The 247,709-nt window shown below is 40.5% G+C and overlaps 5 protein-coding genes and 1 long non-coding RNA gene across 7 annotated transcripts; 4 read left to right on the forward strand and 2 right to left on the reverse strand.

Annotated features, from left to right (window-relative positions):
- Positions 1-11,855: 11,855 nt before the first annotated feature.
- PCBD1 (pterin-4 alpha-carbinolamine dehydratase 1) lies at positions 11,856-24,634 on the forward strand (the record flags this gene model as incomplete). The annotated part of the gene is made up of 4 exons (XM_026713472.2): positions 11,856-12,278; positions 21,856-21,987; positions 23,177-23,257; positions 24,219-24,634. Coding segments are annotated over 4 exons (735 nt in total), but the record flags the coding sequence as incomplete, so codon positions are not given.
- Positions 24,635-25,565: 931 nt separating this feature from the next.
- SGPL1 (sphingosine-1-phosphate lyase 1) lies at positions 25,566-74,140 on the reverse strand. Its single transcript, XM_026713471.2, has 14 exons — positions 73,864-74,140; positions 61,390-61,555; positions 56,820-56,887; positions 52,879-53,026; positions 51,474-51,553; positions 48,718-48,846; positions 43,864-43,952; positions 40,175-40,280; positions 39,885-39,983; positions 37,111-37,260; positions 35,519-35,757; positions 32,449-32,595; positions 28,525-28,645; positions 25,566-27,558 (listed from the first exon to the last, which is right to left on the reverse strand). Exons 1-14 carry the CDS (start codon positions 73,900-73,902, stop codon positions 27,415-27,417), a joined length of 1,725 nt encoding a protein of 574 aa, XP_026569256.1. The 5' UTR covers positions 73,903-74,140; the 3' UTR covers positions 25,566-27,414.
- Positions 58,357-94,686, forward strand: LOC113444672 (uncharacterized). The gene is made up of 5 exons (XM_026713532.2): positions 58,357-58,502; positions 80,690-80,901; positions 82,436-82,588; positions 85,974-86,068; positions 94,414-94,686. The coding sequence occupies exons 1-5, from the start codon at positions 58,405-58,407 to the stop codon at positions 94,567-94,569; spliced, it is 714 nt and encodes a 237-aa protein (XP_026569317.2). The 5' UTR covers positions 58,357-58,404; the 3' UTR covers positions 94,570-94,686.
- A 2,788-nt stretch (positions 94,687-97,474) lies between these two features.
- Positions 97,475-102,359, forward strand: LOC148125762 (uncharacterized). Its single transcript, XR_015743683.1, has 3 exons — positions 97,475-97,611; positions 99,123-99,195; positions 102,266-102,359. It is a non-coding gene; the product is annotated as an uncharacterized LOC148125762 (long non-coding RNA).
- Positions 102,360-104,645: 2,286 nt separating this feature from the next.
- LOC113444686 (microsomal triglyceride transfer protein-like) lies at positions 104,646-135,172 on the forward strand. Its single transcript, XM_026713544.2, has 18 exons — positions 104,646-104,773; positions 108,218-108,405; positions 110,348-110,476; positions 111,264-111,371; positions 113,084-113,200; positions 115,384-115,523; positions 117,300-117,450; positions 120,222-120,379; positions 120,961-121,129; positions 123,994-124,101; positions 124,209-124,421; positions 125,932-126,146; positions 128,180-128,280; positions 129,867-129,988; positions 131,243-131,461; positions 131,653-131,777; positions 133,609-133,779; positions 135,000-135,172. The coding sequence occupies exons 1-18, from the start codon at positions 104,707-104,709 to the stop codon at positions 135,139-135,141; spliced, it is 2,643 nt and encodes an 880-aa protein (XP_026569329.1). The 5' UTR covers positions 104,646-104,706; the 3' UTR covers positions 135,142-135,172.
- Positions 135,173-139,296: 4,124 nt separating this feature from the next.
- ADAMTS14 (ADAM metallopeptidase with thrombospondin type 1 motif 14) lies at positions 139,297-213,946 on the reverse strand. 2 transcript variants are annotated; one of them, XM_087932329.1, is made up of 22 exons: positions 213,568-213,946; positions 210,050-210,432; positions 201,859-202,015; positions 199,481-199,671; positions 182,971-183,054; positions 181,771-181,918; positions 179,091-179,196; positions 176,015-176,158; positions 175,152-175,284; positions 173,008-173,121; positions 170,746-170,894; positions 168,356-168,531; positions 166,485-166,618; positions 165,656-165,779; positions 163,563-163,646; positions 162,358-162,524; positions 161,718-161,883; positions 159,180-159,312; positions 156,443-156,650; positions 155,072-155,201; positions 153,028-153,120; positions 139,297-142,227 (listed from the first exon to the last, which is right to left on the reverse strand). In XM_087932329.1, exons 1-22 carry the CDS (start codon positions 213,869-213,871, stop codon positions 141,626-141,628), a joined length of 3,930 nt encoding a protein of 1,309 aa, XP_087788455.1. In that variant the 5' UTR covers positions 213,872-213,946; the 3' UTR covers positions 139,297-141,625. The 2 variants fall into 2 exon arrangements, with proteins under 2 accessions (XP_087788455.1, XP_026569278.2); XM_026713493.2 differs by having other exon boundaries at positions 181,762-181,918.
- Between the last annotated feature and the right edge of the window lie 33,763 nt (positions 213,947-247,709).

Below are 247,709 nucleotides of genomic sequence, written 5' to 3' on the forward strand. Positions count from 1 at the left end.
GTTATTTGTTGGAGTGGAGGCAGTCCCCCCTTACAAGGTCCTTCCTAATCCCCTTTCCTTACTTTACTTGAGACCATCTTGAATTTCCAGTTAGTTTTTCTCGGTCGCTACCAAGACAAAGTAGAACAATGTATGTGAAGGAGATAACTAATGCCTGAGTCCACTCAATTCCATATAAATCACTGAGTGTGAAATAGAATAGTAGGGAATGGAAGTGGTGTATTTTGGCTAAATGAGTTTAATGCTCCGACTTCCTTCATTTCCCTCAGGGATGATGACAGATGTTTTTCTATCAGGGAACTCATCAAATGTGCAAATGACGCTAAGTTGGCAGGAATAGCCGACACCTCAGGAGACCGGCTCAGGAACCAAAAAGATCTTGACAGACTTGAACAATGGGCCCTATCCAACAAAATGAAATTTAATGTGGTGAAAAGCAAGGTTTTACACCTAGGCAGGAAAAACCAAAGGCACAAGTACGGATTAGGGGAAACCTGGCTCAAGAACAGTAACTGTGAGAGGCACCTTGGAATCCTAGTGGTTGATCACTTAAGTCAGCAGCCAGCAGTGTGAGGTGGTGTTAGTGTTTGGGGACAAACCCCCAAGCAGAGTGCACAGCAGCAGTCAAGCCAGGCAGCCAAATGAGAGAGAGGCTGGGCCCAAGAGTATACACACACTGGAGACAAAAACACTGTTTGTAGTTTTAAAATAGGTATTTAATTCACACAGAGATTAAGAAGTGTCATTCAGTCCATATGTCAATATCCAGTATATCCATCCAGTTACCTAGTCCATTAACAGTAAATACAATGTCTTTATCTGCTTGTAAATCTTCTCCTCCCGATACCTTTCTCTCCAAGACAATGCTGAGTATGCACAGCTCACCAAGTAAACAGTCCTTTTGTTCAGTAGAAATGTTATCTTGCACAGTAGCCAACAAGCAGACGTCTCATAAAGGAGTAAAACAGCAGGCAGCAGATAGCAGAGAGACCAGTAGACCAGCGACCAGTAACACCAGAAAACAGGAACCAGGAATCAGCAGCAAGTAACCAGGAAGTGTTACGTCTCTCTCACTGCCTCTTATTGCAGCTTGCAACCGCACCCTTAATTATCTAATTACATTGCAGTTGGTGCTTAAAGCTACAAACACTTAAACCTAGGTTTATATATTTAGTCATCCAAACTAGTTGGTGTATCCATATACCCAACAGGTGGCAGCCAAAAAAGCTAATACAATCCTGGGTTGTATAAACAGAGGCATAGAATCAAAATCACGTGAAGTATTAGTACCGTTTTATAAAGCCTTGGTAAGACTACACTTGGAATACTGCACTAATTTTTAGTCACCACATTACAAAAAAAGGATGTTGAGACTTCAGGAAAAAATGCAAAGAAAAGCAACCAAGATGATTAAAGGCCTGGAGACTAAAACATGTGAAGAACGGTTGCAGGATTTGGGTTTGGCTGGTCTAGAGAAAAGAAGGACTTTGTGGGGGGACATGATAGCAGCATTCCAATATTTGAGAGGCTGCCCCAAAGAGGAGGGAGGGTCAATTTATTTTCCAAAGCACCTGAAGGCAGGTCAAGAAACAATGGTTGGAAACTGATCAAGGAAAGAAGCAACCTGGAATTAAGGAGAAACTTCCTAATGGTGAGGACAATTAACCAGTGGAGCGAGCACCTTGCCTTCAGATCTTGTGGGTGCTTCATCACTTGAGGATTTTAAGAAGAGACTGGACAGTCACTTGTCTAAAATGGTCTAGGACAGTGATGACGAACCTTTTTGTTGTGGTATGCTGAAAGCATGCACACACGCATGATAGTGTGCGCATGCGTGCCAGCACCCACAATGCAATGCGCCCCCCGCACATGTGCGTGTAAGCCCCCCCCTTACCTGCACTGCACATGCCTCCCAGCTGATTTGGGGGCCATTTGAGGCCTTTTTCACTCTCCTGGAGGCTTGAGGGAAGCCTCTGCAGCCTCAGGAGGCTGAAAACAGGCCCTTCCAGAAATACCGGAAGTGCCCGTTTTCAGCCTCTGGAGGGCCTCTGGAGCCTGAGGGAGGCTGTTTTCGCCATCCTGGGGGCTCGAGGGAAGTCTCTGCAACCTTGTGAGGCTGAAAACAGGCCCTTTTGGCACTTCCGGTTTTGGCACTTCCGGTATTTCCAGAAATACCGGAAGTGCCAAAACGGGCCTGTTTTTTGGCCTCCAAAGTCTGCAGAGGCTTCCCTCGAGCCTCCGGGAAGGCAAAAAAGGGCCTCAAACAAACCGAAAATCAGCTGGGAGGCATGCGCATGTACAGTGCAGGTAAGTTTGGCTGGGGCTCGCGTGCCCGCACGAATGGCTCTGCATGCCACCTGTGGCACACCTGCCATAGGTTCGTCATCATGAGTATAGGATATCCTGCTTAAGTATGGGGCAAACTAGAACTCCAAAGTCCCTTTCAGCTCTATTCTGATTCACTTCATTGATTCAATGTTACACTAAGATCTAACAACTATCCCTCTCTATTCTTCCTGTATTGGAATGGAGAGGGTACCATCCTATCCTTCACTTCATATTGGATCTTCCTATTTTAAATCCTAAAGCAATTAATGAGAAAAATAATGTGGAATCCTCATCGAAGGCACCTTTAGAAATTCAAGTGGATTGTTGCCAGCACAAATCCAAAGCCAGGAGGGAATTCTAAATGGAGAAATCGCAGCCAGAGGAATAAACCTGAGCATAGGAAAAAGGCAAGAGGAATTATCCACACCTGCCTCTCATATGCTACCTTTTGTTATTTAAATGAATAATAATCTCTCGTACTTCAATGAATGCATGAAATTAAACAGGTGTCTGCCGCCATTAAATGTTTAATACACTGCTAATTGTAGTATTTCCAATCTGTTCAATCTGTTCAATCATGGTCCCCTTTTGCAGTGTGAGAAGCCACCCCGCTCATGGAAGAATGAAATATTTTGAGGACTATTTAAAAAAGCAGAATATTATATTTCCCTAAATGATAAATGGAAAAATATGTTTTTAGGGGGAAAGAGCAGCCCCCACCTTTTCTTAAAAGCCCACAGCAAATTACAGCACTTAAGAGATAAACAGCTTATTGAAAGAAGACAAGTATCTAGATAGCTCTATTGATAAGCAAATACCCTCACCCAAGAGCCAAAACAGGACGAAAGCCATTAAGCCACAATAGGAATTGTGCATCAGTGCATCACCCCCAGAGCAGTCCATACTTCAACCAAACCTGGGAGCTCAGACAAACACTTAGGATTTGTACTTTGCCTGTAGAGCCAGCTATGACCTCTATATAACCCCTACATGGCATCATGGAAGTTTGACAACAGCTAATAGAATACATGTTCTTGCACAGGAACAGGAAGTTGCCAAATACTGTCTATTGGACAACTGTAGTTCAAATTTCTAAACATATTTGCATGAACTTTCATCCCTTCTTGGAACAGATTTCTAACCACCATCCCCACGTTTTCATTTGTGCTTGGCTCCAGAAGGATGATTTCATCTAGTTAAGTGAGGAATAACTGCATTTTTATGTTGTGCTAATGAATTCACTTCTTCCATTTGAATGACAGAGATTTGTAAAGTCTCTTTTATATACACAAACATGCAACTTGATTTACATGCCCAATGTAATTCACTCTCAAAATAGTACGTAAGGTGTAGCCACTTAGGGCGCTCCAGAATTACTGGATGGTATTGTCCATGTTTGCTGTGGATGATAGGAACTAAGATCCAACAGCACCCAAGAGCAGTGTTTCCCAACCTTAGCCATTTTAAGATAGATGGGCCTCAACTTCCAGAATATTCTGGGGGTTGAAATCTACCCATCTTAAAATGGCCAAGGTTGGGAAACACTGATCAAGAGGCTTGTTCACTTGCAAATAATACAATTCTGGTGTAACAACTTTTCTGGTTAAAAGAAAAAAAGACTTGCACAAATTACAGAGGAACTGTGAAGTTTAAAAAAGCCCTTCCTATTTTTTGAATCTACAACAGGAATTTTTTAATACTTTCATGAATTATTTGTCCTATGTCCTACTGCTGAATTCATGCAGACTTGTGATGACTTTCCCATCATATTTTCTTCCCTTTCACTTTGATCTGTGAGCAATCTACAGCAGCGGTCTCCAACTGGTGGGCTGCAGCCCACCGGTGGGCCGTGAGAAAATGTTGGTGGGCCACAGAGAAATCTCACCCCCAGAGCACCCCCACAAAGCAATTAATCTAGGCTATGCAGAAACACAAGGCTGAGATGCCCACATGGCCCATGGGAACCCTCCTAGCCCACTCACTCCTTACCCAGCAAACTTGTCTGCTAAATTGCTATTTTTCCTTTTTCCAACCATCATCTGTTCTGCTGTGCCGGGAGATTTAGATTAGCTAGGAAGCAGGAAATGGTTGGATATTTTGCTTTCTAGCTAGTCTTTAGATCTTCAGCTCTGCTTTTAAGCACAGCCGAACCTCCCTTAGGACTGAAGGTACTATTATTCAGTGCAGACTCATGGCAAGCAAATTTTATGTGACAGACTGAGCTAGCCGATGGCAGATAGATAGATCACTGAATGATTCTGTGAGCAACTCAATCTGCCTTCCTGCTTTGCCTGATTTTGGGTAAAAGTTGTTCTTTTTTAATAAAAAAATTCAATATTTATATAAATACTTATAATATTTACATACAAGCCATGCCCAGCCAGTCACGTGACCACCATGCCACACCTACAAATTAGGTCACGCCCACAGAACTGGTTAGTGGTCCCTGGGATTTAAAATTATGACTTTCGTGGTCCCTGAGGTCCAAAAGGTTGGAGAGCCCTGATCTACAGTATTCTTGGTGTCAAAAGGCAGCCAACGAGGGCCTGTATATTAGGAGAAAGTTGGCCACTGGCACAGCATCTAGTTCTCTCAAATCAGCATTTCTCCTTAAAATCACTATTGAATCAAGAGAAGTTATGCATTGTTTCATTCACCGCTTCCTCTGTTCCCAAGTGAAACAAACATATTAAAGTAGGGGCAGAGGTTTTTCATATATTAATTTATTTTAATCAGCACAACCACAGGCAGGCTGATAAGAGAGAAAAGAGCTCCCAGAGTCAAGGAATCAGAATGAATCTCTTATGCAAGCAAACATAAAGCAACCCAATTCCACATTATGACAAGAAAACAATGCCAAAAATGTTTTCGAACAAGATAAATATTTGATGTACAAATTACCCTGAACAAAATACACTACTAAGGATTTTTTTTCCTAAAAATACAGATGCTTCCCCCTGAGTTTGTCTTAGTACAGATGCAACCAGGAGTATCCTAGGTGATTATCAGAGGAAAAAAATAAAAATGAGACAAGACATTATCTCTAACTTTATTGCCCAGGTCAGAAAGCTAATATATGCTGGTTTTTATCCAAATGTGTAGCTAATTGGATTGATCAAATGGGAAGTCAGAGAAAGGGAGTAGAAGAAAGGCCAAAAAAAAAAACCATATGTAAATACCTTCTAAAGTTCTTGTGCAAATTATATCAGAAGATAGATAGCCGATAGATAGATGAGAGAAAGAGAGGGAGGGAGGGAGGGAGGGAGAGAGAGATGATGGATGAATGGATGGATAGATAGATAGATAGATAGATAGATAGATAGATAGATAGATAGATAGATAGATAGATAGATAGATAGATAGATGATAGACAGATGATAGATATACAGGTGAAACTCAAAAAATTAGAATATCATGCAAAAGTTCATTTATTTCAGTAATGCAACTTAAAAGGTGAAACTAATATATGAGATAGGCTCATTATGCAAAGCAAGATAGTTCAAGCCATGATTTATCATAATTGTGATTATTATGGCTTACAGCTCATGAAAACCCCAAATCCACAATCTCAGAAAATTAGAATATTAGATGCAATCAATAAAACAAGGATTGTACCTAGAACAATATCAGACCTCTGAAAAGTACAAGCATGCATATGTACTCAGTACTTGGTTTGGGTCCCTTTTGCAGCAATTACTGCCTCAATACGGTGTGGCATGGAAGCTATTAGCCTGTGGAACTGCTGAGGTGTTATGGAAGACCAGGATGCTTCAATAGCAGCCTTCAGCTCTTCTGCATTGTTCAGTCTCATGTCTCTCATCTTTCCCTTGGCAATGCCCCATAGATTCTCTATGGGGTTCAGGTCAGGCAAGTTTGCTGGCCAATCAAGCACAGTAATCCCACGGGCATTGAACCAGGTTTTGGTGCTTTTGGCAGTGTGGGAAGGTACCAAGTCCTGCTGGAAAATGAAGTCAGCATCCCCATAAAGCTCATCTGTGGAAGGAAGCATGAAATGCTCCAAAATCTCCTGGTAGACGGCTGCATTGACCCTGGATTTAATGAAGCACAGTGGACCAACACCAGCAGATGACATGGCTCCCCAAATCAACACAGACTGTGGAAACTTCACACTGGACTCCAAGCATCTTGCAGTGTGTGCCTCTCCATTCTTCCTCCAGACTCTGGGTCCTTGGTTTCCAAATGAGATGCAAAAGTTGCTCTCATCAGAAAAGCGGACTTTGGACCACTGAGCAACAGACCAGTTCTGTTTTTCTTTAGCCCAGGTAAGAAGCTTCTGACGTTGTTTGTTGTTCAGGAGCGGCTTGACAAGAAGAATACGGCACTTGAAGCCCATGTCCGGGATCCGTCTCTGTGTGGTGGCTCTTAATGCACTGACTCCAGCCTCAGTCCACTCCTTGTGAAAGTCCCCAACACTTTTGAATGGCCTTTCCTGACAATCCTCTCCAGGTTGCGGTCATCCCTGCTGCTTGTGCACCTTTTTCTTCCACGCTTTTCCCTTCTACATACCTTTCTATTAATGTGCTTTGATACAGCACTTTGGGAACATCCAACTTCTTTTGCAATTACCTTTTGAGGCTTTCCCTCCTTGTGGAGGGTGTCAATGGTGGTTTTCTGCACAACTGTCAGGTCAGCAGTCTTTCCCATGATTGTGATTCCTACTGAACCAGACTGAGAGACCATTTAGGAACCCTTTGCAGTTGTTATGGCTTAATTAGCTGATTAGAGTGGGACACTTTGAGCCTAGAATATTGACCCTTTTCCCAATATTCTAATTTTCTGAGATTGTGGATTTGGGTTTTTCATGAGCTGTAAGCCATGATTATCTCAATTATGACAAATCACAGTTTGAACTATCTAGCTGTGCATGTAATGAGTCTATCTCATGTATTAGGTTCATCTTTTAAGTTGCATTACTGAAATAAATGAACTTTTGCACAATATTCTAATTTTTCGAGTTTCACCTGTAGATAGACAGACAAATAGACAAATGATGGATAAATGAGAGAGAGAGAGAGAGATTGAGGCAGAGATATGCCAGTTCTTGTGCAATTATGCAAGAAGATTAATCACTGTTTCAGAGATAAGGACTTTGAAGATATTCTTTTCTATTGCCATTATGGCAATGTGTCTTAGGTATTCATCACTCATACATTTCTCAAACAACTCTTTTTTTAATTTTATTGCTTTTTTAGTATAACAAAGAAAAAAAAATATGAGAACGAATTCTAAAATAAGCATACCTAAGTAAAATACAACAGACAACTATATAGGTTTAAACAGGTGGAACAGCACAATTTTTCAGCAACAAATTAAGGCTTGACTAAATTTAATTCATTTGGCCAGTCTTTACATTGTCATGATCAAGAACTAATTCAAAGTCTAAAAATACATTTTCCTGAAATATTCTTCATTTGGTGGGGGTTGTGTCTGCAAATCATCATTTAAGTTTATTGAATGTTGAGTGCTTAGTGTTTACTGAATCACAAATAGAACTTTGACTTTAAAATGTTTTTTGGAAAAATACTTTCAACTGTATTGAGCTCAGTCGTAGCATAGTTTGGAAATTTGGGGAATATACAGCAAATTCTCATTTCTGTGCAGGTTGCTGGAAAGTTCTTCTTCAGTAGCCTTGTTATCAGTCATAATTCTGTTAAAATTCTTCTCGTGGTCCTTCAAATCTTCCAATTTGTCAAAGAGTTCATAAGAAAACAAACTTGAGCCACACCATGATCTGATACTATTTTAAATTCAAGAAGCACTTCCCTAAAACAAAGAAAGCCTCAAAAGCTCGCTGATTATATTCAGGGATGGTAAAACTACTCAAGGTGTTGATTTCAACAACTCAACATAATGCTGTCTGACATACCCAATGGGTGTCTGACACAATTTTTCAATAATTTGTGTTCCCATTTTCTTCTTACAATTCAGTGAAACATAAATACACAAAGGAACTTGACGAAAGCACATAAGACTTGTTAAAGAGATCTAAGTTTTTACAACTATCAACTTATCACATTCAAGCCTTGGTGGTAACAATAAGCAGAGTTTGTCTCGCCACTTTGCTTGCAGTACTGTGCCACTTAAGGTTGCACTCATTGCGCGGCCACCATCCCTGGTTTGCGCTACGCAGGTTTTTGTATTGGTGCCACAATAGGCGCTAAGATGTCTTTTATAAAAGTCATAAATTAAACAGTAACTGGGGGACAAATTGGTGAAACATATTCCCACTGTAGCAACTATGGAGAACAACTGATATTCCTGCACAGAAAATTCCTTGGCTTCCTCAACAATTAATGCAAAAAATTTGTCTTCCTGGGGAATCAATTTTAAAGCCATTTGGCTCAAAATACCTACTTCGTTTTTAATTGCATGATTCCTTTAGTTGGCATGACAAGGTTAACTAGGTAAAGGTTTTCCCTGTCCATCTATGTCTGACTCTAGAGGGCAGTGCCCATCTCCGTTTCCTAGCCAAGGGAGCCAAAATTGTCTGAAGACAATTTCTCTGGTCATGTAGCCAGCATGACTGTTCGAAGAAATATCCTTCTGGGTTCAGTTCCAAGTGGGAAAAAAGACACTGGAAAGATGGAGGCTGTTTAGAAAGATGGTTTAATGGTGGACAGGTCCACATGGCTTGGAGCTCCAAAGTGAAAGGGATGATCACATGCTTCAAGATGTAGGGTGAAGGAAAAGAAGGGCCAAGATGCTGAGAGACCCTTAGTTATATACCTTCTGGTGGGCCCCAGCTTAGTGTTTCCTGTTCCTGTGTAAGAAATGTATCCCATTGGCTGTCAGACTCCCAGGGTCTTAGCTAACTTTGTAGGCTTTGTCTGGACCACACAGCTTCACCTGAGTGCTGGCTGATGCAATCTTCCCAGGCCATGTGGTGAGATGGGTAGAGGGCTTTGTTATGTAGAATACTCTGGCCCAAGCCTTAATGGCCCGCCCATTAACAAAGGTGTGTGTGGGGGGTGAACTTCTGCTTCTGAGGGGAGTTTCTGCTTCTGAGTTTCTATTTCTCTTTTAGGGAAAATATTCTGCCTTTTTAATATTTCCTTGGATATTTCGTTTTTCTAGGAGAGGGGTAGGTGCTAACTTCCTACATGACCATACAGCATGAGGCATACAAAACACTGTTGCTTTCCCACCAAGGTGGTACCTATTTATCTACTTGCATTTGCATGCTTTCAAACTGCCAGGTAGGCAAGTAACAGGAGTTCATCCCGTCGCACAGCACTCGCGTCTCAAAACCCCGGGCTGTTGGCTTCCCAGCCAACAAGCTCAGCATCTTTAACCACTGAGCCATCGCACCCCACAAGCTTAACTACTGTAGGCTACATTCTGGGGTTATGGTTTCCAATCAGCTGCAAGAGTTCAGAAAGGTTTCCTCCGTTGTGATTCATCCTATCACTTTCCAAGGCTCCACATGGAGTAATGTTGCTGTGCTTTGTTCAAAGGTGAACCGGAGTAGCCATTTAATGTGATTTTTTTCTGTCCCGATTCCTTTAGGAACATCACTTAATTGGGCTAAAACTGTTGTGGTATGTGGGAAGGACCTTGGGAGACAGAAGGAAGAGCTGCACACTGGTCACCTGGTGTAAAGGTATCACATCCCATAGTAAGGAAGGAGGGAACCCTTCCTAATTTCCAGGAAAGGAAGGGGGAAAATGCTTTCAGCCTTGCAAATTCTCTTACCATGAAGATAGAGTTCATACTCCTGGTTGTGTTTCTTATCTGGACTACCTCGCAAAGCTAACAAAAACTGTGCTTCCTTTGCCTGTTTGTAATTCTCCCAAGGTACCATGAAGTCTTGGAAACTTTTTCCAGTTCCAATACCCCCTTGCATGTGAGCACATATTTGTTACTACTTGCATACTTTCCAGGGAAATGGCGACCAGCAAAGCATCACCCAGCATTTTCCAATGTGCTGAATTTTAGTTCAGTTTACTTCACTTTTACTTTTATTGTCATCGCACCTCATACAACGAAATTAAATACCATCTTCAGCGTATAATTTATGACTATGAAAATAAAAAAAAAAAAAACACCCAACCTTCACATTCTATACAATTGAATTGAAAACCCCTGATATTGCATTAACATTGCACTATACAGTAGAATTCAATAGAGATACTGCCCTGGGATAGAAGCTGTTTTTCAGCCTATTTGTCCTTGTTTTTATTATCCTGTACCGTCATACATTCCAACCTAGGATAAAGTTCCCACAAGTCTGGACTACACTGTTAACCATGATTTGCCAAATTCTGTTGGGAAATTCTGGAGCACTGGCTTCATAGGACTTTGATGCTCAGACCGATCAAAGCCACAAGGTCCAGCCACATGTTTTGGTCCAGAGATCTGCACACAGCCGCCCTGGATTATTTACTTTTTCATCTTTGCAAATATCAGAATTCTCTCGCCCAACAAACGTTGCTTCCCTGGACCATTTGAAGAAACTCTTATGGATCCTTCTATAACAGGGGTCTCCAACCTTGGCAATTTGAAGCCTGGCGGACTTCAACTCCCAGAATTCCACAGCCACTTTTGCTACTTGCATACTTTTTTTTTCTGGCTGGGAAATTCTGGGAGTTGAAGTCCGCCAGGCTTCAAGTTGCCAAGGTTGGAGACCCCTTCTCTATAACATCAGCTAGGGCCTTGTCCAAAAAAAAAAAAAGAGAGAGAGAGAGAGAAGTCAAGAGAGTGACTGCAAGCATACAACTGAAATTTGGCCCGGCTCTTTAAATGTACATGGCATGTTTTCTTGACTTCTTGAAAAAGTCTTGTGGATTCCTCCAAACTTCAGAATCTTTTGAGGTTACTGAATTGTTGATACTGGGTGGAACTGAACTGGATTTCCGAGAGGGAGATGCTTGGGGATCAGCCAAGCTGCTCCAGTGCCCAGGACTGTTTGGGATCTTTTGAGGAGTGGGGGCACGGGGGGGACTATTTGTTTTCAGTCAACAACTGCCTGGCCCGATCCCTGCATATTTTATTTATTTTTGTAAGACCTGGAAGCTTTCAAGAACAGACTGGACTGCCATCTGTCAGAAATGATGTAGGTGGGTCTCCTGCCCTGGGGACGGGGGTGGGGGGGACCTACAAGGTCCCTTTCCAACTCTGTTAATCTCCCTCTTAAGTGATTTGTCATTACCTCTACCCAGGGGCTAAGAGGGAGAGACCAGCCAAGGATCACCCAGTTGGCTTCGTGCCCAAGGCGATTCCTAGCTTGACCCTTTTAACTACCAACTCTCCCTTCAAGCCTGGAAGAAAATGAGGACAAGACAAGCAACTGTTGCAACAACAACAACAACGCAAACCGCAGAATTGTTGAATTTGCTACCTTTCCTATTGTGTGTCTTTTTCACTGAGTAAAATCGTAATTGGCTCATTCCTAGGTGTATTTTGTTTTGGGGGAGGAGGAGGAGGAAGAGGAAGAAGAAGGAGGAGGAGGAGGGGGGGGGAGAAGGAGAAAGAGAAGGAGAAAGAAGAAGGAGAAAGAAGAAGAAGAGGAGGAGAAGGAGGAGGAGGAGAAGAAGAAGAAGAAGAAGAAACAACAGCAGCAACAGCAGCCCGGGCTGGTCTCACACCGCGGGAGGAAAACCCAGATCGCTTTTGATCTTCCCGCGATCCCTCGGGATTGCAAGATCCTTTCCTTCCCCAGGCAGAGGCGGCTGGGAGCCACAGCGGCCAGACGTCCGAGAACCCACTCACTCCTCCTCCTCCTCTCCTCTCCTTTCAGCGCACACCCACCCACCCACCCGTGTTCGGCCTCTCTCCTTCCAGAGGGACCGTCCAGGAGCCCTCCGACCCGCCCCCCTCCCTCCCTCCCTCCCTCCGCTCCCACCGCACGGGTCCGAGGCCGCGCCCCTCCGCCTCCGGAGTTGCGCTGGAGGTCGACGCTTCGTTCGCGCTCCGCGATTTTGCCGGCCATGGTGAGTCCCGAGGAGCCCTTGGCGGTGCTGCGGGGCAGGAAGCGGGGGGGGGCAGAGAAAGTTGCAAGCCGCCGCCCCCCCTCCGGCCAGGGAGAGGCATTGGCGCTGAGATGGGGGTGTTGGGCGGGGGGGGGGGTTGAAATCTTGGTAGCTCACGGTTAATTCTTAATCCGAACTCAGCCCGGCGAAAGGGAAAGCGGGCGGGATCGAGTCTGCGCCGGTTGCGTGCGCCTCGCCATCTGTCTGTCCTCTTCTCTGCCTCTACCCATCTCTATTTTCTATGATTTGTCCGCCTCTGTCTCCATCTCTCGCTTGCATAGGCTTCGCCGGGTCTCTTGGAAGAGCGGCGCATCTCCCAACGACGACCTTACTCGGGACGGGAGGGAGGGAGGGAGGAGGGCAGGCGGAGTAGCAAGTGTGGGAAACGCACCGGGAGGCGTCTTAACAAAACGCAGCCAAGGAGATTAATTTGACAGGTAGGTCTGGATGAGTTGTTGTTATTGGTTTTTGTTTTTTGTTTAATGGCAAAAGATCCATGGAGATTCTCAGTCCTCCAGGTCATGCGTGTCCAAAAGGTGTTTTGTTTATTTATTTATTTTATTTTATTTTGTCAAGCGATTATAAGGTAACAGGTATAAGTAGAAACATGGTTATGAAGACATGAAATGGATACGAATAAAAATAAAAAAGAAACAATAGGACAGGGACAAAAGAAACAATAGGACAGGGACGTAGGCAGGCACGTTGGTGCGCTTATGCACGCCCCCTACAGACCTCTTAGAAAAGGGGTGAGAGGTCAATAATAGACAGTCTAAGGTTAAAGTTTTTGGGGTTGGGGAAGAAACCACAGAGTCAGGTAGAGTATTCCAGACATTGACCACTCTGTTGCTGAAGTGGTATTTCCTGCAATCAAGTTTGGTGCGGTTTACCTTGAGTTTGTATCTATTGTTTGCTCTTGTGTTGTTATGGTTGAAGCTGAAGTATTCATTGACAGGTAGGACATTGCAATGTATGATTTTATATACTATACTTAGATCAGACTGAAGGCGGTGTGGTTCTAGGTTTTCTAGGTCTAGAATTTTGGGTTGTTTTTTTTCCCAAGAGGTAACTGGGCTTTCTGCGTTTGTCTTTGAAAATGTTTTGCTTCTCATCCAAGAAGCTTGTTTAGCTCTGACTGGATGTGGTGGGGAATGGAAGGATTTATACCAGTGGTGGCTAACCTTTTTGGGCTCCTGTGTCAAAAATTGTGTGCGCGCTTGCGTGCCAGCACCCAGAAGGCAATGTGCGCATGCCCCCCCATGCTCCCTGCACATGCATACACAATTTCTTCCCCTGCCACTGCCCCCTTACCTGCACTGTGCCTCCCAGCTGATTTTCAGCCTGTTTGAAGCCTTTTTTTGGCCTCCCAGAGGCTTGAGGAAAGCCTTTGCAGGCCAAAAAATAGGCCCGTTTCATCACTTCTGGTATTTCCAGAAATACAGGAAGTGATGAAACAGGTCTATTTTTCAGCCTGCAAAGGCTTTCCTCAAGCCTCTGGGAGACCCCAAAAAAGGCCTCAAACCAGCCATAAATCAGCTGGGAGGCGTGCCATGCACAGTGAGGTAAATTTGCCTGCGGCTCACCTGCCGGCACAAATGGCTCTGCATGCCACCTGTGGCCTGTGTGGCACAAGTTTACCATCACGGATTTAGACACTTGCAGATGGACCGCATTTGAAAGACAAAAGGCCACTCTTTCGAAGACAAGCAAAGTCCACATTTTGCACACAGAGGACAGCTGGTTTGAAAGAGGAGTCAAAGAGGCCATCTATGTCCAAACTGAACAGCCCTCTCTCACCAGAAGGGCTGGGGTACGACATCATCTATCTCCAGTTTACAACACAGTCCTTTCAGCAATTCCAAGAAGGCTCCAAAGCCATTTGCACTGCTCAAGGTGACCCTGAGGACGTAGGATAAGCCCCCAGGTGGCCTCAACCACTCACTAAAAGGATGCAAATGATCAGCTGTCTGCAAGAAGTGTAAATCCTCCCATTAATCTCCATCCTGTCAGAGTTGAAGAAGTTTCTTAGATGAAAAATGAAACTTCTTCAAAGGAAAAAAGAAAGCCCCGTTGCCTCTTGAAAAAATAAAAAATAAAAAGCACTTTTGGGACTTTTATTGCAAAGCTTCCAGGAAGAACCAGCTGTTTTCTAGGATTGTGGGGGGAGAGAAGAAGAGGAGGAGGAGGAGGAGGAGGAGGAGGAGGAGGAGGAGGAGGAGGAGGAGGCACAGAGATATGTTCAGACCTAAAGAGTATAAGGAGAGATGGGTAACCGTTAATGCTGCTCCTTCTGAAGCCAGAAAGGAGTTGCTATACTTAGGGTCAATTTCCAGTTGTTTTCTCCTGGATGCAAGGCCAGATGTTCTGGGCCTTTGTTGCTTTTCTCTCAGGTCTGGAACCTACAAAAGACAAAAACTATCCAGTCGTGAACTGGTCTCTTCTCTGCTTCACTTTTTTTTCCCCTGCATCTTGCTGTAATTGGTTGCATGTGTTCTTTTAAACATCTGTGCAATATTTAGTGGCATGTGTTGTAATCAAAGGCACATATGGTGAAATGTTTCAGACTTGTTTCTCCACCCCACCCCACCCCACCCCCCAAAATTGAAATCTTAACCAGGGAAATGCAGCTGGATTGGATTGGTGGGGGATAAAATAAGGTTGGGGCTATTAGCAGCTGGCGCAAAGCAGTTTTGTGTTGAACTTTGAATCTGCAAACAAAAGCAAAATCCTTCTCACTTTGGACCCCACGCAAATCAAATGCAATTACGTACATTGCTGGGATCAGGGATTGGCAACCTGGTGACAAGGATGTAGGCTTGTCAAAGGATGGTGGGCTAGGCAAGCAAGAATTATACCAGCCAGAAAATCCTTCATATCCCAGAAGAAAAGACAAAAGAAGAGAAATGGAATTTCAGACATTGTTTAGTGCTGTAGGGAGAATTGTGGGACAGCCTTGGGTGGAATAAGAGAATAACTTGAGTTAGAAGGGACCCTAGAGGTCTTCCAGTCCAATTCCTGCTCAAGCAGGAGACCCTATACTGTCTTTTGCCAAACTGAGGCTTGTAGAAATCTGATTACACCACTTAGCTTAGCAGTCCAGGATGGGAACTTTACCCATTGAAGGTGCACGGTTTCTGTTCCTAGTCTATGTTTATAATCAGACTTGGTGGTGCCTTCCAGGTATCGTAGACCAGGGGTCCCCAAACTCTGGGCTGATGCAACCCACTAGAGTGTGATGGCGAACCTATGGCACGCGTGCCACAGGTGGCACACACAGAGCCATTTGCGTCAGCACACAAACTGCAGGCAAACTTACCTCACTGTGCATGCGCCTGCCTCCCAGCTGATTTTCAGCCAGTTTGAGGCTTTTTTCGGTCTCCCAGAGGTTTGAGGAAGACTTCTGCAGGCCAAAAACTAGACCCGTTTCATCACTTCCTGTTTTTCTGGAAATACTGGAAGCGACAAAATGGGCCTAGTTTTCATCCTGCAAAGCCTGCAGAAGCCTTCTTCAAGCCTCTGGGAAGCTGAAAAAGGCCTCAAATTGGCCAAAAATCAGCTGTGAGGCGCAGTGCAGGTAAGGGGTGGGGGTGGGGTGGGGATTGCATGCACATCCCTAGGGGGCATGGGGCAGCGCCCATTGCCTTCTGGGTGCTGGCATGAGCGAGCGTGCAAGTGCGTGAACAATTTTTGGCACAGGAGCCCAAAAAGGTTAGCCACCACTGCACTAGAGGGCTGTGACGGGTTTGCAACCAGGCCACAGAAACAGCTGGTGAGAGTGCGAGCACACATACACATCCTCACTTGTGCAAGCAGCAAATAGCACACACACACACACACACACATTTGCTGACCGCTTGTGCAGAACCAGCCCCTCCCCCTGCACCAGTCCAGAAAGCTGGAAACATTGGGCAACTCTGCCTTAGACTTCAACAGCCAGCACAGCCAGTGCAATTTGGTCCTTGGTAGACACTGAATATAAAAGATATGTTGGTCCTTTAACTATCTAGGGCAGGGGTATCAAACTCAAGGCCCGGGGCCCCGGATCTGGCCTGTGGGGTGCTTAGATCTGGCCCATGTGACCACCTTGGAAACTGTGAAGGACCAGCCTGCAATGCCTCTGCCAGTGAAAATGGAGCTCCTCAGCTACAACGGCCTCCTGTAATCCTCTGCCGGGGAAAACAGAGCTCGGAAGCCCGTTTTCGCTGGTAGAGTGCTCAGGCCTTCACAGGTGCCCCCGGCACAAGTGACATCAAGCTGGCTACGCTCCCCCTGCCCCCCACCCCCGAGCTCAAACACAAACCTGATGCGGCCCTCAATGAAATCGAGTTTGACACCCCTGATCTAGGGTGACTGCCTTGAATGAACCCTTTTTAGAATAATCACTTCTTTGGGTGGTATGGAAAGCTTGTTCGTCTCAAAAGGAAACTTTTAAATCAAGGCCTGTAGTGATTCTCAGTTCTCCAGGTCATGGTTGTCCCAAAGGTGCTTTTTTCCAAGAAGCAATTGGACTTTTCTTGTTTTTTTTTTTCTTTTGAAAACGTTTCGCTTCTCCTCCAAGAAGCTTCTTCAGCTCTGACAGGATAGTGGGGAGTGGAAGGATTTATATTCCTTGCAGACAGCTGGTCATTTGCATCCTTTTAGAGCAGAGGGCTCCAAACTTGAAGTTGAAGTCCACAAGTCTTAAAGTTGTCAAGTTTGGGGACCCCTGTTCTAGAGGGTCATTGAAGCACTTGGGGGTTCATCTGTGTCCTCATACTCCTGGTTCCTGTAGTCTGCAATTTTTTTTAAAATCAAGGTGGTTTTTGTTATTATTATTATTCCTAATTTATCCCATCTTGATCATGTTAAATACTGGAAAAATATGAATACTCTACCAGACGAGGTTGTAATTAGGAAAATTTGGGCTGAAATGGATAGATTAACTTTAAAAATTAAAGACAAAGATGATTCAGAATACCTTCAGACATATGGAATACATTTTATGAATGGATAGAGAAAAGAGGTAGAAATTAGAGAAAGTAAGAAAGAGGTAGATAAATATAAATGTAGTAATTGAGAAAAAATGTAATTAACCTAACATAAGAAGAAACCAATCAACTCTTTTGGTTATACTATTAGTACTGTTATTATACCATTGCTATTGCTATTAGTTTGTATGTTGACATTTATTACAAATGTATGTTGGTTGTGTTTTATTTGTAAATAATGCTCTGCCAACGCACTGTTATTCAAAAATGTTTATGAATGAAAATTTATAAAATGAATAATAATAAAATAATTGATTACAAAAATAACCCCTAATACAATGGATTTAACCAAAGCTCAGTCGAGAAAAATCTGCTGCATTTAATATGTGCAAAGATAGATGACCAGGCTGAGATAGTTATGTGGTATCTTGAAGGTATTGACTTCAATCTTATTCTGAGCACGATTGTCTAAAATCCATTCTTATAATATTAACTCTCCATTTCTCCCCCTTCCCCCGCCAATTGCCTCGCTTTTAGTTATCCAATAATAAAAGCATGGGTTGAAATCACTGACGGACATAAACCTTGTCTGTCTCTTTCTCTAAAAGCCTTATCAGCTGTCGCTAAGATACCAGGAACACGTTTATCAGGTGATCTCAGTAAAAGGGCAGCGGCTGGAGATTTATTGTGCTGCGCTGTGTTTACTCAGTACGGGTCTCAATTTGCTGAAGTGCTGCGTGTGGCATCCATTAAGAACAATGAAAGTGTGGGTTTTCAGAGAAACATGCAAGGAGTTCTTCTGGGGAACTCCCGGGATATTTTCTAGGGCGCTATAGATCAATGAAAAGATTCCGTCGAGGCCTTCTTCCAGAATTGTGAACGTAGTAGCTTCTTCACTAGAATTACGCATTGCTCTAAATCAGGAGTGACAAACTCCTGTTTGACCTCAGGGGCTGGGGTGGGCGTGGCCAGCTTGACATCACTCGTGTCACGGGGGGGCGCCTGTGGTGGCCCGAGCACTCTGCCACAGAAAATTGAGCTCCTGAGCTCCGTTTTCGGCTGGGACAGCCTCCTGCAACCCTCTGGCAGCAAAAATGGAGCTTGGGAGGGCCACGTTTTTGCCGGCTGAGGGACCATGGGCCAGTCCTTTGCTATTTCCAGAGCTCCCCCACGGCCTCTGGGCCTTGAGTTTGAGACCCCGGCTCTAAATCAAGCAGTCTGCAGATGTTCCAAATGCTTATTGGTGTCTTACTATCACTTTGAAACCATATTTGTGTTGTATGAAGTATATTAAATGTCATACCTTATGCCACCAGACTTGAAATTCTAGACCCAGAAAATCTAGAACTATGCCGCCTTCGGTCCAATCTTAGTATGTAAAATCATACATTGCAATGTCCTACCTGTCAATGAATACTTCAGCTTCAACCATAACAACACTAGAGCAAACAATCGATACAAACTCAAGGTTAACCACACCAAACTTGATTGCAGGAAATACGACTGCAGCAACAGAGTGGTCAATGTCTGGAATACTCTACCTGACTCTGTGGTTTCTTCCTCAAACCCCCAAAACTTTAACCTTAGACTTTCTACTATTGACCTCACCCCTTTCCTAAGAGGTCTGTAGGGGGCGTGCATAAGCGCACCAACGTGCCTACCATCCCTGTTCTATTGTTTCTTTTATTTTTCTTATATGTATCCATGTATTCATAACTCTGTTTTTACTTATCCCTCTTATCTTGTAAGCAATTGACAAACCAAATAAAATAAAGAATAAAAAATGTAACATAGTGTTATATAATTGATACGATACACAGGTAGTCCTCAACATACGGCCACAATTCAGCCCAAAATTTATGTTGCTAAGTGAGAAATTTGTTAAGTGAGTTTTGCCTCATTTTATGACTTGTCACATTTGTTAAGTGAATCATTTCAGTTGTTAAATTAGTAACACGGTTGCTAAGTGAATCCCGCTTCCCCGTTGACTTTGCTTGTCAGAAGGTTGCAAAAGATGATCACATGACCCTTTGGGGACACAGCAACTGTCATAAACATGAAGTGGTTGTCAAGCATCCAAATGTAAATCACATGACCATGGGAGATGCTGCAGTGGTCGTAAGTGTGAAAAATAGCCTTAAGTCACTTTTTCCAGTGCCGTTGCAACTTCGAACGGTCCTTAAATCACCACTGTAAATTGAACACTACCTGTAATATAATGTAGTTTTGTATGCATATACACAATTACTTTGCTAGGTGGGTTATAGTAGAATGAATCTATGCCAGCTTCGAAGACCAAGATGGGAATAAAATCTTTTCAGCTGAAGATTCTCAGCTCCGGAATCCTCAGGGAAGAAAGTCACAAAATGTTGTGTTCGGATCCAGACCGAATTATTCTCCCTTCGATTTCATTTTCTTTACTTTGCAATAAGCATTCATCAAAAAGTTTCCAGAACTGTTGCCCAATTGTCCTTCCAACTGACAGTATGAAACCGGTAGGAGCTGTTGGCATTCTCCTATTTGTGACCATGTGCTCCTCCCAATATCCACAGAAGTTTAAAGGACAGGGATTAATGATGCAATAATAGCCATTAACCATTAACTAAGAAAGAAGTTGCTTATTAAGGATTGATTTCTCCATTTTATATAAATGTAGGTGTCTTCTAGTTAACCATTTCTCTGGAAAGTTCACTCTGCTTTTAATAAAGGTTTTATTTAACATCCAAGTCCATTGCAGCCAACGTCCAAACGGTGTAAAATTATCAGTGTAAATTATCATAGCTATTCATCATGGGGTTCTGAGTTAAAATTTAGCAGGGCCATAAAGCTTATCTCTGTAGATAGAATTGAGCAATAAAAATGACTAGTTGATGGTGTTGGGTTGTTGTTGGTTTTTTTGCTGCATGGCAACTTTAAACATTCTGCAGGTAGGTAGTCCTTGACTTACAACCATTGGTTAAGCAGCCATTCAAAGTTACAACAGCACTGGAAAAAAGTGACTCGTAACCATTGCTTGTCCTTAAGACTGTTGGGAGCATCCTCACAATCAAGTGAAGAAAATTGGAGTGATTGACAACCAGCATATATTTATCAATCTGGGATCATGTGATCCCCAACTTGGGACCTTCTCAGCTGGCTTCTGGCAAGCAAAGTCCATGGGGGATGCTGGATTCACTAATGACCGCATGATTCACTTAACAGCAGAAAAGGTCATAAAATTGGATGTGATTCTCTTTAAGAGCTACCATGCTTAGCGGCCGAAATTCTGGTTGCAACTGTAATAGCAAGTCGAAACCTGTGTTGAATGACCTATTTGGCATCAAATTAGTGGCAGGGTTTATGCCACGAAGAGACCCCTAATCAGGTATCATGCCCCTGTTGGAATCTGATTCTGAGGGGGAGGTCGAACAACTGACAGGGAGTGGGAGTGTGGCTCCAGTGGCTGGGGAGGAAACTGGGGAAGGACACAGTCCTGCTAGGTATTCAGAGGAAAACCCAGCCCCTCTCTCTTCATCGTAGGGCACGCAGGGAAGAACAGATAAAGGAGCAACATGGGTTACGGGGGAGAAAAAAGCCCTGATTCCCTTCATTTGCTGCAGCTGGGAAAACAGGATAAAGAGGGTGTTTGCGCACAGAACCTTGCTGGAAGCAAAGCATGCATTATCTTTGTTTGTCAAGTCCTATCTGGGTTTTCTGGTGTCCTCCCAACTGTGTGTGTTTCGTTATCTTTTGAGTTCTGCAATTCCTTATCCTGCCCTGTCTCATTAATTGCTGCAGCTTGGTTTGTGTTGGTTTTTATTTATAATGTATATGTACTTTTGGTTCAGACTAAATTTCTTCCCTTTAAAAACTGTTCTTGGGAGAGTTTTTCCTCCAGCCGATGATAACTGGACATTGGAGGCCAAGTTGGAGGAATTAAAGGGACTTTACTTACTTTGTGGCTTTGTTGCTTTTGTACCACGCCCTGGGTGGTTTAGCACATATTAACACACAAGGTGGTTTAGCACATATTAACTGCTTCCAATAAAGGACTGTAAATTATGGGATGGTTTTAGTACTAATGCAAACCTTCTTGGATATATTGTTCTTCCCCAAAATAGAAGCTCCTTATTTTCTGCTTATAATAAACGTTATAATGGAGAGTAACACAAGCAAAATGGGACATGCGTTCCACCTAAATAGGAATCTAACAGTTTGGGTCGCCACAACCTGCATTTACCTTGAACAAGAGTTGGATGCAACGAAATCAGGCCAGGATGTCTGTTGCATCAAAGCATGTGCAACATGTATGTGTTCAGCGCTGTGTGTACCAGCTTTTCCCCAATTTGTGCTTCTCTGTGTGTTGGACGACATCTCCCATCCTCTCCCCAAGCCAGTCAAGGAACGTTGGTGAGCATTAAGCTTGGAGTACTCTATATTTCTCGAAGTTCATGAGATTGATTCCTGAAGAATTTTTTAAAACCCTGATATGCTCTAGAGTCATCTGAAAATAGCTTCTTTGTAGACGTTCATGCTTAAGAGATAAGTTTATCTAGATGCTTGTTGCAGATGCTTTCTCCATTTTCTCCTAGGCAGGAAAAGCTCACCGACTGAGCAGCGAAGAAAGAGAACAGCTCCTGCCAAATCTCAGGGCAGTCGGATGGAATGAGGTGGAAGGCAGAGATGCTATCTACAAGGAGTTCCATTTCAAGGACTTTAATCGGGTACAAAAGCACTCATCCATATTTTATTTTGAGAAAATCAGGCTCATGCATGTGTGTTGGGAACAGTGACCAAGCAGGCAGTTCTTCACTGGATGCAAATCCTTCCCAGGACAAAGCAAGCTGCAGAGATGCCCAGTTCCTAACCCCGCAGTGTTGCAACTCTTAACATGTCTAAGTGGATTAATACTTGCCAGTGCTTCTCTTTATGAAGCACTTTATAAAGGTGCTTTTTTCAAAAGGCAACTAGGTTTTCTTGATTTTTTTTTTGGTTTGAAAAAGTTTGGCTTCTCATCCAAGAAACATCTTCAGAACGCTTTTGGGATAACCATGACCTGGATGATTGAGAATCTGCATAGACATTCTTTATGTGGGATACCAAGATTGCTTTGGTCTTAGTGCAATAGAGAAAAAGGAGCATAGAACTACCTGTTGGTGCTACAATAGCCTTGCAGAGACAGGAGCTGCAAACAGTGGCTCTGAAATCCAATTGCATTTGCTGTCCGAATGTTCCTTGGATGCAAAAGCGAATAGCCTCAGGGTCCAGCCCTAATTATTTTTCCACTCCATCGCAAAAGGTTGGAGAGGATACCAATGCTTAGAATCAAGAAAGGTGCAGGGATTTTCCTTTTTTCTTCCATGCTTGTCAGGAAAAGACCAACTCAAGCATCTGCTTATGTCTGGCAGTCCCATCGCTTGCTGGTTTGCCCCCATTAGAGGCCTTTTCCTGACTAGGAGGGATGTAATAATCCCATTCATACCATGACTTTTCCTTTGGAGATGTAGATAAAAGTATTGAACTCCTCCCAATACCAAATACGATCCTAATCCTGCACGAAGGGAGGCTCAGCCAATCTCATTGTACAGATGTTGTACTCTGACAATAAAGCAGCACTCTTGCAGAACTGCACATGTTCCTGAACTACAATTCCCAGCCCCCCACATCAATGGCCATGTAAGCTGTGGGCTTTATTTAATCTTAAATCTGTCTCATTCTGCATTTTTGCGCAAACTCGATAAACTAAATGCTGTCCTTGGGAGAGTTAACTCAGGTATACCGGTAGACTCTTAATTGTGTGATTTGTGCAGTGTACCTTTCAGTTGTAATTATAGGTCTTATTAGTGGAGCCTGTTTGGAAGTTTCCCTTCTTTGCTTGTCTTTTTCTAAAACCTTCTTTCATCTTTCGAACAGGCTTTTGGATTTATGACCAGAGTAGCTCTGCAAGCAGAAAAACTGGATCATCATCCCGAATGGTTTAATGTTTACAACAAAGTAAGAGAAAAGAGTTGTTCAAGCCCTTTTTTTTCTTTGAATGATTCTTGCACTTTTCTTGGTAATATTGTTTGGGAGTAGAGTGATGCAGTGGCCTAGAGGTGGAGCTCTCGCCTCACAATCAGGAGGCTGTGAGTTCAATCCTAGGTAGAAGCAGATATTTCTCTCTGGGCACAATGAGAATATGTCTGCTGAACAAAACTCTGCATTGGTGACAGGAAGGGCATCTGGCCATTAAAACACTCTGCTTGCTCCATTCATTGCCCAGACTTGCAAGGGATTATGGGGTCATTAAATGGAGATGATAATGATTGTTTGGAAGTTTCCCATTGCCCTTCTTCCTAGGTCTGAAAGAGAAAGACTAGCTCCAAGTCACTGACTTGATTCTGGTCTCCCCAACTTCTAATGTTTTATCACAACCCCAAACTGGATCTCTGTTCAAGCTTAGATAAAGTTATATTAACTATATAAGCCAATTGTTGCACAAGCCCATTAAATCCATAGTGTTTTGTGCCTTTCTAGGTGCCCAAACCTAGACCTTTTGTGCGAAGCGGTGGTGTGTGTATGTGGGAGGGTATTTAAGCCTTATCCGAAGTACCTATTTAAGCCTTATCCGAAGTACCTGATAAGATAAAATATGTGAATTATAGATTGGCTCTCAGTTGCTATGGAAGGAGATCATAGCAGTGGCTCAATCTAGCAATTGCAATTGTAACTTTTTTTAAAAAAAAAACTCTTCTACACCAAAGTGACTCACTTCCCTAATCCTGATGGGGATAGAGTGTTTTAAATTTCATCGATAAGCACTGAGGCCAGCAGTGAATGACGATACTGAAAACATTTATTATTCCGTACTTTTTAAAAAATGGATCTTTTAGCTCTTCCAGGTACTTGAAGCTATGCTGCTTATACGTTCTCATAACTGCTGTATTAATTGGGCATTTATTTTTATTTTTTACAGGTTCATATAACCTTAAGCACACATGAGTGTGCTGGCTTATCTGAACGGGACATCAACTTGGCCAGTTTTATAGAGCAAGTTGCAAACACACTAGCCTAAAATGCTCACCGCCATCTTTGTCTGTAAAGGTAGCTCCCACGTCTTAACCTGTTGGAAAGTATCATGACAAACGTAACCTGGCCTCTGTATCCAGTTAATAGGGGAGAACCCATCTTTTGGTCAAAGCTTCATATTTGCTTACTGTGCAATTGTGCTGTGAATTCATCTGTTATCCATTATAAATCTGTCTTGTGTCAATATCTGTCTCTAGGGTTCTTTAGTCTGTAACCCTGTTTAGCAGTATTAAGTAAGTGCAGGAGAAGTCGCCTGTGGTTGTCAGTTTTAATAAAGCCTGCTCTTACGCAATCTCTTGGAAATTTATTGCATTTCTCTTCCACACTGTTTCTTGTATTGCCTGACTTCATGGAAGGGGTAGACAGGGAAATGCTGGAATTGCTTAATCTTCTTTTAAACTGAGGTAGACAGAACTTTGGATTGGCGATGTAGAAACCTAAAGCAAATAGCACTTAGACTTATATACCGCTTCACGGTGTTTTACAGCCCTAAGTGGTTTTATAGAGTCAGCCTCTTGCTCCCAACAATCTGGGTCCTCATTTTACCCACCTCGGAAGGAAGGAAGGCTGAGTCAACCTTGAGCCTGGTGGGATTTGAAGTGCCAAATTGCAGGCAGCTGACAGTCAGCAAAAGTAACCTACAGTACTCACTCTAACCACTGCGCCAATGTGGCTCAATCTGTATACTACAGATTGCAAATCATGGCTATTTTTTTTCCTTAGGATAGCTTTACCCCTCATGCAGTGTAAAACCACACCCAGTTTAACATACAGCAGAAGATAGGAAATTAAAATCACTTGCATGTTCTGTCAATCAACATTTTTAGAAGAAAATTAGGTTCTCATTTGTCAACATACCCAACACATGTGATAGGATCAATAGCATGTGCAGAGGGCTCAAAAAATTCAAGATGGCAGCTGTGTCTCTGCCATGCCTTTTTTACTTTCATTATCCTTGTACAATAATGGATTTCAGTCAGAACTGAAATTACTCCAAAGATTCTTGAGAGTTGTACATGAAGGGAAGTAAAATTCCTACAATAAAATAATGTTGATAAGTTCTTTTATTGCCACCTTGATTTTTTTAACCATTTCAGTGTCCCTAGCTTGCCAAAAATTTCAGATATGAAGTCCTAATAATCTTGGTGCCTAAGGCAAACTTGATCGGTGAGGTCAGCTTTCCAATAAACAAACTCTTTAAGACAGGAAAAAACTACCTTCCAATGTTTTAAACTTGGAATTTGAGGAAGAAAATAACATTTATTTTAAACCCGAAAACATGTACAAGATGCATGACAACGTATATATGGGTTAAGTATTGAAACAAAGCAGTTTTGAACATGTATAAGGATTAAACTGAAATTAAGATCTTACAAAATCAACATTCCGTTCTAGAACATGAATGAAAACCGATCATTAAATTACATAGGTAAGAGGGATGCAATTGAGTTTTTCTTTCATAATGTGTTTGGAAACCGTATCTGTGTATCTCTTCAAACTAGTCGATACACATACATGTCTTAGGCAATTAACCTTCAAATTATTTTGTATTCACTCCATTCAAAATTGAAATAGAAAGATAGCCATAAAGAGATAACATGATTAAACCAAAGATTCACAAAACATAAGACCCTGAACTCATGAAGTCACAAAGGATTGTACAATAATATCTGAAAGGAATATAAGTCTATACCACTAAAATATGCTTTTTTTTTCCCCCAGAGAACTATTGCTGACTGAATGTAATGAGACCTTGACTGATCTAGCAAAGTACCTACTTATCTATAGAGGACACTTAAGGCAGAATGGAAGTGTTCTCCATTCACTTCTGTAAAACTAGGCTGGTGAACCTAGCGTTACACCTCAAGTATTAGAATAAAAAGTTAATGTGCCTGCCATTTGGCCCACTGGCTCCCTTCTAGAAGCAGACTAAACAACGGGATAGAAGCAGTATCGCTAACCCATTAGAAGTCAAGCTTCAAGACCACAGGTATCAGTTGCAAAGTGCTACCTATGGGGTGGACTGAGCTGAGACGTCATGAAACACTGAAGGATTATATGATACCTGAGGTTGAAGTTATTTTCAGTGTAATATAACGGAGGTGATCATCGGTGGATTGGATCATCTGCTTAGCTTCTCGAGTAGAGATGCTCTCAGCATTTAAGGCAAATCTTGTATGTGCTATCTTGAGAACGTGTCTGATCAATCAATGCAACGCCTGAAAAGGAGCCTTGGGTCCTCCAAATAATCACATTCTGAGTCACTGGTTCTCTTGAGCCCATAAAGGCGCTTAACAAAATGGCAGAACTAGGAACTGGAACAGTTGAAGAAGCAGCTCAACTTCTCAAACAGTGACAGTGAAGAAATGCAATTTGCTTTCTCCTACTGTAGTAAACAGGTAGGACAAAAGCCCCTAACACATGGAAGAACCGTTTTATCCTAAGTACCTTCATGGATCTTTGTGGCTCAAAGACTTGTTTGGGGCAGGGGAGAGGGTCACAGTAAAAAAAACATTATAGGGAAAGGGAAAAGCACCCTGAAGGTACAAGGAAAGAAGGAAGTGTTCCTTTTTTCCTTTGATCCGTTTCCTCTCCTTCAGAGCAAATTCCCAAAGGGAGAACCAAACACTCACCCTGACTTTACCCTATTATCTGTGAAGGATGTTTATGTGCAACCTTCTGTTGAATTCACTGCTCAGTGTGAACGTCAACCAAGAGATCTGTATCCACCGAAGTAGTGCAAAACACCTGAGCATGAACAATGATGGAACAGACTTCTATTAACCTTAAGCCTGCTGTTTCTTGGACGACTAGAAGCAGCCGTGAGTCATAAGAAATACAAATAATTACCAGAAGTTAAAAGACAGAAAGAGAGAGAGAGTATTCCTGAAGTTTCACAAATCTGAACCGCCACTCTAAGATAGGGGGTTGAACTGGTGTTTAACCTAAGAGGGAATGTTATGCCAACAGATCAAGCTGCCTTGTGAGCTGTATTTGCAGAAGAAACAGTTCCAAGTGATAGTACCTTTCCTTTGAATTGTTTAGTGTGTCATCATCCAACAACTGAGATATATGACTAAAAATCAGTGGGGGCTTGGAGAACCATTCATGTGGGTATCAGCCAAGGGGAGAGGATCTGTGCTGTAGATGCTGTCCAAATAACCACCAGCAATTTCTGAAACCAGGTTTCTGTCAGGAATGCCTTGTGCCAGACCATAGATTGCACTCTATAAATTGAAACAAACAAAAAAAGAACACAACTATCAGCTAAGATTTATTCCACGCAACATTGCTTCTGAAATGTGTTCCTTGTATTTGCGTTATGCCCAAACGATAAAATCCAGTGCTTATGAAATAAGCAACCACAAGCCATATAAAACTCAGGAGCAGATTAAAATTATTTAAAGAATACTAAAATAGAGCAGATTGTCTTAGTTATCAAATGCCTAGGTATATAAAGGGCTTGTGTAGTAAGGGCAGACCACCTACAGAAATTCTAAAGAAAGCTGAAACATAAAAGATGTAACAGAAAATAACAAGTGAAATGCTTAAAACACAGAGAGAATCCGGAAAAAAAGCCCTTTATTGAATTTCCATCCAGTGCGCATCAGATGGTAACGCACCCAGATAAGACCTCTCTGAAAGACCTCCATGCTAACGTAAAATAATGCTAGAGGAGGAAGTTCCCCAACTAGTTTGAATTCAAATAATGTATTTCTTTAATCAATTCCATGATTCATATCTGGAAGGGAAGGGCAGCCCAAGTAACTACGCCTAAGCAAAGAAATATTCTGTGTCCTAACTAGCCCTGGTCAATAGCCTAGTACTCATTGGACACGTTCAACAATAAGCTAAAGTAAATGCAGTGCAATTAATTAGTAAACTAATTAAGATGTAATTAAGGAATGTGTGAATTACAGTCTGACCCGAAATCTCTTTGAATTAATCTAGCAGGCTCACCAGCCTCAACTAAATGAAAATACTTGGCCAACAGCTGAAATATAGATATTACAGGATCTTGGGTATAAAACTTAGCAATGTCTCCAAACTTCCAATCTGACTTTTCAGGCTACATCTAGGGTTTAAATCCTATTCTCTAATTTGCTTTCTACCATCTGCAAGTGCCACTGTCTTGTCTCTATATGTTTCCATAACAGCAAACGTCAAAAACAAAAATGTAAAATTCCCTTTACCATGCCAGTGGTCTTTTCCTTTGGGTTCTTCATGATCTCAGAGACACTCTCTCTGACATCCTTCAGCAGTTGTTCAGCCACCCCAGGTTCTGTTTGTAGCAGCGTTATGCAAAAATGAATACTTGGAAAAAGATGGAAAGACATAAAAAGTTAACCTTTCTTCACAATCAGAACCTTGTTTCTTGATCATACTCTATCCAGAGCTGGAAAATGCATGAGAAATCATGTTGATTCACTAGCTGCCTATCACATCCGCATTACAAATTGACTGAAGGTCCCAATTCCCTATTTTTGCAACATCTGAACACACACTAAGTTATTGCTTACCGTATTTCTTTCCTGTATTATATTATATTAATCATATCATATCATATCATATCATATCATATCATATCATATCATACTATACTATACTATACTATACTATACTATACTATACTATGTGTGTACTTTCTGTAGGGAGTGGTTATTTTTTTCTGCATTTATTATGCAAATTACACACAGGAGGCCCTGTGTAGGTTTAAAATAATAACTTCATTGGACTATTATATTATTGTACTATAATTTCAGCGTTCTGGAAAGCCTGTTTCACTTCATGTCATCTTAAAGTCTTAGCCAGGGTTGGGCACAAAGGAAATTTCATAATTCTCCAACTAATACATAGGCAAAGTGGGAGGAGAGATACAATTCTTGTCAACAATTTCTTAAGGGCAAGATTTTCTCTTAGTGGTGAACTAACAGCACTGTTGCTAAAAAAAGCACAATACCCAAATTCTTTTTGTGTGTTCTGATGAGTGTTCACTGAATTAGGGGAAATCAGAGAGAAGCTGCAGACTGCTGGAGAAATGACTATACATGTCACAACACCAAAAGCCATTCACAAGAACTTCTTAATAATAATATTCTCACTTGAAATAAAGCCAATTCTCTTCCAATATGTTTGAAATTGAATGGACTTTAAATTTAAACTGAAATTAGACCAAGTTCAGTAAGTCTTCAACTTAAAGACAGGTTGCTTAAGACGGGGCCTGAACCCGTGGACCATGAGGGGTTTGCAACTAAGTTGTGTAAATTTTGTGTCATCAAAGATCAAATCAGCACAAAGTCTCATACTCTTCATAATTAAGAAGATGCAGATATTTCAAATTAAAGTTCAAAAGAAACATTTCAGCTCCCGTACCCCACAACTGTTATATTCTCCAAACCATCCAGCAGTTTTGTAACTATCTGGCAATTTAGCAAGCATTCTTCACCTCCTATGTATTGGCGATTAAATAAAATTGGAGGAAAATGATGAAATAGCTAAGTGGCTTTTCCAGTTCTTTCCTCCAGGGAGATTTGAGTGCAAACTATGGTTTTGTTTTAGGTAAGATTGGAGTTAGTTTACTCCAATCAAACAGACAGTGTTGTTCAATACAAAATGTGTTCAGCGTTTGCTTGTGACTTGTTTTGCTTTGTTTTGGGTGAAGTAGTTGAGAAAATGTCATGTTTTTTGCTAATAACAATAATCATGCTTAAAATAACCTTTCACAGATGAAATTATGACCGATTAGAATTGTAAACCTAAAATAATTTAAAAAGTAATCTAATCTAATTTTGACGATGCAAAGAAAGCCCTAGGATGCAATGTACTAACAGATTAGTCATTATTTTGGCTGAATTGAACTATTTATATATACTTTCATATAACTAAGAAGAGTAAGAAAGCTACTCATGTCAGGGTGTCTTCTAAATAGTTATTTTCTAATCCAATCTTCCTAATTTTAGGTCTTAAGAAAATGGCCAGAACTAGGAAATTTCTTTGGAGGCACGAAGGCCAATTTTTTAACAGCTGTGAAAAATAAAATCTAAAAATATGAAGCAAATCTTTTGCTTGAGTGTGAATGTATGTATGTATGTATGTATGTATGTATGTATGGCATGTATGTATGGCATGTATGTATGTATGGCATTTAGCTTTGTTCGGGTATTTTCCCACGTCATTGTAGTTGTGCTTTTAAAGTTGTAGCAACATTTCGGCAGAATCTCATCTGCCATCATCAGGCTTCTGTGATAATTACAAAGAGGTAAAAGGATATATATATCCTTTTACCTCTTTGTAATTATCACTACCCCCACAAGACAGAAAATAAGACTGTGATTTTATTCTTTAAATTGAACAAAATAGCAGAGCAGAATAAGAATTAGAAGGCCTTCTAGTCCAGGGGTCTCCAACCTTGGCAACTTTATGACTTGTGGACTTCAACTCCCAGAATTCCTCAGCCAGCAAATGCTGGCTGAGGAATTCTGGGAGTTGAAGTCCACAAGTCATAAAGTTGCCAAGGTTGGAGACCCCTGTTCTAGTCCAACCTCCTGCTCAGCCACGAGACCCCATACTATTTCAGAGAAGTAGTTTCCAGTCTATTTTTAAAAGCCTCCAGTGATGGGAGCACCCACATCTTCTGAAGACAAGCCATTCCTGGTTTATTGGTCTCACTATCAGGAAAGTTCTCCTTACTACTAGGTTGCTTCTCTCCTCGATTAGTTCCCATCCATTTCTTTTTGTCTTGCCTTCTGATGCTTTAGAAAATAGGCTGACCTTGTCTTCTTTGTGGCAGCCCCTCGAATATTGGAACACTGCTTTCATGTTGCCTCCCGTCCTTTTTTTCACAGGAGTAGATATACCCTGATATTCCTGCAACCGTTCTTCATCTCTTTTAGCCTCCAGCCCCCCTAATCATCTCTGTTGCTCTTTTCTGCACTCTTTCCAGAGTCTCAACTTTTTATTGTGGTGACAAAAACTGAATGCAGTACTCCAAGTGTCATCTTACCAAGGCCTTATAGCAGTACTAGCAGTTAGCAGTACTAACACGTCACATGATCTTGATTCTGTCCCTAGGATTGTATTGGGGTTTCTTTTGATGTATTTTTTGATTGTATTGGGTTTTTTTTACAAGCCTAGGATTATATTGGATTTTTGGGTAGCTGGCTACAGCAAAACTGCTAGCTCATATTTGACTGTCCACTAGAACTGCAAGATCCTTCTCGTAGTTACTACTATTGAGCCAGGTACCACCCATATACTATATCTGTGCATTTTGTTTTTCTTGCCTAAATGTAGAGTTTTACTTTTTTTCACCATTGAATGTCGTTTTGTTAGATAGGGCCCCGTGTTCAAGTCTGTTGAGATTCATCTGGATCTTGAGCCTATCATCTCGGGTGTTGACTATTCCTGCACCTTGGCGTCGCCTGCAAATTTGATGAGTTCCCCTTCTATTCCCTCATTTGTAGAAAAATTTAAGAAATCGTATATTCTAGTGCTAATAAGAAAGTATCAATCAGTTAGCAACTTACACAAATACGGAATAAACCTGTAGTGGTTTGATCTTTGTACTTGTAAGTCTGAAATCATACTTTTGAGTAGAGTTGAATTGGCATTCCAGAAAGAAAGAAAAGAAATTGGGCTTCGACTCAAATCCCAAAGAGTGGAATCCCAAATTTTATATAAAACATATTCCAAATATCTCGGAATAAGCACCATCACTTCCAAGTATTTTTTACAGAAGCAAAATTGGTATCCTGAATGAGAAACCATACAAAAATAGCTAAAGCTAAAGGGAGAATGTATTATTTTTCAAAAATTGGTAAATTTCAGTATATATCCTGCATACTTTCTTTTTCCTCCCTATCTAATAATTATGGAAGCTCCATCCAGATGCAGTGAAAGCCCACCAACTTAACTGCAAAACAAACTAAGACAAAATCATGGAAGAATAAGGCTCTCGAAACTATGCATGCTGGGCAGGTGTGTATCAGCCCAAGCTCAGAAACAAGTGAACTTTGAATTCCAGCTACTGAGATGCAACAAAACATGGAAGATTTGTCTTGGAACTCTTCCTTCCTTATGGGTGAAAGCAGTGGAGAAAAAAAACCCCAGAAACTCACCTTCGAGGGAACTGTAAAATATTAAGATTCCATTCTCTGGCTATTAACAGGTTTGACAATCGGTAAATGTCAAATGAATCAGACATCAAAGCAAAGACAGAAACCTCTGGTTTGCCAAGGATACGGATGTGGTCAATCTTCTGCAACCTTAAAGAGAAACATGTTAAAATACGTTTCATCTAATCTATGGTCAATGCTGTAATTTATGCTGTTTAAAGGCCACTATCCAATTTGTGATTTTAGCTGCTGTCGCTTTTTTGACCCAGGAATCAGTTATCCGTATTTCTTTCTTTACAAAATATGTATCTGGACCTGTATTCTGTGTATGTATCCACAGAAGAAAACAAGTGAACAAAACATCGTCCAAAGGAACATGAAATATTACTTCATAAAACAACTCGACTTTAAATGAAGAGTTTGCAACAAGAGGCCACGGTTAAGCGCAATGGCCTCATCTGAACAAAGAATGCGATCTCGTAATTTAATTCAAGGTGAATGGTCTTCCCAAAGTCACAAATTTCTTATTGTACAGCATGGTTTTAGAAGTTTTTTCTTTTGGTCTAACATAACATGTATGGGGAAAGCTGCTTTTTAAGCCCATTTTCATTATATCAGAAAAAAAGGGAGCAGTCGGCATGTGGACGGTTGATCCAGATATAATGTAATCTACCAGATCCCCTGCATGGATTGTTCCTGTGGCTACGTGGGACAGACAGGGAGGAAGCTAACCACCAGATTGCAAGAGCACAAGCGAGGAGGTCAGGCAAGGAGATCCAAACTCACTGGTAGTCTCACACTGCAATGAAACAAGAACCTGCACTCAATTTTGCAGCTACCAAGATTGTTGGACGAGCAGGCACAAAAACAGCCAGGGAAGTAACTGAAGCCTGGGAAACTGATCCCTCCTCAGTCAACAGGAGTCTGATTTGCCCCCGCCGCCGCCGCTTCTGCCCCCGCTGCCGCTGCCCCCGCTGCTGCTTCTGCCTTCCAGTCCTTGCCTCATCCAGCCGAGCCATTTGCAGGAGGAGAGGTAGGCGCGAGGCGAGAGAGCTTTCTCCCCCCCCCCTCAAAATTTGTCCGGAAAATAAACCGTGATAAAAAAACCATGATAAAAAATAAATAATTTTAATAAATAATTAATAATAAATAATAAAAACATCTCACCAACTTAATTTCCAAATAAATTTAATATGTTAACTACGTTTTCTATGGGTTTTTTTGGATGATGAGGTATCGTTACTGTTATTTTATTTTATGTGTGGCCCAAACCAAATTTTCATCTTCTAATGTGGCCCAGGGAAGGTGAAAGGTTGGACACCCCTGATCTAAAAAGACATACACAACAGGCACCATAAATACCACACGCAGAGAACAGCCAAAAAGCACACACTCTGCTACGAAGAAGTTTTTCTGAAGATGGGATCCAGCACGAATCCGAAAGGTCGGAAGACAAAACCTCTGATCCACGTGACCCACCCAAATCGGATCCTGACCCAGCTATGTTAAACTAGCACGGAGGGAAAAAAATATGGAACTCAAGAGTCCTCGCCCCTATTGCAAAGCAGCAGGTTTCTAGCTACATGTTCTGGAGTCTACTACAAAGAAAGAACAACAAGCATCACAAAGCAGCATTTCTTCATCTTATCCAAATAAGCCTTGAGGAACAGCAAGGTTGAATTGTAATTCAAAATGCTTAGAATCCCAAGAAACACAAGGGGTTAGGCATTCTTTATTTAAAACACAACTTGAAAGTTGTCTACACGCTCAGCATGACCCTTCAGATGTTTCCTGAACTACAAACACCTAATATCCTTCCTTACTGGCTGTGCTATCTGGAGCTGCTGGGAATTGGAAGTGTTCGTTCAATAGTATCTGGAATCTCCATCAAATCTCAAAAAAAAAAATGCACCCAGATGAAATCTCAACAGATTTCACTTTTTAAATTAACAATGACATCTACAGATGAGAGCCATTTTATTTCCAACAGAAGGTGAATCTCTGTAGAAAGTTGATTAAAAGATTCATCAAATATTGCTTCATGTGACTTTTGTAGTGATAACCATTCTAGGGTGATGGCAGTGACTCTTCCCTAAAAATGTTGTCTCTTGTCTGGTAAGGTAGAGTTATCTGATCACCCAACAGAACGGCGTAGTCACCAAAAGTGAATGCCACCATATTAGTCTCACAGTTTAGTTGAAGGTCAAAGATAAAGGTGTCCCTGAAGATTTTACTCCTATAGTCATTGCCAAGCACAGAGGGCAATGGTCATCTCCATTTCGAGGCCGTTGAGTCAGCACAGTTCAAAGATGTTTCCATGGCCATGTGGCCAGCATGATGTCATGGAACACTGTGACCTTCCCACCAAAGTGGTACCTATTTATATACTCGCATTTGCCTGCTTTCGAATTGCTAGGTTGGAGCGAGAACGGGAGCTCACTCGTCTTGCAGCACTTGGGTCTCAAACCTCGGCTGTTTGTCAGCTTTCCAGCCAACAAGCCCAGCGTCTTAAGCGCTGAGCCACCATGCCACGCAGTCCTGTCCAAATGTACCATATAATCCCTTAGCAGGCATAGTCAGTTGATATTTGGCGAAAAAGAAATTCCATGTTTAATTAAAATATTATTTCATGGAGCCTTGTTGAGAGATATTCCAAATTTCATCTTTCTTAATAAGAAAGATGTTTTGAAAAAAGGAGATGGAAGAAGGAAGCATGAAGATCTTCTGAATTGCACTTATCTAATTTCTACTATTTCGGTCATCTACTTCTTCTTTCTGCCAACCATCAACAGAGGGCCAGGTAAGAGCCATCTTTACCTATGCTCAAAAAAGGACTGATTTTTTCACTAATCTTCCCCCACCCCCCAAATCCAGTAGTTTAACGTTACCATTTTTCCTGTATAATTTTTATTCATGCATATCATCTTAACACACTGATAGCTAAGAACACGCTCCTATTTGATGCTTGCAAAGCGTACACGCTGGAGAGCAGCCAAAGAGTGCTGAAATAGGCACCCAGGGAAATGGAAGGGAAGCATAAAAGATGGAGAATAAATGGAAACCGTATACGCACTCAGATACGATGAACCGTGTCGTTGAGATGATCTTCCTGGTGGCTTCCACATAACCTTGTTCTCCTAAGTGCACCATGGTCGCCCAGCAAGCTGCGATGAGGCATCCGGGCCTGGAACCAGCAATAGTGGGCGAGGGGTAAACTCCTCCTTGCCAATCAGGAGCAATGAAGAACTGGTGATGCCGGTATTTCATATCGCTGTACATTACCACGGAGGAGCCCTTTGGAGCGTAGCCGTACTGCAAAGAAGAGGCCGATATTCAAGTTGCAAAATAATCCCCCCACCAAAATCGCCGTTGACAGGTTCAAGACCCTTGTACAAGAATTAGAAGATTTGCTAAGTTAAATCATTCTCTATTGATTTATCAAATAAGAGATGCGCTGTCATCACTGTGGGTGAAGCTTTACCACTGTTTTGTTTTTTTTAATTAAGAGGTATTCAGGATACAGTTATTTCATGAGTAAAGTCATGAGAACAAATTGTGTCTTGCTCCAAAGGTAGAGAATCCTGCATGCTCTCAATAGCAAACAAGTATTTGATGTTTAACAGGAATCGTTCTCATTGGTGTGGCGCTGCAATTTTAAACAAACTGCCACAATACATTTATTCTCTATTTTTTTTATTGTGTATTTCATATATTTTATTGTTTAAGCTGCCTGGGGTCGCCTCAAAGGTACTTTTTTTTCACCAAAAGGCAACTATATTTTCTTGGATATTTCTTTTGTTTGCTTGTTTGAAAACTTTTCATTTTTCATCCAAGAAGCTTCTTCATTTCTAACTAAAAGTTCTAACTGAAGAAGCTTCTTGGATTAGAAACCAAATATTTTCAAAGAAGGAAAAAAAAACAAGAAAGTCCAGTTCATCCTCATCCTCATCCTCATCCTCTTTTAACGACCCCATAATCCCTTGCAGGGTGGAATCTAGGCAACTGAATGGAGCGGAGTGTTTACTGGCCGGATGCCCTTTCTGTCGCCAATGCAGAGTTTTTGTTCAGCAGATTCATTCTCAGTCTGCCCTGAGAGAGAAATACCTGCCTCCACCTAGGATTGAACTCACAGCCTCCTGACTATAAGGCAAGAGTTCCACCTCTAGGCCACCATACCATTCACAAGAAAGTCCAGTTGCCTTTGGAAAATTTACCTTTGGGACAACTGTGCCCTGGATGATTGAGAATCTCCATAGATATTCTGCCTAAAGCAGGGGTCTTCAAACTCGACAGTTTGAAGACTTGTGGACTTCAGCTCCCAGAATTCCTCCTCCAGTCATGTTAGCTGGGGAATTCTGGGAGTTGAAGTCCACAAGTCTTAACACTTGCCCAGTTTGAAGACCCTTGGCCTAGAGTCACATAAAAGTGAGATTGGATGCCTATATAAATCAAATGAAGAAACAAATAAAATGTTTTAATGATACGGATTTCAAATCAAACATTGATTGTCAATGCACAATATGTCTACAATGACATTGAAAACAACTGAATCTAATTTTAAAAAATCTAAGCTGGAAACAATTTAGAAGAAATATGCCTGACCCAGCGTAGCAGAGTTTCAAAGCAACTCCCACCAGAAGCTCATAGAAATCTTCCTTGGCTCACCTTATGCGTATCTGCAGAAATGCTCGTGACCCCTTTCACTCGGAAATCAAAGCACTGCTGTAAAGGAAACCCAGCCTTCTCCATGAAGACAATGAGAAAGCCTCCCAGGCAGGCATCCACATGGAAGGGAATATCGTATTTCAGGGCAAGCTGCATCAAGACAGGAGAAGAACTTAAAAGTCATTTTCTTCTTAGGTCGCCAAAGTGAACTACTAGTAGAGCTTGGAACTTAATAGACACATTCCTTATCGTGAGTCCCAAGAGGATGCTGCCAGGTTCATAAGAATGACAAATGGTCATAAGTCACTTCTTTCACTGTAACTTTGAATGATCACTAAATGAATGGTAGTAAGTCAGAATATTACCTGTATTTAGGGAAGTTAAGGTACTCTCTTTTAAAAAAAAAAAAAACAATTCAATGCCATCAGCTTAAAGGGCTCGGACTTTTGGCTGTGGCTAACAGCTCATCCTGGTGTTAATTACCAAAGTGATACAGATACAGATTAACGAAGTTGGAAGGAACCTTGTAGGTCATTTAGTCCAACCCCCATCCACCCACCCAAGCAGACTCTATACTGTTTCTGACAGGTGGCAGTCCAGTCTTTTCTTGAAGGCTTCCAGTGATGAAGCTCCCACAACTTCCGAAGGCAACTTCTGTTCCACTGGTTGATTGCTCTCACTGTCAGAAAGTTTCTCCTTATTTCCAGGTTAAATCTCTCTTTGTTCAGTTTCCATCCATTATTCCTTGTCTGGCCTTCAGGTGCTTTGGAAAATAACTTGACCCCTTCCTCTCTATAGCAGCCCCTCAAATATTGTTACACTGCTATCATGTCTCCCCTGGTCCTTCTCTTCACTAGACTAGCCATGCCCAGTTTTAAAGTAAAATATTCTTTCGTGTGAATAAAGCCATTTACCAGCAGATGTACATTAACAAACCATTCCTTTAAATTTGGGGAAAAGTAAAAAAAGGACACTTTTCTCATACCTAATTTTTTCATGGTTATTTTCAGTAGCAAAACCCTTGCTACTTGCTACTTCAACTCAACATCCACCATATGAAATGCATCAATGCAGTGTATTGACTAGCCAATTAACCACACCAAATATATGGCATACAGGATGCAGTATGAAGCTGCTCTAGACCCCTGGGAGTAGCTAGTGTGGATCTTTGGAAAAAAGTCTGTCCTGAACTAGAAAAAATTCCAACTTGAATTTTGTACGTATATACAGTTACGAATAAGTTGTGGTCTTTCTTCTAAAATTCAGGCTGATCCCCAATTCCTGGATAGGTCTGGAATCCAAACTCAAATAATTGATGGGGATCCCTTTCATTAGCAGATCATAAATCCAAATGACAAAGCAAAAAAAAAAAAGATACCTGGCACACAAATGTGTACGTCCAAACTTTCTTTTTAGAAGCATGCATTCTCATAGACCAGTAGTGGCTATCCTTTTTGGGCTCCTGTTCCCAAAATTGTGAGCACGCCAGCACCCAGAATGCAATGTGTGGCACCCCTCCCCACGGCCCCTGTGCATGCCCACGCAATCCCCACCCCCTTACCTGCACTGTGCCTCACAGCTGATTTTTCGGCTGGTTTGAGGCCTTTTCAACCTCCCAGAAGCTTGAGAAAAGCCACTGCCAGGCTTCTCAGGCTGAATTATAGGCCCATTTCGTCACTTCCGGTATTACAGGAAGTGACGAAACGGGCCTACCATTTGGTCTGAGAGCCTTGCAGAGGCTTTTTCCAAACCTCTGGGAGGCCGAAAAAAGCCTCAAACCAACCAAACTAAAATCAGCTGTGAGGCACAGGCATTCACAGTGAGGTAAGTTTGCCTGCAGCTCACGTGCCAGCACAAATGGCTCTGCGTGCCACTTGTGGCACACATGCCATAGGTTCACCATCACGGTCATAGACAATTACAGTAATGCAATGACAACCAGAATTGGTACTTAATCTCTTTAAGTCCGCACAGATGAACATCCCTTCAGTAATTTAGTTGCTGCCCTATAACTGGGGAACATTTTTTGGAAATCAACAGTAAACAGCCAAGCTACAGCAAAATTAACATAGCAGGGCACAAAAGCCACAAAACAGTGATGCCCAAATACCTGGCGGGTAAGTTCAAATACCTACAGGTAATTCTCAACTCACAGCCATTTGTCTGGTGACTGTCTGAAGTTACAATGGCACTGGAAAAATGAGTTAGGACCAGTTTTCACAGTGGGGACTGTTGCAGCATCCCCATGGCCATGTGATCAAAATTCGGGCACTTGGCAAGTGGCATGTATTTATGACAGCTGCAAATGAGCTGCAGTGGCGCAGTGCTTAGAGTGCAGTACTGCAGGCTACTTCCACTGATGGCTGCCTGCCTGAAATTTGGCAGTTGAAATCCCACCAGGCTCAAGGTTGACTCAGCCTTCCATCCTTCCGAGGTCGGTAAAATGAGGATCCAGATTGTTGAGGGCAATATGCTGACTCTGTAAACTGCTCAGAGAGGGCTGTAAAGCACTGTAAAGTGGTACATAAGTCTAAGTGCAGTTGCTATTGTCCTGGGATCGTGTCATTACCATTTATAACTTTCCCAGCTGGTTTTGATAAGCAAAGTCAGTGGGGGAAGCCAGATTCGATTAACGGCTCCATAATTCACTGAACAATTATAGTGATTTACTTAACAATTGTGGCAAAAGAAAAGGCTGTAAACAACTGTCGTGCTTAGCAACAGAAATTGTGCTCGGAATTGCAACATCTTTGTTATCAATGCAAAAATATTACCTTCGCTACTTCCTCAATGGGGTCAATACTTCCATGAGGAAATTGTGGGGCCGAACAGACCAACATGGCTGTATTCTTGGTAATGGCTTTCTTCATTGCCTAAAAAAATTAGAACAAAGTCATTAGGAATCCATAAAACCCTGTGTACAAATCAAAGGATTGAAAGTGAACCATCTGAAGAACTCTTTGTATTAATTTACTTCCTCCCACCCACCAGCCTCTCTCAACGATTCCATCATTCTGTTCAATTCAAAATATATTGGAAACATCTGGAAAGGCCAGGAGAGTACCTTCACATCCACCTGCATCAATTCAGTCAATGGAAGACGCACAATCTTCATCCTGAAATAATGGGCAGCCTTGTCAAATGCTGCATGGGCACTTACTGGCACCAACCTAAAAGACAAACCAACACCGAAAATAATACATTGGAGGAAAAATTGGCAGCACACCAGACCAAACTCCTTTCCTTTCTTTTCTGGACAAAAATACTGGTAGAAATGAGACTAATGGGGAAGAGGAAAATCTAAATAAAAAGGCATACCTCCCACAGACCAAACATCCTAAGTTAAATCTACCTTTAGTCTTTAAGCTACATCTTTAATAATATTATTGATGGAAGCAACACTTTTCCCAATACGTTCCCCTCAGTCTGTATTGGATAATAATGCCCCTTATATAGATGGACAGATTATCTACCTAGAATCTCTAATCTGTGCTCTCCAAGCAAAAATTAGGTGCCCAATCCAGCCATTTATTGAGTTGCCGTGTTACTGGCTTCCACTACCACAAAGATCCTACAGGAAAAAGGCAGTATGGACAACTGTGGGATCTGGCAGGGTGAGAGCTGTGGACCATAAACGCAAAGTTTTGCTGTGTCCCAGCATAACAGATACAGTGTCCTTGCTGACCTTAATAGGGACACTAAAGTGACAGGTCAAGGTAGTTGTGATAATGATAACTCAAGTAAGCCAGGGATCATGGTCCTAGAAGAAGAAGTTACTTTGAAAAGGAGAAAGTGTGAATCAGGTATTACGCATCAGTCACACAAGAAGAGCAAGGCATTCCAAAAAGAGAAGCCATCTTCTGGTTGGGGACTCGATTGTAAGGGATGTAAATTTAGGAAAGGATACTGAGGTTTTGAAAGAGGTCAGGTGTCTACCAGGTGCTACTGCCAGCAGATACAAGAAGATTATTCTTAAGATAGTCAATAATGCCAGCAAGGACTGTGATGTTGATGCTATTATACATCTTGGTACAAATGATATGTCCCAGAAAGATACACTTTCTGTTCAGAAAGACTTCCAGAGCTTGGGGTATGAACTTAGTAATATGGGTTGTAGGCTTATCTTTTCAGAGGTTCTACCAGTATACAAGGAACAAAAAGGGAAAGGGCAGCATGTAGAGTTTAATGTGTGGCTAAAGGAATGGTGTAAAAGGGAAGGCTTTGGTTTTATGAGTCATGATGTCTGCAGCTGGTCCAATGAAAAAACTGTACAAAAGAGATGTTTTGCACCCATCAAAGAAAGGGACTGAGTTACTTGGCATTAAATTCACAGATTTCCTGGATAAACATTTAAACTGAACAGCAGGAATAGAGAATTAATGGATTCAGAACATTTCTGTCCCCAGCAACCTAAAACTAATAAGGATACCAGTGCATGCAAAATAGATGTTTGTGCAGGTAAGATTATCAACCTTGATGCCAACTTGTATTTAATAGTGAGTGCCATGCCAAGTTCATTAATCAAACAGGTAGCAAGAAAGTAGGGGCAGGAAGGCACAACACAGGTTATGGAGACAGTAAACACAGTGTCAGACATAAAGATCTCAGGTACCTATATACAAATGCACAAAGTCTGGGGAACAAACAGGGTGAACTCGAACTACGAATGCATGAAGGTAAATATGATATAGTTGGAATAACAGAAACTTGGTAGGATGAAACCCATGACTGGAACATATTGATAGAAGGATACAAACTATTCAAAAAAACCAGATCCCATAAAAGAGGAGGTAAAGTTGCACTGTATGTAAAGGACCACAGAGAAGAGCAACCAGGATGATTAGGGGACTGGAGGCTAAAACATACAACTAACAGTTGCAGGAACTGGGCCTGGCTAGTCTAGTGAAGAGAAGGACCAGGGGAGACATGATAGAGATCTTCCAATATTTGAGGGGCTGCCACAGAGAGGAAGGGGTCAAGCTATTTTCTAAAACACCCGAAGGCCAGACAAGGAATAATGGGTGGAAACTGAACAAGGAGAGATTTAACCTGGGAATAAGGATAAACTTTCTGACAGTGAGAACCATCAACCAATGGGACAGAAGTTGCCCTCAGAAGTTGTGGGAGCGCCGTCATTTGAGACTTTCAAGAAGAGATTGGACTGGCATTTGTCAGAAATGGTGTAGGGTCTCCCTATACTGGGCGGGGGGTTGGACTAGATGACCTACAAGGTCCCTTCCAACTCTGATTATCTGTTATCCTCAGCTTTCTGGCATTCTAAAACGCTGCACATTTCACCCTGCCCATTTGCAGCAAAAACGAGAATTTTCTCATTCAGGATTTCCTAGCAAGAGTTTGCTAACTGAAATGTAAATTTACTAGGTTTGCCAACATTAAAATTTGATATTTAAATTGTTATAGCAATGGGGGAAGTTATTTTCTTTTTCTTATTGTATTCTTTTTCTTCCTATTCTTCATTCTATTTGTTCTTTTTTCCCCAAAAAAGACATTGGATCCAAAGAACTTCATAATTACTGTGTTTCCCCGAAAATAAGACCTGGTGTTATATTTTCGGGAGCCTCCAAAATAAGCATGAGAGCTTATTTTCAAAGACACACAACTGCAGGGTGATCAGCTCAGACGGGCGCTTGGCTCCCCAGCACATGCACAAGAGGTGAGTCCATGCAGTGCAGGTGAGTCCAAGCAGCAGACAGACACGGGGGGGGAGGGGGAGGCAGCTGATCTGGACGTGTTGCAGGAAAGCCGAGAGTCAGCAGCTCGTCTTCGCACGGTGGCAATGGCAGCAGACGGAGGTAGAGGTGAGGGGTGGGAAGTAGGCTGCCTCCTGCTGTCATCCACCCACTCTATCCCACTGACTCCTGGCTTTCCCACAGCCCACAGGGCATGTCCAGAGTGCCTGCCTCCCCCCCGCCCACTCATGACTCTGCCTCCATCTGCTGCTTCGACAGGTAATCAATTCACCTGCGCTGCATAGGCTGTGGCTGCTGTCGAACACCATCGACCCACGCACGCTCACCACCTTCTGTGCTAGCCATGCCCACACCTTCACCTAGGGCTTATTTTGGAGGTAGGGCTTATATTAGCCACATGCTTAAAAATCAGGCTAGGGCTCATTTTCGAGGTAAGTCCTCTTTTTCAGGGAAACACAGTAGTTCACTGGATTGAGATTCACAAGACAGTTGTCTTCAGAGAAGTAGAAACCAACTTTGAAAATCAAGTGTTTCCAAAGCAGCACACAATACTTTATAAATAGCAAAATTATCTCCTTTTCAAAGGCACACGAAGCAGTTCTTTAGATTTATAGCAACTGCCTCAAAGTGTCCATCTGAAATTATTTTTATGAAAGTACACTAATGAAATTTTAAGAGCCAGATTCACAGTGACAGAGAAAAAATGGAAAAGGATTTAGTATCTGCTTAGAGTCATGGACTCCTCACTTCCCTCTTCTTGCACATTACTGCAAGAAGACAGGAATGCTTTCACTTCTCTATAGCTCAGGGTACTTTCCAATCTTAAATTGTCACTAAACGTAATGATGGTTTCAGGCAAATTAGCCTCATAATCTATGCCTTCCAATTGGCTTGTTTTAAACTCTTGGTTATAATAATTCGTTTCTGTTTCTGTCTTTTTGAGGTCAAGCCAGAAAAAAGAGCAAGGGAATTACTTAAAAATCAAACTAGTTCCCATCATAATAAACCCACTGTGATGGCCAGAGAGACAAGAGTTACATACATTTCTGGATATTTTATCCCTTTTTCATAAGCCAAATCTCTGTAGGCTTTACAGACCAGCAGGATGCTCTCTGTTCCTCCAGATGTCATCTATAACAAAAGAAATAAAAATACATCAGATAGCCAAATGACCATGGGAAAGCCATAATAGAATACTTAGTTAATCTCTGTTTTAACAAAACTTTTAAAATTATTTTTTTTAAAAAACATAAACTTAAAAAAAACTTTGAAAAAATAAAACTGATCGACACAAGATTGGATCCTGCAACATTAACCTGGGATACATATATTTGCCTTCATTCATAAAACCTTCTCACTGATGTTTCTCACATTGGACTTCAATTCCCAGCATGCTGGCTAGGGAATTCTGAAAACTGGAAGTCCACACTCCTTAAAGTTGCCAAATTCTTCTAACTAAGTAGTAAGCACCAGTGTAGAGTTATCTATGGAAATCTTTGGTTTTACATGCTACAGCAATCCTAATAAATCTCAACCAATGGTCTCTTGTGTCCTAAGATCTCTTCCAATTCAGACTGAAGATGCATTTAAATACCAGGTAACAAACATTTAAAGCCAAGTTTTGTTCTTGTTGCTGGACTGATTCAATAGACAAATATTGAGAGCCAGTGAATTGCAGTAACTAAGGAATTGGACTGGCATTTAAGAGCCTCGGTTTTAACGACACTATCGGCCATTCTGCCTCACAGGGCTGTTGATTTTGAAGGAAAAATAAAAAACAGAAAGTGTTACTTGTACGACCCTGAACTCCGGAAAAAATGAATGGATGAGTAGGCATAATAATCAAGACAATATTACAGCTATCTGGTTTAGATATCTGGGCAAAGGGCACAACTGGATATTTTAAATCTCAGAATATTCACCTTAAGTCATTACTGAACGAGGAAGGAAAGGCCTTTGGCGTTATTTTATTAAAGCATCTGAATTTTTTTTTAAACCTCCTCCGTTGCTGGGCAACAAGGTAGGCACCTTATTAGGCCAAGGAAATTGAGGCTCAGTATAAAACAGGAGTCAAGACTTTTTCTAATGGTAAAAACCTTTTGTTTTCCAAATGACTTGTCACCTACTTGGGAGCATATGAATCATTCTCACAAGACATTTTTGCTGATTATTGAAGGACACTGGACATCCAGCCAATGCCGGTTGACTCATGAGTAGCTTACAGTTTTTTTCAAACACAGATGTCTGATTCTTTCAACTAATACCCAGACTAAAAGGAAAATCCAACGTATAAGCAGAAAAGACAGACAGGGGAAGTTGCTTCAACACAGCACATCAAAAACCAGTGAGAAACCTGAAGAGAAGAGTGATAAATAGCAAGTCTGTCTTAAAACTGAATGGGGAACATGGTACTGCATATTCTGAAAAAGAGGAATAAAGAGACATAGAGAACAAAACTCCCTTTTTTGTCTCTTTTCTCTCTCTTTCTCTGGCTGGGTTACATTCGACATCATACACAAAATCCATGAACCTTACTTTGTTTTTTCCCACTGGCAGTACCAATTTCCAATTCTTGGGCACTCTAACATTGTATTAATTAATCTGCTACTACTGCAACTATCGGGAACAAATCATGAAACTTTCTCAAGAGTTTTGAAGCTTTCTTATATTGATCCATTTGCATAAATTTTCATAAATAATTTTAGGAAGTTTTATTCCCCATGAAAATCACACTATTTTGTTCCCCTCTTTCATTTGGGGGGGGTGGGGGGGTGTTGAAACAAGACAATAACATGTCATTCCCAATCACTTATAATCTTGCACAAATATGTTTTGATGTTACCTAACTCATTGTCAGCAGAAGAATCCCAACCATTGTGAAAATACTGACAGAAAACAATAAGTTGCTAAAGTCAGCATCCCGTTAACCCAGTGCTGACTTTCTTCTCCTAACAATGGAGTGAAGTGTTGGATCATTACAGTATTGCGTGCTTGTTGAAAGATAAAGGCAGGCTTTCTTTAAAAGGAGAAAAAAAATACAAGGCATTTCCCTCCTACAGCACAGTTAGCATTTCATCATGTACAATGAAATACTGCTTTGTTGGGTTTAAGAAAACAACTTGATCTGTAATCTTTTATAGCAGCCTTTTCCAGAGGGCCTCCTCAGATGATCGGTACTATCGTTCCCATAAACCCCGCTGGACATAACTGATGACTTATGGTAGAACTTACCTTTGTTGGAGCAGAACCCATGTGTTAAGGTATTGAGATTTAAAAGCTGACCAGCTGCTATAAGGCTGATGCAATAAGGATGAATCAGCAACGGTATTGGCATTTTATGTATGGATCCACAGAGGTTTTACCACTTTAAGAGGTGTTTATATAAGGCAGCCATTAGAGGTCGTATTTCTCTCTCCTTGTGTCCTGTCTTCATTGCAGAGTTTTCCATACAGAGTTAAAAAGATTGATTGCTTTTCAGGTATTTACCTACCACATATATATCTGTATATGTCTTGTATATAAACCACTGTTAATGTCTAAGCCTCTGTGTGCTGTGTTTTGCTCCTGGGTTGTCTCACGATAGTAGTGACGCTGCAAATGCTCTGACACCTTGTTAGAAGAAATTCGTCACAAAGCATAAGCTGTGGTTTTAGACCACAACTCCAGGTATTTTGAGCCACTACCCAAGACATGTTCTTGTATAAACATAGAATTGAAAATAGGGAAAAGTCAAGTTCAAGAGCCACTGGCAGGGGGAAAACACTGCATCTCTTTCATTGACAAGTTGACTCAGCCTTCCAAACTCCCAAGGTCAGTAAAATAAGGACCCAGCTTGCTGAGGGCAATATGCTGACTCTGTAAACCCCTTAGAGAGGGCTTTAAGGCACTGTGAAGCAGTATATTCAGTAAGTCTAAGTGCAATTACTATTTCTTTCCTCAGCATTATTCTTGGTCAGATTATTTTGAATTCTTTTTTTACGTTACTACCCAGCTAGGAAGATGAGATAATGGAAGATTGAACAATAAAGAGAAAAAAGACAATGAAAAGAAGAGAAGTTGATGGACTGACTTTTTAGCTCATTTTGGTGAAAATCAATTTGGGAAGAGGTGAGTACAGAACAATGGCAAGTGGAGACAGTGAAAAGCAAAAGGTGAGTGTTCATGTGGGAGGTGCTGCAAGGACCAAGACAAATGGAGTTGACCTTGACCAACAAAAGTTTGGGCAACAGCATTTGGGCTATAAGGAACCATTATGTATGTTATTTTCTACTCTAAAAGATCAACAGTATAGCCTTCTGGAAATCAAGAACAAGTATATTTCCTGAGAACAGGAAGAAATGATAAACTAGAAAGCTGGTTTGACTAGAGTAGAGAGCCATGTCCTATACTTTCACTTCTGCAGTGAGTTAGCTCTGCTCTCAGATATACAACTCAGTGGAGTCTTCTCTTCTACAAGCAAAAATTATAAGCAGCTGCCCTTGCACTTATGAAAACCAATATCTGAAATCAGATAACTGCAGTATCAGCATGTAAGTCTCCTGAAGTCTTACATGTTTATCTTTATCCTATGATTTATTGATTTTATTGCAATTGCTTTGTTTGATAGTTGTGAGCTGTCCAGTCACTGTGTCAGGGGAAGTTCAATAACTTATATAATATTATAATAATTATGGCACATGGATGACTACAGTACAGATATGGTATACCAACATCATAAAGTAAGTTTCTGATCTGATCTTTTCATTAAAAATGCATGTTCCTTTTGGCACTGACAAGCTTTTATTTTTTAGTCACTATTTTGCTTACTCCAAGGTATTTTACATTGAAACTATATGTAGATTATCTGTGGGATGGGAATATGAATGAGGGCTCTACTGGGACAGAATCTTCTTAATCTTTGCCTGCTCACTCTCAATCTGGGTTCATTTATGAAGATGAAAGGACAAAGAAATTCAACCAGTGAAGAGTTTGCTTGCAAGATGTTGTTAATAATAATACAGATATAGCATCTCTTGGGTTCCTTGTTACATAGTGCTCTTTTAGATTTAATTGGTTTCAGAATCTTGAGATAACCATTGCAATAATAAAATATTATAAAACAAAGGAATGCTGTACTGAGAAGTTTGACCAAATTTGAAAACCCTTTAACATGCAATAAAGATCATTTGTTAGGCAAGATTTATACACCTCAAATGAAGAATCCGAACAAGTCAACGACTGTATGATTAAACTGATTCAGAATACAATGCATCCATGGGAATTTCAACGGAAGAATATCATAATCATTTTGAACCCTATATTTTAAATTATATGATTTGGTATCGTGGTTAAGGCCTCTGTCTAAAAACCAGGAAACTATGAGTTTAGTCCTGCCTTAGACCAAAACCAGTTGATTGACCTTGGGCCAGACACTTTCTCTCAGCCCTAGGAAGGAGGCAAGGACAAACCACTTCTGAAAACACCGGCAAAGAAACATCAGCTGCCAGTTCTATCCAGAAAGCACACACACCCTGAAAAAAAAAAGATCTAACTAGGTCAACAATACACAACTTGGAAGAGACAACAAACAACATTCCCGCATATCCACAGGAATCAAGTTACCATTACGTTTTGGCATTCCTTTTGCCAATTCTTTAGTTGCAGCAATACAGTTTGCATGGAAATATGGTGCACAACCAGTTTGTTAGAGAATGTTTCCAAACGCAGGTTTCTGTAATGCCTAACAGGACAGTCACATAGCTAAACCAACTCAGGATACAAAAGCCAGAATTTTTTGAGGATGCTATGAAAACAAATCCTGGAAAATATGCTTGACATGTAACTGTAAATAAAAGCTGTAGCTGCCTTAAAGATAAATGGACAAGGCTACTATGGTAATATTGGTCCTCTTACTTACTGTTCCACATGATTTAGGTCCACCGTGAAAAAGCGTGCAAGCCATTCTCACAACTTCTGCTTCCATCTTCCTCACACCTGGGAATACATCTGGATGAAGTGGATTAGCCCATGCAAATTCCTCATAAACCTTGGAAGGGAAAGAGAAATAGTCCCTTGAAGCTATGCTGCCAGCTACCTTCCTTCCTTCTGTAACTCCTTTTCCTTCATAAAGATCTTATTGTCCACTTATTTGTGGGATACAGCAACGTCTTTCCATTTTCAGCTCACAAAGAATTACAGGTATTCCTCGACTTGCAACCACGACGGAGCTCAACATTTCTGCTGCTAAGCGAGACGGTTGTTAAATGAGTTTTGCTCCGTTTTGCAACCTTTTAGTTCCACAGTTATAAGTGAATCATTGCAGTGGTTAAGTTAGTAACATGGTTGTTAATCTGGCTTCCCCAGTGACTTTGCTTGTCAGAACTTCACGAGAGGTGATCACGTGACTCCAGGACACTGCAACAGTCATAAATGAGTCAGTTGCCAAGCATCCGAATTTTGATCACATGACTATGGGGATGCTGCCCTTGTTTATGATGTCCCAAACACTCCTGGGGTGCCGCTTTTAAGAGGACCTTGAATCAAGGAGCAGAAAAACTGAGCTCTCCCTCTCTCTTCACCTTTCACCACTTAAAGAACCAGTTCCCAACGTCTTCCTCTTTAAATTTTTAAAACCCACCAAAATTTTGTTGACGTTATAAGCATATGAAACTGAACCTTAATAAAATAGTCATTTACTGTCATCTGGATCTTTACATCACAATTGTGTCCTCAACTTCCTTTCTCAGATTCTCCCTGCTATTACAAAGCTGAAATAACACACCATTACTTAAGCCCACGATGGCGAACCTATGGCACATGTGCCACAAGTGGCACGCAGAGCCATTTGTGCTGGCACACAAGCTTCAGGCAAACTTACCACACTGTGCATGCCCGCGCCTCACAGCTGATTTTTTTTTGGGGGGGGGGGATGTTGGTTTGAGGCCCTTTTTGACCTCCCAGAGGTTTGGAAAAAGCCTCTGCAAGGCTTCTCAGACCAAATCATAGGCCCGTTTCATCACTTCCTGTAATACCGGAAGTGACAAAACGGGCCTATAATTCGGCTTGAGAAGCCTTGCGGAGGCTTTTTCGAAGCCTCTGGAAGGCCGAAAAAGACCTCAACCCAACCGAAAAATCAGCTGTGAGGTTCAGTGCAGGTAAGGAGAAGGGGGTGGGGATTGCGCGGGCATGCGCAGGGGACATGGGGAAGGGGGCGCACATTGCATTCTGGGTGCGGGCACGCGAGTACGGGCGTGCCGGCACGCTCGCAAATTTTGGGCACAGGAGGCCAAAAAGGTTAGCCACCACTGACCGTGATGACCTGTTGTCTCTCAAAATAACCCAAAACCCAAAACATATATTAAAGTCCAGTAAGGCCTTCAACTTAACTTCACTGTTTTATTAGGCACAGTTTAAAGTCACAAAAGTAAATAATGAGGCAAACAGAAAACCAAAACAAACCACATTGATGAGAGTTCCGAAGCAAGCCAAGATAACTAATCATAAACTCCAGGAAAATAACCGAGAAAAGTCCATGGGAAGAACGCCAGCAAAGATAAACCTCTTTCAAGGTGAACACTAAATTGACTCCTGCAAATTCTAACTGCGCAGTTGCAAACTTATATACATGGCTCCCAGCTGCAAGCCGCAAGGAGGATCATGATAATCTCCTCTTGAGTAGCCCTCGCTTTTCCCTTATCCTCTCCTCCCTGCGTGCCCTAGGATGAATAGGGGATGGGCCTGGGTCCTCCTCTGACTGCTCAGCCGGCCTCTGCCCTTCCCCAGCCTCCACCACCACCTCTGGAGCCACACTCCCACTCCCTGTTGGCTGTTCCTCCTCTTCCTCAGAGTCAGCCTCCGCCAGGGGCATGACACTGACTTAAGCATTTTGGGATGAGGAAAAACTGCAGTCCTTCAATGATTAAGACACCAACACTCATCAGATGCGGTTGATGGAATCCAACAACATATGGAGGGTGGTAGCTCCTTACCCCTAACCCTTGATTTTATGCACAGATCATTATTTTAAGGAACCCGAAGATATGAAACATTAATCTAAAAAATGTAAATGGCACAAAAATATATGAAGGTCCCTTTCTAGTTATCATACTGCTTTTCAGGATGAGGGAAAGGTGGGTTTTTTTTGGTATCCTACACCTACTTCAAATAAGAGAATACAGTTTGTACTCGTATGTCACTAAAGATATGTGGCCCCTCCCCTGCACCTCATTTTTGCCCGCCATGGCCTCCTGCAGCACTCAGTTGGCCGAAAACGGGCTGTGTGGCCCCCTTTCAGCCCTGTTTTGGACCATTTATGGCCTGGTTTTGGGCCCAGTTTCAGCCAGCAGAGTGCTACAGGAGGCCGTGGAGGGTGAAAATGAGGCATGGGCAGGCTGCAAGCGGCCTGTTTTAGCCGCCAGAGGCGCCGCAGGCCGGTACCCTGATATTTCCAGGCCAGCCCCGTAAGCTGGATTTAAGCACCCCGTGGGCTGGATGTGGCCCCTGGGCTTTGAGTTTGACACCCATCAGGTGTCGAACTCAAACTTATATCAGATAAGCCATCAAGTTATTGGATTCAACCAATCAATCTCATCTGGAATTGCACTGCTACAGTTTTTTAATTATACACAAGGCAATTACATAAGGCAATTCTCCAAGAGTTTCATGATATATTACCTTAACGAGCAGGTTAACGAGTTTCTCATCCCCACTGTACACTGTCCCAGATACTTTGCGGTCCTCCCAATGTACTTTACCTAAAAATACACAGGGAAAAATGTTGACTCATTACATGAAAGCTCTTTTGGAAAACTCTTTTGGAAATTATTTCTGGTTCACATTATCTTAGTTTGTAAGGACCAGTCAGTCTGCCATGCAAGCGAAGTAAATGGGGAAGCTGGGTTCACTTAATAATGGTGACCAGAAATGTCATAAAGTGGGGCAAAGCTCACTTAACAACAGAAATTTTGGGCTCAGTTGTGGTCATTGAGGATTACCTGTATAGCACCTGGGATTACCTGGCACAGAAGGCCCAGCCATATTTAGACCTGGAAGTTGGAATTCACAACTTTAGGAGTAAATTTCTGCAGGACACACCTAACAGCTACATCTTCAGCATGAAACTAAACAGGGTTATTTTTAACAATTGGAATTGGGGAAAGGAAAGGTAATCCATTTTTACATTCTGGGGGGCTTAAAACAATGAGAGACCATGTTTAGAGAAGGTATCAGACACAACTAAAGATTTATCCAACCAAGGAGATTTATTATAAGTTGGGAGAATCAGAGATGGTAGTCAATGGCACAATGGAAGCAGATCAGATCTTAAATTTTTTGACCTCTGTGATGACCCGGGGCATGGCACAAAAGCAACAAAGTCACAAAAGTAAATAAAGTCCCTTTAATTCCTCCAACTTGGCCCCCAATGTCCTGTTATCATTGGCTGGAGAAAAAAACTCTCCCAAGAACAGTTTTTAAAGAGAAGAAATTCAGTCCGAACCCAAAGTACATATAAATTATAGATAAAAGCCAACATAATCCACGCTCCAGCAATTAACGAGACAGGGCAGGATAAGGAATTGCAGACTTCAAAAGATAACAAAACATACACAGTTGGCAGGATGCCAGAACCCAGATAAGACTTTGACAAAGATAATGTACACTTTGCTACCATCAAGGTGCTTTGCGCGAACACCCTTTTGAGATCCTGTTTTCCCAGCTGCAGCTAATGAAGGGAATCAGGGCCCTTTTCTCCCCCATAACCCCTGTAACTCATGTTGCTCCCTTATCCTACGTGCCCTAGGATGAAGAGGGGGTGGGCCTGGGTCTTCCTCTGAATGCCCAGCCGGCTGTGCCCTTCCCCAGTTTCCTCCACAGCCACCGGAGCCACACTCCCAACTCCCTGTGAGCTGCTCGACCTCCCCCTCGGAATCAGATTCCAACAGAGGCATGACATCCTCTTTAAAGGCCTCTATATCGATTATTAGATAACACCATATCTTTCCTCATATTCAGCTCTATAGTCATAGGATTGGCTAAGGAACATATTTTTTCACATTCCAGTAGATCCCCAAAATCATACCCGAAGTGCTGTACTCTTTCAACTTCTTTAACAATTCTGGCTGGCTGAGACCAGTTGCCGGCAGGCTCGTGAGGTAATTTTTCTGGTCTTGCAAAAATGGCAATTTGGCAGACATCTCATCCAAAGTCTTGGATATCTGTTGCTGGATCTATAAATGGCAAAGAGCACATATAAAACTACTAATAAAGTGGATATTTTTAAATTAAAAGCACCCTTTAGCTGCAGATCTTTTGTTAAAAATAACAATTCTAAGGCTTGCTTGCTTTGTTAGCAGATCTGTGGCCTACAAGTCACATAATTCCAAGCTATAATAGCTACTGGCCATCTTGACAGAGATGTATAGGACCTGTAGTCCAGCCGTAGTTCAGGACAGCTTGGAAAAGATTATCTCAATGCATGTATCACTACAGAACATGTATCTCTATAGAACAGAAAGATGTTGAGACTCTAGAAAAAGTACAGAGAAGAGCAACCAGGATGATTAGGGGACTGGGGACTAAAACATATGAAGAATGGTTACAGGAACTGGGCATGGCTGGTCTAATGAAAGACCAGGGGAGACATGATAACAGTGTTCCAATATTTGAGGGAGCGTCATCACTTGAGGCTTTCAAGAAGAGATTGGACTCCCATTTGTCAGAAATGGTGTAGGGTCTCCCGCTTGGGTGGGGGGTTGGACTAGATGACTTACAAGATCCCTTCCAATTCTGATTATCTGTTATCTGTTAACTTGGGATTTTAGCCTTTAGGAATTTTTGTTAAATCTTTATTTAATATAAATGCACTTGCTTTCCTTGATGCTGAAAAGTTTGGTCATTGCAGCAGAAAAATTACATGGGTTACATTACGTTGATTACTACAGATTCAGTAGTTTCTTGCACAAAATTAATCATGAATTTCCCAGATGATTAATTTTGAAAGAAAATTATATTCTGCAGAATTACCTTCCGAGAAACCTTGAGTTATTCTTTTTATCCTTTTTTTCCTATACATTGAATAAATAAAAGTTAAAAAATGCTGATCAATCATTACCACACATAAAAATATGCCATGTAAAATGGAATGGAAATTCTATTGATTGCAGACTTCGACCAACATGGAGTGTGCTTTCTCTTAAATTAGCTGTTCAGAAATTATACCTGGAAAATTATCTGATTTTTTTTAATGTTTCAATGTTGTTTCTGTTGAGTTTCTATGAGCTGGTCCAAATGTAAGTATTAGCAGAAGCAAACCAAGATATTCCTGGCTGTCACTGATTATTCAGATGCATTTCAGGACAAGTCACCACACAGAAAAGAACTATGGTTGCCTTGATGGATGATCTGTTGAAGGGATGCATCAGGGATGTTTCTGCATATTTGCAGTTGTAGTTGTATAGTAGCAATAATAATAGATAGTAGGTAATAGGCACCAGGGTAGAAAGTGTGACACTGGAAGTTTTAGTCCTGCTTTAGCCATGAAAGCCAGGGGAGTGATTTTGAGCCAACTTACTCTCACCCCAACTCACCTCACAGGGCTGTTGTGGGGAAAATAGGAGGAGGAAGAAGTCTTGAATATGTTCACCACCTTCAGTTGTTTTTAAAAACCATAAAAGTGGGATACATATAGAAATAAATAAATAGCATACTAATAGCAGAAATAGTGTAATATACCGTAGCATTGAAATACAAGCAATAGTAGAGTGTAATAGAATAAGAGAACATTGTATATCAATAGTAAGAAATACAGAATTAAAAAATATAGACATTGAAAGACATCACACATATGTTTGTATACTTCACTTTTGCAATTTGGATATTTTTCCAAAATAAAACAACTTCCCAACTTGTAAATAACGTGTAGGGTGGTATAAAAATCCAACTGTCCAGAGCCCAAGTGCTCTCAAGAGATCTCTTGAGCTCAAGTCAATCAAATTGGATATAGTTTTAAAAGATCCAGTTCCAACTTTACATGAATGATATCCAGATATTTTTGTTTTTTTCCATCTTCTCCCAGTGGGCCAGCCTTCATAGTTAGCTTCTGCTTGGTCTGATTGTGCTCAGGATGAGGTATAATAGTCCCAAGCTGAATTCAGGCAGGTCAGAGGAATTTGATTGAAGATAGTACCATCTAATTGGAGGGAGAGTTATCGGCTCTAGATAGGATTGGCCTCCCTCTGAAAAAGCAGATTTGCCTCTTGGGGATGTTTCTTAATTTCACATTATCTCTGAAATTTCAGGTGATTCCTAAGGATGAGCGACATCTTCTTTTAGTTGAATTACATTCCCCTTTCCTGGATAGGACCGCTTTGCCCTCCATGATTCAAACTACAATTGCTTTCCAAAAAGATGACCACAGTCCACTTTCTGTGAGGATGTCACTGAGGGAAACCAGAACATTGCAATGGGTCCAGAATGCTGTGGTCAGGTTTCTGATGGGTATTCCTTGTGATATTTATTCTGGCTCAACTGCACTGATTTCACAATTTTTGAAGACCAAATTTAAATGGATTTAATGCAGATCCCTTTACGGCTTGTGTCTTGTGTACCTAATGGAACGGTTTCCACATTATATCACAAAGGAGGAACTCCATGAATCCTTTATGATGTTATTACTGGTGCCACAAGAAAAGGAGACCTAGATTAAAAACACCTGGCAACACTTTCACTGTGAAATTCCTTATCCTGTGTAGTGCAGACATCACCTTCCCAGGGTGATTTTAAGACATAATCTACAGTATGTTATTGAGCAAGCATTCCTTCTTTGAAACTTGCAATGTTTAAGATTTACCATATTTTTCGGAGTACAAGACACTACACAGTACAAGACGCGCCTAGCTTTGGGGGAGGAAAACAAGAAAAAAAAATCTGCCCCTGCCTCCCAGCAATTTTCCTCCTTGCAGCAAACAACATGTTTCAGCTTCAGCACAGCCAGATTAGCACAAACAGCTGATTGTCGGTTGGATCGGCCTCTCGACGATCAGCTGTTTCAGGCTGCAGGGATTGCCATAGCCTATTGCCGCCTCTGCTCACCCCATTTTCGGCCCGTTCCAGGCAGCGGGGATCAGAACAGGCAGAAAATGGGGTGCGCGGAGGCGGCAATAGGCAATGGCAATCCCTGCAGCCTGAGGCCGATCCAACCAACAATCAGCTGTTCGTGCTAATCAGGCTATGCTGAAGCTGAAACAGGCTGCTTGCTGTTTTCTGCAAGAAGGAAAATTGCTGGGAAGCAGAAGCCAAAGGGTGGGTGTCAGTGGGTGGGCAGGGCTTCGGCAACATTCACTGTATAAGACGCACAGACATATCCACCCACTTTTGGGGGAGGGGGTGGTGGAAAAAGTGCGTCTTATACTCCGAAAAATACGGTATACAGAATAGATATTTTGGAGTTCTCCATTTGTTTTTCACGGCAATTAAGTAATGCTCTCTTATTTTATCTGATTTGATCAACTGACATTTGTTACGTTCAGTGTTTTTCAATATTCAATGGAAGGGGACATCCCATGAGCATGTGATATAAATTCAACAATCCATCGATAAGTAAGTCTCAATCAATAAGCCAGTCTTCTTCTTTTGTCATCTTCTGTATTAAATGTTCAGGGATCTTCAAGGATCCCTCTGAATCATTTACCAATGAAGCAAATCATATGAAGATACAGACGCTTGCTAAGTACTCCATTTTGTTATAATTTTTTTTAAAAAAATGATTGCAGTTGCTAAGTACTTCATTGTTTACTGAGGCTATTAAGGAGAAAGAAAAGAATCAATGGCTAGTTGAATTTTGCTTGGTTTTAAACTGGCTACAAAGTTGTGCTTAAAGTGGAATGCTATCACATTTGAGCTAAGCGCTCAACTGACATATTTTCAATATTGTTATTTTGCTTCATTCAGCACTGACAAATCAACTTAAGTTCAAGCTATTCTCAAAATATCTTTAAATTTATTAAGCAGTTTAAAACTTACAATACGACCAATGATGGGCAGCTTGCGTATAAATCTGAAGAACCATTTTTTAAATCGTGATGTTAAACCTAAGGGGGAAAAAAACAAGATTTTTTTAAGGAAAAGATTATCCAAAAACAACTCTGAGATACACAACATAAAATGTGAAAACTTTCACAGAAAAAAAAAGGAAGGGCAGATTTGTAGGTATCTACAACTCAGGCTTACATTTTAAATCTTTTGTGGATACTATTAAATTAGACTGACAAGAGCAGACAAGAATATTCCACTATCGTGTGAATGACTATGGAGATTCTCAATCATCCAGGTCATGGTTATCCCAAAGGGGATCTTTCCAAGAAGCTTCTTGGATCAGAAGCAAAAAGTCTTCAAAGAAAAACAAGAAAGTCCAGTTGCCTCTTGAAAAAGCACCTTTGGGACTATCGTGTAAACTGATGTGCGGTCCTCTATTTATAACCATTTGTTTAAGCAACCATTCAAAGTTATTGAAAAAACTGACTCATGACCAGTCCTCACACTTGCAGTTTCCCCACAGCCATGGGTCAAAATTCAAGTACTTAGAAACTGGCATTTACTTTCCCCAGTTATATAGCATCTCGGGGTCGCTATGTGTGACCTTCCCAGCTGGCTTCCAATAAGCAAAGTCTATGGGGAAGCTACATTCGCTTAATGACATGATTCTTTTAACAACTGCTGTGATCCAATTAACAACGGAAAACGAGGTTAAATCATGTGGGGCTCACTTAACAAGCCACCTTGCTTAGCAACGGAAATTCGGGTCCCAATTCTGGTCATAGGTTGAGGACTGCCTACAGTACATCCTGTAAGTCTACAAACCCTTCTATCGTTTTTCGAAATAAAAAGCTTTTTTTAAAAAAGATTCTCCAAGAAAATGATACAAGTTTAGGAGTCTCCAAATTTCCATGGCTTAGCCGTGAGATTGAAACAGTTTTAAGGTGATCTCAAGGGAGCTGAAGGCAATTCATGGAATCCGCCATTCATGCTGAAGAACTATGTTACAAAGTGCAAAACTTTTTTTTTTAACTTAAAACAATCAGGTTGGGGCCACTTTCTGATTCTTTTTAATATGTAGCTCCATTATAACCTCTTGGAGCAGAGGGAAATTAACCGAAGACTTCATGTGCTCACATATGTATGTTTGCATTTACATTATCTACCCTGAAAAACTCAATTTACCTAAACAATTCTTTGAAGACTTTCAAATTCCAATTAGCAGAAAGAAACTACACAGCAATGGGACAATTAACTCATTTTTTTAAAAAATAAATAAATAACTGAACATCAGCCACACAAAAGTGAACCAGAGCAGGTATGGAAAATTATTTCTATAAAATGCAACAGCAAAACCAATACACATCCATCCAGATCCTAAATTAATAGGTTGGTTTGCTAAATACTCCCAAAGTACTGCAAAGAAGTCCATGATTTAAATTTTTTAAGCGACAAGCTCACTGTTCTCTTGAGCAATGTTTATTGTGCACTATCAAGCCAGTGTCAACTCTTTAGCACTCACAGATGGATTTTTCGCTTGTTCTACATCTAACCTGATATTTCAGATCTTCTGATGGCGCAGTTGCTGACACTTTCACTGAGTCCATCCTCTTTGTTGTTGGTCATCCTCTTCTTTTTTCTTTCCAACTTTCCCAACATTTCTCCAGAGAGGTAGGTCATCACAAAACGCGCCCAAGGTAAGGTAACTTGAGCTTCCTCATTTGTGCCTCCAGTGAGAACTCTGGATAGATTTGTTCAATGATCAATTGGGGGAGGAGAGGGGCTCTCCACAGTTTACTCAGGCGTCTTCTCCAAAACTGAAGTCCAGAAAGGTCAATATCCTCCCTATGTGGATTCTTCAAACTTTCACTTCCTTAAGTGCCACAGAGACTCCGCTTGCACTGTTCTGATATTTGTAGAAACAGACACATCACATGACCTTAACATTTTTTTCCAAGGTTTTCTTGGCTGCCCTACCCAGTCTTAGTTTGGGTAATTCTTGAACTATTGTTTCTTTGTTATTGATGGTTGGTCCTAAAAAGACAGAAGCTATCTATCACTTTAGTATATTCATTATGACCTTCGGTATCTTCATTATGACCGATTCAAGGTTAATTCATCCTTCTGAGGTCAGTAAAATGAGGACCCAGATTGTTGGGGACAATATGCTGATTCTACAAGCTGCTTAGACTGGGCTATAAAGCACTATGAAGCAGTATATAAGTCTAAGTGCTATTGCTATTATCAGTTAAAGTTGATTGTTATAAAGAAAACCAGACTGACAAGAGGTATATTTAATTTTAATCCCATTTTTTTCACTACACTATTTAACCTTTATTACTAGATGTTGCAAATGATTTGCATTTTCAGCTATAAGAGTTGGTGATCAACATAGCACAGGTTATTGGTGTTTATCCTTTTAATTTCAAAACCACATTCATCATCTTCCAATCCGGTTTTCCTTAATACATATTCAACATATAGCCTGAATAAGTAAGGGGAGAAAATACAGGCTTGTTTCATTCTTTTTGTGTGTGTCTATCTCATGAGGACAATGAGATGAACTTGGATTCCCACAAAGTCTCATGTTTCAGCCTTTTCTGGCCATCGCTTTTTTAACATACGTTGGATGATTCCAAATATCATTTTTGCCAGGACGTAAAATTATGGATATTGTATGGTAGTTTGCATATTCTGTTTAAGGGTGTGTATGAGTGTGTGTATTTGAATGTCAAAGTCTCCCCATATCTTGCCTCCTGTATCATTCCATAGATTTGTTGGCACAGCTTGGTTAGAGAACCTTGACTGGTTCCATGATCTTTAAATCAGTTATTGTCTGCACAGAGTTGACCTTTAGAATTTGAGGTTAGAACTTCCTGAGTTCAGAGATTTTTTCTGAAAGACTTTCCTGGATTATTTTTGCCTATTTCTATCATCGGTGTATTTACAGATGTTGTAATGTAGCTTCTTGCCTTTTCTAAGAGCTCTCTGAAGCTCTTTGTTAAGTTCCTTCTGAAGAATGTTGTCTTCCTAGATTTCAGCTTCTTTTCTCTTCTTGACAATCTTCACGGTTTGCTGTGACATCCAGTTTGCTTTCTTCTGTTTCTTCATCTTTGGCAGTCTCTTTCAAAATTTATCCTTAACCATTTTTTTAAATCCATTCAACAGTTCACCACTTTCTCTATCAATGAGATTTGGGACTTCAAAGCAATATCTGATGTTTTCTTTTTCAATTTTGGCTTAACTTGGACTTTAAACATGAACAGTTTATCTTTCCCACAATCAACATCTGGCCATATCTTGGATGCTATAACTGAGTTCCTCCAGCTCATTTAAGAAGTAATATAGTCAATAGATCAACACACAATATATTTATGCACCTAAAATAATTCAATTTTAGTATAACAAAACAGACAGTACAAATAGTTAATATTTTAAATTATGTCCTTATGTACACTGTTCATGTTAAAGTAAGTATATTTAATCATTACATTGCCTTAACATACAATTTAAAATTTATATCAATGGTTCAAGATACCCAATACGAAGACTGATTTGAATGTTTGGTTGATGGCTTTGTTTCTCCAGAGTAATTGCAAAGAAAAGCTATAACCAGTGGACACAAGTCAATTTCAAGACGTTATTTATAAACATGGGTTATTTTCTCCATCTTTAGTTCAAATTAGGCATATTATAAGGTTTGCAACAGATTAATTGAAAAACCTAAATGGAAGACACACAACTTGAAAACATTTGAGCCCAAAGTATCTCCAAATAGTCACTGAAGAATAATTTGTAGTGTGAGAGAAGGGGAAAAAATAACAAAGAAGACAAAGAACTATTAGACACACACACACACACACACACACACACAGATACACACACCCATACATTCACACACAGAGAGAGAATGCATATACTACCCACTTGCACTGGTGAGATGGATGGCTATATAAATCGGAAGGAAGGAAGGAAGGAAGGAAGGAAGGAAGGAAGGAAGGAAGGACACACTAGTGGAAATAAGTCATGTGTTATTTATAAGTGTGGCTATTTTCACAAGCTGTAATTCAAACTGGGCAAATTATTAGGATACAGCACATCAAAACTGCTGTTAATTGAAAAGGAGGCTGGAGGGAACCCAAAGCTCACCCTCACCTGTTCTGTGCTTCACCTTATAGTCAAATACTAAGAGTAAGTAAATTAATCATTTAAAAATATTTGATGGAAATTTAAATCTCCTTTTCTTTTGACAGCTTAATTTATCTGCTACAATACTTTTTAATTATCCATTTGCAACAAGGGCTAGCAACTTTTTATTTGAAACCAATCTGATCACACTTCAATAAAATATGGTGTGTGTTTGTGTGTGTGTGTCTGAGGACATGTCCATGTGTTCCTCTCTTGCTATTTCGTATCTTTTAATTCTGGGTTTGGATTGCATCAAGGAATTACTGGGGTGCAGAAACCATGCATGCAGATTAAAAATGGTACACTATTGTGATACTCCAAAGCATTGTGAATTGTTAGATTCCCCACATGAAGTAGATGTGACTCTTACTTTCTGACTGGAAAAGAAACATGTGTATCTTCACAATCAGCAAGGTAGCAGCAATTGTTGATGCAATGACTTGCCATGGTTCCATCCCAGAGCATTTTTCATTCACCACATTTCTTGTTTGGTTTAAGTATTGCAGGAAGATATGATGGTATACAGTAAGAGTATCCTGGAGAAGAGAACAGACAGACCACAAAACAGAATGAAAACAAATGTCAATGAATAAACTTACATGTTCAATTTTTGGGACAATATTTTTATCTGATTTCCCATGACAGGTTAAAAACAAAAGACTGCACAAAAAAAGAAGGCGATCTGGTAAGAGTAACAATTTGTCCTAGACAAAAGCCACTTCAAACAAATGAAGCTCTCACATCACTGGGGAGTTTCTGAGGAACTTAAATACCTTAAGTATTTTGGTTCCAAACTATTAATTAAAGCTTTTGTGGAGTCAGAATTGCAAGAAAAGCCTACAAAGCTTTAAGAATATTTGTATCACATCCAGAAGTGGTATTCAGCAGGTTCTGGCCAGTCCTGGAGAACCAGTAGTGGAAATTTTGAGTAGTTCAGAGAATCAGCAAATACCACCTCTGACTGGCCCCACCAACCCCATCTATTCTCTGCCTCCCAAGTCCCAGCTGATCGGCTGGGTCTTCTTTTGTTGCCCTGAACAGGAGAACGGAGCTGGAAAGCAGGTTAGTGGGGTAGGGAGAGAATGGGGATTTTACAGTAACCTTCCCCTGCCACGCCCACCAAGCCACGCCCCCAGAACCAGTAAGTAAAAAAAAATGGAATCCCACCACTGATCACATCCCTTTGAAAGAAATTTCATAATGGAAAATATGCTTTCTTTTGCCTTTATAAAGTAAGGCCCTTAAGTAAAACTTAACTTGACAAAATAAGTTGAGTCTTCTAGTGTCAAAATACAATTTATTGTTCAAACCCCAACTCCGAGAGTGGGCACTCCTTCTACTTCCCCTCTTTTAACCTAATTTTCTCTCAATCAGTCTCGTAATGATTTTTATTGATGAGAAGCCCAGGTGACTTTGTCAAAGGTTTCTAGCGTCACCAAGTCAGAACTCAAGCAGGTTTGTAGGTCTGGCTTAGGTTTTGCAGTACTGTGATCAGCCTTAGTGTCATGCTCCCGTCGCAGCCTGAATCTGTAGAGGATGATGAGCCCGCTGAGATCGAGGGGGCCACTTCGTTGGCTTCGGAGGAATGTGGGGAAGAACAGGCCGAGGCAGCCCAGGACCCCTCAGGATTGGGACGGCTTGTCAGTAGGGAGGAATGGGGGCAGGATGACCGAGACAGGGTGAGCAGTGGACATGAGGAGCAATGGAGCTCAGATGATGAGCAAGGATCGGCCCCTCCTGATCCCTGAGCATGGAGAGTGGAGAGAAGGTGAGAACAGCGCAGGCCGACATGACTCAGGAGAGCGCCCCGCTCCTCTTCACAAGGCACCCCTGGGGACTGAGTTTTAAAGAGATACTGTGGGGAGGAGCGTTTGTTGGGAATTGGTACAGTTTGGTGTGCCAGTAGACATTTGGCGTTTGCAGGACTGCTTGCTTCTTCCTGACTTAGTGGACTCAATGCCTTATTCCTGACTACGTGGATTCGGTACCTTGTTCCCTACATTGTGGATTCATTGTTTGTTCCTTGGTACATGGACTCATTCTTCTGTTCTTGTTTCGCTGGACTGGGCACAGCCAGAGGGGTGCACGTATGCTTTGCTCTGGGACTTGTCAAAAACATGGGAATGTTTGGGGGGAAATTTGCAGCATTAAAAGGGAGTTTGAACTCTCAGCTGGCTGTGTGACCTTTGTGTCATCTCGGGTCATCACAATTAGCAATTAACCAGGTATCTTATGCAAGTCAACATGAAGGCTTGTCTTCAATAATTCATTCTTGCCATGTTGCTTCCTGAAGGACACAATGGCACTTAATCTGAAGTCTCCATACAATCCTCATGACAAATGGCCATTAGCAGGTCTGTCCTCCTTCGGTGCACTGGTCAGGCTCCCTAAAGTGCTTGTCCATCGAGTATAACCAGGGAAAAAATGGAACTAGCTGAAGTCTTTAGCTAAAGAATCCTCAAGGGAATACCTTAATACAGTGTTTTTCAACGTTAGCAACTTTAAGACATGCAGATTTCAACTCCCAGAATTCTCCTGCCAGCATATTGGAGCATTAGGAGCTGTGGTGGCACAGTTTTTAGAATGCAGTTTTGCAGGCTAACTCTGCCCACAGCCAGGAGTTCGATCCTGACCGACTCAAGGTTGACTCAGCCTTCCATTTTTCTGAGATCGGAAAAAGATTATTGAGGATAATATGCTGACGTTGTAAACTGCTTATAGAGAGTGCTCTGTAAAGCACTATGGAGCGATATTTAAGTCTAAGTGCTATTTTATAATATTTACATTCATTCATCTAAGTGCTATTGCTAGATTGGAATTATGGGAGTTGCAGTCCAAAGCGGCTGAGGTTGAGAAACACTGCCTTAATAAATAGGACTATAAAATCAAAAGCAGCTCATTGGAGCATCAGAAAATAGATGTATTTATCAAAGTGCCCTCTCCTCAATACAAAAGGTACAATAAAACTATTAGCGAGATAAGCAAAAGTTGTACCATTCAGCTAAAGATAAACTTAAAAGTTACAATATAGTTAAAAGTAATGTCTTCTTCAAGTTTAACTTACTCTCTGATAAGTTCAAGGATACTATATACCCATCCATGTAATTTTCTTGTCAATATGAAAGTAGTTTAACGTGTCTTTGTTTAGGATGTATTTGCGGGAACCAAACAGTCTTGGATTAGAGTTGAAATGAATAGGGAGATCGTATCAGCTCCCTTGAAAAGGACTTTGACTGGGGTGTTGCCATTTAAAAGATTCCTTGGGCACTCATCAACCTAGCCTCTTTAGATATGAAATATTTGCAAAGATTTCCAATTATGATTGCCAAATGGAGGTACAGTCTCTACAAAGCAATTCCTTGCATTGGTTCTCTTTGAAAAGCTGGTTTGAGGATTTCAAACCCTTGAATAATTCATCGTACCTGAAAACAAGCTTTGAAAGCATCGGAGGGCATTAAATCATCAATTTTATTATGTTCCTGATTTAAGTGCTACCTGGCACAAGCCTCTGGAAAATACTAAATAGACTACAACTTTCCCTCAACTGGGTAACTTTCTAGACATATGTAAGTACAAGCCAACATAGCTGAAAATGATAAAGACAGAGCCACAATACATTTGGAAGGCAGATAGTTTTTATTTGTGAGAATATAAGCAGGCTATCAAAATGTGTAGTCTGTCACCAAAATGAGCATTAATCCAAACTAAACAGCCTTGATGTTCTTTGCAGAAAGTGGCTGCATCATCCCTCCAACTTTTTTTTACATTTGAAGCTGTATAAGAATGAACTTTTTCCCAAGGAAATATACCTCCAGTTATTATAAATGCTGTACACAATGACTTTAATCCAAATAATATCGATATGCGATGCAAGATGTTTTGCACGATGACCTTCAGATCCAACACAATTTAGTTTCTGGCTTACCCTGTAACCAAAATGAAACCAATGCTCTACTGCAAGAACTGTGCTAAATAGAAAATTATTTTCAAGATCATCTTAAGGACATCATGAGCTACAATAAAAGCAGATCCATCATTTTCTATTTCTGTAGCTTTATGATTATACAGTATTCCCCAAGTGTTGTCAATGAAGTCTGCTTTATCCAACTCTCAGGAAAGCTTTGCTCCAGAAACAAGCATTAGTGTTGGTGCATTCTATTCTTCAAACCTGTTCTTCAACTTCTAGCTGACTTAAGCTCATTTTAGAGCAGGTCTTCCCAAGGTGTGGCGTTTTCCTTTAATTGGGATCCGCAGAAGAAAATGCATAAACAACTTTTTCCAAATGCATGCTCTTCAAATATGTTGAATGAGGATTTGCATCATTTCCACACAACCTGGCCAGCACTTGAGAATGACAGGAACTATAATACAATGCATCTAGAACAGGGGTTCCCAACCTGGGGGTGCGAGACGATATTCCTGGGGGTGCAAGAAAAGTCCAGGTAAATAATAGGATATTGGCTATATGTTGGCATTTTTATTTATTATTTATTTCAGGGGGTGCAAGGTTCGAGGGAAATTTCTTTAGGGGTGCGGGGCAAAGAAAAGGTTGGGAACCACTGATCCAGAACAAGGGTGTCAAACTTGTGGGTTGCCCTGGAAACAGTGAGGGACACAGTACCTCTGCCAGCAAAAATGGAGCTGGTACAAAGATCCTGCCTGATAGAAAGGGCAGCCAGTTCTGACACCCTTCTGGCCGAAGTGAAAGAAAGGAGGAAAACTACGTTTAGAGTTAGGAATTGGAGAGACACTGTTCTAAGGGGTTCAAAGGGGAGCCCCAACCCAGAAGGCTGGCATCTGTGGTGATTACTAGCCTGTCTGGTTCCTTGAATTGGAGCCCCTTCCAGAGGGACAGGGAGAGCCACCAATTGAGGGACCGCTGGGCCTGTTGAGAGACCAGGACCTTGATTGAAGAGTGGCTGGTTCCTGCTCGTTGAAAGGGGAGCAGGAACCACTGGAGCAATCAGGAGTGAAGCCGTGCCCATGGGATGATGCCAATACAGGAGACCATCTTCCCCAGTAGACTGGACAGCAGCGACGGTGGAACAGTCTATTGTTGTTGAATCTGGATGATGTTCTCTGCAAGGCTTTTTCCATGATCTGGAGACAGGAAAACCTGCACAAAGTTGTGTCGATGACTGCTCCCCAGTGTAGCCGTTTGGTCGTGGGCGAGAGATGGCTCTTCTTGGTGTTGATGGAAAACCCGTGGCTTTGGAGGCGAGACAGGGTAATTTGTAAGTTCCGATGGGCCAAGTGGAGGGAGGAAGACAGCATCAACATGTCACCAAATAGCATTGGATCCTCACTGAAACAGAACAGAGTGAAGCCACCAATGCTGCTAGAATCTTTGTGAAGACCCTTGGAGCCGATGAGAGGCCAAAGGAAAGGGCTCGATACTTGAAGTGGGCATTCTGGTAACAGAAACAGAGAAACTGGCGATAATGAGGCCAGATGGGGATGTGGAGGTAAGCCTCCATGAGATCAATGGAAGATAGGTCACCTTTCTGAATGCTCTCTAAGATAGAATGCAGCGTCTGCATTTTAAATCGCCTGTATTTGACAAATTGATTGAGAAATTTTAGGTCAAGGATGGCTCGCCACACACATAGACCCCGAGGCTTTGGGAACAACAAAAAAGATAAGAGTAAAATCCACGTCCCCGTTGTAAGGTGGGTATTGGTTGAATAGCCCTTATGTCGAGTAGGTGTTGAACGGCCGAATTCATAAGGGCTCTCTTTGAAGTGTCCTGTGAAACGGAAGGAATCAAAAAAAAAAAAATTCTGGGGATGATGATAGAAATTCCAATTGTAGCCCTGCCCTAAGAGTGTTGAGCACCCAGGCATCCGTCGTTGACTCCTCCCATTTGGAGGTAAAGAAGTCTAAGCGACCTCCAATGGGTGGGGAGAACGAGGGATTACTTAGAGCGACGGAAGGCATGACCCCCTCCCCCCCCAAAGGGCCATTTACCAACAGAAGGTTGTTCTCTGCCAGGTGGTTCTTGACGTTGATCTTGGCGTTGAGAATACGCCCTCTGTGGCCGAGGAAAGCGGGAGGTGGACTCCGCCAGAAAGGCAGGTGGGCGATAAGGAGCTGGGCGATAGTCAGCTTTTCTCCCTGAGGAGGAAAGAATTTTACGTTTATCTCTGGTCTCGATGAGATATGGCTCTAGAGCCTCGACCAAAAGCTTGTCTCCTGCGCAGGGGGTAGAGGCCAGCTTCCATTTGTGGCGTGACTCCGCCTGCCAATTTCAGAGCCATAGAAGTCTTCTTGCCGCCACCGAAGATGCCATGGCCCTTAATGCAAATTTGGCGGAATTGAGGGTGGATCCGCAGTGAATTCCGCTGCTGCTATAATTTTGTTAAGGTCCTGATGAGACCTGAGGTCAGAGACAGGCAATTGGTCCTGCAGTTGGTGCAGCCATCGTAGAGATGCCCTCGTGAAAAACGATGCAGCGGTCGAAGCCCGAACAGCCCACGCAGCTGCTTGGTGGTTGCACTTGAGGGTCTGTTCGGAACACTTGTCCTCTGGTTTAAGGACATCATCTGGCTTGGTGGGAGTGCCAGAAGAGGAAAATGATGTCTACTGAGGGCACTGCAAGGGCGTTGGCAAGGGATGTGCTGACATTGTAGAACCGCTTGTCCAAAGATGATGGACGAGGACCTGCCGAAGGGGAAGCACACTGTTCCTTGACCATGTCGAGAAACAAAAGGGGAGAAGGCAAAACCTCCGTGTGTACGACTGGCTTGGAGAAGAGCGAGTCTCCTTGCCCAGAGGGTTCCCCTTGTGGTTCAGGTGCTGCTTCTTCAGGTGACAGCATGGCAGTGACCAGGGCCTTGCTAAGTAGGGGTTTAAAGAGGGTTGGTTTAAACACTAATGCAGAGGTGGGCTGATCTGGACGAGAGTCTTCTTCCTCTGAAAGACTGCGATTACAGATTTCACCCTTTTCACACTCTGAACGAGAGGAGCAACTGTGTTCAGATGGGGAGGCGCCCTCTTCCTCTTCATACGCCTCCCATTCTGCCTGTAAAGAATGGACCCCGAGGTCTTGGGGTCTGTGGAAATCTCATTGCGGAGGTAAGGAAGCCATAGACTGAGAAGGGCCTGGACCCTTTCCATAAGCCAAAGAATCTCTTGAAAACCTTCAGCCGATCCCTGTCTAATGGCTAAGGAAACAATATCTTGGATCTCCCTGGGCCTGTTATCAAAGGTAGTGGAGGGCCAAAGGCCAGCTGCAGTGGGCATGAAAGTGGCTTCCGGCCTGATCTGGGAGGCCTGAACTCTGGAGAAGGGGAAGAGAAGGGGCATAGGGCCCAGAAGTTTGCTGGAAATATGGCCCAGACCTGCTGAAATCCTGAGGATCTAGTTGTCCCTTAAATGCCTCAGGGGATTAGACTGGGGGGGTCCAGAGGCTCCATGAACAACTTCCCCTTCCCTGGGGGGTGCTTCTCTGGAAACCCTGATGTTCAGCTGGCTGGGAAGCCTGTTTTAGTTGCCCTCTCATTTGTTGAATAGTCTTGTTAAATTGTCTCTCTAGAGCCGCATGTCTGTGTTTCTCTGCCTTCAACTCAGCCTCTAGAGGCTAGAGTCTTAGCTCTGGTTTTTGCAGCCACTTCCCTCTGAGCAGTACGTTGTCTGCGTCTTTTCGTTTTAGTAGCCAGATCTAAGCATCCCGTGGGCCAGATCTGGCCAACGGGCCTTGAGTTTGATACCCTGCTTTAGGGCTATCTGGAACGTCTACAACCAACCATTCCTTCATCCCTTGGCTTCTCCCCAAGCCATTCATTCTCCTGCCTTCCAAAGTTGCCTTGAGTACATTTATAATTCTTCTACATTTCTATGTTTTTCTAGCAACACCTGTACACCAATCTGCTTCGTCTGCAACAGTAAACAAAATTCGTATCTTTGATGTTCTTTAAAAGGCAATTTCAACAGAATTGCCAAGAAAGCCAAACGGTAAATCTATCTGTTTTGTACACAGGCACCTTTTATCTTAAAAAGGTTTTGTTCTTCCTTTTAGAAAGGTTCAAAGTCCCATCTGCTGCTTATTAGGCTGTTTACGGAGATCTAATCAGTAAATCATGCTAAGGTCATACCTTCAACCAGATTACCTCAGATAGCAAATCTCTGACGTGAACTATGGCTCCATTATTAGTCCCACGTATATTATACCGCCAAATCTTTTTACAGCACTTTTGCACAATATAGAACAGATACAAAAATGCAAGGATTCCATCTGCCCCGATTTAGCCTTCCAATCTGTCCTCTTGCACATTTTAACAAGCATTCCTTCTAATACAACTATACAGTCACCCACAGTGAACTGGATTTTACCTGTTTGATCTTATTTACCCTTCACAGAAAGAATACATTTTATTCATTAGTGCATCTTAGAGAATCGGTTTGTCTCAGCGTGTAAATTAGTATTACAGAGGGACAATACCTTTTTCTGTATTTTTCTTTTTATTTCTTTTCTCTTTTTATGTGAAACAGTAAACAATTAACACTCAAAAAAGTACATCTCTGATTAATAACCTGATGCTCATTCATTCTTTACTACACTATCCAGATATATTTTGAAAGCTTTAATTACTGTTGTGCTAACAGTTTAAGCTGTTTTTTTTTTTAATGAAAAACCAGATCCATACGACGGCCAGTCACGCAGACTTAATGAAAAGCTGTCCCGTATCATTTAATTTTTCAGCACTTTTAGAAACAAATTATCATGATGAGAAACATAATTGTGCAACTGAAAGGCAACATTTACCTAGCTAATTAGCAAAGTATATCACATTTTCTTTTGAGCATCCTTATTCAGCCTGTGTGTCCCGTAAACTGCTTAGGGCAGCCGTACTGCCAAAGAAGATGTTCAACAGGTATCAGGAAAACAATAGGATTGGGCAATGCTGACATGTTTTACTGTGCAAAAGACTGCATTACTGAAAGAATCTGGACACTCAATGAAAGAACAATCAATTCACTTTCTTCAGCTATTTCTGAGAAGTGCTCCGCAATTGCAGTCATTGCCACTTTCCTATACTATGGAGAAATTACTCACGTCTTCCAGTTTTGTGGACACAGTCAAGTGTTCTTTTGTTTATTTACCTATTTATTACATTTATTTGGCTGACATCTTGCTGCGAGGTGTCTTTGGGTGGTTTACCATACAATCTATTAATTGTCATACCTCTTCAATCGCCAAGCTAAGCCTGAATGCACATGCCAATTTGGTGGGAAAGTGCAACAGACCAAGCACAGATTTCAAAACATATACTTTGATCCATCCATATCTAACCTCTTCTTTGTCATGCATCTTGAGGAAGTTATACAGGATTTCCTGATAGTTCCTCACAGAAGCACTAACAAGACCCAAAACCTTAACCCAAATCTGCGTTAAATACCTTCCCAATATATCAGCTTCCTTCCAGGAACTCAAGTTAACCTGTGCTTTCTGTATTCTATCAACACTAAGCATTTACAAGGCTTATTACTCACTTGGAGAAACAGCAGTGTGGCATAAAACAGCCATATGCAAGTACTTTTCATTGGGGTTTCAAAGTGCTGATACAGGCAGTCTTCAACTACAACAACCACAACTGAGCCCAAAATTTCAGCTGCTAAATGAGACACTTAAGTGAGAGTTTTGCTGCATTTTACGACTTTTTATGAGACCAGTTTTTACAATTTTTTTCACATCACTATGGAAAAAGAAATATACCAAAAAAAAAAATAGCTCCACAATCATTAAGTTAGTCAGAACAGTTTTCTAACCATGGAAAGATCACTTTTTGATACCATGTGAACTGGTACTTTTTCCTAGGCAAATTAATCTAATGGATGTAGGTATTATTCAGTATGCCCTGGAAAAATATACATCTCAATACAATTAGCCAAAACTGCACAATAATGTATTTGTAATTAGCATCCATTAGTTACGAAAGAACTTCTGAAATGAGAAGTCTTCTGCATTGAAAAATGTTCCACCCCATCGCCTTGGATGCTCCTCTCGACTTTTCAACCAAACTTCCAGAGGGAGGAATGTCAATTATAGTACTGTACTGCAATTCTGTGCTGACATCATATTTACCACAACTTAACAAAAATGAACACAGTTCATTTTTCTCTACCTCTCATTTAGCGGTTAGCAGAAGAACTGTTTCTTGTTTCACAAGCGGTGAAACACGAAACAGGAACTACCAGGTTGTTCTTCAGGCACAGCAAAAGCCGTATTATCTTAGGGTGGAGGAGGTGCACCTGAGTAAGTCCAATCTTTTTGAACACAAAAATGAGCCTGGACAACTTTCCAGTATTGAGAGTTTAGGTTATTAGTGGGATTCAATTCAACTCAGTTTATTACAGTCATAGACCAGAGATAGATAGATGATAGACAGATGATAGATAGATAGATAGATGATAGATAGATAGAAAGAAAGAAAGAAAGAAAGAAAGAAAGAAAGAAAGAAAGAAAGAAAGAAAGAAAGAAAGAAAGAAAGAAAGAAAGAAAGAAAGAAAGAAAGAAAGCTTTATTGGCCAACTGTGATAGGACACAGAGGAAGGGAATTGGCGGAAATGCTCTCAGTATGCATAAAAGAAAAGATACATTCGTCAAGAATCATAAGGTACAGCACTTAAGAGACCAGAACAAATAAAAACACTGTGGAGCCTTGGGTCACAACCGTAATCTGTTCCCAGACTCTGGTCGCAACCTGATTTGGTCGTATCTGGAAGCACGACTGACTGCACATGTGCGCAGCCAAAAAAAATGGCACCGAAGGGGAAATCGGCACGGAAAGGGAATCTTTCCCTACCCATTTTGTTCACCGCCCGATTTTTGAATTGTGACCTGATTCAAAAATCGGGTGGATTTTTTGTTCACCATCCAATTTGGTCGCAAACAGGAGCGTTCGCGACCCGAGGTTCCACTGTACAATTAAAAATTCTGGAATAAAATAATAAATAAAAAATAAAATCTATCATAAAATCCAGCCCGTCAATTACACATGGTCTAACTATACTAAAATTTTACAATCCATAAACTGTGTGGCCTGTAGTCAGTTTAATACTAAAAAGGAAAGGAATAAGCAATGCAAAAGGTTTGCCACATTTGTTGTATAAAATAGCTGTGGTGGATTAGACACGTGTTTCCGATGAATCCCCAGTGTTGCTGCGCAGAATCTCATCACCTGCGCTGTAGTTATGGACTGTTCGTCCTTAAAGATGCTACTGGAAATATAGGAGTGTCAGAACGGCCAGGATACCTAGCAGTTATGAGAAGGATATGTTTTTTCTGGATCTCTCTGTAAAAGGAACATCAAAGGAGTATATGACCCACAATCTCCACCTCTCCTGAGCCACAGGAACAGAGTCTTTCAGTCAATGGTATCTTTTTATACTTGCCATACAGGACGGCTGATGGAAGCGCATGACAACATGCGAAGGAAAATGCTTTCCGATGGTTTTACGACTCCAACTGGCCAAGCTAGCTGGCAGGAATAACAACATATCTAATTGTGTTTGGAGCCAGAAATTAAAGAGCTTTCCCTAAGTGTGTTTGCCTTTCAATGTTACTAAAAATTATTAGTGAATTTCCCTTGGGGAAACCTGGTTTTGAAAGCATACACTGTTTAAGGAGATAAATGTAAAGAAAGAAATACAGGTAGTCTTTGACTTCCAACCACAACTGAGTCCAAAATTTCCGTGGGTAAGCGAGACAGTTGTTAAGAGCTCATTTTGCCCCAATTTATGACTGTAGTTGCCACAGTTGTTAAGTGAATCACTGCAGCTGTTTAGTAACAGATTGTTAAATGAATCTGGCTTGTTATTAAGTAACAAGTTTTTAAGTGAATCTGGCTTTCCCACTGACTTTGCTTGTCCAAAACAAAAACAAAAAAAATCCCCAAAAGTGATCACATGACATGACCAGTTGCCCAGCATCCAAATTTTGATCGCCCATCCATGGGGAAGCTGCAATGGTCATTTATGTGTGAAAAATGGTCACAAAAGCCACTTTTTTCAGTGACCTTGTTCCTTTGAACCGTCACTCAATGAACTTTTTTAAATCGAGGACCGCCTGCAAAGCAAACCATGGAGAGTAAGCCAAGGAGGGAAAACATTTTAGGAGAGGAGAGGAATCCTGAGCAAGCTAAACCCAGAAGGATTGCGGCGGAAGATCCTCATTTGATTTAGGAAAAGCAACAAGAAGAGATCAGACGGCCTTTTGTCAGAAATGGGTGTAGGGTCTCCTGCTTCGGAGGGATGGGGGTGGGTTGGACTAAATGACCTACAAGGTCCCTTCCAACTCTTGATTATCCATATCTAAGATTCCTTCCACAATCCGGGTCGCTATCTGGAAAAGCTACTGTTTTACTTTGCATCCTTTTGTTTTTTGGTTTTTTCTGCTTTTGGGGGTAAAAACCTCCACCAAAAAAACCCCAACCCAGAGACCCGAGACCCTAATCGGGTCCCGGATCTCTGGGTTGGGGGGTTTTTTTGATTCCGGATCTCTGGGTTGGGGTTTTTTTTGGTTCCTCGATTCCCCACGCAGTGCAAAAAGTCCCGTCTCGGCATCGCCGCTCGCAGACGGGCCAGCGTCGGGACGGAGACGAGACGAAGAGAGAGACCGATTGAGAAAAAAAAAAAAAAAGCCGGCCGGGGAGGCTTGTAACTCTCTACGGGGCAAGTTGCAAAAAAGGAAAAAAAGAAAAAGAAATGGGGGGCGCTGAGGGCGCGCGGGCTTGCAAATCCGCCCCCACCCCCAGCCCAGCCCGGCCGGACTGAAGGAAGTGGCCAACTCGAGATGGAAGTCTGGACGCTGGGGGGGGGGAGCGGGGGAGAGGTGAGGACTCACCATAGCGTCCCCGATGCCCCCTTCCTCCTTCCGCGGCATGGCCCGAGCCAGGGTCCGATGGCGGCTCCCGTCCCAGTCGTCGTCCCGGCCTGCCCCGGCTCTCCCCTTCCGCGCGGGCCACCCAGCGAGGCTTTTGGCTCGCGCGCCTGGTTCCCCCGGGGAGGGGGCGGGGATGGAGGGGTGGAGTGAGGGTGGTGAGGGCGGAGGGGGCGAGTTTGCAAGTCTCCGCGGACGGCTCCGCCCCTCTTCAAAGCCTCGCGCGCGACTGGTCGAGGAGAGGGCGGGGCCCCACACGGGAAGAGCTTCCCTCTCAAGCCCAGGCCGAGATTGACGGTTTTGCGGCGCGCGGCCGGCCGGCCGGCCCGGAAAGCGGCGCAGGCGCTCTTCTTCCAAAAGCCTCTCCTCCTCCTTCCCACCCCACCCCGCCCCCTCCCGCCACATCCTTGGCCTCGCGCTGAGATTGGGACTGTCAGTGCCCTCTGGTGTAGGCCTACTTTGTGGAGACCGAGGCTCCCTCTTCCCTGAGGAGGGTCCTGAGAGGATTTCTGCGCTTTTTTGGGGGTGGGTGGGTGGGTGGGTGGGATGTCAAACGGGAGAAGCCCACCGGGGACTCCGCGTTGAAGAGGAGCAGGAGTCCCCGTAGGTGGCCCTGGCATGGGAGCGTGAAATGTGGGGTGAAATCACCCCGTGGTTTCCTTTTCTTTGTTAACCGATTGGGAGGCAATCTATAGCGTAGGGCTCTCCAACCTTTTGGACCTCAGGGACCACCAAACTGGTAATTTTAAATCCCAGGGACCACTAACTGGGTTCTGTGGGGGTGGCCTAATTTGTGGGTGTGGTTTGGTGGTCATGTGACTGGCTGGGCATGGCTTGTATGTGAATAGTGTAAATATTTATATAAATATTGAATTTTTTTTTATTTAAGAAAAGAGCAATGCTTACCCCAAATCAGGCAAAGGAGGCAGGCAGGTTGAGTTGCTCACAGAATTGCAGATTCATTTAGAGATCGATCTTTCTGCCATCAGCTACCTGAGTCTGTCACATAAAATTTGCTTGCCATGAGTCTGTGCTAAATAATAGAAGCTTCAGTCCTAAGGGAGGTTCAGCTGAGCTTAAAAGCAGAGCCAAAGATCTAAAGACTAGCTAGAAAACAAGAAATCCAACCATTTCCTGCTTCCTAGCTAATCTAAATCTCCCAGCACAGCAGAACAGCTGATAGTCAGAAAAAGGAAAAATAGCAATTTAGCGGGCAAGTTTGCCGGGTAAGGAGTGAGTGGGTGGGGACGGTTCCTGCGGGCCATGTGGGTGACACAGCCTTGTGTTTCTGCACAGCCTGGATTAATTGCTTTGGGGAGGGGGCGCTCTGGGGGTGAGATTTCTCTGTGGCCCACTGAAATTTTCTCGCAGGCCCACCAGTTGGCAACTGCTGATCTAGCGCCTAGATCTGTACTGATGCACCTTTTTTTATTTTTCCTTTTTAAAAAAAGATTAATCCCCCCTTCCAATAAATGTAGTCCTCGACTTGCAACAGTTCATTGAATCATTCAAACATTTACCGTCAATGCAGAGCATGTATACAATGAAATTGAAATTGCAAGACCATAAGTTACAACAGCACTGGACAAAGGGGCTGATCGCCGTTTTTTCACACTTGTGACTTTTACAGCACCCCAATGTGATCAAAATTCAGATGCTTGGCAACCTGACTCATATTTGTGACCATTGCTGTGTCCCAAGGTCATGTTTTGTGACTTTCTGACAGGCAAAGTCAATGGGGAAGTCACATTCATTTAACAATGAATTGATCAACTGCGGTGATTCAATTCACAACTGTGGCCAGAACGGTCGTAAAATGGGCCAAAGCTCACTTAACAGAAATTTTGGGCTCAGTTGCGGTCATAAATTGAGGACTACCTCTAATACCAGGGGCTAAGACATAATCTAGATAAGTCACTGCAATTTCAATGAAGTCTCTGAAGCTTTGCATAAAGGTTGGCTAGCCGTGTATCCTGGGATGAATGGCAGGCATTATCCTCCTGGCTTGATCTACAAAAACACCCCGGGAAGTAGAACTTTCTCTGTAAATAGAAAGTTAGATTTAGCAAGATCATGATTCCCCACCACCCAGGAGAGGAGGTTTCAATGGCTGAAGCCACTGTTTCTCTTGGAATAGTCACTTTCATTCCTGGGTTTTAGGGGGAAAAAATCCCACACTTCCTGTTTTTACCTGCAAGAACTTGCTGATTTGCATCACTTTGAGCAGCCTAATTAAATGGTGGTCCACCAGTTGGCAACTGCTGATCTAGCGCCTAGTTCTGTACTGATGCAACATTTTTATTTTTCCGTTGATGAATAGATGGATTACACTGATGGTTGGATTTACCTGGGCATAGAAACTTAGTAAATAAATAAGAGGCTTGGATTACGTGCCATCAAGTCATGGTTGACTCTTAGTAACCATAGGGATGGATTTCCTCCATGACATCTACCGTTAATGGTCTTCTAATATGTCCCCATCACAGTAACTGAGTCCATCCATCTAGTTGCTTGTCAGCCTCTTTCTCCTTTTCCAGAGAGCTGAGTCATCACATAAGGTGTGCAAAGTAGGAAAATTTTGAACCTAGTGATGTGTGCCTTGCTTGAAAACTCTGGGTTGATTTGTTCAATGATTGATTGGTTTGCTTTCTTGGTTGTCCTTTATTTTCTCCAACACCAACATTCTTCTTCTCTAACACCAGAATTCAAAAGTATCAAGAGTTTTCATATCCTGCTTTTTCCAAATCCAGTAATAACAGAAGATAAATGTAAATGTATGAGGACCCAGATTGTTGGGGGCAATATGCTGACTCTGTAAACCGCTTAGAGAGGACTGCAAAGCACTGTGAAGCAGTATATAAATCTAAAATGCTAAATACTAAATCCCAGGAGGTAGGGATTGGAAGAGATCCTATATAGATCATCTAATTTCCCCGCTCCGTCTGTGTGTAAATCTAGTAAGGCAACCTTCTAAGGCAGTAGCTCTTTTGAATTCTACTGTATAATGGAAGTGTTGGTGTGGTGTTGGGGTTTTCCGGTTCAATGTGTGAAGGGTGAAGGATGTGTGGTTGTGTTTATTTTCATGGACATGATGTGCACCGAAGATGGTGTTTGATTTCGTTGTACGAGGTGCAATGACAATAAAGTAAACTAAACTAAACTATTCAGAACATAAAAAATTCTTTAATAAAAATAGGCATCTATTTTAGTAACAGCACAGGTTCTTTGAGAGACTCTCTAAGAAGGCCTTAAGATATGAAAAGGAAAAGAAAATCACTGTTATATTTATTCAACAGCCACAAAGTACACAAAAACTGTGTCTATTGGAAAACAACTGGATCCATCCAAAAGGTTTATTTATGGAACCTTAGAAAGAGAGACATTCTGAAATCCCAGGTATAGGATTGTGACAGAATGAAAGGGATTGCAGGGAGATAAGTGGGTTTTTATTGTTCCTTCCTTCCTTTCCTTTTTATTATTTATTTATTATTTTATTCCTATTATTTTATTATCCTTTTTATCAATGTGAAACTTTATTTTGAGGTGTACATCAGCAAGGCTTTTACATATTCTGGTTGAAATGTTAAATGTTTTAAAGAGCAAATATTTTTTATTATAGTAGATTTTAGAAGAAGCTCTCCTGTTGTACTGCCTCTTACAATATTAAGCAACACAGTATCAACAGTCGAAACCTTCAGGTTTCCAGGTTCCATTATCTCCAGGATCTTGAAATAGACGCCTAACATTAGAACCATAGTTAAAAAGGCACAACAAAGAATGTTCTTCCTGCCTCAACTCAGAAGGCTCAGACTGTCCACAAGTCTGCTGAGAAAATATCTATAGGCCTCTCACATGCTGGACATAATCTATTGCCACTCCTCCTCTCAGGTCGCCACTATACAGAATTGCATGCCAAAACAACTAAACAAAAACGGTCTGCTGAATACATAATTCCTACAGCACTGTCTCATTATTTTCCCATCTTTACTATTATCCTATTGGTTTCTTATGATTTTTCAATTGTTTGTAACTTATAATCAATGATTGTAACTATGATTTATGACCTATGACCTATTATTTGCTGTTCATATGTATGTGAGCTTCTGCACCAGAGGCAAATTCCTTGTGTGTGCAATCACACTTGGCCAATAAAGGATTCTATTCTATTCTAAAAAAATAAATACAGCATGTGAAAACAAAACTGGAGTTTCAACTCTTCCTGGGGAGAAGGCACCAATTTTGCTGATTGTGTCATGAGATAATTGCATTATGTTAATAAGGGAAGTGCTGGACTTTTCTTGTTCTTATATAATGCAATAAAATCCACTTATGCAAAGCTGATATACGCAAGTAAGCAACCTCCACTATGGCATGCATATTTGTGGTTAATGACTATCACATTAAAAATAACAAATACAATAATTTCTTCCCTTTTATTCATTTAGATTATAATTTAATTATTAGATTTTTATCCCATCCTTAAATATTTTATAAATAACTCAAGGCAGCAAACGCCTAACATTCCTTCCTCCTCCTATTTTCCCCACAATAACAACTTTGGGAGATGGATTATGCTGAGACAGAGTGACTGGCCCCAAGTCACCCAGCTGGCTTTTATGCCTAAAGCAGGATTAGAACTCACGTCCCCTGGTTTACACATTTTCTAAAAATACAGATAAAAAGCGTTTGATTATAAAGCCGCACCGGGCAAAACAGTTTTTTGAATGTATTAAAAAGAGCACAAAAGTTATTAAACCACCATAAGCCTCTTTTCATTCTCTTTCATTCTTTCTATCTATTCAGCAGTTTATTTGAGTCTTATGTTTAATATGTAGGTTGGCTATAGATGCGTATACAGTGTGTGTGTGAGAGAGAGAGAGAGTGGGGGGGTATATGTGCATTCATGGTGATATCATCATTTTTCTATTATTATACCCAAGAACAATAAATAGCATTCCTGGAGTCCTTGTGTTGTCTGTTTGTTGAATTGGCCTTCCTAAAAAGGTTGGCATTATAAAGAAAGTGAGACACACACACACACCCCTAACTGCATTACTACAGCTTTGCATACTTCTTACTCCAAGAATCAAACGTACCTGCTTAAGAAAAAATGTCTGGTATTTTGGAAATTCTATATATGCTGCTTAAAATGTAGCATAGTCTGCAAACTCAGTCAATTGTAGTTCATGATTAAATAAAGCACCACTTTTTATGGTGGATGGAACTTGTTAATCATGAAGTACCAGCTATTCAGAAAGTTGTTATTGAACTAGTTGCATAAGAGGACAATGGAGAAACAGCAGTATATCTGCATTCCTCCTTTTGATCATGCCAATATTGAATTGAATGCTTTTTCTTACAGAAACATACATAGAGGTTAAAATGTGTTTCCAAATACCATCAATCTACACCATACCATTATTCATTTTATCCCTCCATCTCCATCTTTTATCCCTCCAAGTGAGTACAGGAGAGAATCCAAAATAATTGCCACCCAGTATTTGAAACTCCACAGCTGCTTTCCATGTGAAAGACAGATTGAAAAGGTGCAGGCCTTCAAATCAATGGTTGTGACCACCATCTTCACTTTGAAAAGTGAAACTGTATACTACTCAGTCCCTCTACGCTGACACCACTGTAGATACCTCTGAATCCCCACGAATCAAATTGGCAGGAAAAGAGTCCCCAAAAGTTCTCTAGAACAGGCTTCCAGGCACCAGCTGTGTAACAACTTCATCTTCAAGTCAGGTCATGCTGAGCTGTGCTTTCTTCACAATCAGTGCATGTCCTGTGACTCTGCTTTTAAAACCCAAGCTACAGAACCAGGATGAGGCAAGTATAATGCTTCAGTGGTTCCTCACAAAGCTACCTCTTTGACTTTTGCCAATTACTGTCAATTATTTTAATGTTGTGGAGATAGCAAAGGTCCAAAGAAGAATTTTGCAAGTCTTCAGAATATGAGTCCAGTGGTAAGTAAATAAGTTCATCCATCAAAAAGGTGGAAGTATCATGAGCTGTCATTTTTGGGAATTGACGGCATTAAGTGACTCAGGTTCCAACTTTATACAACTAGAATAAGCATAAAACCACAGCAAGCTTTTGGGATTTAAGATCTTCATTGCAAATACACAGAAGTATTCAGGCCGTTCATTTTCCTACCACATTTAAATAAATTCCAGTCCTTTAGGTAAGTACAAGTTTCAGAAATTCAATCTTTGGGAGAGGATGAGAAAAATTAAAATAATTCAGTTATTTTCTAAACGGGAAATTCTATCAGGCTGCCTGAATTCCATGGCATAGAAATGAATAAATAATAATAATATGGCATAAGAAGTTACCTATAAAATAATAAAGGTAGGATTAAAAAAAATCTAATGAATGAATGAATGAAAAGGGTCTGATTAGAAACAATTTCATTCTTTTTCCCAAAATTGATTTCAAAGAGAAAGAACAGAAATGCATTAAATGTTTCATTAAAGTCAGGGTTTATAGGGCTTAAAGAAGGTTGAATCATGCTGATTATATGTTTACATACTTCTGAGTTCAGAATGCGGCAAACCTTGAAGATTATAACATTATTCAGTACAATTTCACTTTAAGATCAAGAGTCGGCAACCCACAAACCATGCAATCTTGGAAGAAGAAACCCATGCCGATTGCCAAAATCAAGGTTAATCTGAGTTGTTGCTAAACCTCAGCAGCAAACCACATGACTTTAGAGAAGCTAAAATTTAGGTTTCTGTCAGATCACAGAATATTACAACCTTGTTCTTATTTGTTTTAATTCAAGAACTGAGGCTATGGTGACTAAAAGAGAAACAGAGAAGACTCCGGTGACTGACAATATTGACTCCATAACCAAGAAGCTGGAACAAATCTCCTTGCATTGTCCTGGCCAGTTCAATGTTCAATCGTTGAAGACCCATTTGAAAACTTCTTCTCAATTTGGTAATCTCAGACAGCATTCTTTGACCAACTCTCACCAAGTAATCCAAATCCAAGGTAAGTATTTCAAAGCCCCCCCCCCCCCCGCCCTGCCCCTCATCCTATGCACATCTGCCTCAAACTTCGGGTATATTTTTATTCTCTTGTATTTTATAATATAACTGTAAATTAATAGAAATGGCGGCATCTAGCTCATCTTGTTTGGCCTTGGAAGCTAAGCACATGTTGACTTGGTTAGATGCGGAACACCAGGACTGTTAGACTAAATTGGAAAATCAACCTATAATAAATATCCACCGGTGTTTCCACATGTTGAAACTTCTGGGGAAGAACTGTTAGGTTAGTAAGCAGTGGAGACTCAAAGAAGTGGAGAAGGACTCAAGGCCGTCCTTTATCTACTTGTTCCCTCTAAATATGCGGGAATACCAGAATCCTCTTTCTGAAAAGTCCCAAATTGGGGGAAACCATCAGAATGAGCTTTACAAATGCCGGTATATGCCTGCAATTCACAGCTGTGGGAGAAATAAGGAAAGATTGAGAGAGGAAGGTGCAGGGAGAATCTGCTTTAAGGATAGCAAAATTTAAACACAATCATTTTTTTTCTTTTTTCTTCACTGGTGGCTTCTATCTGCACCACTACAGAAACTACCTCGGGTGATCCTTGAAAGTTGAGGTTCTATGCCGAACAACGGAGCCTGCAGACTTTTTAGAATCTATCATGCATGATTCTGAAGGTCACCACTATGAAATACAGCAACAGTGAAAAATCAGGAGTTTGGTGGCATCTTTTCTAGCTAAACAAATTTTATGAAAAGACAAACTTTTGGCAGTTCCATGCCTTTTCATAAAATTTGCTAGGAGGAAAGAATGCTAACATTTTCTCGATTATTTATTTATTTATTTATTGCCATTATAGACCAACAAAGCTCTCCCCTGACACTAAGAAAGAGGATTTTCTGAACACATGAAGAGAATTCTATCTCTCTTGACATGTAACCTGCATCTGGCTAATCAAACTATTTTTATGAAAATGTCAATGTTATGAAAAGCTTATGCCTTTTCATAACATCTGTTAGATGAAAAATGCATTACCAGATTTCTTCTCTTTCTGTACATCTCAAAGCAAATCTGGAGGGTTACAGAATTTGAAATGGATTCAAAGGTTACAAAATTTGAAACAGAGAAGGTTAAGCATACAACAAATGTTGAGATGATTATCTGGAACTTATTGGGTTTGTTTCAAAAGTAAATTCAGGTCTTCTACCTCAAGTGGTTGAGTTGCACCTTGTGTTAGTCTCAAATAACAGCAGGCAACTTTTCTCATAAATTAAACAAACAACACACAAATTAATTCAGGGCAAGAGTATCTGTGTCACACCTAATTACTGTTTTGTTTATGGTCACTTTTTGTCAGTGTTTCTTTCTCTCATATCTTTAACCATTTCCCTCTTTCTCCTCTGCCCTTCTTTCCCTGGGTATCCGTATAAGATTATCAGATGAAGCAACCTATGATCCATGGGATTTTATGCCATTTTAAATCCACAAGACTCTCTGACATTTTGTTCAGATATTTTTTGTTTTTGTTTTGCAGGTTTGAATGATGCTCACGGTTGCATAATTAACAATAAACAGTCAGAGAAGACAATGATAAAAACTAATCTTAAAACTCATATTTCAAAGATGCCTGGAGTCCAAATGCCAATTGGTGACCCACTGCCTTTTCCAGTCCCCAAACTTTCAGTAGGTTGGTATGAAGATCTTTATGCTTTGCTCAGGGATTGATAGGTTATAATCTGACTACCAGCATCCTCCGCAATGCACAGTCCAACACGTCTAGAGGATAACAGATTAAAGAATATCACTGTAACCAGGGCGGTCTAGTTAGGATGGTTTGTGTGGATCTGGGACCCACCTTCTCCTGCTTGAGCAGTGCCTTAGATTAAGAGTCCTTGAAGGGAGTCTAGGACAATTTGTCCCACCTAACTTCCAAGGCCAACTTGCCATGGATTAATTCGCTGTGGGACACGAGTTACATTAATATCAAAACCATGGTGGGATAGAATCATTTAAAAAGGATGCAAAAGGAGGGATAGAATGAAATGTCAGTGACAAAAATTAACATATTTTTTAAATTTTATTTTAAATAATTACATTGAATTGGTAAGTTGTCCTGCAACGAGTTAGCTGTGGCGAATTGTCCCGCGGCAAACTGGCCGTAGCGAGTTAGCCGTGTTGAGTTGGCTGTGACAGGTTGTCCTGTTCTGCCTTGAAGGTCCCTTCCAACCCAGCTATTCTTTTATTTTTCAAACCACTCTCATTGTTTCTTCACTTTAAAAAATGTAAATTAGAAATAATAGTTGGCAACTGCTAAGGATTGCATTCTGTGCCACAACAGCTCCTTTCTGCTCCTTTCTTCTCTCTCAACCCAGTTATATCACTCTATGCCAGTGGTCTGCCAGCTGTCCACGCCTGTAAATACATATGGGACGTAATTAAAGCAGATTTGTTAGAACAAAACTTAGCAAACTAACAAGCTACATGCCACATGTGATCTGCAACACCTGTTTTGCAGTCTCCTGGGCATCTTAAGATCATATCAACGATGTGCAGAGGCAAAATGCCACATTTTGCCAACGTAATCTCTCTATTTTGGTTTGTGGGTTTGTTTTTGTTTATCATTCAATAGTTCTTAAGTCATTCTAGGTCCCCACCCCAAAACTGAACTGCTAACCATTTCTCCTGGGGCCTTTGAACTTGACCCATTAATTTATCTTCCAAAGTGCCCAGATATGAGAATATTGCCCACTCATGTGTTAAATAGTCAACGTGCCTATCATGTGATGAAGGTCAACAAGTGTTATGACAGACTTACAAATTTCAAATATGTTTCTTATACTTGAACCAATGTAAGTACAATAGTAAAGCATTTAATTTTTGTTGTCTAGCCAATCATCCAACTCAGAATTCAACAAATACGGGTGTCAAACTGGATTTCTTCAAGGGCCAGATCAGCACTGTAGTTCTCCTCTGTGTGCCGGCCATGGGGGGAGGAGAGAGATGGGATGGATGCCTCCTGCAGCACCCTGCCGGCCAAAACGGGGTGCAGGGTCTGTGTATGCAGCCCCCTTTGCCCTGTTTTGGCTGGCAGAGTGCTGCAGGAGGCTGTCCAGCCCGAAAATGAGGCATAGGGGGGCACGCACGGCCCCCTGTGCCCCATTTTGGCTGCCAGAGGCACCAAGGGCTGGTCCTTTCCAAGCCGGCCCTGCGGGCCAGATTTAAGCATCCAGCAGGCTGGATCTGTCCTGCAGGCCTTGAGTTTGACACCCCTGATCTATAAAATAGATGACATTCAATAGAGTATATTATTTAAGTACTGGACTGGAATGGAGAGATCCAGATTCTTATTCTCCCCTAGGCATGGAAGCTCATGGGTTGGCTTTGGGTCAACCACTCTCTCTGAGTCCCAAATCAGCATCAATACCTCACCATGCATTTATGGCTATCATCTAAGCAAGCGTATGCGAATAGAGTGGACCGTATAACAAAGAAGGACACAGCAGTAGGTTGTACATACACACACACACACACACACACACACACACATACACACACATATGAAGTTAGTTATGTTGGGAAAGTTGGAAAGAAAGAGAAAAGAAGACAACCAGCAACAAGATGGATGACTGTAATGGAAGGCCTGAGGGATGGGATAGAATAAGAATAAGAATAAGAATAAGAATAGAAATAGAATAGAATTGGAATAGAATAGAAATAGAATAGAATAGAATAGAATAGAATAGAATAGAATAGAATAGAATAGAATAGAATAGAATAGAATAGTTTAGTTTATTGGCCAAGTGTGACTGGACACACAAGGAATTTGTCTTGGTGCAGATGCTCTCAGTATACATAAAGAAAAGGTACATTCGTTAAGAATCAAGAATCATAATGTACAACACTTACTGATAGTCATAGGGTACAATCAACAATCAAATCATACTGGGAAACAGTCAAGTGGGATGGGATGGGTGATAAGGAGTGATGAGAAGATTAATAGTAATAGTAATGAAGACTTTATAGATAGCTGGACAGTATTGAGGGCATTCTTTGTTTAGCAGAGTGATGGCTTTCGGGAAAAAACTGTCCTTGTGTCTAGTTGTTGTGGTGTGCAGTGCTCTATAGCGTCGTTTTGAGGGAAGGAGTTGAAACAGTTTATGTTAGGGACACATCCTGCTCCAAGAGTACAATATATGTTATGGTTCACTTGATGACACATAATCAGTGAATCAATTGTGTGCATGTGTGTGTGTGTTTCAACCATTGTAGGAGACTGCTCCTTGTAAATTCAACAGTCTATAAGAATTTCAATTATAATTCTGGCTCTCCCTCAATGGACTGTATTTTGAGTAATGCCCCTTTGTCACTTACTTTGATGATGATGATGATGATGATGATGATGATGATGATGATGATGATGATGATGATATCCATTCATTCATGTCTGACTCTTGGCAATTCTATGGGCCAGGTCTCTCCACATCTTCTGATCTTGCTCTCTGAGTTGTTCTATGCTCTGGCTGGTATCAGCCTTGATGGTATTCAGCCATCGTGTTCTTTGGCAGCCTGGTTTCCTTTTACCGCTAACTCTTCCAAACTTAATCGCTTTCTCCAGGGAATTCTCCCGCATGACAAAGCCAAAATAAGCGAGATACAGTTTTCTGATTATATACTTTCCAATTTTAAATGCACAACTGAAACCAGTTAATTCTGTGGATCAGCAGCTTCCAACCTTTGGGGCACCACGGACCGGTTTTGTAGAGACCATTTTTTTCCATGGATCAGGGGACCGTGGTTTCATGTGCTACCTGCATCCTGTGTGGTTGGGGTTTGCTTGCTTGCTTGCTTGCATGATCTGGTTTCTGATACATCGCAGACCAGTACCTGTCAGCAGTCTGGAGGTTGGGGACCCCTGCTATGGGTGAGTAATATAACATTCGAACATCTTTTTTCTAAAAGAAAATGAGAAGATGTTTTCCAAAAAGTCTCTTTTGTACCATTGAAATGGGTTAGTACTTCTGATGCTTAGCTATTATTGATTACTCATTCTTTTCTATTATTATTCTCATGAGGTCCTTTGTCAGAGATATCAACAGAAGAATTCAAGAAATCTGCCATAAGATCCATCGGTGCTACCTCTTCTATTGAGTCAGAGAAGAAAGAAGCAGTAAGTGTCATTAAACAGCACTACATGTGATTAAATATGATTAAATGTCATTAAAACTCCATTTTACTAAGGAGCAACATCAACCCTTGAGTATGAGAGAAGGGAACAAATTAAATGAGAAGTAACTCTACTGAAATTTGAACTATTTGTACAGGAGATAGTTTCAGGGTATAGTAATCGTGTCAGTTGCCTGTCTCCAGATGTTTTGCAATTGCAACACTGTTAGTTAAGAATCTTGAAAATTGTAGTTCAAACAGCTCTGGAGGGCACCAAATTTGAAGGGTTTAGGGGGTTGGCATAATATCTTATTAGCGGAAATCAGTGGGCCTTAAGCTAGGTGTGCAACTCCAAACAGCTTCAAAAATTCAAAGAGTAGAGTCTTCAAAGCAGGTTCTTGAATTCTGCTTGTATGAGGATACAGTTGCTAACGAAGGTAAGGGCAGCGTGTTAAGGCAAAGAAAAGTAAATTAAGCGACTTCCAGTTTTCTAGCCATCTAGCTTCCTGGTAAAGCTAAAATTATTCCTAGTGAAATAATTAAATTAGAAAGAGTCTAGCAGCAGCTTTTCTAACTAACAAATGTTATCATAAGTGTTTTGTTAGGTATGGTTCACTGTACCAAATGCATATCAATGGTTAGGCCAATGTAGACTTTTTTTTTAAACAAGTTTTATTGATTTTACAAACAAACAAACAAAACAAAACATCATTAAACATTAAAAACATAAAACCTCTTTCCATTGTAGATCTTTACAAGGCAGGTAACATATTGTTTTATATCACGTACTTATAATTTATCCCATTTCCATATAAACACGTAAATTCCCTTTACCAAATTCCACATTGTTTCTCTTTAATCATTATTCAATCATATTTCCTTTCTGATTTATCTGCTATCCAGTCATCAACTTTATATTTTCCTCTGGCTTGTTTATAATTATTCTCATCTAGTCTTCATCCGAGATTTTATTATTTAATTCTTAATTAAACACACACACATAAAACATAGACATAAAAACATAAAACTTTCTTCTAGAAAGTAACTTGGCCCCAGATTACCTCTTTTTGTATGGACTCAATTGAATTCACGCTCTTCTTATATACCATTACCCATCTTATTTACCATTCTATATCTATTATATAACTCCTCTCCACTTTTGCCTCATCTTAATTCTGTTTTATATATTTAATCTTGCTTTTAAAAAAAATATTTTTATATCTTTTGTCCATTTCTCAATTTACATCTGTCTCATTTCCAATTTAAGAAAGAATAGTTTCCCCTGGAATCACTAATCGGAGTATGATGCCTTTCTATCATTCCCCTAAGTTAAAATTTAAAATAACACCTAAATCCCAATCAGATTCTGCTTAGTACATTCTACTATTTCAAAAACCAATACTACAATAATAAATCCATAACAATCAACACATTAATCCATTAAACTCTATATTCAAACTAATATTTTAAACATTCCCTTTAGTATTTTATTAAAACTTATTATCATTCACTATTAAACCTTTTAAAGTTATACCTTGATATTTTAGTCTTTTATTAGATCTTAAAAAGTTCTGATTATCTACTTATAATATAAATACCACTATTACAATACTCATGTGTACTTTGCAGAATCCCCTTTTTTTTAAAAAAAAAATCCCATATATTACCCATTATCCCTGAAAAAGTTTCCTTTTCTCCATCTTGTCTTATACCTTTGTAACTTTTTTCCCCTTTTCCCTTTCCTTCTTAGCCCGCCTAAACTTTTACCCCCTCCTCTCCAAACCTCTGCCTTCTTGATTTCCCCTTTCTGTTGCATTCCTCTTTCCTTTTGCTTTCTAGCATTCTGTTGTTTTTGCATCTTCTTTTTCTCTTTCATAAACATTTTTTTATTTCTTAAGTCCTTCCTTTTCGCTCCTCTCTTTCTCCTTTCTTTCTTAGTCACACCGTTTAGTTCATTAAAAATGGCTTCTTCTTCCTCGGCTTCTTCCAGCTGTTGTTTAATTTGCTGACACATGACAAGCACCATATCTAGAAAACAAAGGGCTTCTCCCATAACATCTGCCTTCTTTCTTTATTTTTAGATATTGTTTTTTTAATTCATCAAGAGATAGAGCCATTTTGAACTGTTTCTTCTTCTCTTTCTGTATCCTCTTCTTTTTATTAAGGCAATCAGGTCGGCTTCGGTGACAGCAGGGATTCGCCTTCTCTGCGATCCCTGCTGTGCTAGCCGCCTTGGTGCCTCCGATCCTGACGGATTTGGAGGCTAAGGCTGCCCTGTTGGGGCAACTGAAGATAGGGGGGATCCGGACGGGGATGAGGGGCGTCGCAACCCCCCCCAGCCGGCAATAACCCCCTTCTCTCAAGACGGTGCAGCGGTGGTCTTTTATGGCCACCATAAAGAAGCCGGCAATTGGATAAAGAATGCGCAGGAGGGAGAAGGAGGTGTTTTTTTTTAAAGAAAGTTTTTTCTTGGTCGAACTGGGACCTTAAGGATATATTTAACACCTGGGAAAGTAATGACTTGAAAGCTATAATGTTCCCGATTGATGTTTTCAGCTGCGAAGAAAAGTGACAAAAAGGGGAAGTCACTCTCCCTCCCTTATGGAATTAACAAATGGACAAGGGAAACCAGCCTTTTGATAGAAGGTAAAATCTAAACTCGTTTGTTATAAGTGGGAAGGGAGAGGCTTGGGAAAACAAATTTTTACTCTAAGACTTTGCTGGAGGAGATGCCTTGAAGATAAAGAGAATTGAAATTAATTCTAAGAAAGATTTAAAGCACAGATTGGACGTCTCTGCTTTCCCTAATTTGACTTCACTCCTAGAAGAGAAACTGTAAAAAGAAGAAGCTTGTACTCTGCCTGGACTGTTTGATGACTGTGGGATTTTGGGACTTTTGGGAACTGTTTTAAGCTTGGAAATAACTGATTTCCTTAATAAAAAGGCCAATGTAGACTTTAAAGTGGAGGAAAGGGGGTTTGTGCAGATGCAGGTTAAGCAAATGACAGGATCTCACCAGTCAACATGATTGTGATGGGTTAAAAAACTGCATTGTGTTAATTAAGACTTTCTGAATAGGCTGGAATATTTTGAATGTGTGAGTTTGGCAGTTTCTCACTCTAATACTGGTCTCGTTCTATTGTTTTAAAATGAGCATCTTAACATCTGCCATGAAATCTCCTGGGAAGTTAAAATGTTCGGATTTTAACCTTTTTTTTTAACTTCTTTTTTTTTTAAACAAATTTTATTAATTTTTACAAAACAATACACAAAGCATAGAATGTAATAACATAAAAAATCTTTTCTGAAAAAAACAATAAAACATCTTATTTAAAGACAGAATAATTCCAAATTATCACATTTCCATACAAGCACAATTTAATATATATATTTACCTTATCTGTTCAACTTCGTATCTTATCCGAGCTTCTCTTTATTTCTCCCTTTCCTTCTATTATTCAAATTATATTTCCTTTGCTTTAGATTGTGTACATTCTTTATATCCATCTGTCTTATTTACAATTTCATTATTCTCTTCCAACATTCTTCTTACATTCTTCTAAGATTTTATTAATTCAAACATAGACATACAAAACACAAAACATAAACCTAAAACTTCTTTTTTTTTCACTTCTGATGTCAAATATATCCATTAATTCTTTTGTGCAAAGTTTGCCCCATTTTTCATAGAATTCAGGGGAGTGGGGGCATTGCTAACAGATCGTGACATGTATGGCATTGAAAGAGCAGAGCATGCAGGAGTGTTTTCTATATTGCTTAATGTAAAAAAAATAACTTTCTCAAGGCTAGGTTCATCTGTCTGTTTAATTCCAACATTTTAAAAATAATTTCACCAAACTTTAATTTTTCAAAACTATTGTCCCCTCTAACTGTTCTAAACTTTAAGAAATTCAATTCTTCTTAAGCTTTTTGATGAAAATTTAGATTTTTCTTCCTTTCTCCAGAAACAATGCTAACTCGCCAAGTGTTTTTTTTTTATTTATTTTGTCTAGTATGTTTCAGATAAAAGATATAATTAAGAACATGATTATGAGTACATGACGTGGGTGCGAATGAAAGGGGACATTAGGACAGGGGCGGTAGGCACGTTGGTGCGCTTATGCAGGACCCTTACAGACCTCTTAGGAATGGGATGCAATCAACAGTAGACAGTCTGAGGTTAAAGTTTTGAGGGTTTGGGGAAGAGACCACAGAGTCAGGTAGTGCATTCCAGGCACTCACAACTCTGTTGTTGAAGTCGTATTTTCTGCAATCGAGTTTGGAGAAGTTTACCTTAAGTTTGTACCTATTGTGTGCTCGTGTATTGTTGTGGTTGAAGCTGAAGCAGTCATTGTAAAGTAAAGTAATAACTAGCAGTCAGCACGGGTTTGTTAAAAACAGATCATGCCAATCCAACCTTATTTCATTCTTCAACATCGTGACTAAATTAGTAGACCAGGAAAATACTGTGGACATAATATATTTAGATTTCAGCAAGGCATTCGATAAAGTAGACCACAACCTACTTCTTAGTAAGCTAGAAAAAAGTGGAATAGATACCCTGTTTCTCCAACAATACGGCCTCCCCCAATAGGAAGTCCCAGCATGTTTTATAGGCATGAAATGAAATTAAGCCCCACCCCCAAATTAAGGCCTATATTAAAACATGCTAAATGGGGGGGGGAATGGGGGGGCTTGCCGTTAGGAAGTACTTTTGTTGCACCCCCAGGTATGGTGCTGCCTGTGTTGACCCCGATACGAAGTGCCCCACCAACGCCGAGGTCAACATCCAAGCTGTCACTGCCCGCCTGCCTGAAAATGCAAGGGGGGGAATTAAGTCACCCCCCCAAAAGACGACCTACCCATTTTTTCGGGGCTCAAAAAAGCACCACCACTCGATGGATTAGCAACTGGCTGGCAAACCGTACTCAACGAGTAGTCCTTGATGGGTCTAAGTCTACATGGAGGGAAGTAAGCAGTGGGGTGCCCAGTATTCTTCAATATCTTCATTAATGACTTAGATCAGGGAATAGAAGGGGAACTTACCAAATTTGCAGATGATACTAAGCTGGCAGGATTAGCTAACACCCAAGAAGATAGACTCAAAATCCAGAGGGATCTTGACAGACTAGAACACTGGGCCATATCTAATAAAATGAAATTCAATATAGAGAAAAGTAAAGTCCTACACTTAGGCAAGAAAAACCAAAAGTACACATATAGACTGGGTGAAACCAGGCTCAATAGCAGTAACTGAGAGAGATCTTGGAGTTTTAGTGGACCACCAGCTAAATATGAGCAGGCAGTGTGCAGCAGCTGCCAAAAAAGCTAATGCAATCCTAAATTGTATTAACAGAGAGATACAGTCAAGATCAAGGGAAGTTATAATGCCACTCTATAAAGCCTTAGAAAGACGACACCTAGAGTACTGCATCAAGTTTTGTTCACCACATATAAAAAAGATGTTGAGACTCTAGAAAAAGTGCAGAAAAGAGCAACCAGGATGATTAGGGGACCGGAGGCTAAAACATACAACGAACGGTTACAGGAACTGGGCTTGGCTAGTCTAGTAAAGAGAAGGACCAGGGGAGACATGATAGAGGTCTTCCAATATTTGAGGGGCTGCCACGGGGAGGAAGGGGTTAAGCTATTTTCTAAAGCAGTGTAAGGCCAGACAAGGAATAATGGATGGAAACTGAGCAAGGAGAGATTTAACCTGGAAACAAGGAGAAACTTTCTGACAGTGAGAACAATCAACCAATGGAACAGCTTGTCCTCAGAAGTTGTGGGAGCACCATCAGTTGAGACTTTCAAGAAGAGATTGGACTGTCATTTGTCAGAAATGGTGTAGGGTCTCCCGGTTGGGCAGGGGATTGGACTAGATGACCTACAAGGTCCCTTCCAATTCTGATTATCTGTATCTGTATCATTGATGGGTAGGACATTATAGCAGATAATTTTATGTACTACACTTAGGTCAGACCGAAGGCAGAGTAGTTCTAAGTTGTCTAAGCCCCGAATTTCAAAACTGGTGGTATAAGGTATTCTGTTGCGAGCCGAAGAGTGGAGGACTCTTCTCGTGAAATATCTCTGTACTCTCTCAATTATATTAATGTCCAAAATGCAGTACAGGTTCCAGACAGATGAGCTGTATTCAAGAATTGGTCTAGCAAATGTTTTGTATGCTCTAGTTAGCAGTGGAATGTTACCAGAGAAGAAGCTACGCAAGATTATTAACAACTCTTAATGCCTTAATATAATATTATATATTAATGTTATATTAATATAATAATATTATATAAATATATAAGTGTATTTCTTTTATTTTTCTGCTCAGAAAATATCTCTATAGCTGCTCAATATTTACATCTGATTGCGATTAAGAAAGTGACATTTTTGCAAACCTTGCCTCCCTATAAGCTGCATTACAGCTGTCAGCTTGATTGAAATCCTTCAGCCCCCAACTGATTGACTCACATGTTGACTGCAAAAATCTCAGTTCCTGCAGTCTTCTCATGATGAGTAGCTGTTTGGCGTACAGATGGGCAATCTTACAATCTCTTTTGGTCTGGAGAGAGTGTGTAGGCCAGAATTCACAACCTGGCTGTCAAACTCCTCTGCAATACCATCCTGGTTCCTTAAGGGATGTCCAGTCTTACAAAGGGAGATCCAACCTAGAATTAAGGAGAGATTTCCTGTCAGGGAGAACAATTAATCAATGGAATGGGTTGCCTCCAGAAGTTGCAGGTATTCCACTAGAGATTTTTAAGAAGAGATTGGATGGCTATTTGTCCAGAATGGTATGGGTCTCCAGTTTGAGCAGGTGGTGGACTAGATGACCTTCAAGGTCCCTTCCAAGTCTGTTGTTCCTTTTTCTACACTCAAAACCTAATCCTGGAATCTCTTATATTTTTGAGTTAATATTTTGAAACTATATTTATATTATATATGCCAGAGATAGGAATTTTGGATCAGAAAAAGGAGTACATTGTTACATAGTTTGGGCAGAATAGTTAATAATTTAAGTATTAATATAGACATGTTGTTGACAATATATTAGTTTGAAATAACCGTAGGAGTGAAAAAAAAAAACTGGAAATAATTTGTTACATCAAATTATGTGCCAAAATTAATTAAAAGGAGAACATGTTACCAGTATATCCAGCTCAATTCACTTCTGTGGTATAAATTGCAAATATCCACTGATAACCAGAGCTTTCTCTTGAAGATCAATCAGTTTAGGAAAATGTGGAGGCTTTTCCCATCAATTGTCCATCACCAGTAGATGGCTCACAAACCTCATTTATACATAAAGAACAACAGCCAAAAAAACGGCCAGGATAGATGCGTTGACACGAAGGGGAAAACCCAACATTTCTGGAAGCCAACTGAGGATTTTGTAATTTTGAACTACTGTAACAAAGTTGTGTTGCAACACTTTATTTACCTTAAGTCCATGCAGATGACTGCCGTGCTGATATTTACACAGCCAAAAGCTGTATTCTACAAGCAGCCCTATGAAGAGTTAGCACAGCTGAGAAAGTCCAGAAATATTTCACCAGAAGAGTTCTCCACTCCTCTACTCGTTGTAGAATACCTTATGCCACCAGACTTGAAATTCTAGACCTAGAAAACCTTGAATTATGCCGTTTTCGGTCTGATCTAAGTATGGTATATAAAATTATACATTGCAGTGTCCTACCTGTCAATGAATACTTCAGCTTCGACCATAACAATACAAGAGCACACAATAGATACAAACTCAAGGTAAACCGCACCAAGCTTGATTGCAGGAAATACGACTTCAGTAACAGAGTGGTCAATGTCTGGAATACTCTACCTGACTCTGTAGTTTCTTCCCCAAACCCCAAAAACTTTAACCTTAGACTGTCTACTATTGACCTCACCCCTTTCCTAAGAGGTCTGTAGATAGGTCTGTACATAAGTGCACCAATGTGCCTACCGTCCCTGTCCTATTGTTTCTTTTATTTTTCTTATACGTACCCATTCCATGTATTCATAACTATGTATATACTTATACTTATTATCTTGTAAGCAATTGACAAATCAAATAAATCAAATAAATAAATGAAGAGCATGTTTTTTTCAAAATAGCACAAAATTTCATAGTTGTGCCCATGATGATAGAAAACCAATGGTGAGAGGGAATGCAGAAGCATTTTTCAGCATGAGTCCTTGGGTGGGAATTATGACATATTTGGAGATGGCTGGAATTAAAAAAACAACCCTGAAATGCTGAAAAGAATCAGTCAGCGCTGTGTTATTTTATTCTTCTTTTTCTATTTTATTTTCTTTCCATTGTCATCTTATCTCTCACTGGACTTGAAGGCAGAAACGTCTCAGAGAGAAACACAGACCTTCGAAGAAACTGGACATTTCCATCTACCTGTCGCCCAAGCCATAACTCACCAGTTATTCTATTGTATGTTTGGAAACAATGCTATAAAGAGTTGCAATCTACTGTCTCTCTCCAGGATCAGCTAGTCTGAAGCAAAGCATAAATACAAGAGTAGCCATCTTTTATTTTCCGGCAAACATACAAGCCGCCATCTATGATGTACTGTAGATTTAGCTTTCTTTCGTGCATAGATGATCTGGAAGGATCAGATTAAGTAGCTGAAGAGTAAGAAATTAAGATGGGTATACTAAGAAATTAATTCAGATACATACAATTTATTAAATATTACTGGGAAGTAAGATTTGCCGTGTAAACAATAAAAAGTGATGTTGCAATCAGGTGCTTAGTGGCTCTTTTATTTCAAACAAAGCGTATTTGCTTCATCTGGCATTTTGGCACCATCCAACTATACGGATCTACAGGTCACAAAATCTCTCTAACCCCAATGGCTGGGAATTCTGGACGTTATCCTCTTAGTACAATTGAAAGTGTCAAATTGAAAACGGCTGAACTAACAAATCATTCAGTTTCCTACAGTTTGAGAGGAAGAAATTATTAAATAGATTAAAAGCAGATTAAATACTTCATCAGAGACGTTGCCAGAATGAATTCTGTTGATGAGAACCGTTGGCAGGATGTCTACAGGATAATGTTTCAAAAGTCAAGATGGCAACTGCAATCTTGACTTTTTGATCTTGACACATAATAGAAGTTCTGCCCCTTTTTAAAATCTGAACTGCATCACTATCTTGACTTTTTTTTTTGGCTTGCAGTCTACCCATGAGTGTTGCTCAGCAAAAGTTCTGAAGCAATGGGAAAAAATTAAGAAAAGTATCATTATACCTCGAAGGGGAGATTGGGGGAAAAACCCCAATAAGGATCCCTCCCTTGAATATCTTCTATTGGCGTGTAATTAAATGTGGATGTCATACAACGTTCAACCATTTCTGACTGGTTCTGACAGAATTTTGAGATCATCTGATGGGCACCTCTCAAAGTATGCCTGTGTTCTGACCCACACCCTTTTCCAATAAATCAAACACAATCCAAAAGGAACAGAAACCTTGTAATGCTTTTGCAAAATAATTAGCTGTGATAAGCACAAGCCTTGCCAAACTGTGCGAGGCTTGCCAAAAGATAACAGACAAGAAATAATTTGCAAGACAAGAATCTTCAAATACAAACTCAGGATACTGGAACATCCACGAGGCTGGAGTTTCAAAACGTCTTTGTCTTCTGCAAAGTATGTTCGTTTCATAGCTGGCTTTTATCTTCTTGAAAGAGGAGTCATTACCTTGTAGGCTTACTCCCGAGTCGCCTGTGCTGTTGTAACTGCTCTTTCCTACGAGCATTTCTGTGCGCGAGGGCACTTGGCACAGGCTCCTCGGGAACCTCCTCATCAGTGCTGCCGGCCCCCACAATCTCTGAAGGTAGCAATCCACTCCCTGATGGTCCTGGCCCCTCATCTGAGTCCTCACTCTCCTCAGCCATCCGCACCTGCTGCCAGCTAACCACACTAGCCTGTCCATAGCTCGGGTCTTCTATTCACAAAACCTCTGCAGTGGGAAACTTAACTTCCTGCTGTTCTTCCTCACCTTAATGCATGGTCTCTTTATCACTCTGGCTTCCCTTATCTCATCACTCTAGTTAAATGGGCAGACTTCCAGAGAAAACATTGAAATTGATCTAAAAATGATTTTTGGAAATGGGATGTCATCTCTGAATAAGTATGGGTAGTCCTCGACATACAAACATTTGTTTAGTGGCCATTCAAAGTGACAAAGGCACTGGAAAAAGTGTCTTATGACCCTTTTCCACACTTAACGACCATTGCAGCATTCCCATGGTCAATATGATGAAAAATTCAGACTTTGGGCAACTGACTCATATTCATGATGGTTGTAGAGTCCTGGGTTCATCATGTGATCCCCTTTTGCGACCGTCTGACACTCAAAATCAATGGGGATGCCAGATTCACTCAACTACCATATTACTAACTTAACAACTTCAGTGATTCACTTAACAATTGTGACAATACAGGTCATAAAATGGGGCAAAAGTCACTTGACAACTGTCTCAATTAGCAACAGAAATGCAGACGGCAGTGGAATCAGACAGTGAGGAAGAAAAGGGACCAGTCAGGAAGTCTGGAGAGGACTCGGACGAGGGTCCTGCATCCGATGCAGGGATGGGACCGGGACCAGCTGGGAGTGGGGTGCTGCCTTTGGAGCCTTCGGAGTCTGGCAGCAGCGAGGAAGAGGACCCAGGGGAGCCTGTTCCCAGTGCACATGTGCGCCGAGCTGCTAGAAGGCAAGAGCAGCTGAAGCAGAAGGGGCAACTCGGGAGTAAGGCTGGGAGGTGATTGCCCCTCCCATAAGGCATAAAAGTCAGACCTCAATGACAAACACTTTGCAGGAAGCAAAGTAGTTCAATAGATTCCGAGTTCTCCTTGAAGCTCTATGTACTCAGGACGTTTTTTTCTGATATACTTCAGTTGGTTTCTGTTATAATTAATTTGGATATTTCTGGCTTTGGCAGCATTCCACAGCACTGAAAGGCATGGGCTTATCTTGGGGAACTGTTTAAGATTACTTCTTGCTGGGAATGAAAGTAATTCCCAGCATTGCATTAAAATAGGTTTTGCTTTTAAAACAAGTTTGTGTTTCATTATGTTTCACGAAGCCTGGGTCAGAACACCCTTAGTTATTCCAACTTCCTATTTTATATTTTAAGAAAAGGAAAATGGGAAGAAAGGGTTAACAGATTCTTTGGCAGGCACGCTGGGGCACCTAAGGGTACATCAGCCCAACCAGAGTTTATGAAATGGCCTAATTTAACTGTCTGCCTGAAGGAACTGCAGTGAAACAAGTGGAAAGTTTCAATAAAGTACAACCGAATTGTAATTTGGGCAAAGTCCTTCATAGTGAAACCCAGGGACTCAGATAAAACAGGACCCTGTGTGTATTTAGCTTCTTAGCTATCTACTGTCATTGTAACCTGTCACTCTGCCCTTTCCACCATCTATTTCTTTCAACATTTTTGGGGAACTGGTTAAAAGTTACAGACCCATTTCAACACTATAATTCGGCAGGGGCTACTCACCACTGGTGAAAGAGTTGATCAGAATGGTGAGTGTAACTTTGACATTATGTAATTTCTGATCATTCCTATTATGCAATTATGTAATTTCACACTAGTTTTCCTCCCTGGGCTACTTAGGGAATCCACACAAAGAACGCAAATTTGGAAAACAGCTCCGGAATGCATTTTCATCTTTTCCATGCCTGCGAACCCAGGTTTGTGACCCTAGCTCTGTGATGGCAAACCTATGGCACACGTGCCACAGGTGGCACACAGAGCTATTTGTGCCAGCTCACAAGCTGCAGGCAAACTTACCTCACTGCGCGCGCCTCACAGCTGATTTTCGGCTGGTTTGAGGCCTTTTTTCGGCCTCTCAAAGGCTTGAGGAAGGCTTCTGCAGGCTTTGCAGGTCGAAAACTAGCCCTGTTTCATTACTTCCTGTTTTTCCGAAAATACCAGAAGTGACGAAACGGGGCTAGTTTTCGGCCTGCAAAGTCTACAGAAGCCTTCCTCAAACCTCTGGGAGGCCGAAAAAGGCCTCAAACCGGCTGAAAATCAGCTGTGAGGTGCAGTGCAGGTAAGGGAGCAGCAGAGTGGGTGGGTGGGTGCGAGGGGATTACGCACGCATGTGTAGGGACAGGGGTGCGCGCATTGCCTTCTGGGTGCTGCCACATGAGCGTGGGCATGCAAGCGTGCACACAATTTTTGGCACAAGAGCCCAAAAAGATTAGCCACCACTGCCCTCGCTATTCTTGACAAGGAGCTAACATCAATCCTAGTTTTCTGACCTATCTTCCAAATCACTCAGTCTACCCAAACCCTGTGTAATTTCTGCACTACAGGTAGTCCTCAACTTACAAACACAATTGAGCCCAACATTTCTGTAGCTCGGGGAGACTTTTATTACTTTTCTTGCCACGGTTATTAAGTGAATCACCTCCATTGTTAAGTCAGTAACATGGTTGTTAAGTAATCTGGCTTCTCCATGGAGTTTGTGTGTCAGATGGTCGCAGAAAGTGAATACATGAACCCAGGACATTGCAACTGTCATAAATATGAGTCAATTGCCAAGCATCTGAATTGTGATCACATGACTATGGGGATGCTCCAACAATCGTAAGTGTGAAAATTGGTCATAAGTCACTTCTTTTAAGTGCAGCCCGTAGCTTTGAACGGTCACTAAATGAACTGTTGTTAGTGGAAGACTACCAGTAGTGAATTACAACATCACCATAGCCTCTTTGTAATCACATTTGGTTATAGCTGAAATGAAATAAAGGATAGTTATGTTATGATTATTTGGGCAGATCAATAATTGAATAACTCTAGACCGTGTTATATTGTAATTAAAATGGTATGGAAATTACCTTGGATCATAGTTCCAAGAATTGGCATCTTACCATACTTAGAACATACAACAACAGAGTTGGAAGGGACCTTGGAGGTCATCTAGTCCAACCCCCTGGCTCGAGCAGGAGAGTCTTTTCCAAATATTAGCCTCTACCCAGGATCGAACTCACAGCCTCCTGGTTGTTTAACTCCTTTTTGTGTGTTGTAGAAACAAGGTTTGCAGAGAACACCACTGAAGGGAAGATGCACTGGATTCCACCCAGACAGATTTGTAAGCTACTGTAAGTAAAGTCTTGAAGTCTAAGAAATAAGAGAATATTTCAAAATATGACAAATAGAGAGTGCATGGTGATTTCAATTCTGTCTGGTCGAAGAGCTGTTAGTCCCTCAGTTAAGCAAATCATGAGTATGAGAAAGTTCAGAAAATATTCAACGAAAGCATCTTAATGAATTCATGAATAAATTTATTTATCCAATTTATTGGCTGCCCATTTTACTCCAGAAAATGGATGGTTTACAATGCTAATGGGGGTTTCCTTATTCAGATTCTAAGATTTCTAAACCTTTCAAGGATTTTTTGTACTTTATAGAAATAGGTAAGTTGTAAGACAGACTATTTAATTAATTAATTTAATTGTGTGTGTGCTAACCTGTTTATTTCTTTCCTGAATGTGCTAATTAAACTCATTTGTATCTTGCATTATTGCTCTGAAGAAGAAATTCTGTATATATTGATTATTTATGCATGGTATATCTGGCTATGCACGGGATGTTATGCTTCTTTATGGTTATAATCCATAACCTTAACTTGAATTGTGCCCCATCTCTTACAGATAACAGATAATCAGAGTTGGAAGGGACCTTGTAGATCATCGAGTCCAGTGGTGGCTAACTTTTTTGGGCTCCTGTGCCAAAAACTGCACACGCGTGCTCGTGTGCCAGCACCCAGAAGACAATGCGCCCCACCTCCCCTGCCATGAGCATGCAACACCCCTTCTCGTGCCCCCTTACCTGCACTGCACATGTGCACTCCTCCCAGCTAATTTTTCGGCCTCCCTGAGGCTCGAAGGAAGCCTCTACAGCCTCGGGAGGCCAAAAAACGGGCCTTCCGGAAATACCAGAAGTGCCTGTTTTCAGCCTCCGGAAATACCAGAAGTGACAAAACGGGCCCGTTTTTCGGCCTTCAAAGGCTGCAGAGGCTTCCCCAGGCTATGGAAGCCCTCCAGAGGCCCATTTTTTGGCCTCCTGAGGCTGCAGAGGCTTCGCTCGAGCCTCAGGGAGGCCAAAAAAGGCCTCAAACAGGCCGAAAAAATCAGTTGGGAGGCACGCACATGCGCATTGCAGGTAAGTTTGGCTGGGGCTCGCATGCCCGCACAAATAGCTCCATGTAGCATCTGTGGCACGCATGCCATAGGTTCGCCATCATGGATCTAGTCCAACCCCCTGCCCAAACAGAAGACCCTACACCATTTCAGACAGATGGGAGTCCAATCTCTTCTTGAAAGTCTCAAGTGATGGTGGTCCCACAACTTCTGAGGGCAAGCTGTTCCATTAGTTGATTATTCTCACTGTAAGATAGTTTCTCCTTATTTCCAGGTTGAATCTCTCCTTGTTCATCCATTATTCCTTGTCTGGCCTCTTCTTATAAGAACTGACCAATTTGTCGTGACTTCCAGCGTCTTGTAATCTCTCTGGAGCAATAGATCTGCATTTCGATTTTTCTTCTCAGCACTGACTGTTTGCATTTTAAAGAAGTTTCTTACAGGATAATAACAATTGCCAAAAAGATTCACTTGAACATCTCTAAAAATTATGTTGTGCCAGTAATGAAAAATAGGTGGGCATATATAATTAAAAAAGAAGTTGAAAATGAGCAGGTTAAAATATTGCGGGATTTCCAAATCAATAAAATTTCCATCTGTCAATTGGAAAAGGCCCAAGACATATATTACACTAACGGATTATAAGATCCTAGGTTCTTGGGAGGGTTTAATGCATATAAATTGTCAATTCCAGCTAAAGAACTAGCAGCTCTGATTTCACATTGTTATGAACAGATAATCATAATTATAGTTTGGTTTTGTTTATCTTGTGTGAGTTTGTTCTTTCGATGTTGTTTATCTTGTGTGAATTTGGTCCCTCTCTCTCCAAATAACATTTCTCCAGGCGATTGAATTATAGAAATGTCATGTTTTACTTTTTCATTCTTTTGTAATAAGACACATTTTGTGGATCTCTTCTCTCAGCGGCCTCCCCATTACCTTGGAGAGCGTTTTTTTTTTCCTGTGGACTAAGGAGCCTGCATCCCACACATGCGCAAATGGGGCTTTAATAACTTGCATGGCCCAGTTCCCGGCGGGCTGCGGATCAGTGGCAGTTTGGGGACACCTGTCTTATCTCATAGATGAGGGTTAGGTTAGGATACTTTTGTGGATAATAGGAAGCACCACCAGTAACTACCCAGCAGTTACATCAGAACAAGAGGTAATGCCAGGTTGGGTAGACACAATAGACATCTGTGAGACTAGATTTGAAACCTCCAATATTTTCACAGCAGGCACTGCCATGCAATAAGATTTACACTTTGGAAGCTATACCATGCTTATCTGCCAGAAGATTAAATACATATCAGCATGTATTTGGCTTTCAACTTGTACTCTGATCTCTGATCAGGTAGCCTTCTTTAATCTGGGCCGCACAGAAGTGTAAATTATAATTTCCTTTATCTCCTATCAGAAGCAGCCAGTTGGAAATAATAGAAATTGTAGGAATAATTATCCCAGCACGAGAAAATTTGAATGTAACCTTATCTTTGTGGTCAGTTGGATCTTTTGACATAAAAACTGAGAGACATCTTTCGACCTATCTGATTGCCTGGTGAAAAAAATGAAAGTTTTGCCAAAAACTCTGCCCGTTATTTCTCAGTTTGTCAGATGGGATCTCTAATTAAATGACTTTATTCTTCAGATCAAACTTGACTGAATTTAAACGGCATCCTCAGTGGTAGGTTTTAAAAGGAGAAACCTGTCCTAATTTCATTTCCAAATGAAGTCAAACTTTTAGAGAGCCTCCCTCTGGGGGGACAAAAAAAAGGAATGTTGGCCCTTGTTCAAAAGTATTAATGTAATCAAAGTGATCTTTGACTCAGACCAGTGTGTTTGCCTTCTGTACCTTGGCAGTATGCAGGGCTAAAATCAGTAAAAGCTCCAACACTTTCCATAAGTACCAATGAAGTAACAAAATTAATCACTTGGAGCTCTTTAGAAGAGCACAGAATCCTATAAGAGGAATAGCTTTGTACAACAACTTGCTCTTTTGACAATTTCTTTGCTTTTTGTTTTTTTTAACCAGATATGTTATATGAAGATTTTTCTCCTTTTCATGAGTAATGTGAGATGATTTGCCGTTGTCGACCAACATAACTTTCCTCTGATAAAGCCCGAACTTTGCCTTGTGCTGCCTCAAATTTATTTCCCCCAAATAAAAATAATTTGAGGAAGGAGAAACAGGCAGCACCAGAACTGACTACAGATAGTCCTTGACTTACAACCATTTGTTTAGTGACTGTTACAAAGTTACAACTGCACTGAAAAAAGTGGCATGACCGTTTTTTACACTTGTGACGTCTGCAACATCCTCGTGGGCACATAATTAAAATTCAGGCGCTAGACAACCGTCCTGTATTCGCATTCTCAAATAATTGCCATTTGTAACCTTTCCAGCTGGCTCCTGACGAGCAAAATCAATGGGTTGTATTGGAAGAATTATCCTTCTGGGTTCAGTTCCAAGCGGGGAAGAAGACACTGGAAACATGGAGGCTGTTTGGAAAGAGGGTTTAATGGATAGGATCACATGGCTTGGAGCTCCAAAGTGAAAAGGACAATCACACGCTTCAGGATGTTGGGTGAAGGAAAAGAAGGAAAAGGAAGAGATGCTGAGAGACCCTTAGGTTTTTTTTTAACAGATTTAACAGATAATCAGAGTTGGAAGGGACCTTGTAGGTCATCTAGTCCAACCCCCCCACCCAAGCGGGAGACCCTACACCATTTCTGACAAATGGCAGTTCCAATCTCTTCTTGAAAGTCTCAAATGATGGCGCTCCCACAACTTCCGAGGGCAACTTCTGTTCCATTGGTTGACTCTCACTGTCAGAAAGTTTCTCCTTATTGCCAGGTTGAATCTCTCCTTGTTCAGTTTCCATCCATTATTCCTTGTCTGGCCTTCAGGTGCCTTGGAAAATAGCTTGACCACTTCCTCCCTGTGGCAGCCCCTCAAATATTGGAAGACTGCTATCATGTCTCCCCTGGTCCTTCTCTTCACTAGACTAGCCAAGCCCAGTTCCTGCAACCGTTCGTTGTATGTTTTAGCCTCCAGTCCCCTAATCATCCTGATTGCTCTTCTCTGTACTTTTTCTAGAGTCTGTTGGGCCCCACCTTAGTGTTTCCTGTTCCTGTGTAAGAAATGTATCCCATTGGCTGTTAGACTCCCAGGGGCAGGGGTCTTGGCTAACTTGGTGGGCTTTGTCTGGACCACATGGCTTCACCTGAGTGCTGGCTGATGCAATCTTCCCAGGCCAGGTGGTGAAATGGGTAGAGGCCTTTGTTATGTAGAATACTCTGCCCCAGGCCTTAATGGCACACCCATTAACAAAGGTGTGGTGGGGGCGAGCTTCTGCTTCTGATGTGAGTTTCTACTTCTCTTTTTAGGGGAAATATTCTGCCTTTTTAGTATATCCTAAAATATTTCATTTTCCTAGGAGAGGGGTGGGTTTTAATTTCCAATAGAGGAAAGCCAAATTCTTTTAGTGACTGCAGCATTCACTTAACAACTACACTGATTTGCTTAACAACTGTGGCCCCCCCAAAAAACGGGGCAAAAACTCACAAACAATTGTTTTCCTTAACAATAAATATTTGGGGCTTAATTGTGGTCATAAGTCAAGGACGACCTGTATGGAGGATGCACGTCCTGGAAAAATCACATGTTGTTCTTCCCTGGCTTTAAAAGAAGGAGAAGGAGAAGGAGAAGGAGAAGGAGAAGGAGAAGGAGAAGGAGAAGGAGAAGGAGAAGAAGAAGAAGAAGAAGAAGAAGAAGAAGAAGAAGAAGAAGAAGAAGAAGAAGAAGAAGAAGAAGAAGAAGAAGAAGAAGAAGAAGAAGAAGAAGAAGAAGAAGAAGAAGAAGAAGAAGAAGAAGAAGAAGAAGAAGAAGAAGAAACAACAACTTGCAGGAGATATAATGAAATGGGCTGGTGGAACGGCACCTTCTTCCTGAAAGCATTTGTTCCAAAAATCCCTTTTCTTGTTTTAATTCTAGTGGGAGGCACAGAGTTTTTCAGCGTACACCAGGGAAAGAAAGGCCTCCTTTTACAATCTGGCAAAGTTTCCACATCAGTTCCCCTCTCAAGACAGAGAAGGGGATGAAAGCAGGAGGGTGTGTGTGTGAGAGAGACTTCAGTTGCTGTGCAGGGAATAAAAAGGGCCCATTCAGGACAGAAGCTGATTGACATTCACCGTTTCTAAAGAGAGCTCAGCTCGCTCTCTTTCAAACCTATCTGGATTTGAGGCACTGTCTCCCAGGACCTTCGGGGCTTCAGGTTTTTCTATCTTCTTTTTTTTTCTTTTGGGTGGCTATGAACGATTAATCATTTGCTCTTCCCTGTGATGTGTAAGTTGGGGATAGGAAGTGAGACGGGGCTGTGCCCACATAATATATGGGCAATCCCAGCTTGGCCGAGTCTGTGTTGAAAGGACAACCTTCACTGTGTGTTCAGTTCTGCACCCGCAAAACACAGCATGAAATTGCAGGCAGCTTCCCGCTATTCCTGGTGGCTTTACTTTTTCTTAGCTGCTGCAGCAGAAGGTAAGAGACTGAGTGTTGTTATTTTAGGGAACGAGAGGAAACGGGAGCATCATGGGAAATTACCCCAAACTTTTTTTTTAACCCCAAACTACCCACTCTCTGTAATATGAGATCTTTTTTTTAAAAAAAAGAATGTTTCTGACTTCATACCCCTGGATTCAAAAGCTTTCCTTCTGAATATTGCTGCAAACTCTGAGCCTGGGTTGCTTCCTGTGACTATCATTTTTCAACCCTTCAAAAATGGTTGATTTGCTGCATGTGGACATTGTATAGCATTGAAAGACCTTAAATCCCCCATTGAAATGCTACTTAGCAACAGAGAGCATTGAAAAGGTAAAGCTCCACAGAGATTATAATTATAATTGCATCATTGCATAATGAAGCTAAAATGGATAATTTATTAAGGAGGTCCTGGGACCTAAACTTATTGTTTGGTCTCAACCAATGTTGAAAAATAAAACAGATGTGGCCAAATCAAACTAAATGATTCCTAATCATCACAAATGTCACCCAAAGTCATGCTGTGCAACCCTCTGTGCATATCTTCTTACCAGACCTTGCTTCTGAATTCATTAGGACTTATTATAATTTTAAAAAGTGGATTTTTTTACTATAGATAAAAATGAAAGTAAAATACACACACATACACAACACACACACACATATATTCATGTGAAGTATTAGAACCGCTTTATAAAACTTTAGTAAGACCGTGTCTGGAATACAGCACCCAGTTTTGGTCACTACCATAGAAAACAGATGTAGAGACTCTGGAAAGAGCACAGAGAAGAGCAACTAAGATAATTAAGGGCCTGGAGACCAAAACAAATGAAAAATGGTTGCAGGAATTGGGTTTGTTTAGTCTAGTCAAAAGAAAGACTAGGGGTGACATGGTAGCAGGGTTCCAATATTTGAGGGGCTCCTGAGAAGAGGAGGGTGGGGGGAGTCAAACTATTTTGAAAAGCACCAAAAAGCAAGATGAGAAACAATGGATGGAAACTAACCAAGGAGAGAAGCAACGTAGAATTAAGTGAGAACAATTAACCAGTGGAATGGCTTCCCATCAGAACCAGTGGGTGCTTCATCACTTGAGGTTTTTAAGAAGAGACCGGACAGTCACTTTTTGTTTGAAATGGCAGAGGGTTGGACTAGATGACCTCTAAGGTCCCTTCCAGCTGTGTTTTTCTGTTATCTGTTATTCAGAGTTGCTGTCTTTTTCAGTGAAATAAATGGGACTGAATATATTAAGGGTTAGCTGGATTCGGCTGCTAAATATGCTAACGTTGTAATCCAAAGAATAACGATGACTAATAATTTTCACTGAAAACAATAAAACTAACTTCCAAGAAAACCCTTTAAACATTTGTAACATTTAACAGCTCTCTGTTAGTATCAGAAATGATTGGTATGTATCCTTATGGAAAAGTCTTTACAGGTAGCCCTAAAATATAATCCTAATTGAGCCCAGAATTATGGTTGTAAATTGTGCCGGTTCATAAGTGGCTCATCTGATTTTATGACTTTTTTCCCCACTGGTTATTAAGCAAATGTGACAGTCATAAAGCAAACATGGTAATTGTAAAGCAAATGCCACAGTCATTAAGTAAACCCATTGTCTGCAATGGGCTTTTTTTTTTTTTGCTGGAAATTGGAAGTAAATGTTGGTTTCCAGCAAAAATCATTGTAATCGTTGTGATCGCGTGACAACAAGATGCTGCAAATAACCATATGTGTGGTCTGCTTGCCAATCACCCCAAATGTAATCATGTGGCTGTGGTAGGGTCTGCTTGGCCATCAGAATTTCAAATCCAGGTCATAGGTACCCTTTTCTACGGTATGTTGTAACTTCAAAGAATTGCTAAATGACCAGTCATAAATTGAGGATGACCTGTAATTACTATCTTGCTTGTTGTATATATTATCTATGTTCCATTCAGTAAGTCCTGACTCCTGAGGGTGACAGGAGGTCCCTGCAATGGTTTGCCAGTAACTTCTTGTGGTTGAGATTCAATGATTGTCTGTTTGTCAGTCTGTCAGTCAGTCGATCTGTGTCATTCATCTACCTACCTACTTACTTACCTACCTACCTACCCACCTACCTACCTACCTACCTACCCACCTACCTATCCATCCATCCATCCATCCATCCATCCATCCATCCATCCATCCATCCATCTATCTATCTATCTACCCATCTATCTATTGAGATAGATAGAGATAGAGAGAAATAGAGATAGAGATAGGTTGACTCAGTTTTCCATCCTTCCGAGGTGGGTAAAAGGAGGACCCAGATTGTTTGGGGGCAATATGCTGACTCTGTAAACCACTTAGAGAGGACCGTAAAGCACTGTGAAGCGGTATATAAGTCTAAGTGCTATTGCTGTATAGATAGATAGGTAGATAGATAGATGATGATAGATAGATAGATAGATAGATAGATAGATAGATAGATAGATAGATAGATAGATAGATAGGAAAGAAAGAAAGAAAGAAAGAAAGAAAGAAAGAAAGAAAGAAAGAAAGAAAGAAAGAAAGAAAGAAAGAAAGAAAGAAAGAAAGAAAGAATATGGTGCACGTGCTCTCCTGATTTCTAATCCTGCACCTATAACCACTATACCACATCGGCTGTCATGATTGCTATACGTCTAGTATGCCATATATGCCCACAAACACTGAGGTACCTCATAATAATGAACAAAACTTTTGACACACTGATTGCAAAAACACCGTTTCCCTATCTGTTCACCTCCAAATGTGCTGGATTTCACCTATTTTAGGATTAGAGCAGATGAGTTCCAAAACATTCAGAGGACAGGAGTTTGCCCAAAGCTGAGTTAAAGGTACTTAAGGGTTGTTTCTTTCTGCATCTGTGTTACTTTCTCCTAAAACTGAATAGCTATTGATGGTAATTAGAGAAGGCATTGCATTCAGTGTGGGTAAAATGTTGATACACAGTTTCTGAAGTAACACAAAACTAACTAAGGGTACAGGAGACTTCAGCCATTCTTCCAACAAGCTATGTCGCTGAGGACATCATGTTAAATTGAGTATGTTGTGTTTTAATCGCATAACACTTGCTTAGGCTTAGGCTGTTGTGTGAAGCCATTTCTAGCTTATTCAATAAATGTATGATTAACACAAAACATGGCTTAGAACAGGGGTTTCCAACCTTGGCAACTTTAAGACTTGTGGACTTCAACTCGCAGAATTCCTCACCCAGTAAAGCTGGCTGAGGAATTCTGGGAGTTGAAGCCCACAGGTCTTAAAATTGCCATGGTTGGCGACCCATGACTTAGAAAAATAAGTGAATCCAAGCTAACCATTATTTTCTCACATATCAATTACTCAATTGTCAAGTATCAATGATAGTATCAATGACTCAATATCTTATTTTAAAAGCTTGCAAGTTACATCAGCATGGGAGTTTTCTTTTCTTTTTTACAGGAAACTTGGAAACACCTTCCTTCAGCTCAGGAATTCTCTATCAGTACCGATACTCACTAGACAACCAAGTAAGTTTCCTATCCAGGCCAACTTTGCAGGGAAGCAAGCTTCAGGCAGAAGCTGTGGTTGATGTGAATCTCTTGTGGAGCAACATCGACAATGCAGGCGAACAACTGCTCCAAATCCAAGTTAGTACTGCTCTTCTGCTTTCTTGGTTTTTCAGCTTCTGAGGAAAACATGGCCGTTCTATAGACCAGGAGTGTGAAACTCAATGGCATTGAGGGGCACATCAGGGCTGTGACGTCGGGGGTAAATGGGGTGTGTGTGGCCAACTGGGTGTGTGTGGCCAACTGGGTGGGCGTGGCCAGCTTGATGCCACTCCCCAAAGTACTGGCATGCTTCCTTTTCACACTGGGTAGACCAGGCCGAAGCGACACTGGCCTGATCTTTTTTCTTTGCACTGGATAGTTCAGGGCAGCCCTGCGGGCTGAATCCGACCACATCATGGCCCAGATCTGCCCATGGGCCTTGAGTTTGACACCCCTGCTATAGACCCTTTGATTTTATTTAACTCTACTCAGAAGATACGTTTCTTCCTATCAGCTGTAGGCTTCTAAAGAGCTATTTGCCAAAAAGCAAGGCTTAGCTTTTATTTATTGAAATTTTAACCCCACTTTTATTACTTTGTAATAAAAACATCCTGCAAGTCCCTTGGACTGCAAGGTGATCAAAACAGTCAGTCCTAGAGGAGATCAACCCTGACTGCTCTTTAGAAGGCCAGATCCTGAAGATGAAACTCAAATACTTTGGCCACCTCATGAGCAGGAAGGACTCCCTGGAGAAGAGCCTAATGCTGGGAACGGTTGAGGGCAAAAGAAAACGGGGACGGCAGAGAATGAGGTGGCTGGATGGAGTCACTGAAGCAGTCGGCGTGAGCTTAAATGGATTCCAGAAGATGGTAGAGGACAGGAAGTCCTGGAGGAACGTTGTCCATGGGCTTGCGATGGGTTGGACACAACTTCACGACTAACAAGAACAACAGCAACAACTACAGCAGCAAATATACATATTTCTCCCTCTTGCTGCTATTTTCCCCACAACAACAGTCCGGTGAGGTGAGGTGGGCTGAGCTAAGAGAAAGTGACTGGCCCAAAGTCACCCATCTGGCTTTCATATCTAAGGCTGGACTAGAACTCATAATCTCCTGGTTTCTAGCTCAGCATCTTGATGTAAACTAATTACGTATAATGCAAGTCTACGCATTTAATAAAAGTAATAATAAAACTCATCACCCTGAAACAGTGGTGACATACTATCACAATGGCACATATTTTAGAACTGGTGAAAAAAGAAGAGGAAAAAGTGAGGACACGATCCTGTTCTCATTTATCTGGCTGTCATTATTGCAAGATGAGGAGTGTTGAATAGTTCTCCATACCAGCATTCCATACCTGCTTCTATATTATGGTATTTATTTATTTAGCATATGACAGAGAAATCTATGCATGCTAGACACACAGTGCAGTCCTAACAGCCTAGAATGCATTCTGTTCAGTGCTTGGGGGGCAAACTAGCTTTATACCACTAACTAGTGATGCTCATGATGCTGGCTTTTCTGGGCTCCTCCGCCATTCTCACCTCACCTCACCTCACATCCAACCAGATGCCATGCCAGCTTCCGTGCTCCGCACGCACAAATGCAGCTACTGGTAGTTTTTCCCCAATGAAATGATACCCATTAATCTACTTGTAATATTACACACTTTTGAACTGCTGGGTGAACAGGAGCTAGGGATCGAGTGAGTGGGAGCTCACACCATCTCACAGAGTTGGACTCGAACCATCAGAGTACAGGCCATTTCTGGCCAGCAGTTTCAGCATCATTAAGCCTCTGTGTCACTCACTGTGTGCCCTATTTGAGGCTTAATTCTACGCTACATCTAAGACTAAACACAACTCTAGTTTGCACACATATGCATTTTTCCTTATTTCTTTCCCTTTTAAAATCTGAGCTACTTCCTTGCTTGAAACTGCATTCTTGCACACTGCTTTATGACATAGTTTTCACCTCATAATGCTATTGTTGATTTGAAGTGTCCCAATTTTATTCCACCCATTTGGGGGACTTAGATCCATGACTTACACATCAATCAAGATTTGAAAAAGAAGGATCAGACTAGCCAAGGCCATTCTGTAAAAGGCTCAGTGAATGCTACTGAACTTGAACAACCATTTTTACTCCATTGGAATAAGGGGAAGGTATGTAAATATTTCTCTACTTACAATTGCAATAGCTCCTAGACTTATATATTGCTCCACGGTACTTTACAACCCTCTCTAAGTGGTTTACAGAGTCAGCCTATTGCCCCCAACTATCTAGGTCCTCATTTTACCCATCTAGGAAAGACGGAAGGCTGAGTCAACCTTGAGCCTGGTGAGATTTGAATTGCCAAATTGCAGGAAGCTGGCAGTCAGCAGAAGTAGCCTGCAGTACTGCACTCTAACCACTGTGCCACTGTGGCTCAAACAGCTGATGGCGCCTTTTCATTTGGACTTGTTTATGTGCTGTTTTCCTTTCAGCTTCATGTTCAAGCACATTGTTCTGGGCATCCATCCTCAATGCATATTGAGACCGCCGCTTTCCATACACAAGAATGTTATCATGCTTAGTAAGAGGGAATTCCTTTTTCGGATGGACGAGCACTGCTTTTTTTTTTTTTAATGGGAGTAAGATTGATATCAATGGGCAACTCCTGATTCTGCTCCCAGCAAATGCATCAATTGCTCCATATTCTCATCCAGCCTTTCTCCAATTGGTTTCCCTCTGGTTGAATTGAGATGATAGGTCCCCAAATCCTCAGCTAACTCCTTTAACACAGAGAGGGAGCAGGAGGAGGAAGGGAGTGACCACAGTGAATTGAGAAGGCCTCTTCACTTGGTCTGAAACACCAGGTTGCTTCTTACCTTTATATCCTGCTATACATCTCTTGTTCACTTTGTTATTCTTTCCCAGGCATACCTATAAAAGTTGTCTTACATCTTACAGGTCAAAGCTTTCTATGTAGCCAAAGAAGAGAACCCTTTAATTCTGGAATTGAAACGAGGCCTTCTCAGCCTTCTCCAGTTTCAAACCCATTCTGGAACAATGACTGAGGTAAAATATAAAGTTTCCCTGAACTGCATAGCATCTGTAATTCTGGCATCTCTCTACAGGAAGTCCTCAACTTACAACTGTAAAGCAGGTCACCCACACGACTGGCCCGATTTTATGACCTTTGTTACAACAATCATTAAGCAAATGATCACGAAATGACTCCATGGTCATGAAGTGAAGCCATTGTTTGCTATAGGGCAGAGGTGTCAAACTCACATTGTCATGATGGTGTCATATGATGTATTGGGATTTTTTTCCTCTTCATTAAACTGGGTGTGGGAGTGACCAGCTCCTGACGCATCCAGCCCAAGGGCCAGGAGTTTGACAGCTCTGTTATGGGGTGTTTTTGTCCAAAGCTGGAAGTAAATGCTGGTGTCAGCATTCCAGAAAACCTCCGCTCCAACAAATAACTCCAAGACAGACATAGTCTCCAAAGTTCTTTTTTATTTGGATAGTAAACTGGCACATCTGGGAAATCCTGAAAATGAAAGTTCTGGGTTTCCTTGCAGCAAGTAAAAACTACAAATCCACCCCCTGCCCCCCTCATTGCATCACATGCCCCAATCACCATTCGTTTCTCCGCTTGAGACTTCCTCTCAACCAGGTGCAGAAAGAACATGACCTTGACTTAGAAGAAGAATGCTACTGTGTCTAACCACATAGACTCCAAGAAATTCTCCCCTCCCATTTTCCCAAGGCTAAAGAATGGGGCAATGTGAAAGCATCTGGTACTAGTATGGCTTCCAAAGCTGACAGCTGATTTTCAGCAAAAATGTTGTAACTTGTGATCATGTGACCATAAGAGGCTGCAAACTATTATAAATGTAGGCTGATTTCCAAGTCACATGACCATGGAGGACAGCCAATAGAACTGGGTTATAAATACCTTTGGGACTATTTGTATTACCAAGCCATCATTTTACCTGAATATTGAATCTAACGCCTCCACCTTTGCTAAAAAGTGTTTTCATACATTGAAATAAATCAGGCCTTATGGTTTAGGCAAAATTCATGGTGATTTGAACCATAATGATCCATAATGATCATTGATTGGATTGATTGATTGATTTCCATTTATGCAGCTGCTTTTCTTAAATCCATTATTCTGCACAGCTAACGACATTTTTAAAAAGCACAAAGCAGAAACAAGCAACGACAACAAACGTATCAGCCACAGCTAGGGTAGAGGCAAACTCATCAATAGTAAATCAATATCACCATTGTAGATTATTCTTCCAGAAACAGAAAAATGTAAACACTGAATAAATGGCACTTATCACAGACATGTATTGCTAATCCCAATGACAAAAGAAGTTCCTAAAATTACAGTATGAGATCACAGGACAAATCCTGGCCTTCCGTACAGAAACAGGTCATAACTGGTTTACCCTTCTCAGATTCCCTCTTGTTTTTAAAAGCAAGGATAACTATTTCCAGATCCTAGAGAATTAGTTTCAGGCAGCTTCCCCTTCATTTTGTGTGGAAATCTTTAAGCCTGAAACACATTGGAATAAAGTGGATTTAACATAAATTCCACCCAGAAGAATTTGTTTTATTACAAGCAATCCAACACGGTGCATGCAAAATAGCCAGAATTTCACAGGTAAAATCTTTAAAAGAAACAAACAAAGCAATACAGATGTTTGAATTATATAAAGGGCTAACGTTACATCTGCTATTTTAATCACAGTGTACCCATTTTAATTGTTTAGGAGGACATTTCTGGGAGCTGTCAGGTTACCTATGCTGTCTCTAAGGATACTGTTTTGAAAACAAAAGACCTACAGACCTGCAAAAGACCCAAATTTGGATTCAGCACAGCTAACAAAGCAAGTCAACTTCTTTTTTTATCACGTTGTGTATTATATTTCAGATATGCTACAGTCTGTCTATTAGAACTCTTCCCCGATGACATAATTTCTCATTAATCTTGCTTTACGATGGTCAGAAAAATTGTTGGTAGACAAACCTCAAGTTTCATTCATCTTTCACAGACAAAATACAAGTAAAACTAACCCACCCAGCAATTTTATCTTTCCCTGAAATCTGAAACCAGGATTACGATTTCTTATGCCAAACATGCCCGGGCTTTTAAGCATACTTAAATCAACATTTATTTGAGGTTTCTCAACCTTATTTGGAGCAAATTAAAAGACACCCTGGCAACAAACAAAGGTATTGAAGTAACATACTATGTAATTTAATGTATTGCTATATGAGAAGTCAGGTCCTATATCCCATTCTATATGTCCTGGAGTCCCTACTTTTTGTTGTTACACCACATGCACACATGTACATACATCCTCTCGGGGCTTGAGGAAAGCCTCTGTAGCCTTTGGAGGCCGAAAAACGGGCCCGTTTCATCACTTCTGGTATTTCCAGAAGGCCCTTTTTTCAGCCTCCCAAGGCTGCAGAGGCTTCCCTCGAGCCTCAGGATGCCAAAAAAAGGCTTCAAACAGGCTGAAAAATCAGCTGGGAGGTGTGCTCATGCACAGTGCAGGTATGTGGCTGGGGGGTGTTGTGCGCACATGTGCACAAGGGCACATTGCTGCTACCGTTTCTCCAGAACTGGTCAGAACCTGCTGAATACCACCTCTAATCTTATCCCCCTCCTAGAATGAAAGCCATGATCTCCTAGAAAGAAGAAACCACAACTGACTTTTTAATTTACGCATTTACAATCTGTAATTTCCTAAACAAAAGTTACTAATGGTATAACTCAGCCCCTCACATTTTTAAGGACATAAGTCAGACATTCTTGACCATTATCACTCTATGGCTGAAACCCAGATTCATTAATTCATTCATCACTATTTTTATTTTATTTTTGCAAAATAATGCTTGATTGTAATTACTCAACCTGTGAATCGAGTTTTTGTATTTCTCCCTGCCAGAATGCATTGTCAGCATTTCAACTAACCAACTCCAAACCAATAAAAGAGACAAGCATTTCCTCTAAGTTCCATTTTATTAGAGTTGTCATATTGGCACATCTGGGAAAACCCAAATCTGAGCGTTCTGGGTTTTCCCTTCCCAAAAGAAATTCAAAGTTCCACCCCCTGCCCCCGCCAGTCCATCACATGGTCCAATCAAAGCTTCATCCCAACTGGAGACATTCCTCCAGACATCTCCTCTCCAGGTGCAGGGTAACCTGTCCTTGACTTTCTTTCTCTACTAAATTCCCCCCTCCCAAATTCCCAGGCACTAAATGTGGCAGCCTCGAAGCTTTTGAGAAAATATGGCTTCCAAGGCTGACATGCAGTATGTGAGAATGCTTGGTACTCTCTGAGTGTTCTGACCCAAACCTTTTTCCAATAAGACAAACAATAACCAAAGGGAACAGAAACCTTTTAATGAGTCTTACGAATCCCCGGTTAAAGGGCTGCTGCAAACTAATTAACTTTGATAAGCACAAACCTTGCCCAAACTGTACAAGACTGCTAAGAATCACAAATAAGAAATAGTTCACAACACAAGAGTCGTCAAATACTAGATTAAGATACTGTAATGTCCAGGCTGAGTTTCAAAACGTCTTTGCTTCCTGCAAAGAACGTTCGCTTCACAGCTGGCTTTTATCTTCTTGAAGGAGGGGCCATTACCTTGCAGCCTTATTCCTGAGTTGCCTGTGCCACTGTTCATGCATGCACACTTGGCACAGGCTCCTCGGGAACCTCCTCATCGCTGCTGCCAGCCCCCACAATCTCTGAAGGCAGCAGTCCACTTTCTAATGGCCCTGGCCCCTCATCTGAGTCCTCGCTCTCCTCAGCCGTCCGCACCTGCTGCCGGCTAACCACAACACTGAGCTTAGCTGTTCGCTTGCTGACATTTCATTACACAGCCTGATAGCAACATTGGAACACTGACAATATTGTTACCCAGTCAAGTAATGAAACATCTGCAAGCAAACGAGCAAACTCAGAGAACACCAAGGATTCCACAGTTCAGTTCTGAGCTACGCATATTCTCTCCTGTTGGAAAATGCAAACTGATCGTATTTCCATTCTTTTAACAGGTTTTTGGACTCCTGTGGCATCCCACAAGTAAAAGCCATTATGTGATGGAAGGAAATCTCATAAAGTCAGCCTCGTCTGAGGAAAATCATATAATTCATCAAGGCATAAAGTCATCCGTTGGAGTCGATATCACCTCCAGGTTAATGTTGTAGGGTTCATTCAGTTAATCTGCAGCTTGGGGAAGTCTAACAGCATAGCAAAATAACAGAATTGGAAGAGACCTTGGAGGTCTTCTAGTCCACCCCCCCCCCTGCACAGGCAGGAAATCCTGTACCATTTCAGACAGAATGTTATCCAATCTCTTCTTAACGACTCCCCATTAATTGACATTAGTAAATGTCATCTTGTTCATTGAAGCTGGAGCCAGGTGCCAGGAAAAGCACAGAGGACACAAGAGTGGTTTGCTTTCTTCCAGGATGTGCTTTTACGTGGTAGGCTAGCCTATAACTCTGTTTTGTTCTCCAGATCTCTACTCAGATACTAACCAGGCCTGATTGTTGCTAACTTTCTCAAACGCAGCCATGTTCCATCAGAGAAAATTAGAAATAATGCCTATTTTGGAAAGTTTCCTCTATATTTTAAATTATCCCGTTTTCAATAATGTAAAAATTCCAGTGATCCACACTACTCAGTTCCCCAAGTCTTCTTGTAGTTGAGGGGAGGGTGCAAAGACAAGTTAACGAAGACCATGCTTGCTCCGTGGCTACAAAAATACAGTAATAACTACCTGTTCTTAAGAGGAATAAAAAAATAAGGAAATGGAATGGAGTATTCTGGAAGAGGGCAAGGCCATCTTCAAACCTGACCAGGAGTATCCAACCACGCAACGTTGGTTGTAATTTCCATGCTATACTTGCAACATGCGAAATCCACAAGACAATAAAAAGGAAGAGTTACAGGTAGTCCTCAACTTAAAACAGTTCATTTAGTGACCGTTGTTCTGACCGAGGCTTCCTAGACTATAATTACACACACGCTTCTTTTAAAAACAAGTCTTGTTTTATTGCAATGCTGGGAATTGTTTTCATTCCCAGTCGGTAATAAATCTCAAACAGTTCCTCGAGATAAGCACCCACCTTTCTTTTCTGTGAAGTGCTGCCAATAACAGAAGTGTCAAAAGAACTAGAAAAAAAGCCAACCGAAATACAAAGAGCTTCAAGAAAGACTCTGAACTGACCGAATGACTTTGCTTCCTGCAAAGTTTTCATCATCTTTGCCTGTCCTTTATACCTTATGGGAGGGGCCCTCACCTCCCAACCTTACTCCTGAATTGCCCCTTTTGTTTCAGCTCCTCTCACCTTCTAGCAGCTCTGCACACATGCGCACTGGGAACAGGCTCCCCTTGTTCCTCAGCCTCGCTGCTGCCAGACTCCGGAGGCTCCGGAGTCAGCACCCCACTCCCAGACGGTCCTGGCCCCATCTCCGCATCAGACGCAGGGCCCTCATCTGAGTCCTCTCCAGACTCCCAGACTGGTCCCCGTTCTTCCCCACTGTCCGATTCCGCTGCCGTCTGCACAGGCTGCCGGCAAGCCACAACAACCGTTCTAAGTTACCAGAGCACTGAAAAAGTGACTTACAACCATTTTTCATATCGTTTCAGCATCCTCACAGTCATGTAACCAAAATTCAGATGCTTGGCAACTGGTTCATATTTATGACCGCTGCAGTGTCCCGGGGTCATATGATCCCCTTTTGCAACCTTCTGACAAGCCAGGTCAATGGGGAAGCCAGATTCACTCAACTAACTTAACAACTGCAGTGATTCGCTTAACAAGAAAGATGGTAAAATGGGGCAAAGCTCATTTCTGCTTCACTTAGCAGCAAAAATTTGGGTGCTCCATTGTGGTCGTAAGTTGAGGACCCCCTGTATTTAAAAGCAAAGGTCCAATTGCCAGTCTCTTCCTTCTCTCCCTAGGCAACACCTTGAGCTTCTGACCCAAATGCCTGGATCCAAAGAATTATCTGGAAAGAATCTTGAGAAAGTTCTGAACTCTTTCCTGGGGAAACCTCAGCCCATTAACCTAACAAGCCAGCCATTCAAAAGGATCTGCAGCGAGTGCCCAACGGTGAGTGAGACAGAAAGTTTAACCCAAGTTCAAATCACTAGTCTGACATTGTCGGAATCTGCCTTTTATAATTTTCCAGCAATCGGTAATGGGAGTTGAAACCCGAATCGAAGAACATCAAATTAACCCTAAGACATAATTATAATGTATAGATTATGTATAACATAATTATAATGTACAGATTATAAGTAGTCAGTGACTACTTCAGCTTCAACCACAACAATACAAGAGCACACAACAGATACAAACTCAATGTAAACTGCTCCAAACTTGATTGCAGAAAGTACCACTTCAGCAACAGAGTGGTCAGTGCCTGGACTCTGTTGTTACATCCTCAAACCCACGCTCCTTTTCCCTCAAACTAACCACTATTGAGCTCACCCCTTTTCCACGAAGTCTGTAAGGGGCATGCATAAGTGCACAATCATGCCTGCCATCCCTGTCCTATTGTCCCCATTTATTCGTACCTATTTCCTGTATTCTTATTCATGTTTATACTTATACTTATTATCTTGTAAGCAATTGACAAATCAAATAAATAAATAGATCGGGGCTGTACAAACTTCAACGAAAATGATTTAGAAGAAACCTTCACAGGTTTCGAAATGGAAATGATTTAGAAGAAACCTTCACAGGTTTCGAAATGGAAATGATTTAGAAGAAACCCTTCCTTGCTCTTCATCAAGGTATGCAGATCTTCTTACAGGACTAACCGACAGACAGATTAATAGAGTTGGAAGGGATTGAAAACCCTTCAGTGATGAAACTCCCACAACTTCCAAGGGCAACTTCTGTTCCATTGGGTTGATTGTTCTCACTGTCAGAAAGTTTCTCCTTATTTCCAGGTTGAATCTCTCCTTGTTCAGTTTCCATCCATTGTTCCTTGTCTGGCCTTCGGGTGCTTTGGAAAATAGCTTGACCCCTTCCTCTCTGTGGCAGCCCCTCAAATATTGGAAGACCCCTATCATGTCTCCCCTGGTCCTTCTCTTCACTAGACTAGCCAGGCCCAGTTCTTGTAACCGTTCTTCATATGTTTTAGTCTCCAGTCCCCTAATCCCCTAAAAGACTATATGACACCCTGACAAAAAAGATGATGGTGCTTTAAAAATTGAAATAACTTTAATCAATGGATTCCTTCAAAGAGTATCATCTTTTTTATATTTAGGATACTGGAAGGAAAATGTTGACTTTACTTACTGTAAAGTCAAAGCAGTTCTTCCATATTAGTTTAAAACATGCACAGTCCTAGTTCATATTCCTTTATACAGGTAGCCCTCAAGTTTGACCATAACGGAACCTGTTAGATTATAATGGAGTCATAAACTGTAATGGTGATAAAACAGGTCAGTCACATGACTGACCCAACTTTACAACTTGTTGTAGCTGTTGCTAAGTGAACACCATGGTCATTAAGCAGACCCATTGTTTGCTCTGGTGTCATCATCAACTAACGACTCCATAATCTCTTGTGGGGTGGCGTCTGGGCAATTGAATGGAGCTAGCAGAGTTTTTTTAAATGACCGGATGCCCTTCCTGTTGCCAGTGCAAAGTTTTGTTCAGCAGATATATTCTCTTTGTGCCCAGACAGAGAAACATCTGCCTCTACCTAGGATCGAACTCACAGCCTCCTGATTGTGAGGCAAGACCTCCACCTCTAGGCTACCGCTCCACTCTATCGTTTGCTCTGGTGTAATTTTGCGAAAACCGAAGTATATGCTGGGTTTTGGCAAAACTGGCTATTTACAGCATCTTTCAGTCATGTGACCAAGTTTTATGACAGATTGCAAATCCGGCACAAGGAAGGAGAAAAAAATATTTCACTGTTGTAGTCACAACTGCCATCTTGATTTTTTTGATTCACCCAAACCTCATCTCAGAACATTTCACACATTCTGCGGACTACAGAAAAAGCAATTACTACCAAGCTGCCTTCAGTCGAGGACCTGTATACTGCACGAGTCAAAAAGAGGGCTGTGAAAATATTTACAGACCCCTCACATCCCAGACATAAACTGTTTCAACTCCTTCCCTCAAAATGACACTATAGAGCACTGCACACCAGAACAACTAGACACAAGGACAGTTTTTTCCCGAACGCCATCACTCTGCTAAACAAATATTTCCCTCAACACTGTCCAACTATTTACAAAGTCTGCACTACTATTACTATTAATCTTCTCATCACTCCTTATCGCCCATCCCCCCACTTGTAATTTTATGACTATAGCTTTGTCACTTGTATCCTTACAATCTACATTGACTGTTTCCTAGTTTGATTTGAGTGCTTATTGTACCCTATTAAGTGTTGTACCTGATGATTCTTGACGAATGTATCTTTTCTTATATGTACACTGAGAGCATTTGCACCAAGACAAATTCCTTGTGTGTCCAATCACACTTGGCCAATAAAGAATTTTAATCTAATCTATTCTATTCTATAAAGAATTCTATTCTATTCACACATGCAATGTAAATTTCTTTGGTTTGAATACAGATAGTCCTCCACTTGCAAAAGTACATTTAGCAACTGTTCGAAGTCACAATGGCGCTAACATCTGCAGTGATTCACTTAACAAATGTGGCAAGAAAAGTCATAAAAATGGGACACTTCACACAGTTCTCTTTTAGCAATATAAATCCTGGGCTCACTTGTGGTCGCAAGTCAAGGACCACCTGTACTAAGTTGATAAGGCTGTAAATATCTTAAGTTTTATAGTGGCAAGAATGTTTGATGAGCTAGAGGGCATTGCAAATTGTTCTTGTTCTTTTAGCTCAGATCCTACTTGAAAACATTGGCCAAAAAGAAGATCGATCTTGACCTCTCTAAAGCATCAACTACTTGGCATTTTTCCAGAGTTGTGCAGATGCTGCGCAGTGCCAAGAAGAAAGATATTCTTCTTCTCCTGAAGAAAGCTCCAGAGAGTATGTTGTAAGTAAAGGAAAATTATTCTTCTTGTTATGATTTGTTGCACAGTCAGACAGATATTTAGACTGGATTGGGCATTTTTATCCACCTATCAAATCCATGGGATAACCAAAAGTTCTTGTTTGATGGAGTTATAGCTGTCTTTGCAGGATGCAAGCTGTTCCAAGTAACCTGGGATTTTTTTTTTTGCAATGGACTGGTGATGATTTTGCTAATGCCCTATTATTATTTTTGCTTTCCTGGGGACATCTAAAGTACTGCTATTCCTTTTTACAGAAAATTAAAGCGCAAGGCTAATTAATTAGTTTAGGAAATGAATGTGTGGCCTTCTACTTATCCAGAATATTTGCAGGGAAGTATCAAAAAAGTCAAGCCCACAAGCATGTAACCAAAGTCCCACCCATTTTTCACGTGTGTGCAATAAGGCTTTGGTGGTACACCTTTGGCTGCCATCACAATTATTACCCTGCAGAGACCTCTGAACTTAATAATCCCAAACTTCTAATCTTGCAGACACCTGGAAACTAATCACTCTATCCCTGGCTAACTCAACATTTAAAGTTTTTGCCTTATCCCATTTTTAGACCCTTCTACACCGAAGCTGCGATAGCTGCGCATTCAACACCTTCCTTAGTAGCGGTGACGGAATTTATGGATTCGCAGGGCAGAAAGCAACCATCCTTGTTGGAAAACTTCCTCTACGCTGCAGCTTTGTCGCCTCGTCCTTCCAAGGAACTTTTCAATCTGGTGCTTGTAAGTCCCAGTCATTTCTGCTATTCGCTGCACTGCCCTTTCCATATCTTGATGGTTCCAATGTCGCTTTTATCTCTTTTTACTTTTAAGTGAGTGAATGAAAATAGGGGGAGCGAGGCAAAGATTTTGATGTGGCTGTGAGATGCCCAAGTTACATGGCAACAAGGATGTTAAGCAGCACCATGGAAGTATGGAATAAAGAATTTGATTAAAATGTTGAATTTGACAAAAATAGAATACCACAATAACTTTTCTATGGTTGTCTCATATAACACCCGTGCTTTGTATTCAGTGCTTGGTGACCTTTTGATGAATGTTTGAGCTGTCTGCATTGAAAGAAAATAATCCCATGTCAAAGAGCTTAATGCGATTAATAAAACAAGTAAAAACTTCATTGCACAAATTATATTACAAATGAAAATACAAGCAGCTGTCCTGTCTCTGAAGGGAAGCTGAAAAAAAAAATGGTTATCATCATTAGGGTCTTTCTTTCCCTAACGGTCTACTAACATCTGCTTCTTTGTGATGTTCAGCAAGTGGTTCCAGTTGGTCCACTCAAAAAACAAAACAAAACTTCAAATCTGCTCCATCTTTTATAATTCAGTCTTCATGCAGTAGATTATTTGCTATCCTTCTGTTAACATTCCCCAGACCAAACACATCTAACTCACCAGATAGCATTTTTACATCTCACACTATCCTGATCACCATGCCCTGGATCGGTGGTCTGATTCAAAAATTTTTACTGCCGGTTCTGTGGGCATGGCATGGCTTGGTGGGCATGGCAGGGGAAGGATACTGTAAAATCTCCATTCCCTCCCCACTTCTGGGGGAAGGTTACTGCAAAATCCCCATTTCCTCCCCATCCCACTAACCTGTTTTCCAGCCCCGTTCTCCCGTGCAGGGCAACAAAAGAAGACCCAGCCGATCAGCTGGGACCCAGGAAGCAGAGAGTAGATGGAGGCAAGGCCAGTCAGAGGTGGTATTTGCCGGTTCTCCGAACTAGTCAAAATTTCTGCTACCGGTTCTCCAGAACTGGTCAGAACCTGCTGAATGCCACCTCTGCCCACTATGTCAGTGTTCTGAAACAGGGTTCCCCAACCCCAGACTGCAGACCGGTACTGGTCTGTGGCCCATTAGGGTGAGTGAAGCTTCATCTGCATGTGCGAAATCACACATACACACCAGCCTGTGGAAAAATTGTTTTCTACAGAACCGGTCCTTGGTGCCCAAAAGTTTGAGGACCACTGATCTGAAATATCACAGATCCGTATTATAATCCAGAGATACTTTTCTTGAATTTCATGTTCTTGGTTTTCTCCCAGTGTTTTCAACCTGCCAAATTCATTACAAAATTTCATTCAGTTTTTATAGCACCAGGTATGCTTCCAAGCTCCATGGAGTGTGCAACCTTTCCACACTTTCATCCAAATTATATACTATATACAACAGTGGCCCCAAACTTTTTGGCACCAAAAAGACCAGGGACTGGTTTCACGAAAGACCATTTTTCTACGGAGCAGAGGGGTGGCTGGGTGAGGAGGAGCATGCGATCTAGATCCAATACATGTGCAGTTTACAGTTTGCTCTTCCGCCACTCACCTCCATCTGCGCTGCCCAGTTCTTAACAAGCCAAGGACTGGTGCTGGTCCGTGGCCTGGGGATTGGGGACCCCTGCTGTATAAAACTGTTGACCAGAACAGTTACTGGGTGGTCCACCTGAGATCTCCTGCCAGGTTGATCCTGAGTTATTTATGAGTGCCTATTGCCACAAAAGAGTCTTTCTGAACTGTAAACATTCCTTTGAGCTCTTGGGCAGCAAGAGTGTTCTTAGCAGCAAGTCAGATGTGCCTTGCTCTATTCTGGGATGTTTCTTTGAATTCTCAATAGTCCCTACAGCCTTTGAATGTTCTGGTGGTCTACCGTCCAAGTACTAATCAGGTTCAACTGTGCTTAGCAGTTGGGAACCAAGTCAAGATTAGCAAGATGTGGCCAACTTGGGCATTTCTCCTTCTGGAAATTGAAGTTCACACTACTGGAGGGCATCCGGATTGGAGAATTTTGATACCGCAAGTATCATCATCTCCATTTTTTTTTTTTTGACATACAATAAATCCATTCCATTTCAATCATGTGTCAATTAGATACGTATTTCGTGTGTTTACAATTAATAATAATACCCTTCTTATCAATATAACAATAATCACATTCCCATATTAATAATATAAGTAATATCCATCTATTTTACAAGCTTCTCTTATTACTTTGTAAATAGATCTAATCCATTTTAATTTATTTTATTTTCTAACCATTGATAAAACAAATCCCATACCATGTAATATTCAGATTCTTCCTTTTCTTTGATTTCTAACGTTAGTCTATTCATTGCTACACATTCAAATATTTTTTCAATTACTTTTCCCCCTATCGGTATCTTATCACTTTTCCAATTCTGAGCAAATACAATTCTAGCTGCTGTTAAGACATGATTAAGTATGCTTAATTAAGTATAATTAAGTATTTAATTAAGTATGATTAAGTATGCTTTTTCTTTACTATAACTTTCAGGTACCATTCCTAATAAAAATATTACAGATTTCAAATGGATATGTTGTTTAATCATTTTTTTCCAACCATGTGTGTATTTTAGTCCAATATCTTTTAACTTCTATGCAAGACCACCATATATGGTAGTATGTTCCCGGTGTCATCATCTCAATCAAATGCTGAGTGCAAAAACAAACAGACAAGCGAACACCAAACCCTTAAATTCTTCACAATCGTTCAACGCCATTCAAGATGACAATCCTCTTTTAATACACCCTTGAATGAAGGGCCTTGTCCCTCCTCTCTCTTTCTTATAGGACAGTCTAAACAACAAATACCTCAATGATGCCACTTCAGAAGCAGGAAACATGATCATTGGCAGTCTCGTGGGCAAATTGTGTCAGATGAACCAATGTGACCTAAAGGTGAGTTGATGCAGTTATTCTCGTCCTTTCCACTTTGGATTACCAGTTGGCGTTTTGACTGATGTCGCTCCTTTTGGTTCGTTCTTCCCATCTCTCAAATAAACTAGGAAGTCAGCCTTGCAAAGGAAGCCATCCTGAAAAAACTTCATCGCTCCAAGATGGACTCGCGGAAGATGATGTTCCTGTCGTCTCTGAAAAGTACCCTGCTCCCAGAATTCATCCCTACCTTCCTGTATTATGCAGAGGAAGGCTCATCCTCCATCTCAGCTGCAGCGGTGACAGCTCTAAAGAGATACAGTACAGAGCACATCACAAGCACGGTATGAGATGACCTGTTGCTAAAATAAACCTTGCTAAGAATTAATCTTTAAAACTAGCGCTTTAATGAAACATTGCTGCTATTCTCTGCCAGGAAGTCCAGAAGCTATATGCAGTTTGACTGTTCCTTGATTTGCATCAGAAATTAATTCCATTATTTAATATAATAATATACTAATATTTTATTGTCATTGTATGTATATACACAGTATACACATACAACGAAATTCACATAACAATCAGAGACCAGACTCAACATGCACACACACACACATGACAATCCCCAAACACACCCCCACCCACCAAAATTCTCCAGCCCCTAAAACACACAAGCATCCACATAACAGAACAAGTAATACTGTCCAACAGCTGACTGATGGAGGTTCTTAAGTTCATTGTTAACTGCAATTATAGCTCTGGGATAAAAACGTGTGGTCCAAATTTTAATTGTTCTGTATCTTCTGTCAGAAGGCAACAGTTCAAACAGATTGAAAGCAGGCTGGGAAGAGTTTCTGAGAATGTTGTGCAACTTCCTCAAACAGCGAGATGTGAAGATGTTGTCCAGGGCTGGTAACTGGAGCCTGATGATATTCTGGGCAGTTTTGATGATTCTCTGTAGAGCCATTTTGTCTGCCACAGAGCTGCTCCCATACCATACAAGAATGCCGTATGTCAGGACACTCTCAGTGATGCTGAGGTAGTAGGGAAAATAGGAGGTGAAATGATTAGATATATACATGCTTTGATTGAACCAAACCAAAAAAGGGGATTTTAAAATATCTAATTATTAAATAATGCTTCCATTATCCCTTGCCTTTTGCTATACTGCTGTTATGGTTAGCTGGCAGCAGGTGCAGATGGCTGAGAAGAGCGAGGACTCAGATGAAGGACCAGGACCATTAGGGAGTGGACTGCTGCTTTCAGAGACTGTGGGGGCTGACAGCAGCGATGAGGAGGTTCCCGAGGAGCCTGTGCCAAGTGTGCGTGCGCACAGGATTGCTTGCAGGAAAGAGCAGTTGCAGTGGCACAGGCGACTCGGGAGTAAGGCTGCAAGGTAATGGCCCCTCCTTCAAGAAGATAAAAACCAGCTGTGAAGCAAACGTTCTTTGCAGGAAGCAAAGACGTTTTGAAACTCCAGCCTCGTGGATATTCCAGTATCTATCCTGAATTTGTATTTGAAGATTCTTTTATTGCAAATTATTTCTTGTCTGTTATCTTTTGGCAGCCTTGCACAGTTTGGCAAGACTTGTGCTTATCACAGCTAATTATTTTGTAAAAGCATTACAAGGTTTCTGATCCTTTTGGATTGTGTTTGATTTGTTGGAAAAGGGCGTGGGTCAGAAGAACCGCATAGATCTGGTAGAAACTGGAGTTTAACAATATCTTGAAATATAGAAAACTAGCACATCAAGGATTTAAGCTCATTTGAATGGAAGAAAAGTTGTCATTCAAATAAAGTTATTGTCATTGCACAAAAAACACCTATGGTTTGTCCCTGCTTTCTCGCACCAGGTTAAAATGGCAATGAAACGCATTTTCTACCAAGTTCAGAGAAAGTATCAAAAAAATTCAAGGTTGGCAGCTGCAGAAATCCTCTTGGACAACAGTCCCTCACACATGGACTTCATCAATATCCTGTTGGCCAGCAGAGAACTTTCACCAGAAATGCAGAGATTTATATTGTCCAAAATTCTAGGCATTATGTCTTCTGATAACCATCCAACCAGGTAAACTATACTGAATGTCATTACATAAAATTATGTATAATATTGCGTCTCCATGACCACCAGTGTTATTTCTTTTCACTTTTTCCTTCAATCTATTATATAAAATTTCTCTTTTTCTTTGTAATAGGTTTTTTTTATTTTTACATTTTAAAAACATCTCTTTCCGTGAACAAAGTGGTTCCAGGTTTTTATATTTCAATACAAACATGAGCTTATTTATCTTTCACATTCAATTCTATATCATATCATTACTTCCATTTTCCAATCAATATTCTCCAATATTCTTATTTTCTTTACACTTATTAAATCCATTTTCAATTTATATCTTAACTTAATTCCTTTTTCTTTAAATATAGTCATATCTTGTTTTATAGTCTAACATTCTTATTTTTTATTCTAAATTCATTATTCCTTTATACTTTTATCTGTCATATTTGCAATTTTATCACATACTTTTGTTTCATTATTCATTAAATTTCAACTTAAATCTATTAATTCCAAAATTTTCCCCCTTTTATTATCAATTAGAGTGTGCCACCCTTTTATCTTATACATCCCTCAATTTATTCCCCTTTAATCCATAATCAAAATTTATAATATAATCACTGTATAATTATCACATTCTAGTTTAATTATAATAATCTCCTAACTACTATGTGCCACATGTGCATATATATATTTTAAGCAAGATTCCATATTCTTTTCCCTCAATTATTTTCTTAATCACTTATCCCAATAAAACTTCTCATGGATAATTCTGCTGCCCAGATTAAATCTCATATGAATCAACTGTATGTAAAGCTATGTCTTTGAACAACTAGTCCAGTGGCATATTTTCTACATCACTGTCGACAACTATTCTTTGACATGAAATATTTTCTGTTCCCATAGCTGCATTTCCTTAGAATTTGAGATTTAGTCATGCAAAGCAAATATTCATTGAGAACTCGGGTTCTAAGGTTCTCTGATCTCTATTGGGACACTCAAGTACATGTAGTCCTTAACTTACTACAGCTCATTTAGTGACCATTTGAAGTTACAACAACACTGAAAAAAGTGACTTGTGACTGTTTTTCCACACTTATGACCATTACATGGTCATGGCCAAATTTAGGTGCTTGGCAACAGACTCGTATTTATGACAGTCAGATTGTCCTGGGGTCATGTGATTGCCTTTTGCGACCTTCTAATAAACAAAGTTAATGGGGAAGCCAGGTTCATTTAACAACCATGTTACTAACTTAACATCTGCAGTGATTCATTTAACGAATGTGGTCCAGAAAGGGTTGTAAAATGGCAGAAAATTCACTTAACAATTATCACTTAACAACAGAAATGTCTGGCTCAATTGTGGTCATAAGTCAATGACAACCTGTAATTCCCATAGTTCATCTTCCCATGGGTCCACCATGACCAGAAGATTGATGTTACAAAGAGATTCAGAACAATACAGTGAATAAAAACTCAAGCTAAAGAAATCCCTCATCATAAAAGATAAGTAGTATCAGTTAAACATGTTCTCTAGTACAGAGTCCATTCCCCATGCTGGCTAAGGAATTCTGGGAGTTGAAATCCAAAAGTCTCAAAGTTGCCAAGTTTGGAGACCCCTGCTCCAGTACAATGAGAATGATATAGCACTAGCACTTAGACTTATATACCACTTCACAGTGCTTTACAGCCCTCTCTAAGCAGTTTATAGAGTCAGCCTATTGCCCCCAACAATTTGGTCCTCATTTTACCCATCTAGGAAGGATGGATGGCTGAGTCAACCTTGAGCCTGGTGAGATTCGAACTGCCAAATTTCAGGCAGCCGGCAGGCAGCAGAAGTAGCCTGCAGTGCTACACTTTAACCACTGTGCCACCGCAGCTCATAATCTTCTTTCATAAAGAAATATAGAGAGATCAGGGTTTAGAGGACAGAACATTTTGGCAAACTATTTTTAAAAAGTACAGCTGATCTCTTTTTTTATATTGTCTGCTATAGTTCATCTATGACTGCTTTTATTTTTTCTCCATCTTTCCTGTTGATCCAGGCAGGTGATCAAAGATGTCTTGAAGGATCCAAGGATAAATAATTACTACTACTTCTCACCCAAAGAGGGAAGATCCATATCTTTCTCAGGATTATTAACAGGTGAAAATCTCCTTGATATTCAAAAATATCTATGGAGGCCTCCTGCATCAGTATGGTAAAATGTGTTCTAACACAACCACTAAGTCCAAAGCACAATAACATTTTGAGAATATGAACTAAAGTAAGGATTTCTTTTAAGTTGAAGTCAACTACAGTATTGATGACATGTCTGGGTAATTTTCTTAGCAATTAAATAACTTTACCTTGCCATTATTTACTTCCTTTTTTGCAACCCAATCTAGCCTAAACCTGGAACTTTCTAATATTCTCCCTCCCAAATATTAATCAAGCCTCTGCATGCATAGTTCTATCTGTCTGTCTGTCTGTTTGCCTGTCTGCCTATCTATCTATCATCTATCTACCTATCATCTATCTATCTTCTTCATCATCATCTATCTGGTATCTCTATGTATTTATTTATCTTTATCTCCATCATCTTTCTATCATGTTTCTCTGTCTCTGTCTCTCTGTGTGCGTGTGTGTGTTTCTCTCTCTCAATGAATATGCTACATGCCCTAATCACAAATAGTAGTCCATCTTCAGAAAACAAGGGTCATAGGAAATGTTACCCTCATGAATGTACTGCTATGGTTATTATGGAATAAAATAACCACAGCAAATACATTTTAAATTTACAACAAAAGCAGCCCCTTCTCACTAGATTTCACTATTCAAAAATCCTAAAGAGTAATTTTATGCAAAATCACTTCCAAAGTGAGAGACTGTGATATTGTACTTGAGATAGATTCACATCAGTGGTGGGATTCAAAAGTTTTTCTACCAGTTCTGTGAGCGTGGCTTGGTGGGCGTGGTATGGCTTGGTGGGCCTGGCTGGGGAAGGATACTGCAAAATCTCCATTCCCTCCCCACCCCACTAATCTGCTTTCTGGCTCGGTTCTCCTGTGCTGGGCAACAAAAGAAGACCCAGCCGATCAGCTGGGACTCGGGAGGTAGAGAATAGATGGGGAAGGGCAGTAGTGGGATTCAATTTTTTTTACTACCGGTTCTGCGGGCGTGGCTTGGTGGGCATGGCAGGGGAAGGATACTGTAAAATCTCCAGTCAGAGGTGGCATTTGTCGGTTCTTTGAACTACTCAAAATTTCTGCTACCGGTTCTCCAGAACTGGTCAGAACCTGCTGAATACCACCTCTGATTCATATGTCAGCATTCATCACTCAGCCGTAGGGCTTCAGTGCCTCTAGCAAAACACTCTGCCATGGGCTGTACATACCCTGCTCCCTTTTTGTCAAATTTCATTACTCCCATCAATCCTTCACCCATTCTAGAGAGATTGAACTTCTAAAAGATACATCAATCTACAAATATTCTTTTTTTAAAAAAAAAATCCACTCACTATCATGGTGCCATTTTCCACATTACTCCTATTTTGCAGGCATCTAAAATAGTAAAAGAATGGCCACTGGTGTCAAAAATGTGTTTTTTCCCCCACTACTCTACAATATATACATCCCATGTAGTTCTCCCCTTAGGAAAGCTTTTGAAAAAGGGGATGGAGTTGTTATTTGCTGTACAAGGCCTCACAGCAGCCTTCTTATTCATTATTGTCTCCTTTTCCCCCCCTTTAGCCACTGAAGATGCATCTTCTACTTTTGGTGTGGAACTCTTGTTCTCAGAACTTGGTTTACTTCAAAAGAGCACCACTAATTTTGATATTGAAAGTCATGGCCACCGGCTCCAAGCAGCTCAGGTCTGATGGCTTATGAAGTTGATCGAAGTCTCTTCTACTGTTCAAGACAATTCTGAAGATTTCTGCTAGATACCCATCACCTTCTGGAAGCTAATTAAGTCTCCTATTAAATTTCTACAGGATATATTTCTACCCCATAAAGTCATTTCAAGATTTCTCAAAATGCCCTGAATGATTGTCCATACTGGGTAACTAGGAACCAGGCAATTGATTGCCCAGATATCATCCAAGTAGCTTTAAAATTATGTTATTATGTTTAATCACAATTAATTGCATTTTAAAGTGCTTCACCAGCTGTGGAACAGTGAGGCAGAGTCTTTTTTCAAGCCAATTGACATTGTTCCGAGTGGTGCATAGATCTAGAATCTATGAAATCTAGAATCTATGAAATCTAGAATCTAGAAATGCAAAGCCAATTCTAAATATTTCCTGCAGTTTAAGTATTATTAAAATAGGAAATAACTCCCTTTCCAAAAGTCACAAGTCACGTTGGCCAATTAGATTAATTGACAGGCTCTTCAGATAGAGCCTTCCTGGCTCTATCCATCACCTGTAGAGATGACCTTGGTTCCCACAAGAAAAATCTGTGTTTTGTCTAGTTGCACATTTCATTCTCCTCCCCCCCCCCCCACTCTGTGTGGCAACTGAGGAATAGAAGTAGATCAGAAGTAGAAGTAGACTGGAACAATGTGCCTTTTTGATCATATTAAATATCATAATTTAGTGGCAATATTTGTATTCCTGATATGGCACTTGTCTTGGGTTTATCTTCCTTATTTTGGAGCCTTCTAAATATTTTGGGCTCCTGTTTTTATGAACTCTACCCACTATGGTGAGTAGTTCTAGATGATGGGAATTGAAATCCAATATGTCTAGATCAGGGTTCTCCAAATTTGGCAACTTGAAGACTTGTGGACTTCAACTTCCAGAATTCCTCAGCCAACTAGCTGGGGAATTCTGTCCGTTGAAGTCCACAAGTCTTACAATCCACAGGTCTATAGATCTACAAGTTTGGAGACACCTGACCTAGACTAAAGCTCCTTGAAGAAAGACACCCTTGTTTTCTACCAAAGTCTTTTGCATGCTTCACTCACCAGTAGTTTCACTGCTAGCAGGGAAAAGTTAGCAGGCATCAGCAGTCCTAAATGGGTAGAAATTTGGAAACAGAGATTACACAACCTTTAAAAGCACACCAAAATATAAATAGGGAAAAAAACCTGTGCATCAGACTTTATTTTTCTGTGCATCCTGCAGGTGGTTGTTGAAGCAAAAGGGCTTGAAGGAATGTTGGATGAAGATGCAACTGAGGAACAGGAGTTTACAGCTGGCATGTCTGCCATTTTGCTTGACGTCCCATTACGGCCAGTGACCTTCTTTGATGGATATTCAGAACTAATGTCAAAAATGTTTATGAGCCCAGGAAAGCCTATGAAAGTGGTCAAAGGGAACCTGCTGTTGGTGGATCATCAAGAGGTATTAGTCCTATATGATATTTATGACAACACTAAAAATTTTACGTCATTAAGAATAGACCATTTTCAAAATTTTTATATCTGTAACTTGGAAGTAAGACCCATTGAACATATATTTATTTTGGAACAGCTGTGTATCTTTAGTGATTGCACTAGGTCCAAGGCAACAGTAACAGAATGTTATTGCTCCAGGCAGTTCCACTTCAATCCGGGTTGCAAGTTGTGATTACTCTTCAAGTTGGACTGGGCTTAGATATTTCAGCTGATCTCAACATGGATATGTGGGAGCAGAAATTCAATACAAGTATTAAATCAAGGTATGTGAATAGGTACCAATTTCACCTCTAAACAGTGAGAATGGAATGGAATGGAAAAGTTTATTTGGCCAAGTGTGATCGGACATACAAGGAATGTGTTTCTGGTACAGAAGCTCTCAGTGTACGTGCAAAACAACAAAGTAATAATAAGCGTAATAATGATAACAGTGATATCAAAAGAGAAGGTAGTGGAACAGATGAGAAGGATAAAAGCAATACAGCTATCCTAGATAGGTAAATATACTTAGACGTAAGACCATGGGAATAAAGTGTTCAGTAGAGTGATGGCATGAGGAAAAAACTGTCTCTGTGTCTAGTTGTTTTGGCATGCAAAGCTCTGTTGCAATGTCTAGTACATGCGGGGAGGAGTTGAAACAATTTATTGAGCAAAGTTCATGAAAGTTATTTGACAAACTTCATGTAACCAAGCCTTTATACTGTGTCCATTTATGAAAACTTAAAGGAGGGATATTTTCCTTTAGTTCATTGGTTATACTTATTACATAGTCATTGATAACAGTTGCTCAAATGGCTGGCCACTGCTGAGATATCCTTATTTATCATGGAAGTTTTTGCCAATATGGTGCCCTTCGGATGACCTACGCCAGTGCTCTGAGAATTCCTGCTGAAGAATCCTGTGTCATGATTCTGACTAACGAACCCAAGCAAATCGGAACTCTTCCTCCAATGACTTCTTTATTGGATACATCATATCGACACAATCAAATGCAAAACCAACTCTAAATATTTCCCACGGTTTCAGTATCATCAAAATAGGAAATCTTCCCCCACCACAAAGTCACAGGTCACGTTGGCCAATTAGATTAATTGGCAGGCTCTCCAGGCACTCCTTCCCAGCTCTATCCATCACCTGTAGAGATGACCTTGGTTCCCACAAGAAAGCTCTGTGTTTTGTCTAGCTGCGCATTTCATTCTCCTTCCCCCCGCCCCCCACTCTGTGTGGCAACTGAGGAATAGAAAAACGGCTTCTGCCAGGTTTGATTAGAAGTTGACACCATGTTTGTATGGGAATCTGGGGAACCTTTGTCCAACAAATGGGGAAATGTACAGAGTATTTAATGTCATGCCAAGGAAAATTTACCATTTTAACAACGTAGCCAGCTATGAGGCCTGCTTTTTTTTGTTTTTTTAACTGCTTCTTCTCCAGATTTATATTCCGATCGATCCAATTTATATAATTTGTATCATACAAGCAAATCTTGTTGCAACAGTAAATATGGAAGATGGCCTTATGGGACTGGCCAGGTCAGAGACACCGTATCTCTGAGTATCAGTTGCTGGGTAACAATAAGAGAAGACCGATGCCCTCGTATTTTGCTTGGTGATCTCCATCTGGCCATTATGGGAAATTAAAAAGTAAAAGGAGTCCCTGCGGATTTTACTCTGCTAGTCATTGCTGACTATAGGGGGCAGTGCTCATTTCCCTTTCAGGGCCGTTGAGCCTGCACTGCCTGAAGACATTTCCGTGGTCGTGTAATAGGATGACACCATGGAACACTGTTACTTTCTCGCTGAAGTGGTACCTATTTATCTACTTGCATTTATATACTTTTGAACGGCTAAGTAGGCAGGAGCTGGGGTGAAAACGGGAGCTCCCCTTTTCCCATGGTAGCTCGGGTCTCAAACCTGGGCTGCCTGCTTTCCAGAATGACAAGCCCCGTGTCTTAACCACTGAGCCATCATGCTGCCCCATTATGGGAAATACCACATTAATATTTACTCTGATCCAGCAGAAAGGAAATTTTCCCCCCCAAAAAATATATGTCCCACTGGTGTCAACACTGACCTGTTCTTTTTCTCCACAATACAGAGGTGCACTGGTTGTTGATTTCCAAGCAGAAGTGGATACTTCCTTCTTCCAAGCCACACTTAAAAGCCAATCAGACATAGAACTGAGCACAAATGTTGACATTCTTGCTAGACTTACTTTGGGCCCCATGACTATGTGTCTGCAGCTTGCAAAGCAACCAGTCTCTTACAGGTAAACCAGACATAAATGTTAAGCCAAGATGCTATGGAGCTCAAAACTATACATCATCTTAGACATTGCTACGAGTTCTGTTTTAGTTTGCTTTAAAAGTAACCTCCTAAGTAATCATGACCTTTCCACTATGAGCATGTGTACAGCAATTGCTGTTCCTGACTTGTAGCCACAGATCAGTTGAAGCATGCAATGTTTATTCCAAGTGCCAGAGAATTAAACAAGGTCTAGCACATGTAAAGATCACCGCAGATCAAGCTTCAAAACAGATTCAGACGCTAAACCACCCGTTTTTGTTATAAATTTACATCATGATGTAAATTTCAAGTATACAGTATCCCCCCCCCCGCCCCCCAAAAAACCCCCATAAAATTCTAAAATGGCTAATGAAGGGTACTTGGTGCTCTCTGAGCTTGGTGGATTTCTTGCAGAGCTCATCCAAACTAGGTAACCACATCAGTGCTAATAAGGAGTGGGATAATAAGGAGTGGCTCATAGTTTATATTCTGTAAGGGTAGTGAGGGTGATCTTGGAGGTTCTTTGGTTGGGAAGTCTATAAATAAATGAATAAAACCAAAACTCCTCCCCACCTGCAATCAGCACCCAGATGAGCATAGATTAATTTCAAGATTAATATCAGACCAACAACCAAGAAGTAAACAATACCCCAATCAAGGAACTGCCAAACAAGCTAAACAGTAAAGAGCCCAACCAAAGAATTTCCAAGACCCACCGACACTGTACAGGGCTAGAGCAGTGATGGCTAACCTTTCTGTCCTCGTGTGCCAAAAGTGCATGTGCCGGCACCCATAAGGCAATGCCCATGGGGCCTCCCATGCCCCCTGCACATGTGTGCGTGACTCCCCCCAAGTGGACTAAGCATCTCTGCACATGCGTGCATGTTTCCTGCATGCGCCCTGCCCCCACACATGCGCGGCAGCTACCTATCAACTGGTGGGTGGGTGGTGCACACGCCTGCGTAGTGGACCTGCTCTGGGGCGACGGCTTGCATGCCGGCAAAGATGGCTCTGCGTGCCACTTCTGGCACACGTGCCATAGGCTCGCCATCACAGCCCTAGAATATAAACAGAGAGCAAACCCCACTCCTTACAACTACTGATGATGTTAATTTTACATGCATAGGATAGTTCCCACATAGCAGATGCTACACATTGGATGAGATTCGTTTCATGTACCTTTCACTTTTTTCCTCCTGCCAGGGAGAAGTTTTTCATCTCTGAATCGTCTGCAAACTATAACACTCACGTTCGCAAAGGGAGACGGGGTACCATGTCTGGGCATGGGTTTCCTTTCTACAGAGCCAACTCTGAAATGTGTAAAGACCTGCTCGCAGGGAAATAATAATAATAAAAGCAGCGCGGGGTTTGTTGTAGCACAGGCTTGCTGGGTTTTTTTTTTTTCTCTCGCCTTTCGTATCTGATCTACATTGTAGTTTTAAAATGGGGAACCCAGAGCCTTGTTCTTTAACAGGGAAGGTAAAACAAAGGCCAAACATTACACAAAGCTGACCTGAAACCTTTAGAGCAGGGGTCTCCAACCTTGGCAACTTTAAGACTTGTGGACTTCAACTCCCAGAGTTCCGCAGCCAGCAAAGCTTTAGAGTCCACCTGTCCAATCCATGGTCCAACTGTGTTGCAATGGTGAAGCCTATCATTAGTCTACAGAAGCCTGTAATTCCCTTCCTTTCATAACATTATTTTAAAACAGCATAGCCTCACACAGCTTGATTGGATAAATGTGCACTTTGCGCATGCTTCATAATACCATTTCCCAATGTTTCTATTTTCTTCTGGCCTTTCGCAGGGGTGAAAGAGCCCATATTTTACAGACATTTGGCATTTTTAGTTCAAACGCTTCAGTTGACAATTCAATCTATTCCTGCAATCCCAGAGGGGCACAACTAGGCTTGAAGTTTTGATGAAGTATGAAAATTCATCCACTTTCATCCAAATGCAGAGAAATTATTAACATAGGTGGAAACCTCAAGGAATCCTAGGGAAAAGTCTGAAATCCGTGCCTTCTAGATTTAGGCTTATAATATTGGCACAGTATTCCAATTCCTTTTAAAATAATTGAAGTAAATTCATTATTTCTCAGTGGAAATCACACTCCCAAGATGACACAACCGTTAGGTCAGTTGGCTTTGAATTCAGAAAGATAATTCCTCCAGCAGCTGAGTCATAATCCTTCTACTGAAATGTCATGTTTCAAAGTGAGAGAAGAAACCAAATATCGCTTGGTTCTCCACCATGGGAAGTATAGGATAGTGGACTTTCTTCCCATCTATCTAAAAATCTTATAGATGATTTTAGAAAGGATGTGTTCCATTCTTCTATACCTTTGTCTCACCTCTCTTAAATATTACTTCCCATTAATTAGTTGAGTACGGACAGAGATCTCTGCTTCTTTTGAATTTTTGGTGTTGGTGATGTCTCCCTCACCTCAACTAACACTTGAGGACTATCCAAGTTTCACCAATACCTCACAGCATGTAGTATATACCATACAAATTCCAAGGCTATGCAGTTATCCCTTGCCAGCTTAGCTTTAAACAGATCCTCCCATGCCCACCCAAATCAAACATAAATGGCCCTAAATCAATGACCATTCAGCCACTTTGAGTTACTCATAGATTGTATTCCTTCTTTTTATAAAGAAAACATCAGTCCTTTATGAATTGCCCATTTTCTTTTACAGAGTTACAGAGTCTCTCTTCTCACCCCCCAGCCCCAAAATAATAAAAAATAATAAATACCATTAAAAATCCAAATCTCATATTTACAAAACTCTTACACACGGTAATATTTGTCAAGTTTACAACTCTTTGATTATTGGATTTATCTGATAACATTCTCCTGAATGGAAGCCAGAGACAAAAAAAATATTATTTTTAAAGAAACATTTCAACTGGACTCTTCTGCATAGTTTCATGTCTCCGTGGTAACGTGATATAAATGGACAACCGTCTTTTATATAATGAAAAGGGGTTATTGGAGAGGGTGGAGGAAGATAAACATTTTCTTCATATTATAGCAATGCAATTCACCTAATATTTTCTTTGCCCAGATATCTCCAAGGGTTGAGGGAACATGGTGGTAGAACATTTCACTTTGATTTTGCAGTACACTTCTCAATGCTTAGTACTATTTTGAGAAACAGGTCTCTGGATAATGTCCAAAGGGTTTTAAAATAATAATAAATGGAGGGGGAACACAATAAACATTGGTAGAGGAAAAATAGCTGACACTATGACAGAATGAGGAAATCATAGCCTGGCTGGTGATAACAATTCTTTGTAAGGACGCCAAACTCTTCATTTATGGTTCACTGAAATAAGAGGTCTATTTATTATAATGGTACAGGTAACACCCTTGTCAGCTTTAAAATTCTTAATGGAACAAATTCAGGAATATTCTGAGTTAAGAGGGAGAAAAAACATTCCCATACACAAATCTACTTTCATGTTGCAAACATTGCTGAAGTGTGAGAATTACTCTGTCACTTTCACAGGCTGGTCTTTGTAAACAACACTCCTGTTAATCCGAGAGCTGACAGTCTGAATTCACAAAAGCAAGGTTAAGAGAACATGCTTGTTTTCCACTTCTTCTTTTAATTTGGAGATTTGTGCCACATCCTGGAACACTCATTTTGCTTGGAGTGGCTGTTAAGAGGACCACAAGAACTGGTGTCAAAATTGCCCCCAGATTCTTTTCCAGCCCTTATAAATGCCAAATGGAGAGCCAATTATAAAACTTTTGTTGATAAAAATGAATTCCTTACAAAAGAAATGTTTAACCAACACAGCATTCATATAACCCTTGCCCTGAAGAAAGATTGCAAAATTGGGCTGGTCACTTGGATGACTCAATTTACAATCACCATGACTTATGGCCATGATTAGGGAGGTTCCATTCTAGTTGTAAGTCTAGGACTATTGGTATAAGCAGTCCAATTTCCAGTAATGTTACTAAGCAACCAACAGACCCAAGGAACTGAGAATGGGAAGAGAACTATGGTGCCATTGATCAAACCAAAAGCACTCTCATTTTTTAACAGTATTCAGTGATGCACTCTCTGACACAGCCGAGCTTGGCATTCACAGAAACAGCTTTTATATATTTACATTGATGGCTACAATGCATTTATCTTCAAAGGTACATTTTCTTCTTAGATCCTGAAAAGAGCTATTTCTAGAATGTGGCAGAATAAGCATACATTTGGCTTCAGTGGAGAGCTATACTCCATATTCTTTGGGATCCTGTTTTGGGGGAACCCAAGTCCAGAATAGAAGGCCTGCAGAGATTTAGGTAGTCTCTTTTGAGGCTGGTGATTCTACTGCAAACAATGAACACAGCAAGTGGAAACTGTTAGGAAAGAGGAAAACTCATAGCTAACGTAGGCAGTTTTCGGGAATAGATTCACAGCTGCTTTCAATAATTTGATAAAAATTTTAATGACATTCATTGCACCAGTTCCTCTTACTTCAATGGATTAGCATTCTCAATTCAAACTCAGTTAGACACACTCAGGGGAACAGATGAAGTGAAAACTGAATCCCAAAGGCAATAATTTTGAAATGTTCCTAAAAGATTTGGATAAGTATTTACATTATAATAAAAGAATTTGACTATGGCTAGGATGAAAGCTCTTATCACAGCATTCCTGATTCAAGACGGGGAGGATAAGAATAAGAATCTTTTACCAACAGTGATGTAACTGTAATCTTGACGTAAACAGTGACGTAAAAAATATTATCTTCCTGTCACTGTTGGTAAAAGATTCTTATTCTTATCCTCCTGTTCTCATCTTGACTTTTCTGCTAGCTGTTGGCTAAGCTGTTGTGATGAAGAAAGGGTTGGAGGAGGAATGAAACTAATTGTAACATAGAGAATGTCTGCTATGAAGCTAGAAGACATAACTATTAAAGGGGAAGATGCCAAAAGAAGAATGAGAATAAAGCAAACAGTGGAATGAAAGGAGAGAAAAGGAGACTGGCCATAGAGGAGGGCAGCATGCGAGATTAAGGGAAGCCAACGTTCACATTATTTTCTTAGAATCATAGGCATGGACCTCTGGTCCAACTTGCTACCCAGGTCAGGGGTCCTTATTCCATCCCGGACAAACGGTTTTCCAATCTTTCCTTGAAAACCTCCAGTGATAGAGCATCCACCAACTCTGGGAGGCCAGCTGTTTCATTGGTTTATTGCTCTCACTGCTACGACATTTCTCTTTACTTCCAAGTAGGATCTCTCTTTAACCTGTTGCTCCTTGTCCTGTTCTCAGGTGCTTTGGGGAATAAGTCAACCCCCTCTACTCTGTGGCTCTCCTTCACGTATTGGAAGACTTCTATCAAGTCACCCCTAATCCTTCTCTTTGTTAGGCTAAACATACTTAGTTCTTTCAATTGTTCATCATATGGTTTAGCCTCAAGGCCCTTCATCATCTTTGTTGCTGTTCTCTGCATGCTTTCTAGGGTCTCAGTATCTTTTTTTTTTTGTATCATGGTGACCAAAATTGGAACCAATATTCCAAGTGTGGCCTCAGTACCAGGCCTCACATACTGAATGCAATACTAGCCATCCAAGTGTTTTGCTGATGGCCTTGAAAATATACGAATGCTTCTGACCTCTGCTATCAAGGGATTTCCTGTATCATTTAAACCAAATAAAACTATAATGCCAATCTTCTTCCTACTTCCTTTCCCACAATTCTATATAATCAGTATCAGTTTCCCACAGCAGTGGACTTTCAAAACAAGCTGCTCAAAAGGTGAGGGGTGTACTTTTTATCTTCCCTAGAGTTTCAGTGAAAGCAAATGTTAAATATCTATTCTGAATGCAAACAATTATAGGCTTGCCGGAGATCTAGTAAAAAGTTTTTCATAGCCACACCCAGATCATCTCACAGGGGGAAAAAATGTGAGAATTGAGAAATTAAGCCAGATTACTGCAAGTAAAAGTTGTTCTGATCCCTGAGATTATGCTTGTACCATTTTAAAAAGGGACAAGAAAGGACAGATAGTGAAGGACTGTCAACTTGCATGTGTGATGCGAATCTGAAAGGGAAAGGTGATTGCTATAAAATCTAAACCAACCACATCCCCTGAAAATAAAGAGATTTAAGATCATATATGGAATGGAATGCGGTGTTTAAGAGAGGCTTGATTTAGTGATTAAAATACATTAGGTTGATAGCTTCCCTGTATGTCATTCCCCATATATAGACAGTAATCTTACAGCACATGCCTCTTAAGTTCTTCAACATACGGTCAAAACTACCAATGCATTCCTGGTTATGTGTCACTGAGCAGTTTTTAAATGGGTTTTTAGTCAATTATCTAATGAAGTGTGTCCAACCTTGACAACTTTAAGACCTGTGGGCTTCAACTCCCAGAATTCCCCAGCCAGCATGGTTAGATGAGGAATTCTGGAAGTTGAAGTCCGCATGTCTTAAAGTTACCAAGATTGGACATCCCTGATCCAACGTATACTGAATGTCTTGATGCGCATATCATATTAAAAGTAGGGAGGTTGGACTTCTCACTTTCCACCTCCAGCAGAATCCAAAACAGCCCATGCCAATGAAAAATAATACTTTCAAAGGAAATGAAGCACGAAACACAACAGAAACCAAAATATTTTAAAAAGATCCTCTATATACAACCTTTTTATCCCCATAACATTACTTCAGAAGCAAAAGCGGTCTATTGCATGTTACTGTCCTTGCTCCTTTCTATGAAAGCCATCACTCGTGATTGTCTAGCCAAGGGCTGCTATAGATGAAGTGCTGGAATCAGAGATGTTGTCTGAATTAGACAACCAGCACTTACTGAACAGGTAAGAGTTGGGACAAGCCAAACATGTGTTTGGTGATAGCATCCTAGAGGGATTAACTCTTCCTTGAAGACTCCAGGCAAGGAGGGCAGCATCCTGTCTGTTTCTAGTCCTATTGGCACCCATGGCCATCTCAACCCACGGCCCTTCTAAATGTACTACTCATCATGTCCCATAAAGGTTGAGCAGGGAGGTGAGCTGCCTTTAAAAAAAAAACCAGCTTTCATAAGGTGGACCAACTAGACAACCCTTTTCGTTTAAAATAAATGGACATTTGATCTGATCCAACCAGTGAACCATTATGTTCATACTAATGAAGTTTTTAATTTCCCAAAGACTTCCAACCAATCAGATTGGATGCTGTGTTGTGGGTTTAGGAGTCTGACTTAATCAGAATTGTACATTCACGCCTCTCCTATTTTTTTAAACTAGTTCTCTTCGCTGTTCTCCTCCACATGAAATCTTCCTCATATGGCTTAAAACTGACAGGTTCATATTCCACTCAGGCTAAAGCTATGTAATAAAAAAGCCCATTTCAGAATGACAGGAATAGCAGCAGAAATGGGTAAGAAACCAAAGAGGAAGAAAACAAGATCCCTGGGTTTGGGTGCTTCGTTTTTGTTCCCTTATATTGCTTTAAAAAAACATCTCTTGTTAGCACCTTTAAAGAAAAAAGCTGCTTACTGAAGATAATGTTCTTAAATAATCTAGACTAGAGGCAGTGACTCTTGGGTTTTCGTTGTAAGGAAAATGGCAGCTGCAACTGTACCCTTTCGCTCCTGGCTTTCTTTGGCTTTTTAAGCCTTTAGAAAAAGAGCAGAAATGTTGTTGCTGTTAGAAACAAATGGGCTATTGCTTTGAATCCCTCAAAGGAGGAACGTCTTGATGGCGCCCCAAAGAATCTGTGGAGAAAGAAAGAAAAAAAGAAAGAAAGAAGGAGGGAGGGAGAGGGAGAGAGAGAGAGAGACTTCTAGCAAAAAAAATAGCCATGCTCATGTCAGTGTCAAGGAGGAGGTCCTGGAAATGGCACCTGGCTCTTCCAACACCCCATTGTCCCTTCCCTGTTCTGCTACACCTGAAGAGACACGGGAGGATTTGCTGTCTCCCTGCGATGCAGCTAAAATTTTGTCCAACATTAAAGGGAACCACTGGAACGTTGAGTTAATCCGGAGGTTCTCAGGAATCCACCCAGCGGTCAGCTGGCGAAGAGAAGACAGCCGGCCTGATCTTCTAACTCTTGCGGTGGTGTTGCCAGGACAGTGCCAGGGGGCAGTTGCCCGGCATAAGCTGTGAGCTGTTAAACTGGTGGGCAAGGGATGAGCTGCCTGCGTCTCCTTTGGAGTGGTAGCCTCTATCCTCTGCAGGTGACTCACAGCTGTGGGGTGGAAAGGCAGCGGTGGCAAAAGGCTGGGAAGGGCAGTTCCCTCCTGTCCTTCAGTCTCAGGGGCTGTGCGGTCAACACCAGGAGGCCCAGTGGTGGCAACTTTCTTGCTGCAGGATTCACAGCACAGCTTGTGGTAGCTGGGGATGGAGCAGTATCGAGCCAGGACTTCCATATGGCAGAATACAGACTTGTCCCCAAGGCAAGACACCTCTGTGACGAGAAGAGAAAAAAAATCACAAAAAGGTTTCTTGAAGTGATGTGAAAATATCCTTTACTCAGGCAGACAAACTGCTGCCAAATGCCCAGAGTTGGAAGGGTTAAAAAAAACAACAACCACAATGCAGGTAAGTCCTTGACTTACAACAGTTCACTTAGTGACCGTCTAAACAGCTGTCAGGATTCCAGCAGTTACCCCCATTTAAATCATGAGTCTGGAGCCAAACTTCCAATACTTCGGAAGGATCTATTGGGAGTTAACACGTCCAGCACTGCCTGGGTGTAGCCGAATCTGAGACTCATTGTCAGGTCCGTGTATCTGCCATTCTTCAATGGAAGAAGAAGGGGGGGGGAATTGTACAAGTAATCCTTTTGGATGTAACCTGAATATCTTAAATCTTATATTGAATCTGTATAACCTGCACATGATATACAACTGGAGGACTGGAGCCAGATGTCTAGAAACTTGTCACCTCTTGGAGAGATAGCAAGAGGAGGAAGGGACCATAAAAATTCCAGCTCTGGAGGATACTCCCTGGGGAACTCTTCTAAGATACGTTCCCAGAAAAAGGGGAGGGGGGGGTAATTAACATGTCGGTTCCTTGTTTGACTAAATCCACATCCGAATAAGGGGAGGGCTTCTAACTCCCTTTATCTATTACTGTATGCCTGGAAGCATCGTAGATTCTGCTTTGACTAGTATCTGGATTACTCCTTTCAATAAAGAATTCCTTTTGAAGTGTCTAGCTTTCAGAAGTTCATTCTTTTCAGTTGAAGTGGAAACAGTCCAGTGCTTACATAAAGCAGAATCTAAGATGCTTTCACTGAATTCATTGTCACCCTCATAAAATATTTCTATGGTCTTTTTAGAGTTGCCAACAGTACTGAATGACATGACTTGTGACTGTTTTTCACACTTACGACAATTCCCCACGACCATGTAATCAAAATTCAGGTGCATCTGATTCATATTTATGACGGTTGCAATGTCCTGGGGTCACGCTGATCACTTTTTTGCAACCCCCCCTGACAAGCAAAATCAATGGGGAAGCCAGATTCACTTAACAACCGGGTTACTAACTTAACTGTGGCAAGAAAAGTCATAAAATGGAACAAAATTCACTTAACAAACGTCTCATTTATCCACAGAAATTTTGGGCTCAAATTGTGGTCATAAGTTGAGGACTACCGGTAAATATCTCAAATATAACTAATAAACATTCTGGGTGGTACGATCATGGTCCAAAAAAATAATATAAATATTATGCAAATACAACCCCCCGTTATATACAAGTACATCCAAATTAAATCAACCACGTCTACATCATTCTTGCAATACTGAAAGAGTAGCACGGGTGCATACACAAATAGACGAGAACTAGAAGGCTAGAAGTAGGAGTTATTAACAAGGAGAAAGAAAGAGAGAAGAGACAGGGTTAGACAAAAGAGGAGCCACAGAATTTATAGTACCACATAATAATCTTCAAGGGAAACATATGGAGTAAACTAAACAGGATTATCAGAAATTCAGGGTGCCAGTGGTATTTTTATCGTGATCTGTGTTACTGATGATTTGTGTCAGGAGTCATAAATGAGTAATGAGCATTCCCTTCGCCTTTTGCTCTGAAGAAACCGTCAATCCCAACATCAAAAGCCTCGCTCTACTGTTATATAGGCTTTAGAAGTGGGATATTTTCTGTTTCTCGAGATAAACCATTTTATAAAAAGAAGTTTGCAACACAGACATTTGATTTAAATCAATGCCAGCTCAGAAAAAAAAAAAAAGAACAGGCTATCCTTCGCTGCTTATGGAAGACAAGAATAAGCACTTCACTCGCGTTAAACTTACGAGTAGCTCAACAAGATAGAACGTTACATTTGAAGCCTCAGAAGGGAAGGTGATGAGATGAACAGCAGAGATGCTGAGCAGCATCTTTACAGGTTTTGGGGGTTGTACTTTTGAGTCAGTCTCAAATGAGCAGTCAGTGTAGTCCCAAAGATGTTTTCTCAGGAGACAACTGAACTTCCTTTGTTTTTCCTTGAAGACGTTTCATCTGAAGAAGTTTCTTGGAATAAGTGTGATATAAGCTTCTGACCATGTTTTAGGTATTTTCTTATTTAACATGGCTTCATTCATAACTTCTAACAATGGAGTGCTCAACGATTCTTGTAATGTTTTATAAAATTCTGCCGGGAGCCCATCTGGGCCTGGTGCTTTTCCATTATTCTGCCTATTAAGTGCTTCCGTTAGTTCCATCATTGTTATGGTACTTTCTAACACTTTTTCAGTCTCTTCAGGTATCTTGGGTAGGTTAGCATTTTGTAGATAAAGCTTAATTCTTTCCTCATCAAAATCCTCCTGTTTATATAATTGTCCATAAAAGTCTTGAATAATTATCTTTTTCTCCTTATTACCATAACAAATTTGACCTTGATCATCTATTAACTGTACTATTCTCCTAGATTCTTTCTCCTTTCTCAATTTGTATGCTAGCCACCTACCTGGTTTATTTGCATCTTCAAAATAGTTCTGTTTAGCACTTTTAATTTTTTGTGCCAACTCCTCTTTCTCCGCCTGACCCATCTTACGTTTAATTATATCCATTTTGAATTTAATATCTTTTTTCTGTGGCATATTCTGCAATTCTTTTTCCAGTTTTTTATAATCATCTTCTAAAGCTTTAATAGTTTGCCTCTTCCTAATATTTTTTTTTCTTTGTATAGTCCATTATTAATCCTCTCGCATATGCCTTCATTGTATCCCAAACATTCTGCATTGAAGTATCTTCTTTTTTATTTTTAATGAAAAAGAAGGCCAATTCTTTGTCCATCCATTGTGTAAAGTCTTTTTCCTTTAAGATAGCGTTATTTAATGTCCATCTAGATCTTCTTCTTTGTCCTTTCCATTTAATTGTCATAGGGTTATGGTCTGCCCATATACCCATTTCTATATTTATTTCTTGAATGTTAGATATTAGTTCTGATGAGGTCCAAATCATATCTATTCTGGACCATGATAAATGTCTATTTGAATAAAAAGTATATTGCTGCGTTTTACCATTTCTTTCTCTCCATATATCTTTTAAATTTAATTCATCTACCATTTTAAAAAAGGATTTAGGGAGAGTCTTTCTATTTTGTTTTAATGCTGTCGCTGTATAGTCCAATTTATTATCTACAATTCCATTAAGATCTCCCATCATAATTATATTGACATGGTCCAGTCCAATTAATTTCATATGTAACTTTTTATAAAATTCTTCTTGTTTATCGTTCGGAGCATAGATTGCAACAAGTAATATTTTTATATTGTTATCCACTATATCAACCATTAATACTCTTCCATCTTCATCAGTATAAACCAATTTTGCTACAATAGTTTCTTTAATATACAGGACCACTCCTCTTTTCTTACAGTTAGTCAAGGAAGTAAAAATTTTCCCCAGTTTTGGTCTTACCAATAATCGTTGATGTTGTTTTTTAATATGTACTTCTTGTAGGCAAATTATCTCAAATTTTAACTTCTCTAATTTATGAAAGATTTTTCTTCTTTTAATAGCTGAGTTCAATCCATTTATATTCATAGAAATCAATTTTTTTTCCTCCATGGTTATGTTTTATATTTAGGTCTAACAGTTCTTGTGGATCTTACTTCACGTTGTTCTTTGGTCTCCATTTGTCCACCTACCGCACCTTCTTCCTTCCCCGATCTCATCTGGTCTTCTTGAGGCTCAATTGCAAAGGTTTCTTTTTCTGTCTCTATTTCTCTTCTTCCAAAAATTTGTTGTGGAATATTTCTGCTTTCTCAATTGAGTCGATTCTGTGTCTCTGTTCTTGCCATATAAACATTAATCCTTCTGGGATCAACCATCTATAATTCACGTCTTTTTCCAATAATTTTTTGGTCAAAAATCGATATTCTCTTCTCATCTCTCTCACTCTTCTGGGGACTTGTTTTAAAACCATAATCTCTTTACCTTTATATTTCAGCCCCTTATCTCTTGCGACTTGTAATATTTGTGTTTTAATAGTCTTCTTAGTAAATCTGACATGGATCTCCCTTGGTAGCTTATTCCTCATTGCATATCTTGTAAAAACACGATATATCTCATCTACTCCGTCCATCATCTTTTCCTCTGTTATCTCCAAGGCTCCAGCCAGAATTTCTATCATTACAGCCGCCAAATCCTGTCCTTTTTCTTCCTCAATATTTTGAAATCTGAGATAAAATTCTGACCTATCCATCTCCCACTTCAACATCCCAGTTATATCTTGTTGCACCGTTGTTAATTTGCTAACAATATTTCCAATTGTCTCATCTCTTTGTTTATCTTTCTCCTCAATTTTTTGGAGTCTCTCCTCCTGTTTTGCCATCATCTGTTGAAAGTTTTCAATTTTTTCATCAGTCTTTGCAATTCTTTGTTCAATACTCTCTGTTCTTTGGTCAATGCTTGTTTTGAGTTATTGTATTCCTTGTATAATCGTTGCTAGATCCATTTGTACTTTATCTTGCTTCGCCATTATTGATAGTCGTCCTCCAGTTGATGGAGAAGCAGGAGCAGAAGTTGAACTGCCAGGAGGTAAAGTTTTCTTACTCATTTGAATAACTCAAGATCTTTAAGTTCCTTTAATCCAATCAGTAGGGTAGCCAATTATAATCCAATTGGGAAGAAGAAAAACATTAAAAAAAAGCCAATAAAAAATAAAGAGTCCAGGATTAAAAAGAGAAGGAGAAAAAGAAGATTAAAAAGAAAAAAAAAGGAGATTCTTCAGGTTCTTCTAGACCTTAATCCTATTGTAAGATGGCCAATTATGATTCAAAAATAAAAATTAAGAATAGTAAAAAGAAAAAGAGAGTAAGACCCAATAATATTAAAAACAATGATCAAAAAAAAAAGGAAAAAGAAAGAATTCTTCAGGTTCTTCACACCCTAGTCCAATTGTAGGATCTCAAAAAATAAAAAAAATAACCATAAAAATAAATAAAAATGAAAATAAAAAATAGAAAAGGCAAAAATCCCAATAAGCAAAAAGAAAAAGAAAAGCTATTCTGAGGCTTTCCCTTTAAAAAAAAAAGTAAGTTTAAAAATTAAAAATAAAGTCAAACAAAAGAAAAAGAAAATGGATATACAAATATTACAAAATACTGTGGGGTTGAGGAGGAGGGATGAAACAGCTAAAGAAAGATAAGAAAGAGAGCACACTGCATCTTATTTAGTTATCCAAGGCTCTTATTATGGCTTCTCCACAAATTCCAAAGCCAAACTTCAAGTACTCAATAATAGAAGTTCCAAAGAACACCTGTTAAAACATTCTCCGGTGTTCTTCCTCTATCTAATCAAGTTCCAGTGTCCTTGAGAAAGGATTCCTTCACAGCTTTTTCAACTTTCAATAAAGTATTTTCAAGCCTCTAGTTGGCAGTGTTACAAAGTTTCTTTAGTCCACTCCCCTTCTTTCCCCAAAAAGCCTAGGAAAAAGAGGAAATATACATGCATATATATATATTTAAAAGAAAAAAAAATTACTAAAGGGAGCCTCTATTCTAAAAAAAAAACTATTAACAATCAAAAGGGGGAAAAAAGAAAGAAAAATTGGATAAATATAAAAGGAGAAACCAGTCTAGTTACAGTTACTAGATCACAATAGAAGTTCAATGAAAACAAAAGTAAAAGTAAAAAGCCAAGCCTCAATTTGACATTCTCTCTAAGAAATCGCCGCTAAATCAGTTCCATCAGTTTTTGTCCTAAGTCTTACAGGATTCTTCTCATTTTAGAGTGTCCTTGAGTTCCCGAAAAAAAAAATTCTCACCAGCCGATGCACGTTCTCTCTCTTCCGGAGCTGCCACAGCTTCAGCAGCCAAGGGGGCTGCCTCTTCGCCGATGGTAAAAGGGCTTCTTCTGGATCAGCCAGGGACTTTGCGATGTCCCTGGGATCAGCAGAACGCGCCCCTTACTATCACCGTCTCTACGGGATGATTTAGGTCCATTAGGACCGACCAGGGGCGAAGATATCAGCTGCAATCTCAGAGCCCCAAGATTGCAGCTGTATCGCAGCAACGTGGCTCCGCCTTCACACTTATTCCAAAAGAAGGGGCTGATCCATCACAAATTAAGAACTATAGACCTATTTCTTTACTGAATGCAGATTACAAAATCTTTGCTTCCATCTTGGCAGAAAGGCTCAAAAGATATCTAAATAACTTTATTCATCCTGACCAGAATGGATTTCTGCCAAGGAGACAAATTAGGGATAATATGAGGGTAATTCTGGACACTTTGGAATATTACGAGGCACACCCTGAAAAACAAATGGCTTTGGTATTTTTAGATGCCCAAAAAGCATTTGATAATGTGAATTGGAGATTCATGTTTTTGTTATTGGAACAGATGGGCTTTGCTAGAAAATTTATTCAAGCAATAGAAGCCATATATGACAAACAAATGGCGAGAGTGATGATAGAGGGAGATTTTACAGATTCTATTAATATAAGAAAAGGCACAAGACAAGGTTGCCCATTATCACCTTTGTTATTTGTATTGACTTTGGAAGTGCTGAATAGAAACATTAGAGAGGATCCAAATATAAAAGGAATGAAAATTAAGAAGGAGGAATTTAAATTGCAAGCCTTTGCGGATGACTTGGTTTTTATTTTGGAAGATCCTCTAGGAACAGCTTTAAAGCTACTGGAAAAGATAGAGATTTATGGTGAGATGGCCGGTTTGAAAATAAACAAAGATAAAACAAAGATCTTGACAAAGAATATGTTATTAAAACAAAGAGATGAACTGGCGGATTTATTGAAAATTCAAGTTACTTAATAAGGTCAAATATCTGGGGATATATTTGACGTCAAGATGTACTACATTGAAAGAGAATAACTATATCAAACTTAAACAACAGATAGCATCTGATTTGAAAAAATGGGAAAATCTACAATTGTCATTGATAGGTAGAATATCAACAATCAAGATGAATATTTTACCCAGAATTTTATATTTATTCCAAACCATACCAATCAGGCTTGGTAAAGATTACTTTGAAGAATTAAATAAAATTGTGTTGAAGTTCATATGGCAAGGTAAGAAAGCCAGAATAAAATTAAAACTTCTGCAAGATGCTAGAATTAGAGGAGGTTTTGGCCTTCCGAATTGGGAGTTGTATTACCAAGCTGCAAATTTAATGTGGGTTAAGGATTGGATAACATTAAGAAAGACTAGATTGTTGACATTAGAGGGGCATGATTTATTACTGGGATGGCATGCTTTTCTGTGGTATAAGGGAACCAAATCGCAGGGCTATTTTAGAAGGCATTATATAAGGGAGTCTTTATGGTTGAATTGGGAGAAAATTAAGAGAAAATGTTATTTGAAAATCCCAGTCTGGTTATCAACTATTGAAGCCTTTTCTTATCCTATAATATATGAGAAGGAACAAACAGTTAGATATGGGGAAATATTGGATGAAAAGAGTGAACTTAAAACAATGCAAAAACTAGAAGAACAAGGCATAAAGATGAATTGGTTTTCATATGCGCAAATACATTCAAGGTATCTTATAGATTCTAAAGCGGAGGGATTTTATGATAAATTGACTGATTTAGACAGGATCTTGACAGGTACTGATGAAAAAATGATTAAAAAATTATACACTTATTTGTTGGAAATTTTATTAGAGGAGGAACAAGTTAAAGAAACGATGATTGTTTGGGGAAAGAATTTTGGATATGGGATTGATTTGGAGAATTGGGAAAAATTGTGGTCTCAAAATTATAAAATGACAATGTCAACAGCTTATAAAGAAAACTTGTATAAGATGTTTTACAGGTGGCATTTTCCCCCGACAAGAATTGCAAGAATGTTTAAGAACAAATCTGAAAAATGTTGGAAATGTCATCAGATACCTGGCTCATACTACCATATGTGGTGGACTTGTGAGGACGCTAGAAAATATTGGACTAAAATTCACATATGGTTGGAAAAAATGACAAAGACACATATAGACTTGAAACCAGAGATTTTTTTATTGGGAATCTTACCTGATATATATAATAAAAATTTGAAGTATTTGATTGTAAATATATTAACAGCGGCTAGGATTGTATTTGCTAAGAACTGGAAGAGTGAGAAAATTCCATCAGAAGAAGAAATTATTAAGAAAATATTGGATTGTGCTGAAATGAGTAAATTGACATTTGAAATCAGAGAACAAGAAGATAAACAATTTTATGAAGTTTGGGATCTTTTTTATCAATGGTTAGATAATAAAACATAATGATAGAATATTCAGATTTAGCATAAAAAAAATTTTTTTTCTTAATATTATCTTTATAAAACATTATTAAGGTAGATTTGGTATGATCTTATGATTTATTGCAAAATAAATTAAGCAAACTATAGTTATCTCGTTAAAATATGAATTAACAAAATTATAAATGATTTTTTTTTTTAGTGATGATATTAGGTTATACAATTATTGATTGATAATATGAGCTATTATGTAATATAATTATACTAGTGACTAGGAAATGGATGCACAAAAAAAAGTGGTAAACCAATCGATGTACTGTATGTAAATTCATGAAGAAGGATCTTTTTATGTTTTTTGTGGTATGTTTATGTTTATTTTGTTATGTATGTTTATGTTTATTTTGTTATTAAAAAATTTAAAAAAATTATTTAAAAAAAAAAAGAAGTTTCTTGGATGAGAAGCAAAATATATTCAAGGAAAAACAAAGAAAGACCAGTTGCCTCTTGGAAAAAAAAACATATTTGGGACAACCAAGACCTGGATGACTGAGAATCTCAGTATAATTTTTCTTGACAATATTTTTTTAAAGTGGTTGCCATTGCCTCCATCCCAGAGCTGAGGGGTTGCCATCATCTTCTGGCTGGGTCTCTGACTAATGAGGACTACAACTCATACCTCCTGATTTTTAGCACAGTGTCTTTAACCATTACACCAACCTGACTTAAGGCGGTGTAAAAAATATAAACCAGGCAAGCAGAAATACCAACACAGAAATGTGGTTAAACTTAATGCAAAGAAACAGCTTTTAGAACAGAATAGAACAGGGGTCCCCAAACTTGGCAACTTTAAGACTCCCAGAATTCTGGGAGTTGAAGTCCACAAGTCTCAAAGTTGCCAAGTTTAGATACCTCTGGAATAGATAGATCTGGGCTATTTGCAAATACCTAAAGGATGCTGAATAGCAGTTGATTTTACTAAAAAGAAAAAAAACTGAACATACTTACCTCAAGACTACGCCTCCCTAACTCATCCACTTTATTTCTGAGTAGATATTAGCCTAACATGACTGAACAGACAGGCAGAGGTGGTATTCAGCAGATTCTGACCAGTTCTGGAGAACCGGTAGCGGAAATTTTGAGTAGTTCAGAGAATCAGCAAATACCACCTACAGCAGTGGTCTCCAACCTTTTTTGTGCCGCAGCCCGGTACCGGCATCACAAAATCATCCACGGCCCGGTACCGGCATCAGCACGCATGGCAAGGCGAGACGAGCGACTGGCCAGCCAGCCGTCCCCCGCTTCTCCCCGCCACCTTCAACTCCTCCTTTGTACCTGTGTTGATGGGCTTTGGGACGGCTTTGGGACGGTCGCTCAGCTTGCCTTGCCATGCGTGCTGAAAGAATCCTCGCGCCTTAGTTTTGTTCGAAGCCACCCCCCCCCCCAATGAAACTAAGGCGCGAGGATTCTTTCAGCACCCAAATGCCGCTTTCTACCCAGAAAAGCTCGCCGGAAGCACTTTTTCATCAAAACAAGATGGTGGTGCCCAGCAAACCGGCGGCCCGGTAGAAATCGTTCCATGGACCAGTACCGGTCCGGGGACCGGTGGTTGGGGACCCCTGACCTACAGTTTTCTTACCCTGCCACGCTTACCAAGCCACGCCCACTGAACCAGTAATAAAAAAAATTGAATCCCACCACTGCAGACAGGAATACAATCTTGGAAAGCTTTAATCCTACATGGCTTTCCTAGCAGTAAATGCCACTGCTATAAACACATGTAAAGCCACAAGCACATGTAACACGTGCAATAAACATGTATAAAGAATGATACCAATGAATCAGCATTCATCTCACCTGGGACTGTACATTTTTTTAGTGGAAGCAAATTAAATACTTTCTACATTATGAAAATATTTACTAAGCTTGGTGTACTGTAACATAAGGAACAATTTATTGTCCCCAGGAAAGTAAGATCATTCTGTTCTTCTCAAGAATTGCGTCTCTCATTATTTCCATTCAGTAGTTAGGCAGATGATAATTATCTGGACAATAACAGCAGCATCTTTCTGATTTTGTTTTACAAAGATCCATTTCTGGCTATTACGTTTTTTATTAGTTTAATGTGCTTCACTGACTTATGCACACTTGGATAGCTGGCAAACCAAATTATGCTTGCTGGTTTAGCAAGCGATTGTTTAAAAAAAGGGTTTTAGTAGGTTTTAGTAAATGTATTCATTCACTTACACAACGAGATTGAGAGCATCCTATCTTCTCTGTATTCCAGAAAAGTTTGGGGTAATTCAAAATTCAGTTTGGGGATCAGAAAAATGACAAGGAATCCCAAATGCATTTTGGGAATAGATTCTCTTTGTTCTGAGTAAAATCTTCTTCTGTTTTGGCATTTTACTAATACTATGTACAAGAAATTATGGTAAAGTTGTCACAACCTGAATGGAAATTCTAAGGCTTCCTGAACTGAATCTTCTTATGCTGAAGAGAACAGAAGAGTTGAGAGAAGTTGATTCAGAATATGACAGTCTGTACTTACTTGATGATACCTTGCTAACGGGATGTTTGACAGACTCCTCTGAAACCCACTGAACTTGTGGAGTCACGTGATTGCTGGTGTTTGGTGGATTTCCTAAAAGAACAGAAATAAAATAACTCATCTGGATCTCAGCTTCAGTAGATGGGGTCACTAAACCTTTCCCCAGCATAATTTTCCATTTTTAGTGAGGTGGTTTAAGCCAGAGGTTTCCAAACTTGACAACTTTAAGACTTGTGAACTTCAACTCCCAGAATTCTCCGGCCAGCTATAGTCCACAAGTCTTAAAGTTGCCAAGTTTGGAGACCTCTGGTTGAAGCCTCCTGAAGAAAATGCCAAGCAGGTGTACAGGTAGTCCTTGATTCATGACTATTCACTTAACGATGGTTCAAAGTTATAATAGCATCAGAAAAAGTTATTTATGACCCATCCTCAAGTTATGACTGTTGAACCAGCATCATGGTTACATGATCACCATTAATGTGAATTTACAACTGGTTGCAGCATCCTAGGCTGACTTCTGAGAAGCAATGTCAGTTGGGAAAACCAGATTTGCCTAACGATTGTGATGATTTACTTAAAGACCATGGTAAAAATGGTCATAAAACTGGGTCTGGTCATTGATGACTTAATGATTGCATTGCTTAGCGATTGAAATTCCGAATTGTGATCACAATTCAAGGGTTACGTGTACTTTGTTCCTTTAAACCAGGGGTACCCAACTCCTGGGCTGTGGACTGGCTACAGTCCATGGCTCGCCAGAAATTGGACCCCGCAAGTAAGCAAAGTCCTATGTGCCCACGCATGGGATCCAGGTAGCGCACAAAACCTCCTCTCCGGTCCACAGAAAAACTGCCCTCTATGGAACCGATCCCTGGCACCCAAAAGGTTGGGGGCCCCTACTTTACACAACTTATTGTAGCCTGAGCTTCCTTGAAATAATATTTTTGGAGGCAGCTCCAAGATTATCAGGACAGAGGCATCTGTAGAATTTACTACTTTCATTAACATAATGAAAGCGTTGCACCATCGGTATAAGCTCCCACCTCTTTCAAATGTATATGCAATGCACAATTAACATATAAAAGGGATGGAACTTATAGTAGTGGCCACACTACTCTCACAATCACCTCCACACACAAACACATTCCCACAGATGTGGCTCATTCAAAACAGATAGATGTCCACAAGGTGTTTTCAGCCTTTGTAGCTCTTGTTTGTAATTTTCTTTATAAAACTTGTGAAAAAATGGTTGCAGGGATTGGGTATGTCTAGAATAATGAAGAGAGGAACCAGAGGTGACTTGATAGCAGTGGCTGCCAAAAGATGAGCGGGGTCAACTTATTCTCCAAAGCACCTGAAGGCAGGACAAGAAGCAATGGATGGAAACTAATGAAGGAGATCCAACCTAGAACTAAGGAGAAATTGCCTAACAATTAGAACAATTAATCAGTGGAAGGACTTGTCTCTAGAAGTTGTGGGTGCTCCAACATTGGAGGTTTTTAAGAAGAGACCGGACAACCACTTGTCTGAAATGGTATAGGGTTTCCTGCCTAAGCAGGGAATTGGACTACAAGACCTTCCAACTCTGTTATTCTGTTATTTGCAGTATGTGTACGTGTGGGTGTGGGTGTGGAAACTTCCTCTTCTTCCCATGTGGCTAAGAACAAACTCCTTTTTTTTCCTCACTGCCTGATAGGCTGAGTAATTTCTGCACCCCAGAGAATTACACGACAGCTTTCTATCCTCCTCCACTTCTTTCCTCTAACTGGAAGTTTGCTGCTCACGCCAAGTCAACGTGTTGTCCCTGAAAGCCTTGAATAGAGAATTCAATAGAGAATTGAACTCCCAAAGAAAAAGCCAAAAAGCCACCAAGAAATGTCAAAATATATTGTTAAGTCTGTGCAAGAATAGAGCCACTCGCATGCATGTTGACCGGCATTCTGACATCTTGGTTTGGTTTATTTCCAACAATGGAGCTATTTCATTTCATTATACATGTATAGACGCTGTTATTTAATTCCGTCCACAATTCCAGGTTCTCTACCTGGGCATTCCTCCAGTTGGCAAACTTGGAAAGCTTCTGGCTTCTCATTATCACACTGACCAACGCTGTTGTCCTTGGACTTGCAGACCACTTGGCGTTGCTGAATGCCTTCTCCGCAGCTGACTGAGCACTGTCATAGGAGAAGAAGCAAAACAGATTGATCAAGGAAGTGAAAAGAAGGAAAGTTGTAGCTAATAAAAAGAGTCTTCAATTAAATGAACAAGGCAGCTCCATTGAGGAAGCTCCAAAAATGTAATTGTGATTAGAATAGGGTGCGCAAATGGTTCTCCTAGCTCAGAGTTTTTCAAATTTGGCAACTGTAAAACGTATCAACTTCATCTTCCAGAATTTCCCAGCCATTATACTGGGAGATAAAATTCACACATCTTAAAAGTAGCCAAATTTGAAAAAAGTTGCGGTAGCTGGATTTTCCTTGCCTCTCCTTTTTATTTATTGAATTTATGTTGCTATATTGCATGTGATCCTGGAGGCAGACCCACTTAAAACACAAGTACCCAAGGTATCTAACAATGCAAACAAAATAGATACCAAACCAAAACATAAAAAGTTAAAAAAAACACTAATTAAAATTGACAATATGAGGCTAGGCTACTTGAGGGATTCACATGTTACAACGCTAGGATCAACGCTCCCCAAGGCTTAGAGAAAAAGTAATAATGTGTTTAATATCCAAAGTATAGTGCCAAGTCAAGGTTTTGGAGAAATATCAAATCAGCATTAATTCTAACCATGCAATCAGCTGATGGTGGCTATCATTACATCCTTTTTCATTATCTGAAATAAATTGTAGGTCCAATATATCTGAGAGATTGTGGAATACCCAGTGAAAAAAGTTGGGATAAACCTTCCAAGTAAAGTACATCAATGATTGGATTTGACAAATTCCATTTCCTATGTTTTTTTCCAAACACATTCATACTATACCCTGGCAAGACATCACTTGAAGAAATCAATAGGTAGAAAAGATTTACAAAATGGACCAGATTCAACATGTTTCAAGTGTGAACCAGCTGTCTCAGGGATTTTGCACTCCAAACAAAACCCAGGTGTTGTGTGAATTTGGGGTGGTGGATGAAACAAAAACACAGCCATCCAGAGCAGGACAGCTAGGTGCTCTGTGCTGTTTCAGTTGATGTGATTCAAAGCTGTCCCACCTCTCGGAACTTACGTATTATTTTCAAAAACGTTTTGCATTTTGTTTTGGGGAAACAAAGCCACTTCCAAATATTGGGACAGGATGTTTTGAGATGATCCAAACAAAGAGACTCTTTTCTGTCTCCGTTTCAGGAGTACCTGCGGGAGGAAGAGATCCCAGATCCAGTATCTCCATAAGCTGTTAAGATGCCTTACCTGAGACCAAGCCCCTGTCCTCCACTGGGCAGGACATGGGATGCGGCTGCAAGGCCTCCGGGTATCTGGCTTCTCTCCTGCGCAGTACTTTGAATGCATGGTCCGGTTGGTACCGTTCTGTAGCTGTTGTATGCAGTGCACCACTCTGGCCTGGATCCCAAGTTTGCCACAGGATTTACTGCAAGCTCCCCACTGCTCAGTCCCCCAGCTGCCAAGAGAACAGCAAAAAGCAGGACTGTGAATTCCTAACAATTAATGTCCTCGTTCTTTCTGACCAATGTCAACTGAGGTAATACAGGCAGCTCTCGCCTTAAACCATTCTGTGATGACCTGGGGCTTGACACAATAATAGCCAAGTCACAACAATAGAAGAAAGTTCCTTTAATGCCTCCAACTTGGCCCCAATGTCCAATTATCCTCCGCTGGATATCAAACTCTTAAAGAAAACAGTTTACGGAGGTAGTAAATCAGAGGTGGTATTCAGCAGGTTCTGACCAGCGGAAATTTTTAGTAGTTTGGAGGAACAGCAAATCCCACCTCTGACTGGAGATTTTACAGTATCCTTCCCCTGCCACACCCACCGAGCCATGCCCATTGAACCAAGAGTAAAAAAAATTGAATCCCACCACTGGAGTAAATGTAGTCTGCACCCAAAGTAAAGTTAATTCGAAATAAAAAACCCAACACAAACCACACTGAAGGAATTACTATGGCAGGCAAGGATGATTAATTGCAGACTTCTACCAGATAATGCAGCAACCACAGTTGGGAGTAAGCCAAAACACAGATAAGCTCTGACAAGAATGCATACTTCGCTTCCAGCAACTTTACCATGCGCAGTTTGTCCTTTTAACCAGTCCTCCCAGCTGCAGCCCATGAAGGGGATCAGGGCCGCTTCCTCCCCCATAGACCATGCCACTCACGTTTCTCCCTTATCCGCTCCTCCCTGCGTGCCCTAAGATGGGCTTGGATGTTCCTCTGAATGCCCATCCGGCCTGCGCCCTTTCCCAGTTTCCCCCACAACCACCGGAGCCACACTCCCACTCCTTGTCAGCTGTTCCATCTCTCCCTCAGAGTCAGACTCCAACAGGGATATGACACATTCTTTTAGTGACCATTCAAAGTTACAACGGCACTGAAAAATTGACTTATGACCGTTTTTCACATATACAACCTTTGTGGCATCCCTGTGCTCATGTGATTTAGACCAGTGGTGGGATTCAGCTGGTTCACACCACTTCGGGAGAACCAGTTGTTAGCTTTCTGAACTGTTTGGTGAACTGGTTATTGGAAGAAATCATTAGGGCAGAGAACCGGTTGTTAAATAATTTGAATCCCACCACTGATTCAGATGCCGGGTCATATTTATGATGGTTATAGTGTCCTGGGGTCATGGGATCCCCTTTAGTGACCTTCTGATAAGCAAAGTCTGTGGGGAAGCCAGATTCACTTAACAACCATGTTACTGACTTATCAACCACAGTGATCCACTTAACAGCTGTGGCAACAACGCTTGTGAAATGGGGCAAAACTCACTTAACAAACATCTCACTTAACAGCAGAAATGTTGGGCTCAATTGTGGTCATAAGTTGAGGACTACCTGCATTTCAGATTGTATTTGGGAGCTCATATAATCTAGACCCGTGTTTTTCAACCTCAGCATCTCAACATGTTCTTCAACCCTCAGAATTTTCCAGTCAAAGAGAAAGGAACTCCTTAAACAGACTATGTAACCTCATTGAATTTGGGAAACAATGAGTTGCTTTTCAGCAATAAATAAGGCTATTAACCTGAGAAAAAACCTTTAATGTGGGCAACAACAAAAGCTGCTTTGGTAATACCTTTTTTTTTTTTTAACAAAAAGTTATAGCCACATGGGTACTCGACTCTTTAATACTCACAACTGGAACTGTATTTTTCTTGCTATTCAAGATTTGCTGATTTGTGATTCTGTCATACATCTTACAAAAATATTATACCCTTGTGAACCAGGGGCCAGGAAATTGTCCATTGAAAATATATTTTCTTATAATACATACAAAGATTAATTGGTCAGTAGTTTAATTTGTCCTCTCTCTATATTTATATAATAAAATAAGAAAACAAGGGGTTGCTTTCTTTCATTCGGCCCGGCATCCAAGTTTTTTTTTTTTTAAATAAAGAACATAAATCTTCCAAAAATGCTACTTATGCACATTTACGTAAGCTTGCAAGTTAGGCTGGTTACACACATTTAGGCGCATAAAGAAATGACTGATGTGAATGGATAGTAGTGGTTTGTAAATTATAACACACAAATTCTCTCTCTTCTGTAGCAATACAGTACAGTCCTCCACTTACGAATACACTGTGGAGCCCCAAATTTCTGTTGCTCACCAAGACAGTCAATTGAGTTTCACCCCATTTTATGACCTTTTACCCACAGTTGTTAAGCAAATCACTGTGGTCGCTAAGTGAACCATGTGGTTCTTAAGCGAATCTGGCTTCCCGTATTGACTTTGCTTTGTTATAAACTGTGACTGCATGGCCATCATGCTGCAATTATACTGAATACACACCAGTTGCCATGCCCCTAAATTTTGTCACGTGACCATGGGGATGCTGTAACAGTCACGAGTGTGGAAAAACAGCCATAAGTTCCCCTTTTGGGGCAATGCTGTTGTAACTTCAGACGATCAATAAAGGGAGCGTTGTAATTCAAGGACCACCTGTATTGTTAATAAAAGCAGCACTCACATCGGTTGAGAGCACTCTTGTATGTTACACCTTCTGCGGATTGGCTTCGGTTTCTTTCCATTGCCACAGAAGTTCCGGTGTAACATTCTGTTATCATTCTTCTTCCGGCATCCATACTTGGCGTATTGTATTCCTGTAAGATCACAGAAGGATGAAGGCATTTTAACGCATGTTGGAAATGCAACTGCAAAGGAGTGCTTTATTCTCTTTGGTGAACCAGTAGTAAAGGAAAGAAATGCTGAATATTTTAATGCAGAAGATTCCTAAAATGAATACAAGAGTGAAACCAAAGGTTTTTCTTTTAAGGACTAGCCCATAAAGCTCACTCTGTCTATCTATCTGTCTGTCTGTCTGTCTTCTATCTGTCTGTTTTCCTTTTAAGGACTAGCCCATAAAGCTCGATCTATTCTATCTATCTATCTATCTCTCTATCTATCTATCTATCTATCTATCTATTTACCTTTTAAGGACTAGCCCATAAAGCTCGCTCGCTCGCTCGCTCGCTCGCTCTATCTATCTATCTATCTATCTATCTATCTATCTATCTATCTATCTATCTGTTTTCCTTTTAAGGACTAGCCCATAAAGCTCGCTCTATCTATCTATCTATCTATCTATCTATCTATCTATCTATCTATCTATCTATCTATCTATCTGTTTACCTTTTAAGGACTAGCCCATAAAGCTCGCTCGCTCTATCTATCTATCTATCTATCTATCTATCTATCTATCTATCTATCTATCTATCTATCTGTTTACCTTTTAAGGACTAGCCCATAAAGCTCGCTCTATCTATCTATCTATCTATCTATCTGTTTTTCTTTTAAGGACTAGCCCATAAAACTCTCTCGCGCGTGCGTGCGCAGTTTTCCTTTTAAGGACTAGCCCATAAAGCACTTGCTATACACATACACATGCACAACACACACACACACACACACACACGCACACTGTATATACATATATATACTGCATAGGGATTTTGTTCCTGTATGTGGATTGCAGCAAGCATTCTTTATCTGCAAAAATGGAAAGGCGAGTCAATCTCCACAATGGAACAACGGATGGAAAAAGTGATGGAACTAGCAGAGATGGCCAAATTAACTATTTTAATTGAAGAAAACAATACGTCTGGTTTTGTTTCTACTTGGAAACCACTTCTAAGCTTTGTGCTTGAGGCAGGAAAATAAAAATAAAAATTTTGACTTTGGGGTTTGTTGATTAGATTAGTTTGTTGTTATAGAAATGATTAGTAGTTACTAAATATGTAGGAGTAAAGAGCTGAGGCTGTAGCTTTACTATTTGTGTTCTACTGCATGAAAAAAAAATTGGATTTTACACTTTTTATACACCTACACAAACACACACAGTTACATGATATATACATAGTTATGTGATCAAAATTCAGGTGCTTGGCAACTGGCATGTATTTCCTGTGACTGGAACTTGAGGTCACAGAATCTCCATTTGCAAACTTTGCCGCTGTTTTCTGACAATAAAAGTCAATGGGGGACTTTCAGATTCACTTAACAACTGCAGTGATTCATTTAGCAACAGTGGCAGAAAAGGTTATAAAACTCATTTAGTAACTGCTTGCTTAGCAACAGAACTTTTGATCTCAATTATTGTCGTAAAATCAAAGATTACTGTAATCAATTCTTGACTTGGACAATATTTCAAAATCACTCATAGATCTTTTGTGAGTGGTACGAAGAAGCTCATGACACCAGAATTAACAAAGCACAAACATTTGGTCCATATTAGGTGGCAATAACAATAGAAAACATTTTTGAGACATCCATTCAGGAGATGAATTTAGAATCTCTCCTGAAATCCAGTGATCACAAATCAAGGGGCTAAAAGAAAATAGAAGGGTTTTTTTTTAAAAAAAGAAAGAAATGTAGAAAATTGTAAACTTTTTCCTTCCATTTCGTGTTAGTTTGATACTCCAGATCCGGTAGCCTTCATTGTTCATTATCCAGTGCCTTTTCTAGAAAGGAGTTTCCCTACATGTTTAAATATAGACCCATCTGAGCTGGGCCATTCCAGGACAAACTTGCATATGGAAAGTAGTTCTAAGCCAGTGGTGGCTAACCTTTTGGGGTTCCTGTGCCAAAAATTGTGCATGTGCTTGCATGCTCCTGCTCGTGTGCCAGCACCCAGAAGGCTGCTCAGTAAATATGTGTGCGCAATCCCCCACCACCGCCCCTTACCTGCATTTTTTTCAGCCTCCCAAAGGCTTGAGGAAGGCTTCTGCAGGCTTCTGGAGGCTTTGCAGGCCAAAAACTAGCTCCGTTTTGTCACTTCCAGTATTTTTGGAAAAACAGGACATGACGAAATGGGGCTAGTTTTCAGCCTGCAGAAGCCTGCAGATGCCTTTGGGAGGCTGAAAAAGCTGAAAATCAGCTGTGAGGCACACACATGCGCAATGAGGCAAGTTTGCCTGCAGCTCGCATGCTGACACAAATGGCTCTGCGTGCCACCTGTGACATGCGTGCCATAGGTTCACCATCACGGTTCTAAGCACAGAGAGAATACCTCCACCACAAGCTTTTGAGCATGGAGACCAGCCCTTAAGAGCCCACTCATAGACATCCGTTTCTTCAAGAAGGACATTATTGTTTCCGATGACAGGGAGAAGGTCTTCATGAATTATGTACTTATACATCAAGCTGCTTTTGGAACTATCGTCTTGTGGGATGACCTGGAATCAAAGGAAACAGGATAAATAAAGAAAATGGTTCCTTTATGTTCCTAAGTTTCTTCTGCCTTTCTTCCTAACTTTTTGGAGTGGAAAAAAAAATAGCTTGTAAAATTAGGCATGACTCAACGTAACAGCTTGCTTAGCAATGGAAGTTCTGGTTCCAATGGTGGTTCATAAGTTGAGTACCTGTAGATGGGACAGGACAGCAAACAGAGGAGAGAAGCAGTCCTCTTCCACTTGCTCAGAACAGCAATAAGGTCACCTCCCCTATCTCTAAAACCACAAAAGAACTGGAATCCAAACTTCCGGTCTCACACCCTTTGGGGGAAACTGGGAAGGACCACAGAAAGTGATGATGATGATGATGATAATTTGCAGGGTGCAGTTCTCCCACCTCTGGTTCCAAACAAGAAAACAATACTTGTGCTTTTCTTGGATAGAGGTGTGGGAGCCTAGGGTGTCCTCAGGACTTACCAGAACATTGATAGCTTCATGAAGGGGACCACTAGTCCTCAAGCTTTCCTTGCCATTCTCAGTGGTGTATTCCCATTCCAAACCCACCTTTAGAAAGGTGTGGTTCTTGACATCCTTGATGCTGCTAGGATTGATAATGAAGTCACCAGAGGCTTGGTTCTTAACAGCTAGAGAAGGAAAAAGAAATTATTTGTAGCAGATGATAATCAGGCTGGGTCTGAGAGTGAGGGGTCAAACAGATCATCAGTTTAGAGTCACTAGGCTCCCACAAGAGAACTACGTCCAACCCCCAAGATTCATGGATCTTGTCTATCACCAATTTGCTTTGACCATTAGTAGCTCAGATTCTTGTATATAGGTAGCATGAAATTAACAGGTATTACTTTTGAACTCTGCCCTGGATCCTGATTTCTTGCTCCTGACATTATTTGGATTATGGCTCTCATCAACATCCTTCAAAAGGAAGAGAGGAAAATGAAAATGATTGTTTAAGTATAGAAAGTCCTGAAGTCATAGAGGAACATGTTTTCCCTGTTAAATGTTATTTTGATTATCGGGTTAAATCTGCAGCTATTTCAGTAATTTTTTGCACCTATAAAACAACAGAATGTGGTGTATGCACCTGTCCTTCACTAACTGTGAGAACTAATATACTATAGGAAAACGGGGGAAAAGCATATTTTCTCTATAATTTAATCAGAAATTCCTATTAGCAGTAGAATATGCTATTCTACTGCTAATCAGTCTCCTTCAAAATGCTAGGTGGAGACCATTTTTTCTATTCTATTGAAAGTGGGTTGTTGTTGTTGTTAGAAGTCATTTGTCCATACAGTCACTAGGAACTGAAATACTACTGGCGTAAAATTACCTCTTGTGTTTTTGTCTACTTTAATAATAGATAATCTATGCGGGAGCCAATCTTGCAGTGCCTATTTATATTTTGGAAATGACAACTGGATAAAGGAGGCACAGGATATAAAGAAATGGTTTAAAAATATTAATTGGATGATATGCAAAGGCCACCTTTGGAAAAATTATTAACTCAGCCAAAAACCAGCCTTGATGAGAGAAAATTAAGTATCTGTTTTATTTGAACTTTAATTTTGAATAGATTCAGTGCTTCTCTTTTTTTATGAGCATTTGTTACACATCCCTCTGAATACACAGTACAATAAACAACTGTTTCCCAGGCAACCTGTTCTTACCAATTGTATGGGATGCAGGCTCCATCTCCTCAATTTGGACATGCCTGGCACCTACTGGAATCTCAAACATTTTCAGAGCACCTCCTGAAAATTGCAAAAGAAATAAGACATCTTTAAAATGAGTGCTAAATATATTTTTTTTAAAAATGAAGCTGCTGAGATGGGAACCAGCAGCTTCTAGGCTACAAAGAACTGTTATGTAAACCCAGATATGGCATCTTTCATGACCATATAGAAAATGACCAAGTATGCATTGTTTATAAGTAGTTTGAAGGGAAAAAAATAATAATTTAAGGCTTTGATTTCTGCATATCATAGTGGGCAAATCTTCTGTGCTTATATGCCTTTAGTCCTCAGTCACATGTTTGAGAGACTTCTACGAATAAGCCACTTCCTGAACCAGGGGTTAAGATCATGAATATTTAGCTGCCTTTAATTGCCAACATGGGAATTGAGTTTGAAAATATAATAGTACCCAACTACAGAATTGTCAGGCAGCCCCTTAATCTTTCAGAGACTGATGAATAATATTTCCCATGAATATACATTTTTATTTTCTTTCAGTAAGGAAATTTTGGCATGAAGGAAGCTTGTTGGCACCATACTGATTCCTGAAAGGCACAGAATATACCCTAGAGTGGTCTGAACTAACCACAAGAATGCGGGGCATTTATAAACTTCCCACAGGGTCACTCAAGCCAGGTTAGTTCTTTTTTTTTTCATTTTAACAAAAGACTGATGCTTCTTAACTTACAATCCTCCACCAGCCTCCAGTCTGTAGCCAGTAAAGTATGCTCCATTTCCTCATGGTGAGGACTTTGAGGAAAAGAAGAGAAATTTGTTTTCTAACTGATTCAATCCGTGTTCAGCAAAAGCAGAGTTCATATGGGGGTACTCAGAATATGTTCAATGGATCACTTTTGGGGGGAACAGGAGGAACTACACCAGAGGTGGCATTCAGCAGGTTCTGACCAGTTCTGGAGAACTGGTAGCAGAAATTTTGAGTAGTTCGGAGAACTGATAGTAAACTTCCCCCAGGAGTGGGGTGGGAATGGAGATTTTACAGTATCCTTCCCTTTGCCACACCCACCAAGCCACACCCACCAAGCGATGACACGCCCACCAAGCCACACCCACAGAACCGGTAGTAAAAAATTTGAATCCCATCACTGAACCGCATCAAAACAACTACATATATTTCCCTCCTTTTTTGAGGTAAATAAAGTTATAGCTGGCATTTTGGAGTATTTAAAAGGGACCATTTTCTAGTAGCCCCACATTATAACATACATCAAGACCTGTATTTACTCTAATCTCACTTGGAGTGATGCATCCTTTGTCCATAGAGTCCTCAAGTAAAGTTCTTGGGAACTATCACAAATCAAAGTCTAGATGTTATTCTCATGAAAGCCACCCCACGATTGGCTAAACTTTTACTTACACTTCAGTTCACTTGTAATAACTCAGTTCCTCAGACCTCCACTCAGGGGTTATCGTTTCAGACTACCTATACCTACCAAACATGTCTACTACTGGACTTTTCCAATTGTCTTTTTTTTTTAAGTCTGCTACTTTCTCTAGGTACTTCAAATTTCTTTAAATATCACCTGGATTATGCCAAGGCCTCCTAAAAGCAGTTTGCTGTCACAGTGATGAAAGTGTTATTCATTGCTGTTGAAATCCATGTCTGGCTTTCTATCCAAAGTAGAGCAGCTGGCAAGATCTAGCTGACTTTGATTGACCTCAAGAACATCTAAACAGGGTTGCACTAATATTAAGAAATGATAGTGTGGATGGCCAGAGTGATTAGCTAGATAGTTAGTAGTGGGAAAACATTCCAAAAATCTTAAGCAGCATCCATTTCTATATTACTGCCAACTACCCATTGCCTTTTCCTATAGCTTCCAAGAACTGATTATATCATCTCCCATAACTATCAAGACTTTGAAAATTTAAAGAGGACTGAAGCACATTATTGATGTTAAAGAACCGCTGTGGAATGCTGAAGAATAGAAAACTATGTTTACCTTTCATTGTGATACTAAATCCACTATTATTACCTTTTCAAGTAGCATTTGTTCTTCCATTCTCACCTGACTGCTTGGGGGTTTTGACCAAAGTCGCCTTCACTGTTCTACAATGGGAGTTGTCACCCCCGCAAACACCACACTTGTCATCCTCCTTCAGAGAGCCAATTTCTCTGTCGCATCCAACATGCTGCCATTCGAAGAAGAAAAACACAGAATTAAGAAATGGGGTTAAGGATGCAAATTCAAAATGGCAGTCCTCCGAATGAACTCAGAATAGGTCTTGCAGAATATTGTTAACTATTTCTCTCTGTATGACAGGATGATCTACTTCAGTGTTTCTCGACTTTAAGTTGCGTGGACATCAATTACCAGAATTCCTCAGTCAGCATTGATTTACTCTGTGGGAAACCATCAAATTTATCAAATTTGTTAAATCAAATTTAACCCACTTAACAAATTTCTCACTTAGCAACATAAATTTTGGGCTCAGTTGTGGTCCTAAAGTTGTCGTCTACCTGTATTTATGACAGTTGTACTGTCCCAGGGTCATGTGATCATTGTTTGTAACCTTCCTAGTTGGCTTCCAACAAGCCAAGTCAATGGGGGAACTCAGATTTACTAAATGACCGCATGATTCACTCAACAACTACAGTGATTCACTTAACAACTGCAGCAAGAAAGGTGTAAAATGAGACAAAACTCGCTTAACAACTGCTTTGCTTAGCAATGGAAATTTGGGGTTCAAACGTGGTCCTACCTATATAACGTTAAGAATTTACCAAGAGTTACCATGGCCACTGCTGGCATTGAAATCAGAGAATGTCTATCACATATCTATTATAAGTCTTTCAGAAAAGTTTCTAAAACTTGAATGGGCCTGCAAGTTACATACCACACATTCACCCCTTACACAGATGCTGTAGGGGTCTCTGTAGGTGCACCTGGTACCATCGTGAACAGCCTGATTCATAAATACCACATCCCCAGTTTTCTCAGACTGGCAAATCAGTTCACATTTCTGGGCATCTGCAGAAGAAAAAAAATACATGGAAAAGATTGGTTCTATGCTCTGGTAATTGAGATGCAAAGTGGGACTCAATATTTTGTTTTATTTTTATTTATTTGATTTTTATTTATTTGATTTGTCAATCGCTTACAAAATAATAGGTATAAGTATAAACATGAGTAAGAAAACAGAAAATAGGTACAATTAAATGGGGAGAACAGGACAGGGACAGGAGGCACTATGGTGCACTTATGCACGCCCCTTAATATTTACAATTCAACTTCCTGGGAATCAAGGAAACCAATCTGATGGTTTCTTCCTCCTATTAATCCTCCCTTCTTTTCGAAGAGAACAACGATCCTACAGCCTAAACCAGGATCTTGGCAACTTTAGAACCTATGGAACTCAAGTCCCAGAATTCTGGGAGTTGAAATCCACAAGCCTTAAAGTTGCTAAGGTTGGACATCCTTGGCCTAAATGGGTGCTTATGCAACTGGAACCCCTGGATCAGAGAAACAAAAATAATCTTCAATAAATATATTTGCAGATAACCGATCAATGCCATTGCTTTGCCATGGGTTGAAGCGTCTTATTTCTATACGTTCTACACAATTTCTATACCTTCATAAAAGCTTTGACCAGAAGGGATTGACAAGTTACATTATTTCATTCATAGAAGAATAGCCGTGCATCAAAGTTGGTGATGGCAAGTCATTCCACGGTGATTATTGATGCAATATTAACCCTGTTTGGATCATTGTTCTCAAATATTAGCAAAGAGTACTCAGAACACACAGAGAGTGAATTTTATGTCCAGACCTCTTACCTCAAGGGGAAAAAAAATCACACAACAATAAGAGGAGAATTAACTAGCCTGGTCCCTCGTCTGATTCCTTGTGGACAAGATAGTCTTCTGCATAGGATTCTTCACAGTTACCAATCTGGACAAGACACTGATCAAAAGGGCATTTGGATATGGTGGGGTAGTGACATCTCATGGAGAAGGCACCAAAGTGAATGTAACCTACTTCACAATCCCTGCAGTAACAGCTATTTAACAAGAACAAGTAAATGAGTTTCTCTGGATTTAAAGAACGGTTGAAATTTACTCATTGCTCTTTCTGGGCTGGAGTGGCTGTAGAGATAAGGTTGGTTTTTTTTACTGTAAATATAAGGTTAAAAGCATTAGGATCCTTGTTTCTATTGTTCAGAAAGAAGTAGTAGTCAAAGCTGTAGGGAAATAAAGAAAGATTGCGTCATCTGTGCCCTGATGACATCACCTGGTTGGTAATGAAATATCTGCAAGAAAGCCACCAAGCTCAGAGAGCACCAGAGATCTCACAGTTCAATCCAGAGCTACAAACAGTCTCTTCTATCAAAGAAATATTTCCCTGCTCTTTGAAACATCTTGCTACCAGAGGTAAAATCTGTCCCCACCCTTAAAATCTGGCTCTGTTGATTGGCCTGGGTACTTGAGGAAGAAGCTGTAACCTGGAGGTGGTTGGTGCAATGACAGAGAAGACACTATCTCTGCCGTGAACCTGTGGGGTTTTTTTTCCAATTCGTATTTAAAAACATTGCCATTTTAATTCATTTTCATATTTTATAATTGTTTTTTATATCCACAGTGAGAGCATTGCCGTATATATTTGTTTGTATTGTTCCAATGGTTTTGATGTTTTGTCATGCATGCCGCCCAGAGTTACCGCTTGAGATGAGCAGTTATCAGAAATCTATAAATAAATAAATACATTTACCCTCAGGATGCTCGTAGGGGAGCCAAGTGTGTTTAGAGTTTTCATGAGTGTAATAAGAGTTCCGCTTGGAACACTGCTGAGCACGAAAATCCTCATAGGGACCTTGGCATTCTTCGGCATTGCAAACCTGATATTCATACATGGCACCTGGACACTGGCGGCCACCATAAGCTGGGCTGGAAAAGAAGCAAAGAGTTAATTAAGGGCCAGAGTTCTCACATTCTGCAACCCAAGGCAAGCAGGAAAGGTATTCGGTTTCATTCATTTTAATCCTTTCTTGTCATGCCCTTGTTGGAGTCTGATTCCGAGGGGGAGACTGAGCAGCTGACAGGGAGTGGGAGTGTGGCTCCGGTGGCTGTGGAAGAAACAGGGGAAGGGCACAGTCCAGTTGGGCATCCAGAGGAAGACCCAGGACCATCCCCTCTTCATCCTAGGGCACACAGGGAAGAATGGAGAAGGGAGCAACGTGGCTTAATGGAGAGGAAAGGGCCCTGATCCCTGTCATTATTTGCAACTGGAAGAACAGGATATAAGAAGGGCGTTTGCACACAGCACCTTGCTGGAAGCAAAGTATGCATTATCTTTCTCAAGGCTTATCTGGGTTTTGGCGTCCTCCCAATTGCGGGTGCTGTGTTTGGAAGTCTGCAATTTATCATCCTGGCCTGTCATGTTAATTACTTCAATGTGGTTTGTGTTGGTTTTTTAAAATTTCTAATTATCTTTACTTTGAGTTCGGACTGCATTTCTTCCCTTCATAGACTGTTTTTGGAAGAATTTGATCTCCAGCCAAGGATAACTGGACATTGGGGGCCAAGTTGGAGGCGTTAAAGGGAATTTATTCTACTTTTGTGACTTCGTTATTTTTGTGTCCTGCCCCGGGTCATCACATTTCTATTGTTGGTTTATATAAATGAATAAAAATTATATTCAGGGGTCTCAAACTGGTGCCCTGCAGGCCGATAAGTCACACGCAGGCCACACCCACCCCAGCTCCGTGAATGGGAAAAACATCACGAAACGTCACGAAACGTCACGTGATGGCAGTGTGACATGGTGAGTTTGACACCTGTGTTCTACATTGTTATATTCTTTTTTAAAAAAATCTTAAAACAGGCATACAATGCATGTAAATGCAGTATTAAAAACTGTCAAAACATTTGCAAATAAAGCATATTTACTATTAAAGATAAGCTCTAAGACAATACAGGTAATCTTCAGGTTACAATGAGGCTTAGCCTGATTCATCCTCAGATCGTGCTCTGACTAAAGAGGACAAATAGAACTGATTAATCATAATCAGAATATAGCATATTAATGAACATTTACTCTAAATTTCCTGGTGGATACATCTATCACTGAGGATAGAATAGGACCTCCTGGTGTGGAACTAACTAATGAAAATCTGTTGTTCTTTGAACATTTGCTCTGAATGAGGAACAGAAGAACCACTGTAATATGATGCCCAAGAGGAATGAGATAGAATGATGGGATTAATCTTGAGAAAGATCTTTGCTGATAATTAAGACTGGCTTAGTTAAGAAGCCACTTTCCAGCTCTAGTTTTATATTAGCTGTACATCGTTTATGTATGTGCACCCACAAAAATGCACAATATTTACAGACCTAATTTTGTTAGAATTTGACATTTGACATTGACATTGTACCAAAAGGCCATAAGGGGAAGAGAGATTATTCTTATATTTTAGCATTTTTTAATTGCTCTATGATTTTTTAGCATAAAATAATTTCATTATTGTTGGCTATATTAAAATCTGAAATGAGAAGATGATAAGCCACCTGGGAAAGCCAAGAGAAATCATCAAAAAGCAAAATTTAGAATATTTTGGACATGTAAGGCAACACCCAGAAAAATATGGCGTGCTTCGCTTAATCCTCCAGGGAAAGATTGAAGGCAAATGAAGTCCAGGCAGAAGAAGAACATCATGGCTTCAAAATCTAAGGGACTGGTTTGGATAAAACTCAACAGCCCTTTTTTGTGCGGCTGTTGATAAAAATAGGATTGTCAACATGATCACCAACGTCCAATGACAGATATGGCACAAGAAGAAGATATTGGGGGAAAAGCCAGTTTGGTGTAGCAATTAGGGCACCAGGTGAGAAACTGGGAGGCCATAAGTTCTAGTTTCACATTAGGCACAAAGCCTTATGGGTGACCTTAGGCCAGTCACTTCTTCTGAGCCCCTAGGAAGCAGGCAGTGGCAACCTACTTCCAAAATCTTGCCCTGAAAATCGCAGAGACTTATCCAGGAAGTTGTCCCATTGACTCAAAGGCACACCCACACCCGCACAAGTTCAGGGAACTATAGAGTTACTCTGCTAAATAGGGTAGGTGCTCTTGAACACCTTTATCCCACGGAAAACCAGACTTACGGTGGTCTGTTGCAGTTCCTGCTGCGGGAACGCACCCCACCCCCACATGTTCTGGAGCAGGAACCAAATTTGGACCAGGAACTCCAGCTGCCATCCTGGCTGTAAGGTTGTTCTGAAGTCTTCCAGATGCAGTGACCCTTGAAACACCACTGGAACAGGAGAAGAAATAAGGGTTACCTGAACACCTGCCTCTTCATATCTGTCCAGTGTTAGTGAGGAGAACTGTTCTAACGCCACAGAAGCACCCAGCTTTACAATAGGGTTCGGAATCTGTTCCTCCCACTTTCATTGGTCAGGCAGACAGGGATGACTGTGGAGCAATAAAAAAAGGTCTCAGGGGGGGCCTGGGTGGCACAAAGATAGGCATGAAAAAAAACCTTATCACTTCTAGAGCACCAACTCTGAATCTTGGCACAATCCGACAACATGCTGACTCCTATCCTTACCTTAGTTTCCCACACACACACACACACCACCTGTATTTTCAGTGGGAAAACCAAAAGGATGTCATGGGAAGACATTAAACCAGGAGACTTAAGACTTGTGGACTTCCATTCCCAGAATTCCGCAGCCAGCATGGCTGACTGCGGAATTCTGGGAATGGAAGTCCACAAGTCTTAAAGTTGCCAAGTTTGGAGAGCCCTGCATTAAACCTTCACGTGTATCTTCCATGAACGTAGCGAACACAAAGTACAAACAGCAAACAGCCATAGGTTAAAAGGCAACAATCATTTTTTTTTCCCTACTCACCAGGAGGTGTAACCTGAAGCATTTTAGTGTTGCAGGGAATATCAAGGAAAACCCATCAGTGTAAAATAAAATGTGCAAAGTGCTAGGAAAATGTGCAAAATGGTTGAACGTGAGACTTCAATCATTGTTTATTTATGAGCCGTGATGGCGCAGTGGTTAGAATGCAGTACTGCAGGCTAACTCTGCCCAAAGCCAGCAGTTCAATTCTGACCGGCTCAAGGTTGACTCAGCCTTCCATCCTTCCGAAGTGTGTAAAATGAGGACCCAGATTGTTGGGGGCAATATGCTGACTCTGTAAAGAGGCTTAGGCAGGGCTGTGAAGAACTGTGGAGCAGTACTTAGTGCTATTGACATTGGTATGCATACCCCATCCAACTGTCTCAGGCGCTCAAAAATTAAATTAACGCCTAATTAATTACAGCAACTCTAATTGCACAAAATGCCAGAATAGGAATGGCAGAAGTTAAATTCACATCTGTGAGAAATATCAAGCTTGGGAAAGGCTATAAGAAAAGTAAGGATATTAATCTTTTGACTACAGGAGTAACTTCTGGGGATCCTGTGACTTTAGTCACAACTCCAGCATCTTTCCTCCCTCCTCACAATATTTTTGCATCCAACTGGGAGTGGAGGCTGCTCACTCATTTTAAAATTTATTTGAAACCTGGACCTTGATATATATGGGTATGTGAATCGCACTAGCAAACAAATTTAACTAATCAACTTAACTGGTTAAATCTGAAAACAATTAGTTATTAATCAATTCATCAAAAATAATAACAAAGATTGCTATTTAATTATTTGATCAATTTATTTCCTTCCCCTTTCTCTTTCGCCCTTTTGACGTGACACTTAGCAATTGGGTTGCTATTCCCAACTGTTCCTAAATGAGGACCACTTGTATGGTCAATTTTTTCCCCAAAGTTTTTTTATTTTTATATTACATATGTATCAATGTGTGAACAATATGACACCTGGGTGTTTTACATTTTACATCGAATAACATATTCATAATCATGTTAACTATTTTTTCCCATAGTCTTATTTCATTCTAGCATTAAAAGAAAAGAAATATGCGTATGAGATAAAGGACAAAAAATGTATAACATTGTCTATTTTGGCCCGTAAGACATACAGTATGTCCGTCTGTCTGTCCATATATGGATGTAAAACTGTTCGGGCTCCTGCTAAAATGTGACTGACATCCCACTCAACAGCGGACATACTTGATTGCAGAAAATACGACTTCAACAACAGAGTGGTCAATGCCTAGAATGCACTACCCGTCTCCTGTTGTTACATCCTCTAACCCCCACTCCTTTCACCTCAAACTAGCCTCTATTGACCTCACCCCATTCTTAAGAGGTCTGTAAGGGGCGTGCATAAGTGCACCATCGTGCCTACCGTCCCTGTCTTATTGTCCCCATTTGTACCTATTTCCTGTATTTTACTCATGTTTACACTTCTACCTATTATCTTGTGAGCGATTGACAAATCAAATAAATAAAATACCTGGCCCAAAGCACACTCCGTTCCATCCAAAGGTGGCCCTTTCTTCGTTTTACAGAAATAAGGGTTATCTGGATGGCTGCACCACAGCTGTTTGCAAGGGTCAAAAGTTCTGAACTGAAAAGGAGAAAGACCACATAAAGCTCGTTATCCTTTCTCCATTTAAACAAAGTGCACTTTGCTTTGAACAATATCTTATCCTTTAATGTAGTGCAGTTTAAGCTCTACATTGTTACAGGGTTTTTAAAAAAAAAAGAAATGGTGTGTGCACCCACTAAAGAATAATCTCATAAATTAAGGATTTATTAAAGTTTTCTGTTGTCTGCTAATTGCACAACTCCTGATCCAATAAGTTTGACATACATTCACATTGAAGAGAGTTCAGCATAGATTTTTCCAACCGCATTTGCCTCATTCAAAGCAAGATCTTATTTCTTCATCTCAAAAGCTCACGACTTCTCCAACTTGAGCTCAACCCCTGGTGACTTCAAAGATACTCTCCTATATGATGTATCATGGCCCTCTTTAAGGATTTTTTTTTACTATTATTTTCCAATATAGCCAGCCTCTGCCAGGGGAGGGGGGGGGAATAGAATGGGAGAATGGCTAAATATATCATGACATTATCCTCATTTTAAAAAGCACAATTTAGGATCCTATCCAACAGAATTTGCATTCTGATGTCATTGCACATATATAGCCATTTTGGGGTGCTTTTGTTTGCTGCAGATTCTTATGAGACTCACCTCACTCACATCTTTTTTTAAAAAGTGTAACCCTCAAAAACATTATTTGTTATTTTAACTTGCAGCTTTATGGATAGAAAATATCAGCTCATCCCCAAAATCAGATTTTCGCTGTTTTAAGTTTATGAGGGGCTACCACAAAGAAGAGGTGTGTGTGTGTGTCAAGCTATTCTCCAAAGCACCTGAAGGCAGAAGAAGAAACAATGGATGGCAACTAATCAAGGAGAGAAGCAACCTAGAACTAAGGAGGAATTTCCTATAAGTGAGAACAATTAACCAGGCCCTATAACAAATTGAATCTTCTCTGTCTTTTATTTTCATCGTTAGCCTGTCCATCTCTATACAATCTATTATTTTTTTTATAAACATGCCTTCCAGTGGAACCCTTTTTTCCTTCCCGAGTTGTACGTACGAAATCCTTGCAGTTGTTAATATATGTAACATATGATGCCTGGTATGAGTGGTTTAGAAATAAAAAGAAAATAAAATGGCAATTAGGAAAAGAATGAGGGAATATGTAAATATACCATGGAGAAGATTGAGATGTAAGGATAAAAGATATTGATTTATAGTAAGAGTAAGATGTAATGGTAAAGGAATAAGTAAATACATATACTGAAAAATGTGAGGAGATGCAAAAGATGTCTTGATGTTGGTAACCATGTATAAAGTTTTATTTTATGTTTTTAAAATTTGGGAAAAACTTAATAAAATTTAATTAAAATAAAAAATAAAAAAGAGAACAATTAACCAGTGGAACGGCTTGCCTTCAGAAGTTGTGGATGCTTCATCACTGGAGGCTTTTAAGGAGAGACTGGACAGCCACTTGTCTGAAATAGTATAGGGTCTCCTTCCTGAGCAAGGGAGCTAACAGCCTTGGTGGCGCAGTGGTTAGAATGCAGTACTGCAGGCTACTTCTGCTGACTGCCGGCTGCCTGCAGTTTGGCAGATCGAATCCCACCCGGCTCAAGGTTGACTCAGCCTTCCATCGTTCCAAGGTGAGTCAAATGAGAACCCAAATTGTTGGTGGCAATAGGCTGACTCTGTAAACTGCTTAGAGAGCACTATAAAGCATTATATAAGTCTAAGTGCTATTGCTGTTGAGCAGGAGGCTGCTTGGACTCGAAGTCCTCCAAGATCCCTTCCGTCTCTATGATTCTATATTCTGCACATAAGCTTCCCATCATGCTATCATGAAAAAAACTACTCCAGAGGCTGAAGGGATTCTGTGGAACTGAATGGAATAGGTCAGCAGCAGCTGCAGGACATGGCAAGGGGACAAAATCTGAGGCAAAGCCGCCAGTGGGCTGAAGCCAACATGTGATTCATTAAGAAAAGAAACTCTAGGAATTAACAGGAGGAAGAAGAAACGATCCCCAACAACAACATTTCCATACTCACAGCTGTGCATGTTTTGTATCCCACACCAAAGTCAAAGCGGCATTGCTCATCCATAGTGTAATCAATTCCGGGCAATTCTGGGAGCCTGGGCCAGTCCTGCATAAAAGGGTCATCTAAGAGACAGTCGTAAGAACTGCAGCATGGGGGGAAAAAAACACATAAGAGATTCTGCATTAAAGATTAAATGTTCCTTGCAGATTCATTCAGCTGCTCCAAAAATCCTGGCACTCTTGAAGTTTCCTTTTTATTCTCCTGATCAGAAATTTATTTCACCCTATTTCTGCATTAGATTGTATATATTTTCTTATTATCCACAAGAAACTCCATACTTATGCACTGTATGCATCCATAATTTCTATGGGCATGTTTTCCCCATTATTCTTAAATAGATTGTCTGAGCTGCAAGACTACATCACAATTTTAAGAAAGTTGATTCCTAAGGAATCAGCCGACACAAAAACAAGTTTCGGAATAAATCATAAGTGGCATTTTTCTCAAACCCCAATATTCAAGGGTTTTTTGTATCAGAATCGGTCATCCTGTTGGTTCTGTCAATTATAATAATGCCTTTTTGTTTCAACTGTATTCTTTCTACCCATTAATTTATCCTATACAAAATGAAAGAATGATTTCAAAGCAAAAAAAAAAAAAAGTTAAACTTATTGTATGAGGGGTCCTTGGTGTTCTCTGTGCTTGGTTGATTTCTTGCATGGATTTCATTACCCAAAATAGGTTCCCCAGTAAACTTGTTACCTAGTTTGAGTAACGAAATGCCTGCAAGAAAACAACCAAGCTCAGAGAACACCAAGGACCCCTCATGTCAACCCTGAGCTACAAATAGTCTCCTTTATTAGTAAACTTACTATATATAACGGTTCAACTCCTGCTTGCTACATCGGGACCAGTGATAACGGTGAAATGCGGCCTGCACCAGTGGTGCCATAATACTGCCCATGCCAGTCTCATCAGCACATTGGTTACCTTGGCCATCATGTTCCATACCTAACCTGTTAAAAAAAAAAGTGGTTGTCATGCCCCTGATAGAGTCCGACTCTGAGGGAGAGGAGAAACAGCTGACAGGGAGTGGAAGTGTGGCTCCGGAGGTTGTGGAGGAGGCTGGAGAAGGGCAGAGGCCAGCTGGGCAGTCAGGGGAAGAACCAGGCCCATCCCCTCTTCATTCTAGGACATGTAGGGAGGAACGGAGAAGGAAACAACTTGGCTTACGAGAGAGGAAGCGGCCATGATCCTCCTCACTGGTTGCAGCTGGGGAGACCAGTATATAAGAGAGACGATTACAACACAGCATTGCCAGAAGCAAAGCATGTGTTATTTTGGGCTGAAGTTATCTTGGTTGGCGTCCTTCCAACAGGCTGTGCCTTGTTATCTCCTTGAATTTGGTAATTACTTATCCTGTTCTATTGTGAAAAATTCATCATTGTAGTTTGTTTGATTTTTTATTTCACCTCTGTCTGCTCATTAGGTTCGGACTGTATTGCTTTCTTTTGAAGACTATTTTTGAGTACGTTTTATCTCCAACTGAGAATTATTGAACAGCGGGGCCAAGTTGGAGGCATTAAAGGACATTTATTTATGTTTTGGATTTTGTTACATTTGTGTTACACTCCGGGTCATCACAGAGATGCTGCAATTATTGGTTGTGCCTTTGGCATGTTTAAAGTTGTATACTTGAAAAGTAGATGATAGTATCATGAGAGAGAGAAAAAGGGATAAACACGTGCTGACCCACGATTGATGAATCGCTATTGATGAATCGCTATTTATTATATTATTAATTTCCTAGGCTTGCACAGCTATCTGGAGCATACTAACACTATAGACTGGATGATAATCAAAATATCAACAATTGTACAGTATTTCGTGAAATCTATGAAACACTAAATCATGAAACGGTGCCAGCATTCTGAATACCACTGAGTATCCCAATATGTTCATCACCGTGTGGTCTGAACTGCGTACGACTGTTTTTGCTATTAATATAACCAGGTCTGCTTCGCTCATTAAAAGAGAGGAAATGGGCCTACCGCGCCAAACACATGTCAGTCAATAACAATGAGAGCAAGTCAGTTGGTATCATCTACATATTAAGGAAGAGTTGATACAACATGAAGACATTTCTCTCCAATCCACTGCCTTCTAAACAGCGAATACAGGTAATCTTCAACTTACAACAGTTCATTTAGTGACTGTTCAAAATTACAGGGGCACTGAAAAAAAATGACTTAGGACCATTTTTCACACTTATACGGTCATTGCAGTACCCTCATGGTCACGTGATCAAAATTCAGGTGCTTGGCAACGGATTCGTGTTTTTGACAGCTGCAGTGTCCCAAGGTCATGTGATCAGCTTTTGCAACATTCTGACAAGACAAGTCAATGGGGAAACCATTCACTTAATAACCATGTTATTCACTTAACAAATGCAACAATACCCTTAACTATAGCAAGAAAAAGTCATAAAATGGGACAAACAAATGTTTCACTTAGCAATGTAAATTTTGGGCTCATTGTGGTCATAACACGAGGACTACCTGTAACTGTGGATGACATCTACTGAAAGATTTCTGACCCAACGAAAGTCAAAAACTCACACTCATCCTCCGAGAATGTTCTCACAGGTATGAGTTGCATAATCAAAGTCCCACTGCTGAGTTTTCAACCCATCACAGTCAATGTATTACACAGGCTGTGCAGGTCCCACGAAATCGGCAATGTACAATTTCCCTTACTTGATTTCAGAGCCCTGGGAGAAATTGTTTACGGAGAGGTCAAGTCAAGGTTTTCTAAGTACCCTTGAGACTGAATGCTTAATAGCTTTTTCTACAGCTTTGCATGAGAAGCAAACTTTAGCAGCCAGAAGTTGACTTTGACAGCCAGAAGCTGACTTCAATGGTTACAGATTTTTGAAGAAGGTTTCCTGCTGTTACATTAATCTGAAAAATTTTAAAAGCAGCTGGAACTCGAGACATCCTGTGTTCTACTACAGCTCCCTCACAAAGGTGCTGAGCACAGCACAAAACACTGTGGGCTGTTCCCTGATACCACTAGATGACATCACTAGAGCCCGTTGCCTAGAAGAGTGAGGAAAATCCTCAGGGACAACTCACATCCCGGTCAGCACTTCTTCACTCTCCTACCATTGGATAGGAGATATAGAAGCATAGCCAGTCGCACCAACAGGCTGAAGAACGGTTTCTACCCGTGGGCTGTCAGACTCCTGAATGGAAAATAACTTCATGTCAACATAGTATGATAGACTTGCAGGGCTGGTGCGTTGTGCAAAAAGATCACATAGTGTAATAAGATTGGGATTGGGTTAGGGACTTCTGTCCTCACTGTGTGTTGTGTTGGGGGGAGGGTGCACGAAGGGAGACTCAGCCAATTTCATTGTATACATGTTGTACTCTGACAATAAAGGTAATAATTATAACTCCTACCTTCAAAATGAGACTATAGAGCACTGCACACCAGAACAACTAGACACAAGGACAGTTTTTCCCTGAAAGCCATCACTCTGTTAAACAAATAATTCCCTCAATACTGTCCAACTATTACAAAGTCTGCACTACTATTACTATTAATCTTCTCATCACTCCTTATTGCCCATCCCCTCCTACTTGTGACTGTATGATTATAACTTTGTCGCTTGTATCCTTACAATTTATATTGACTGCCTCCTAGTATGACTGGATTGCTTACTGTACCCTATGACTATTATTAAGTGTTGTACCTTATGATTCCTGACTCTTGACAAATGTATCTTTTCTTTTATGTACACTGAGAGTATTTACACCAAGACAAATTCCTTGTGTGTCCAATCACACTTGGCCAATAAGGAATTCTATTCTATAATAATAAAGAAGTAACAACCCACAACAAAGACCCCGGACAACTAAAGAACAACTTTCTCCAGTCACTTACACATGTCCTGTCTCATGGGCAACTACAAAGGCTGAAGAAAATCCATCTTCATGGTTAAGAGTGCAGCTACGCAGAGGGTGGCACATGCCAGTGACAGGAGCATAGCCTGAAATAAGTAGAGAGTCAAAAAGGGAGGGAAAGAGAGAGGGGGAAAAATGAAAAAGGACATATAAGAAAAAAGGAATTAACCAAATGATAAATGGCTTAAATCTAAGGACACGCTTATTACTGTATCATTCCCTTCCCCCCAAATTTAATCTAATAGCAAGAAAAATATCAACCGCTACCTTCTTGCCTCCAAGTTATACCTAGCTAAATATAGAGCACCAATTAAGTAGTTTGACCTTCAAAGGACTTGTCGCCAGTTTGGATTCTGGAGCCCCAGGCAGGAAGCAAAAAAGCAGAAAGCTCACTAGCTCTTTTATGGACCAACATGTATGGCTGTGAGGTACATTCAGGTTGAGGTGTCACAAGCTGTGTAAGCTTACAATAGGAAAGAAATCTAGGCCTATTGGCAAGGAAAAAGGATAGTATGCATACAAATGACTTTTGTATCTGTCCCTTCACATTTTCACACAGGCAGGGAAAAAGAAATAAATATTGTACACCAATGTTTCTTATATTACTCATTCCATGCCTGATTTTTCTTTTTTTTTTCTTGAGATGTTTAACATCGCAAAATAGCATTTCCCAGTTGGGTGATTCCAAATATGTTGATTATGTTGACTTGAGAACTGTTAGAATAGAGGTTGCAGTATATTTAGTATGAGATTTGGACTTAAGAGGCCAGGAGAATTTGTAGCATTACGATGTAAGACTTGATTTGAATCTGTTCTATTAAATATGCATGAAATCTTCATATGCAATGTTGAACTCTAACAGAGTCATTATAGTACATATTGCATTAAATTCAAATATATACAACAGGTAGTATTGTATTGCAATTGCGAATGGTCTCTTTTTTAAAAGAATCAAACAACTGTAATGACATATGACTTTTTTCCAAATCTTATCTGCAATTGGTCAATCTACTACTTATGATTGGAACTAGGAAGTAGATCTCAGAGCTCTGTTTTTTTTTAAAAAAAACCTAGGTCCCATCAATCTAAAGCAAAACTTAGGAATCCCTGTTCTGTAACATATCAATATTAAAAACAATATCTATAATTCAGAAAATTAGACATAACCTATGGTTTTGGTTATTCCCTTTATTGTGATTTTAGATACTCCGTTATTTTAATTTGAATCTTGAAACTGTTTGTAAAGGCAGAAAAATCTAGAAAACAGCATATGTGGAAAATGCTGGCAAAACTATTGGTAGGCGGTACAACAAATGCCATTAAGGAAGAGGCATATGCCAAAGGACTTTGCCAAATATCTCCTTTGGTGAAGGATTTTGGTGAATTGTCGAGAGGGTAGAGAAGACTGAGTTTGCTATTAAGTCACCCTGCTTTTCATTTCCAAGAACAAAATGGCAAATGTGTTAATGTTACACTCCTCATTTTTTCCATGATGTAATGTTAATAGCCTTCACCATTCAGGCAATATTTTAAAATATGACTGCCATTTATTCTCTGTTCTGTTCCTCCCTCAAGGCAATTAAGAGAGTCTCTACAAAGTCAATGTACATGAACAATCTGTACTCTGAAAAGTCTGCATTTCCAGAATTCTCAACCAACAGACCAATACACTAAGCCAGGAGTCTTCAAATTTGGCAAGTTTAAGACTTGTAGACTTCAACTCCGAGAATTCCTGAGCTAACATGACTGGAGGAGGAATTCTAGGAGTTGAAGTCCACAAGTCTTAAAGCTGTCAAGTTTGAAGACTCCTGCACTAAGCGATAACAAGCAGTGGAAGGCTGGCTGGAGTTTAAAAAAAAAAATTGAAAGGAGATGGTAAAGAAATATATATTTTCCCCTCCGTATAATAAATGACTGTATCATATACCATTCCCAAGCACTACATTCCACATAACAGAGGTCTCCATCTTTTTGTAAACAGAGTTGGAAAGTCAGATAGCATTGTCAATAAAAATTCTATAATTTTTTTGCACATTGCAAATGTCTTGGCTAGATGTTTCTTGCAGTCCCTTCAAACTCTGTAATTCTATGATTCTATAAAACTTGATTTTTATCACCTGTCTGAAAAATCAAAGAGTAGTTCTAAAGGAATTAGGAGGAATTATTAAGCATACAGAAGCACAGGACTGTCTTTTGGGTTAAAACTGTTGCAAGTATAAACAGGCAATTTCCCCCTTTTTTGCTTCAGAAACCACAATTTTATAAACAACACAAGAAGGCAAAATAATATACTGATGCCTGCAGTGTTCTTGAAACCCAAATGTAATTGTCTTTTGCAAAACTTTTAGAATCCTGATGGAAAACCACCAGGAAACAACAGAGCTATGGATCAGATTGGAAAATAAAATTTTGAAAAGTCCTTGAAGAAGGCAATAGTGAGCCAATTCCAGATCGTTATTCAGAAAGCAATATGAATGAATGCATCTAGTCACCACTTTGGCTTTAAAACTTTTAAAGTTTTAAAAGTTTTAAAGTTTAAAACTTTTAAAGTTTCAAACTTACTCACTTCTACAAAGGCTTGGGTCAAATAAAAGGGCCTTTCCAGTGGTATCCACCAAACTGCACATATCTGATTGAGGTAAATACAGTACCTTGCATACCTGCAGGACCAAAATCTTGCCTGGTGAGGAATATAGCGTGATCGTGATATTCAGTATGTGCAGGATCCGATCGCTGTTGAGAATGAGCCCAGCGACACACCTGCTCCAGGCTTCGAGAGGGGTTCCCTCGCTCTATTAAAGTGATGGACTGAAGGGAGTAAGAAAAGACAAGATTAAGTTAGCATCTCTAACCCCGAAGCAACTTCAGGGCTGTCTTCTCCAACCAAAAGTCAACCTACCTAATTTGTCCAAGAAAAGACCGCCGCGAAGTCCCCCCATTTCCACTTCTCTGTCACATCACCTACGTTGAAGAATAGCTTCCAACTTAAAATGAAGCCATTCCAGCTTTTGCCTTTTTGGAAACATTTGAAAGCAGAGCTGTACCAGAAGGCTTACGGTAATGCACAACGCTAGAAGCAGGAATATCCACAGGGGAGGGTCAACAAAAATCAAAATGGCAGCCACAACCAGGTAGTCAAATGAAGGATTGCATTGGTGTGGCCCAACTTGATTTATTTAACAACATCCCTGCAGACATTCCATCTAGAAGGGATGAATTAAAAAAAAAATTGTTTCTGGAAATATGCCGTTTTCATTTTATGTCATAGGTAGTTCCTGTGTTTTATAACCATCAAGAACCTTGGGGATTGAAGATGGTAATAAGTCTGATAAATAAATAAAATAAACACTATAGCTAGTCTATATGTCAAATGAGACAAAAGCTTTTGGCCACCATCAAGTTCTTTAGGGGCCAAGAACAGGTGTTTGATCTTTCATCTTCATTAAGAGTCTTTGGTTTGTCCGTCTTTTCCCAATATAAATTCTACATTCAAGCAAGAATATCCTTTTAAAACAAAACAAAACAAAACTCAGCAAGTGGAAGACTAATTCCATCTTTAGTATCCTGTGATTACACATACCCACTAAGGCTGTGTTCTCTGGAAGAGTTCTTCGACGCTCCCATTTTTTCTTATTTTTGGACATCCTTTCACTAAGAGGATGATGGACAAGTACCATTTATTTATGGCAGCGGAAATGTTTGAGTTACATCACTTTAAAAAGCAGCTGTTACAAGAGGAAGAACAGGGAGAATTCTTTCACCACTATAAACTTCTTTTAAAAAATCTTTACTTCTCTCTAAAGCATAAGCAAACATTTAAATTAAATATGTGGGCAAGAGTGACACTGTGTGTATTTTACCTGTCTGTATCCCACCATGATCATTCTGACAAGGACAATATTTATGTGAACTCCCAGGGATTCATCATGGTAAATTTCATTGACCTAAAGCAAAAGAAAACATGTAAGAAACCCACAAATTACAATTATTTATGCAAAATCTTTTGGACGTGAAAGATTCCCCTCACCTCATTTGACCACACATTAACCCTGTGATTATTGCTCTCAATATCAGTTCCAGCACCAGTTTAAAAACTGGGAGACTGGGAGCTCTAGTCCTGCCTTAAGCACGAAGCCAATTGGGTGACCTTGGGCCAGTCACTCTCTCTCAGCCCTAGGAAAGAGGCAATGGCAAACCCAAAAACATTGCCAAGAAAACTGCAAAGACTTGATCCTCTCTATCCAAAATGTGAACTTTGCTGTCTTTAAAAGAGTAACCTTTCTTGTCCACATTTTGGATAGAGAAGACCATTGGTTTGAAAGAGGGGTAAAAGAGTCAATCTGTATTAGAACTGCTCTCCCTCAATGGAGAATACAACGCCACTTATCTCCTTTCTACAACACAATTCTTTCAACAGTTTCAGTCTTTTGCACTCTGATTCAGGAGACCCTGAGGGCACAGATAAACCTCCAAGTGGCCTCAATGACTCTCAGAGAGAGACCTAATAACCAGATGACTGCAAGGAATATAAAGCCTTCTAGTCATCATCTCCCCCACACCATCCAGGCACAACTAATGAAGCTTCTTGGATGAGAAGTGAAAATCTTCTTCCTCAAGGGAAAAAAAAAGAGTCCAGTTGCTTTTTGAAAAAACACCTTTGAGACAACTGTGACCTGGATGGCTGAGCATTTCCATAGACATTTAACTCTGAAATACTGTCACAACCCCCTCTATCTTAATTAATTAAATAAGCATTTCTATGTACAATCTTGCAAAAGAAAGTGTCGGAACAATGTTAATCTTTCACATACAACTAAATCACACACAACCATCCATTTAGATCAGCAGCTGAATTCTCAACTATGAGTAGTGATCTCTCTCACTCCAGAACTGCTTCCTTTATTATTCTTTTATTTCTGATTTTTTTTTTAATTTGGCAGGTCATTGACTGAACAAACAGCATTTTTCTTCTTCTTTCCTCTATTGAAACATCTAATGACATAGCAACAATTTACACAAAACATTCAAAGCACAACATCACATGTATAAATATGTTTGTTTTTCAAAATGTTATTGCAGATTACTAACATTTCTTCTCTCCTATTTTGTCAGGTGCTAAGGAAACCTTTTTTTCTTTACAATAAACAATCGGCCTTCGAGAAATAAAATGTACAAATCAGAAGAGAGAAAAAACAGGTGACATATCAACAAAACGAACGTAGTACTTGCGGATTCCCTATGGGGAGTTCATTAGCCATGAATTTCCTGCGAGAATTTTGCAAATAAAATGGTCAAAATGTGAATGGAACTTAGCCAGCTAAAGGGAAAGAATTCATCTTGGATTTTTCTGTGAGAACTCTTGTTAGACCATGACTAACAAAAAGGAGGTTTCTTAGTCACATTATTGGCACACGTGCCACAGGTAGCATTCGGAGCCATTTGTGTGGGCAGGCGAGCCCCAGCCCAACTTTCCTGCACTGCACATGCGCGCGCCTTCCAGTTGATTTTCAGCCCATTTGAGGTCTTTTCGCCCTCCCAGGGGCTTGAGAGAAGCCTCTGCAGCCTTGGGAGGCTGAAAAGCAGGCCTGTTTCGGCATTTCCGGAAGGCCCATTTTTCGGCCTCCCGAGGCTGCAGAGGCTTCTCTCAAGCCCCTGGAAGGGTGAAAACAGCCTCAAACAGGCCGAAAATCAGCTGGAAGGCGCATGCATGCAAATTGCAGGTAAGGGGTGGGGGGTGTTGTGCGTGCACACTCGGAGGGGCGGGGCACATTGCACTGTGGGTGTCAGCATGCACGCCACAACAAAAAGGTTCACCATCACTGGGATAGGGATAGGGACTAGGAAAGTGATGGCGAACCTTTTAGGCACTGAGTGCCCAAAGCGCACATGTGCATGCCCAAACTGCAAGGCGCACGGCGCGCCCCTGCGCAGGCATGACGGAGACCCAAAGACCAGCTGGCCAGTGGGAGGCGGGGCATCCCAACACTGGCAGCTCTGCACGAGGTGAGATCTTTTTCTTTCGCGAGCTTCTGTTTCGTCATTTGCAGGAAAATGCCACGGAGAAACATGGAGGAGCTGAGCTGGGGTGACAGCGCACCTGCTCATAGAGAGGGTTCTGCATGCTACTTCTGGCACGCATGCCATAGGTTCGCCCCCACTGGACTAGAAGATCTCCAAGATTCCTTCCAACTCTGTTGTTATTCCACATCCTAAACTAAGCAAACAAAGACCAGCTGCTGAGCAGTAGCAGCATTGCTAAATGAACCCCTTTCACCCTCTTTCCATACTTCGAAGCAGATTAACTGGTTGCTTGTGGATGCATCTGCTTTGAATTCAGCTGGAGGTAAAGAGAGAGTAGAAAAAACATATTTGGCTATTAGCCCTCTGCAGGAAATACTTATGCCCTTCTTCCTGCAGATAACTAGAAAGGCAGAGATACACATGTCACAAAGTCAAGTTTGTGCTGAAAGGAAAAGCTGAGTTAGAACTGAAAGAGACGAGCATTATATATCCTCCTCTGAGAATCATTAGAAGTTTACTGTGGGAAGGGAAAAGTAATCTCACTGTTGAAAGTTGAAAGTTATCAGCATTCAAAGTGCACTGACACAAATCAAATTGACTTCCTAGAAGCACTGAGGGAGATGGATTTTCCAGCACGCTTTTCTGGCATACAACCTCACAAACTTCATCAGTTGATCTTCACATTAACTGCCCGGCTGCTTGACTTCACCCTCAGCCCCAGAGGTAGTTTTGTCTGTACACTTAGGGAGAACTCCCAGAGATCCAGAGAAGAACAATCTGGAGAAGCAATTTAGACCAATTCTGCTGAGCTTTCTGGAAGATGCAACAGTCCCAGTGCTTTAAGAAGTACCCAATTTTAATCAAAACATTTCATTTTAATTTTTTTTAATTTAGTAAATTTTATTTAGTTTTCAAATTTTAAAAACATAAAATAAAACTTTATACATCATTATATCAGTGTCAAGACATCTTTTACATTTCCTTATCAAAACATTTTAAATGCTTAGCAAAGCCCCAGAAACAAGTGAGGAACTGCAGGTAACAAGGAAATGCTCTTTGACTTCTTAAAAGGCCAATATTTCATAGGAAAAGATTTTGTAAAATAAAAGCATCATTATCTTTTAAGGTAGCTTGGCAACTTTAAGTTCTGTGGACTTCAACTCCCAGAATGATGACTTCTGGGAATTGGAGCCCACACATCTTAAAGTTCAGAAAACATTGCTTTATGCTATGTTGTGCATTCCACACTTTTAAACTTCTTAAGTGGGATTTATTTTAAAAAAATAGAAATCTCTTTCAATCGTAATTGCACATTGGAATACTATGAAAAATGAATGGATGTAAAATTTAAGTTATTGACATCCATTCATTCTTCTAAAAATCTCATGAGTATGCTGTTAGGATGAAAAGCATAATAACTTAATCAAGAACTAAGATAATAAGAAAAGTTGTCCTATTTGTGATTCCTTAGTCAAAAATCTTCATCTGACTAGCAGACATGAAGTTAGTAAAATCGATACATGAAGAATCTTCAAATATTGGAATAGAAAATTCTTCACACAAATAGCATTACCTGCTCTGAAAATCCATTATCCATCATTCATTAGCTCTAATCAGAGCCAATTTAGATACAAAGTTTAATGTTGCAATAATACGTTGCATTTCCTGCACATCGAGGCATGCACAAGATTTTCACTACTCAGATAACAGTGAACAGATTTTATTGCTGCATCAATCTCACTTATTCACCCTAGATGAGGGCAAGCTAAAACATGTAATTATAAGTAAGTTTCAGGCAGCAAGTACGGACAAATATTTGAAAGGTTAAATCAAAGAGTTTCAGGGTTTTTTTAAAAAAAGAATATAGATAAGAAGTGCAACTGTATTAAAAGTGCATTAAACCGCATTTTCAGTATGAAAATATCTCCAGATGGTTTCCCCTCACAACTCCAAGGTACTTTCCAAAGCTACATTTAATAAACTACATTTCCCAACCTTTACATCATACTGATGTAAAAATGCAAATGCTACAATATTTAGTACGAGAGAATGAGAACATGGGAAAAAACTTTCAGAATCTACTTCTCCCATAAATGCTTTTTTGACATTCCCAGATTCTATCATTACCGGACAATTAAAGGCTTCCTTGTTTCCTACTCTCCTCGTTTCCAAGGTCTTTTTGTGCCTCAAGCTGTTTAAATAAATATCTGGCACAAAAGGAGAGTGACTGGGACTGAAAGAACACCGTAGAAGGAAGAGTAACTGTTTGTCCTGGAGCAGTGTTTATTGAACTCCCACCCCCCCACAGTTGTTCTTAATAATGAGAGGATGTTACCTTTAGTCCAGCTTTTCACTAGGCCAGAGGAAGATTCAACTTTGCCAAAAGCTTGATTGATGAATACCCCCAGATTAAATTTTTCCCTAAGGGAATTTAGCCCACAATTACCCCATTTGACAACCCAAATAGGAAGAAACTGAAGAGACTATGTATTGTCAACTAAAGCCTGACGCTATAATTGGATGTGCAAGAACCAGAAGGCAGCAGGGGTCTCCAATCCCTCGTCCATGGACTGGCACTAGTCGGCAGCATGCCAGCGACCGGCTCACGCAAACAAGTGAAGGTCCATCCGTGGGGATGCAGGCAACATGCAAAACTTTCTCCATGGAACCGGTCCCAGGGGCCCAAAGTTTGGCGGCCGCTGCCATAAGGAATACAGTGGAAAGTTTTGTCATCTATACAGTTAAACCAAGAAAAGAAAACTCCCCCCCCACACACACACAATTTGCAATTTCTGGCAAAAAAAAAAAAAAAAGGTGTTCCACTCAGCACTCATTCGGAAACTAACATTTCATTTGCAAGACAACAGAACATATTCCTTAAATGCGTTTTGTTTGTTTCCATTCTCAATAACTGGATCCTTTAGCTGTACATGACAAACTGAAACCACAAAAACCATGCTTAGTAAATGTGGAATATCATGGCATGTCTCCATTAAAACAAAAGAGAAGGGAGGTATACCTGACGCTAGCAAACACCATGAAAAATCAAGAAGTCCTCCAGAGAGAAACTAATCTAAACATTTTAGAGACACAATGTAATGCCCTATAGCAGTGGTCCCCAACCCTTTTTGTACCAGGGACCAGTTTCACGATTATTCATTCTTTGCGGCCCGGTACAAAATGATCCAGCACGCACGACCAAGGCAAGGTGAGCCGAGCGACCGGCCAGCCAGCCATCCCCCGCTTCTCCCCGCCACCTTCAACTCCTCCTTTGTACCTTCTCGTGGTCGAAGGGCTTTTCGGGCTCTTTCTTAATCTCCTCCAGAGTAATGCGAGACTCCACCGCCATCAGGATGGCTCTTTGTTCGAAGCCGCCCCCCCCTTCAACGAAACTAAGGCGCGAGGATTCCTTCAGCACTCAAACGCCACTTTCCAACTGGGTGACAAGCTCACCCGGAAGCACTTTTTCCAGCGCCGTTGAAACAAGATGCTGGCACCCAAGCAAAGTAGGCAGCCCGGTACAAAATGATCCACGGACCGGTACCGGTCCGGGGCCCAGGGGTTGGGGACCCCTGCCCTATAGAATCAATGTTGCAACTTAGTAATAAAGCTGATCTTTTGTTCCAAAAACACTCTCTACATATCTATATATCTCTATCTATCTATCTATCTATCTATCTATCTATCTATCTATCTATCTATCTATCTATCTATCTTATAGCGAAACATTGTGTAAATATATGTATGTGTGTGTACACAATGTTTCTCAACCTTGGCAGCTTTAAGATGGGAGTTCTTTAACTCCCACAATTCTCGAACCAGCAAGGCTGAACAGGGGAATTCTGGGAGATGGTCCATCCATTTTTAAGTTGCCAAAGTTGAGAGAAACTGATCTCCAGAAAGGTATTCTAGGTGCAATAAATGTCAAGGCACTAATTTGAAAAAAATCTAGCTACTTGGATATTTCCCCAGGTTCTAATGGGACTCCAGATAGCCTAGCATGAATGTCTCAACCACTGTACAGTAAGTAATCAGGCAACTTAATTAGTACTAAATTGTACCAGTTACAATTTTATCTTCAAGATTATCACAAGAATGTTTTTTCCCCTCTCCCCTCTAATCAGATTAAGGTGGCAGGAACCGCTCGTAGCTGTTGGAGCTAGTTCCCATCTCTCAGCTTCGTGTAGGCAAACGATGTGTAAAGAGCTTTACCCTTTCATTTGTAAACACAACTGTTAGGAATGTAATACGTAAGCAATACTAGCACAGGGCTGTGCCACTGTACCTGGAATTCTGACAATGGTGGGGAATTCTTACAGCTGACTAGGATGAATTTTGCTGCTGATCAAATTTTGTGTTTTCTAAATTAATAGTGGATATTTTATAGGGTTCTACATTGGCTTTATTATTGATCGCTTTTTTTATCCGTTGTGAGCTGCCCAGAGCCATTTAGGTGAGATGGGCAATCATATACATTGAATAAATATAAATAAATAGATGTTTGAGGGCCTGGAGACAATAACATATCAAGAACGGTTGCAATCTATGGTCGGACTAGAGAAAAGAAGGACAAGGGGTGATGTGATAGCAGCATTCCAGTCTTGGATGGCACGAAGAAGAGGGGGGCAACTTATTTTCCAAAGCACCAGAAGGCAGGACAAGAAACAATGGATGGAAACTAAGCAAGGAGAGAACCAACCTAGATAGAAGGAGAAACTTCCAAACAGTGAGGGCAATTAACCAGTGGAACAACTTGCCTTCGGAAGTTATAGGGGGCTTCATCACTGCAGATTTTTAACAAAAAAAAAAAAAACTGGACAGCCACTTATCTGAAATGGTATAGGGCAGGGGTGTTAGAGACTGAAAATCTCTGGCTATAAAATCCAGGTAAGCAAGTAAGGAAAAACTAATTCTCATAGCAGATTTTTTTTTTTTAAAGAAAACGGGATTAAGTTGTGAATAAATGAATGAATAAATAAATAAATAAACATGTGGTGCTGTTTGGCCTGCCTTTTATTAGTCCAGCAAGTGCAATAGCAGATAATTTTAAATACTTCTGAGGCTTTGCCCAATACAGAAGAAAATGGAGTATAAATGATAAAAGCCATATTGGATCACTAGCTTTTACTTCTATTGCAACAGTAGATGGATTTACACTCCTGGAAGCTTTTCAGCTAAACAACTGATCCCTTCCTTCCCTTCTCATGCAAAATGCCATGTGGATAGTCCTGCAACATTTGAACTTGCTTGTTCAAAATACCACTCAAGACTTTCACTTTTGAGATAGTAGGCAAATAATTATACCCTTAAATCCTGTACTTTAACTGTCACAATAGGTATCCTATCTGCTTTTTTCAAAGCAAAGACCAATGTCTACAGCACCACTTCAAACAGTCCAGACAAGTGTTTATAAACATTTTTGATGAATTGTTTGAAAGACCAACAAATTTCTGAAATATACCGTAAGTTCTAAGGCTAAGATTTTTCCTCTTTCATCCCAGATGTTGTTGTGTTTAAGAACAGAATATATTGTGAGAGTCCTGGATGCAAAACAATTGTCTCTTTGTTTTCCCCAACCATAGCAAATATCAAATTCATTATATAATTTTTCTTCTATGTACTCTGATGAAGAGAACAACCTTCATCTTCACACAAAGCAGAGCTACCATGATTTTTTTCAGAGTTCTCACAGTATTTATATCTTTTGAGGAGAAACTACGGAATTGCTGCCTCAGAACTACACAAAGATCATCCAGTGAAACAATTTGTTCTGGAGGTTCCTTTCCCTAGAGGTCTTGTCTTTATCTTGGATAGCCAAAGTCAAGACTTTCTAGACAATTTCCATACAGGGAAAGGTTGTGATAGTCAAAAACAAGCTTTGACTGAAATGGTATACAGAACCTGTACATATGAGCACATCCATGATTTGGAACCATAAATTTATTAGCATGTCTACATAAGAAAATATAACAAGCTCAGTCCATGTATATGTGTAACTTGCAACTATAGACAACAAACTTAAATTTAAGTTGGATAAATTTTGTGAGTACAATAGTTTTGTGAGTCCTTTATATGGGACTGTGTGCTTACTACATTATATCTTGGGTAAGGAAGGAGAATACTACCCAATGTTCTCATTCATAGCTGCTCTTGAGCAAAACCAGAGAACTTGATGATCCAAAAATTGTATCTGAAGTTGGCTGGTCTTGGAAAAACTGCAATTGGTCCATTTCGGAATAGGGTTTGGTATTCCTTTGGAAAGATTGTAGATGTTGGTTCTCAGAAACAAGACCTGCTCCTGAAATAGCCTATCTCTTCGCAAAGATAATCTGTAAATATTCTTTGAATGCCAAGTAGGGAGACACCCAATTCAGCTGAAGAGAGAAATGTTGCTTACTCTGCAGTTATTGATATGCACACATGTCACGATTAAAACTTTTGTTTCAAAGCAGTACAAACACTCCTTAAATAAAGCACCACAATGATGTGATATGAGTGCTTCAGTTAAAACTTTGTCAATGTGACTATTTAAAAAAAACAACCCTTGCTTAAATCCATACTACACTATTATTCTCCAAATAAACCACACCTCAAAGGCAACTAATTGCCATGGGAACCCTTGAGGGAATGTGAAAAACAAAATATATTCTGTATTCATTGATGGGTTTTCAGTGAAAGTCTCACATGATTCCTTCGGTCACACATCACAAACACCTAGAAATCTCTAAACGACTTTTAAGCCTCCTTGCTATCAGTGCTATAATTTCTCCTCAGCCAGGCTGCTAAGTTCATCAGTTCCTTTCTTCTTACAATTTGGCAGGAAATACTCTTGGCGTGAACCAACAGGATTAATATTCATTTGCTGGCCCTCGGTCCCGTTGCAGTTTGTATTTGTGGGCAAGTTTCTAATAAATTCTGAACATAGTTTCTCTCCTCCCTCTGCAAAAATGCAGGTCACTTGGTTTAAGTATACATTCCACTAAATTATTTCCTAATTGAGGAAGAAATGCCATGCAAAAGCAAAACAAAACTTAAATAAACCAAAAAATGTACGTTGTTTTTGAGTAAAGTTAACATCCAGCATTGCTTATTCCCTGTACTAATGTTAAGATTTTCAAGAACTCTTTTATTTTTCCATTTCTATCTGACAAGTTTTTTTAATGCCCCAAAGCTTAGAATGTATTGTTATGTACAATTAAAAACACAAATGAAGAAGAATTGGATAGGTTGACCCTAGAATTAAAAAACAAGGGGGAATCTGAGTACTATGAAATGTGGAATAAATTCTATCAGTGGTTGCATAGAAGAAGGCAAGGTCGGAAGGTAAGTAGCTAGGATGATTAGAATAATTAGTAAACAATGTATCAAACAAGAGGATAGTAAAATGATGAAGTAAAATGTATATATATAACAACTGTAACACCAGAACAGCTGCACTGCCTTGTATACTACTACTACTACTACTACTACTACTACTACTACTACTACTACTAATAATAATAATAATAATAATAATAATAATAATAATAATAATAACAAATAATCCAAGCAAAATATGTAAAATATGACAAATCAAATTTCAACAGTTGCAAGGGGCTAAATGCCTCATAAATTTAGGCTAGAATCCTAAGCAATCAACAAATAGACTTGTAATATTATTTTCAAAATAAATATTGAAGCAGGGCTTACTCCCATTACTGAAGTTAAGATTTCCAAGAACTATTTTATTTTTCCATTTTGATTGAACAAGATTTTTAATGAATCAAACCTTAGAATATGTTATGTACAATAAAAACACAAATGATCACAAGCAAAATAAAAATACAGCAGAAACCAATTTGTAACAGTTGGAAGAGGCTAAAAGCCTTATGTGTTTAGAGTAGATTTCTAAACAATTTCTTCTATATTATTTTTAAAATAAGTATTGAGATGTCCCACAAATGCTTTTAGAAATCTTTAACTGTACTTTTTTTTTTACAAAAAAATTTTTTTTATAAAATTTTACATATAAAGAGTCAGGGTTATAGGCAAGATTAAATTCTTGCAAAACTACTGCAAATCATTGTATATACAGAAGCTGCATTTATGTCCCACTTGTTCTGAATCACCACTTTGCTTTCAAATCCAAAGCATCCAAAACACTGCACAACATTAAACTAGAAGGATCTTCTGACTTAATTGCTCCCTTTGGTCATTAGTAAATTGAGATTCTTTTATTATTAGTGAATAGAAGACTAATAACATGGGAGAGGCAGCATCTTCTAAAGAAGCTGTCTGGCTCAGTTATTGAGAAGGGTGCAGGAGAACCTTTGGTCATGAATGCTTCTGACCATGATCAAATAGGCTTTCAACTAAACAAATCACAATTATTTTTTCGTGGCCGATTTCCCCTTGTAAGCACCACATTTCCAAAATTAGGTTCAGGTTGCGACCAAAGTTATGGAATGAATTATGGTCATGACCAGAGGTTCTACTGTATCACGTTTAATGTGATAAGGCTCTGGGTTTTTGTTGCACTATTTTCCCAAAATAAATTTTCTAATAAACAAGTCTGATAAGAACCAAAAAAAAAGCCTTGTAACTCAGTGAGAAGCAGAGCAATGAGAAGTGAATGAGAATTCGCCAGAAAAACCAAAATGCAGACCATTCAAGGATTTAAATATTCTGAAATAGACTCAAAAAAACTGGTTGTCAACCCATTGCTCTCAACATTAAGAATGATAGGTTTCCATAAGCCTTGATACATCTTCTGTATGCTTTTAAAAAGCAGTTTCACATTATCATGGAAACCCTCAAAATGACTTTACCATCTCCCTCTGTAGCACAGATGGAGGGAGGGAAGGGCATGATGGCTAAACATGGTTTAATTATAGGCTGTGAAGGGGAAGCTCTGGGGAAAGAGGGAGATTGCTAAAACCTGGAGATCGGAGGTCCGGAACTGGTGAGGGGCTTTATTTGACTCTTGGACCTTTCTTTTTGACTCTATTTGAGAAGAGGGAGGCGATGGAGGTGAAAGAATATTGACATTGATTGAGTCTTATGAATCCTCAGATTTGAGCACAACATGACTATTACATCTACTTAATATTGGGGAGAAGACAAATTGAGCATTATATTGGACTTTGGAAGATTTGTATGTGGATTTAAAAGTTGGAAAGCAAAGAAAGAAGAAGCAGCAAGAGGAAGAAGGCAGAGGCAAACAGAAGGCTGGGAAAGATGGTTTTGGGACTGCAGATTAGTCAGCACATTTCACCATTTGCTGATTGGAAGGCTGAAAAGAAACCTCTAGCTGGAAGATGGACCTTTAGCTCACTCAATTTGCTTTCTTTATTACGTGGTACTACTTAAGTTTACTAAGTTGGCACTATTTTCTCTTTAAGATGATTTCCTTGCTGTTTGTTTGTTGATTTTCTGAAGCTGTGGTAATCTCTCTTCTACCTCTTCTCTTATTATCTTGCCCCCTGCCTCCCTATTGTATCTCCTAAATACTTTACATAATTCTACTTACTTGGGGGGGGGGAAAGAGGAGGATACACTATTATCAAAGAGTTAAGAGTTTACTGTTGTAAGTATTAATAGCAAAAAGGGATAAACTTTGTTGATATAATTTATTTATAAATTATTTAGACTACTTATGACATTTAAGATTAATCCCTTAAAGTGTTAATTGATGTACTATTGCTGACCAATTTTCTTATTACATAGACTAGAATATTGTTGCAGATATCTATTTATGATATAGGGGAAAAGACTGTGGAGTGAGATATTAAATTGAAATACGTGAATAGTCTTTCAAGTATAGGACCCAAATACTGAATGGTGATTTGGGATAATATATTTAAAATTGTGCATCAACAAAAACAAATACTTAGAGAGATGGCTTCAAAATCTAAGGGACAGGTTTGGGCAAAACTCAACAGCACTTTTTCGTGTGGCTGTTGATAAAAATAGGATCTCCAATATGATCGTTAACGTCCAATGACGGATGGGGGGGAAGGAGGAGGAGGAGGAAGACGAGGAGGAGGAGGAAGAAGAAGAAGAAGGAGGAGGAGGAGGAGGAGGAGGCACCATTGCTCACCTTTACAGGTAGTACTTGATTTGTGACCACAATTGAGCCCCAAAATTTTGTTGCTAAGTGAGACATTTGTTAAGTGAGTTTTACTCCATTTTACATACTTTCTTGCCACAGTTGTTAAGTGAATAACTGCCGTTGTTAAGTGAATCTGGCTTCCCCGTTGACTTTGCTTGTCAGAAGGTCACAAAATGGGATCACTTGACCCTAGGACACAGCAACGGACATAAATATGAACCAGTTGCCAAGCATCTGCATTTTGACCACATGACCATGGGGGATGCTGCAAAATGCAAAACTGTGAAAAATGGTCATAAGCCACTTTTTTCAGTGGCGTTGTAATTTTGAATGGTCACTAAATGAACTGTTGTAAGTCGAGGTCTACCTGTACTTGAACTAAGCAAAGCAAAACCATAATTTTTAATTGGGGCTATATAACCAGCTCCTATTGCATTCTGAGTTGGCCCCCATTATTTACTTGGTCTTCTGAACGTTTTTCTTTAAAAGAAATCTAATAAGTTATTATGCTGCAGTTATTTTAGCAGCAGGAAAAAGTGAAGGCGGCCTTGTCAGGCCTTGTCAAATTCTGGGAAAAAGCTTCTTCGGAAGCTGCCAAGCCTCGAACAAACGCCTTTTGAAACACTGCTGCCCTTTGTGTGACATAACCACTTAATGGGAATCCAGCCTAAAGACAGACTTCTGAAAATATCACCAGCCTTGATGGATAACTAACTAAGGAGGGCCCGGAGCTGTGGGTGTTCCTCACCAAGTCTGCCAGAAATTTGACAAGGTTGCGGAAAAAAAGAAAGTCTCAAAAGCAGAAACAAAGCAAAAGGAAAGGAGCTAGTCTCAAAGCTAGCAAAGGAGATAATGGTTTGGTGAACTATTCGTTTTGCACTTCGGGCAAAGGTCACGTTTCCCTTATTTTCTTTTAGCTCCTTAAGCTCTTTTGATGGAGGTTTTTCTATCCCAAAAGGCAACGGAACCTCTCTTTCAGGACCCATCCTTACAGCATCCCAAATACTGACAAATTGAAATGCTTTCTTCGCTGAGGGTGAACCATGAAATGGATTTGGAGAGTTTTCGATTAAACCTAACCGTTTGGGGCTTCTTGTGCTATCACCCACAATGGGGAGTGGGGGAGAGAGCAAAATGATAAACAGCAGCGCACAAAAGGGAATCTTTTACTTTCTGGAAAAGAGGAAACCCATTTACCCACACACGCACAAAGATAGATAGATAGATAGATAGATAGATAGATAGATAGATAGATAGATAGATAGATAGATAGATAGATAGATAGATAGATAGATAGATAGATAGATGTCTATATATATGTATATGTATACGTATATGTATATGTATATATGTATGGTATTCAGCTTTGTTTGGGTATTTTCCCATGTCGTTATAGTAGTGCTTTTGGCAGATGAGATTCTGCCGAAATGTTGCTACAACTTTAAAAGCACAACTACAATGACGTGGGAACATACCCGAACAAAGCTGAATGCCATACATGTAAGTACCCGCAAAAACTTAAGAAAATATATATATATATATTTGTTGTTTCTTCTAGTATATCACCATTGTCGGGATACATATATATATTTGTTGTTTCTTCTAGTATATCACCATTGTCGGGATACATGAATAGGCAATAAAGTGGACCATTTAAACAGGCAGAAACACATGATTTGTCCATGGCAGTTTTAGAACATGTGACTGACAGAATAACAGAGTTGGAAGGGACCTTGGAGGTCTTCTAGTCCAACCCCCTGCTCCAGCTGCACCAATGTCTGTACCATTCAAGACAAGTGGCTGTCTAGTCTTCTTAAAAAGCTTCCAGTGATGGATCACCCACAAAATTCTGGAGGCAAGTCGTTTCACTGATTACACATTCCCACTGTTAGGAAATTTCTCCATAGTTCTAGGTTGCTTCTCTCTTGGATTAGTTTCCAACCACTGTTTCTTGTCTTGCCTTCAGGTGCTTTGGAGAATAGGTTGACCCCCTGTTCTTCAGGGCAGCCCCTCAAATATTGAAACACTCACAACATGTCACCCCAGCCCTTCTTTTCTCTAGACCTGTAATGGCGAACCTATGGCACATGCACCACAGGTGTCACACAGAGCCATTCGTGTGGGCACGTGAGCCCCAGGCAAACTTACCTCACTGCGCATGCGTGTACCTCTGAGCTGTTTTTCGGCCTCTCAGAGACTCGAAGGAAGCCCCTGCAGCCTTTGGAGGCTGAAAACCAGGCCCATTTCATCACTTCCTGTTTTTCTGGAAATACTGGAAGTAACAAAACGGGCCCATTTTTCGGCCTACAAAGGCTGCAGGGGCTTCCTTCGAGCCTCTGAGAGGCCGAAAAAGGCCTCAAACCGTCTGAAAATCAGCTGGGAGGCACAGTGCAGGTAAGGGGGTGGCAGCGGCGGGGGGGGGGGGAAATCGCATATGCATGCACAGGGGGAGTGGGGGGGGCCCTCGTACATTGCCTTCTGGGTGCTGGCATGTGAGTGCATGCGCGGAAGCACGTGCACAATTTTTGGCACAGGAGTCCAAAACAGTTACCCACCACTGCTCTAGACTAACCATACCCAATTCCTGCCACTGTTTTTCATATGCTTTAGCCTCCAGCCCCTTAATCATCTTTGTTGCTCTTTTCTGCACTCATTCCAGAGCCTCAACATCTTTTTTATAATACGGTGACCAAAACAGGACGCAATATTCTATTCTTCTTTTCACTAGACTAGGCATACTAAACAGCCAGAAGGAAACAAGCTAAAGAACATGCTGGTCACTTATATTCCATTACACTTGCCTCCCTGACATACGTTCATTAAAAGCATCTATCCTGGTACAGTAGTTAAAGCAACATCATTTGTTTTCATTGCTGTGTTGGGAATTCAGACTTAAAAACGCTATCACATGAAGCTGATCCAGCATTTCACTCTTTTTTAGACTGCAAAAGGATAACTGTTAGGGTTGAAAACCATAAAGGCAACTCACCGTGTAAAGCAAGGGCCTTCAAACTTGAAAAGTTTATGACTTGTGGGCTTAAACTCCCAGAATTCCTGAGCTAACATGACTGGAGGAGGAATTATGGGAGTTGAAGTCCACAAGTCTTAAAGCTGTCAAGTTTGAAGATCCCTGGTGTGAAGCAATGCAACAATAAATGCTGGGATATAAAGTAGCATCCATAACAGAATGAGTACTCCTTACCAAACAAAACAGAAATCCCAACATTACAACCCAATTTAAAAAAGCAGAAGAAATTAGTTTTGACGGTATTTCTCAAGAAACAGAGACTCTTACCAGTCAACAAAGTAGGAAGCTCAAAAGTAAAAAGATAATAAAATTTAAAAAGAAACCGACCTACTTAGAGGTTTGTTTGACATATGATACTGTGTATATATATATATATATATATATATATTACATATACTTTCAATATCTGCAAGAAAAAAAAATGAGACAACATGTCTATAAATTCTCCTCTCCCTTGACTCCTTATTTTATTGAAATCTTTAAATGTTTCATCTTAAATAAATAGTGGCAATCATGTGTATTAACTAGACAAGACACAATATTGCCCAATAAATCCAATGAATGCCACGGACAATAGCCCATCAGCTTTTATATATTTTGATACAGGTAGGAAGAAAGTCCTAGCTCTGGCCACTCATACAAGAAAGACTCCATCACTCATCCCCAAAACTGCATACAATATTTACGTTATAATCCCATCTAAACATTTTTTAAAAGCACAAAGTTCTATGACTAAGGTTGTAACTGCTCCAAAGCATGCAAAACTCTTTAATATCTTCCATAAAACTACCTTACAATCCTGTTATACTTCAGTGAAGTAGATCCTTTCCTCATGAACGCTATGTTCTATAAAACATCTGCCCAATTTTTTTGCACGTGTATGTATTTTGGAGTGCCAAATAGGTATCAAATTTTTCATGCAGCAAGACCTGAAAATATGTTCTGGGCATAGTACGTGCTTTGAAGGCGTCAGGGAAGGCTGCAATGTGTAATACCACATTGTCATGCTATGCTTCAAGATATTACGTTATGTACTATGACTTCATCCCGCGTACACAGATTTTTAGGAGACACAACTGGCCTCTTATGTGGGTAATTAATGTGGAAATCTTCTCTGATGCTCATACAGGAAGGCTGTGTGATCACACTCAGTCTGTGACTATGCCTGGTTCCTTTTACTTTCTTTCCCTCCCCTTCAAGACAAGAAACACAAGATGAAAAAAAACCTCACTATGTTCATCAAGGTGAGAACATAATTCTGGACGTGTTCCTTCCCATGGAACCGTACAACTGTATCATCCACAGCCAACAGAACCTCTAGATTGTAGTCATCCTTCTTTGCATGTCGCCTCTTCCTCTCTGCTTCACCAATCTGATTTTCAATTAGATTCAGACCTTGGGAGAGCTGACCCAAGATGAAATCTGGAATTAGAAGAGTTAAAAACAAATGACCACATAATAAATGGATGAAATAGGACCGCCTTACTAAGCCTGCTAGTATCTTTAAAGTGCCTTGGTCCATAACATCTGTATACACACACAAATCCAGGCATTCAAACTGAGGGGTGTGTGTGTCTGTGTGTGCATGTGTGTGTAGCCGGCAAGAGAATTCTGGGAGTTGAAGTCCACAAGTCTTCAAGTTGCCAAATTTGGAGATCATATATATATATATATATATATATATATATACCGCAGCTGGATAAGACAGGTCCTGAAGAGCCAGCTCAATGGGAAGGACAAGGTCTAAGCCATCAAAGTTACATTACCTACTTTTATAATGTTCTGCTTGCAAATTTGAAAATAGAGCAATAAAATAAATGCTAGACAAGTATTCTATTGTTTAAAGATTTAATCTTGGATATCTTCTACCCTTAGCATAGGATGAAAGTGCTAACAGTGTAACCTACATACTTTCCTTATTAGCATTGCCTGTCCTCTTTTATTTCCCAACTGACCACAGAATGAAATTATCTTTTTCCAAACTACTACAAAAAATTAGGAAATTGCCCAACATAGATTTACATTTAGGAGTAGCAGATAGGAGAATTAATCTTTTTGTTCCTGCTATGATCTCAAATCAGAGAAACACCTACCATCTGCAATGTTTAAAAAAGCTCCATTGAAAATTGTAAGCATGAGTGGAACGATACCAATCGGTGAGGGCAAAATCCTTCCATACTCCACCAGAGGTTATTGAGGCTAATGGATAAACATAAACACTCAAAAGGTGACAAGAATCACATTTTGAGCCTACAGGTTTGCTAAGCCTTCGTTCTTAGCTATGGTTTGTTAAGTGAATCATAACCATCACGAAAGCTAACGTGTCTCAGCCCATTTCAATTCAAAGGGTTTTCATGGGGAAAATAGAGACAGAACCATTAGGTATGTACATTATTTTGCCTATCCAAAAACAAAGGCAGGGTAAACATTTTAAAATAAATAAAGAGTAGCTGGATTCACACATCATATATGAATATAAATGATGCTTTTCAAACTACAGAGCTAGGCTTATACAGCCCACTAACTCAAAGCCAACCAAACAACACATATTTGTCAATGAGTCTTTGCTGTGAGACATTCAAGAATAATTAAACCTTTTTGGAGTTGAAGCTATGCAGATTGAGACCAGATATGAATTCTGTACAGCAGGTGTTGTGGTTCGCCGGCAGCAGGCGCTGGCTGAGGTCTTGAAGATCAAGGACTCAGATGAGGGGCCTGTGTGTGATGTAGGGATGGGGCCAGGACTACCAGCGAATGGAATGCTGCCTTTGGAGATTGTGGAGGCTGGCAGCAATGATGCAGAGGTCCCCGAGGAGCCTGTGCCAAGTGCGCATGCGCGCAGGGCTGCTCAAAGGAAAGAGCAGCTGCAGCAGCACAGGCAACTCGGGAGTAAGGCTGCAGGATAATGGCCCCTCCCTTAAGAGATAAAAGCCAGCTAAGAAACTGGAGTTCTTTGCAGGAAGCAAAGAAGTTTTTGTCCTCAAGCCTTCTGGACATTCGGACTATCTTGGTTGGTGTTTAGAGACTCGCAGCCTTGCACAACCTTGGCAAGGCTCGTTCTTATCTGAAACAATTAGTTTGAAACAGCCTTTTAACCGGGAGGGAACGGAATTCGTAAAGAATCATTAAAAGGTTTTGCTGTTACCTCTGTTTTGTGGTCGTTTCCTTGGAACAAGGTTTGGGTCAGAACAGCAGAGGTGTCAAACTCAAGGCCTGGGGGATGGATCTGGCCCATGGAGGGTTAGACCTGGCCCACGGACCACCTTGGAAACAGCAAAGGACCAGCCCGCAGTGCCTCTGCCAGTGAAAACAGAGCTCGGAAGGGCTGCCCACTGCTCTCCCAAGCTTCATTTTTGCTGGCAGAGGGTTGCAGTAGGCCGACACAGCCAAAAATGGAACTCGGGAGCCTGTTTTCGCTGGCAGAGTGCTCGGGCCTCCACAGAGGCCCCTGACACGAGTGATGGTGGGCTAGCCATGCCCACCCTGGCCACATCCCCTCCACTCCAAAGTCAAACACAACCCTGATGCGGCCCTCAATGAAATCGAGTTTGACACCCTTGCTATACAGTCTCCTAAATAAGACGAATGTGTCTGTTTCCTTAATCATACCTTCATTGTGATAATCTTTGAAGGCTTCTGTTCTCTCCTGTTGGATAGCCGACCTGCGGTAGACCACGTGAGCTCTCCCATCCTCTTCTTTCTCCCACTGTCCTCTCTCCAGAGGCTCAATGAAGAATTCACCACTGTCTGTTCGAATGAGACCAGCCTGGAAAACCACAGGACAAAAGAATGAAAAAAAATGAAAATATCTATTATATTATTTTCTGATTGATTAAATAAGAAATTGAATATTGGTCATTGTGAGGATGCATATTATCAGGAATGCTAGTTTTTCTTCTTTCTCTCCTCCCCGCCCCCAATCCCGGGAATTTCTGCAAATTTGTCATGTTTTAAAGGAAATATCTAGATACACCCTTGAATTTGCCAAAGGTTTAATCATTTCTCTTGCTATTCTCTTGGCATCTCTTGGAATACTCAAGTGTTATTTTCTATCACAATTCAACAATATAGTTGTTGTGTATCCCAATATTTTCTTGATGGAAGCAAACACAGACAACATGAAGTTTGATCAAATGTCAAAACCAAATGTACGTAGCCATATTTTTATTAATTTATCATATTTATATAGCAGTCCGTATCACTAAATGAGACTGGGGGGGTGTACAACCAACCAACAGTTAAAAACAATGCAACAACCATTAAAATCTATTAGTAGTTGAAATTGTAGATGTGAAAAAAATCAGAAATACAAAACTTTGGTTCTTCGGGGATATTTAGCATCAGGAGGATATTATTAATAAATCATGAGTTAATTATCTGATTATGGGGGATTTGTGCCAATGCAATTTTTGTTCTTTCCAATTTATCTATATTGTTCTAAGTGTGGATTTAAGAGCTTCAGGAACTAAAATATTTAACTTCATCTAAGTTGTACTCAGAAGTGGCTTTCAAGTTTCCTTTCATGACAGCTCTATTATTCAGGTTTTTTAAAATATGTCAGAAAAAGCACACTATAGAAATGTTAATGAGTAACATCTTTAGGCAGAAGGCATTACATGGAACAAGTTATTTTAAGTATACAATAAATACTACATGGAACAAGATATTTTAAGTAGAAATGTTAGAATGAATTTGAAATAGCTGAAATGAAAATGAAAAATAGTTGAAATGGGAGTCTGGTCAAATCGTACTTTGACTGCTGATATTCACATTGCTGACTTAAGCTATCACGAAATCTGCTTGATCACCAGGCTCTTTCACTAGATCTGTTGGTTAGGCAAAAATTATTTTCTAACACATAGTGGTTATATCCTGGCCTTGTTAAAACAGAAAACTCTATGGGAATCTGAAACCAAGACAAGCCATATTACTATACTTGGTTACATCCAATTTATCATTATTTATACATTTATTTATTACTTCAGTGTTGCCTATATATGCCAGTATGTGTACTGTTTCCTGAGGCCCTATAGTTATTAATTTTTAGTCTCATTTGTTTGTATGTCTATATTACCAAAAACTGATGTCACCATTATTTATACAATAAATACTATATACTATTATTAATTATGTATTCAAGCTGGCCACTGCTGATCCATATGGTAGCTGTACCAACAAATCTGTAGTATTTTAGGAGAGGTGGACAGTATTATGTCACATTACAAGAATCGTGTATAAAAAGATTCTCTTATTTGTGTTCATATGATAAAAGAGAGAGTAGAATTAAAATGACTGGAGATAACAAAGAAACCCTGTGGTGTGTGTGTGTGTGTGTGTATGTATGTATGAAAACAAAGGTTTCTTTGTTTTCTCCAGTCATTTTAATTCTACTCTCTCACTTTTATAACATACACATCTGCATAAGGTGCCATACTCCCTTAAATATCGAGCTTTGGGTGATTGCCTCAAGCCAAAAATATCTCTTTAAATATCTCTTTATATCTTTTTAAACAAGATTTATTGATATGAAAGAAACAGAATTGGTTGGTTCTAAGGTGGAAATAGTTCAGTTGCTGAAATATTTATATTTCAGCAACTGAACTATTTCCACCTCAGAATCAACATATTTCCCAATCCACCAGGGTAGAGACTTTCATTTCATTCCAATGATTTTTGTCAGGCGCAAAGAATCAGGATCATACATTAGATTGCAGCATGGAAGATTTATTCAAGTCTATACACAAGACTCTAATCAATCAATTGGTGCCAGATAAAGGTCAACAGAATTCAGAAGGGGTTGGATTTGGACTGCTTGTGGCAACAAAATGACTCTAAGCTGCTGATGCACTTAACTCCCTCCCCACTTCGGCCTGCTCTTCTCCTACAGCTTTCCTATAAACCATTGAAACAAATAATGGTTTTCACTTATAACAGAGGAGCCTTCAGGTGGCTGTTTATAAAACCATCTCCTGAATCCTTATCAATCAAGCATTACATTCAATCAACTATTTTACAAGGACACTATATGCTGCTCTAACAGTGTATTAGATCATGTAAGTGGAAAGCATTGCAGCAGATCTAAGAAGCATATACCTATTGCAGTTATAGTGACATCAGGACCCATTACAGAAACATTCACAAGCTCATCTCTCTTGTCATTGACTAAATATTTTAGAGTGTCTAACACAGTGTTTTTGCAATATAATAGAAATATTTACTAGGTGTTGATTAAGCCAGGTTTTTCTCAGCTGCAATATGGTAATACAGTATTTGTGCAGACTATGGAAGTTCACAGTAACCTCCCATCACTATCTTTTGATCAAAATAGAATAAGTTCTCACTACACTATAAACGGAATCATCTTCGCTGTGCCAAATGGTTTCATTTAAATGAGATATACGAAAAAGAAGAATCAGAAGTCTCTCTACTGCACAGTTCTCATATAGGAACGCTGACTCTTTTGAATGAGCATTGGGTTGGTTTACATGCTTTATTATTTGTTTCCAAACGAAAGCAAGAAAAAAATAACGCTGTACGATGAAACATTATCGCTTCAGAATATTGTTCCATCTTCCATCTAACTTTTAATTATCTACTACCAGGGACACTTCAGAGTTTGAGATAAGGTCTCTTCAGGCACCAATCTACTTGAAGATGCTAAAGATGAAATCTAGGATGTGTAATATATTTGCTTTTCCCTGGTTTTGGCCTCTATTCTAGTATAATGATTTAATGATGAAAAGAGTTCGGAAACTTTGGTTATTAATACTGAAAGAGGAAACAGCAATTGGATTCATAGTGAACCGATGGATAGGAACTCAGGTGAAGAGCAGGTAATCCATAGGAATGTCATGACATTTCAAAACAGTGAAACTCAGAATGTGAATTTGCCTCACTTGCAAAATCCCCCTGAGTAGACTAAATACTGTCGTAATAAAACAGTTTTATAAATAATGTTCCTAAGGAATATATTATGATATAAATTTGCTTAAGTACAAGAGTTTGAACTTATTAACTCTTTTTCACATATATGCACACATTCAACACTACTATCTCTCGGTGCTTTTTAGTTTAACTTTCTTTCTCAATAAATAAAATAGGAGTAGAGAAATGTCTATTATTGAGTCTGGATGACAGAAACCAAAATGGTTTTCCAAATGATCATCTTTGCTACTGGATAAATCTACTCATTAAATTCACAACTCCCACTGGATGCTGGCTGTTATTCAAAAATAGCAAGTATTACAACGTTTAGCAAATGATACAATGCCTGGCCCAGCCTGCTGAGATCTTGTTTCACATGCCAATATGTTTTGCAGGCAGTCTGTTTCAAAACATAAGACAGTGCTTTAAATCCATTGCAGATTCTGCAGCCTTTTCTGAAATTTTTTACAACTTCAAACTCGCGATTCTTTAAGATTTGCCAAACACTCCACAGCAGAATCAGAAAATCAAAAGCTATTTCGCATCATCTTTCTTTGCTAAAGTTCTGTCCACCTTGAACCTTCCTGGCGAGAAATTCAGCAGCTGGGGGAAATGGATAAACTACCAAACCAAGGCAGCTCAAACAGAGGAATTTTGCCAATGAACTAATCTCAAAAGTGATCCTCCATGCCAAATCCTCTTGAAACTTGCAGGTGCTATTCAAGTAAACGCTGGAGGAAGTTTTGAGTTAGTATACGGCTGTGCATTTGGCTGCCTGGTGGTTTTATCTCAACAATTCTCCCTGAAGGGAAAGGGGAATCTGGACATTTAGTTCTAAACAGTGATGCAATAGTATTAGTGACAAGATGGACAATTCTTGGAGTTGAAGTCCACAAGTCTTAAAGTTGCCAAATTTGAAGACCTGTGTGCTAGCATGTTGAAGACTTTATTGCATTAACATTTCCCTACTGAGCTCCTTTGCTTCTTAGTTTTGCACGAGATACAGGGCATCGGACTTTATATAATTCTTTTTAACTTGCTGTATATTGTATGAGTCCCATGTTTCATTATCCTTGTCCATACAGAATCTACATCTACAGGTAATCCACTCATGTGGCAAGTGATCAGGTCTTCAATCCATTGGGAGAATGTGGCAATACGTTTATCTTTCCAATGTGGCAATATCAGTCTTTTGGCTATAATAAAGACACAGAGAATCTATTTATCTTGTCTAGTTGTCAAATTCCAAGTACTGGGTACATAATTCAAAAGAATAGAATCTGAACAAAATAGCTTTTATTGCACAATAATGTTTTCATAATCCACTACTTTCTTCCAAAATTTAATACAGAATACAAAAGCACTGTTCTCTAAGGCAGGAATAGAACTCACAGTCTCCTGGTTTTTAGCCTGATGCTTTAACCACTAGACCAAACTGGTTCTCATGAACCAACTTAGTGTTCAATTAAATTCAGTTTTAATTTTATATTTTTAAGCTCTATTTTCATGGACCTCTGATTTAACTAATGTGCATTGTTTACAATTCACAATTTTGCTTTGATTCAAGTTATCATACTTGCACCAAGTTTATGTATAGATGCAGATCTCCTTCCTTCCAGTGTGCACTCCACTGCATCTCTTTTCCTTTTTTGATGCATCTTTTCTATATTTTAAGCCTGAGAGTAGGGAATGTTCTACTAACGCATTCCAGAACAGTACTACATAAACTAAACTTTAGATAGAAGGAACACAAACCATCATTACTGCCATCAAACTGCAAAAATGGCCATCTGAAATTTTCCACAGACGCATGGATTAAAGCCAATTTCTCCACAGAGGTTTACTGACCTCACAGCAATAGGATTTGCAAAAGGGTGAATGTGTGGTGGGAGGAAAGAAGTGATCACACAATCCCCGTTAATGTAGACCAAAGCCATCAAATGCTACTCTAACTTTACTGCTGTTGCTACCCAGAAAATCCAGCTGATTTTTTGATTAAGTGCCAACCAGTCCAAACTATGCTCCAGAAATCCATACCCAATGAAAGCTAATTTAAAATTCCACATCTATATCATAGATCATTTATAGTAAGTTAGATTCCTCAGGAAAATATGAAAAGACCATATTTTCTTGCAACTCCCAAACATAAATGTCATCATTGCTCTTGTTCATCTGCAAATACCAAAATGCTTTATATGTATAAAGAAATATGGTTTAAGGTTGTATTAGATGTGGTTGAAGATTACATTGTATTGTAAGTCTAAGTATATATACCCATGAAATTAGCTGTATTGTTATTACTCTTCTCTTCTTCACTTATTGGTATCATTATTGTGATTATTACTCTATTGTTTTGCATGTACTGTACACTGAGAGCTTCTGCACTGCAGACAAATTCCTTGCGTCTAATTACACGTGTCCAAAGAAAGCTGTTCTGTTCTGTTCTATTCTATTCTGTTCCTATTTCTATTTCTATTCTATTTCTATTCTACTCTACTCCATTCTACTCTACTCTACTCTACTCTTTCTTTTTTGGGATGATCGTCTCTGTTTAATCCATGCTCAAAGTCACATAAGATAGTAAGCAAATTATACAATTATGTCCAAAATCCAATTCAATCTTTAATATTTCTATTTGTTCTAGCACACCATTGTATTCTATCTATCTAGTCCACCAGCACCATTCTATAGCGATTAGCTTGTTCTTAGTGGATGGCCAACTGTAATTTTACACACCGAGATGAGACAGCACTTATCAGAAGTCTATTAGCCATCAGGTATTTTAAATTACTAAGACTGTAGCATGGCTACAAGCTTAGTAACTTGTTTGCACCCTAAGGTTCTCACACTACATCCCCAGCATTTTCAGGAAATATGCCACTTAGGAAATGTACCAGTCACAATGGCTAAAAAACTGCTATAAAGCAACCACATCTTCCTTGTTTAAAACATACCTGCAATTCTAAAAAATGTAATGAAATATTTTTCACCCTGCCCAAATCTTCACTGCCAAAATCTATTTTTTTTTGTTTATGTGTTTGAACTTCAACCTGGAAATCATTCACAAAATTTAGCACATTCACATTTCATTTGGTCCCTCCTTTTGCATCCATTCTTTAATGATTCTATTCCATTATTTCTTTGATATTAGCGTAATTCTTGTCCCACGGTGAGTTGGCTGTGGCGAGTTAGCCATAGCGAATTAGCATAGACCCGAGTGAGGAACAGGGAACCATAGATGGGCTCTTTTCAAAACTGTTTCAAGACTTTATCCTTTGGGTTCCACGGGAATTACAACTTCTAATTCCTAAATCAGTTTGGAAAATATGGTCCATGTGCGTATTTACATGGTTAAAAAGTATACAAAACATTTTTTTTCATCAATGCTGTATTTAACAGTTAATTGCTATCAGATCTACCTTCAAAGAGAAACTATTCTTTGCATTTGTATTTCAGATGCAGTGTAAAGGGGATGAAACTTTAAAATAAAAATAAAAAAAATATACAACTAAAACAACTTGCATATTTCTACATGGCAAGTTAATGCTTGCTATGATAAAATTAGCCAACATATTTCTGGAAGATAATCAGATTTATTTTGGCACACTCTAGAAGGAATGAAGTTCCAAAATTACTCATTAACCAATGTTAACATCCAGATGTTAAGTTTTACTGTATAGACATCGCTACAGGTAGTCCTCCACTTACAACAGTACTTTTAATGATTGTTCATAGTTACAACAGCACTGAAAAATGTGACTTATGACTGTTTTTCACAGTTACGACCTTGGCAGCATCCCCGTGTGATCAAAGTGGGGCAAAACTCACTTAACAAATGTCTCACTTAACAACAGAAATTTTGGACTCAATTGTGGTCATAAGTTGAGGACTACCTGTATTTACTTTAGTTTTAAATAAGCCCCTGTATATTAATATCAATGTACTTATACTAAAGGTTTCATTATAAGAAGTTTATAGAGAAGTAGCTTCAGTGCAATTTACAATTTTGGTGCTAAATGAGTTGTTAAGTGAATTTTGTCCCATTTTACGACCTTTCTTGCCACCATTGTTAAGTGAGCCACTTGCAGTTAAGTTAATAACATGGTTGTTAAGTGAATCTGGCTTCCCCATTGACTGCTTGTCTCAGAAGGTTGTAATTCTAGTATATAAATAAAGGTTTCTGTATTTTTTTACAGTATCGGCTGTTGCATCTTTGTCCAATGTTCCCCCCTGCAAATGCTATATGAGCCCAAGAAAAGATGCAGCTGCTTTAAAGAGCTACAGGAAGGCATTATATTTGTGTCCTCATACAGTATTTTTCCTAATTATTTTCAAAGCCCTTTATAGTTATGATTCATTATACAATCAGCAGATGTTCCCTTGATTGGGCATTTTATTTACCTATCAAGTCCTTCCTAAGGACCTGGGATAGGCAGATGTTGATGTTTGATGTGTTAGTTATTATTATTGTTCAGCAGTCAGCCAGATTTTCAGACTGGATTTCGCATACTTTGTCCACCTATTGAGTTCTTCCCAAGGACCTGAAATATTATTATTATTTTATCCCACCTCTTTGGTATGTATTTATTTCGATCCACTCAAGATGGCAAGCCTGCCTAATATTCCTACCTATTTCCCACTGCAATATTGCACAAACTAGATGCTACAATTGTGTCACTTCTTATACTAATCTTATTCTGTTCTCAGAAAATAACTCAACGTGTAATTATTTCAAATGCTGCCCATCTTTATTAGTCCGTTAAGCAGAATTTCTACTTGCAAAACTCATGATCAAGCGATTGTGAGCAACACAAGAAGGAAGTCTAAATGTTTTGGGAGAGAAATAGAACGGAACGGAGTGGCCTTTGTTTCTTACCAATCCATCACAATTGCTTATCGCCACCCTGGCCTCTGGCATGCCGGTGATGCCTCCTATGAAGACGCATTCCTGCTTCAAGGGTTCCCGAAAGACTTCTTGGAAATCTTCCTGCCACTCAGCCAAAGCACCAGGAGACACCAACTTCTGGTTGGGCTTCAAGCGGAGATGAAGTTCCTTGCCCCAAGCAGTAACGTTGAAGAAATACAAGGGATTCCCAGAGACTTTTGTAGGGATGCTGCGAACCGTCCTGTATCGAGTCGAGTGTTGTGCAGGAGGAGCTGGTGAATCAGACACCACGTGTGATAGGAACCGTCCCTGGTGATCTACACTGAAGGGCACAATCACATCATATTCACTTAGCTTTCCAGAGAGGAGCAGCTCTACGGAAATAAATGCAAACAGACAAAAGTTCAACGTATTCAAATGAAACAACTTTTGTGTGTGAAAAGAAGCCTTCCTTCCCCTAAATATCTACGCTTGTAATTTCAGCAACACGGAACTTCTTTCATCAGTTGTAGTAAATTCTAGCTGAGTTTGCATGATGTCGCAAAAACTGTATTTTAATTTAGTATGTGTGGCCATTTGACAATTTGCATGTTGTAGGTACCCAGGAAAAGAAAAATAGAGGATTAAAATAGTTGAATTTTGCAACCGAGATACATGAATGCAAATGTAGTACCTCTGCAAAATTCCTATGTAACTTTTTCTCCCGTTGTTTTTTATGTCTTACCAGATAGGGCAAAAAAACGACGATATAGGCCTTTTGGAGATTGAAAATACAAAATGTATTCAACCAGACACTGCTGCATACTTTAAAGCAGAGCTCTCCAAACTTGGCAACTTTAAGACTTAAAGCTATGCTGACTGGAGAAATCTGGGAGTTGAAGTCCACAAGTCTTAAAGTTGCCAAGTTTGGGGACCCCTGCTTTAAAGTATATTTTCACCTCAAAGGCCTTTGCCAAAGTTTGTATTGTGTACATTCCTGCCTTCTGAACTGAAAAAGCTCAGGAAGGCCCATTCTGTGCCACCCAACAATGCATTTTGCACTTTTTTTTCCTGCACTGCACATAGACAGTGATACAAGCATACAGACATCACAGCTAAATATTTTGATGATGTATTGACTGCTGTACAAGCCTGTGAAAATGATGAAGAGATTGTGATTTGACTCTGATCTTTTTATCCTCGTTCTTACCGCAGCTGGGCATACAGAAAAATGTAGTCTTCGGGTTTTTGTTTTCAAGCATTGCCCTTCCCACTCCCATTTGTAGCCATTTTCTCTGATTTACACACACACACACACATGCCCTGGGTAAAGGAGATTTGAAATGAATAGGAACCGCTGCTTCATCTCCAGTCGCAAAGCAAAGTTATTTCCCCTTACAAACTTCAGTTTGTCAAGGGAATACAGTATGTTTAACACAGCAGAAGAGAATCCTGCTGACAGACACTGATGCCACTTACAGCTGACACCAAGCATCCAAGTAATTTATTCTGCAACCCCCCCAAGTAACACATAATGTACATACTCCAAAAGGGAGAAAAATCCTTTGAAATGAAATAATGGCTCAGCAAGATAACAAGATAACGGAAAAATCTTGGAACAGACTCCACAGCAGTTTCCAACTTCTCATCTCATGAAAACTATTGCTAGCGCAATAGTGTCAAAATAAGATTAACAGCCTCACATTTAAACATGTAAACATTTAAATAATACATACTAAGAATATGATCAAACAATGTCTCCCGATAAACAGGGTTCTCTTTACAGAGTTCTGATTGGTATGTTGCAAATCTCCTGCTGTGTATTTTATTTTGTTTCATAGCCTATGGATTTCCACATCAAAAGGACACGACAAAGATCTCTAAGCCAGTCCAGCTGAAATCCATAAACCTGTCTGGTATGATCCTATGTTTATTTTAAAAAGTTTGACACTACTGAGGAAAATCTGATTGACAGGGGCTGAAAAATGGCAGCCAATGGTCAATTTAAACCTGCTCTTTATGTTCATGCGGGTCGCAAGGCAGACGATGGATTTTTTTAAACGACCGGCAATTGCGTTCGCTCTTGTAATAGAAGAAAAGTCCTGCCTTTTTTTTCCAGTTTCTAAACAGGAAAGCTAAAGCTGCGCGATCAGACACCGCATGAAATGTGGAAGCTGCTTCCTAGAAATTTGGGGGCCGGTTCTAAAGAAAGGCTCAAATATCACTGTAACTAGCAACATGTGGCAGACGGGGAATTGTTTCCATATCTGCTGGGATTAAGGGATGCCCTGCCCATCATCCGGGCAGGAGGATTTGCAGAAGGCAGAGACAGGAGTGCACAGGTAGGACACGATTTAACCTTTACGTGAAAAGGCCATTTTTGCAATGACATGTAGATGTTCCAGAGGGCAGGAGCAACAGCACAGGAGGCTCCTGGACCTTGTAAACTGGAATAATCAGGCTGGTGGGACGCACAGCATGCCTCTTCAGTGGTACCCAATCCCAGTTGGGTGAGTCAAGTGGGTGAGTCAAGTAACAGTTGGGTGAATCAAGTAACCTAGATCCCTGCTCAGCATTTTCCATAAATGGGAGCTTTGTAAAGATGCCAAGGATAGATCCAACCTTGAACTAAGGAGAAATTTCCAAAGAGTGAGAACAATTAATCAGTGTTAATTAATCAGGCTCGCCTTCAGAAGTTGTGGATGCTTCATCAGTGAAGGTTTTTAAGAAGGGATAGGACAACCATGTCTCTGAAATAGTATGGAGGTCTTTGGCTTGAGCAAAACCTCCAAAGTCACTTCCAGCTCTATTCTGATTGATTGAAAATATAAATATATATGTACAAAAAAATTCAAAAGTTTTCAGCTTCAGCATGTTGCCTAAAGCTCCTAAGCCAAGCGTTTGCTTACTTTCTGGATGTTCACATTTAGTGACTGAAAATCTGTGGCCACAAAATACAGTCAAGCAAGAGAGCAAGGAAACATGAATTCCCCTCTCTCCCTCTTCCTCCCCTCCCTTTCTCTTCCCTCCCTCCCTCCTTCCCTCTCTCCCCTCCTTCCCTGTCTCCCTCACTCCCCTACCCTGCCTCTCCTCCCTCCCTCCTCCCTCCCCTCTCTCCCCTCCCTCCCTCCTTCTCTCTCTCTCCCTCTCCCTCCGACACACGCACACACTCCAAACTCCGAAACGAAAAGCAGTGGCAGAGTTACTCCACTCATTGACATCTCGCCCAGGAAAGCTACACAGCTTTGATTTGGCAGAGCCGCACTGCCACCCAACGGAACTCCGTCGCAGCCCGGTCCCCGAGCGCCGTCCGCCTCGGCAACGCGCCTGGCTTTCCTCGCGAAAAGATCCGGACCGAGGCTCTCCACCTGGACCCAGCCGGGGCTGGCGGCGCCCCGTCTGCCAGACGCGGCAGCAGACGGGGCGACCCGGCTTTCTCTCCCCCGCGCGAGGGAAGGCTCCCCGTCAGCCCAGCCCGGCGGGTCCCCTCCTTCTTCCTCCCTCGCACCCCCCACCCTCAGCTTTCCTACCTCGGACTCCGCCTTGCCTGCCGGAGGCGACCCAGCACCGCCGAGGCATCACCCAGGAGAGCATCGCCACATAAAAGACGAGCGAACCCATCCGGGGAGCTCGCCGGGCGCTTCCCGGCCGTTCTGGCTCCTCCGGGACGCGAAGGGAGAGCCCGCTGCCTTCGTCTCCTGCCTTCCTCGCCTCCCGTCGAGCCGGCTGGGCTCCCTCAAGCAGAAGAAGCCCCGCGGGAGCAGGAGCCGCTCCGCCAGCTGGTCCACCCGGCAGAGCACTGACGCCGAAGCGGGACGCGTCCCTCCCCTCCATGCAAGGCGAAACGGCCCCGGGGGCGGAGGAGGCGCCGCTTTCCCGCCGCAAGGCTGAAGGGGAGCCGCGGGGAGGGGAGGGAGGGCAGGGGAGGGGAGGAGAGCCGGGGAGGCCTCCCCCGCCCCTCCCGCGCTCGGGCGCGCGCCCAGACGACCTCCTCCTCCTCCTCCTCCTGAGGAACAAGCCAGGCCGGCAACCTGACCCGCGCGCGCGCGGGCGCGCGACGGAGCTGAGGAGACCCTCCCGCCTTTCTCCCCTTTCTTCCCCGGGACCGCCGCCGAGAGGAGAGGGCTTTCCGTTGCACGGGGCTCTTTCGACGCGGCTCCCCTCGCCAAGGGCCAATCCCGGAGCCAAGCGCCGCCTTCCTGCCTGGGGCCGCCGCGGAAGGGTCCCGAGAGTTTACGTCGGGGTGCGGGTGCCCGGGTGGGTGTCTCGGAGGCGGGAGGGAAAGAGGGCGCTGCGCTCTTCCCGCGTTTTTTGGGGGAGCTGGCTTCCACCTCGTAGAATCCTACCTGCCCGCGTCCCGTCTGGAAAAAAAAAAGTGAAGGGTTTTTATTTTTATTCATTTGATTTGTCAATCGTTTACAACAGGGGTCTCCAACCTTGGCAACTTTAAGCCTGGAGGACTTCAACTCCCAGAATGCCCCAGCCAGCTGGCTGGGGCATTCTGGGAGTTGAAGTCCTCCAGGCTTAAAGTTGCCAAGGTTGGAGACCCCTGACTTACAAGATAATAGGTATAAGTATAAACCCGAGGAAGCCTAGAGGTGGAATTCTCCCCTCACAATCAGGAGGCTCTGAGTTCGATCCTAGGTGGAGGCTAATATTTGGAATAGACTCTCTTGCTTGAGCAGGGGGTTGGACTAGATGACCTTCAAAAGGTCCCTTCTAACTCTGTTATTCTATGAATCTGTGAAACAGGGAATAGGTACAAATAAATGGAGACAATAGGACAGGGAAGGTAGGCACGATGGTGCACTTATGCACGCCCCTTACAGACCTCTTAGGAATGGGGTGAGGTCAATAGTGGATAGTTTGAGGTGAAAGGAGTGGAGGTTAGAGGATGTAACAACAGAGTCAGGTAGTGCATTCCAGGCATTGACCACTCTGTTGCTGAAGTCGTTCTTTCTGCAATCAAGTTTGGAGCGGTTTACATTGAGTTTCTATCTGTTGTGTGCTCTTGTATTGTTGCGGTTGAAGCTGAAGTAGTCATTTTCTGGTAGGACATTGTAGCAGATAATTTTGTGTACTACCAACTGTAGTACTGAATAATACTGAAGTTTTCAGATGACACAACAGTGATTGGTCTCATTCGAGACAACGATGAATCCGCATACAGACAGGAGGTTATATAACTTGCCTCATGGTGTAACCGGAACAATCTGGAACTGAACACACTCAAAACTGTAGACTTTAGAAGAAACCCTCCCATACTATCACCTCTTACAATATCAGATAACAATATCAGATATCAGCAGTAGAGACCTTCAAATTTCTAGGTTCTTTGATATCACATGACCTAAAATGGACACCTAACATCAAAAACATCATCAAAAAAGCACAATAAAGAATGTTCTTTCTGCACCAACTGAGGAAGCTCAAACTGCCCAAGGAGCTGCTGATCCAGTTCTACAGAGGAGTGATTGAGTCTATCACCTCTATAACTGTCTAGTTTGGTTTGCAACCCAACAGGACAGGCACAGACTTCAGAGGATAATTAGGACTGCAAAAAAACCAATTACTACAACCTGCCTTCAATCGAGGACTTGTATACTGCACGAGTCAAAAAGAGGGCTGTGAAAATATTTACAGACCCCTCACATCCTGGACATAAACTATTTCAACTCCTTCCCTCAAAACGACGCTATAGAGCATTGCACACCAGAACAACTAGACACAAGAACAGTTTTTTCCCAAAAGCCATCACTCTGCTAAACAAATAATTCCCTCAACACTGTCCAACTATTAAATCTGCACTACTATTACTATTAAATCTTCTCATCATTCCTTATCATCCATCCTCTCCCACTTGTGACTGTATGACTGTAACTTTGTCGCTTGTATTCTTACGATTTATATTGACTGTTTCCTAGTATGATTTGACTGCTTATTGTACTCTGTGACTATTATTAAGTGTAGTACTTTATGATTCTTGACAAATGTATCTTTTCTTTTATGTATACTGAGGGTATTTGCACCAAGACAAATTCCTTGTGTGTCCAATCACACTTGGCCAATAAAGAATTCTATCCTGTTCTGTTCTATTCTAGGCGGCATAGTTCAAGCCAGAATTTCAAGCCTGGTGATATAAGGTATTCTGTTCTTCACACAGCACTTCAATACCCCAAATGGTTGTTTGTCAAATTTGTTCAGGTATTCCTCCTCGGCTTACGGCCCCAGTTGAGCCCAAAATTTCCCTTGCTAAGCAAGACAGTGAAATGAATTTCGCTTCATTTTCCGACCTTTCTTGCCACCATCGAATCGGTGCAGTTGTTAAAAGCGAGTAATCTACAATCGTTACTTGTCGGAAGGTGATCGTGATGTGACCCTGGGACACGGCAACCGACCGAAATACATGCCAGTTGCCAAACATCCAAATTTCGATCACGTGACCATGAGGATGTTGCAACGGTCATAAGTGTGATTGTGGTCATAAGGTGCTTCGGTGCTTTTGTTACTTGGGGATGGTCCCTAAGTGGATGGTAGGTTGTAAGTCAAGAACTAGCTGCATACTTCCCATCTCACTGTCAAATGACTCTGGAGAGCTTGCAACCCCAGAAAGTCTTTAGTTAAATGTCCCTGTTTTGATGGGTAATTTGGTCGGTGTGGTTACCAAAAGAAATACCATTTTTTACCCAATTTGGGGTGATTGTCCAGGGTTGGAGAGCACTGCCTTAATAAAACTTGGAATATGTCGCTCTGAATTGCTCAGAAGCTTCCTGTAGGAGGAGGAATGGCAGAACCTGCAGAGTTAAAAGAGGGATCAGCCTAGAATCCCTACATAGCCACAAACCTAAGTCCAGACCTTGAATTCCTTTGATTTTTTGCTATACTTCCAAGCAGGTGCTTAATTGAGGAGATTCCTGCGCTTAGGATTTTTAACAATAAATCAGTTTAATTGGACCTTCAACGGGTAGACCTGGTCTTTCCTGGCTGATGGTTCCTTTTTCCCAGCCAACAGAGAAAGCAGAACAACTTACTTTCTCTGGTATGTCTGTCAGGAGAAGGTTTGTAACATTAGAGGATGTGTGGAGCTTGTTGAGGTAATTCCCCATTAGGAGAATGAGCGCATACAAGGAGACGTATTTGAGATGAGTGTTTGAATAATACACATACAGCACACAGATACACTGTACAGTAAATAGAGGTTTTTACTTCCAGATACGTTAAGCAAAGTCCAAAATAAGCAATCCAAAGTCATTCACAGGTAAAATCAGTCAGTTTTCATCCAGGGATAATCCAAATATCAAAGTCCAGTGTCAAAAAACAGTTCAGTAATCGACTTACATTAAATCCAGTAATATCAGTCAATTAGAAGAAATGGAGGAACAGCAATACTTTCCAACAGAAGGAAACAGAGATACACTCACTCTTCTGAGACTCAAACTAAGACAATCCAGGTTTCTGGTTCCATCTTCTGGCCGTTTTTACACCCAACTGCAGTTTTTGCAATCTCTTAAAGATATAGTACTAAAATGTTTATCCTGGTTTATATATTTCTAACCCAAATACTGTTAGGTGACTTATATTCCTAACAGAGCTGCCTAGTTTTTTAAACTTTTGCCTGAATGTGGAGGGATGCCTGTGTGAGAGTTGCTCTAGTTGTGATTTGGGATAATTGCTCCATTGCAAATTTAGATGGTGCTCATAGCCATTAGCTGGACAGAATAACCGAAGAGAGTTGGAAAGGATCTTGGACGTCTCCTAGTCCAGGAGTCGCCAACCTTTTGGACCTCAGAGACTACCAAACTCATAATTTTAAATCCCGCGGAACAGAGATCCTGGGAAAATCCCCTAAAAAGTCTGCAGGAAAATTCCCCATCCCATTTTCCTACCGATTGATCATTCTTTATTTGGGATCACAGGATACCCTCTCCAGCTCCGTTCTCAGGGGGAGAGAGAAAGAGAGAGACTATTGGCTGCATGCAAGGAAAGCAGCAGAAGCAGCAGAAGCCTTTCTCACCCCCAAACTCCCCCAGAAATGAGTCTTTGTGACTGTTAGGTTCACCGATCACGAGCAGGATGCCTTGCAGGGTCCTAAAGACTCATTTCTGGCAGAGTTGGGGGAGAGAAAGAAAGACTTTTGCTGCTTTCCTTGCATGCAGCCAAAAGCAGAAGAAGAAAGAAGCGGAAAGAAGCAGCCCGGTGGTCCGGCCAGGTGCATGGGGCGAGTGGGGCAAGTTCCCCCCTCCGCCCTTTCCCCCCCTCCCCTCACTACCTCGTGTTGTTTCTTCCCACGGGCCATGTGGGTGGCGCAGCCTTGTGTTCCTGCACAGCCTGGATTAATTGCTTGGGGGTGACATTTTTCTGCGAACCACCAGTGGTTCCCGGCCCACTGGTTGGCGACCACTGTTCTAGTCCAACCCCCTGACCAGCTAGGGCAGACCTAGACCACCTTCACTAAGTATATAAATATAATAAATAAATAAATGGGGAATCTGGTTGGTATTAGGGTCGGAAAACACCAGAAAATCTCAAAACTTTAGTCAACGAAAGAAAAACGGGCAAAGCAAACTATTCTAAAAAATTCAACTCAAAGCAGCTCATCTGATCTTGGTATCTTTTATATTTTGGCAAGTATAGAATGTGCATGAATATCAAATTATTTTGTATATTTTCATAAAAGCCCCAGCTGCATGAGGCAATTACTCCTGTTGAAATACACAGTTAAGTAAGTGTGAATAGCTTATATCCCAATCCAGAAAAAACAGAACTAAGCCAAATTTTTAAGTTTTTTTTCTTTTCTTTTTTTACTGTTTTTCCTTAGGAAAAAAAAAAAAGAGACCACCTAGCATTCTCTTCTTTATAGATATTCTTTTCTCCTCCCTTTGGACAAATTCAAAGAAGGGCCTCCCAATTTCTCTGCCCATAAATTTATATACATTTCTTGAGAAATGGGCATAGCAGAGCCAAAATATTTTCCAATGACAATCAGAGGAGCGAATGGCACTCACCCATTCAAGTCCAGTGTAATTTCACCACCACCCTTTGCCCACGATTTGCCTCTTGAGCCAGAAGTCCCTACAAATATGCCTTTTAACATATGCCATAAATTATTCGATTTCTAACTATCTGCTGTTTGGTATCAACCCAAAATGGTTGAGAAGGATGCTTCACTTTCCCTCCTATTTTGGCTGGTGCTATAGACAGGATAGCTATCTAACCCAGGCGGTATGAGCCTAGGACAAACTAATTTCTCTCAGCCTTCCTCAAAACAGTACGGGAGAACTCATTGCAGCCAACTCACCACAGTCAACTCGTGGGACAATTTGCCGCTGATCCAATTCGACAAATTCAAAACTTAAATTAATGTCAAAGGAACCATGGCCAATGCAGAAATACAAGTGTTACAATGAGTTCTATCAAAAATGTGGTCCCCAATAATAAAAGTAATTGAATGAATGGATTAATATAGTGTTGAATTGTCTTACAGCAAGTTGTCCCGTGGTGAATTGGCCATGGCTAGTTGGCCATGCCTAGTTGACTGCATCTAATTGTCCTAGACTCTCTTCAATCTATGGCTGGATTGTTGGAATGGAGCTCCCTTGGTTCCTAGTTCATTGTGGGAAATTATTCTAGAGATGACGGTAAATAAAGTGCCTTCACCATTACCATTTTCAGCAACAAATGCAACTCATGTGCTCTTCTGGGATGTGAGCAACAGCTGCTGCCAACCGTTTGTTCCAGCCAACCATTGGTTCCAGCTTGACCAATGTAGAAACCAATTTATTATAAGCACACTCTCAATGTGGCACCACTGAAGGCTTGGAACTTAAATCCTTTTTAAGTTTTGGCTCGAGACTCATGATTTAAATGCGGGTAGTTGCCCGAGCCCTGGCATCCAGAAGCTTCGATCATTCCAGAAAGCAACACACAAGTATTATGGGCATCCTTCACTGTATCCATGGAACATCTCTATTCTCCAAGTTGCATTGCCTCCAGATAGACTTCCTGACGCAACTCGAAGTGTTGTATGAAGCTCGACACAATTTAGGATCAGATTACTTGCAGGACTACCTGTTTTCCAGGCAGTTGTCCATCCCACAGGCACACCCCAGATCTCCATACCAGAAGAATGTCATGTTATGTAACTCAGGAGGAATTCCTTTCCCTTTGGAATGATCTTTTCCAGGATACAGTTGGCCTCAACCTTACAAGCCTTCTGAAAGGTGGTTTATCCCAACCATTTTCCTCAAGCCTTGAGATCAGGATGACTGGAATTTCCAGGGTGAACAATTTTAGGAGATGTCAGTTTGGATCTCCCTTGGTATTGTTGCATCTTCACTGAAATAAGTATTAGTTGATTTTCTATGGAGATTCTCAGTCATCCAGGTCATGGTTGTCCCAAAGGTGCTTTTTCAAGAGGCAACTGAGGTTTTTTGTTTTTCTTTGAAGACGTTTCACTTCTCATCCAAGAAACTTCTTCAGCTCTGACAGGATGGTGGGGAATGGAAGGATATACAAACCCTTTCAGTAGTTCCAAGGAGGCTCCACACACATTTGCACTACTCAGGTGACTCTGAGGACAGAGAGAAACCTCCCAAGTGGCCTCAACAACTCTCTAAAAAGAATGCAAAGGACCAGATGTTTGCAAGGAATGTACATTCTTCTATTCCCCATCCAGTCAGAGCTGAAGAAGGTTCTTGGATGAGAAGCAAAACATCTTCAAAGAAAAACAAGAATGTCCAGTTGCCTCTTAAAAAAGCACCTTTGGGTATTGGTTGATTATGATTTCTTTCTATGGTATCTCTTTTTTTCCTTTTATTACTCCACCCAGAGTCATGTTTTCTGATTGGGGGGGGGGGGGCTATAAATGTTTAAATAAACTGTGTTATCCGCCAGTGAGCTCCAGCTCATCTAAAATTAGTTATGCCACAGGATACTTTCAAGGAAGGAAAATGTTCTCTCTTCTGTATGACAGAGATTTTCCTTTTCATGTACAGTGCAATAATGTGCTGAGCCTTGATAACATCTGTTTTTGCACGACGCAAATCATGAGTAGTGAAGGATCATTGCCATATGATATTAAGTGCAAACAGTTGCATGAAAAGGAATAGCTGGAGAAGAACTTGTTCCTGGGAGCCTAATTGGATTTTTGCAGCTCCTAAAATTATAACTACCAAAGTGAACAGTCAAAAATAAAATATGATGGAATATCAGATCTGTTATCAATTTTATGGGCTATAACTCTTTACAAGGAACTCTGGTTAGAACTAGGATTTTATGGAAAATTCACAATGCTTCTTTCACCTGTATATCCCTAGATTTGTTCAGGCCTTGCCATAGTAAAATCCCCCCCCCCCAAACTGATAGATAGGTTGGACTATATCTCCTATTATTCTGATTAGCATGTTGAGAAACTATATAGATTGCATTTTAGGTAGTCCTCAACTTACGAATACCATTGTGGGCAGAATTTCCATTGCCGACCAAGATAAACAAGTCATACCTGATTTTATAACCTTTTGTGCCATGGTTGTTAAGCAAACCACCGCAGTTAAGTGAAGCATGCAATTGTTAGGCTAATCCGACTTCCCACTCAACTGTGCTTGTCAGAAGCCAGCTGGGAAGGTTGAAAATGATGATTAAATGATGATTAACCTCAGGATACTGCAGCCATCATAGATAGATGCTAGTTGCCACGCACCCACATTTTGAACACGCGGCTGGGGATGCTGCGATGATCATAAGTGTGAGGTTATAAGTCATATTTTTATTGCCATTTTAACTTCAAACAGTGTGGCATGGTGGCTCAGTGGTTAGCATACTGGGCTTGTTGTTTGGAAAGTTTCGAGAGCCAAGCTCCCATCCCCACCTAGCTCCTGCCAATCTAGCTGTTCAACAGCATGCAAATGCAAGTAGGTAAATAGGTGCCACTTCAGTGGGAAGGTAACGGCACTCCATGACATCATGCTGGCCACATAACCACAGAAATGTCTTCAGACAAGACTGGCTCAGTGGCTTTGAAACAGGGATGAGCACGGCCCGCTAAAGTCGACAATGAGTAGCGGAATAAAATCTGCACGGCCTCCTTTTAACTTCGACCAGTTGATAAACAAATGGACTACCCATATAGGGGGAGATTTTCATGGTAGAATGGGGTTTTCAAACTGAGACATTTAACAATGGACCCATCAATCAAGCATCCGAGAGGACTGCAAAAAAGCCTTGTAATAATACTGAAGAAGAAAAAGAATATGATGTTCCATAGATTACTAAACTATTTTCCTTCCTATGAGTATACTTCATATAAGTATACTGTAAAACAGCTGAGGGCACTTTTGTAACATCCAAAAATTGAAATCCGACTCAAGACCACCCGGAAAGTTACAGAACAAGAGAGGTGGTTGCAAATTCAGTAATTGCACTGTAATAAGAAGGAAATGCCTGTGTTTTCCCTCACTTGTGTCAATTACCAGGCAAAATGATTTATATTAAAATGACTGCAAACCAGTTTCACAGATTTTCCATCCTTGAGGCAGGGATGGCACAGAGAGAACCATGTCACTGACTTTTATCTTTCTTGCTTCAATTATAAATTAGTACTGAATGGTAAAAATAACTCGCGAAGAGTTTCAGAAGAAGGAAATCCACAGCTGCTGTCTCTTATTAATGTCCTGTCACCTTCTGGAACTTGGGAGGCAGAAATTCAAACAACTACGGGACAACAGCAAAACACTAGGTTTTCCTCTGCCCTTCTGCTGCCATCTAGTGGTCATCTGGGCTATTGCAGCCCATGAGTTGGTCCAAAACTTGATGGTTGAGGGAAAAATATTTCACTTTTAGGTTTATAAATAAAATAATAATAATATTGTGTTGCCTATCTTTACCCCTGCTTTATTCTGTCCGCTTGACTTGTGCCTCTTTCAACAAAGCTATAATATGGCAGAATTACTGTATACCTATAGTACTTTCTCCTTTCCAAATGAAACCAGATTCTGAAAAAGGGTTGAAGCTTCTCATCAAAATGAGGAGTGGAAAGCAAATATGTTGAGTGTCTAATGCTGGCAGGCATGTCAGATTAGACCATGAAATTTTCTTTTATCTTTAAGATCTTTTACGGTCGTGAAAAGACCCACCAAAAAGCTGCTAGCACTGTCCTCCATGAATGAGAATTACCTCATCTCCTGACCATGCAAAGCTAGGATTATATTGGAATGGAAAATATTTATGGCTGCTCCAACAGCAGAGTGAAAGAAGGGTCCCGCAGCCTTTTCTTTAGACAGAAGTACCACAACTGTGGTGAACATTGTTGTGAGCAGTTATTTTCAAAATATGTTCCATGGAAGAACTTGTTAAAGGATGAGCAGTTGTCAGTTGTTCTTGGGAGACTGAAGGAAGAGGATGCCCAGCTGTGTTTTTTTTGGGGGGGGGGGAGGGGTTGTCCTTCAATTGTCATGACCTTCTCAGAAAAATCTTGAAGTGGAAAAACAAAACCAGCATAAAGTCCATTAGGTTTAATCCTGGAGACTGAGGGCCTCATACAGATACCGTAGCACAGGGGTCTCCAACCTTGACCACTTAAAGACTTGTGGACTTCAACTCCCAGAGTTGAAGAGGGCATCCTTGTGAAGAAGGCATCCAAATTTCGTTTCTTACTTCCTATGTCAAAAGGCATGGAGATTTATTTACTAGGAACCAACACTATGACAATAAAAATACAATAGCAGAGCCTGTTCTAGTTCTGTGGCTCTGGACTTCTACTCTGACAAAGCTCCAAGCCTTCAGTGGTACCACATTGAGAGTCAAAGAAGGAAGAGGGCATTATGAATAAGTTGAAAATCAAGAGGTATTTGAAGTAACCCTGTACCCTGATTCAAGATAATTTTAACTAACTAGGTATAGATGGAGATCAGGAAACCTGCTGTTACCCACTGGGTATTTAAACAACAATTATACACAGTCTTTTCTGTCTTCTGAACTATGATCCTGACTTCCTGAACAACCTTTAGACAACATCTGGCTGCTCAATAAGGCTAAGTACATTTTTAAGAAAATCGTAAGAAGACCTTGTGAGGAAACTTGAAATAAAGTGTTAATGTTTTAATATACAGCAGATAGATTCATTTGAAATCCAAACAAATTCTTCCAAATCTTTTTCAAAGCATGCACAGTTTTTCTGTACAGTCCCTTAGTTTTGACACTTTTACTTTGTCTGTGTAGTTTAAACCCTGTGCTATTGCTTGACCACATCTTTCTCCTACTAATTCTTGTGATGTGTGAGAGGTTAGATGATTCAATTGTGGAACATCTGTCTGTGCTTTTGTTTGAAAAGTTAGTCCTGGAAATTAGTTTTGTTTGAAAAGTTAGTCCTGAGAGGGCAACAGTCCATAAGCTGAGTTAGAACAGAATGAACTGTCCTTAGATGAGATATTTCTGATAAAACAACTGAGAAACAAAAGGCTGGGGGGAAAAGCTTTGTTAAAATTTGAGGGGAATAATATCCTCCTTAGATTGGCCTTTACATGGTCCTTTTTTGCTGAAGAATTTGATGGGAATAATATCATTGTTTTCTCTGTGGCTTACCTAGAACTGGATAACCTGGAATTCACATCCTTGTCACCTTCTAGCCTCTTTATATGGGCTGCTCTGAAAGACCGTCTTGAGATTCATCTGGTGTGGAGTGTGGTTTCCGATAATAATAACAATACGGTAGTAATACTGTAATATTGTCACATACTGGTTTTATTGTAAGAATTTCACTGGATACTGATTTGTTTGCAAATGCAATTCAAGATCTCAGTTATCATCTAAAATTTTTTTATATAGTTCAGAGTCTGTCTTAGAGACCACCGCTTCTAAGTAAATCCTGCCTTCTGGTCTCATGAATACTGTTGGAAGAAACATCCATCTGGTTCCATTCCAAGCTGGGAGAAAGACACAGGAAACATGGAGGCTTCTTGGAAATATGGTTTAACGATGAAGCAGAATCACCAAGCACATGATTCGGGTATAGCTGACCACATGCAGTTCAGAGGGAGGGGTTTTGATACCTTCTTTTGGGCTTTGAACTTTAACTTCCTGTTCCTGTGCAAGAACATGTATTCTATTGGCTATTGTCAGACTCCCATGGTACCATGTACAAACCCTAGGAGTTTGTCTGAGCTAAGCTTGGTTGAAGTTTGGCTGATGCAATGAAGGGGCATTGGGCAATTCTTATTATGGTTGAGGGCTAATCCTACCTTTGTTCAGACTTTGCCGCAGGGAATTTTTGCCTATGAATAGTTACCTTAATAGCTCTTTATGAGAGCTATTAAGGAAGGTGGGGGCTGCTTTTCAAGAGCATGTTTCTCCATTTCTCATCTAGGGAAATATAATATTCTCCCTTTTTAAATATTTCTCAAAATGTTTCATTCTTCTAGGGGGGGATTGCTAACTTTCTACAATACAGTGCCTACTATCTCTAGTAGGTTCCCAGTCTACAATACAGTGCCTACTATCTCTAGTATCAGAGGTTCCCATTGGTTACTGTCCTTCCATGGGATCCTTTTAGGAGAGCCTTTCAACTGAAAGTTGCCATCTGTTTCTGTAGTTGTATTTTTGTTTGCTTTTGTAATGTTTAAGTGATTGTGTTACATGGCAGTTCTCTCATTTCTATTTCCTTTGTTGTTGTTATTGTAGTAGCACTAGTGGTAGTACCAGGGACACTAACATACCAAACATCTTTTGACTACATTGGGGGATGGGAACCTGAATAAAGAAATGGTTTTTTTTTAATTTTCTTCATAAAGTGCCAGGTTGGCTGACAAACATGCTACTTTACTAAATACAAATACCAATGATCATCGGACAACCATTTTTCATACTATCTGTATGAGATTTTGCTCCTTTACTAAGTTTCAGGGGTCTCAAAACAGCGGAGCGAAGATCCAGTTAGACAGCAACATTTCCAAACTGTGGTACCAATTAGCTGAGCTCATTTGGAAGAAAACGAAATAAAAGGGAGCAGTGGCTCAGGGAGTAAATTCTGAGGGAATAAGGACTCCACCAGGAATGGATCAGCAGGAAATTAAAAAAGAAAGAAGATCTGAAACAGAAATAAAAATTCAAAGAAATAGAAGCTGGAGAAAGTAGCAATTTTGGGACATAGCAAACTGGAATTTCCAGAGGAATTAATACAGAAGCCAACATCAGATAAGCAAACAAGATAATATGTTTTATTAATGTTCATTTGGGAAGAAATGTACTTAAAAAACATATATCAATTCCTCAAGGGAAACTTTAAAACAACAAATCTGACCTGAATTTTACTGTAAAACTTGAATATTTAAAATCATTGTTCCATGAAAATGAACTCATTTTGAATAATAACAAATCGGGCATTCCAGACATCTTTTGCTTTTATTTACTTCTATCTGTGCTCTGTTTTGTTGCTTATTTTGTTAACTTTTGAATCTTTTAAATTCTATCTAAATCTTGTGTCACCCTCTTCTCATCACCAGTTATTTTTCATTATAGAGGATAGAATATATGATGCATCCAATTTCTCTGCATGAAGGAAAATGAGCAAGAAATCAAGGAAGCAAATAAACAAAATTTTGTACAATTGAGAAATTTGACTTTTCAACCAACTTAGCATTCTGGATGATAATAAACAGACTTCAATGTAATCATGTGTCATATTTTTGCTGTGCCATATCAATTCACCCAAAGGAAAGATTCTTGGGCAATATATGAAGATTACAAGTAATATATGGGTGACATGGTGGTTAGAATGTAGTATTGCAGACTAACTCTGCATTCCCATCGCCAGGAGTTCGATCCTGATCAGCTCAAGGTTGACTCAGCCTCCCATCTTTCTAAGATTGGTAAAATGAGGACCAAGATTGTTAGGGGCAATATGTTGACTTTGTAAACTGCTTAGAGAAACCTGTAAAGTACTATGAAGTGGCATAAAAGTCAAAGTGCTATTGCTATGTCTTCAATGCATTAAAACATCAATCAGTTAAAATGAAAATATAAGCAATAACAAGGGTTGGTGCAATTGTATGATACAAGTCTCACTCGTTTATTTCTGATGCACATGTAGCTATCATTTTGATTTATTGATTCCTCTTGCTCCCTTTGATGTTCCTGAATATGCAGATTAAGCAATACTACGACATTAAACCATGGCTGATCAAGTAAGTTTTAATTCAGTGCTCTCTATTAAGGGAAGATTGGAGGGAGTGTTCTTGTGGTAAGGAGTTTTGGATTCAAAAGCATTGAGATATCTTTGAAACTTGTGGAGAAAATGGTGTGTATTCCATGACTTGTTGCTATGGATTTTCATCCTATGCTATCTTGAAGTTCAAGAAATGGGTGAATGAAGAATATTGGCATGAAGTTAAAATAGATGGAGGCCACACACACGTTTGAAGAATTTTGCTCAGAAAAATTTTGTGCATTTTAAAAATACGATTTATGTAAGTTCACTGTTATTTGTGAGATAAAAAGTAGTATTATATACTAACTACCTAAATCTCCAGAAAATTTTCAGCACTTCATGGAACTCTGTTCTAAATATAAGAAATATATAAAGGCAGCAAACGTTACCGTTTCCTTTGGTTTTTAAGTCAATCATTACTGAAGACTTTGGGTGGGTGTACCAGAAGCCACAATTTGAGATATATAAATAAAAGATATAATAAACATAAAAATAATAGAACTTTATTTTAAAAGAGAATAAATTATCATTTTTGAAGGAAGATGAAAACATTTTAAGCAGTTAATGTAACCTTTCACGTGACAGGCGTGGTGGACTACTGGTGAAGGCGTTCATTTCCCACTAGGAAGGTTGAGAATTTGATCCTAGTTAGTGGCAGATGTTTCTCTCTCGATGTGCAAATAGAAAATATCTGCTGCGAACTCTGTATAGGCTTCAGGAGGGGCATCTGGCCAGTAAACACCCAGCTCCACCCAGTTGCCCTGAGTCCACCCTGAATCAAGGGGATTAAAGCAGGGGTGTCAAACTCACGTCGTCATGGCGGCGGCGGGGGATGTATCGAGACTTCTTTCCCCTTCGCTAAACTGGGTGCGGGCATGGCCAGCGCATGAACGCATCCAGTCCATGGGCTGGGAGTTTGACAGCCCTGGATTAAAGGATTCTAAAAAGAAAAAAAAAATGTAGCCTTTCAGCAGTGGTGGGATTCAAAAATTTTAGTATCGATTCTGTGGGTGTGATTTGGTGGGCGTGGCATGGCCTGGCTTGGTGGGCATGACTTAGTGGGCATGGCAGGGGAAGGATACTGTAAAATCTCCATTCCCTCCCCATTCCAGGGGAAGATTACTGCAAAATCCCTATTCCCTCCCCACCCCACTAACCTGCTTTCCAGTTCCGTTCTCCTGTGCAGGGCAGCAAAAGAAGACCCAGCCAATCAGATGTGACTCAGGAGGCAGAGAATAGATGGAGGTGGGGCCAGTCAGAGGTGGTATTTGCTGGTTTTCTGAACTACTAAAAATTTCCACTACCGGTTCTCCAGAACTGGTCAGAACCATCTGCCTTTCAGGTAATTCAAAAATACTTGTAAAAGCCTTCTTGAAAGGCCAATATCAATGTTGTGCTCAGAATTGGGAAGGGAATTCCATAGATCAAGGAAGATAGAGAAATATCCAAAGTACAAGCCAAAGTGGTTGCCCCTGGAGACAAGCCTTCCAAACTGAGTTTGGTTCCAAACTGAGTTTGGCTGCTGAGAATCATACAGGAGGAAACAAAATGAATTGAAAAGTTATAAGCCGTACTCCAAATTGAGAAATGCAGGGAGGATTAATTCTTCCAAATTAACACATTCTTAAGGCATTTTCAGATCAAAAATAATAAGAATGTGGAAAGGAAATCCACTCAGTTCTTGCTACTTGACTTTAAAATTCATTGGGCAATCCTGCACAAGAGTGTAAGTTGTGTGGTTTAGCAGCAAAATTTAGCTTCTGGTATGGAATCACACCTGTTCATTGTTCTGAGTTATATTTTAATCTGAAATAATTTTGATTTAGGGGATTCATAGATACACCGGCACTGATTTTTCTGCTATATTCTCCCAGCTCCTGATGAATACAGGGCAGCTGTATTGGAGTTATTATATAAATAAAAGTCTGCTGAAAGTTGCTCACTTTTCTCCCTGGCTGTTTCCTTTAACTACACCCACACTTGGCTATTTTGATTGTTTTCTCTTCCAACTGTTTATAATATGATTAGTTAGAATTAAGCAGAGCAGAATTATTACTTTACAGTTTACATGCCCTATTTTTGTAATCCTGTATTTTGTAATGCAGGAGGATTTTCCACCCAGAATTGTTTTGAATAAACTTGATTCATATACAATTTTTCTTCACTATCTTTTGCTTGGTCTTCCCACCACTTCCCAACTTCATGCTGTACTTGTAAATGTCATTTGTCATTCACCCTTAAGAAAACCTTATGTGAATCTAAATTTAGGCATGTGTTTTCTCATTTATGAAAAGGTATTTATTTTTCAGTTTTAATCCCATTTCTGTTTTCTCAAGAATCCACTATCCCTCTTAACTTCTACCAAATACAAATTTGATCAGACTGATCTTTAGCCTATATTTCTTAATACAAAAGAACAAGGATGCCGAAATGTGATGGTATAACACCATGATGGCAGACCTATGGCACACATGCTACAGGTGGCACACAGAGCCATTTGTGCCAACACGCGAGCCCCAGGCAAACTTACCTCACTGCGCATGCACGTGTCCCCCAGCTGATTTTTGGGCCTTTTTCGGCTTCCCAGAGGCTTGAAGGAAGCCTCTGCAGCCTTTGCAGGCCAAAAAATAGGACCATTTAATCACTTCCTGTATTTCCAGAAATACCGAAAGTGATGAAACAGGCCCATTTTTCGGCCTGCAAAGGCTGCAGAGGCTTCCCTCAAGCCTTTAGGAAGCCGAAAACGTCCAAAAATCAGCTCGGAGGTACAGTGCAGGAAAGGGGGTGGCGGGGGGGATCACGGGAGCCCAAAATGGCTAGCCACCACTGGTATAACACATTCATTTTGATGAAAGTCTGATAGATTGGCCATCTTCTAACCAGCTTCATATTGAAGGTAGAATAAGTATGATTCTACTAAATCATCTTTGAGTCATCAATTTCTAAATCCTAGGCTAAGCAAATGATAATGTAGTACACAGTTTTAACAGTTGGGAAAACAGTTTAATCAGTTTGAGTCTGTATTTCATAGGGGCTAAATATAAATATGGTGGAGTCAATGTTGAAGAGGTATAAACTACGGCAAATGAGATACATCGTTCAATTTTAGCCTTATTTCCTAGAACCAATTCCTACAAGGAACTTTTTTATATGTAAGTGGCTGAAATCCATGAATTCAAAGGCCGGAAATTCCTTGGCAATCCGAATCTGAAAGGATTCCTCTCTAAAATACTAGAAAACTATGCCAGTTAGCATTAAGGCAAACGGAACAAAAGGGAACAAAAAGTTAACTGGTTAATGCAATAATCTTCATTCTTACATACAGGCACAATTCTAATTTTAAAACAGTTCCAATTACCTAAATTATTATGACATCCAAGTCTAGTCCACAGGGTTTACTGAAAATAATAATAATAATAATTAAACATGAATTCTAATTTAACTGGATGGAGAATTCTAGGAGTTGAAGTCCAAATGTCTTAAAGGTTTTGAGACTGACAAACACAACTTTAAAGGCAACAGTCTTTGGAAAAAACGTTTATGCTTGAAAAACTCAAACACAATAAGAAAAGAGGCTGATAGACAACACATTGACTAGATCCTATCACTGATGGTGACACAAGCGGATGCTTGTTAGAAATCAAGCAGTTACTAATAAGACTATCCTGACGAAGTGATGTTATTCTGGTCACAAGGAGGAAAAAGGAACGGAACAGTAACAACTCGTAGCAAAAAATATTGTTTCCGTATTAGCCAACTCAAGATTCCAAAATGGTGCACAAACGTTCAAATTTTATAAAATGAATTTGTTTTTTAAAAAGCTGAACAAACGTGTGTGTGTGTGTGTGTGTGTGTGTGTGTGTGTGTGAAGAAGGGAAGAGCTTTAGTAATAAATATTGAGTTTGTTCCAGCCATCTCACCCCTGATGACAGCGTCTTCCTCCAGGGGTGGGGCTTCCAAAATTTCAGCAACAGGTTCTCGGCCTGGTTGCTGAGTAGGCGTGGCCTAGCTGGCTTCCTGCACTATGCGGGGTGAGTTGCTCTCCCCAGGCTCCGGAGGCTTTCCTCAAGCCTCTGGGAGGGTGAAAACAGCCTCCCCCAGGCTCCGGAGGCCCTCCGGAGGCTGGAAACAGGCCCGTTTCTGGCCTTCTGGACCATTTTTCACCCTCCCTGAGCCTCCACGCAGGCTCTTCACTCACCTCGCATCCAAAACGGTCTGCGTAGAGACTCCTTGGAGGGTGGGGTGGGGTGGGAGGGGCAGGATGGGGTGGGCAGGGCCTGCCAGGGGTGGGATTTGGCGGTTGACCCCTTCTTCGTTGTGGCAGCCCCTCAAATATTGGAACACTATTATTATGTCACCTCTGGTCCTTCTTTTCACTAGACTAGCCACACCTAATTCCTTCATATTTCTTCATATTAGAAATCATCTTCTTCTTAAGAATATTAAATATTCTTATATTCTTCATATAAGAAATACTTGATATTTTTTCACTCAGGAAACCCAAGCCAAGGCTAGCATGCAAAACCCTTTCAAGTGGTTTAGCTGGGCAAAATCTCAGAGTTGGAGATTACTCAGCATTTGCCCAGGGAAGACTGATATGAGCTTCTAGTGGTTAAAAACCAAGACTGGTCGAGACCCATAATCCTCCCACCCCTTTCCTTCCTTTCTTTTCCAGTTATAATTTAAGCAACACGTTTACAGATTGTTTTTTCCCTCCCTCCTTGTGTTTTTTGCTATCAGAAGATATAGGTAATGCAATATGGAGAGCTGAATATGCTTCAGGCAAAGAGAAGTTTTATGTGGCTCTGACTGGCTTGGCCAAAGCTTCTTTCTATCCACTTTAAGTCAGGGTTGGGGATGGTAATATAAGCACTCCAGGTTTCCTGGAAACTGTTTACAGTGAATCAGGAACATGACTTCCTAAAGTCATGTTTTCACCAGAGAAAAATTTACGTTTTAAACAAGCTGCTTATTAAACTGACATACAGAATTATAATTCCACAGGAAATTCTCACAATGATCTTTGGAGGCTTCTTCCCAGAGGTGCATCACTCCGGAAGAAAGTAGATCAAACCTAAAAGGTGTATATCAGAGGTGGTATTCAGTAAGTTCTGATCAGTTCTGGAGAACCGGTAGCGGAAATTTTGAGTAGTTCGGCGAACCGGCAAATACCACCTCTGTCTGTCCCCGTACCCATCTATTCTGCCTCCCGAGTCCCAGCTGATTGGCTGGGTCTTCTTTTGTTGCCCTGCACAGGAGAATGGAGCTGGAAAGCAGGTTAGTGGAGTGGGAAGGGAATGGGGATTTTGCAGTATCCTTCCCCTGCCATGCCCACCAAGCCATGCCATGCCATGTCCACCAAACCACTCCCACCTAGCCATGCCCATCAAGCCATGCCACGCCCATCAAGCCACACCACGCCCATCGAGCCACACTCACAGAACCAGTGGTAAAAAATGTTGAATCCCACCACTGGGGTATATAAACAATTTATTTACTTACACACACACACACACACACACACACACACACACACACACACACACACACACATTATCATTGGGAGTGCTTGAGGAATTGTTTGAAGCCTTTAGGAAAATGTAAACATTTTTTTTTTCAGTTGCAAGGTTTGTGATTTTTATGAATAGCAACAACAACAATAACAGGTTAGGGCCAGCCATTTTAGAAGAATATGAACAGGGTACCAAAAGGTGCACATTCTTCTTTGCCAGCCGCAACCCTTTTGATCCCTGACACCTCTGTCCATTTTAGTCTTGAGAAAGAGCCTTCTGTGGAAATCCGTGGAAGGTTTTGTCCACGTTTAATGGAGAGTTTGAAGCCGTGGACCACAAGCTAAGATGCTGTGAATTCTAGTCCATCCTCAGACATACAAACCAGCTTGGTGACTTTGAGCCATTCTATCTCAGCCGTAGGACAAGGATCCCCAACCCCTGCTCCGTGGACCAGGCGCCAATCTGCAGCCTGCCAAAAACAGGGCCATGCAAACAAGCAAAGCTCTGTCCATGGGATGCAGGCAGCACCGGAAACCAGGCCCCCCACTTGGGTTTGCAGAAAAACTTCTCCCCGTGGAACCGGTCCCTTGTGCCCAAAAGGAGGGCACTGCCCTAGCAAGTAAGCAAGAGCAAAACACTTCCAAAATATTGCAATTGTCATTTGCAATTTGCAAAATGTTGCCAGGTCATCACTGGTAGTCCTCGACTTACAATCCCAATGGAGTCCAAAGTTTACACTGCTAAGCAACTAAGAGAGTTGTTCAGTGATGTGATGACCTGGGGCATGGCACAAAGGCAACACAGCCAGAATAATAAATAGGGGTCTCTTTATTAGCTCCAACTTTGCCTTCAATGTCTTGGTTACCTTCCGGTCTGGAGAAAAATTCTCCCAGGAACCTGCAACAGCCTTTGACTACAGACATTCCCATCCAAAATGTTATAAACAGAAAACTTTAAACTATGAATTCAGCAAGCTAAAATAAGGTAGTAAACCCAGCAGGGCAAGATAAGAGTCCCAGAAGTGAAGTAACATGGCAGTGAATCAAACCAGTTGAGAGGATGCCAGGAACTCACATAACAGCAGCCAACATGAGATAAACTCAGCGTTTGTTTTTGACAAACACCTCTCCCAAACTGCCTCTCCTTTAAACTCCCTTCGCCTTGTGAATGGTATCAGGGCCCTTTCCTCCCTCATAAGCCATGCCACCCACATTGCTCTCTTCTCCATTCTTCCCTGCATGCTCTAGGATGAAGAGGGGGTGCACCTTGGTCTTCCTCTGAACCCCCTCTCCCTTGTTCTACCTCTCCCCTGCTCTGCCCAGCCTGACTTTGCCCTTCTCCAATTTCCTCCACAGCCAATGAAGCCACTCTCCCGCTCCCTGTCAGCTGTTCGTCTTCCTCCTCGGATTCAGACTCCGACGGGAGCATGACAAGTGAATTGTGTCCCATTTTATGACCTTTTTGCCACAGTTGTTAAATGAATCATGCGGTCATTAAGTAAATCTGACTTTCCCCCATTGACTTCGCTTGTTGGAAGCCAGCCGGGAAGGTTACAGATGGTAATCACACAACTCAGGGACGTTGCAACCGTCATAAATATGAACCACTTGCCAAGCCCTCAAAGTTTGATCAACATGACCATGGGAGATGCTGCAATGGTCATAAGTGTGAAAACCAGCCATAAGCCACTTTTTCAGGGCTGTTGTAACTTCAGTCACTGAACAAGTTGTTGTAAGTCGAGGAGTACCCATATAGGTGCCAAGACTGACTCAAAAGCTATAGCAATAACTGCTGATGGACAGAAGAGTTAAGCCTCTCCATTGATTCAGGTGGAAGATTTAATGGGTTATATTCAGTCTATGGACCACAGGATTTGCAATGGACATTTGCTAATGAGAATTTCTAGTCTTTATTTGGGATTAAATGCACTGGTTACAATTCCACTTGCATTCTCATCGCTCTAGAACTACAAGCCCATAATCCCATTTTAGGTCATTCTCAAATTTTTATCTGTCTTTTGTTCCAGGGTAGATTCCTAATTTTGCTTCTCAATGCCATAGAATGAAAAGTAGTTGCACAGTTTGTGAGAAGTGGAATTATTGTGGGAAAAGTTAAAGTTGGGTGTTACATAGTGGAGGGAATTAATTGTGGAAGGATTAAAATGACAAAAAGGGAAAAAGAGAGGGAAAAACAAATCATGAAATTCAGAGGAACAATAACATGCACCACTCGATATTATCTTTTAAATATTCAAAATCCTGGCTCCAAAGACATTTCTTAATTATCATATTCTTTTGCTCTTTCAATGCAACCCAGATGGTTTTCCTGCGGTTTTGGCCAACATTTGAATAGTGAGCTTCATGTACAATGGAACATCACGGAAATAAAAAATATGGAAATTATTTTTAAAGATGATTCTCCCTCCCATGTCCACAGTATTTGAGTGGCTGTGGGCCAACCTTTGTATTCTGAGGGATGATTGAATGTTTCATTTTAGACTGCTTCTTAATGCCAAAGTTGGATTTTCGGTTGTAGGTTAAGTCCCTTCTTGATCTGATGTTTGACTACTTGGCAAAGGGATTATACAGCATCCATCCTGCCTCAGCTGCCAAAAACTGAAGCTATGATCCAGGATGTCCTACTGCCAAAGGAAAAGACTCTGAAGCTGGGAAAGATTGAAGGCAAAAGAAAAGGGGACAGCAGAAGAAGTTGAGATGGGTAGATAGTTTCACTGATGCAAGGAACATGAAATTGGGGGACTCCAGGAGACAGTGGAGGACAGGGCAAGGGATAGGGGGCTGAAGTGCTGTGCTCAATGGGGTGTCAAAGAGTTGGACGTGACTTAGCACCTGAACAACACAATGTCCTACTTCACTGTCGTGATTTCCAAAGATGAAAACTCTGGCATAAATGGAAGTTTCTCCAATATCGTGTAGGTATCTTTGAATCCAGCTTTTCCTAATTTGATCTTCTCCAGAGAGGTTGAGTTTCCTTGATGCCCCAAAGGTTATATTAGCTAAGTGTCAGGCCCCTGTCGGAGTCTGAATCTGAGGAGGAAGACGAACAGCTGACAGGGAGCAGGAGTGTGGCTCTGTTGGCTATGGAGGAAACTGGGGAAGGGCAAAGTCTTCTAGGGAAGAGGTAGAACAAGGGAGAGGGAGTTCAGAGGAAGACCCAAGCCCACCCCTTCTTCATCCTAGGAAGGGAGGAATGGAGAAGAGAGCAACATGGATTGTGTGGCTTACGGGGGAGGAAAGGGCCCTGATTCCCTTCCTTAGACACACCTGGGAATGAGAGTTTAGAAGAGATGCAAGCTGAGTACAACGTCTTCTGGGAACAAACGTGTGTTTATCTTGTGTAGACTTTGGTTATCTGCATTCCTGGCATCCTCCCAACTGGGTTGAATTACTGCCGTTCCTTCACGTCTGGAATTCCTTCTCTTGCCTTGTGGGACTAATGACCTCATCTTGCCTTGATTGGACTTAAGTTACAGCTTTTGTTAACCACGTTTTGGACTCGAATCCCTGCAGCCAAGGGCTGTTCCTGGGAGAGTTTTTCTCCAGCCCAGAAAGTAACCAGGACATTGGGGGCAAAGTTGGAGCTAATAAAGGGACTCCTACTGATTATCTGACTGAGATGCCCTTGTGCCACGCCCCTTTGGGTCATCACACTAAGGATCATAGGAGGAAAAATTCAAACTTCTGGGGTGAGAGTAAGGCACCAGGTTGGGAATGCTGGGTTGGTGTAAGAGGCTCGGACCAAGCAAAACCACTTCCACTATCTACTAAGCCACAACCTTCTTTAGGTAATTTGGGGTAATCATTCTCCCATAAGCTCATCTGCCTCATGGGTTCATTGTATGCACAACTTGGAACGGGGAGGTCCTGTATACACCTCCCATTCCACTAGACAAAAGGAATGCCAAGCATTTTTCTCCCTTATACAGGTAAGTCCTTGTCTTATGACCACAATTGAGCCCCAAATTTATGTTGCTAAGCAAGACAATTGTTAAGTGAGTTTTGCCCCATTTTGCGACCTTCCTTGCCACTGTTGTTATGTGAATCACGGCAGTTCAGTTAATTAACATGATTGTTAAATGAATCTGGCTTCTCCACTGACCTTGCTTGTCAGAAGGTCGCACAAGGTGATCGCACGATCCTGCGACCGTCATAAAAAGGAGTCAGTTGCCAAGCATCTAGATCACATGACCCTGGGGAAGCCAACTCACACCCACATTCTTCTTTCTATATATATAGGTAGTAGTCCTCAACATACGACAATTGAACCCAAGCTTTATGTTGCTAGGTGAAACATTTGTTAAGTGAGTTTTGCCCCACTTTACAACCTTTCCTGCCACCGTTGTTAAGTGAATCACTGCAGTTGTTGTTATCTTAGGAACACGGTTGTTAAGTGAATCTGCCTTCTCCGTTGACTTGGCTTGTCAGAAGTTGGCAAAAGGAGATCATATGACTCCAGGATCCTGCAACTGTCATAAATGCGAACCAGTGACCTACAAGGTCTCTTCCAACTCTGTCAATCTGTTAATGTCCTGCCATTCTGTTGGAGGGGAGCATTTTTTGCCTGCTTTCACGTAACTGCTTGGGAATTAGGGAGGGGGACTGTCTTTGGAGATGGAGCAGGCTTCCTCCCAGCCAGTTCCAGCCTGGTTCCAAGGCCGCTTGCCCTGAGAACAACCTCTCATCTGCCTAGCACCTCAGCGTTCTCAAAACAACCTCATGGCATTTCATTGGCTGGCGGTGGACTGCTCAGGGTAGGATTGGGATTGGTGAAATGGAAGAATTGCTTTAGGCTTCCCATGAGACTTTCCAGATTCTGCCTTGCTTTCCTGCAATCACTTTCTCTCAGTAAAAGTTCTTCTGATTCAATTGCCAAGTACCTGAATTCTGATCACGTGGCCATGGAGATACTGCAATGATCATAAGTGTGTAAAAACAGTCACACGTCACGATGATAACTTTGAATGGCCACTAAATGAACTGTTGTAAGGCAAGGACTACCGTACCCGTAATGAGTTTTGAATGTATTTTTTCAAAGGTTTTTTTGAAAAGGTATTCAACTTTTTTGAAATTGTACTCAATCTTAAAAAAAAAAAAGAGGTCAGAGTGAACATGGATTAATTTTAAAAGTTTTGATTTGGAATGACAAGCCTCAGCAGAACATACTTTAAAAAAAAAAAATCTTAAAAGGGCCAGGAAAATAATAACTATTTTATCAGCTGCCAGGGAGTCAATCCCAAGTATTTTGTTGTTGTTGTTGTTAAGGTGGGCATTCCGAGGTGGGGTGCAGTGGGGTTGGGTGAAGGGCTGAAAAGAGCTAGCTCACTAGCATTTAAAGCAGTGATGGGATTCAAATTTTTTTACTACTGGTTCTGTGGGCGTGGCTTGGTGGGTGTGGCTTGGTGGGCATGGCAGGGGAAGGATACTGTAAAATCCCCATTCCCTCTCCACCCCACTAACCTCCTTTCCAGCTCTGTTCTCCTGTGGAGGGCAACAAAAGAAGACCCAGCTGATCAGCTGCGACCCGGGAGGCAGAGAAGAGAAGGGGGCGGGGCCAGTCAGAGGTGGGATTTGCCGGTTCTCCAAACTATCCAAATTTTCCTCTACCGGTTCTCCAGAACTAGTGAGAACCTGCTGAATACCACCTCTGATTCAAGGGCCAGTTCTCAGAGCTCCAGGTAACGATTTCAGGAAATGGCATGGACATAAAAGGGAGAGGAACTTTCCTACACAGGGTGGGAAACCTGCATTTATCACTGCCCATTATGTGGGAAAAGGCTAGTTAAGGTCAAGGCCCCTGGTGATGTAAGACAATTGTTGTTATCATTATTTTCTTTTCCATTTTTTAAAAAGAAGCTCAACACCCAAGATTGCTGATGTGTTTTGAAGTCTTGAAAGTTTTCTCTGTCAGCCCTGATATTAGACAGCAGAATGCTGAATATTTCACATCCGATTATTGGCATAAACTATTTTTGATGGCTTAAGCATATTGTTAACATCTGGGAAAGCACAGGATACGTACGAAGCAAAGTTATTTGGTAAATCAGACCTGTCCTGTTTACATACTAGCGATACATTCTATATTTAAGAATTTCCATGTAACTCATTTGGGGTCAAACTGGGCCGTGCTGGCAAGATCACTGAATCAAGTTCAGTAGGGGGAAACTGAATATGAACGCCCATTTGAGCAAAATGTGGTTGGACTTACAGCCATTGGACTACAGCTCCCATCATCTTTCATCATTTGCACAACTCATTGGGGTGATGAGTTAATTCCATAACATTTAGAGCATTTTAGATTTGACATTCAGGGGATTTGGGGAGAACTGAAATCCTGAAACAACACTGCAAAGATCCAGCTTCTGAATAACATCAGATCGATTTATTTTCGTTGTTTCCTTTGTCCTTGTTTATTTTATTGTTCCATTATTTGACTTTCACTTTGTTTAAACTTCCTTTTAGTGTCTTCGGTTTTTATGGTTGTGAGCCATGTAGAGTAGCTCCATGGTGAGATAAGCGGCAAATAAATTGACTAATAATGACAATAATAATCAGGTTGATATGATAGGAGAATGCTCCAATGTCAATCTGGCTGAGGCCATCTTGGAAGCGTCAGGATTGCCACAAAATAGAAGAAGGGGCAGAAAGTGGGTAAATAGCTAGATGGGGTTTTGTTTTCTTGTGGGAACTAAGGACATTCTGACAGGTGGCTGGGCAGAGGAGGAGCAAAGTAACCAAGCAACCAGCCAGCACCTTGATTGGACAGCGTGACTTAGGGGAAAGGGAAACGTTTACTTTTTAATTAGGCGAAAACCGTGGCAACTTTCAGATTTGGCTTTCACCAGTTGTGCCAATATGATGTATCCAATAAATTGTTCTTTGAGGAATTTGCCTGCCTCAGCATTCTCACCCTGCCATCTGAAGTAGCGACATTTTAACCAGGAGTTTTTAAAAAAAGGTCATGATGGTATTTACAGCCAAACAAAGTTCTGTATTTTTACACATCTCATATTTTTACCCCCATTCTCTTCGATCTGAAAGACGAAAGTAGATTGAGTAGAGTATTACATACTAATGGATCTTTTCTACTTAGTCAAATACTTTCAGGTTATTAGTATGCAAGATTGTTCACCCTGGTAGGCAAAATTCAGATTTTTCAAATTTGGGGGCTTTTCCCATGCAAACCCAGCCATTTTTTTTAACACAAATGTCAGTGGATTTCAGCATGTAACCAGAGAAGTTGAATACCAACTACCAGCAGTTTATCCATTCTTTTTTTTTCCTGGCACCTGAATTCAGATCCTAGACTTTTATTCTATTACAAGTGTCAATTAATCAATCAATTTCAGAATATTTGGGGTATCATCAATACAGCTTTGTAAGGTAGAAGTTTTACAGACAGGTTTCTGCACAGTTAACACCATCAGTATTTTTCACCTGTCATATTCTTCAGACCACACTTATTTTTTCTTGCTTTCTAGTGTCCTCAAACATGCTAAGACACCTAGCTTAGAATGGGTGATCAGGCATTTAAAGTAACGGACATCAAATTCTCAAAATGTTTACAGCATAATAAGCATATACCTCAAGATCTGTTATTTTATTCCATAGGCGAACAAGACGAATGTTAAATTTCAGAATCTCTCTTCATTAAGTCAAAATGGGGTGATGGCTCTTGGAGTAGAGTATGGGAAAGATAGATGCTCATAATTAATCTTTCCAGCCAGAATTTTTGTATTTCCAAAAGTCTTTTTCACATATTATGTGGAACAGATCTGAATTTGAAACCAAATGTGTGCAATGATACTTCTAAAAATCACATTGGTCCATCGGGTAAAAAAATCTACTACAGCAATTTGGTTGATATTTCCCTATTATTGCTACTGGACGTTTTTTTTTAATGGACCTGTTTTCAGAGTAAACTGATCTGATATTACAATTATAAGCTTAAAAACAAAATCTTAGGAAGCTACCTAAACAAATATACAAGCATATACTTCATAAACACATTGCAGCAAAAAGCCTTCCAGTTGCTTGGCAAACAAGCTTTTTCCAGACCCAAGAGAGAAAAAAAGTTAGTAAGAGTTAAAAACTAGAGGTTACTGTAACTCTACCAGTAGAAACAAAAGAGTTGTTTATTAGAGCACTGAAGACAAGAAATTGGCAAAACACACATTACCCTTATAGTCCCCTTCTTATATAATGGATTTAATCACTATAACTCAAACAAGAGCAGCTATATACCCCATTTTCCTTGGAAGCGGAACCATCCAACCATTTTGCAGATGAAAAGTAAATGGATTCAGAGGTTTTTGTCTAGACAGACTCCAGACACTTTAAACAATGGAAGAACTTAAGCAACTCATAAAGCAGCTTGAGATAACGTTTTTCACCTCCTTTGCCATGTTTTATTTAGGCCTTATCTCCCGCAGGACAGACATATTAAAACAACACTTAATTCTGGGAAAGCTCTCTCTGTCGTTCCTTCTAAACACAATGGACTGTGGTTGAGGTGGTCTTGCATTAGGTAGCTTTCACAACCGACTCTACGCAGCAAACTCTACGACTTCAAGGGGTGTTTGGGCTCCTCTTGTACAAATCCTGCCTTAATGGGAGCCACTTCACTAGCCTGAGGAAGCCAATTTAGAAACCGAGAGCTTTGGCAGAACATTTTGATATATTCAGGGAAGGGAGAGCAAGTTTGGAAGAACTGTTCACACAAAAAGAAGGAATTCCGTTGCACTCACAAGAATTTTTGAATTGCTGTTTGTGCTTTGGGCAAAATGCTTAATTCTGACGTGATCTATGAAACCATGTATCCATCCATCCATCAATCAATCAATCAACAATCCAGGTGCATTTAACAGATGACTAGTAAAGGCACACATGAGTTATTTTCCTATTTCATTTTGCATGCTCAGATGAAATTAATGCTCTAAAAGCAGATCATAATTTTCGGTGTACCAACAAATCTACAAATTTCCTTTTGGGGAATCCTGATCATTAGATCAAGTGATCTGTGAGGTTCCCCTAAATCATTCAAGTCAAACCTAGTTTAATTCAATGGACACCTGAAAAATAAAGATAAATTACTTCTTTGAAAGTGGCAATTGTATCATCCCATGGCCAGTACATGCTCAATTTATCTTGCCTGCATGAGATGCTTGCTGTCAACTAGGAACTGGAGATGTAAGACCAGAATCTTCTTAGCAGCAGGAGAACCCCACGTGAAAAGGAAATAATCAAATATTTGTTACAAGGTGACCTTCCAATATTTATATACAAGCACCATATTAACCAACCTACTCTTATAGCCTTAAAAGTAGGGTGGGAATGTTGGCATAATTGTAGAAGACCTCTGCCAAGTCATCAGCACTGACCTTCAACAAGGCTGATCTGTTTCTTTCTTGGCAGGCCTTGGAACAGGCAAAAGATGGAGAAAAGACATTTCATGTCACAGGATTCTGTTAAGCCCAGAAACGACTTTTCAGAAGTTCACAGATAAAAGAGACCAAGCTTTAAAGGTAAATCCCTCATTCTACTTTTGAAACTTCCTCTCAAGGAAAATAACTCCATGTCAAAAGAACATGTGATTTTCTTAAACTTGAAAATGGTTTTCAGCAGGCCCTTTTTAAACATAGATGTTCATGAAAGTTGCTAAGAGCAATATTCACTTTATGTATATAGGAAGAGGATGATGAAAAATGTAGGGAACGCCAAATAATAGGCAGAAGAATCACAGAAAAGGTAGGGTGGAAAACTAACCTTATTTTTCTAGCATTTCACCAAGTGGAAGTTAACATTATCCATCAGTCACAAATTCCTTTCCTGATTTGTGAGAAGGGATAAATAAATGCTTTCTCCAAAATATTGAAATGTTGTGTCATAGGATTACTTACCATGCTGTTTTTGCTGAAACATGCTGTCCCGAGTTTTTTCAAACTGATTTCTATTTGCTTTTTAAAAAATTATTCCTTAGCAAAGGGTCCTAACATCAAAGCACATATTAAGAGATTAAGACAGACGAGCAGTTATAAAATCTGAAATGCCAGTTTGAAGTTGCATGGACAATGAGAACTATTTTATTCACTGCAGGATTCTTGCTAAGCTCCAAGGATATCCTTTGGACACAGTAGTGTTTGGGGGGACACTTCTCTGTGGACCACCAAAATTTTCTTGTGGACTGCCAGTGGTCCCTGGCCCACTGGTTGGCGACCAAGGTTTCCAACCTTGGCAACTTTTAAAACTTGTGGACTTCAACTCCCAGAGAAATTTCTGCTTCTCTTCTTGATTAGTTTCCATCCATTGTTCCTCCTTTTGCCTTCTGGTGCTTTGGAAAATAGGTTGACTCCTCTTCTCAAATATTGGAACACTGCTATTATGTCACCCCTAGTCTTTCTTTTCACTAGACTAGACATACCCAACTCCTGTAACATTCTTCATGTTTTAGCCCAGCAGCCTCCAACCTTTGGGGCATCAGGGACTGGTTTCCATGGAGGATTTTCTACAGACTGGAAGGGGGCATGGTTTCATATGTTGCCTATTCCCCCAAACGGGGCTTTGATTGCTCGGCCCAGTTTCTGGCATGCCATGGCCCGCGGGATCCATTATAGCCTACAGTTCCTAATCTTTGTTTGTTCTTCTCTGCACTCTTTCCACAGGCTCAACACCTTTTTTTATAATGTGGTGACCAAAATCTGAATTTACACTTCAGTAGAACTACAGTAAGAGTTTGTTTCAACCTAAGACTGGATCAGGTGTTATATTGTAATGCCAAATTACACCATAGGAGCATTTGAAAGTTCAAGAAATGTTTGCTAAGCCATCCTTTGGTTTTGCAGTCCACTGAATTGGGAAAAAAAAGGGGGGGGGGTGGAGAGGCAGGTGATGTAATTTGAACCTCTAGTTCATGCATGGATATGATCAAAGGAGTGGAATTTGATGCAATTAAAGTTGAATTAATTACCATACTGAGACATCCTTCAGATAGTAAACGAGATTTCTAAAGATCCCTGTTGACTGATGGGCGCATTCACTTACATTTCACAAAAGAACTATTGTTTGGTAAGCTTATAAATTGCTCTTTTATGTTTAACTTACTCCTTAGGCTTAACCATCCACCTCATCTCTTCATTTATTCCCCACAAAATAAATGTTCTAAGCGTGACGCGAGTGCTTGAATATTTTATTAATACTGTCCCCTCCTGTCCCATTATACTCAAATGTTATACGTGGCCTTGTTTGGGTTCAAGCTAAACTATCCTCTTCCAGGTTTGTGGATTGGTTTCACAGCACCTTATTCATTAGGTTCTTTTTGTTAAAACAACGTGTTTCTGGCATGTTTGCACAGGATGACTGCGAAAGGCAAAATGGCACCCATGGAGACGATTCAGTATCATTTTGGTGCATGCCAAACATGCAGGTTTTACGGCACGGCATGTCATGAAAAGTCTTCCTTGCTTGTTCTGTTGAAAATGCAACTTTGGCAAAAGGCTTGCAAAACCCTGTTGAATCAACTGTATCCTTCCATATGTTGCTGAATGACAATTCCCTACCGTAGGTTTGGGCTGGTACTTCAGCAATTTACAGGGGTTCACAGGTTCCCCATCTCTGTGTTAAGAGAACAGTGGAGCAAAAATAATAGTAAAAAGTGGAAACAAAGCAATAATAATAATAATAATAATAAAAACAGAACAGAAACAGGAGAGAAATGATACAATATGATAGATGTGCAAAGGGCTTTAAATCCAAAACATCCTTTCTCGAGTGCAAATTAGCCAGTTCAGGTTTAAGGGAAATGACTCCAGCCTGAAGAAGAGTTTCTAGCAAGACTAAGGGAGAGAGAGAAACACTTCCCAAATATTTGCAGAAGCCCTTTCCACCCACAACCCAATCGATTTCACCTGCAAGAAAGAGTACCTTGAATTCAAAATACTTTGCATGAAAACATTTTTCACAACCAGCACTATTTTTTGTTTTCCCATGTTACTAGCTTCATCAAGAAGAACAGAAGACATGATGGTATCATCAAACTTCTTGTAGCTGTGTCACTTAAAAGGAACCTTTTTATTGTGGTATAACAGAAGACCTAACTTTAATTTCCAAGTTAAAACATTCCTTCTGACAATTCGCGAGAAATTTTTGCAATGGTAGCTCTTGCTTTAGGATGGTTTCCTTCAAAACAGCAAATGCGGTTTCTTCATACTGCACTTGCCCTGCTGTTGAATACATTGGTTTTAAAAATGCTGTCATAAATGGAGGACTCTACAGTTAATCCTCAATCTACAACCACCATTGAGTTCAAAATTTCCATTGCTGAGCAAGGCAGTTGTTAAGTGGGTTTGCTCCATTATATGACCTTTCCTGCCTCAGTTGTTAAGTGAGTCTCCCTATTGACTTTACTCATCAGAAGGTTGCAGAAGGTGATGGAAGGCATGGAATATTGCAACTATCATACATACAAGCCAGTGACCCAAGCATTTGACTATTGATCACATGACCACTGGGATGCTGTAATGGTCATTAAGTGTGCAAAATGGTCATAGGTCCCTTTTTTCAGTGCCTTTGTAACTTCCAAAGGTCACTAAATGAATAGTTGCAAGTTGAGGATTACTAGTATTCCTATGCTTGAGGAAGAGAAAAATAAATACTTCAACCTGGTATCAACGTCATACAATGATTTCTACACTAATGCAGCAAACAAGATTTTGCACTAATAACACAACAAACAGCATGTCCTGCTGGCTTCTCTTATTGCTACTGCTGTAGTTTAAATACTGGCTGCTCAACAGGATTCCTTCAATCCTGAGAATATTTGCAGTTTCTCAGAGGGGACTGGTCAACCGTGAGATCTTAGAACACCTGCTAGATCTCATCATGACAAAGAATCTTTCTGAATGACCACAGAGACTTCTCACAAGAGCTGCCAGAATAACTGACTACTTTATAGGGCTGAAATGGCTCGGTTTTTTTGCTTTTTAACAGAACTTGTAAGAAGGAAAACAAGCCATGAGTTCTCAAGGCAGTCCATAAAATAAGATCTAGATCAACGTTAACTTACCTGGGCAACTTCTGCATGCTTGGGTTTCAACTTCCAAAATGCAGTTGTCCTAGTTGTCTAGATCAGTGTTGTTTTCGACCCTGCAACTTTAAGATGGGTGGACTTCATCTCCCAGAATTCCCCAGCCAGGCTTGCTTCTACCGCTGCACCATAGAGAGTACTTTAACTTACTGCACCTCTGTGTGGTTTGCCAATTGCACAGTGGCAGGTAGGCTAGCACTCCAGAAGGTTAACGTCATTGCCCAGAAGATCATGGGTTGCCCTCTCTCCCCTCTTTGGAAGAGCTTTATAGCTCCCGCTGTCTTAAGAAAGTTCAAAACATTCTTAAAGATCCATCTCATCCTGGGCACACACACACACTTTTTTTTTTAACTATTACCATCTGGAAGACGGTGCAGGATAATAAAAACAAGGACAAATAGGCTGAAAAACAGCTTCTATCCCAGAGCAGTAACTCTATTGAATTCTACTGTATAGTGCAATATTAATGCAATATCAGGGGTTTTCAATTCAATTGTATAGAGTGTGTGTGTGTGTGTCACTGTACACTGAAGATGGTATTTAATTTCATTGTATGAGGTGCAATGACAATAAAGTAAACTAAACTAAATTAAAGAAGTTGAAGTCCAACACGTTTTCAAACTGCACGGTTGAAATACACTACCCTAGACAGACTTAAGAGCACTCTTTTCTTACTCTTAGGGATTGTTTGAACTATGCAAGACAACTTCTTAAGAGCTGTGAGCAGAAAACATACTCACATATAAGCATGCTCTACATTCCTATTTCCATTCTAGGACTTGCATGGTTCTGTGTTTGAACACTCGGCACTATAGCCTTACAAGTATTGTAGAAAAGTTGTAGAGCTACACATGAGCAGAGTTACAAATGACATGAGGGAGATTGCATGACTTCAGATTCAACCCCTACAATTTCTGTTTGAAATCTCATATACTATGTATAGGTCTTGGCAGGAGAAAAGAATTCCACATCTGACTCAAACTATGTCAGACCCACTTAGTCTTTGGTATATGCAGATTAGTCAAGTGAATTAATGTGCAACTGGTAAAGGGTGACTGAATACACAACATTCTTGACTGGACTGACCTGGTGCACAAGAAAAATACATTTCATTATTGCTGGCGGCTGCATTCGGAAGAAAAAAAAAAGGTGGAAATTTGGATCTGAGAACTCCAGAAATACAGATGCTGCTAGCATTTGTCCAAGACTGATTCACCCTATACTTTTGCATATTAAACCAAGTGTAGAGAGTGTCACAGAGCCCCAAAAAGAATGGCTGGGAGGAAGCACCTACACTAAGGTGAGGGATCTATAACCTTAACGGGTGTTACTGCCCCTATCAACAATGCCAAACAATAAGAGTGTGTCCCCAGGATGCTTTGGCAAATTGGCAACTGGACTTCCTTGGTTTTTCCCTTGAAAAAGTTTGGCTTCTCATCCAAGAAGCTTCTTCAGTTCTGCAAGTTCTGACGAAGGTTCCTGGATGAGAAGTGAAACGTTTTCAAGGGAAAAACCAAACTACGGAAGCCCAGCTGCCTTTTGGAAAAGCACCCTTGGGACATCATTCCTGTTGTTGGCATTGTTATAGGGGCAACAACATCTGTTAGGTTGTAGATCCCTCGCCTTAGTGTAGGTACTAAGAATATTTTTAGGTTCTGGATGATTGAAGAATCTCCATAGACGTTAAAAATGATCAGCTGTAGTTTAACATCTGCAAGTCTATAGGCTCCTCACCCAATTCAGACCAAGAAGGCAGGACAGGTGAATTAATCATTTGCTGTATTCAGAGAAGCACCGTGTGTGTGTGTGTGTGTGTGTGTGTGTGTGTGTGTGTGTGTGTGTGTTTAATTCCAGACACTCTAGA

This window comes from Pseudonaja textilis, chromosome 4, assembly GCF_049901715.1.
Source record: "Pseudonaja textilis isolate UNSWEBS1 chromosome 4, rPseTex1.2, whole genome shotgun sequence".
NCBI classification, from domain to species: Eukaryota; Metazoa; Chordata; class Lepidosauria; order Squamata; family Elapidae; genus Pseudonaja; species Pseudonaja textilis.

Bases quoted from the DNA above. Each gene is read 5' to 3' on its own strand.
- LOC113444672 (XM_026713532.2), top strand. From the start codon at position 58,405: ATGGCGCAGTTGCTGACACTTTCACTGAGTCCATCCTCTTTGTTGTTG. The intron at 58,503-80,689 runs GTAGGTCATCAC...TTTTAATTCAAG, and splicing joins CCCAACATTTCTCCAGAGAG to AACTGAGGCTATGGTGACTA. The intron at 80,902-82,435 runs GTAAGTATTTCA...TTTGTTTTGCAG, and splicing joins CCAAGTAATCCAAATCCAAG to GTTTGAATGATGCTCACGGT.
- SGPL1 (XM_026713471.2), bottom strand. From the start codon at position 73,902: ATGCCGCGGAAGGAGGAAGGGGGCATCGGGGACGCTATG. The intron at 56,888-61,389 runs GTAAGAGTCACA...TTTCCCCCTTAG, and splicing joins GTTTCTTTTCCAGTCAGAAA to GTTTAACATCACGATTTAAA. The intron at 40,281-43,863 runs GTATGTAACTCT...TTTGTCTTTTAG, and splicing joins GGGATAAAATATCCAGAAAT to GTTGGTGCCAGTAAGTGCCC.
- LOC113444686 (XM_026713544.2), top strand. From the start codon at position 104,707: ATGAAATTGCAGGCAGCTTCCCGCTATTCCTGGTGGCTTTACTTTTTC. The intron at 113,201-115,383 runs GCAAGTCAACTT...TTCTTTTAACAG, and splicing joins GATTCAGCACAGCTAACAAA to GTTTTTGGACTCCTGTGGCA. The intron at 128,281-129,866 runs GTGAAAATCTCC...CCCCCCCTTTAG, and splicing joins TTTCTCAGGATTATTAACAG to CCACTGAAGATGCATCTTCT.
- ADAMTS14 (XM_026713493.2), bottom strand. From the start codon at position 213,871: ATGGAGGGGAGGGACGCGTCCCGCTTCGGCGTCAGTGCTCTGCCGGGT. The intron at 162,525-163,562 runs GTAAGAACAGGT...TTCCTTCTCTAG, and splicing joins GCCTGCATCCCATACAATTG to CTGTTAAGAACCAAGCCTCT. The intron at 159,313-161,717 runs GTATTCTCTCTG...GTGATCTTACAG, and splicing joins CTCAAAAGCTTGTGGTGGAG to GAATACAATACGCCAAGTAT.